The 227,193-nt window shown below is 48.0% G+C and overlaps 3 protein-coding genes across 3 annotated transcripts; 1 reads left to right on the forward strand and 2 right to left on the reverse strand.

Annotated features, from left to right (window-relative positions):
• The first annotated feature begins 2,794 nt into the window (after positions 1-2,794).
• On the forward strand, positions 2,795-68,705 carry CCDC150 (coiled-coil domain containing 150). The gene is made up of 27 exons (XM_060257066.1): positions 2,795-2,957; positions 8,171-8,391; positions 10,319-10,497; positions 12,899-12,967; positions 14,324-14,440; positions 18,440-18,569; positions 19,669-19,712; positions 20,471-20,563; positions 23,327-23,434; positions 24,582-24,706; positions 27,095-27,272; positions 28,135-28,203; positions 31,587-31,679; positions 33,337-33,420; positions 36,622-36,729; positions 39,733-39,795; positions 43,546-43,674; positions 44,913-45,082; positions 47,727-47,817; positions 49,658-49,827; positions 58,657-58,783; positions 61,503-61,697; positions 63,084-63,152; positions 63,654-63,815; positions 65,044-65,130; positions 66,726-66,845; positions 68,613-68,705. The coding sequence occupies exons 1-27, from the start codon at positions 2,812-2,814 to the stop codon at positions 68,703-68,705; spliced, it is 3,240 nt and encodes a 1,079-aa protein (XP_060113049.1). The 5' UTR covers positions 2,795-2,811.
• Positions 68,706-73,665: 4,960 nt separating this feature from the next.
• On the reverse strand, positions 73,666-111,184 carry GTF3C3 (general transcription factor IIIC subunit 3). The gene is made up of 19 exons (XM_060257238.1): positions 111,011-111,184; positions 108,321-108,426; positions 105,708-105,883; positions 104,079-104,202; positions 98,918-99,109; positions 96,934-97,099; positions 94,684-94,831; positions 93,881-93,971; positions 92,399-92,461; positions 90,898-91,001; positions 90,170-90,341; positions 87,054-87,256; positions 86,348-86,449; positions 84,974-85,109; positions 83,686-83,923; positions 81,718-81,908; positions 80,097-80,221; positions 75,794-75,946; positions 73,666-74,282 (listed from the first exon to the last, which is right to left on the reverse strand). Exons 1-19 carry the CDS (start codon positions 111,110-111,112, stop codon positions 74,160-74,162), a joined length of 2,715 nt encoding a protein of 904 aa, XP_060113221.1. The 5' UTR covers positions 111,113-111,184; the 3' UTR covers positions 73,666-74,159.
• Positions 111,185-133,338: 22,154 nt separating this feature from the next.
• PGAP1 (post-GPI attachment to proteins inositol deacylase 1) lies at positions 133,339-216,032 on the reverse strand. The gene is made up of 27 exons (XM_060257388.1): positions 215,889-216,032; positions 198,605-198,758; positions 192,637-192,812; positions 189,938-190,109; positions 184,232-184,392; positions 181,630-181,682; positions 181,422-181,488; positions 180,588-180,693; positions 179,430-179,485; positions 179,250-179,333; positions 175,702-175,751; positions 167,562-167,613; positions 167,228-167,305; positions 165,123-165,198; positions 163,297-163,370; positions 163,132-163,183; positions 160,102-160,168; positions 156,656-156,764; positions 156,410-156,448; positions 156,037-156,130; positions 155,161-155,251; positions 153,175-153,372; positions 142,214-142,349; positions 140,553-140,603; positions 138,193-138,407; positions 134,271-134,375; positions 133,339-133,487 (listed from the first exon to the last, which is right to left on the reverse strand). Exons 1-27 carry the CDS (start codon positions 216,030-216,032, stop codon positions 133,349-133,351), a joined length of 2,799 nt encoding a protein of 932 aa, XP_060113371.1. The 3' UTR covers positions 133,339-133,348.
• Positions 216,033-227,193: the final 11,161 nt, after the last annotated feature.

The following is a 227,193-nucleotide window of genomic DNA, read 5'->3' on the forward strand; positions in this document are numbered from 1 at the left end:
CGTGTGCTCTTAAGCACACTTCATCAAACTGTGCTGAATTCCTCGTCTGAGGAAGTGTGCTTAAGAGCACACGAAAGCTTACATTCTAAATAAAAATGGGTTGGTCTTAAAGGTGCCACTGGACTCCTGCTTTGTTCAACTCTACTCAGCGAGGACACTTGACTCCTACTTTATTCTGCTGTACAGACCAACAGGGCTCCGCCCACTCGCATCCCTCTAAAAAAAACCCCTCTGGCGGGAAGCTTCTCTCTGCGCATGCGCGCTTCGGCTAGGTCTGGGGAAAGGACTACGCGTCCCAGGATGCCACGCGCGGGACGGAGCGCCGGAGGGAAGCGGGTCGGTTTGAAGGTAGGGCGGGCGGAGGAGCTCCATGGAAACCGGGCGGCGCGGCCTCCGCAGCAGGCCCTGAGACCCCCGCGGTGAGCAGTGGGGCAGCCCCGGCGGGTGGGGGCGGGAGACCTCCCTCGGCCCCGCCCCCCGCACAACAACCCCGCGAGGGAGGGGGCCCCCGAAGGCGCCGGATGCCAACCTCCAGGCGGGGCCTGGGGACTCCCCGGAATTCCAGCTCCTCTTCAGGCTGCAGAGATCAGGTTTCTATGCAGAAACTATGGCTGCTTTGGAGGGGGGCTCTGGGGCATTGTGCCCCTCTGAAGTCCCTCCGCTCCCCAGGCTCTTCCCCCAAATCTCCAGGTGTCTCCCCGCCTGGATCTGGCAACCCCATCTTCCTCCATCCTTCTCTGAGGGCAGGAGGGGGGCTGGGCAATCCTATCAGTTCCCCCGGAGAAAAGAGCTGCTTTGGGGGGGCTCTGGGGCATTGGACCCCTCTGAGTTCTCTGGCCTCTGCCCCCAAATCCCCAGGAATCTCCCGGCCCGGATCTGGCAACGCTACCCCTCCATCCCCCTCCAATGGCGGGGGGGGGACCTGGCAATCCTATCAGTTCCCCTGGAGAAAAGGGCTGCTTTGGAGGGGGGCTCTGGGGCACTGCACCCCACTGAGTTCTCTGGTCTCTGCCCCAGATCTCCAGGAATCTCCCGGCCTGGATCTGGCAACCCTAACCCCTCAAGCCCCACAGGTCTCCTGGCAGAGTGAGGATTTGAACTCGGGTCTCCCAGATCCTAGGCTGTCATGCTAAGGGCTGCCCCATCCTTTCTGTTATATATGTGTGTATACACACACAGATGGATGGACGGATGGATGATAGGTTGTTTTGTAGAAAAATAGGTGGTGGAGCTCATCCAGGGATTGTTATGCAGCTGCACCTACTATTCAATGGACAAGGTGGGAAGGAGGAGGGGGAACTCTCAGAAAGGTTCAGAAGCTAAACTCCTGTGAACTCCTGCTGAATCCGAGGCCTAGATGGATAGAGAGACAGACAGACAGATTCACATTATTTATATTTCCCCCTTTCTCATATATGCGTGTGTGTGTGTAGGGGAAAGGCACTTGTGAATTTCTTGCATTGTGCAGGGGGTTGGACTAGATGACCCTTGAGGTCCCTTCCATCTCTGTGATTCTATGATAAAACGTTATTTATATCCCCCTGTCCCTTTCTCCCCAATGGGACTGCAAAAGCAGTTTACCTCATCTTTCTACCTATCCTGTTTTATGCTCACAACAAACTTGGGGAGTTTCCGTGGCAGAGTGGGAATTCGAACTCAGGTCTCCCAGATCCTAGGCTGACACTATAATCCTGGGGCATTACCTGGAGGTTGACATCCCTGTGTTCAAGCTTTCAGATTTTGCAGAACTTCACTCTGGATGTTTTTAAAACAATGAAGAGAGAGAGAGATGGATATTACTATGTTTAAAAAAAAAAGACTGTGCTTGTAAAAATATAACAAGTGCCAGCACACTTTTTCATTGTTCTTGATACTTTAAAAAACAACTTGTCTGAGGAAGAGTTCTGGAGTGCTTAAAGCCGGCTTGTTGTTGTCTGACTGGCAGTAGCTGTTCAAAGGAGTTCTTTCAAACTATTTGCAGCGTACAGGCTTTCAAGATCTCCAGAACTAGTAGGCTGAGGGTTTAAAACAAAACAAAACAAAAAGATGAAGAGTTCTGGAGAACTTGACCGTTTTTTCCCACTTGGCAGAGGTATTTCAGTACCTGCTGGGAAGCTGGGATGTTGGATGAAGAAGGACTTCTCGTCTGTTGTAAATGTGGGGGTGAAATCTGATGAGGTCAGGTTAGCCTGGGCTGTCATGGCCGGGCGTGGTAATGTGAAAAGGGCCACCGGACTACAACTCCCAAGGTTCGTGGGGGCAAGCCAAACCTGTCAAACTGAACCACTAACCAGTTTCTATCTTTGCCCCTGGCTTTTGTGAGAGACGCAATCCCCAGTGGCCAAACTTCTTTGGGATCCGTCTCTCCTTCCAACGCATTTTATTTCTCTCAAGCCTGGCTGTTGTAATAGGCCAGGGGTGGCCGGACTTGCTTAATGTAAGAGCCACATAAGAGTAAGCATCAGATGTTTGAGAGCCGCAAGATGTGAACGTCAGATGTTTGAGAGCCGCAAGATAGAAAGGGAGGGAGGGAAGCAAATAGATGGGGGAAGGGAAGGAGAGGTGGAAAGAAAGCAACTTTAACTTTACATGCATTCTCCAAGCCGCCAACTGGCTTGGCTTGGAGAAGTGATAAAAGAGACAAATCCTTCTCCAAGCTGACTGATGGGCAGTGGGGGTTCCAAGAGCCGCACAATATGTGTGAAAGAGCCACATTTGGCCACCCCTGTAATAGCCTGTCAAATCTCTTACAACTGGCAGAGATCTCTGGGTTTCTCCTTGCAGAGTCCTTTCTGGCTGCTGAGCTCCGAGATGGCGAGGCCGATCATTGCCCCCGTGAGCGTCAACGCCACGGCTCCGGAAGCCTTTGAGGTCCTGAACCAGAGGATGCGAGTGGTGGAGGAGCAGACGAGCACCTTGCTGAAGGACATGGAGGCGCTGGGCGCAAACGGCTACAGGTAGGGCTGAAAGCCATGAAATTAAAAGACGTTTGCTCCTTGGGAGGACAGCTACGGCGAACCTGGGCGGTGTAATAAAAAGCAGAGACATCACCCTGCCGACAAAAGTCCGTATAGTCAAAGCAATGGTATTCCCAGTAGTAATGTATGGCGATGAGAGTTGGACCATAAGGAAAGCCGAGTGCAGAACATAAGAACATAAGAGAAGCCATGTTGGAACAGGCCAGTGGCCCATCCAGTCCAACACTTTGTGTCAAACAGTGGCCAAAAAATCCCAGGGACCATGAGGCGGTCCATCAGTGGGGCCAGGACACTAGAAGCCCTCCCATTGTGTCCCCCCCAAGCACCAAGAATACAGAGCATCACTGCCCCAGTCATAAGAACGTAAGAGAAGCCATGTTGGATCAGGCCAGTGGCCCATCCACTCCAACACTCTGTGTCACACAGGGGCCAAAAAAACCAGGTGCCATCAGAAGGTCCACCAGTGGGGCCAGGACACTAGAAGCCCTCCCACTGTTGCCCCCCCACAAGCACCAAGAATACAGAGCATCACTGCCCCAGACAGAAAGTTCTAACAATATGCTGTGGCTAATAGCCACTGATGGACCTCTGTTCCATATGCTTATCCAATCCCCTCTTGAAGCTGGCTATGCTCGCAGTCGCCACCACCTCCTGTGGCAGTGACTTTTCATCATTTTCAGTGGGCTTAGACTGGTGTAACCGAGCCTAGGACCGCACTGCAAGCAACGTTCCCTAGGATTGCACTGCAAGCTGCCGAGTCTTGTGAGCAAAAATTCTACTTTGCAAGCTCCGGACAGTCCAGTTGCGAGCTGCTGCATCAATTAGTGTGCTCAGGGCGGGGCCCTCCTTCCTGAGCAGGCTGAGCTAAGACAGAAATGTGTGAGCCGGAGGCTAAAGAACTGTGAGCTAGCTCACACCAACTCAGCTGAGAGGGAACACTGGCCGCAAGTCACTGAAATTGGCGTGTTGTTTGTCTTATTGCGTTTTTGTGGTTGCGTGTTCTTTGTCAAGATGGACCATTTCTTGTTTTACTAAAGTTTGTTGTTGTTGTAATTTATTGTGTTGTAACTGCCTTTGGAAGAGCCCCGTGGTGCAGAGTGGTAAAGCTCAGGGCCCTCTGCTCACGACCTGAGTTCGATCCCAGCAGAAGCTGAGTTCAGGTCGCCGACTCCAGGTTGACTCAGCCTTCCATCCTTCTGAGGTCGGTAAATTGAGTCCCCAGCTTGCTTGGGGCGGGGGGGGAAGCATAGAGGACCGGGGAAGGCCATGGCAAACCACTCTGTCAAAAGTCTACTGTGAAAACTTTACGAAAGCAACATCACCCCAGAGTCGGAAACGACTGATGCTTGCACAGGGGACCTTTGCTTTCCTTTCCCACCATGCTTACAGGACCCCGTGGCTCAGAGTGTTAAAGCTGCAGTCCTAAGCTCTGCTTACGACCTGAGTTCGATCCCCGGCGGTAGCTGGGTTTTCAGGTAGCCGGCTCGAGGTTGACTCCGCATTCCATCCTTCCGAGGTCAGTCAAATGAGTCCCCAGCTTGCTGGGGGGGAAGTGTAGATGACCGGGGAAGGCAACGGCAAACCACCCCGTAAAAAGTCTGCCGTGAAAATGTTGTGAAAGCAACATCGCCCCAGAGTCAAAAAATGACTGGTGCTTGCACAGGGGACAACCTTTACCTTTAACTGCCTTTGGAAATTTTTTTAAAGCTAGTTTATAAATAGTTCAATGAAACCAAATGAACAGATGAGAAAACCAAATGCATGTGATTATATGCAAAGAGAAGCACCTGGAAACTGTGCTATTTGTCAAGAACACGCTCCTTACAAGGAAACCCGGTAGTCCGGGACATGAGGAAAGGCTGAAGAGTTTGGGAGTTATTTAGTTTAATTTTTAGATGTATGCCCCGCCCTATCCCGCAAGCGGGCTCAGGGCGGCTCACAACAATAAAACAACAGAGTTAAAACAATACCATAAAAACAGACAGCCCAAAACAGAAGATCACAGTAAACAGGCTTACAGACATAGGCAGTAAACAGCATGCGGCTGATAGCTCGTAGCGTAACATAACACCATAGTGGTGAAATGATGACTTTCAAAGGATGAAGTGATGTCTTTCAAAGGATGCCCGCTGAATTAATTGAAAGCCTGGCGGAAGAGCTCCGTCTTACAGGCCCTGCGATACCTTGATGTGTCCCGCAGGGCCCGGATCTCCAGCAGAGAGTTCATTCCACCAGGTAGGGGCCAGGACTGAAAAGGCCCTGGCCCTTGTTGAAGCCAGCCGGGCATCCTTAGGACCAGGGACTATGAGGAGATGTTGAGCAGTAGACTACAGCCTGGGGGGGGGGGTTCATATGGGGAGAGGCGGTCCCAAAGATATGCAGGCCCCTGGCTGTAAAGGGCTTTAAAGGTAAGGACCAACACCTTATCATTTTAGAAAAGAGACAACCAAGGGAAGACATGAGAGAGGTTTATAAAAGTATGCCTGTGGGGTGGAGAGAGCGGGCAAAGAGAACTTTTTCTCCCTCTCCCCAAAGATTAAAACTAGAAGGCATCCAGCAAAGTGGACGGGCAGGAGGTTCAGGATGGACAAAAAGAAATCTGGTCCAGAGGAGGCCGACAAAGGTGGTGAGGGGTCTGGAGACCGAGTCCTATGAGGAAAGGTTGAAGGAGCTGGGGATGTTTAGCCTGGAGAGGAGGCGGCTGAGAGGTGATAGGATCACCATCTTCAAGTACTTGAAGGGCTGTCATAGAGAAGATGGTGTGCAATTGTTTTCTGTGGCACCAGAAGGTAGGACCAGAACCCGCGGGTTGAAATTACATCAAAAGAGTTTCCAGCTCAACATTAGGAAGAACTTCCTGACAGTTACAGCGGTTCCTCAGTGGAACAGGCTTCCTCAGGAGGTGGTGGGCTCTCCTTTCTTGGAGGTTTTTAAATAGGGACTAGATGGCCATCTGACAGCAATGAAGATCCTGTGAATTTAGGGGGAGGTTTTTGTGAGTTTCCTGCATTGTGCAGGGGGTTGGACTAGATGACCCTGGACGTCCCTTCCAACTCTGTGATTCTGTGAACTGCCTGACTGTTAGAGGGGTTCCTCCGTGGAACAGGCTTCCTCAGGAGGTGGTGGGCTCTCCTTCCTTGGAGGTTTTTAAAGAAAGAGAGGCTAGATGGCCATCTGACAGCAGTGAAGATCCTGTGAATTTAGGGGGAGGCGTTTGTGAGTTTAGAGCGGTTCCTCAGTGGAACAGGCTTCCTCAGGAGGTGGTGGGCTCTCCTTCCTTGGAGGTTTTTAAAGAGAGGCTAGATGGCCACCTGACAGCAATGAAGAGCCTATGAATTTAGGGGGAGGTGTTTGTGAGTTCAGAGCGGTTCCTCAGTGGAACAGGCTTCCTCCTTGGGAGGTGGTGGGCTCTTCTTCCTTGGAGGTGTTTAAACAGAGGCTAGATGGCCATCTGACAGCAATGAAGATCCTGTGAATTTAGGGGGAGGTGTTTGTGAGTTTCCTGCATTGTGCAGGGGGTTGGACTAGATGGCCCTGGAGGTCCCTTCCAACTCTATGATTCTGTCTGGCTAGCCTGGGCCATCCAGATCAGGGCAGAGATGGACAGAGGTGGTTGCCCATTGCCTGCCTCTGTATAGCAACCCTGGGTTTCCTCGGTGGTCTCCCATCAAAGTACTAAACCAGGCCAACCCTGGTTACCTTTCGAAATCTGACAAGATTGGGAAGGCCTGGGCTATCCAGGCTGAGGGAAAGGGACATGCAGAGGAGGCTGGCCGTTGCCTGCCTCTGCGGAGCAACCCTGGACTTCTTTGGGGTCTCCCATCCAAGTCCTCACGAGGGCTGACCCTGCTTCGCTTCTGAGCTCTGACAAAGAGTGGACCGGACAGGGCTGCCCAGGTCAGGTTACCCCATGTCACCGAGAAGTAGTTCTTCCTGTTTAAAGAGTTTTATTAGGTTTACAGTAAAAAGGACAAGCCCCGTGGCGCAGAGTGGTAAAGCTGCAGTACTGCAATCTGAACTCTCTGCTCACGACCTGAGTTCGATCCTGGCAGAAGCTGGGTTCAGGTAGCCGGCTCAGGTTGACTCAGCCTTCCATCCTTCTGAGGTCGGTCAAATGAGTCCCCAGCTTGTTGGGGGGAAAGTGTAGATGACTGAGGAAGGTGATGGCAAACCACCCCATAAAAAGTCTGCCGTGAAAACGTGAAAGCAACGTCACCCCAGAGTTGGAAATGACTGGTGCTTGCACAGGGGGACTACCTTTTTACCTTTAAAAAGGAAGGAGGTAGGGAGGGAATGGGGGGTAAACATGAATATGAAAATGTTACATTCTGCATATCATGATATCAAAAAAGGAGAGATAATTCAAAAAGTTTCAAGATACATTGAAGTAAAGGATAAATACTGTAAGTCTTAGTTTGTGTACATCCGGATCAGTCATGCTACAGATACGAGAAGTGAAAACAGGAATTTTCATCGGGTAGCAATAATGATGGATTCAAGCAGGAGAGTCAAGCCAAGCATATAGTGGTTCCCAATATTTTTTACCATCTTCTACAGTCTTGTCTTTCAATAAAGAAAATACATAGTCCAGCTCAGCTGTCTCTAATACTTATCCAGTCAGTTCTTGTTTAGTAGGCAGGTCCTGGTGTTTCCAGTTTTGCACCATCAAAATTCTTGCTGCTGTATTAATATGTGCCATTAAATGTTTTGCCTCTTTTGAGTAGTTACTAGGATAGATGTTCAGTAAGAATAACTCAGGCTTAAACTGAATTTGTGTTTTCAATATTTTGTGCAATAGCTCATGTACCATCTCCCAATAGCTTTTGATAACGTTACAAGACCATCACATACGATGATAAAAAGTTCCAGTATGTGTAGTACATTTCCAACATTTGTTAGATACATTAACATATATTTTAGACAATTTTTCAGGAGTCACGTACCGTTTATAAAACATTTTGTAAACATTGTAAACACTTTTTCAGGAGTTATAGACCATCTATAAAACATTTTGTGAACATTCTCTTTAAAAGTCATCACTTTAGTTAATTTAATGTTGAATAAGAAGTCGTTCTTATTTCCTCTCCAACAGAGTCTGGATTGTAGCCATGCGGCTGCGTGCTTAGCATTGTGGAGATGCAGGATCGCATTTTAATTAATTGGGGCTTTTAATATGTTTTCTGTCCCCCCAGTGTGGAGTTTTTCCCCCCCAAACCTGCAGAGCATGCCCAAGACCACCAGTCCATCAGCCCCCTTTGCGCGAGGGTGGCGTTTGTGGGCGAGAACGACCCGCTGTGGAAGCAGTGTGAGAAGCTGGTGAGCCGGATGTGCCGCCTGGAGAGCATTGTGCAGACCCTGAAGCTGAATGTCTTCCGGCTGCAGACGGAGAAAGAGCTGAACCCGCAGCACGCAGGTACTCCACAGAAGGAGGGAAGAGAGCCAGCATCTGCAGTAAGAGCAAAACCTCTGCTGTGTGTTTTAAAAGGGGTTTTTTTAACCCTCTGGACAGAGAACAGGCTGAGGGGGGAGTGTGTGCAGTTGCTTTTCAGACGTATCAGCTCTCCTTCATTCAGAGCCCACTAGATCTAGCGGGAGAGGTAATGGGTTGGGGGTGGGTTCCAGCTCTCCCCCTTCGTCCTAGCAGGGAACAGAGGTTTGGAGGGATAGAACCCGAGACTATCTAGGGCAGGGCTTGCCAAACTTGCTTAATGTAAGAGCCACAAGACATGAATGTCAGATGTTTGAGAGCTGCAGGCAAGGGGGGAGGGAGGGAGGGAAGAAGGGAGGGAAAGGAGGGAGGGAGGGGAAGGAAGGAAGGAAAGGGAGGGAGGGAAAGGGAAGGGAGGAAAGAAGAGAGAGGAAGGGAGGAAGGAAAGGGAGGGAAAGGGAAGGGAGAAAAGAAGAGAGAGGAAGGAAAGGGAGGGAGGGAAAGGGAGGGAGGGAAAGAAGAGAGGAAGGGAGGGAGAAAAAGGGAAGGAAGGAAAGAAGAGAGGAAGGGAGGGAGAAAAAGGGAAGGAAGAAAAGGGAAGGAAAGGGAAAGAAGGAAGATGGGAGAGGGAGGGAGAAGTGGAGAGAAAGCAACTTTAAATGCATTCTCCAAGCCGCCAGCTGGCTTGGCAAAGCAGTTTAAAGAGACAAATGCCTTCTCCAAGCTGGCCAATGGGGCAGTGGGGGCTTTGAGAGCCACACAATACGTGTGAAAGAGCCACATGCTGCTCCCGAGCCACATTTTGGCCGCCCCTGCTTTAGGCAAATGAGCAAGCTTTGGTTCTCAAGGGTTTGGAAAGTGTGGCTCTAGAACAGTGGCCCCCCAGTGAGGTGCCTGGGGGTGCCATGACCAGGTGGGGCTTCTGCCCTGCAAGGATTCCGATTGGCCACTGGAGATCTGATTGGCTGCACTGACATTTTAAAGCAGGGGTGTCAAACTCATTTGTTATGAGGGCCAGATCTGACATAAATGAGACCGTGAGGGGCTGGGCCATGCCGGGTTGGGCTGAGCCATGTCGGGCTGGGCCATGTGTGTACCTATTTAAGATTAGGTAGCAGAGATAGAAATTTTATAAAGAACACAAACATACATTTTTTTTTGAGTATAAACAAATTTATTAGTAACATATGGCAGCAGAATTATATCTACAACTTATAAAGAGCTTAAAATAAAAAAAAAATCGTTCTACCTCCCATACTTTACTTTCCTCCCATAAATTTTTAAACAATTTAAAACACGCTTAAAATGTTAGCACTCATTGGTCTTAAAGGTGCTTTATTTGTATTTCTTCCATGGGATCCAGGGAGCTGGGCAAAGGAAGCTCTGGCTCTTTCCTTCCTTCCCCAGGGGACTGGGGGGAGGAGCCTCAGCCAACAGAAGGAAGAGAGGCTTGGCTCAGTAGTTCTGCTGTGTGATTGAGAGAGCCTGGCAAAGCAAGCTATTCCTCCCCCCCTTCCTCCCCAAGGGAGGAGCCTCAGCCAGTGGAGAAAATAGAGGCCTTGCTCTGTAGCTCCTGTGTGATTGAGCAAGCATTGCAAAGCAAGCTGTGATGCAGAAGGAAGCAAGAGAGAGGGAGAAGGAAGCAGACGACAGCCAGTTGCTCGGGGGCCTGATAGGAGCCCCCCGGGGGCCTGTTTTGGCCCCCAAACTGCATGTTTGACACCCGTTTTAAAGCTGCCACCCCAGCGCAAGGACCGTGTGGCTGAAGGTCATTGGCGGCAGCCATTTTGTGGCTGAGACCACCCTGCTGTGTCAGCGCACCAGAGGCTCTGCAGGCTCAGAAAGGCTTCGGGACCTGCTCTAGAATTCTACTCTCTTCCTCCTACCCCCGCCCCCCCTTGCTGTCTGGCAGCCAATCTGGAGCGGCGCTTAAACGCAATGCAGGAGGAGCACCTCCAGGAGCTGCGGGTGCTCCAGGCGGAGGGGAGGACCCTGCGCCAGCAGCTGAGCGACTCCCAAGAGGAGGCGGAAAAGGCCCGCGAGCGGACGGAACGGCTCAGCGCTGCCCTGGAGATCGCCACCGCCACCAAGGTACCAGGCGGGGGGGCTCGTGGGGGGCAGCCCGCTCTCGAGAAATTCTTTGGCCCAGTCTTGGGGATGCCCTTTCCCTGCGGCTGAGGAGACGCAAGCTTGTAAAGAGCCCTCTCGCCAAAAATGGGAATCCTGGAACTGCGTGTGTGTGTGGGGGGGAGGGGGGCGTTTAAAAAACGTTATTGTACACCAATTTCTCACTGCATGTTCTTAACATCCTCCCTCCCCACCCCAAATTTGCTCTGCTTTCAAATGAAGAAGAAGAAGATATTGGATTTATATCCTGCCCTCCACTCCGAAGAGTCTCAGAGAGGCTCACAATCTCCTTTCCCTTCCTCCCCCACAACAGACACCCTGTGAGGTAGATGAAGATATTGGATTTATATCCCGCCCTCCACTCCGAAGAGTCTCAGAGCGGTTCACAGTCTCCTTTCCCTTCCTCCCCCACAACAGACACCCTGTGAGGTAGATGAAGATATTGGATTTATATCCCGCCCACCACTCCGAAGAGTCTCAGAGCGGTTCACAGTCTCCTTTCCCTTCCTCCCCCACAACAGACCCCCTGTGAGGTGTGTGGGGCTGAGAGATCTCTCACAGCAGCTGCCCTTTCAAAGACAACCTCTGCCAGAGCTATGGCTGACCCAAGGCCATGCTAGCAGGCGCAAGTGGAGGAATGGGGAATCAAACCCGGTTCTCCCAGATAAGAGACCGCACACTTAACCACTACACCAAACTGGCTCTCCAAATGAGACGAAGTGGGGTGCTTTTCTAAGGTTATAAGCATCGATATTTCTCAATAATCAATCTTTTGTTGTTAGATCAAAAGTCGCTTTATTGTAGAAACTCTGAAGCTTTACCAAGGACAGAATCCTTGGAAGTAATGGCCTATACACGATTACACAGTTACTATATAGGATTACTACAGATGCAGTTGAGTCACGGGTTCAAAGGTTAGTACATAGTATCTCTTTTATTACTAAGAAATTCAGGCTATTAAAAACATCTCCCTTTCTCACACTTCTTCCAGACCTGATAAGAGCTGTCTGTGTGAATGTGGAGGAGAGGCACCTCACCACCAGGCTGCAGCGTAAACATCCTTGGGCTAGATGGATTTACTGCTTGCCCAAACGTTGTAAAAGGGAGGGGGGCGGTGGATACTAGCGGCCTGCTTTCTGTCTAAGAAACCATCATGGCACTTAGAAATATGCATGCTTGACAGAAGGGTGTCAGACGTGGAGAGGAGGGGCTGTGGCCCGGCGGCAGAGCCTCTGCTTGGCATGCAGAAGGTCCCAGGCAGTCTTCCCTCTCAGCTGAGTTAGCGTGAGCCAGATCACAGATTTTTAGCCTCTGGCTCACACGTTTTTTGTCTTCGCTCAGGAAGGATGGCCCCCGGAGCATGCTCATTTATGCAGTCGCTCACAACTTTAATGTCAGAATAGGAGTCGATTGCACATTTAAGACCAACTTAGTTTCATTCAGAACGTAAGCTTTTGTGTGCTCTAAGCACACTTCATCAGACAAGGAATCCGGCACAGTGAGCAGAGCCACCTGAACAGCATACTCGAGATTGCTACAGCACAGACATTTTGATGCAATAAAAAAGGCAGATAATAAAAAGAGTCAGCTGCCTCCAAAGCTTACGTTGTGAATAAAATTGTACATGTGAAATGGTACAGATTTAAGATCCAATGACAGAATAGTCAAATTATCTGGTGGGCAATGGCTCAGAATGTAAAATGGTACAAATATAAGATCCAATGACAGAATAGTAAAAATAAATCGATTTGTTAACAAATGGATTTGCTAATTTTACTCAGTTTGTTAATTTGACTATTCTGTCATTGGATCTTATGTTTGTACCATTTTACATTCTAAGCCACTGCCTACCAGATAATTTGACTATTCTGTCATTGGTTCTTAAATCTGTACCATTTTACATCCTGAGCCACTGCCTACCAGCTATGTGTGGCTCTGTTCACTGTGCCGGATTCCTCATCTGATGAAGTGTGCTTAGAGTTTACTTGCACTGCTTTATAAGGGTTGCACTTGGTTTTCTGGAAGACTATAGTTTTGTAGACAAACACATAGCCCTCACACGGTCTTGACCAGCTTGCAAAGCTGTTCATTTACAAAAACTCATGCTTTCCCCTGGGTCCTAGGCTCAGAGCACTGACTTCTGTAATGAATGTCAATAAATCAAAAGCTGGTTTGCAGCTTACAGATACACACCTGAACAGCATACTCAAGATTGCTACAGCACAGACATTTTGATGCCATAAAAAAAGACATCCAATGTCTTTGCCGTTGTCGTCTTCTTCCCATGTTCTGTCTTTCTGCGCTCTGCCTCTCTCCGTTTCGCCCCTGCAACTTGGTCGGACGTGCGGTCTTTCATTCTTTGCAGAGAGACGTGGCCATCGCCGCAGAGGAGCTGAGGGCGACCAAACTTAAGATGGGTCACAGCCTGCAAGAGGTAAGGTCAGAAGGCCGGTTGTTACTTCCAGGGGAAAGGGAGAAGAGTCAAGGCGGAACTTCTCCACCAACCCATGACTCTCAGCCTGTTTTTGGCCTCCGTCTGCACTGTGGAAGACGAGAGGTGCTTGCTCCCTCCAGAACTGCTGGTTTTGAAAGACCTGAGTCAGATTGAGGTGATGAGAGAGGAGGTGATAGATAAACTGATAGACAATTTAAAAACTGATAAGTCATGAAGGAATCATCAGTCGACACGTGTAGGTTCAGGAAGAAGAGAGGTCTGACTTCCTCAGCCAACCTTTATTTATACATTCTGCCTTGAAGCTACATATTTGCTTAGCACATGGTGTTTAAACAAAGAACAGGAAGCATCTGTTCGAGGGAGACCAGGATTTTTACAGGATTCAATACGGTCATCAATTTGTCAATATTGCATAAAGAGTGAGAATGTGGGTGAGCAGGATGTGAGATGCCTGTGCCCCTTGGGCTCCAGACACAATGGGGAATATGGAAGCTCCAGGCTGGTGTGCCAGGCACATGGTCGCACCCACTTCCTGTCTGTGGTCTTTGTGGGACCCAGGAATCGAGCAATTTCTCAGGGCAGGATTCCTACAAAGTCACCCGGCCCAGATGGCATACATCCAAGAGTTCCGAAAGGACTCCAAGGTGAACTTGTGGGTCTCCTGACAAAAATACGTAATCTTTCGTTAACATCTGCTTTCGTCCCTGAGGACTGGAAGGTAGCAGATGTCACCCCAGAGGAGATCTGGGAAATTTCAGGCCGGTCAGTCTGACATCAATACCAGGAAAGTTGGTAGAAAATGTTATTAAAGAGAGAATTGCCGGGCACAAGAAAAGCTATTGAGGAAGAGTCAGCGTGAGTTCTGTAAATCAGTTCGCCAAGCCAAGCTAGCTGGCGGCTTGGAGAATGCATTTAAAATTAAAGTTGCTTTCTTCCACCTCTTCCTCCATTTATTCTCCTCCCTCCCTCCCTTCCATCCTCCCTCCCTCCCTCAAACATCTGACGTTCGTAAGAACCTAAGAGAAGCCATGTTGGATCAGGCCAATAGCCCGTCCAGTCCAACACTGTGTCACACAGTGGCCAAAAAACCCAGGTGCCATCAGGAGGTCCACCAGTGGGACTAGAAGCCCTGCCACTGTGCCCCCCTCCCCCCGCCAAGCACAAGAATGCAGAGCATCACCGCCTCAGGCAGAGAGTTCCAACATGTCTTGTGGCTCTCAAACATCTGACGTTTGTTCTCTGTGACTCTTACATTAAGCAAGTTTGGCCACTCCTGGCGTATCCAGTGTTTACTCAGTTCATTCATCCACTTGATTTTTTAAAAATGTCTTCTAGCTAAGAGAGCAGCTCTCTAAGGAGTCTGGCACGAGGAAGTCTTTGGAAGAATCCCACGGAGTTCTGCTCTATCGGGTGCAGGACATGGAGCAGACGGTGGAAAAAGAACGGAAGCAGGTTGGTACATTTTGGCAGTATTCGTCCTTCCTGTGGGCTTCAAGCCCACCGTGCAATCTGTAGGACACTGCTGACGACATCAACCGTTACCAAAGCGTGCTACTGGAGTTTAAATATTCTTACGTAGTACAACAGATCAAAGATTTAAAACGTCGACTGCAGTGTGACATGATAGAGGTTTACAAGATTATGCATGGGATGAAGAAAGTAGAGAAAGAAGTCCTTTTCTCCCTTTCTCACAATACAAGAACTCGTGGGCATTCGATGAAATTGCTGAGCAGTTGGGTTAGAACGGAAAAAAGGAAGTCCTTCACCCAAAGGGTGATTAACATGTGGAATTCACTGCCACAGGAAGTGGTGGCGGCTACAAGCATAGACAGCTTCGAGAGGGAATTGGATAAAAATATGGAGCAGAGGTCCATCAGTGGCTATTAGCCACAGCTTATCACTTGCCCTTTGTCTGGGGCAAGTGATGCTCTGTATTCTTGGTGTTGGGGGGGGCACTGTGGAAGGGCTTCTAGCCCCACTTGTGAACCTCCTGTTGGCACTTGGGGTTTTTTTTGGCCACTGTGTGCCACAGAGTGTTGGACTGGATGGGCCATTGGCCTGATCCAACATGGCTTCTCTTATGTTCTCGTGTTCTTATGCTGAAAACTAAACAGTCGGCTGAACTCCTTTTAAAGGAGTTGAAAGTCATTAGGATCCAATGGACGCTATATGCCCACTGACTCCTCCCCTGGTAGGCGGGTTTTTGTCCAGCAAGGCTTCTGACTGGCCACTGGAAATTTGATGGAATGTGCTGTCAGGTCGCAACCATGACTGACTTAAGGCCACTGCAGGGGGTTTTCAGAAAGAGATGAGCAGAGGTGGTTTGCTCTGTGGAGCAACTTTGAATGGCCTTCGTGGTCTCCCATCCAAATGTTAACCACGGCCGACCCCGATGAGCTTCTGAGGCTGGGCTAGCCTGACCCAGCCAAGTCGGGGCCTGACATTTGCAAAAAAAAAAAAAAATTGGATTTGAATGGTTAAGTGGGGAAACTTATTTTTGGTGGCAACGTGGTCAACAGCCGGTGGTCTTCAGCCCTTCCGGACCTTTAAGACTTAGCCGGCGGCGTGGAAGCTGCTCAGCTACAAGCAGGTGATCTCACAGTCACGTGACAGGAAGAGTAGGAACCAGAGCGCTGATCTCAGCGGCGTCAAGGCCAGGACGGTGTGCTGCACACCAAGAAAGTTATGGACAAATAAGTTCAAGCCAGGCATCAGGAGGTGTAGTGTAGTGTAGAGCAGGCTAAGATTCGAGCTGCAGCGAAACTACAGGAGCTTAGCGTACAGCTGTGTAAATAAAAAAACCGCTAAGAGACACCATAAATTTTAAACACGACAGTGTAATGTAGAGGTCAGTGGTGTTCTGACCAAGCTTGCACATAGAACTTCAAATGAACAAGGAAAGGAAAGGTCCCCTGTGCAAGCACGAGTCGTTTCCAACTCTGGGGTGACGTTGCTTTCACAACGTTTTCACGGCAGGCTTTTGACGGGGTGGTTTGTCATTGTCTTCCCCAGTCATCGACACTTTCCCCCCAGCAAGCTGGGGACTCATTTGACCAACCTTGGATGGAAGGCTGAGTCAACCTTGGGCTGGCTACCTGAATCCAGCTTCCGCCGGAATCGAACTCAGGTCGTGAGCAGAGAGTTCAGATCACTGTACTGCAGTACTGCTGCTTTACCACTCTGCGCCAGACATTCACAGAAGACAGTTCAAAAACAGTCTTTCCAATCACAAAGGAGTAACAATATTCCAGTATTAAGTTCATGGAACTAAAGGAAGTCCTTCCAAAGACGTTTGTTCTAGATATCAAGACGTTTCATCCGTCTCTCTTCAGTTTGGAGGCTTATTTATCACTGGAGCCCAGTCTTCACAATACATTCACTGAAGACCAACAAGGATCAGAACATGTCTGTAAGATTTCCAAGTTCTCCACAGACATGTTCTGAACCTTTTTGGTCTTCTGTGAACGTATCGTAGAGATTGGGCTCCAGTGATAAATAAACCTCCAAACTGAAGAGAGACGGATGAAACGTCTTGATATCTAGAACAGACGTTTTTGGAAGCGCTTCCTTTAGTTCCGTGAACTAAATACTGGAATATTGTTACTCCTTTGTGGTTGGGAAGACTGTTTTTGAACTGTCTTCTGTGAATGTCTTTTCGCTACATGCTCTCGTCTGTTTGAAGTTCTGTGTGCAAGCTTTGTCAGAACACCACTGACCTCTACATTACACTGTCTTGTTTAAATTTTATGGCTTTTTTTTTATTTACACAAGGTCACAGCTGTGGCAGAATCTTTCTTCTATTACTCACATCTCTGCTCTCTCAGCGTCTGTTTGGTGTAGTGGTTAAGAGTGGTGGACTCTAATCCAGAGAACCGGGTTTGATTCTCCCCCCTCCTCCACATGGCAGCCGGCTGGCTGACCTTGGGTCCGTCGCAAGTTCTCTCTCAGATCCGTTCACTCAAGAGCAGTTCTCACAAGAGCTCTCTCAGCCCCACCGGCCTCACAGTCAGCGTTCCCTCTAAGCTGGAGAGTCTCGTGAGCAAAAATGCTACTTTGCGAGCAACTGATCTTTAATCTGTGAGCGACTGGCCTTCAAGTGGTGAGCTCCTGCATCAGTTGATGTGCTCTGGGGTCATCCTTCCTGAGCTAAAGCACGCTAACTCAGCTTAGAGCAAGGGTGGCCAAACCTGCTTAACATAAGAGCCACATAGAATAAATGTCAGATGTTTGAGAGCTGCAAGGAAGGGAGGGAGGGAGCCAAATAGATAGGGGGAGGGAGGGGAAAAGAAAATAACTTTAAATTCATTTTCCAAGCTTCCGGCTGGCTTGGCTTGGACAAGTGATTTAAAGAGACAAATACTATCTCCAAACCAGGCTTCAGGAGCCACACAATATGTGTGAAAGAGCCAAATGTGGCTCCCAAGCCACAGTTTGGCTACCCCAGCTTAGGGGGAACACTGCTTACAGGGTATCCGTTGGGGGAAAGGAAGGGAAAGGAGATTGGAAGCCACTCTGAGGGAAGGGCGGGGAATATTCCAGTCTCCGCCCCCTCTTTCTTCCTAGAGAGAGGCAGGCATGCACGGCCTTGCTGTCTACCCACGCGGACCAGGGAGCAAAAATTTCCAGAAAGCAGGGGAACCAGCAACTCTGTTGGGTCTTGCAACCCAGCAGGTGGGGGCTGCACAACTCCCCTGACCCGAGTACTTGAAGGGCTGCCCTGTAGAGGATGGGGTGGAATTTTTTGCTGTGGCCCCAGAAGGTCGGGCCAGAACCAACGGGTTGAAATTAAATCAAAGGAGTTTCCGGATCAACATAAGGAAGAACTTCCTGACCGTTAGAGCGATTCCTCAGTGGAACAGGCTTCCTCCTCGAGAGTTGGTGGGCTCTCCTTCCTTGGAGGTTTTTCAACAGAGGCTAGATGGCCATCTGACAGCAATGAGGATCCTGTGAATTTAGGGGGAGGTGTTTGTGAGTTTCCTGCATTGTGCAGGGGGTTGAACTAGATGACCCTGGAGGTCCCTTCCAACTCTAGGATTCTATGAAGGGTATCATATAGAGGATGGGGTGGAATTGTTTTCTTTGGCCCCAGAAGGTTGGGCCAGAACCAACGGGTTGAAATTAAATCAAAGGAGTTTCCGGCTCAACATAAGGAAGAACTTCCTGACCATTAGAGCGATTCCTCAGTGGAACAGGCTTCCTCCTTGGGAGGTGGTGGGCTCTCCTTCCTCAGAGGTTTTTCAACAGAGGCTGAATAGCCATCAGACAGCGATGAGGAACCTGTGAATTTAGAGGGAGGCGTTTGTGAGTTTCCTGCATGGTGCAGAGGGTTGGACTAGATGACCCTGGAGGGCCCTTCCAACTCTGTGATTCCAGGATTTCTATGACCTGTGGGCTGAAGCCTCAAGCACGCCGAAGGAGCTCCCCGCCTTTACTCTCTGGCTGTCGTTCCAGGTGCAGCTTCTGCAGCAGGACTGCAATGGCCTCCGCCAGGCTGTCCAGACGGCTCATGAGCGGCTGCAGGAGGCGGAAGAGAGGGCGGGCCAGCTGGAGCAGGAAGGCGCCAGGCTCAGAGCTGAGCTAGGTGAGCCCAGCACCCCGAAAGGCCTTTTTCCATACTGGCGAAGTGACCCCAAGAATCGTGAGACAGGGTTTTTTTTAAAGAAGGTTTTTCAGGCATCCATCTCCCAAAACCCGAGGGGGACATCTTTATCCGCAAAACATCCTTGCGAGGCAGGCTGAGAGCTGGCAATCAGTGAAAGGTCATCCTGTCTGTGAGTTCCCGGGAAAGGTGATTGGCACCCGGGTCTTCCCCGTCCTTGTGCGTCTGACAACATCTCGCTGGCATCTCACCTCCACATGCAGCCAGCTGGGTGACTGTGGGTCAGTCACAAGTTCTCTCAGAGAGCCAGTTTGGTATAGTGGTGAAGTGTGTGGACTCTTATCTGGGAGAACTGGGTTTGATTCCCCACTTCTCCGCTTCCAGCTGCTGGAATGGCCTTGGGTCAGCCAGAGCTATCGCAGGAGTTGTCCTTGAAAGGGCAGCTTCTGGGAGAGCTCTCTCAGCCCCACCCACCTCACAGGGTGTCTGTTGTGGGGGAGGAAGATAAAGAAGATTGTAAGCCGCTCTGAGTCTTTGATTCAAAGAGAAGGGCGGGGTATAAATCTGCAGTCGTCATCGTCTTTTTTTCCTTCTTCTTTTCCTTCTTCTTTCTTCTTCTTCCCTGTAAGAACAGCCCTGTATGTTCTTGGAGGACTGGCTACATCAGGGGGTGTGGCCTAACACGCAAAGTAGTTCCTGCTACAAAAAAAGTCCTGGTTGCATGGAATGTAGATTTTATTGTGGATGATCCTATGGGATCATTGTCTCCAGGTTAAGGCATGAATGTCAATATGGTGGCTTTATGGAGGACTGAAAGAGATTCCTAAACCTAGCCCTGTGGATGTTACTCAGAAATAGTGTGCTGCTAGCCCAACGGTATTGTTTCTGAGGAAATGCACACATGAAGTGTCCAGAAAGAAAACATGGCTGTATCAACCATCCCGGTTCGAAAAACTTTCTGCTTCCCTCTGCTATGATATTCTAGGAAGTTCTAGATCGGATATTTTGGTCAAGACTATGTTGATATTTTTAAAAAGTGAGTATTTTGAATGCCAGCTCTTTTTGTTGGGCTCTGTTCCAGAATCCCGAGAGACCGCCGTTTTCAAGCTCAGTGAAGAAGAGAAAGTAAGTCCAAAAAGGGGGCATCTTGAACTGGAGAGAATGTTGAATGTTTTGTGCTTTTGAAAGGGACTGGCCCAGCCTCCATACCTGCAGTTGAAAACCATGCGACTGAGGGCAGCTGAGATGAACAGCTCTCAAGCTGAAATAGCCCTAACAAAGCATAGCCAGCTTCAAGAGGGGACTGGATCAGCATCTGGAGCAGAGGTCCATCAGTGCCTATGAGCCATAGCATATTGTTGAAACACTCTGTCTGGGGCAAGTGGTGCTCTGTGTTCTTGGTGCTTGGGGAGGGCAACAGTGGGAGGGCTTCTAGTGTCCTGGCCCCACTGATGGACCTCCTGATGGCACCTGGGTTTTTTAGCCATTGTGTGACACAGAGTGTTGGACTGGGTGACACAGTGTTGGCACCTGGGTTTTTTAGCCATTGGCCTGATCCAACGTGGCTTCTCTTACGTTCTTATAACTGGGGCAGTGATGCTCTGTATTCTTGATGCTTGGGGGGCACAGTGGGAGGGCTTCTAGTGTCCTGGCCCCGCTGGTGGACTTCCTGATGGCACCTGGGTTTTTTGGCCACTGTGTGACACAGAGTGTTGGACTGGATGGGCCAGTGGCCTGATCCAACATGGCTTCTCTTATGTCCTAATCCCTGGCCCGTGGATGGGCTTAACGGATGTATCATGCGATGGGAAAAATGGGATTGGCTGGTGTTCTTCTGTTGATCACAGGACTGTTTTACACGTTCAATGGTCTTTTCCCCCCAGGCTGCCCAGCTGTCTTTCAGCAGAGAACACGAGGAGAACCTGAAGCTGCGGTCGGAAATAACCGCTTTACAGGAGATGGCCGGGAAAGTTCAAGTAACTCAATCCGTCATCTCTTGGTCTCCATCCAAAATTGCGTTTTGCAAAGGAGGGAAGACACTTTGGTTATATAGTTAATTTTTTCCACACAGCTGGGGATTTGTCACAAGGGCAGAGAAGAGAACGGGGTTTGTAGGCGCAGGAGCGAGGATTTCGCCTTCAAGCAAGGTAGCCCCCAAAACTTGCAGCTTCATTGCCGCTAGAAACCCTGCTCATCTTTTCCATCACCCCGCCTCCCCAGCTGTAGCTCAGTAGTAGACGTCCCCAGGTTCAAGCTCCAGCATCTCCAGGTTTTTTTTCTTTCTAAAATATGATGAGTTTATTTTTAAAATTCCAAGTGATACAGAACTTTGTTGGATGAAGTAGTATCGTCGATTAATTCCATAGATAACAAAATTCTACTATGAATAAAGTACTATGGTATATATCACATTGTAGAACTACCCCGTGGCGCAGAGTGGTAAAGCTGCAGTACTGCAGTCTGTGCTCTCTGCTCACGGCTTGAGTGCGGTCCCGGCGGAAGCTGGGTTCAGGTAGCCAGCTCCAGGATGACTCAGCCTTCCATCCTTCCGAGGTCAGTGAAAGGAGTATCCAGCTTGCTGGGGGGAAAGTGTAGAGGACTGGGGAAGGCAAGGGCAAACCACTCTGTAAAAAGTCTGCCATGAAAACGACATGATGTGACATCACCCCATGGGTCAGTAATGACTCTCTGCTTGCATAAGGGACTACCTTTTCCTTTAGGAGCCCCATGGCGCAGAGTGGTAAAGCTGCAGTACTGCAGTCCAAGCTCTGCTCACGACCTGAGTTCAATCCCAGTGGAAGCTGGTTCAGGTAGCCAGCTCCAGGTTGACTCAGCCTTCCATCCGTCCGAGGTCGGTCAAATGAGTACCCGGCTTGCTGGGGGGAAAGCGTAGATGACTGGGGAAGGCAAGGGCAAACCACCCCGTAAAAAAGTCTGCCATGAAAATGTTGTGATGCGACATCACCCCAGAGTCGGAAACGACTGGTGCTTGCGCAGGGGACTGCCTTTACCTTTTTAGAACATCTTATTTAGCATTTAAGATAACGTCCAGTTCACCAATCAATCGATCAATCGATAGATAAATAAATAAATATTTTATTAAGGATAAGGAAAGGAAAAAGGAAAGATCCCCTGTGCAAGCACCATTCGTTTCCGACTCTGGGGTGATGTTGCTTTCACAGCGTTTTCACGGCAGACTTTCTATGGGGTGGTTTGCCATTACCTTCCCCAGTCATCTACATTTCCCCCCCAGCAAGCTGGGTACTCATTTTACCAACCTCGGAAGGATGGAAGGCTGAGTCAACCTTGGGCCAGCTACCTGAATCCAGCTTCTGCCGGAATCGAACTCAGGTCGTGAGCAAAGAGTTCAGATCACAGTACTGCAATACTGCTGCTTTACCACTCTGCGCCACGGGGTAATTTAAGGATAAATTAACTGATAATTGGGCTAGAATTTTTTACTCTTAAGCTAAGAAGAATGCCTTGCTCCATCCCAAGCCAAACGAAAGGGGATATTTAAACAAAAAGAGAAAGAGGGGATGGCATAAGTTCAGAAAGAATTATCGTGAGAGAAATTGAAGGTAAGTTATGTTAATAGGTAAGATGTTTTTAGGTTCCATCACTTGAACAATGGTTTATAAAAAAATCTGGGACATTTTCATAATGGAGAAAATCACAGCACAACTTCCCTGGTCCGATGTTTACCCCAGGGTCACGTCTTTTGAAGAAAATCAGCTTCCGTTTCTGGAAGATACTGAATCTAAAAACATCTTACCCAGCATCTCCAGTTAAGAGGATCAGGTAGTACTAGTACTACTAAGAGCTTTCTCAGTGGCTACTCCTGCCCTACCTGAAGAGGTCAGGGCCCTGTAGGACTTGCCACAATTCCGCAGGGCCTGTAAGACATACCTGTTTAGACAGGCTTTTAATATCTAACCGGAGGCATTTTAACATCTGACAGTGGCACTTAGCGCCCATCATCCCACAGCAGAAACTCCCCCCCCCCCCGAACCAGACAGAAAATAAGCGCTAAAAACATCAACGTATTCTAATGGCTAGCGCTATTCACGCCATCTTGGAACCACAAGAGACCAGGGCCCTGTGGGACTTGCCACAATTCCGCAAAGCCTGTAAGACATACCTGTTTAGACAGGCTTTTAATATCTAACGTCTGACATTAGCGCTTAGTACCCATCATCCCACACCAAACACCCCCCCCCCCCCGAACCAGACAAGAAGCACTAAAAACATCAATGAATTCTAACGACTAGCGCTATCCACGCCATCTTGGAACCCCAAATTAGATATCTGAATTTATGTTGTCGTATTTTTAAGAATGTTTTATTGCAATAATTGAATATTGTTGTACTGTTTTAATTGTTGTTTTACTTGTTGTTAGCCGCCCTGAGCCCAACTGGGGAGGGCGGGGTATAAATGCAAATAATTAATAAATAACTAGGAGGTGATGGGAAAGACCTCGGCCTGAGATCCTGGACAGCCACGGCCGATCTGAGTGGGCAGCACTGACCCCGATGGGCTGAGGATCTGAGTCCTTAGGGGGCAGCTTCATGTGTGGGAAAGCACATAACACCCATCCATTCTCTGCATTCTCTCTTTTACACGTAGGGCTTGAAATACATTCATTTCTTAAGAGAGAGAACTGGGACTAGCAGTTGCATGGAGAATCCTTGCTGCTGTCATGGAGAGAGAGAAAAAATCCCTTTTTCTCTTTGTTTCAGGTGCTCAATGAGCAGTTGAGCCAACAGTGCGCGGAACTGAGCGAGACACTTCGGCGCGTCACCGTGGAGAACGCTAGACTGATTTCGGACCACCAGGCTGCCCTTAAGGTGTGGGATCCGTTGGATCTACTTCTGTATGACTTGTCCTGGGAGGGGCGGGAGGCTCCGTGGTAGAGTATCTGCTTGGTAAGCAGAACCAGGTTCAATCCCCGGCATCGCCAACTAAAAAGGGTCCAGGCAAATAGGCACGAAAAACCTCAGCTTGAGACCCTGGAGAGCCACTACCAGTCTGAGTAGAAAATACTGACTTTAGGGAGGGATGGTGGCTCAGTGTTAGAGCATCTGCTTGGTAAGCAGAAGGCACCAGGTTCAATCCTCAGCATCTCCAACTAAAAAGGGTCCCAGCGAGTAGGCGTGAAAAACCTCAGCTTGAGACCCTGGAGAGTCGCTGCCAGTCTGTGTAAACAATACTGACTTTAGGGAGGGATGGTGGCTCAGTGGTAGAGCATCTGCTTGGTAAGCAGAAGGTCCCAGGTTGTCCCCAGCATCTCCCAACTAAAAAGGGTCCAGGCAAGGAGGCGTGAAAAACCTCAGCTGGAGACCCTGGAGAGCTGCTGCCAGTCTGAGTAGACAAGACTGACTTTGATGGACCAAAGAGGGTCTGATTCAGTAGAAGGCAGCTTCATATGTTCATATTAGGGGAGGAACAGTGGCTCAGTGGTAGAGCATCTGCTTGGTAAGCAGGAGGTCCCAGGTTCCATCCCCAGCATCTCCAACTGAAAAGGGTCCCTCGGGGTCATGAGCTCTGCCTGGGGCTCCTTCTGCATCATAACCAGCCCACAGTGGCATGACCAGGGAATCCCAGTGGTTGTCACAGATGGGAGAGACGGCACATAGGTTCAGTGTTGCTTGGTTTCCTTTACTGTGTCTGAGAGTCCCCCGGGCTCAGAGGGTTGGTCTTCTTCAGCACCAGGGCACTATGGGACTTGGTTGCCTAGCAGCCCACCTCAGCCAATCCTTGCAGTCAAGGGAGGGTTGAGAGGTGTTCCAGAGCATCCCTTGGCGATGCCTTTCACAGCCTCCCTCCCTAAACAATAAGGGGGGAAAAGATGGTTTCGAGCAGACAACTTGCTAGACAATCGAGCAGTCAATTTGCTAACAGCTGCAAATTCGCTAACAATTCGCTACCGGGGAGATATTTCGGTCGCTTGGAATTGTATCGTTCTGGAGCGCTTTCGTCAATCCTCCTTTTCAGGCCGAACAGGACAGAATTAACCAGAAGCTGCAAGAGCAGGACTTGCTTCTGGATGCCGCCCGGGCCAGCATTACGGGGGAGCTGCAGAACTTGCAGAAAGAAAAAGTGGAGCTTCAGAGAGAGATGTGAGTAAGAACAGAGTGAAAGGGCAGTGATGCTCCTTGAAAGAGCCAGTTGGGTGTCGTGGTTAAGCGAGCGGACTCTTATGTGGGAGAACCAGGTCTGATTCCCCACTCCTCCGCTTGCAGCTGCTGGAATGGCCTTGGGTCAACCATCGCTCTCGCAGAGTTGTCCTTGAAAGGGCAGCTTCTGTCAGAGCTCTCTCAGCCCCACCCATCTCACAGGGTGTCTGTTGTGGGGGGAGAAGATATAGGAGATTGTAAGCCGCTCTGTCCTTGAAAGGGCAGCTGCTGTAAGAGCTCTCTCAGCCCCACCTACCTGACAGGGTGTCTGTTGTGGAGGGGAGGGGGGTAAAGGAGATTGTGACTGCTCTGAGATGCTGAGATTCAGAGTATAGGGTGGCATATAAATTCAGTATCTCCTTCTTCATAAGTGTGGCGGCTGGGCTTTCTTCTCTGTCCTGTTCCATCTTATTTCTCGCGGCTTCATATGAGGAAGAGGATGTTCGGATTGATACCCTGCCCTTCATTCACTCTAGAGTCTCAGAGTGGTTGCCAGTCACCAGTTTGGTGTAGCGGTTAAGTGTGCAGCCTCTTATCTGGGAGAACCGGGTTTGATTCCTCCTTCCTCCACTTGCAGCTGCTGGAATGGCTTTGGGTCAGCCATAGCTATTGCAGGAGTTGTCCTTGAAAGAGCCAGTTTGGTGTAGTGGTTAAGTGTGCAGCCTCTTATCTGGGAGAACCGGGTTTGATTCCCCACTCCTCCACTTTCAGCTGCTGGCACGGCCTTGGGTTAGTCATAGCTCTCGCAGGAGTTGTCCTTGAAAGGGCAGCTGCTGTAAGAGCTCTCTCAACCCCACCTACCTCACAGGGTGTCTGTTATGGGCGGGGGGAAGGTAAAGGAGATTGTGAGCAGCTTTGAGACTCCCAAGATTCAGAGAGTAGGGTAGGATATAAATCTAATATCATCACCACCTCCTTCTTCTTCGCGACTGGACTTTCTTCTCTGTCCTGCTCCACCTTATTTTTCGTGACTTCATAGGAGGAGGAGGTTCGGGTTTATACCCTGCCGTTCCTTCGCTCGGAGTCTCAGAGTGACTTTCGGTCACCTTCCCTTCCTCCCCCCACAACAGACCCCCTGCGAGGCAGGCGGGGCCGAGAGAACTCTGAGTGAACTGGGACTGACTCAAGGTCGCCCGGCAGGCTGCACATGGAGGAGGAGTGGGGGAATCAAACCCGGTTCTTCCAGATTAGAGCCTGCCGCTCTTAACCATGACACCCAACCAGCTCTCTTAAGTCTTTAAAAGCAAGAAGGCATCACGGAAAGGAATGGGGGGGGGGGGCTTCTGGTGGCGGAAAGAGCCGTCGAGTCTCAGCTGACTCACGGCGACACCTCGTGGGCTTTTCGAGGCAGGAGACGGTCAGAGGTGGTTTGCCGTCCCCTGCTTCCGTGTAATGACAGTGGACTTCCTTGGGGGCCTTTTTCATTCACATACTAGCCAGAGCCAACCCTGTTGGGTTTGAAGATCTGATGAGACTGAGCTAACCCAGGTCAGGGCAGAGACAGAACAAAGATGGTCCTCTGCGTAACAACCCTGGACTTTCTTAGTGGCTTCTCATCCATGTGTTAACCCAGACCACCTGCTTAGCTTCCAAGATCTGATGAGATCAGGCTAGCCTGGGCCATCCAGATCAAGGCAAGAGACATCCAGACGTAGTTGCCATTGCCTGCCTCTGCGTAGCAACCCTGGTCTTCCTTGGTGGTCTCCCATCCACGTATTAACCCAGACCAACCCTGCTTAGCTTCCAAGATCTGATGAGATCAGGCTAGCCTGGGCCATCCAGGTCAAGGCAAGAGACATCCAGACGTAGTTGCCATTGCCTGCTTCTGCGTAGCAACCCCGGATTTCCTTGGTGGTCTCCCATCCACGTATTAACCCAGACCAACCCTGCTTAGCTTCCAAGATCTGAAGAGATTGGGCTAGCCTGATCAACCCAGGTCAGGGCAGAGACATACAACAAAGGTGGTCGGCCATTGCCTGCCTCTGCGTAGCAACCCCGGACTTCCTTGGTGGTCTCCCATCCACGTATTAACCCAGACCAACCCTGCTTAGCTTCCAAGATCTGATGAGATCAGGCTAGCCTGGGCCATCCAGGTCAAGGCAAGAGACATCCAGACGAAGTTGCCATTGCCTGCCTCTGCGTAGCAACCCTGGACTTCCTTGGTGGTCTCCCATCCGAGTACTGGCCAGCACTGACTCTGCTTAGCTTCCAAGATCTGATGACTGGGCTAGCCTAGACCATCCAGGTCACAGCGGGAAGACTTTCTGAGCGCTGTGAAAGTCCCAGACACCAGCCACACAACGGCCACGTGTACCTGCCTTGTTGTTGCAGGGAAGCGCTACGTGCCGAGCACGCCGACTGCAAGCAGAGAGCCCGTGACGTCGCGGTGGCCACGGCCACCCAAAAGGAGCACCTGGAAGCTACGGTGACCAGGCTGCAGAACGAGCTCGAGGCAGCGCTGCAGGAGAGGGAATCTCTGGTGATGGAGAAGGAGAGGCTGGAGGAAGAGGTACGGGGCATAGTTGCCGGGTTCTTCCTTTTAAGGATGTCAGCGTTGTGCAAAGAATGAACAAAAAAGTAGGAAACCTCTAAATAACAGAAGAAAGGGAAGTCTTGAGTGCCAGAGGTCTAGGGTAATTGTAGGATGATTGCAGAAAGGAATATTGAAGGAGCGTATGAAATTCAAGAGTTACAAAAGTTTAAGGGAAATTAAAGTGTTAGAAGACTGGATCTGTAATATTATGACAATAATTAAAAGACTGGATTTGTAATTTTATGACAATAATTGAATGCACTGTTAAGAGTTTTCTAAGAGCTGCGTTGAAATTGCAATTGTAGAAGGGGGGTATTTATGTATATTTATAATCCTTCCTTCCTTCCTTCCTTCCTTCCTTCCTTCCTTCCTTCCTTCCTTCCTTCCTTCCTTCCTTCCTTCCTTCCTTAAGAACATAAGAGAAGCCATGTTGGATGAGGCCAGTGGCCCATCCAGTCCAACACTCTGTGTCACATAAGAGAAGCCATGTTGGATCAGGCCAATGGCCCATCCAGTCCAACACTCTGTGTCACATAAGAGAAGCCATGTTGGATCAGGCCAATGGCCCATCCATGAATTTCCTGCATTACACAGGGGGGTGGACTAGATGATCCCGGAGGTTTCCTCCAACTCTGATTCTAGGATTTTGTGAAGGCCAAGCCATGAAATGGAATCCAACAAGGAGGCAGAACGAATGAAACGAGAGAAGGGCAGAGAGCCTGAGTGAGAATCTCTCCGTCAGCTTTTTGGCAAGGTTTCCTCAGGAGAGAGCCCAGCTCAGCTTGGATTCTTCTCTGGTCAGGCTAATGACAGAGCTGTTTTTGATCCTTACCGGCAGATGCAGAGAACCATCCGTGAAATGTCGCACGAGAACAACAGACTGGAAGCAGAAGTGACTGGAAATCAGGTGCGCCCTCCCGCACACCACGCGTCCGACCCCCACCTTTCAGCCGCTTCCCCTCTGTTAGTGTCAGGGAGGGCGTCAGAATGAATCGGTTTGTGGTGGAGGTTTCTGCACTGTGGATCCCTTTGGTTTCTTGGGGGTTTCCACATGGGCTTTCCAGGTTCCAGAAAAGCTTGGCTCTGCACTTGCCAGGGCACTGATCCAGACATATCCAGGCATGTTGCAGCCATACAGTAAAAGAATCATAATCATAACAAGACAATGGATTTATATCCCACCCTCCACTCAGAATCTCAGAGCTGCTCACAATCTCCTTTTATCTTCCTTCCCCACAACATACACCCTGTGAGGTGGGTGGGGCTGAGAGAGCTCTCACAGCAGCTGCCCTTTCAAGGACAACTCCTGCGAGAGCTACGGCTGACCCAAGGCCATTCCAGCAGCTGCAAGTGGAGGCGTGGGGAATCAAACCCGGTTCTCCCAGATAAGAGTCTGCGCACTTAACCACTACACCAGACTGGCTCTTTCAAGGACAACTCCTGCGAGAGCTATGGCTGACCCAAGGCCATTCCAGCAGCCGCAAGGGGAGGAGTGGGGAATCAAACCCGGTTCTCCCAGATGAGAGTCTGTGCACTTAATCACTATGCCAGCAGGCCTCACGAGGGGCAAAGTGCAAACCTAGAGTCTGGTGCCATGCTAGAAGCCTGCTTGCGAACATTTTCTTTTTAACAAATGTTTTGTCACTTTTTAAAATGTGTGTGTGAGTGTGTGTGTGCACCTGAAAGTCATGGTAACCTCTGGCGACTGACCCCTGTGGAGGGGCCAGAGGCAATTCAGAAAGGTGGCTGAATACATCCTGCCCCTCCCCTCCTGATTGCTGGTATTCCCTTAGACGTCTCCCATCCAAATACTTGCCCGAGTCGACCCTGCGGAGCTTTTGCGATCTGAAGAGATGGGGCTTGTCTTGGCTTTTCCAGGTCAGGGCATAACTTTTGATCCCAGGAGTGGTTCTCTGTTTTAAGAGCAGCGCCAGGAGGAAGGGGAGGGCGCTCGGTTGGCAAGCGACTCCTCCCCGAGTGGCGCACAAGGCAGCAAGCTGTCCCCATGGCAGCCAGTGAGAGGCAGAGAGGCAAGGCCACAGAATGTGGAAAGGAAGCCGGGAGCCCTGTCCCTCCCAGCAGGCAATTCCTATAAAGGTCACGGGGTGGCAGCTTGTCACGATCCAGGTAGGGTTGCCAAGTCCAATTCAAGAAATATCTGGGGACTTTGGGGGTGGGGCCAGGAGACATTGGGGGTGGAGCCCAGATCAAGGCTGTGACAAGCATAACTGAACTCCAAGGGAGTTCTGGCCATCACATTTAAAGGGACGGCACACCTTTTCAATTCCTTCCTTCCATAGGAAATAATGAAGGATAGGGGCACCTTCTTTTGGGGCTCATAGAATTGGACCCCCTGGTCCAATCTTTTTGAAACTTGGGGGGTATTTTGGGGAGAGACATTAGATGCTATACTGAAAATTTGGTGCCTCTACCCCAAAAAAACAGCCACCCCAGAGCCCCAGATACCCGCAGATCAATTCTCCATGATTTTCTATGGGAATAAATCTCCATAGGGAATAATAGAGTTCCCAGCAGACATTTCCCTCCCCTCCCCCTGCTTTCTGATGACCCTGAAGTGGGGGGAGGGCCTCCAAACCGGGGGATCCCCTGCCCCCACCTGGGGATTGGCAACCCTAGATCCAGAGCCCAGTGAGGCCTACAGGCTCCAGAGAAGCCTGCCTTGGAGTTACTAAATAAAGGCTACATTTCCCAGGATCTCCTCTGTCCCTCTGATTGGATGGCAAAGTTTTAGAGGGAAAATTGCCCAGAGAGGGGTGGGACCTGAGGGGAGAGCATAAAAAGGGCCAAGCACAGACGGGGGTGTTCTTTCCTGGAGAGGCTGCAGGCAGGGAGGTTCTCTCTGGAAGGCTAAGCTGGAGGCAGCCTGTAGTCTAGAGCAGGGGTCCCCAACTCCTGGTCCATGGACCGATCCCGGTCCATGACCTGTTAGCAACTCGGCCTTGAGTTGTATGATTATTTCGTTATATATTATAATGTAGTAATAATAATAAGACAACATTGGATTTATATCCTGCCCTCCACTCAGCGTCTCAGAGCGGCTCATAATCTCCTTTCCCTTCCTCCCCTACAACAGACACCCTGTGAGGTGGGAGGGGCTGAGAGAGCTCTCCCAGAAGCTGCCCTTTTCAAGGACGGCGCTGCAAGAGCTCTGGCTGACCCAAGGCCATTCCAGCAGGTGCAAGTGGAGGAGTGGAAAATCAAACCCGGTTCTCTCAGATAAGAGTCTTCCCACTTAACCATTGCACCAAACTAATAGAAATAAAGTGCACAATTGTATCTTCCCGAAACACACACACACACACACCCCGGTCCATGGAAAAAAAAATTGTCTCCTACAAAACCGATCCCTGGTGCCAAAAAGGTTGGGGACCACTGGTCTAGAGAGCTTGCAGCTGCGAAGAGATTCCTCACCCAAGGGAGGTGGTGAGTTTTGGTATTAGTAGCAGGGAAGATGTAGCTAAACACATCAAGGCTTCTGTTTATTTACACCCACCTTTACTGTTTTCATATTCACTTTAGCACTAAACCTTTATCCCCCACTTATTGCTTTTAGAGCACTAATAATAAACTTTTTGTTGTTATCCTGCCTGGTCCGCACATCTCCTTGGTCACAGTTAAGAGGATTTACTCATAAGGAAGACAGGGCGGTTGGGTGCTCTGGGCCCTCCCATGCAGACCCTTACCAGAGTGGTGGCAGCCAGTAGAAGGCCCTCTGAGGCCCCTACGGTGTGATACGGCTGTTGAACAGAGAGAGAGAAAAGCCCCTCCAGGTGTTGGGAAAACCCAGGAGGGTAGGGTAGAACAGGACCTGCCGGGTACAACCATTCCAGCACATACGGTATTGACTTGCTCTTTGTAATCCGCCTTGAGTCCCAGCGAGAAAGACGGACTATATAAAATGTAAATAAGCAAATAAAAATAATGGGGGAAAACAGGGTCGGAAGTGAGTCCCGGCTCCTCTTGAATCTGCTAGTGATTCTGATTTGAGCAGTGAATCAAGTAAATTTGTGCCAGCAAATAGTGCAGCCAACGACCGGTCATCTGTGCACCCCGACCGATAGCTTCCACGTCAGCAACTTGGCTGCGCTCGTCTAAGCCCCTCTGCTCCAGTGGGAGGCGTCGAAATCCAACCGCCTCGGGACAGGGGTTCTCAGATAGCCGGCTGCGTCCCTTCTGCCCAAGCATGATCCAGATGTGGAAAGCTGAACGTATTGCCAGACTGAACACATTAATTTTTATTCCCGGTTTCTGTCTTTAAAAATGTCACAGCTGCAGATTGGCTCCTTGAAAGAGAGGCTGGCCACGCTAGAAGCCGAAAACCGAAAATCAGCCGAGCGGGAAGCGGCCCTGGAACACCAGCTGGTGAGCTCCTCTCCGTCAGAGGACGGTCTGATATTCTTCCTGAGTTAGGAGAAGATTCCCTCTCCTCCCCTAGAAAGCCACGTGGAAGGCCTTCTGGAATAATAAGGTTATAAGTACAAAAGAACACAGGAGGCCTCATTTTGGGCCAGAGCTCATAGGAGAGGAGCTCCAGAACCTCTAAATTTCATTGTGCTCTTTCTTTCTTCTCCCCCCCGCCCCCAAATACTGGCTTCTGGGCTCCGTTGTTCAACCTCCCCCCCCCCCCCCGGTGAGAATTTTGCTGAACTCTAAGACTGGACAAACTTCCTAAAAATTTTCCCCCCAGAAAACGGGGAAAGAGCCAAAACAGATCAAGCAGACAGATGGGAATCTTCCTTGTGCCGCTGTAGCCACATAGGAGAAAGTCATTCAAAAAGTATGATGAGAGTAAGGTTTTATTGTGACATAATTCAAGAAGCATTTGAAGGCAGAGGCGGAGCTGATATAATTGAGTCCGCCTTCTGGCGATGTCAGGGGCATGTGGCATATGCAAATGAGTTGTGCTAACGAGCTCCGGTATCTCTTTTTCTGCAAAATGACCCCTGGGACACAGTGCCAAATACTGTATGCGTTCTTTGTGTGTGGACGCAGCTTTAATATCTGCGTTCCTTATGAGATGAATCCAAAGGTGCAGTTCCACTGGTGTAGTAGCACTTCCCATGGTAGAGGAGAGGAGGTTGATTTTTTTTGTCTTAACTGGTTTCTCCCCCTCCTACTGTACTGTGGATCTTACCCCTACTGGACTGATGTCTGCAAGCAGTTGCGTTGACTTTGGAGCTAGGAAGTAGATCCCTTTAGTGAAGAGGAAAGGAACAGCTATACAGGAGTGTCAAACATGTGGTCCAGGGGCCAAATCAGATCCCAGGAGAACTCTTATCAGGCCCCCGAGCAACTGGGGCGCCTGCTTCCTTCTCCCTCTCGCTTGCTTCCTTCTGCATCACAGCTTGCTTTGCAAGGCTTGCTCAATCGCACAGGAGCTACAGAACCTCTATTTTCTCTATTGGCTGAGACGCCTCCCTTGGGGAAGGGAGGGACTTCAGTGGGGGTATATTGCCCTATACTCCACTCTCCAAAGCAACCATTCTGTCAAGGGGAACTGAGCCCTGTAGTCAGGAGATTAGTTCTGAGAGGTCTCCAAACCCCACTTTGCGGCAATCTCCAGGGTGGCTGTCCAAACCACGAATTCGATACCTTTGGTGGACAAAGTCCTCTTCTCCCACTTCACCCTCACCCTGCCTGGTACGGAGAAAGGGTGGTCTACGGCCTTAATACTCCCAAGCAGACACAACCTCTAGGAAAGACAATCTGTGCGAAGGTTTGTTTGTTTGTTTTTATTTTATTTTATTTTGTGAATTTATAGTCCGCCCTTTCCCATCATGGACTCGGGGCAGAAGATTCAGCGGTCTAGAGGAATTCTGGGCCAGACAAGGATGACGTGAATGATGGTTGTACTGAGCGAAGCTTTCTGAAGGATTTGGTTTGGAGTGGGCCAAACAGATCAAAGGAAACAAAGAATCCCAGAATCGTGATGTGGCTTAAGAGGAGAAAGGCGGACGTTCTGCCGGCCTTGTCATCTTTTGGGAGATAACATCACTCCCTGTGTTTTTTTTTCTCCCAGCACGACCAGCAAGAAGTGGAGCGGGCTCTGGCCAAGCTGACAGACGACAAAAATAAACTGGCATCTGAGAAAGGAAGCCTTCAGGTAACTCTGCCTTGCGAAGTAGGATCGCTGGTCCTTTCCTCCCTTGCTTTGGTGTGTTCTTCCGCCCCAGAGTGGGTTGAGCAGGGCAACAGATCAGGAAGAACACCATGGGACCCACCTCTTTAAACGCCACAGAGCAGAGGGCGTGGTTTTCTTTCTGCCTCTGGAAAGACGGTTGAGTGACGGCCAAAGGGGAGGAGAAACGGCGGGAAAGAAAAAGCCGGTTTCTCCTCCCCTCCACCGCTCGAGCTGTGTGACCGCCAAGGGCCAGCCTTCTGTTTAAACCGCTTTAATGGATTCCATTCTTCTTATTTTGACTGTAATTTTCTTAGGGTTTGTAGAATCTTTCGGGCTCAAGTGCCGTGTTCTACTGGAGAAAGTTTTTCTTCCAGACGTTTTGTTTTCCAGTAGAAACGGAAGAAAAACTTTCTCCAGTAGAACACGGCATTTGAGCCCGAAAGATTCTACAAACCCTAATGATGTTACCAGCCGTGAAAACCTGAAATCTTTGTAATTTTCTTAGTTGCCCCTATTTTGGCAGATGTGCATGTACATAAATAGATAAGTTTCCTAGTGGCTCTTCCAAAGCACCGTTTTTAATTATTCTAATTACCGTTATGATAATGCCCCCCCACACAGTTATCCATGACAAAAAGTGGAAGAAATGTGCAGTGGACACTGAGCTTGCTACTTTAGGGTCAAAGACAGACTGGCCGGGGGCAGGGGATTCCCCCACCCCGAGCTCTCTTCGCCCACTGTCACTCGAAGCAGTAATTGCGGGCGAGGGGGGGGGTTAAAGTGGTAATGTTGTGTGCTTCATGACATCACTTCAAGGGAAAACCTGGAACTGACAGCAGGTAGCTCTAGGAATAACTGGAGACTCTATTGTAATGGAACCCCACCCCTAGCCAGCAGCCAACTCCCACTAGCGGCTGGCAGGGAGTCCCAGTTAGGCCAGACTCCGGTGCCCAAGGTCTCTTGCAAGCCCCAAAAGTCCAGCCCGTATCTCTATTGCTGCCACCACCCCACAGATTGTCAAAGCCAAAGTTGGGGAAGCTTCAGCCCTTTCTGGGAGACTTAATTACCTCCCTGCAAGGTAGACTCACAGTACAGTAACAGTTGCTTAACTTAGTAGGTAGCCCCAGTCTAAGACACTGGATTGAGCCTTTAGAGACTCGCAGCCCAAGACTTCACGCCATTTAATTATTAAGAGATATTTTATTGTGTGTGCAAAGAAAAGAATAAACTTTACAGTTATAGGAAGGCATGAAAAAAAGCCAGACCTATGCATAACCAGCCTTACTAATTCTTTAGCATAGTAACCACACGTAGTCAGCTTCCAACAGAACAGGGCCGTAGGTGATCAGAGTTCAGCCAGGCACACCAAGGTCACAAATGAAGACTGCTGTTGCTCCGCATGAAGGGAAGTCTGAGAGAAGTCAGACTCAAATTGGGTTTGGGATAGCTATTTTTTTGGAGCCAGGTCTGACCAGTTGCTGGGCCCTTGCAATTAACTTCACCTGATTGAGTAAGGAAAGGAAAGGAAAGGTCCCCTGTGCAAGCACCAGTCGTTTCCGACTCTGGGGTGACGTTGCTTTCACAACATTTTCATGGCAGACTTTTTACGGGGTGGTTTGCCATTGCCTTCCCCAGGCGTCTACACTTTCCCCCTAGCAAGCTGGGGACTCATTTTGCTGACCTCGGAAGGATGGAAGGCTGAGTCAACCTTGGGCCGGCTACCTGAACCAGCTTTCGCTGGGATAGAACTCAGGTCGTGAGCAGAGAGTTCATATCACAGTACTGCAGTACTGCTGCTTTACCACTCTGCGCCACGGGGTCGCTATCGAGTAAAGCGACTCACTAATGAGTAATGATCGTGTAATGCCACTCCCTAATGAGAGAACGGTCTAAATTAGTCCCAAGCCTCTCTCCTTCCATGGAAACGTATTCTTCTTGATTAACCAGACTCTCTCTGCCTGGCACCTTGCAGCTGAATCCAATTTGTCAAGGCCACATACCGATCCTTGGAACACTTTCTCTATGAAGAAAGGTTAAAACGCTTGGGGCTCTTTAGCTTGGAGAAACGTCGACTGAGGGGTGACATGAGAGAGGTTTACAAGATTATGCCTGGGATGGAGAAGGTGGAGAAAGAAGTCCTTTTCTCCCTTTCTCACAATACAAGAACTCGTGGGCATTCAATGAAATTGCTGAGCAGTCAGGTTAAAATGGATAAAAGGAAGTCCTTCTTCACCCAAAGGGTGACTAACACATGGAATAGCCAGCTTTAAGCATATACAAGCATAGCCAGCTTTAAGAGGAAATTGGATAAAAATATGGAGCAGAGGTCCATCAGTGGCTATTAGCCACAGTGTGTGTGTGTGTGTGTGTGTATGTGTGTGTGTGTGTTTGTGTGTATATATATATATATAGGTGTGTGTGTGTACACACACACATATGTTGGCCACTGTGTGACACAGAGTGTTGGACTGGGTGGCCCACTGGCCTGATCCAACATGGCTTCTCTTATGTTCTTAATGTAACATCTGTGTTTTTTTCCTCTCTAACTAATTTGTTATGAGGGCCAGATCTGACATAAATGAGACCTTGTAGGGCTGGGCCATGTGTATACCTATTTAAGATTTTATAAAGAACACAGACAAACACAAATATACACACACACACACACACACACATATGCACATAAATATATACATGCTTAAAACATTAGTGCTCATTGGTTTTAAAGATGCTTTCTTTGTATCTCTCCCATGGGACCCAGGAAACTGGACAAAGGAAGGAAGCTCTGGCTCTTTCCTTCCTTCCCCAGGGGGCGGGGGTGGGGCAGGAAAGGAGCCTCAGCCAAGAGAAGGGAGAGAGGCTTGGCTCAGTAGCTCTGCTGTGCAATTGAGAGAGCCTGGTAAAGCAATCTATTCTTTCCCCCTTCCTCCCCAAGGGAGGAGCCTCAGCCGATGGTGAAAATAGAGGTTTTGCTCTGTAGGTCCCGTGCGATTGAGCAAGCCTGGCAAAGCAAACTGTGATGCAGAAGGAAGCAAGAGGAAGGGAGAAGGAAGAAGATGACAGCCAGTTGCTCGGAGGCCTGATAGGAGCCCTCCAGGGGCCTGATTCAGCCCCTGAACTGCTTGTTTGACACCCCTGGCATAAAGTATAGAATCATAGAATCACATCTTTAATTAACTCTAGATGAAGGTACAACAGCTGGAAGGAGAGCTGCAGCCCTTTGCAGAGGCCCGCGCCGAAAACAGTCGGCTTCATAAGCTGAACGTGGCCTTGGAGACCAAATACAATCAGGTAAAGTTGGAAATCATGTTAAGAGCTGCAGAATTTTGACTTCTGTTGAACTTGAAAGACTCTGGATTTGGGGCAGGTTATCGAGGGAGTTGCAGATGAACAAAGTTCTGCCTTTAGGTAGGAAAAAGCCAAGGCATGGTTATAGGATGGGGGAGACTTGTCTTAGCAGTAGTCTGTGCGAAAAGGATCTAGGGGTCTTAGTGGGTCATATGCTGAACATGAGTCCACAGTGTGATGCAGTGGCTAAAAAGGCCAATGCAATTTTGGGCTGTATCAACAGAAGTATAGTGTCCAGATCACGTGATATGATGGCATCGCTTTACTCTGCTCTGGTAAGACCTCACCTGGAGTATTGTGTTCAGTACTTGAAGGGCTGTCATCGAGAGGATGATGTGGAATTGTTATCTGTGGCCCCAGAGTGTAGGACCAGAACCAATGGGTTGAAATTATATCAAAAGAGTTTCCAGCTCAACATTAGGAAGAACTTTCTGACCGTTAGAGCGGTTTCTCAGTGGAACAGGCTTCCTCGGGAGGTGGTGGGCTCTCCTTCCTTGGAGGTTTTTAAACAGAGACTTGATGGCCACCTGACAGCAATGCTGATTCTGTGAACTTAGAGGGAGGTGTTTGTGAATTTCCTGCATTGTGCAGGGGGTTGGACTACATGACCCTGGGGGACCCTTCTCGTGTTTTAAACAATTTATTGGTAGCATATGGTTACAAAGCTTATCTATTTCTTAATTTTTTTCTTTTTTTTCACATTAACCCATATGACATTTCCATCCCCCCTCCCTCCAATGTTGACTTCCCCGAGGTTATAAGTTCAAATCCATACTAAAGGCACTTCTGATTGCTCAAAGTTCCGTATATATATTCTTACAACTAAAAAAATGTCCAATATTTCTTTACTTTCCAAGTTTTCTCCATATATCCTTTAAATTTTCTCCACTCCCTTTTGAATATCTCTAAATCATAGTCTCTTAGTGTTCTGGTTAATTTGTCCATTTCACACCACGATAAAACTTTCATGGTCCATTCCCATTTCTCTGGTATTTTTTCTTGCTTCCAAAGCTGCGCGTACAAAGTCCTAGCAGCTGATAACAGGTACCAAATTAAAGTCCTGTCTTCTTTTGGGTATTTTTCTAATTGTAATCCAAGTAAAAACGTCTCTGCAATTTTCTTAAAATCATAGCCCAAAATTTTGGTGATTTCTTGTTGTATCATCTTCCAGAATTCTTTCGCTCTTTCACATGTCCACCACATATGGAAGAAAGAACCTTCATGTTTTTTACATTTCCAACATCTATCCGACATTTTCTTACTTATCTTAGCCAATTTTTTCGGAGTCATATACCACCTATACATCATTTTAAAACAGTTCTCCTTAATGCTTTGACAAGTTGATATCTTCATTGAGTTCTTCCAGAGGTGCTCCCATGTTTCCATTTGTATTTCTCTATTCACATTAATTGCCCATTTGACCATTTGAGACTTTACTACTTCTTCTTCTGTAGACCATTTCAATAATAACTTATATACTTTTGATATCAATTTTTCATTGTCACCTAACAGGACTCTTTCCAGTTCTGTTTGTTCTCGTCTAATCCCTGGGGGACCCTTCTCATTCTATGATTCTAAACCCGAGCAGTGGAAATCTTGGCCAGGCAATCCGGGCCCTCGTCAGAAATGTTTTGTTAACTTTCCTAGGTATTTTGCAAATTTATTTATTTATTTTTCAGTTCAGCTTCTCTCCTGCTCCTTTCCCTTTGAGCGGGGCTCAGGGTGTCTTCTGACTGTTAAATAGACAGTAAAATCAACACATTACAATTTAAAAGCCAAATATTACAAAAACCCCTGTTTCTGAATTCTGCTTTTTAAAATAAACGTCCAGAATCCTGTTCTACCTGGCTGTATTTAATTTTTTATCAAACCACAAGGTTTAATCCGCAGGCAACACAAAGCTCTAAAATCACACAGCAGTGAAACCCCAAGAACCGTAGCTTCACCATCTAACACGTTTCCAAGACCTGCATTACAGAACACAAACCTGAAGTCCAAGAGTCAAAGGCCATAGCGTATGCATTTTCTACGTTGCTGTCTGATGCAATATGAGCATATCGTAGTCCCGGCCTTCAGTCCATCAGAATTTGAGCTTGCCTCATTCCTCCAAGCTCCAAGCACAATTATAGGTTGCTGGGTTTTTTGCCAAGTAGCATCAGGTGATGACGACACCCAGTCATCACCCTCTACAAAGTTACCCCATCACTCCTGACCTCCTCCCTCCCATCCTGTGGGCTGCAGGTTCTCACGAGAAGCTAATTGCCACATTTCCAGTTTTGGCCCTGAAGGTGATAAGGGCTGTATAGACTGAGAGACCAATGAGCCACACCTACAAGATGGAAAAAGCCCGTTACCATTCACATTAACTCTTGAGGGGAATCAGGGGTGCTTTGCCTCACGAGGGCCATAGTGGACTACCAAGGAAGTCCACGGCAAGTCAACCCACCTCCGAACATCTCTTGGCTTGAAAACTCTACAGGTCACCAGAAGTCGGCTGCGATTTGGTGGTGCTTTCCACCACCAAAGAGAGAGCCAGTTTGGTGTAGTGGTTAAGTGCACGGACTCTTATCTGGAGAACCGGGTTTGATTCTCCACTCCTCTCCATGCACGTGCTGATGTGACCTTGAGTCATCCATAGCTCTTGCAAGAGTTGTCCTTGAAAGGACAGCTTCTGTGAGAGCTCTTTCAGCCCCGCCTACCTCACAGGGTGTTTGTTGTTGGGGAGGAAGATAGTGAGCCACTCTGAGATTCAGAGTGAAGAGCAGGGTATAAATCCAATATCATCATCTTTGCTTCACCACCACCAATCACACATAACACAAAAAGTTCTGGGAAGAAATTACTTGTGAAAGCCACAAATAAATTTTACTTAACTCCCTTCCTCCTCACTCCAGGATTCCAGAACTCTTCAGCCTGGCTTTAAATGTCTACCCTTGGGAATTTCAGGTGAATGCAGAACTTGGCTCCCTCAAGGTGAGCACGCAGAAGATGCAAGCGCAGCTTAAACAGGTACTCAGAGGACCCCAATTGCCCCTTTCTGTTCATCTCGTGAGTTTTTGTCGGTGTACGTGGTGAAGTGGGCGTGGAAGAAGGGCATTGGTGAGCCTGGGACCACGGGACTGTGCAGCCAGTGGTGACAGCGTAGATCAAGGGTGTCAAACTCATTTGTTATGATGGCCGGATCCGACATAAATGAGACCTTGTAAATGAGACATAAATGAGACCTTGTAGGGCCGGGCCATGTGTGTAAGGACAGGTAGCAGAGACATAAACTTTATAAAGGACACAGAAAAACACAAAGATTAAAAAACCCCCCGAACTTTAAAACATGCATAAAAGATTAGCACTCTTGCAGTATTTTATTTAACTAAGTCTCTGCTAACTGAAGGAAGCAAGAGAGAGAGAGAGAGAGAGAGCAAGAAGGAAGCAGACTTGCTCACGCACCTGATAGGAGCCCTTCAGGGGCCTGATTCAGCCCATGGGTTGCATATTTGACACCCCTAAGAACATAAGAGAAGCTATGTTGGGTCAGGCCAGTGGCCCCTGCAGTCCAACACTCTGTGTCATAAGAACATAAGAGAAGCCATGTTGGATCAGGCCAGTGGCCCTTCGAGTCCAACACTCTGTGTCACATAAGAACATAAGAGGAGCTATGTTGGATCAGGCCAATGGCCCATTCAGTCCAACACTCTGTGTCACATAAGAACATAAGAGAAGCTATGTTGGATCAGGCCAATGGCCCCTCCAGTCCAACACTCTGTGTCATAAGAACATAAAAGAAGCCATGTTGGATCAGGCCAATGGCCCATCCAGTCCAACACTCTGTGTCACATAAGAACATAAGAGAAGCCATGTTGGATCAGACCAGTGGCCCATCTACTCCAATACTCTGCGTCACACAGTGGCCAAAAAACCCATAGCAATGAATCTTGCTAACGAAAGTCAGGGAGAAGGCTAAACAGTAGAGTCAGGAGTGGCATTCCAGCCTTCTTACCTGGGGGTACCAGTGTTTGGATTTCAGAAACAGTGTTGGTGAGCCATTTCCCCCTTCTTCATTCAGGCGACTCTGTAAGCTAAGGGGAGGGTCTCTCATGACATCATAAAGGGCACCCTGAGGTCTCGGGATTCTATGATGTCATCAAGAACAAAAGCCTTTGAATAAGAGCAGCTGTAACTGGTTGAACAGCCACCTAAAGAGAGGGGGGGGGTAAAAAAAATCAGATTTAAAATGGCTTCCTCAGACTCCCTCGGTGGCATGACAACTTTATAAGGCCCCACGCAGAAGCGGAGACGAGAGGCGACGTTCGCAAATGGAGGCCTCAACATTTCTTCAGTTAACGGACGTTCGGGCCGTTCGTTTTAACCTGACCACATTTTCTCCGGGCCGTTCTTTTCTTCGGTGGTAAAAAAAAAAAAATGTCACACAGGGAAAGGAAGCCTTTCAACAGGCACTTCCGGCAGAATCCCGGCGGCCATTTTGGATCATGCGTCGCCTGGGACACCAAGGAGGATCCCGACCTTGAGGCCCAAGGGCCCCCTCTGTCTCCCTGCCCCCGCCGAGTTCGTTTCTCGCTGGAGCTGCCCACGAGGGAATCGGCTTCTCCGTGCGGCGACAGCTGTAAGGCCCCTTCGAGGACCCACTTCAAGAACGTTCACACCGTCATGAAAGAAACGCTGGATAGTGAGGGGGAAACGTCCGACCTCAAACTATCGATGTCGGAGTGGGAGATAGACAGCGAGGGGACCGATCTCCAGACTGTGAGTGGAGAAACTAGACTTTCGGGCAAGTGTACGGGCAATACCGGCAGTGCATCCAGACCTCAGGAAAACAGCGGAAACCAGAAGGGAAAAGGGGGTGGGATTACCAGGAACTCCAGACTTCAATTTTTGGTGCAGGAAAACAAATTCAGCTGCCGTGCTCACTGGCAGAGGATGTTGGGGAGACTCCAGGCCTCAGATTCAGCAGGAGCTCACAGGAGCGCAGCTCCTGAACCTTTCTGAGGGTTCCCCCTCTTCCTCCCCACCTACCTTGTCCATTGACTAGCAGGTGCAGCTGCATAACAATCCCTGGATTAGGAGAGCGGGCAGCCAGCCAGCCACCAGGGGCTTTGCCACACCTCCTGCAGCCCTCATTAACCCCTGGAGAAAGCCACACCACTCTTTCTCCACTTCTGATGTGTTTATGGGTGGCAGGTGGCTTGCTGGCCTTTTGACAGGGCGGGGTGGCTCAGGAGAGCCCCAGGTGAGCGAAATCTGCTTGGGATGGTTGGATCTCTACCCAGCCCAAGCAGGCCTCGCTTGCCTGGGGCTCTCCTTTCTTGCATCGGGTTGCTTTTTTTGGGGGGGAGGTGGCATATGCTAATGTTATGCTAATGAGCTCCACCACCTATTTTTCTACAAAACGACCCCTGGGAGACTCCAAACGTGATCTATATTAATACCACTGTGCAAAGAGGCCAGATTACCACTGCCAGTTGTGGGTTTCTTGTCTGTCACAGAGTCTTGTTGAAAGTAAGGGCTCTTTTGTCCTCTTCAGAAGGCCTCAGCCTCTATTCTCTGTTGTTGGCCCTCCAGAGGAACTGGTCGGCCACTGTGTGAGACAGGAAGCTGGACTAGATGGAGCCTCCCTGGTCTGATCCAGCAGGGCTCTTCTGATGTTCTTCTCAGAGAAAGGCCTCGGGCTCTCTGCCCTGTGGTTGGCTCTCCAGAGGAACTGGTCGGCCACTGTGTGAGACAGGAGGCTGGACTAGATGGACCCTCCCTGGTCTGACCCAGCACGGCTCTTCTGATGTTCTTCTCAGAGGAAGGCCTTGGCCTCTGCGCCCTGTTGTTGAGCCTCTAGAGGACTGGCTGGCCGCTATGTGAGACAGGAGGCTGGACTAGATGGACCCTCAGTGGCCTGACCCAGCACGGCTCTTCTGATGTTCTTCTCAGAGGAAGGCCTTGGCCTCTGTGCCCTGTTGTTGAGCCTCTAGAGGACTGGCTGGCCGCTATGTGAGACAGGGGGCTGGACTAGATGGACCCTCAGTGGCCTGACCCAGCACGGCTCTTCTGATGTTCTTCTCAGAGGAAGGCCTTGGCCTCTGCGCCCTGTTGTTGAGCCTCTAGAGGACTGGCTGGCCGCTATGTGAGACAGGAGGCTGGACTAGATGGACCCTCAGTGGCCTGACCCAGCAGGGCTCTTCTGATGTTCTTCTCAGAGGAAGGCCTCGGCCTCTCTGTCCTCTTGTTGGCCCTCCAGAGGAAGTAGTTGGCCATTGTGTGAGACAGGAGGCTGGACTAGATGGACCCTCAGTGGCCTGACCCAGCAGGGCTCTTCTGATGTTCTTCTCAGAGGAAGGCCTCGGCCTCTCTGTCCTCTTGTTGGCCCTCCAGAGGAAGTAGTTGGCCATTGTGTGAGACAGGAGGCTGGACTAGATGGACCCTCACTGGCCTGATCTAGCAGGGCTCTTCTGAGGTACTTAGGAAGGTGTGACAGACTAGAACAAAAAGGTGATTTTGCAAAACTGCAGAATCGTTTGAAGAGCGGCAGAGAAGGAAGAGTGGCTATGATTGACAGCTCTTTTCCTAGCGCTCCCATTGGTTGGAACAGGCCCACAGAGTTCTAAAGGGGCAGTTGGGTTTTGACAGTTGTGGTAGTTGTGGCTCTTACATTGAACAGGTTTGGCCACCCCGGTTTGCATCTGTTTCCATTCTACACTACAGACCACTTTTCCATGCCTAGCAACAATAATCTCTCTCTCCCCCCTTTTGCAAAAGACACAGTCTGCCCTCGACTGCCGAGAGGAGGAATATTTGCTGACCATCAAATCCCGTGACGAGGCCTTGAGGGAGAACCAGGAGATCAAGAAGCTGATGAGTGCCAGCGAAGAAAGAGGGAAACGGAAGGTAACGAGCGTCGCGTTGCGGCAAAGCGAATCTCCTGCCAGAGTTGCTTTTGATCGGCGTCACCGGCACCCCTGATCCGTAGGAGTTCATAGACTTGAAAGTTCCCTGACTGGGCTGCCAGGCAAGCCCCATCTCGTCCGATCCTGGAAGCGAAGCAGGGTCAACTCTTGCAAGTCCTGGGATGGGAGACCTCCTTGAAATACCAGCAGTCAGGAGGTTAGGGGTGGGCTCTATTCAGCCACCTCCCCGAATATCTTCCATGTCCCCAGTAGGGGTCAGTCACCAGAGGTCGCCATGACTTCCAGGTGCAGACACACTCACGCACTGTAAATACAACACAGTAGATACAATACAGTAGGTGGGCTGTTACTCCATATCCATCAATAAGGCAACATGCAAAAACATACATATTGCGAGCCTTCTTTATGAGCCTCAGAGTCTGCAAACCTACGTCTCCTCCACATAGTGCTATGCAGAGCAAAGGGCCTAAAGACCCTTTAAATCAAGGGTGTTGAACTCATTTGCTACGAGGGCCAGATCTGACAGAAATGAGATCTTGTTGGGCCCGGTAAGTTTGGGCCAGGCCATGTCGGGCCGGGCCATGTGTGTACCTATTTAAGACTAGGCAGCAGAGATACAAATTTTATAAAGAACGCAGACAAATGCAAAAGTATATTTTTAAAAAACTCAGAACATGCTTAAAAGGTTAGCACTTATTGGTCTTAAAGGTGCTTTCTTTGTATCCCTTCCATGGGGTCCAGAGAACTGGGCCAAGGAAGCTCCGGCTCTTTCCTTCCTTCCCCAGGGGACTGGTTGGGGGGAGCCTCAGCCAATAGAAGGAAGAGAGACTTGGCTCAGTGGCTCCACTGTGTAATTGAGAGAGCTTGGCAGAGCAAGCTATTCCTCCCGGAGGGAGGAGCCTCAGCCAATGGAGAAAACAAAGGTTTTGCTCTGTAGCTCCTGTGCGATTGAGTGAGCCTGGCAAAGCAAGCTGCGATGCAGAAGGAAGCAAGAGAGAAGGGAAAGGAAGCAGATGACAGCCAGTTGCTCGGGGGCCTAATAGGAGCCCTCCAGGGGCCTGATTTGGCCCCCAAACAGCATGCTTGACGTCCCTGCTTTAAATCTCACTTGAAACATTTGCTCTGTCAGTGAGCTGCAGGCCAAGTGTCTTTGACCAATCAGAGACTGACCAAAAATGGACTTCACCGCATCTCTCCTTTGCTTCCTCGAAACATCAGCTGACAGCTCTGCGGCGCAAGCTGGAAGAAGCCAACGGGGACAATCACAGAGTGACCACCTTGCTGGAGAACGTGGTGGCGTCTCACAAGAAGATGGAGAAGGCTATGGAGAAGGCGCACACGGAGCTGGGGCGCAAGGATTCGGAGATCAGCGGCCTGCGGAGGGAGAGGTAACTGGCCCTGCATCTCTCCCCTGTGCGGGTGGGGCTTTGGGTATTCAGTGGAACTGAGTTGTGCTGCGAATGGGCAACTTACGTTAAAGCTGAAAGAGATCTTTAGTAGGTAATTACTACCTGAATTCAGTTCAGGGGCTGAATCAGTAATTACTAAGTTACCTGTGTTACCTGGGGAGTTAGCGAAGGATGTGAGAAGACGGGAAAATGGAATATGTTTGCCGAATTTCTGTTCCATATATGGGAAGTGATCATTGATTCGGGGGTAAATTAATTAGAAAGAGAGGGACGGTGGCTCAGTGGCAGAGCATCTGCTTGGTAAGCAGAAGGTCCCAGGTTCAATCCCCGGCATCTCCAACTAAAAAGGGTCCAGGCAAGTAGGTATGAAAAACCTCAGCTTGAGACCCTGGAGAGCCACTGCCAGTCTGAGTAGACAAGACTGTCTTTAGGGAGGGACAGTGGCTCAGTGGTAGAGCATCTTGCTTGGAAAGCAGAAGGTCCCAGGTTCAATCCCCCGCATCTCCAACTAAAAAAGGGTCCAGTGTGACAAACCAACTGTTGCAAATTCACACATTTTCTTCCCAGTGAGAGAGAACCCCCTAAGGCCGTGACAATTCGATTCACATTTCAAAATTCCAGACAGGTGGCCAGCTCTGTTCCCATTTCAAGTAGATCTCCATCAGAGTAATGCTTATCATACAATTCCAAATAAAGTGCATTAATTAATTCTGAAGCGTCAATTTGAGCAGTCATGAAATGATCACACTGGAACTTTAGAGGCCTGGAAGAATAAACTATGGAATGCAGACGTGACGGACTAGAACAAAATGGTGATTTTGCAAAACTGCAGAGCCGTTTGAAGAACGGCAGAGAGGGAAGAGTGGCCATGATTGACAGCTCTTTTCCTACCTCTCATAAGAACATAAGAGAAGCCCTGTTGGATCAGGCCAGTGGCCCATCCAGTCCAACACTCTGTGTCACATAAGAACATAAGAGAAGCCCTGTTGGATCAGGCCAATGGCCCAGCCAGTCCAACACTCTGTCGCATAAGAACATAAGAGAAGCCATGTTGGATCAGGCCAATGGGCCATCCAGTCCAACACTCCGTGTCACATAAGAACATAAGAGAAGCCCTGTGGGATCCGGCCAATGGCCCATCCAGTTCAACACTCTGTGTCACATAAGAGAAGCCATGTTGGATTAGGCCAGTGGCCCATCCAGTCCAACACTCTGTATCACATAAGAACATAAAAGAAGCCATGTTGGATCAGGCCAGTGGCCCATCCAGTCCAACACTCTGTGTCACATAAGAACATAAGAGAAGCCATGTTGGATCAGGCCAGTGGCCCCTCCAGTCCAACACTCTGTGTCACATAAGAACATAAGAGAAGGCATGTTGGATCAGGCCAATGGGCCATCCAGTCCAACACTCTGTGTCACATAAGAACATAAGAGAAGCCCTGTGGGATCAGGCCAATGGCCCATCCAGTCCAACACTCTGTGTCACATAAGAACATAAGAGAAGCCATGTTGGATCAGGCCAATGGGCCATCCAGTCCAACACTCCGTGTCACATAAGAACATAAGAGAAGCCCTGTGGGATCAGGCCAATGGCCCATCCAGTCCAACACTCTGTGTCACATAAGAACATAAGAGAAGCCCTGCTGGATCAGGCCAATGGCCCATCCATTCCAACACTCTGTGTCACATAAGAGAAGCCATGTTGGATTAGGCCAGTGGCCCATCCAGTCCAACACTCTGTGTCACATAAGAACATAAAAGAAGCCATGTTGGATCAGGCCAGTGGCCCATCCAGTCCAACACTCTGTATCACATAAGAACATAAGAGAAGCCATGTTAGATCAGGCCAGTGGCCCATCCAGTCCAACACTCTGTGTCACATAAGAACATAAGAGAAGCCATGTTGGATCAGGCCAGTGGCCCATCCAGTCCAACACTCTGTGTCACATAAGAACATAAAAGAAGCCATGTTGGATCAGGCCAGTGGCCCATCCAGTCCAACCCTCTGTGTCACATAAGAACATAAGAGAAGCCATGTTGGATCAGGCCAGTGGCCCATCCAGTCCAACACTCTGTGTCACATAAGAACATAAGAGAAGCCATGTTGGATCAGGCCAGTGGCCCATCCAGTCCAACACTGTCACACAGTGGCCAAAAAACCCCCCAAGTGCCATCAGGAGGTTCACAAGCGGGGCTAGAAGCCCCTTCCACTTTGCCCCCCCCCTCCCAAGAATACAGAGCATCACTGCCCCAGACATTTCCAGTAATATACTGTGGCTAATAGCCACTGATGGACCTCTGCTCCATATTTTTATCCAATCCCCTCTTGAAGCTGGCTATGCTTGTAGCCGCCTCCACCTCCTGTGTCAGTGAATTCCACACGTTAATCACCCTTTGGGTGAAGAAGGACTTCCTTTTATCCGTTTTAACCTGACTGCTCAGAAATTTCATTGAATGCCCACGAGTTGTTGTATTGTGAGTTGCACCCGGAAGAGTGGGGAATCAAACCCGGTTCTTCTAGATAAGAGTCCATGCTCTTAACCCCTACACCAGATGGGGTGGCAGGCAGACACTTTCCTCACGCTCTTTTCCCTTGCCCTGTCTGGGCTTCCACGTGCAGGACCCAGAGCCAGCAAAGGATTCAGAAGCTGGAGGCAGAGCTGGAACAGTGCCACAGCCAGATGGCCGTGGAATCTCCGCCGGGTGCAAAGGTAATAAAAAAAAATCACTTTCCTGTGGTTAGGCTGGTAGCCTCGTCTGTCTTGGGCATGAACAGCCATCAAGTCACAGCTGGCTTCCGGCAAGCTTGTAGGGTTTTCCAGGCAAGAGGAGTGGTTTGCTATTGCCCGCCTGTGCGTAGAGCCCACGGATTCCCTAGTATCCAGATATTAACCCTGCTTGGTTTCCGAAATCTGATGACTTGGAGCTAGCTTGGACCATCCAGATAACGGCATAATTAAGTACCCTCCAGTCGCAGTGGATTTACAGTGATCCTGTAAGGTTTTGGGGGTAAAAGATCATAGAATCATAGAGTGGGAAGGGACCTCCAGGGTCATCTAGTCCAACCCCCTGCACAATGCAGGAAACTCACAAACACCTTCCCCTAAATTCACAGGATCCTCATTGCTGTCAGATGGCCATCTAGCCTCTGTCTAAAAACCTCCAAGGAAGGAGAGCCCACCACCTCCCGAGGAAGCCTGTTCCACTGAGGAACCACTCTAAACTCACAAACACCTCCCCTTAAATTCACAGGATCTTCATCACTGTCAGATGGCCATCCAGCCTCTGCTTAAAAACCTCCAAGGAAGGAGAGCCCACCACCTCCCAAGGAGGAAGCCTGTTCCACTGAGGAACCACTCTAAACTCACAAACACCTCCCCCTAAATTCACAGAATCTTCATCGCTGTCAGATGGCCATCTAGCCTCTGCTTAAAAACCTCCAAGGAAGGAGAGCCCACCACCTCCCGAGGAAGCCTCTTCCACTGAGGCCCCGCTCTAATGGTCAGGAAGCTCTTCCTAATGTTGGCCGTTGCCTACCTGGTATTCCTTGGAGATCTCCCATCCAGACACTAGCCAATGCTGCCCCACTTAGCTTCCGAGATCTGACCAGACTGGGCTAGCCTGGGTCCTGACATAGCCAGGACAAGAGAATTCACAATCTCTTCGATGCAAAGACTCCCATCATAGCTTTTGTTAGTCTGTGGTCAAGATCGGCTTGGGAAGTATCAGCTAGTGGATTATGTTACCAGTTTTTATTTTCTTTTTTGGTAGCCATGTTGGGTCAGGCCAGTGGCCCATCCAGCCCAACACTCTGTGTCACATGGTGGCTAAAACCCAGGGGCCATCAGGACGTTCACCAGCGGGGCCAGAACTCCAGAAGCCCTCCCACTGTTGCTCTCCAAGCCCCAAGAATACAGAGCATCACTGCCCTAGACATAAGAGAAGCCAGGTTGGATCAGGCCAATGGGTCATCCAGTCCAACACTCTGGGTCGCACAGTGGCCAAGACCCAGGGGCCATCAGGAGGTCCACCAGTGAGGCCAGGACACTAGAAGCCCTCCCACTGTTGCCCCCCACAAGCACCAAGAATATAGGGCATAACTGCCCCAGGCATAAAAACATAAGAGAAGCCATGTTGGATCAGGCCAATGGCCCATCCAGTCCAACACTCTGTGTCACATAAGAACATAAGAGAAGCCATGTTGGATCAGGCCAGTGGCCCATCCAGTCCAACACTGTGTCACACAGTGGCCAAAATACCCGGGGGCCATCAGGGGGTCCACAAGTGGGGTCAGAACTCCAGAACCCTCCCACTGTTGTCCCCCAGGCACCAAGAACACAGAGCATCACTACCCCAGACATGAGAACATAAGTGAAGCCATGTTGGATCAGGCCAGTGGCCCATCCAGGCCGACACTCTTACGTCACACAGTGGCCAAAACCCAGGGGCCGTATAGGGAGAGTGGAGGCTTATTTGATAGCTTAAATAATGTACCATGTTTCATTTCATTGAAACCATCTCTTCCTCGTGCTTTTCCTCTCCGCCGAAAAGACGGACCAGCTCCGCAAAGTCCTGGAAGCGACGAAAGGGGACAACAAGAAGCTGGCCGAAAACCTGGAGCAGACGCTGCAGAGCAAGAGCTTCCTGCAGAACAAGGTGGCCGACCTGCAAGAAGAGCTGGAGCTCAAGGAAGCCGCGTACCAGAAACTGGTGAAGTGCAGGTCAGAGCAACAGCGCCCTCTAGGCCCAGGGCCCCCTTCCCTTTCCCTTTCTGTTTGGTGTTTCTGGATTTTGGAGAGGGAGGACTCCTTCATGGGGGTAACATGGAGGGTCACCGGGTTCCCCCCTCCTGGCCGCCCGCAGGGGATGGGACGGGTAGGGGTGCCAGAACCAGGTTGGAGATTTGGGGTGGAGCCTGCGGAGCACAGTGGAGTACAGCACCATAAAGCCCCACCCTCCCAAGCGGCCATTTTCTCTGCAGGAGCTGATAAGAGTCGCCGGGTTTCCCCTGGCCACTGGCAGAGGCGGTGGTGGGGATGGGGGGCAGGGTTGCCAGATCCAGGTTGGGAAAGTCCTGGAGATTTGGGGGTGGAGCCTGGGAAAGGCAGGGACCTCAGGGGGGCTCAGTGCCATAACGTCCACTCTCCCAAGCAGCCATTTTCTCCAGGGGAAATGATCTCTGTAGTTGGGAGATGAGCTGTCATTCCAGAAGATTCCTCCCACCGCCCCCCCCCCCCAGGTCCCACCTAGAGGCTGGCATCCGGTAAAGAAAAGGTCCCCTGTACAAGCAGCAGTCATTTCCGACTCTGGGGTGAAGTTGCTTTCACGTTTTCACAGCAGACTTTTTAGGGGATGGTTTGCCATTGCCTTCCCCAGTCATCTACACTTTCCCCCCAGCAAGCTGGGTCCTCATTTTACCGACCTCGGAAGGATGGAAGGCTGAGTCAACCTCGAGCTGACTACCTGAAAACCCAACTTCCGCCAAGGATCGAATTCAGGGCGTGAGCAGAGCTTAGGACTGCAGTACTGCAGCTTTAACACTCTGTGCCACGGGGCTCTTAAAGGTAAAGGTAGTCCCCTGTGCAAGCAGCAGTCATTTCTGACTCTGGGGAGATGTTGCATCACGACATTTCACAGAAACTTTTTCTTATGCAATGGTTTGCCATTGCCTTCCCCAGTCATCGACACTTTCCCCTCCAGCAAGCTGAGTACTCGTTTTACTGACCTCAGAAGGATGGAAGGCTGAGCCAACCTTGAGCCGGCTACCTGAAAACCCAGCTTCCGCTGCGGATCAAACTCAGGTCATGAGCAGAGCTTAGGACTGCAGGACTGCAGCTTTAACGCTCTGCACCACGGGGCTCTTGCAATCTACAAACAGGGGTGGGAATTTTAGTTAGTCCTTTTCTCCTCTCACAGTGGCCTCTGACAGCTGGGGGGGGGGGGCAGCTGTTTTGTAATTTATTGAAAAGATTAGCCGCCTTTCCAGCTTACTGGAACTCAAGATGGCTTACAATGTAAATAAAAACAGAATACACTAAAATACATTAAAAACACTAGTTAATAAGATACATTAAAACACTAGTTATTAAAGTACATTAAAACACTAGTTAGTAAAATACATTAAAAACACTAGTTATTAAAATACATTAAAACACTAGTTATTAAAATGCATTAAAAACACTAGTTATTAAAATGCATTAAAACACTAGTTATTAAAATGCATTAAAAACACTAGTTATTAAAATGCATTAAAACACTAGTTATTAAAATGCATTAAAACACTAGGTATTAAAATGCATTAAAACACTAGGTATTAAAATACATTAAAACACTAGGTATTAAAATGCATTAAAACACTAAGTATTAAAATGCATTAAAACACTAGGTATTAAAATGCATTAAAACACTAGGTATTAAAATGCATTAAAACACTAGTTATTAAAATGCATTAAAACACTAGTTATTAAAATGCATTAAAACACTAGTTATTAAAATGCATTAAAACACTAGTTATTAAAATGCATTAAAACACTAGTTATTAAAATGCATTAAAACACTAGTTATTAAAATACATTAAAAACACTAGTTATTAAAATGCATTAAAAACACTAGTTAAAACCAATAATTTGAAACTGCTGGCGGGCAGAAGAACTAATTAAGCGCTGTCATGAACAATGTTCCTTCTAATCTGCAGAGTCTTGTGAGCAAAAATTCTCCCTAAGAGGCGGAGGACATCTTGGGTGTTTCCCACCGTCCAATCAGGGAGGCAGGAATCTTAAAAAACTTCCCCTTCCTGTGGATGTGGGAACCACCCTCCTTCCAGTTTATTTCCTGCCTCGACAGGGAGTAGCAGCGTTTAGGCTAGGTTCCTACCCTTTCTCATTACTTGCCTATCTCTTAAAAAAAAAAAAAAAAAAAAAGAAGATACTTTTTCTTTCCCCTCAGTTTCTACCTTGTTGTTCATCTCCTGATATTCTACCTCAGATCTTTTTCTGCCTTCTCAATCCGTCCTTCAGTCCCTCTCAGCTTCTCTGCCTCCTTTCCCCCCCCACTTTCTTCAGCGCTTCAGAAGCGGCGCGGCTGTTTAAACTCAAGCCGCGGCCGAGCGCACAGCATTCAAGCCGCAGAGGAGAGGGAAAATGACGCGTCGGTCAAGAGACGCGTTCATGGACGACGACCTGGTTCCTGACGCCTGGCGCGGAACCGAGAGGCCCGCCTCCGGAGCCGGCATGACTTCTAAGCTTGCCTCGGCTACCGGCAACGTGCCCTGTAGGGGCGAGAAAACCCAAAGGCGAACGCAGGCGGCGCTGGTCTTCCCCAGCCACGGAGGAGGCTTCCTCGTCAGGGCTCTTCCCCACTGGCAGCGGCCATCTTGGGGAGCGCAAAAAGGCGCGAAACGGGGACAGACCTCAGCCATGCAGCTTCCAGACGCAGGAACGTCCCGATGCCAACCTCCTGGCGGGAGACTCAGTTGCAGATGTGATCCAACCTGCGCTGGAAGCCACGCAGACCTGCCAGCCCCAGTCGGGCTTGGGTAACGTACCCTTTATGGGGCCCTCCTTTTTTACTGAGTTTCTTGAATCAATAAAGCAGACGGTGGGGGCAGCAGTCAGGGCATCTGGCCATAGGAGACCCAGGTCCCCCAGGTCCAGTTCCCCCTCCAGATCACCTTCTCCAAAGAGGTCCAGAGGTAGCTCCAGCCACCATAGGGCTTCAAAGAAACCTCTGCTCTGTGACCAGATGGAGAGCGAAAGATCCATTTCTGAGACCCACTCTCATGATTCCTATGGGGGAGATCGGGAGGAGGGCGAATTCTTATCTGATGAGGAGATAGAGGACGTTGCAGTTCCGGAACCCTCATCACGGTTTTTTCAAGGCAGAAGAGTTCCAACCTCTTTTAGCCAAGGTGCTGTCTGCTCTAGACTTACAAGCATCACCCGAGGAGCAGGAGTCTCCCCACCCACTAGCCAACCCCAGAAACAAACCCAAGGGAAATACGGAGTTTTTCCCCAGATTCAGATCCTCTGAAAAGGTTTTTCCCTTCCCTGAGTTCTTTGAGCGTCAGTTGAAATCTGAGTGGGCCAAACCTAGTACCAACAGACAGGTACCCAATTCTATCAAGAAGCTCTATGAATTACCTGCCTTTGCTAACGATATGCTGCAAGTACCATTGGTGGATGCACCAATCGCAGCCTTACAGTCTGTTAGCCTAACAGCCTTACAGTCTGTTAGCTGAGGATGGCCATGGCTAGGTGCGAGACAACTGGGACAAAAAGATAGACTTGGCCTTGAAGAGGAGCCACGAAGCTACGGCTCTGGCCATCAAGGCAGCTGCGGCCACCTCTATAGTTTCCAGAGCAGCGATCGTCTGGATAAGACGGCTTACTCAGCTACTGCCGGACGTGGATAAACGGGTCCTGGAAGGTACCAGCAGACTCCTTAGGGCCTCCGAATTTTCAGCGGATGCCTCATTGGATGCCCTCACTTTCTCCGCTAGAGCAATGGCATCAAGCACTGTAGCAAGGCGGGGGTTATGGCTCCGGGCTTGGCCGGCAGACGTGCACTCAAAGTCCATCGTGTCAGCATACCCATTCCAGGGAGAAAAGCTATTTGGAAACACCCTGGATAAGATCCTGGTGGAAACACGGGATAAGAAAAAGGCCATGCCCAAGTATCTGCGCCGCTCCGATAAGAGAAGCTTCGGGTCTGGTTCCTTTCGTGCCTCCTCCAGCTTCTCCAAACCAAAACAGGACTTCAGAAGAACAACCTGGGGACAGTCCAAACAGAGTTTCCAAAAGGGCTTCTCCAATTCACGATTCCAGAGGAATCAGCCCGATAGGTCCGACAAATTTGAGAAGGGCCCCAAGCCCAACAAAGCATGACTGGAATTCTATTCCAGTGGGGGGCCGTCTACTACACTTCCAGCAGGCGTGGGCGGCCTCAAGGGTCGATGCTTGGACGTTGGAAATTGTTTCATGGGGTTACCCCATAGAATTCAAAGGGCACCTCCTGTTCGTTACTTGGTGTCTCCTCTTCGCTCAAACCCAGAACAAAAAAGCATCACCCTCAAAGCAATTCAACATTTGCTGCAAATTGCAACGATAGAACCTGTTCCTCCATTGCAGAGAGGTCAAGGCGTCTATTCCATCTTCTTCACGGTGCCCAAGAAAAACGGGGGCTGGAGAGCGATTCTAGACCTGAAATTTTTTAAACAGACATATCAACCTCCGTCACTTCAGGATGGAGTCCATCAAATCTATAACGGAGTCCCTGCACCATCAGGACTACATGTCTTCTCTGGGCCTAACAGAGGCATATCTGCACATTCCAATCCTCCCAGCACATCGCAAGTTTCTTCGTTTTTTGCGTAAATGGGACTCACTACCAATTCAGAGCCTTACCCTTCGGCCTGGCGACGGCACCACGGGTGTTCACCAAGGTGTTGGTGAACCTGATTGCAATCCTCAGACAGAGAGGGATACATGTGCACCCCTTCCTCGACGACCTGCTGATAAGATCCTCGTCGAGGGAGAGTGCGGAGCAGGACGTTATACACACCATATCCTGTCTTCAACAACACGGGTTCATAATCAACATTCCCAAGAGTCATTTACAACCGTCCCAGAGGCTACAACATCTGGGTATGGTCATCGACACAAGGATGAATTCTGTTTTCCTCCCAGAAGACAAGATACTGAGGACCAAGGCATTGGTGCTCCAGTTAGTGCGGGAACCATTGTCATCTCTCCAGACCCTGGCACGACTTATGGGTCTTCTAGTCTCAAATCTGGAGGCGCTTCAATGGGGTCGCTTTTCACACCAGACAACTTCAGATGTTTTTGCGCCCTTATCAGATCCAGATCATGGAGAAGCGCCCTATGTCGTTGTCTGTTCCCAAGAAGGTCAAGGAGAGTCTCCTGTGGTGGACAAAGGACCACAACCTGCGTCAGGGGAGAACGTTCCTCGTAGAGAAGGAAATACAGCTCCTTTCGGACGCCAGACTTTCAGGTTGGGGGGCGACCCTCAACGAGATACCTACCCAGGGCCAGTGGACACCCGAGGAGGCGAGTCTTCCCATCAACCTTCTGGAACTCCGTGCGAACGGACAATATCGCTGCCAAGGCCTATTTAAACAATCAAGGGGGGTCCAGGTCGACTTCCCTTCGCAAGGAGGCCGTGAAACTGTTCGAATGGGCGGAGAGACATCTAAAGTCCATAAGGGCGGAGCATATCAAGGGGACTTGCAATATCAAGGCGGACTGGCTCAGCCGGGAGAGCATTCAATCGGGAGAGTGGTCTCCCAACAAGAAGCTTTTCTTAACGCTTCGGCCCGCCGGTGTTGGACCTCTTTGCGTCTTCTCAGAACCACCAGCTTCCTCAATTCTACACGAGGTACTACCACTACCAAGCGGAGGCCACGGACGCATTAACTTCTCCCTGGCCGCAAGGCTTTCTATACGCCTTTCCCCCAATCCCGATCATTCCGAGGTTGCTCAGAAGGATCAGGCTGCTAAGGGCCAACGTCATTCTGGTTGCTTCCTGGTGGCCGCGACGTCACTGGTTCTCATCAATCCAACAGATGTCAGTAGCGGAGCCGCTTCACTTACCAATCTGTCCAGACATGCTGTTACAGGGCCCGGTGTGGCATCCTCATACAGACTGGCTGAGGTTGACCGCTTGGAGGTTGAACGGCGCTCTCTCCTAGATCTTGGTTATGCAAGTGACGTGACGATCACCATCCTAGCATCCAGAAAAAGCTCCACAACGCGGATCTACGACATGTCCTGGAAAGCCTTCCACAGATGGTGTCGGAGAAAAGCCGTGGACCCGTTGCATCCTTCTGTCCCCAAGATCCTACAGTTCCTTCAGGACGGTCTCCATTCTGGATTGAAGCCAGCTACCCTCAAACGTCAGGTGGCAGCCTTATCCTCAGTTCTCCAGCAGGTGGACGGCGTGGACCTCTCATCTCACCCCCATATTCGACGCTTCCTTAGAGGAGCCTCCATGAGTTCTCCACCACAAGTACATCGGTTTCCTACCTGGAGATTGAACCTGGTACTCTCGGCCCTAACAGGTCCTCCTTTCGAGCCCTTAAGTTCTGTATTCCTAAAGTTCATGCGTATGAAGACCATCTTTCTGGTGGCAATAACATCGGCCAGAAGAGTTTCAGAGATCGGGGCCTTATCGGTTAAGAGGGAACTGTGTGTGTGTTCCACAAGGACAAGGTGGTCCTCTATCCGGACCCTACCTTCCAACCGAAGGTCTCTTCTAGATTCCATCAGAGTCAAGAGATCAACTTACCATCCTTCTGTCCGGATCCCAAGCATCCCAAGGAGCGCACATGGCATACCTTAGACGTGCGAAGAGCAATTAAGGTCTATCTTACAAAACTGAATCTATCCGAAAATTAGACTTCATGTTCATTAATATAGCGGCTCCTAGACTGGGACAGAAGATGTCCAAATCAGCAATTAGCTACGCCATCAAGCAGTGTATATCGGAGGCGTATAAGGCGTTAAACCTTCAAGTACCACCAGGGATCACTGCACACTCAACCAGGAGTGCGGCCACCAATGCTGCCTTCAACAGGAATGCCTCCATAGAGGAGGTGTGCAAGGCAGCTACGTGGGCATCTATCTCCACTTTCATCCGACACTATAAGTTGAACGCATATGTGTCGGCGGACGCAACTTTGGCAGACGAATCCTGCAACACGTGCTGCCTGAGTAGGACGATCCCACCCTGTATGACATACTGCTATGGGAGCACCCAAGATGTCCTCCGCCTCTTAGGGAGAACGACCCTTGGCACTTACCGTGAGGGGTCCTTCTCCTAAGAGGACAGGAGGACATCTTGCCCTCCCCTTCTTCTATCGTCCTACCCTGGGCAGCATCTATGTATCTGGATCTAACTTCTTCTCCTGTAGTCTCACCTACAGCTGTTGATTACTCTTTAACACAGGCTACCTGTAGTTTACATGTTTTTTCTCAGTTTCTATACGAGTTTATTTCAGTCGGTTTGGGAGGCTCATGCCAAGTTTTTGTACCGACCACCAGTTAGCTCACCTTTTTTCATAGCAGCGATGGTTGCAAGAGTTCTTTACTGCTTCTCGGAGTCACCCGAACTGGAAGGAGGGTGGTTCCCACATCCACAGGAAGGGGAAGTTTTTTAAGATTCCTGCCTCCCTGATTGGACGGTGGGAAACACCCAAGATGTCCTCCTGTCCTCTTAGGAGAAGGACCCCTCACGGTAAGTGCCAAGGGTCGTTCTACTTTGTGAGCTGCTGGCAATAAAGTTGTGAGCTGCTGCAGAAATTATTGTGCTCTGGGGTCATCCTTCCTGAGCTAAGACAAAAATGTGTGAGCTGGAGGCTAAAGATCTGTGAGCTAGCTCACGCTAACTCAGCTTAGAGGGAACGCTGGTCATGAATAAAATTGTCTTCAGCTGCCTCCTAAAGACAGAGGAAAGCTCGCTTGTGTGAACATCTGGCAGAAATATTTGCCATCTGTAGAAATATTTGCATTGTTCTGTTTCTGTTCTCTTTTCCCCATATTTAGAACTTTTCTTCCTTAATCATTAATTAGTGTATGGCATCATTTGTGACATACCCAGGAGCTCTGAAGACTGTCCGACAGACTTACGTTCTAGGTCTTCTGTGGCGAGCTAGGCTTATTTTGGGGGCTGAGAGAGCTCTGAAAGAGCTGTGTCTGACCCAAGGGCCAGTTTGGTGTAGTGGTTAAGTGCGCAGGCTCTTATCTGGAAGAACCGGGTTTGATTCCCCACTCCTCCACTTGCACCTGCTGGAATGGCCTTGGGTCAGCCAGAGCTCTCGCAGGAGTTGTCCTTGAAAGGGCAGCTTTTGTCAGAGCTCTCTCAGCCCCACCCACCTCACAGGGTGTCTGTTGTGGAGGAGGAAGATAAAGGAGATTGTGAGCTGCTCTGAGACTCTGTCCTTGAAAGGGCAGCTTCTGTGAGAGCTCTCTCAGCTCCACCCACCTCACAGGGTGTCTGCTGTGGGGGAAGAAGATAAAGGAGATTGTGAGCTGCTTCAATATCCAATATCATCATCATCATTGAATATAAACTTTAAGAATTCCCCTTACTACCACCTTCCAGTTACCGGGAAAGACACAAAAGGATTTTGTGGAGGTCTTTGGACACCACAGCAAGCCTTTGAATTCTCGGTTCATAAAACAGCAATTTATTGTGAAACACGGCCAACATTAGCTAGCAACACGTTGAGAGAACATCTCCGTCTCTGAACCGACCTTTTTGGATGAGAACGAGGTTCTCATATATCTCATCACTGGATATTTGACAGGGAATTTGGACTTTGAACTTCCATCCATGATTAGAATCTGGATTTTAGCTTCTGTGGACTCTGGGCTCTGCCATTTTCCTCGAACCTGTTCGTTTTTGCAAATATTGTATATTTTGGAGCATTCCGTATTCTGTAGTTGTTGGTCGTACATGAGTGAAAAGGACTGATCATTTGTAACTGAAGTTTTATTTGGAATTTGCGCGGTTGTTTTTGCATTCCATTCCTCAAGGGACCAGCTGATCGAGGACGCCAAGATGGAGGCTCAGCTGTGCGCCGAACGCCTGGAGACGCTCAAGAAACAGTTCCAGGTGGAGCGAGAAGCCGTCAAGAAAGTGGCCCAGAAGGAACTGGCAGAGGTGAGAGGCTCCCGGGGGCTCTTCTGGGCCTCTTTCCCAGTGTAGGGAGGCCCGGCTCACGGCACTCAATAAAATCCCACCACTTGGAGCCTTTTCCATCTCGACCAGCAGCCAGATGCCCACTTTGGAGGGCAGGGCCTGTGGGGTGGTAAGTGAATGTCAAAGAGAGGCAGTTTGGTGCAGTGGTTAAGTGCGGGGACTCTTATCTGGGAGAACCAGGTTCGATTCCCCCCTCCTCCACGTGCAGCCGCTGGCGTGACCTTGGGTCAGTCACAGTTCCCTCAGCCCCACCTACCTCACAGGGTGCCTATTGGTGGGAGGGGAAGGTATGAAGATTGGAAGCTGAAGTCTAGTGTCCAGATCACGTGATGCAATGGTATCGCTTTACTCTGCTCTGGTAAGACCTCACCTGGAGTATCGTGTTCTTTTGGGCACCACTTTTTAAGAGGGATATAGACAAGCTGGAACGGGTCCAGAGGAGGGCGACAAAGATGGTGAGGGGTCTGGAGACCAAGTCCTATGAGGAAAGATTGAAGGAGCTGGGCATGTTTAGCCTGGAGAGGAGGCGGCTGAGAGGTGATAGGATCACCATCTTCAAGTCCTTGAAGGGCTGTCCTATAGAGGATGGTGTGGAGTTGTTTTTTGTGGCCCCGGAGGGTAGGACCAGAACCAGTGGGTTGAAATTAAATCAAAAGAATTTCCGTCCCAACATTAGGAAGAACTTCCTGACCGCTGGAGCGGTTCCTCAGTGGAAGAGGCTTCCTCCTTGGGAGGTGGTGGGCTCTCCTTCCTTGGAGGTTTTGAAACAGAGGCTAGATGGCCACCTGACAGCAATGAAGATCTTGTGAATTTAGGGGGAGGTGTTTGTGAGTTTCCTGCATTGTGCAGGGGGTTGGACTACATGACCCTAGAGGTCCCTTTCAACTCTATGATTCTATGATCCTTCGGGTAGTGAAGGTTGGGGTATATATCCAACCTCCTCCTCTTCCTCCTCCTCCTTCATCAAGCCTCGTTTGCTGCAACTCCAGGATCAGTACAGGATCTGTAATTTTGAAAATGCGAGTGGGCTTTGGTGTGAACACCATTTGTGTGCCACTTTTTACTGTATGCATTTTGTACTGTTTTTCTGCTGTACTCCAAACAGGCGGGTAGGAGCTGGATCCAAAGTCTCTTATTCAAATACTAATCGCAGCTCACCTTGTTTAGCTTCTGAGATCTGACAAGATTGGGCTGGCCTGGAACATCCAGGTTCGGGCAAGAAATGTTCAGAGGTGCTTTTCCACTGCACCTCTGAGAGGGAGAAAAGCACTTTTCTCCCTTTCTCACAATACGCTCAACGAAATTGCTGAGCAGTCGGGTTAGAATGGATAAAAGGAAATCCTTCTTCACCCAAAGGGTGATTAACATGTGGAATTCACTGCCACAGGAAGTGGCGGCTACAAGCATAGCCAGCTTCAAGAGGGGAATGGATAAGTATCTGGAGCAGAGGTCCATCAGTGGCTATTAGCTACAGGGTATTATTGATGGAACTCTCTATCTGGGGCAGTGATGCTCTGTATTCTTGGTGCTTGGGGGGGGCAACAGTGTGAGGACTTCTGGTTTCCTGGCCCCACTGATGGTGTCCTGGCCCCACTGATGGTGTCCTGGCCCCACTGATGGACCTCTGCTCCATATGCTTATAATCCTGATGGCCCCTGGGGTTTTTTGGCCACTGTGTGACACAGTGTTGGACTGGATGGACCACTGGCCTGATCCAACAGGGCTTCTCTTATGTTCTTTTGCCCACCTTTGTGTAGCAACCCTGGACTCTCTTGGTGGTCTCCCATCCAAGTAATAACCAGGGCTGACCCTGTGGAGCGTCTAAGATCTGACGACATTGGGCTAGCCTAGGCCATGGGTGCACGTATATGGAGACATGCGTAAGATTGCCCCCTTCAGCTACTAGTTTTGTGTAGTGGTAAAGTGCACGGACTCTTATCTGGGAGAACTGGGTTTGATTCCCCACTCCTTCACTTGCAGCTGCTGGAATGGCCTTGGGTCAGCCGTAGCTCTCGCAGAGCTGTCCATAAAAAGGCAGCTTCTGGGAGAGCTCTCTCAGCCCCACCTACCTCACAGGGTGTCTGTTGTGGGTGAGGAAGGTGAAGGAGATTGTAAGCTGCTCTGAGATTCAGAATGAGGGGCGGAGTATAAATTCAATATCTATCTTTTTCTACAAAGCAGTAGACAAAGACCAACTAAGTTTTATTCAGAATGTAAGCTTTCGTACGCTCTAAGCAGACTTCATCAGACAAAATCGGAATGGCTGATGAAGTCTGCTTAGAGCATTCGAAAGCTTCCGTTCTGAATAAAACTTAGTTGGTCTTAAAGGTGCCACTTGTCTACTGCTTTGTTCTATTCCTTCAGACCAACACGGCTGCCCACTGGGATCTGTCTTTTTCTACTTAATAGCTTTGTGAATTTTTCGCAAGATGTACTGATCCCTGTGGAGTAGCCCACAAAACTATTAAGTAGCTGAAAGAGGCAAATCCTAAGCAGGTCTACTCCGCAGCCGGTCCCGTTTTGTTTAGCGTGAACGGCCTTCAGAACGAGAAACCCGGAACGAAAACGAGGAGGCGTGTTGGGGGACTGAGGCGGAAAGGGCATTCTGCCTGGAGACCTGCAGCCTTCTCCTCCCCGCTGAGACGAGCCAGAGCGAACCCGTTTTCTTGGTCCCCTCTAGATGAAGGCGGCCCTGGAGGAGGCCCGCTCTAAGTCCACGGACGTGTCCCGCTGCAACAGGGAGTTGCGGGTCAAAGTGATGGAGCTGGAGGAGGCGCTGGTCAGTCACAAGGAGAGAGTGAAGAGGCAGAAAGTGCTGATCACCCAGTACTTCAGCTCCAAGGCAAATAACACCCGGAACGCAGAGAGGATAAAGGTGGGTAGTGTGATGTTTGTTGTTGTTGCCAGGGACTTCTGTGTGATCTGGATCTCTACACACTAGACAGAGATCTCCCCGGATCGGTGCCACTTACCAGAATGGAAGCTTTAAGGGTATTTATTTATTTGGGTCCGTTCGGGGCAGAACACGGCTAGCCGCCTTTCCACTCATTTTTGTTAACATCGGGGCTTTTTTTTTTTTGAGCAGGAACGCACAGGAACTCAGTCCCGGCTGGCTTGGTGGCAGGGGGTGTGGCCTAATATGCAAAGTAGTTCTTGCTGGGCTTTTTCCACCATAAAAGCCCTGGTTAAAATGAATTTCTGTCCTGCAGTTCTTAGTTATGTGAGGGTTGGATCCCACAATCCATGAGCAGAAAGTACTGATGGTTGCGGATCTTTCCCATTTCTTTCTGACCTGAGAAAAGTTTGTTGGGTTACGGGACCAATATGTAGTAACACGGGTGAGTAGGGAGGGAGGTTTTTTCCTGCAGTTTTATTTTTCTCACCAGTGCGTTCCGGTTGCTTCAGGCGTGGAGGCTGTTCTCATGTGTTTAGCTCCCTCTAGTGGTGTATTCAATATTACAGCACTTTATTTCCAGCATATCTTCCTACAGATCTAAACTGGAGGTTTTTATGCCAGACAGAAAGTGATGTAATATTAAATTAGCCACTGGATATAATTGAAGTAGGGTTGCCAGGTCTGTGTTGGAAAGTACCTGGAGACTTTGGGGGTGGAGCCAGAAGAGGGCATGGTTTGGGGAGGGGAGGGGCCTCAGCATGGTCCCATGCCCTAGAGTCCACCCTCCAAAGCAGCCATTTTCTCCAGGGGAGCTGATCTCTGCCAACTGGAGACTAGTGGTAAAGGTGGGACATCTCCAGGCCCCACCTGGAGGCTAGCAACCCTACCTGGCGACTTTGGGGGTGGATCTGGAAGAGGGTGGGGTTTGGAGAGGGGTCAGGACTCAGCAGGCTACATTGCCCTGGAGTCTACCCTTCCAAGCAACCATTTTCTCCAGGGGGAAAAATCTGCAAAGGACCACCAGAAACAATAATACTATCACACTATAAATGTGTAAATGCATTCTTATTTAGTGTAAAACAAAATAAGGCAAAGGAAAAAAAACCCAAAGTCACTACTTCAGTCTCTTAAGGGCAAATGCCTCTTCCAAACGAACTGATGTGGGTAGCGTCTTTCAGTGTTCCGCTCGTGGTTTGTATGGAGAGAATAAGGGACCTCACGGTTTCGCTTGTCAAGTTCTTCTTCAGCCTTTTCTCCCGACGTTTCACGGAGCCACAGTTCTTTGTTTCTATGTCACGGATCAACGCAGGCTCTCAATCTCTGCTATCGGCTCTTGTCCAAGTGATTTCTGTGAATGGTTTTCAGGAAATCGAACAGGAGTTGAGGCAAATGGAAGAGATGAAGGAGCAATACCAGAAGAAAAACCAAGAGCAGGTAACGTACTCGGAGTGTTGAAAACGTCCTTATTAAGTGTGGTCACAAGACATCTAAGCGGTGGGTCACTTTACCCCTCTCGAATTGTAATTGGATTACCAAATATAGCAGCCCAGCGGGGTTGAAAGCTAAGGAGGGCTGGCCCTGGTTAGTACTTGGATGGGAGACAACCAAGGAAGTCCACGGTTGCTATGGAGAGGCAGGCAACAGCCAAGCACCTCTGCTTGGTCATTGTAGCAGCTCTAATAGCCCAGGCTAGCCCGCTTTCGTCAAAGTTTGGAGGCGAAGCAGTATTGATTGTGACCCATTCTTGGATGGGAGACCACCAAGGTAGACGGGGGCTGCTCTGCAGAGACAGGCGACGGCACAGCACCTCTGCTTGTTGCTGCTCAGCAAAGGATAATCCAAATGAAAACCAGCAGAGGAAGTCTATGTTACTTACAACTTTTGTGACCTAATAAGACATCAGGTTCCCCACCCCACCCCCCCTTTCCCATCTAGTCTGTCAGCATCAAGGAATTTATCACCGAGTTGGCAAAGCTGCAAAGCGAGATGCAGCAACTGGCCCGGAATCAAGAAGAGGTGGCTATGCAGAACAGACACCTGGAAAGCCGGCTGGAAGTCGAGCAGCAGGAAAGGCAGCAGCTGGAGGAGCAGTGCAAGGTAACGGAGGAGTCTCTTGAGCTGGAAGTCTTGCAGCTGCTGGTCCTCTGGACATCCCATCAGCTGGGGAGGTCGGGGAGTGGAGAGCTGGCCCTGGGCAATCCTCCTCCTTCCCTGGCACTCCTTCCTGGTCTCTTTCAAGGTGTCCTAACAAGAAGACCCATGGCAATGGATTGGGTTGGATCCCATAGTCATAGGAACTTGTCCTGGGGGCTGAACAAAAGCCCTGACCTGAACAAGCCAGGCGTAGCCCGATCTCTGCAGCTAAGCAGGGTCGGCCCTGACTAGTATTTGGATGGGAGACCTCCAAGGAATACCAGGGGTGTGACCCAGAGGCAAGTGATGGCAGACCACCTCTGAAACATCTCTTGCCTTAAAAACAAGTCTGGCTCACCACCTAGTGGTTGGTGCATAACACTAAAAGAGCTAGAACTTCTGGCTGCCAAATGGACTTAGGATCTCCTGGTTATACTACACACACTAGCTTATTATTGTTACTAGGAGTAAGGCTCATTGTGAAGTAAAATACAGTGGCCTCTAGAAGGAGGCCTGGGCAAGTACCCACCTCAAGGGGAGCTGATCTCTGCCATCTAGAGAGCAGTTGTAAATCTGAGTGATCTCCAGTGGTTCCCCAGGAGGAAATGTCATTGTACCTGTCTGAGGTCCTATCCCTCCTCAAACCCCACCCTCTCCAGGTGCCACCACTTAAATCTCCAGGAATTTTCTAACCTGAAGTTGGCAACCCTATCTCCTTCAGTTTATCTGCCCCTCTGACTTCAGGTTTCCATTGCCTTCCTCCTCCCTGCAGCCTCTACATAGGAAAAGATAGTCTTTCTTCACAGTGTATGTGTGTGGGGGGGCAAAGCACCTTACATCATTCTCCTCCACCCCCCAGTGTGATCTGAAGAACAACACTGTGAGGCAGGTTAGGCTGAGTCTGTGACTGGTCTGAAATCACAGCCAGCTTCTACAGCCCTTACCTAGAGATTGGCAATGGTGGTTCTCCAGGAGGAAAGGCCTCTCCCTCCGAAGCCTGTAGTGATACCTTAGGAATTTCCGACCAACCTGGAAAGGTATCACTAAAGGCCTCTGGGCGAGTGCCGCCAGCCTATATATGCAAGACACTGTCTATTCCGTTGACACTACTTTCTTGGTTAATCTAGAAACAGCTTGCAGAAGAATAAAAAGTAATTTCATTTCCCGATTTATACTTCTCTATATTCTTAAGGCTCTGGAAGAGACAGTCAGATGCTTGAAGAAATGCAAGGAGGATACAGAAAAGAAGTTGAAAGAAGCCAGTATAGAGTCGGAACAGGTCAGTGCAGAGGTGAAGGGGAAACAGCACAGGGCCCGAGAAGCCAAGTTGGATCAGGCCAATGGCCCATCCAGTCCAACACCCTGCGTCACATAAGAGAAGCCATGTTGGATCAGGCCAGTGGCCCATCCTGTCCAACACTCTGTGTCACATAAGAACATAAGAGAAGCCCTGTTGGATCAGGCCAGTGGCCCCTCCAGTCCAACACTCTGTGTCACATAAGAACATAAGAGAAGCCAAGTTGGATCAGGCCAATGGCCCATCCAGTCCAACACCCTGCGTCACAGTGGCCAAAACCCAGGGGCCATCAGGAGGTCCACCAGTGGGGCCAGAACTCCAGAAGTCCTCCCACTGTGATGCCCCCCAAGCACCAAGAAGACAAAGCATCATGGCCCCAGACATAAGAACATAAGAGAAGCCATGTTGGATCAGGCCAGTGGTCCATCCAGCCCAACACTCTGTGTCACACAGGGGCCAAAAAACCCAGTGCCATCAGGAGGTGCACTAGTGGGGCCAGGACACTAGAAGCCCTCCAACTGTGCCCCCCTCCAAGCACCAAGAATACAGAGCATCACTGCCCCAGACATAAGAACATAAGAGAAGCCATGTTGGATCACGTCAATGACCCATCCAGTCCAACACTCTGAGTCACACAGTGGCCAATATATGTGTGCGTGTGTGTATAAACACACACATTTTATATATATATATATATATATATATATATATATATATATATACTGTGACTATGAAATTTGGTCTGTTGCTGAATAACAGCATGTATCGGGGTCTCCAGCATGTTGCCCGTGGGCATCATGGTGTCCGCCAGCACCTTTTCTAGTGCCTGCCAAGAGTTTTTAGGAAGTGGGCAGGGCCAGGTAAGGCATTTGCCCAGCAAGGCTTCTGACTGGCTGTTTTTGTAGTAAAAGCCCAGCAGGAAATTGTTTGCATATTAGGCCACACCCCCTAATATTACTAATGTTTCACACTGGGTTTTTTTTTTAAGAAAAAGCCTAGAAGGAACTCGTCTGCATATTAGACCACACCCCCTGATGTCACTATTGTTTCACGCAGGGGTTTTGTTGTAGAAAAAGCCCAGCAGAAACTCATCTGCATATTAGGCCACACCCGCCTGACATCACAGGAGTCCTGTGGCGCAGAGTGGTAAAGCTGCAGTACTGCAGTTGGAGCCCTCTGCTCACGACCTGAGTTTGATTCCAGCGGCAGCTGGTTCAGGTAGCTGGCTCGAGGTTGACTCAGCCTTCCATCCTTCTGAGGTCGGTAAAATGAGGACCCAGCTTGCTGGGGGGGAAGCGTAGATGACTGGGGAAGGCAATGGCAAACCACCCCGTAAAAAGTCTCCCGTGAAAACGTTGTGATGCGACGTCACCCCAGAGTCGGAAACGACTGGTGCTTGCACAGGGGACCTTTCCTTTCCTTTTTGTTCCTGACATCACTATTGTTTCACACAGGACTTTTGTAGAGAAAGCCCAGCAGGAACTCATCTGCATATTAGGCCACACCCTGCCAGTTCTTAAGTGCCCTCTCTTCTCTCTCGACTTTCTGTCTTCCACCCCCCCCCTCCCCCCCTGCAGATAACGGCTAATTTGGAGGAAGCGCATCACTGGTTCAAGTCCAAGTTTGACAGCCTGCAGCGAGAGCTCGCCAAACACCGGCAGCAGAGGGTATCGGAAGACCAAGGTTACAAAGAAGAGGTCAGTGTGGGGCACCTTTGGCCAGCAGCAGCATAATTGCCGTGGGATAGAACCACTGGCCGACCTGCCCCTCACCCCGTGTGGGTGCCATGAGCACAAGACGGGAAGGGTGAGAAGAAAGCAAATGGAGGAGGGAAAGGTGGAAAGAAAGTAACTTTAACTTTAAATGCATTCTCCAAGCCATTGGATGGCTTGGGTTGGATAAGTGATTGAAAGAGACAAATGCCTTCTTCTCCAAGCCGGCCAACAGAGCAGTGGGGGCTTTGAAGAAGATGATGATATTGGATTTATATCCCGCCCTCCACTCCGAAGAGTCTCAGAGCGGCTCACAATCTCCTTTCCCTCCCCCCCCCCCCCACAACAGACACCCTGTGAGGTAGATGAAGATATTGGATTTATATCCCGCCCTCCACTCCAGAGTCTCAGAGTGGCTCACAATCTCCTTTACCTTCATCCCCCCCCCCCCCCCACAACAGACACTCTGTGAGGTAGATGAAGATATTGGATTTCTATCCCGCCCTCCACTCCGAAGAGTCTCAGAGCGGCTCACAATCTCCTTTCCCTTCCTCCCCCACAACAGACACCCTGTGAGGTAGATGAAGATATTGGATTTATATCCCGCCCTCCACTCTGAAGAGTCTCAGAGCAGCTCACAATCTCCTTTCCCTTCCTCCCCCACAACAGACACCCTGTGAGGTAGATGAAGATATTGGATTTCTATCCCGCCCTCCACTCCGAAGAGTCTCAGAGCGGCTCACAATCTCCTTTCCCTTCCTCCCCCACAACAGACACCCTGTGAGGTAGATGAAGATATTGGATTTCTATCCCGCCCTCCACTCCGAAGAGTCTCAGAGCAGCTCACAATCTCCTTTCCCTCCCCCCCCACAACAGACACCCTGTGAGGTAGATGAAGATATTGGATTTATATCCCGCCCTCCACTCCGAAGAGTCTCAGAGCAGCTCACAATCTCCTTTCCCTTCCTCCCCCACAACAGACACCCTGTGAGGTAGATGAAGATATTGGATTTCTATCCCGCCCTCCACTCCGAAGAGTCTCAGAGCAGCTCACAATCTCCTTTACCTTCATCCCCCCCCCCCCACAACAGACACCCTGTGAGGTAGATGAAGATATTGGATTTATATCCCGCCCTCCACTCCGAAGAGTCTCAGAGCGGCTCACAATCTCCTTCCCCCCCCCCCCCCCCCACAACAGACACCCTGTGAGGTAGATGAAGATATTGGATTTATATCCTGCCCTCCACTCCAAAGAGTCTCAGAGCGGCTCACAATCTCCTTTACCTTCATCCCCCCCCCCACAACAGACACCCTGTGAGGTAGATGAAGATATTGGATTTATATCCCGCCCTCCACTCCGAAGAGTCTCAGAGCGGCTCACGATCTCCTTTACCTTCCTCCCCCACAACAAACACCCTGTGAGGTGGGTGGGGCTGGAGAGGGCTCTCACAGCAGCTGCCCTTTCAAGGACAACCTCTGCCAGAGCTACGGCTGACCCAAGGCCATGCTAGCAGGTGCAAGTGGAGGAGTGGGGAATCAAACCTGGTTCTCCCAGATAAGAGTCCGCACACTTAACTACTACACCAAACTGGCTCTCCACATAATATGTGTGAAAGAGCCACATTTCAGCCACCCCTGTGCTAGACCATCAAGTGGACAGAAATGAAAGCGTGGGCAGTTTTGTATGCGTTTATTTTGCGACGCCTCTTCTCGGGAGGGCATTGCTACTGACGATACGTCCTCTCTCAACAGGAAAGACCAGAGAAACTCCCCAGCCAGGCATGTCTGAAGCGCTGGGAGACCAAACAGCACCTGAAGTTCCTTGCGAGAAAGTATCTCGGCTGAATCAGCAGTGGACGTCGTAGGGGAGAGGTTCCGGGTAGCAGGAGGTGACGACACTCTGCTTGCGAACACGACTTCTCGGGCCAAGGCAGCTGCGGGGGTATTTCGGTCCAACCCCATGAACGTCCGCAGGCTTGCTGGCTTCAGCAGAGACGGTCCCGCATTGAGCTTGGCTTGCTCTATATTAATGGGAAAGTCCTTTTTGAAAAAGAGCCAACTCGGCAGCTCGGAAAACCTCTGAGTCTTGGGCCTTCAGATGGTGTCTATTAAAATCAGGTTCAGCCTCAGAACACTTCTCAGGTACTCTGGTTGTGTGGGGGGGGCGGACTTTGGGATTTGCTCCCAGGTGAAAGACTTCTTCCTCCGCTTGGGCGTCTGTAGGCCTCCAAAGAGGATCAAGTGTCTGCGTGGGGATTCTGCCCGTCCGTCTCCATGGCCCCATCTTTCACCATCCTGGATTTAAACGGAACAGACTCTGAAGGGCTTTCTTGATCAAACAGAGTGGGCGAAAGCCTCGGGGGGGCCTTGCGTTAAAGCCTAAAACAGGACCACGAGGGAGTTAATCCAGGGAACACGAAGTCCCAAGGGCGGTTTCTCAAATGTCCTTTTTCTAAGCTAGCTATTTTGCACGTCAGGTTCTCAGATCTGGGCATTGGGACCGAGGCTGCTCTGGAAGGATTGTGAGACAGCAGGCCGCATCCTGCCGTCTTATTGCGGAGCGCGGGAGTACTGTAGGCAAGCTGAGAAGTTTAATTTAATTTTTCCATTTACAGCCCGCCCTATCCCGCAAGCGAGCTCAGGGCGGCTTACGACATCAAAACGAACCAAGTCAAATTAAGTAGTAATCGTAAGCAGTGTCATAAATGCAAAAGTTAGGTCCTCTACTGCACCAGCTGGCCTTAGATCGTGCTGCAACCATTTCCAGAGCTTATCCGTATAGCTGCACTTTAGCGCAACTCTTCGTTAGCAAGCGGGGCAAGACATTGACCGAGGGTAGGGGACACGAATCGCAGCAGGAAACCAACTTCTTGTAACTGTTCAAGCACCAACCTTGAATTTGCTGCTAGGATCCTTCGGCCCCTTAGGAGTATCTTTGCCCTCCTTTCGTTGGACAGCTCCACATTTAGAAGGGTTCCGATCATGGGGACTAGCCCACAGCGCAAACGGAGGGCTCTGATCAGCCATGCTTTTAATGGTATTACATTTAAGTGTTTACACAAATACTTGATTTCATCATCATTCGTTCTCTCTTTAAATTAGATTGGTAGGCGTTTGCCAGGGTCACGCAGCCACAAAGTATGGGCTTCTGCCTCTGTTAATGAAGGGCACACGACACCCTAGAGAGCCAAAAGACCACTGGGGGGGGGGCTGCCCCTTCTCCGTCGCTGCAGTCCATTTCCAATAGATGTTTTTAGGAGCGTCTTTTAAATGTTGGACCCTTCTTTGAAGGGCCACATTCAGGAGATTGCGACAAGGAGTCAGATGGCAGGGGCAGGAGTCCTTGAGCTGTGCAGTTGGATTGAAACAGCTCTTCGGCAGCCATCAGAAGCCATTTTGGTTGAGCCTCTGGTTCACTTCTTCTAATTGTTCTAGTATCAATCTTGAATTTGCTTCAAGGACCCTTTGGCTTCTAAGGAGTATTTCTGTCCTCCTTTCGCTGGACTGCTCCATGTTTAGAATGGTTTGAAGCGTGGGACTAGCCCCTGCAGCACGAACATGCTGATGGCATACTCTGTTCGGCCATGTTTCTGATGCCATTTAACAGGCTGGCCAGCTGGCCTTGAGCACAAATCACAGACAAGAATGGATTTTGTCTTTAAAACCCCTCCTTCCACACCACTACAGTACATGCGCGTGCAGCTGACATATCTGTGTGCCTGTAACTAGTGAAGGCGTGAGCAGTGACTCGTTTTTTCCACACTTAAATTATATTGATGCTTTCAATAAGAACATAAGAGAAGCCATGTTGGATCAGGCCAATGGCCCATCCAGTCCAACACTCTGTGTCACACAGTGGCCAATATATATGTGTGTGTGTACACACACACATATACATATATACACTGCGGCTAATAGCCACTGATGGACCTCTGCTCCATATTTTTATCCAATCCCCTCTTAAAGCTGGCTATGCTGGTTATCCGTTTTAACATGACTGCTCAGCAATTTGATCAAATGCCCACGAGTTCTTGTATTGTGAGAAAGGGAGAAAAGGACTTCTTTCTCTACTTTCTCCATCCCATGCATCATCTTGTAAACCTCTATCGTGTCACCCCACAGTCAACGTTTCTGCAAGCTAAAGAGCCCCAAGCATTTTAACCTTTCTTCATAGGGAAAGTGTTCCAAACCTTTAATCATTCTAGTTGCTCTTTTCTGCACTTTTTCCAATGCTATAATATCCTTTTTGAGATGCGGTGACCAGAATTGTACACAGTATTCCAAATGAGACCACACCATAGATTTATACAGGGGCATATATACACACACACACACACACACACACATACTGTGGCTAATAGCCACTGATGGACCATAAAAAATTTAACATAATACAAGACAACTTGCTTTAAGCATTAGAGTGCAAAACTGAAATAATACAAAACTAACTGATAATTCAGTTACATTTCTTAGACAAACCAGTACAAGGGGGGATATATGGAATAGAATTTAAATAAATGAAATTACACTGCGTGTGCAATCAAATGTAAATCATAGAGCGATATACACGATTAGACGGCAAAATCTTCATCAAAACGTCCATCAAATAGGAAATGACTAGAAACCAAGGCTGAGCAATTTTCTTTTCATACCGATAAGGGGAAGAATAAACTAGAGAAAAAAGCTAATTTGCTTTGGAGGAAATAGTCCCAAATTTTAAAGCGCCAGGTTTGAATCGATGGTATGCATCTAGATTTCCATTTTGTTGCGATTTATGTTTTCGCTATCAATAACAGAGACAGTGTGATCTTTCTTAGAATTGCCCATAGGTTGTGCAGTCAAAAAAAAAATCAAGTAACGCCACTTCCACTGTAAAGGTAGTATCTCACTAATCGTCTTCAATATTTGCGGGGTCGGGATGGTGGCTCAGTGGTAGAGCTTCTGCTTGGTAAACAGAAGGTCCCAGGTTCAATCCCTGGCATCTCCAACTAAAAAGGGTCCAGGCAAATAGGCGTGAAAAACCTCAGCTCGAGACCCTGGAGAGCCACTGCCAGTCTGAGCAGACAAGATTGACTTTGGAGAAGGGATGGTGGCTCAGTGGTAGAGCATCTGCTCGGTAAGCAGAAGGTCCCAGGTTCAATCCCTGGCATCTCCAACTAAAAAGGGTCCAGGCAAATAGGCGTGAAAAACCTCAGCTCAAGACCCTGGAGAGCCGCTACCAGTCTGAGTAGACAATACTGACTTTGATGGACCCAAGGAGGTCTGATTCAGTATAAGGCAGCTTCATATGTTCATATGTTGGGGAGGGATGGTGGCTCAGTGGCAGAGCATCTGCTTGGTAAGCAGATGGTCCCAGGTTCAATCCCCGGCATCTCCAATTAAAAAGGGTCCAGGCAAGTAGGTGTGAAAAACCTTAGCTTGAGACCCTGGAGAGCCGCTGCCAGTCTGAGTAGACAATACTGACTTTGATGGACTGAGGGTCTGATTCAGTATAAGGCAGCTTCATATGTCATATGTCTTGTGCCCGAAAAGGTTGACTAAAAGGACAGTGCCACCAGCTATGCAGAAAGTTAGCAATTTGACTGCAATTTTTTATATCACTGTTGTGACGATATGGGGGTCTACGTAATGCATTGTAAGTGGCGAAAGATACCACCGCCAGAGACGTTTTAGTGATTGTATCCTTAAAATATAATTTTTTGATTGTAAGCTAGGTTTACACCATATTTCTTCCCAGTCACGCTCAGTTAACTGAAGCTGGAGAACATGTTGCCGTTGTTTCTGAAAAAGTGTCAATTTTTCTTGTTACTGAGTTTAGCAGTGACTCACGGAAGCTCCTATGCTACCACAAATCTTGTTAAGTCTTTAAGGTGCTGCTGCTACAGCCACATGGCCATCCATCTTGGGCTGTAACAGATGTGTATTTTATTAATTTTGTAATTTATGAAGAATTAAAAGATTTTCTTTACAACAGTGTGTGTTCATGTTTTCCAGGGTTGTTCCAAGCATCCAAAGAATCATAGAGTTGGAAGGGACGTCCAGGGTCATCTAGTCCAACCCCCTGCACAATGCAGGAAACTCACAAACCCCTCCCCCTAAATTCACAAATCTTCATTACTGTCAGATAGCCATCTAGCCTGTTTAAAAACCTCCAAGGAAGGAGAGCCCACCACCTCCCGAGGAAGCCTGTGCCACTGAGGAACCGCTCTAACGGTCAGGAAGTTCTTCCTAATGTTGAGCCAGAAACTCTTTTAATTTAATTTCAACCCACTGGCTCTGGTCCTGCCTTCTGGGGCCACAGAAAACAATTCCCCACCATCCAGATGACAGTTCTTCAAGTCCTTAAAGATGGTGATCCCATCACCTCTCAGCCGCCTCCTCTCCAGTGGGTGCACACAGGAACAGCATTCAGCAATGTTCCCTCTAAGCTGCAGAGTTTTGTGAGCAACAATTCTACTTTGTGCACTACTGGCATTAAAGTTGTGAGGTACTGCACAAATTCTTGTGCTCTGGGGTCAACCTTGCTGAGCTAAGACAAAGATGTGTGAGCTGGAGGCTAAAAATCTGTGAGCTAGCTCACGCTAACTCAGCTTAGAGGGAACCCTGGTGGCCAGTGTCCTTTCTGTGTACATGAAAACAAAAATACCAGCCATCCATGTATTACTTGGATGACAGTTCTGTTCACATGTTTTGGAGAATCTAAAACTTCCCTCCCAAAAGAGAGAGAGAGGAAAATGTTTAATCCGGCAAGCCTTTACAGTAAAAGGCAAAAATGAAAACAATGCACACACGTTCAATCCAGTCATCGGAAAAATGACATTTGTTTATGAAACAAGAAGACGCGTGTATGCCCAAATGGTTCATTAAGTTTACATGTGATCCTCTCAACCGGTGCAGTCCCTAAACAGGGCGTTGTTCTACGCTCTGGAGCTCGCAAACAACACTTCTGAACAAAATGGCTGAAAGAAAAAGTCTGACTCCCTTTTAAGAAGGACTCGTAATGCTGTTTACTGGGTCTCTATTTTTTCCAGGACAGAAAATATTGCCCTTCTCTAGGTGGGGAACGTCCTTGGTAAAGTCAGGCAGCCTGAAATTGCCCTTCAACCGCTGAGGAAAAGTACCTCAGAACTGACAACCCAAATGTATATATCACAACATTGAACGCTGTAATTCTACAGGTCTGAACTCTTCTCAACATTTCGTGTATGTGCGTGCCGCCCCCCCTCAAAGGGCGGGGCCTCATCCCTCACGGTTGTTCAGTGGCCTCTTGCCCCTCCTTTTGCGATGCCCGCAGCTCCGTCACACAGCCCCATGGGTATACAGCAGCTTCCGAGCCATTCTGAGATTCCCGCTGCTCTGATAGATGAGCGATAAGTTGAAGGCGATATCTCTGCGCAAGTCTGTCTGGTCAGCCTCTATGCCCTGATTTTCGGAGAGGGGAGGAAAAAAAGCCAGTCAGCCTCTGAGCGAGTCAAATGAGGGACTGCAATTCTCTTGCACCCCCAGACACACCAAACGCACGTGAACAGCCAAAGTGATTGTTTCAATACTTGAAGCCTGACACAGCCGTTATACTTTCTCCAACAGGTTTCAAGGGCTGGTTTTCCCTCCAGAACTTAACTTCAGAAGTGATGTCTGCACAACAGGCCTCGGTGGCAACAATTCTGTTCAGTTCTGCTGCAGGCTCTCTGAACATCGTAAGAGGCAGTGTTCCCTCTAAGATGAGCTGGTGTGAGCTAGCTCACAGATTTTTAGCCTCCAGCTTACACATTTTTTGTCTTAGCTCAGGAAGGAAGACCCCAGAGCACACTAATTGACGCAGGAGCTCACCACTTTAATGCCAGCAGCTCACAAAGCAGAATTTTTGCTCACAAGACTCTGTAGCTTAGAGCAGGGGTGTCGAACTCATTTGTTATGAGGGCCAGATCTTCACCTTGTCGGGCTGGGCCATGTATGTAATCAAATGTAATGCCAGGTAGGGGAGATATAAACTTTATAAGATGCACACACTCAGCCTAATCCACCTCAGTGGCTTGTTGAGCCTCAGCCAAAAGGAAGAGAGGCTTGCCTTAGTAGCTCTGCTGTGCGATTGAGAGAGCCTGGCGAAGCTAGCTCTCCTTCCCCCACTTCCTCCCCAAGGCAGGAGCTTTGCTCTGTAGCTTCTGTGCGATTGAGAAAGCCTGGCAAAGCAAGCTGTGATGCAGAAGGAAGCAAGAGAGTTGGAGAAGGAAGCAGATGACAATGCATTGCTCACGGGCCTGATAGAACCCATCTGGGCCCTGATTCTGCCCCTGGGCCACATGTTTGACACCCCTGACTTGGAACATTGGTAAGGGGGAGTTCCTGCTACAAAAACCCCCCCCTACTCGCTTGTATCATGTCATGTAGATTCTGGGTTTTGTAGTCCACATAACTTACTGCTTCAAAGGCAGAATGTGCCTGTGTTTTTAAGTAGAGTTTTAGTGTGCTTTGGAATAAATATATAGATTTTGCTTAAATTATTTCTCATACTTTTCTCTTGCTTGACCCAATTTCATTGTTTCTTTGGATTAGGGCAGGGGTGGCCAAACTTGCTTAATGTAAGAGCCACACAGAATAAAACGTCAGATGTCTGAGAGCTGCAAAGCATGAATGGCGGATGTTTGAGAGTTGCAAGACAGGGAAGGAGGGAGGCAGGCAAATAAATGAGGGGTGGAAAGAAAGCAACTTCAATTTTAAACGCATTCTACAAGCCACCAGCTGGCTTGACTTGGAGAAGTGATTTAAAGAGAGAGATGCCTTCTCCAAGCTGGCCAACAGGGCAGTGGGGGCTTCAAGAGCCTAACGATATTTGTGAAAGAGCCAAGTGTGGCTCCCGAGCCACCATTTGGCCACCCCTGGGTTAGGGTCTTTTCCCTCCTGTTTTTGTTTGCAGACTACTGATGCGCAGTTACCTCCAAGACCAGTGGGGGGAGCTCCAGGGCTGCCTTGTAGTAGGGAATGGCCAGATGGACCAATCCCAGCTGGTGGAGGCCACGCCCTAAATTGTACAAAGACTCTTGGCAGGAGCCACGGAGCTGCAGGTAGCGGTGGAGGAAGGAGAAGCCCTGGAGAAGAAGAAGAAGAAGACAACATTGGATTTGTATCCCGCCCTCTACTCCGAAGAGTCTCAGAGTGGCTGAGGAGGAAGGGAAATCTCCTTTCCCTTCCTCCTCTACAACAGACACCCTGTGAGGTGGGTGGGGCTGAGAGAGCTCTGACAGAAGCTGCCCTTTCAAGGACAGCTCTGCGAGAGCGATGGCTGACCCAAGGTCATTCCAGCAGGTGCAAGTGGAAGAGTGGGTAATCAAACCCGGTTCTCCCAGATAACAGTCTGTGCACTTCACCGCTACTCCAAGCTGGCAAACTGGAGGGAAAAAGAGGCACAGAGTCAAAACGGAATGACAAGAGCCCTTTGAAAGATGCAAAAGGCTCTTCATCTCATTATAGCTGCTTTTGCCCACCTGAAACACCACAAAAATTTCTTGCACCTGTTTGCAACAAGGCAGCAGCAAGGGAAATGACAAGCGGGTGAAAAAAATGGGGAGTCGCCAATGCAACTATTTCAATACAACAGGGGTGGCCAACGGTAGCTCTCCAGGTTTGTTTTTTTTTGCCTACAACTCCCATCAGCCTCAGCCATTGGCCATGCTGGCTGGGACTGATGGGAGTTGTAGGCAAACACATCCGGAGAGCTACTGTTGGCCATCCCTGCAATACAGGATTCTGTAGTTTGTTTATAGGTTTATTAAGTTTATACCCCACCCTCCCCACCAAGCGGCTTTATGTATTTATTTCTGTGGCACCTCCGTCACTATTCCTGATTAGACATGAGCAAGGACGACAGGATGTTTTGCAGCTCATTCATTCACAGCATCACCAAACTGGCTCTTTCAAGGACAACTCCTATGAGAGCTATGGCTGACCCAAGGCCATGCTAGCAGGTGCAAGTGGAGGAGTGGGGAATCAAACCCGGTTCTCCCAGATAAGACAGCTATGGCTGACCCAAGACCATTCCAGCAGCTGCAAGTGGAGGAGTGGGGAATCACACCCGGTTCTCCCAGATAAGAGAGCTCTGGCTGACCCAAGGCCATGCTAGCAGGTGCAAGTGGAGGAGTGGGGAATCAAACCCGGTTCTCCCAGATAAGAGAGCTCTGGCTGACCCAAGGCCATTCCAGCAGGTGCAAGTGGAGGAGTGGGGAATCAAACCCGGTTCTCCCAGATAAGAGAGCTCTGCCTGACCCAAGGCCATTCCAGCAGGTGCAAGTGGAGGAGTGGGGAATCAAACCCGGTTCTCCCAGATAAGAGAGCTCTGGCTGACCCAAGGCCATGCTAGCAGGTGCAAGTGGAGGAGTGGGGAATCAAACCTGGTTCTCCCAGAGAAGAGAGCTCTGGCTGACCCAAGGCCATTCCAGCAGGTGCAAGTGGAGGAGTGGGGAATCAAACCCAGTTCTCCCAGAGAAGAGAGCTCTGGCTGACCCAAGGCCATGCTAGCAGGTGCAAGTGGAGGAGTGGGGAATCAAACCCGGTTCTCCCAGATAAAAGAGCTCTGGCTGACCCAAGGCCATTCTAGCAGCTGCAAGTGGAGGAGTAGGGAATCAAACCCGGTTCTCCCAGATAAGAGTTCGTGCACTTAACCACTACACCAAACTGGATACACTATACACGCATGCAATGGTGGAAGGGGAATAGTCCCCTGATTTGGTGGTGAGATAAGACTTTTCGCTTTCTCCTATATTGTAGAAACCTAAAACCTAGACTTGGAGAGTCCCCACTGAGTGGCTTTTTCTAAAAAGCACAGGCAACAAGGTATTTGTGGCATATTGACAAAACTTTCACATGATAGATAGATAGGTGATCGATAGATTGAGAGACATATTGAGAGATAGACAGACATAGATGATGGATGGATGGATGACAGATGATAGAAGAAAGATAGATGACAGAAGATAGATGATAGACATAGATGATGGAGGGAGGTAAGATAGACAGAGAGATAGATGATAGAGAGAGAGAGATGATTATATATATATAGAGAGAGAGAGATGATAGATGGATGGATGACGGATAGATGGATGGCAGATAGCTGATAGATTGAGGGACATACTGAGAGATGGACAGACAGATAGATGATGGATGGATGGATGATATGATAGAAGATAGAGAGAGACATGATATATATATATAGAGAGAGAGATGATAGGCAGATGATGGATGGATGGATGACAGATAGATAGATGGCAGATAGATGATAGATAGATAAGATGATAGGCAGACAGACAGATATTTCACAAAGGGAAAAGAAAACTACTTTGACCTCAACTGAAAGTCAGGAAAAAAGGAGATGAGAAACAGACGTCTGTGTTTATTAATAGCATTTGCAAATGCAATTTCTGGGGTTAAAACAACAGACATCTGGACAGCCAAAGTCTATCTGTGGAGGAGAAAACAACATCCTGGTTGCTTTTAACCTTAATAGACAAAATCAATCCAGACTTGAACAAATAAGAAAACAGCCAGTGACATTTCATATTAATGTGCTTAATGTGCCCACCCGCATATTTTCCGCCGCAAGCCCCAATTACTGAAACAGAAAGAGGCCATTATTATTATTTTAATTCGCATTAGCGGTGCAACATCTTCATCTTCCATGGCTTTGAAGTAAGCAGACGATTGATCCAGGTGGGCAGCCGTCTGCAATCACTCCTCTCCAGCCAGACCCAAAGGAGTGAGCCGTGACTCATGAAAGCGGCCACAAATTCAGGTAGTCTTTAAGGTGCTACTGGACTCTGGCTCTTTTCTACTAATTCTTCATCATCATCATCATCGTTGTTGTATTTTTTTATATATGCATTTGCATTTGTGTGCCCATGGAAGTCACGGCTCCCTCTGGTGACTGACCCCTACTGATATTCAGAGAGACGGCTGAATAGAGCCTGCCCCTGTCTCCAGACTGCTGGTATTCCAAGGTCACACATCCCTGCTTAGCTTCTGAGATCTGATGAAATTGGGCTTCCTTGGTCTCCTCAGGTCAGGACTCTTTTCTACTCATTTGTCAAGCTCCTGCATGTATCTCTCCCTTAGAACAGGGGTGGGGAACAGTGGCTCTCCAGATGTTGTTTGCCTTCAACTCCCATCAGCCCCAGCCATTGGCCATGCTGGCTGGGGCTGATGGGAGTTGTAGGCAAAAAAACATCTGGAGAGCTACCCTTGGCCACCCCTGGGTTAGGGGATGTTTAGATTCTCATGGAACACTGTCGCGTCTCACGAGTGTGAGAAGGAATGTTCTAGTATTAGGGTTTGTAGAATCTTTCGGGATCAAGTGCCATGTTCTACTGGAGAAAGTTTTCCTTCCAGACGTTGATGATGATGATGATGATATTGGATTTATATCCCGCCCTCCACTCCGAAGAGTCTCAGAGCGGCTCACAATCTCCTTTCCCTTCCTCCCCCACAACAGACACCCTGTGAGGTGGGTGGGGCTGGAGAGGGCTCTCACAGCAGCTGCCCTTTCAAGGACAACCTCTGCCAGAGCTATGGCTGACCCAAGGCCATTTCAGCAGGTGCAAGTGGAGGAGTGGGGAATCAAACCCGGTTCTCCCAGATAAGAGTCCGCACACTTAACCACTACACCAAACTGTGCTCAATGCACAGCAGCCAAGAAGGTCAGAGCGCCTGCTCCGGCTGCAACGCCACTGAGGATGTCCTCCGCAGCTGAGAACGAAACGTCTGGAAGGAAAACTTTCTCCAGTAGAACACAGCACTTGATCCCGAAAGATTCTACAAACCCTAATGATGTTACCAGCCGTGAAAACCTGAAATCTTTGATAATGTTCTAGTAGCTTCGAAACGTCCTTATCTCTCCAATACGCAGTTCTTCCTCTTCTGTTGTTTATTGTAGTCACATTTGACCCTTAAGATAGAAGCACCCGCCAAATAGTAACAGCTGTGAACCCCCATTTATATATCTCTGTCTGTGCTTCAATTCTTCAGTTCTTTCAGTTACCTGTCTTGTAAGCATCTCTAGGACTTAATAAATGAATCTATTTGAAATAAACAAAGGATACCGTTATTGGGACTATCGGAGCTTGACATCATTCTTGATCTGTCATCCCCAGAGAAAGCCATGTTGCATTTCCAGCCCCTGCCCACCCTCCACAGAGCTGTGCCCCTAACATGCAAGAGGAGAGCGTGCTCCATGTACCTGCCCCCACTGACCTGGACAATGAGCGCGTGCCTCTTCAACACATACTTCTGGGATGCCATGTGGATGAAAGTTAGTCCAATGCAGAGGCTGTAGAGGGGCTCCTCGGGATTGGTCCGGAAAGCTTGCACGTATTGCCCTGGGAGGAAAACAGAGGGTGATGCAATGCCCGAATTTCTCTTCCAGATGTTTCCTTCACAAAACTTTCCAACAGTTACAAGAAGAAACAGTCAAACTACACTGCTTTAAGTTGCTAAGCAATAAACACTGGAGTGTCACAACGCATGCATCATCATCTTCGCAATTATACGTTAGAAGATGTGCCTCTCTTCCTCTAGGTTTCTGCCACTACAAAACATCAGTCAAAGAGGAGGAGTGAAGGGACCAGTACACAGTAACTGGAACTTTCTCAAGGGCTACGATCTCCCACAAATGTTCAGCTATTATAGGCCTTCCTTCCTGCTGGAATGGGCGGGGCTTTGGGGCCAACAGGGCTTCTGATTGGTCATTGGAGAGCACCGGCAGACACATTTTGTGGTGCCCGCCAAATGTTTTTAGAAAGTGGGCAGGGCCAAGGAGGAGCTTTTGGCTAGTAAAGAAACTGACTGGCCGCCGAAGATGCGGTTGGGTGCAGATTTTTAAAATGCTGCTTCAGCTATAGCTGCCACCACAGTGCAAGAAGGTAGGCTGTATGCAAGAAAATAATTTTTCAACGATGTGGTTCACTGTAAATCAGGGTTGGGGAACCTTTTTTCTGCCAAGGGCCATATGGATATTTATAACAGCATTCGCGGGCCATAAAAAATCATCAACTTTAAAAAACAGTGCTCCTCCAAGGGAGAATGATTCAGGCCAGCAAAATTAATATAAATAATTGTTTTCTATTTGAAGTCATGTGGGGAGAGCCTAATCTGATAGACACACACACACACACAACAGGCCCACTGCCCTAGGCAAATGTATAGGTCCACGGGTTTTTTTGTAGAAAAAAGCCCAGCAGGAACTCAGTAGCATATTAGAGCACATCCCCTAATATTAGCATATTAGAGCACATCCCCTAATATTAGCATATTAGGCCACATCCTCTGGGATAATCAAGTACAAACTGAACGGTGACAGTAACTTTTCCAGGCCCTGCAGCAATTCTGGTTGGCCAGCCAGGCCCCGGGGAGGCTGCCGCACCGTACATCTGGGCCCTGGGACCCCTGCTTGGCACTGGGGAGGCTGCAGCACAGCGCGGCTGGGCCCCACAATCCTCGCTGGCCAGCCAAGCCCCAGAGAGGCTGCCACATGGCTCAGTTTGGCCCAGCAAGTGACCTCAAGGGCCGCATACAGCCCTCTGGGCAGAGGTTCCCCACCCCTGCTGTAAAAGGCACCCTCCTAAACACAGCTTCTGCCTGAAACACTGAAGAGTAACTAGTGGAGCTACACATCACCTCATTGCTGTGCCCACCACGCTGTGTCAAAATTCCAAAAGAGTCTACAGGATCAAAAAAGTCGGGGACCCCTGATCAACATATGAAGAGGAAAACGGGGGTGGGAAGGGAATCGCACAACAGGAACAGGCCAATGCAAAACCAAATGTCACCTCAGGCTGCGCCCACAACATCCTGTGAATTCTAGCCGCGAGCTTACCGAGGGCGTGCTTGAAACTGCCAGACACGAAAGCGTTGTGGCCGTTTAAGACGCAAAGGGCGTGGCTGTCGGGGTGTTTCAGCATCAGCCGCAGGCAGAAACGATGGTGCCGGACTTCTTGCGAGTGCATGGTGATTTGGTTGAAGATGTTCCAGAGCTGAGGCTTATTGACGTGTTCCATGACCATGATCCTGAGAAGAAGCAGACATTTTTTTTCCCAGACGGCGCACAGCAGACCAGGCGGCTTGTTCTACCCTTGTCAAAGAGTAAGACCTGGCTCAGGTGCGTACCCAAACGTGCACAGCTCGTGCAGCGCATGAAACAGGTGCGCAACCCATGAGATTCTTGTTCTTTGAGTACAGGGACGGAGCGGAGCAACCTAACCGCCACGCACGTAGGAGCACAGAACAACAGATTAGAATTGTACCAAGATTAATGCTGACAGGTAGTGTTGTGCAGTGGTTAGAGTCAGGGGGGGGGGCTGGGTTCAAATCCCTGCTTTGTTAACACACAACTTAAGGGCCAAAAATTAAAATCATACAATTGAATCACAAACAAAGATACATGCATTTATTATAGAACATTAAAAACACTTAGGGGCCCTTCCTTAGACTCCTTCCTAAAAGAACAATGGGAAACCACTTGACCAGATGTGTATCGACCTAGAATAGTCTTCTTTAGAGTTCAAACAGGTATATATTACTCAGTTCCGCAGGGCCTGTAAGACAACCCTCTTCCGGTTAGCCTACGCCTGACTGGATAAATGTAGCCTGCTAGACTGCTGTGTTTTATACTGTTCGTTTAATGTTATAATGTTATAGTTTTTAGGTTTTTAAATGCTTAGCTTTTAAATGTAATAACTTTGCCTTGTTTTATTGTTTTATCGTTTGTTGTGAGCCGCCCTGAGCCACTCTGTGGGAAGGGCAGGATATAAATTACGGAATGAATGAATGAATAAATGAATATATATATATATGTGCATACAGGCCCATGATACAAAATACAATATATCAATAAATCAATGCTGGACCAAAAAGAAGGTAGTTCGATAAAGTGACAAAGCCTTAAAGATGTCATTCAGGCCTCTCCTAATGCAGCCTTCTGTCCCAGCCAAGGGCACGCGTGTTGCATCATGTGACTTATTGTATGTCAAAATGGTCCAGAATTGATCAAAGCCAATGTAAGATCAGAGCCAGTGTGCCCAGAGTTATGTGCAGAGGACATGCATGAACACAGAACGACAGATGGCTATCGTCGACAGGTAGTGTGGTGCAGTGGTTAGAGCAGGGGTGTCGAACTCATTTGTTATGAGGGCCGGATCTGACATAAATGAGACCTCCTTGGGCCGGCCTGCAGGTGTACCTATTTAAGATTAGGTAGTGGAGATATAACTTTTATATTGGACAAAGAGAAACATGCTTAACACTTTAGCACTCGTTGGTCTTAAAGGTGCTTTCTTTGTATCTTTCCCATGGGATCCAGGGAATTGGGCAAAGGAAGCTCTGGCTCTTTCCTTCCTTCCCCAGGGGATGAGGAGGGGGGAGGAGCCTCAGCCAATAGAAAGAAGAGAGGCCTGGCTCAGTAGTTCTGCTGTACGATTGAGAGAGTTTGGCAAAGCAAGCTCTCCCTCCCCCCTTCTTTCTCAAGGGAGGAGCCTCAGCTAATGGAGAAAATAGAGGCTTTGCTCTGTAGCTTCTGTGTGATTGAGCAAGCCTTGCAAAACAAGCTGAGATGCAGAAGGCAGCGAGAGGGAGAAGGAAGCAAGTGACAGCAAATTGCTCAGGGGCCTGATTTGGCCCCCAGGCCACGTTTGACACTCCTGGGTGTGGGACCCGGGTTCAAATCCCTGCATGGCCATGGAAGCTTGCTGGGCGACCTTGGGCCAGTCACACACTCTCATCCTCATCTACCCCCAGGAGCCCCGCTGGAGATCCCGGCTCTAAAGGAGACTCGCTTCAGAGAACTCACCTGATGTAATTGTAGGCTTTCCTGAAATTCTTGTCCAAAATTGCAGCCGAGAGGCCAAAGTACTCCAGCTCTTTGCGCTTCTGCCGGTCGTCGTAGAAGGAATAGTACTCCAGGGAGGAGTCCACCAGCAGCTCCGCCTCCTTGTAGCGTGCCAGGTCGCAGAGGGCGTAGATGGCCTTCAGGAGAAGGTTCCACCAGTCGTCCTTCGGCAGCACGCTGGTCAGCACCATAAAGATCGCTGCGAGAACAGCAAGAGGGGAATACTTCAGAAAGGCCTGGCTTGAGACCTTCGGTCAAATGAGAGAAGGCAAAGCAGGAAGGCAGGGAGGAAGGAGATCGCAAGAACAGAGTGACAGGCTGATGTGTGTTAAAATGTGGAATTCGCTGTCCGAGGATGTAGTGATGGAAACAGGAATAAACAGCTTTCAAATGGGGATTAGATAGATTCTCAAAGGTTATGCTTAGCAAAGGCTACTAGCTCAGGTGACTGGGGGAACCTCCACATTCAGAGACACTAAACATGAATCCCAGAGCCAGGGGCAGCATCAGGGGAAGGCCTCAGTCTCTCTGCCCTGTTGTTGGCTCTCCGGAGGAGCTGACTGGCCACTGTGTGGGGCAGGAGGCTGGACTCGATGGACCCTCTCTGGTCTCGTCCAATAGGACTCTTCTGAGGTTCTTATAGACAAATCCATGGAGGACAAGTCTTTCAGTGGCTACTAGCTATGGTGACTGAGGAGAACATCCACATCCAGAGGCACTAATCCTCTGAATGCCAGAGCCAGGAGGCAACATCAGGGGAAAGCCTCAGCCTCTCTGCCCTGTTGCTGGCCCTCCAGAGGAGCTGGTTGGCCATAGTGTGAGACACGAGGCTGGACTAGATGGACCCTCCCTGGTCTGACCCAGCAGGGCTCTTCTGATGTTCTTAGGAAGGCCTCAGCCTCTCTGCCCTGTTGTTGGCCCTCCAGAGGAACTGGCTGGCCACTGTGTGAGACAGGAGGCTGGACTAGATGGACCATTAGTTTGATTCAGAAAGGCTCTTCTTATATTCTTCAGCAAGAGCCAGAGAGAGATGCATTCCAGAACTCAAATCAAGTCCTGACACAAGGATGAAATGTTTTGGAAGTTTTCTTAGTACAGTCTCATAAATGAAAGACAGAGTATCCTCTGCCTCAAATGACCCTCCTCAAGGCATGTAGCGAGCAAAAGAGGATTTGCTTTCCCAGGAAAGGTGGAGCCTTCCCCTTCTTCACCACAAAGAAACCTGCAGACCCACACAAACCGGACTCACCTTTAGCATCGCAGTTGGTGGTTTCTTGGTCATCGCTATCTGAGATTTTGTCCCTCGATACTTTAATAAGGTAGAGATGCCTCTCGCCAGACTTGGAACTGGAGATTAAGCACACCTGAGCTCGGTTCATCGCCACCTGGAAAGCAGGCAGAGAAGGTAGAGAGGCTGAAAGACATCTGCACTTCTGGGCTTCCTCCTCGGGAGGCGTGGGGGGCTCTCCTTCCTTGCAGGATTCGAAGCAGAGGCTGGATGGCCACCTGACAGCAATGTGGATACTGTGAACTTAGGGGGATCATGAGGAGGAGGTCGAGACGGGCTGCAGCAGGGCTTAGTTCCCCTTCTTACACGCCCAGGGAAATGCTGAGCGCCACTTTGGGGTTAGGAAGGAATTTTCCTTCAGGCCAGAAATCCTGGAGGTTTTTGTGTTTGTTCATCTGGGCACAAAGCGGAGGGTCACTGGGAGTTGGACTGCGCTTCCCTTGAGATCCCTTCCTGCTATACCAGGGTCAGTGTGAGAGCCACAAAGAATAAATGTCAGATGTTTGAGAGCCTCAAGTCATAAACAGATTTTTTTAGAGGGAGGGAGGGAGGGAGGGAGGGAGGGAGGGAGGGAGGGAGGGAGGAAGGAAGGAAGGAAGGAAGGAAGGAAGGAAGGAAGGAAGGAAGGAAGGAAGGAAGGAAGGAAGGAAGGAAGGAAGGAAGGAAGGAAGGAAGGAAGGAAGGAAGGAAGGAAGGAAGGAAGGAAGGAAGGGAGGGAGGGAGGGAGGGAGGGAGGGAGAGAGGGAGAGAGAGAGGGAGAGAGGGAGAGAGGGAAGGAAGGAATGCAACTTTAACTTTAAATGCATTCTCCAAGCTGCCAGCTGGCTTGGCGAAGTGACTTAAAGAGACAAATGCCTGCTCCAAGCTGGCCAATGGGGTGGTGGGGCTTCGAGAGCCACACAACGTGTGAAAGAGCCACATGTGGCTCCCGAGCCGCAGTTTGGCCATGCCTGAGCTATATGTTTCTATACCAAGCAAGCTGCAGCCAATTCCACAGAAGGCCTGCGCTCCCAATTCAAACACATTTGACAGATCAGAGCAGTTATCGCTACTCCTGCTGCTGACGAAAGCTGTTCAAGTCAAAGAATGCAGGCAGGAAGTGGCTTCCACTTCCTGAAGGCCTCCCACACGCCAAAGCATCGAAAGCACAGTGCTCTCGTAACCTCAGAGCATCTATGAGCAGGGTCATCGCAAGAGCATTGAACGTCGTTCTTGGATCATGACTCAGAAGCACCACTTTAAATAATTTCCCACTGGTTTGTCTGCACATAACCACGCGCTGGCTGTTGCACTGGGTTCCAAAAAGGGTTCCAAAAACGCAAGAATCTGGCTTACCTTCAGGAGCATGGCCAGCATGGTGAGCAGAGAATCCACGTAGCCGTACATGTTCCCCTGCGAATGCAAAAGTGTCGAACGATGGAGCAGCAGTTTTAATTCCTGGTTGTTGAGAGGAGAGAGGAAAAGATTCATAAAAGCCATCATTTATGTCACAAAAATGGCATGCATCCATACTGCATTGGGGGGGGAGGACACACACACACTTTGGGTAGCAGTGCATGTGACCAAGATCTCAGGGTATGGGAGGACTGTAAACGAAATACGAGCATCGAGTGTGATGCAGCGGCAGAAAAGGCTAATACGATTGCGGGGGGTGTATCAAGAGAGCCATAACAACCAAATCACAAGATGTCATAGTCCTGCTGTACACTGTGTTGGTCAGGCCGCTCCTGGAGTACTGTGTGCAGCTCTGGAGGTCTCACTTCAAAGAGGATGCGGATGGGCGCAGAGGAGGGCGATAAAAATGAGCGGGGGCCTGGAGACCGAGCCCCACAAGGAAAGGCTGAGGGACTTGGGATGGTTTACTCTGGAGAAGAGGAGGCTGAGGGAGGGGGACAGGATTGCTCCCTTGAAGTATCTGGAGGAGGATCTGGAGAACTTGGAAGTATCTGGGGAACTTCGAGGAGCGCAGGGAACTGGGCTCAGTCAACAAAACGCCCATGAGGAATAAAGAGAATCGAGCACTGCTGGAGTTGCAGCTCACCTGCTGGGCAGCGTTGGCATCCTGCGCCAGGGTGTCAGGGTCGTACATGGGCTCAAGGGCTTCCAGGGCTCTCTCGGGCCGGCCCAGCTGCTGCTGAAGAGTCGAGAGGGAGATCCGGGCATCCAAGTGGAGGGGGGCCAAGTCCACCACTTTGGCGTAGCTCTCGGCCGCTCGCTCGATGTAGCCCAGTGCCTTCAGGCACTCTGGGGAGAAAGGCAGGCAAAGTCAGGCTCGGCTTTTCCCAGGCTGCACCCAACTTCTCATGGTTGGCGCGCGTCTTCAGCGCCTTTGAGCCACTCCCAACGTATAGCAACCCAATAAATTAATGACTCCCCCCCCCCCAAAAAAACGCCCTCCCATTCACAGCCCTGCTCAGGTCTCGCAGATGGAGGGCCGCGGCCACCTTGATTGAGTCAACCCATCTCATGTTGGGTTTCCCTTCCACTTTTCTGAGCATTATGGCCCTTCCAAGCAATTCTTGCCTTCGCGTGGTATCACCAAACGTACGGCAGCCTCAGTGCAGCCATTTTAGCTTCGAGGGACAATTCAGGGCTCGATTTGCATCTGGTGTTGGAGCCAGGCTGGTATAGCGGTTAAGAAACCCGGAAGCTTCGACTAGAAGCTTCTCCTATGTAGGAGAGCCAGTTTGGTGTAGTGGTTAAGTGTGCGGACTCTTATCTGGGAGAACCGGGTTTGATTCCCCACTCCTCCTCTTGCAGCTGCTGGAATGGCCTTGGGTCAGCCAGAGCTCTGGCAGAGGTTGTCCTTGAAAGGGCAGCTGCTGTCAGAGCTCTCTCATCCCCATCCACCTCTGTTGTGGGGGAGGAAGGGAAAGGAGATTGTAAGCTGCTCTGAGACTCTGTCCTTGAAAGGGCAGCTGCTGTGAGAGCCCTCTCCAGCCCCACCCACCTCACAGGGTGCCTGTTGGGGGGGAGGGAGGTAAAGGAGATTGTGAGCTGCTCTGAGACTCTTCGGAGTGGAGGGCGGGATATAAATCCAATATCTCCTTCTTCGTCTTCCTGCAGAATGCTGCAGCCAGGCTGTTAATGGGTCTTCCCTTGCGGAAGCACATTCAAGCTGAAAGTGCTGCACTGGTTGGCTATCGCATACCGAGTTTGTTTCAAGGTGCTGGTCCTTACCTTTAAAGCCCTATATGGCTAGGGACCCGCAGACCTTTGGGACCACCTTTCCCCACATGTTCCCTGGAGAGCGCTTCGGTCAGGGTCACAAAACCTGCTCTCAATCCCTGGCCTTAAAGAGGCCAGGCTCATGATGTCCAGAGCCAGGGCCTTCTCTGCTGTAGCCCCGTGCTGGTGGAACGAGCTCCCTGAGGAGGTCAGGGCCCTGTGAGAGCTCGCACAGTTCCCCAGGGCCTGCAAGACAGTGCTCTTCCACCAGGCAGTTGTTAATTAAGATTGCAGGCTGTGACAGACTTCAAAACATCTTGACCACCTCTAGCATCAGCCTAGGATCTGCTTTTATCCAGAACATCCAGCTGGAACAGCAGGATAGTTAAACCTAATATAAAACAGAATAGGCAACTATCCCTTTTATTAAACAGACTACCATCACCTGAAATGTTTTGATATTTTCTTGATTTTATGTCTTTTAAAAATGTCTTAATGTATTTTTATATTTCATGTATATACTTGAACCCTGAGCCTCCTTTGGTGGGGAGGGCGAGATATAAATGGAAATAAATAAATTGAAATAAATAAATAAGAAAGAGTGGCAGACTCTAAACGTGGGAACTGGGTTTGATTCCCCACTCCTCCTCCGCATGCAGCCAGCTGGGTGACTGTGGGTCGGTCACAAGTTCTCCCAAGAACAGTTCTCTGAGAGCTCTCTCAGCCCCACCTGTCCTCACAGGGCATCTGTCGTGGGGAGAGGAAGGGAAGGCGAATATAAGCTGCTATGAGACTCCGATTGAAGGTCGGGCTATAAATCCAACTCTTCTTCCTCACATTTCAAATGAATCAATTTTCTTCATTTTACAGAAGAATTCAGATTGACTTTTAGTGTACGTGAGGGGGACTCACATCCTGTACTAACATATACTACTTAAATGTGACCTGCTGATGTCGCTAATTAAGGGCTAAAGCTAGGCGTGGCCAAACTCACTTAATGTAAGAGCCACAGAGAATAAACATCAGATGTTTGAGAGCCACAAGAAAGGGAGGGAGGGAGGGAGGGAGGGAGGGAGGGAGGAAGGAAGGAAGGAAGGAAGGAAGGAAGGAAGGAAGGAAGGAAGGAAGGAAGGAAGGAAGGAAGGAAGGAAGGAAGGAAGGAAGGAAGGAAGGAAGGAAGGAAGGAAGGAAGGAAGGAAGGAAGGAAGGAATGGTGATTATTAACTTGGTTTATTATTAACTTAATCGTTATTATTAACTTGGTTTAATTGTTAAAACTCTAATGTTTATCTATTGTTTTATTGTTTTAGTTTGATTGTTGAGCCTGCTTCGGTGGGGAGGGCGGGATATATATCCAATTAATAATAATATAACAATAATAATAAAAGGAAGGGAGGGAGGGAGAGAGAGAGGAAGGAAGGAGAGTGAGATGTGAAAAGAAAGCAACTTTAACTTTAAATGCATTCTCCAAGCTGCAGGCTGGTGTGGCTTGATCGAAACAGAGCACTGCCTTCTCCAAGCTGACTGATGGGGCCGTGGGGCCTTCAAGAGCCACACCAATATGTGTGAAAGAGCCCCACGTGGCTCCTGAGCGGCAGTTTGGCCACCCCGGGCTAACATTTCCTCAGAAACATTATTCTGATTGTAACTGCAACATCACTATTGCATTTGATGCTGTTGTATTCTTAGTAAGAGCTCCACAACAGTCCCTGAAAGTTCAGCACTACGGACAGGGCCTTTCGGTAGCCTCTGTTCCAGGCCAAACATGCCAATTTCCCTCTGTAGCCCATACATCTCTGATCCTTTATATGAACTACACAATCAACCGCAACAGATGCTGTGAAATACGCTGGACAAGCCATGCCGCTTTCTTTGTGTCCTTCCTCCCAAAGAACAGCTTGACCCAGCGCTCTGCCCAGACAGGATCCCCTGCCAAGCACCCCTCCATCTGAATCAGCAGAGCGCGCTAACCTGAATGCCAGCAATTACCTGCGTGGCGAAGCCAAACGACAGCCAAGTTGTATCTCTCTGAGCAGACCAGGGAACTCAGGAGGGGGAGCGCGGAATTGTGCTCCCCGACATCAAGGAAGGCTTCTGCCACGTCAAGGTACAGGTCCCCCATGTCCTCAGGGTTTTGTTCCACAAGAGTTGTTAACAGGAGCTGGCCAGAGAAAAATTTAAAAATGCTAAATTCATACCTTGTCCATATTAAAAAGACACAACCGCTAACGATTTTGACACATTTTAGACCAGGGGCGGCCAAACCTGCTTAACGTTAAGAGTCACAGAATAAATGCAAGATGTCTGAGAGTGGTAAGACGTGAATTTCAGATGTTTGAGAGCCACAAGACAGGAGGGAGGGAGGGAGGGAGGAAGGGAGGAAGGGAGGAAGGGAGGAAGGGAGGAAGGAAGGAAGGAAGGAAGGAAGGAAGGAAGGAAGGAAGGAAGGAAGGAAGGAAGGAAGGAAGGAAGGAAGGAAGGAAGGAAGGAAGGAAGGAAGGAAGGGGGTGGGAGGGAAGGGGGAGGAAGAGGTAGACAGAAAACAACTTTAAATGCATTCTCCAAGCCACTGGCTTGGCTTGGCTTGGTGAGAGGATGCTGGACTAGATGGACCCTCACTGGTCTGACCCAGCAAGGCTCTTCTGATGTTCAACCAGCAGCCTCCCAATGTTGCATGACAACCAGATAAAGCAGCGAATCACCCCGGGGAGACTTACGTTGAGAGGCTCCAAGATGTTCAAGTGCACCAAGCAGACCATGAGTTTCACCGTGATGTCTATGGGAACCCCCTCTGGGATAGAGCAGGTGACCTTTTCTGAAACTAGAAGAAGTCCGAGACGTAATGTCAGCAGGACACCGATTTAAGTTTCAGAAGGCAGCTGGGTTGGTCTGCAGCAGAAGAGCTGGGTTCGAGTCCAGCAGCTCCTTTAAGACCAACCCAATTCTTGCAACCTGAGCTTCCAAGAGTCAAAACTTCCTTTGTCAGAGAAGGACCTCCATGTCTACTAGTCTCTGACGGAAAGAGCTTTGAATCCCAAAGGCTCACACCGCCAAGATGGTCTCTGCGGCGCTCCCATGCATCGGACTGCAGGGAGAAAGTAGATTTTGGATCGGTCCAGTCCCAACGGCTCTTTCCACAGTGTGTGTGTGTGGGGGGGAGGGCTGTTATCACTTTCAGCCCCAGAAATTTACAGCATGACTCTTAAGGCTCAATCACACAGGCTAAATAATGCACTTTCAATTCACTTTCAATGCACTTTCCAACTAGATTTTACTGTGTGAACTGGCAAAATCCAGCCAGACAATGCTTTTGAAGTGGATCAAAACGGCATTATTCAGTGAGTGTGATCACAGCCTTGCAGTGTGTGGGAAACGCCATCTTGGTTAATGTTGGTGCTTGGTTGGAGGGGAACATGAAACTACTAGGCAGGCTGTGTGGCCTAGCCTTCCCTTCACTCCGCCCCTCCCTTCTGGAGTTAAACCAGCAACTCTAGGGGGAAAGCCTCCTAGAGGGGCAGGAAGTCCTTTTGTTTTTTTTATTTGAATTAGGCGGGAAAAGGCCACTTCTCAGCGGGTGCTCAGGAAGAGAGGTTGCCAGCCTGTGGGCTCCTGCCTGTGGGACCCCAGGCAGTCATTCACAAGGTAGGGCAAGTTTACACCAGGGACCAGGGGATGCGTTTAAACTCACCTTTTATTTGTCCTGCTTGTTACTGTCCAGGTGCTGTGCTAAACTTTTACATGTAACTGTTTTTGTTTTTATTTTTCTTTCTATTCTTATTAAACATTTTTACTGTTTTGAATGCTGGCAGTCAAACTCTGTACCACATAGATCCCCAACCGCTTAGACCACGCTGCTTTATGAAGGGGGCCCCGGGGAAGGGGGAAGGCATGCAGTTGGATAAGGTGCCAATCCTCCAGGGGTTCCCCGAAGAAGTGCTGTGGTCTCTGTGATACCCAAGTACAGGGTGGCAGAAGACCTTGAGGCCTGGCCTCATAGCTGGAGAGGGGGATTGGGAGTCCTGTTCCTCTCAATCTGAACCCCTAGACTGAGCAGGTGGTGGCAGCGAGCCCAAGTGGCCAGAGGAGAAATAGCTCCCGCCAGGAGTTGGCAACTCAATAGGGAGTTGACGGGACCGGGTCTGAAGGCAGAATCGGGCTGGTTCCGTCACACAGTGCAACTCTGATTTAAGCTAGCTTTGAAGAGAGTAACGTGTTCACCAGAAGTGGTTTTACGGGCACCGTCTTGGTGGTCGGTTGTCAATCCTTGTCCTTCCTCCATTTCTACTGGAGATTGCATTTTGGGGTGAGAGAGAGAGAAATATTCTGAAAAGGAACGCTTCTGTGAATCCAGAATAACTTTATGTAATTGCTCTTAGCTGCTTTTCTCTAGCCAACCGCTGCCCCGGACTAACTAACCCAGAAATGTCATCCTCAGGGAAGACGAAGGACCACAGAGGCCATGAAACGGAACATGATGTACCTCCGTTAACATTCCTTCCACGATTTCGCTAACAAAAAACGCACGACTGTTAGAAACAGATTTTAAAAGGACTGGCTGAAATAACTAGCCTGCTCTCTTAAAGAAAGAAGGGTCTGGAACTCCCAGACCAATTTGGAACCATTCACTGCGAGAGGAACAGGACTCCCAATTCCCCTTGCCAGTTCTGAGGCCTGGCCTCAGGGTCCTCTGCCCACCCAGCACCTGGTGAACACAGAGACCAGAGTCCTCCTTTGGGAGACCCCTGGAGGATTGGCACCCTTGCCAACTTTGTGCCTTCCCAGCACTCCCCTCTTGCAGTAGCGTGGTCTAAGGCGGTTGGGGAGCCTATGTGGTGCAGAGAGACTACCTTTTAAACAGACAAAATATTTATTTAAAATTTATAACTATATACAGGCATTTTTAAATGCAGGGTGAACAGAAGTAATAAATGAAAGTAGGGATAAATGCTCCTTCTCTCCCTAATATACAACTGGGCCTGACCAGACCATCCAGAACTGACTCACCAGCCTCCAAGACTCAAATCAAACGCACTGTCAGCTTCCCCTGACAACTTTTAACTCCCTGTTTCCTTCCAAAAAACCTCTAATATAAAACCCAGTTCCCACCCAGGAACTGGTTTTCCCTCCTGCAGCCTTCTGGGAGACCAGCCTAGAAAAGTCTAGGAGGCCTCCTCAGAAGTGCTGCTTCCAGACAGGAGGGGAGAAGGGAGGAGAAATAGACTAGGCCAAAGCCTTGCCTAGAGTTTAAGACTCCTCTAGCCAATTCCCAGACAAGCACAGGCCTAAAATGATGTTTCTCCACAAACTCCACAATTAATTCGACAAAAGGACAGGAGGTAGAAAGGCACTTAAGCTGCCACAACAGCTGTTCCATTTGCAGGTGAAAGGAGAGCGAATGTCACCAATTCCCCCCCATGCACTGTAGAGCCCCCACCCACACTGTTCCTGGGGGGTGTCTGTCGACCATCAGAAGCACAATTTTGTGGGGCTTTTTTGTGGGGTGTCACCATCTCTTATTTTAGTAGCCACAATCATTATTGCATTTTGAGCCAGTTAGCTGATCTCCTATCACACAGCAGCCTGTAAGAGAGTTGCCATTTCTCTCCCATTTTTATAGGGCACATGTGAACCAACACAATGGCTTGGAAAATGTAATGACATCTCTTTAAGGAACATCAGAACAGTTCAGAGAGAGAGAGCCAATAACCCCAGTACCTTCATTCTCCTCAGATGTTTCCCTTTCTCGCTCGTCTTTCTTCTCAAGCACAATCCCCGAAAAGTCTGTAATAACCTAAAAATTGACATGAGAGAGCTGCATTAGGCTCATGTGAGAAGGTAATACAAACGGGAAAAAGCCCTTGAGGCCACTCAAATATTCAAGAGAACGTGTGGTACAGTTGTCTCAGATGATATACATATGGGACACTACTGTTTGATGATGATACTGGATTTATATCCCACCCTATACTCTGAATCTCAGAGCAGTTTACAATCTCCTTTATCTTCTTCCCCCACAACAGACATCCTGTGAGGCTTACAATCTCCTTTATCTTCTTCCCCCACAACAGACATCCTGTGAGGCTTACAATCTCCTTTATCTTCTTCCCCCACAACAGGACATCCTGTGCGACTTACAATCTCCTTTATCTTCTTCCCCCACAACAGACATCCTGTGCGACTTACAATCTCCTTTATCTTCTTCCCCCACAACAGACATCCTGGGAGGCTTACAATCTCCTTTATCTTCTTCCCCCACAACAGACATCCTGTGAGCTCTCCCAGAAGCTGCCCTTTCAAGGACAACTCCTACGAGGGCTGTGGCTGACCCAAGGCCATTCCAGCAGCTGCAAGTGGGAGGAGTGGGGAATCAAACCCGGTTCTCCCAGATAAGAATCCACACACTTAACCACGACACCAAAATAAAAACTCAGTTGGTGTTCTGACCGTGTCTCTAAATGGCCTAGAACGCCTACGCCTTGCAGGACTCAAAGTGGCGTGCTCACCGCCAACGCTCTGTCATACTGCTTGTTAGAAATATACAGTTCGGCGGCGATATTCACATCCTCCACAGACACGAGGTTCTGGTGTTTGCTGAAGGCCTCCTCCATGATCTCGATCGCAGCTGCGATATCATTGGCTTCATAGTAACTTCTAAAGAAACCAGCAGAAAACATCGACGTGAGCTCGTAATTAAAGGTAAAGGAAATCTAACGACAGAGTGAAATTTGGATCCAGTAGCACCAACAACAGTTTCTGGGGTACGAGGTTTCATTAGCTGCCTAACAGCCAACCCAATCTGACTTCATCGCACCAGGGAAGCTAAACACATAAGAACGTAAGAGAAGCCATGTTGGATTAGGCCAATGGCCCATCCAGTGAGGCCAGACCAGAAGCTCTCCCACTGTTGCCCCCCAAGCACCAAGGAGACAAAGTATCACTGCCCCAGACATAAGAACAGAAGAGAAGCCATGTTGGATCAGGCCAATGGCCCCTCCAGTCCAACACTCTGTGTCACACAGTGGCCAAAAACCCAGGTGCCATCAGGAGGTCCACCAGTGGGGCCAGGACGCTAGAAGCCCACCCACTGTTGCCCCACCCAAGCACCAAGAATATAGAGCATCACTGCCCCAGGCAGAGAGTTCCATCTTTACCTTGTGGCTAAGAGCCACTGAGGGACCTCTGCTCCATGTGTTTATCCAATCCCCTCAAAGCAGGGTCAGCCCTGGTTAGTCCTTGGAGGGGAGACTGCCAAGGAAGCCCAGGGTTGCTACACAGAGGCAGGGAACGGCCAGCCACCTCTGCTCATCTCTCTCCTTGAACTCAGTTGGCTGGAAATTGACACACCCAATTATTATTGCTATAAGCTTTTATTGGTCAAAGCTCACTCTTTTTTCATTTGTATCTGACAAAGTCAGCTTTGACGTATGAAAGCTTATTTCCCCAGAAACACTGCCTCAAGTTCCCCAGTGGCACTTTTAAGACCAACATCAGGGACACTTCCTTAGATACAAATGAAAAGCCAGTCCCCTGTGCAAGCAGCAGTCGTTTCCGACTCTGGGGTGATGTTGCTCTCACAACGTTTTCACAGCAGACTTTTTAGGGGGTGGTTTGCCATTGCCTTCCCCAGTCATCTACGCTTTCTCCCCAGCAAGCTGGGTACTTCTGACCAGCTTCAGAAGGATGGGAGGCTGAGTCAACCTTGAGCTGGCTACCCGAACCAGCTTCCGCCAGGATCGAACTCAGGTCATGATCAGAGAGCTCGGACTGCAGTGCTGCAGCTTTACCACTCTGCGCCATGGGGCTCTTTTTCCTTAGTTATACGGAAATGGAAATCTCTATAACCCTTAACAATTAAGGCTGCCTTATACTGAATCAGGGAGAGCCCCGTGGCGCAGAGTGTTAAAGCTGCAGTACTGCAGTCCTAAGCTCTGCTCACGACCTGAGTTCGATCCCCGGTGGAAGCTGGGTTTTCAGGTAGCCGGCTCCAGGTTAACTCAGCCTTCCATCCTTCCGAGGTCAGTAAAATGAATACTCAGCTTGCTGGAGGGGAAAGTGTCGATGACTGGGGAAGGCAATGGCAAACCATCCCATAAGAAAAAGTTTCTGTGAAACGTCGTGATGCAACGTCTCCCCAGTCAGAAAGGACTGCTGCTTGCACTGGGGACTACCTTTACCTTTAAGAGCCCCGTGGCACAGAGTGCTAAAGCTGCAGTACTGCAGTCCTAAGCTCTGCTCACGACCTGAGTTCGATCCCCAGCGGAAGCTGGGTTTTCAGGTAGCCGGCTCGAGGTTGACTCAGCCTTCCATCCTTCCGAGGTCGGTCAAATGAGTACCCAGCTTGCTGGGGGGAAAGTGTCGATGACTGGGGAAGGCAATGGCAAACCACCCTGTAAAAAGTCTGCTGTGAAAACGTTGTGAAAGCAGCGTCACTCCAGAGTTGGAAACGACTGGTGCTTGCACAGGGGACCTTTCCTTTCCTTTTCCTATACTGAATCAGACCTTTGGTTCATCAAGGTCTGTCTTGTCTACTCAGATTGGCAGGGCCTCTCCGGCATCTCAGGGCTTTCCCATCAGCTTCTGCCAGATCCTTTAACTGGAAAAGCTGGGGATGCAAAGCAGACACTCTGCCACTGAGCCACAGCCCTTCCTCCCCTCTGTTCATGGCACACAACACAGTGCTGGCAGCAAGAAAAAAGAGAAACCTATTTTGAAAACAGAAGGGATGCACGTTAAAGCTTTCCCTAAATGCGTACTTGGCCATATCCCTCGCCAAATGCATGAAGCGCTCGCCGTCGAAAGGGGTCAGGAGATTCAAAATGCGCCTGTAGCCATCCATCGCCAGCTTGTGTTCCCCCAGCTGCTCGTACAGGCTCGATCTCTCCCACAGGTAGCGCACGTTGGTGGGGTCGTATTTCAGGGCTGCAGAAACAGACAAGGCGTCATTCAGGGCTGCGCAAACCACAGCCAAGTTTGCAGCTTCGTTCCCGACAAACGCTAAAGCCTGCAGAGCGGCTTGCATCATTTGGACCAGCCCTCAATGGTATTATATGGATCTTCTTTCCGGTTTTTAACACTCACTTTTAGGGACGCCAACCTCCTGGTGGGACCTGGGGATCCCCTGGAATTACAGCTCATCTCCAGGCTACAGAGATCAGCTCCCCTGGAGAAAATGGATGCTTTGGAGGGGGGACTCTGGGGCATTGTGCCCCCACTGAGGTCTCTGCCTTCCCCAGGCTCCACCCCCAAATCTCCAGGAGTTGCCTTTTTTTCAGCTCTCAAACATCTGACACCTGATGCATTAGATAAAGCAGCTGTTGGAATTGTTCTTCCAACTGTCCTGATTGTAACAATTCGATGAATTCAAGACACTGGTAGCATTGCTAGATAGATCCAAGTGAGCAGCCGTGTTGGTCTGAAGTAGTAGAACAATATAGGAGTCAAGTTGCAGCTTTAAGACCAACTTAGTTTTATTCAGAACGTAAGCTTTTGTGTGCTCTCTAAGCACGCTTCATCAGACGAGGAATCTGGCACAGTGAGCAGAGCCACACATAGCTGGTAGTCAGTGGCTCAGAACGCAAACTGGTACAAATTTAAGATCCAATGACAGTATAGTAAAATCATCTGTGTTTAAACAATTTATTGATAACATATGGTAACAATGTCTGTTTATATCATTACTATCCCAAACCCATATGATATTTTTCCCCCTCCCTCCATTACTAGACTCCCGCCGACTTCACTTATAAAGGTACCCTTAACCAATCAAAGTTCAATTTCTCCCTTTTCTCATACTCATTATTAAAAAATTGCCCAGTGTCCTTTTACATTCCACTCTTTCTCTATGTATCCTCTAAAATTCTTCCACTCCCTTTTGAACAGTATAGTAAAATCATCTGGTAGTGAGTGGTTTAGAATGCAAAATGGTACAATTTAAGATTCAATGACAGAATAGTAAAATTATCTGGTAGGCAGTGGCTCAGAATGCAAAATGGTACAAATTTAAGATTCAATGACAGAATAGTAAAATTAACAAATTGAGCAAACCTTCGATCTGAGTAGAATGAGCACGCAAAAGCAATAAAACAGTAATATGTCAAAATGTGAGAATGTCTGTTAATGACTATATTGTATTAAGCCTGGATCAAAAAGAAGGTATTTATATCTCAGAAGGTTTCCCATCCAACTAACTTACCTTTTAACATGTAACATACATATAGCTTGCCTTTAGGAGAAAAATACATTAAAATATAGCAGGAGATGGGCTCAATATATGTAATGGGATAAACAGCCAATATCCCTGTTTGAGTATGTCTGTTGAGTATGAAGGATATTGGCTGTTGAGTATGTCTGCTGAGTATGAAGGATATTGGCTGTTGAGTATGTCTGCTGAGTATGAAGGATATTGGCTGTTGAGTATGTCTGCTGAGTATGAAGGATATTGGCTGTTGAGTATGTCTGCTGAGTATGAAGGATATTGGCTGTTGAGTATGTCTGCTGAGTATGAAGGATATTGGCTGTTGAGTATGTCTGCTGAGTATGAAGGATATTGGCTGTTGAGTATGTCTGCTGAGTATGAAGGATATTGGCTGTTGAGTATGTCTGTTGAGTATGAAGGATATTGGCTGTTGAGTATGTCTCTTGAGTATGAGGGATATTGGCTCTAAAAGAGAAATGGACCACGGACCACTAAAGAGTCTTCCTCAGTCAGACAAGGGTCTGTTAAATTCACCGGCTTACCTTTGGCGTAGCAGAAAATGGCCTGCTTAATATTGTCCTGCTCGAGCGACATTTCGGCTAGCCGCACCCACTCCTCTGTGTCGCTGGGGTTCAAGTGAGCAGCGATCAGTTCGAACTGCAAGGATTTCTCCATGTCGCCTTGGTCTTCGTAGATCATGGCGAGCGTCGAGAAGGGCTCGTACGCCAGCGGGGCTGCTCAAAACAAAGGCATTCCTGTTTCAACCAGCCGTACCTAGACTTCCGTTTCAGCAAATGGCGGGGAAAAAAGGCCTTGTAAACTATTTCACTGCATTAAAACAGGAAGTACCAATAACAACATACGAGAAGCCATGTTGGATCAGGCCAATGGCCCATCCAGTCCAACATTCTGTCAAACAGAGGCCAAAACCCAGGACCATCAGGAGGTCCAACTAGCAAGGCCAGAGCTCCAGAAACCCTACCACTCTTAAACCCCCCCCCTCCAAGCACCAAGAAGACAGAGCACCACTGCCCCCAGACATAAGAACATAAGAGAAGCCATGTTGGATCAGGCCAAAGGCCCATCCAGTCCAACACTCTGTGTCACAGTGGCCAAAAAACCCAAGTGCCATCAGTAGGTCCACCAGTGGGGCTAGAAGCCCTCCCACTGTGCCCCCCCCCAAAAAAAGCACCAAGAACACAGAGCATCACTGCCTCAGACAGAGAGTTCCAACAATATGCTGTGGCTAATAGCCACTGATGGATCTCTACTCCATATGCTTATCCATTTCCCTCTTGAAAATCTCTATGCTTGTAGCCGCTGCCACCTCCAGTGGCAATGAATTGCACATGTTAATCCCCCTTTGGGAGAAGAAGGACTTCCTTTTATCAGTTCTAACCCAACTGCTCAGCAATTTCATCGAATGTCCACAAGTTCTCATATTGTGAGAAAGGGAGAAAAGGACTTCTTTCTCTACTTTCTCCATCCCATGCATAATCTTGTAAACCTCTATCATGTCACCCCACAATCGACGTTTCTCCAAGCTAAAGAGTCCCAAGCGTTTCAACCTTTCTTCATAGGGAAAGTGTTCCAGCCCTTTAATCATTCCAGTTGCCCTTTTCTGGACTTTCTCCAATGCTATAATATCCTTTTTGAGGTGCGGTGACCAGAACTGCACTCAGTACTCCAAATGAGAGCACACCATCGATTTATACAGGGGCATTTTGATACCAGCTGATTTGTGTTCCATTCCCTTCCTAATAATTCCCAGCATAGCGCTGGCCTTTTTTTATTGCAATCCACCCCTGCCCCCTTATCTAGCAACATATGACCCACATAAAAAAAGCACTATTTATGAAAATATTTTTGCCCTGCAACCTAAAGGGGATCCCAACTCTGGCCAAAGCTAACCAACAGATCATTAATAAAACCAACAATCCGCTTAAACAGGAGTCAAAGGACTGCGTGGGTAAGTAATTGCACATGCGCAGCTGGGTTTCCTACTCCATATCCCTTCAGTCACACACACAAACACATGCACAGAAACGCCAACACATCCCAAGGGGTTCTCTACATGCAAAAAAGAGGCCCTTAAATTCTCAGTCGATAGAATCAAGTAAGCAGGCTTAACTGGGGAGGGGAAGCAGCGTGGTGTAGCCCGATCTTGCCACATCACAGAAGCTAAGCAGGGTCGGGACTTGAATGGGAGACCAACAATGAAGGTTCTGTAGAGAAGTGGTGTCAAACATGCAACCCAGGGGCTGGATCAGGCCCCCAAGCAACTGGCTGCCATCTGCTTCCTTCTCCCTCTCTCTTGCTTCTTTCTGCATCACAGCTTGCTTTGCCAGGCTTGCTCAATCGCACAGGAGCTACAGAGCAACGCCTCTAGTTTCCCCATTGGTTGAGGCTCCTCCCTTGGGGAGAAAGGGGGAAAGAGGGAGAGCATACTTTGCGAGGCTCTCTCAATCACACAGAACTACTCAGCCAAGCCTCTTTTCCTCCTATTGGCTGAGGCTCCTCCCCCTCGTTGTCCCCAGAGGAAGGAGGGGAAAAGTGAGGGGTTTTTGCTTAGTTCACTCAATACCATGGGAGAGATACAAAGAAAGCACCTTTTTTTAAAAAGCACCACTATGTACTTTATAAAGTTTGTATCTCCACTTCCTGGTTTTATATTTTTATGACATATGGCCCGGCCCAACAAGGTCTCATTTGTCAGATCCGGCCCTCGTAACAAATGAGTTTGACACCCCTGCTGTAGAGGAAGGCACTGGCAAGCCACCTCTGCTTCTCAGATCTTGGAAGCTAAGCTGGGTCGCTACTTGGATGGGAGACCACCAAGGAAGGCTCTGCAGAGGAAGGCAAGGGCAAACCACCTCTGCTTCTCAGATCTCGGAAGCTAAGCAGGGTTGGTACCTGCTGATGAGAGACCACCATGGAAGGCTCTGCAGAGGAAGGCAATAGCCAACCACCTCTGCTTCTCAGATCTCAGAAGCTAAGCAGGGCTGGTACTTGGATGGGAGACCACCAAGGAAGGCTCTGCAGAGGAAGGCAAGGGCAAACCACCTCTGCTTCTCAGATCTCAGAAGCTAAGCAGGAAGTGATGGCAGCTACAAGCATAGACAGCAAGAGGGGATTGGATAAACACATGGAGCAGAGGTTCAAGAGTTGCTCTTAGCCCCAAAGTATAGATGGAACACTGTCTGGGGCAGTGATGCTCTGTGTTCTTAGTGATTGGAAAGCAACAGTGGGAGGGCTTCTGAAGTTCTGGCCCTGCTGGTGGACCTCCTGATGGTTACTTGGATGGGAGACCACCAAGGAAGGCTCTGCAGAGGAAGGCAAGGGCAAACCACCTCTGCTGCTCAGATCTCAGAAGCTAAGCAGGGCAAGTAGCTGGATGGGAGACCACCCAAGGAATAATAATAATAATAATAATAATAATAACTTTTATTTCTATCCCGCCCTCTCCGCCTAGGCGGCTCAGGGCGGCTAACAACAACTTAGACATTAACATAAATGATAAAACTTTAAATTTAACAATTAAAATTAAGCATAAAAACCAGTCAGTTAAGTTAAAATACATGATTTTCGTTAGCCTAGATATATATGAGTGTATCTGGCAGCGATTGAGCTGTTATGGCGCTGGTTCTGCCAGTTTAGGTAGTCTTATAGATGGCGGTTCTTACACCAGGCAACTCAGCAGTCAGTGTCGTTATAAGCTTGCCTAAAAAGGGCGGTCTTGCAGGCCCTGCGGAACTGGCCGAGGTCCCGCAGGGCCCGCACCTCCTCCGGAAGCTGGTTCCACAATGCCGGTGCAGCCGCTGAAAAGGCCTGTACTCTAGTATGTTGGAGTTTGACCTCTCTCGGCCCAGGGATGGTCATTTTGTTTTTACCCACTGACCTCAGTGCCCTCTGGGGTTCATATGGGGAGAGACGGTCCCTTAGGTAGGCTGGTCCTCAGCCATATAGGGCTTTAAAGGTGATAACCAACACTTTGTACTGGACTCGGTAGATAATTGGTAGCCAGTGCAGTCCGCGCAGCCCCGGCCGTATGTGCTCCCATTTCGAGAGCCCTAACAGTAGCCTGGCCGACGCGTTCTGCACCAGCTGTAGCTTCCGAGTCCGGCACAGAGGTAGCCCCAAGTAGAGGGCATTACAGTAGTCCAATCTTGAGGTGACCGTTGCATGGATCACTGTTGCGAGGTCCCGGCGCTCCAGGAAGGGGGCCAACTGCCTTGCCCGCTTCAGATGGAAGAATGCTGACTTGGCAGTGGCTGCTATCTGGGCCTCCATTGATAATGAAGGCTCCAGTAAAACACCCAAACTTTTTACCTGGCGCGCTGGTTCCAATGGTGCGCCATCGAAAGTTGGGAGAGCTATTTCCCCTCCCCGAGCGCCACGACCCACACAAAGGACCTCTGTCTTCGCTGGATTCAACTTCAATCCACTCAATCTGAGCCACGTCGCCACAGCCTGTAAAACCCGATCCAGGTTCCCCGGGGCGGAGCCAGGCCGGCCATCCATTAGCAGATAGAGCTGGGTGTCATCCGCATATTGATGGCAACCCAGCCCAAACCTCCGGACAATCTGGGCAAGGGGGCGCATATAGATGTTGAACAACATTGGGGAGAGAACTGCTCCCTGAGGCACCCCACAGTCAAGTGTGCGCCTCTGGGATCGCTCACCCCCAATGGCCACCCTTTGTCCCCGATCAGAGAGGAAGGAGGAAAGCCATTGTAGGGCCAACCCCCCAACCCCTATGTCGGCGAGGCGACGCTTTAGCAACTGGTGGTCGACTGTATCAAATGCCGCCGACAGGTCTAATAACATCAGTACCGCGGCGCCGCCCCGATCCAGATGCCGCTGGAGGACCCTGCAGAGGAAGGCAATGGCCAACCACCTCTGCTTCTGAGATCTTGGAAGCTAAGCAGGGTCAGTACTTGGAAGGAAGACCCCGCAGAGGAAGGCAATAGTGAACCATCTCTGCTTAATCACTCGTTTTGGTAGCTCCTTGCTGGTGTCACCATAAGTTGGTTGCAACTTGAAGGCATTTCTACACACACACAAGCAGATGCAATTAGCTTTCCAAAGCCAAAGACCTGGTGGTCACGTCCCATACGAATAAAGAAGATGATATGTTTAAATGTGTAGATGACTGGGGAAGGCAATGGCAAGGAAAGGAAAAGTCTCCTGTGCAAGCACCAGTCGTTTCCGACTCTGGGGTGACGTTGCTTTCATCATGTTTTCACAGCAGACTTTTTAGGGGGGGGGGGGTCTGTCATTGCCTTCCCCAGTCATCTACACTTTTCCCCCAGCAAGCTGGGTGCTCATCTGACTGACCTCAGAAGGATGGAAGGCTGAGTCAACCTTGGGCCGGCTACCTGAAAACCCAGCTTCCGCCGGAATCAAACTCAGGTCGTGAGCAGAGAGTTCAGACCACAGTACTGCTGCTTTACCACTCTGCACCACGGGGCAATGGCAAACCACCCCGTAAAAAGGTCTGCCGTGGGAACGTTGTGAAAGCAACGTCACCCCAGAGTTGAAAACAACTGGTGCTTGCCCAGGGGATGACCTTTACCTTTATGTTTAAATGTAGCTACGTTTTAGAATAAAACACTTACATATATGCACCCAAACATTTAATTATTTGCCCCTCTTCCAGTCATGGCCAGCTCAAAACCTCGCTCAATGCAAGAGGGCACGCACCTTGCCTGATGATCTCCATGCACATCAGAACGGCCTCCTCGTGTTCTCCGCGGGCAAACCGGATGTTGGCTTCCCCCATGAGGCCTCTCAGGGCCCGGGGTAGCTTACTGCGGGGCCGTTTTTCCTAGGAAAGAGAATCGTTTTAGGGCAGCGTGACTCCACGGAGAGGACTCTTAGCCAAAGAGCTCTTTGTTTCAATTCAAGCTGCAGTCCTAAGGAAACAACCTGGAACGAGCCTCACTGAATGCACTTCATTGACAAGAGGAGGGGTTGAATCCAACCCGTTTTCCTGACAGTAAAAAAGCAATGAGGACTCCCCCTTTGACCACCCAAAAAGGCCAGACGGGGGGATCATGGGAGCTGTGTGAACACAAGTCAAGTAATACACTGGAGAAGAGGACAAGACTGAGTCAAAAAGGTAGCTGGAACCAACCCCAGGTTTGCACTGGAGGTGTGCCAAACAAGCATCTAAACCCAAAGATAATTGGGGGTTTAGATGATGTTACATTGGGCCCCCTTTTGAAAGAAGCAATTTCTCTCTTAAAGGAGGAATGTCTGCAGAGCGGGTGCTGGCCCCTCCCTAGCATCGTGTGAACCTACATTAGAAATAAGTTGGGGTACCTTTTAAAAACCAACATTAGATGAATTGTTTGAGCGTTAAAAAGTTATTGCTACTTTATGCTCCACGTTACATTAATCACATCCAATAAAATACGAATTAAGTCTTTCATTAGTTAGAACGATGCTTGAACCAAAGGTATTTGTGGAACCCGTGAATTAAGTCACTTATTCCAAAAATTGTTCAAACAGCCATTCCCCCTCCCTCTTAATTAGACTCCCTTGTAGAGGACTATGTTCCTAGTCCCTAGAGCAGGTGTGGCCAACGGTGGCTCTCCAGATGTTTTTTTTGCCTACAACTCCCATCAGCCCCGGTCAGCATGGCCAATGGCTGAGGCTGATGGGAGTTGTAGGCAAAAAACATCTGGAGAGCTACCGTTGGCCGCCCCAGCTCTGGAGTATTATCAAACAAGTAAGAGAAGAGAACACAGAGCATTTCCAATTGGAAATTAACATTAGGTATTTTACCTGCCACCCATATGTATCTGTGTGTAGTTACAGGAAGAAACCAGCATTCTCTGTGAAAAGTCTATCCAGCCAATTCATAAGGGCTCAAGCAAGCCGTCTGGTGCATCATCGAGATATAGTTACCGATTTCCCACTCACCTTACTCCGCTCTCACGTTCCTCTTCTCAGCGGGGCTTCTGTCCGATTTCACACTCTCTGCCCCGGGGCTGCAACTAGTGTCACCTTTTTCACACAGCAAACGAGGTCCTCTAAAAACCAGTTTCTGTTGGCCGCACAAAAAAGGCGACGCTAGTTGCAACTCCGGGGCAGATAGTGTGAAATCGGACGGAAGCCCTCCTGAGAAGAGGAGTGTGACAGCGGCGTAAAGTGAGTGGGAAATCAGTCAGAGTCTAAATCAGATGCATGACAATCCCAGCTCTGCCTACAGATATCCGTTGTAGAACTGGAGTGTCTTCTTAAAGCTTCAAACATTAAAACTCATAACTGATTTTCAGCAGTCCCCACATAGGGCCATGGAGGCTTTTTAAATCTTTAAATACTCACCTTCATCATTTTCTTTGTTTCTCTATTAAGCACCATTTCCAGGGCAAAAACATCCCCTGCTGTAGGTTGTTCGGAGGTTTCTTCCTCCTCCTCTTCATCTTCCTCGTCTTCATTTTCTCCCATCATGGAAGCAAAAACTCGATGGACAGATTTGCTGACCCCATCCGATGTCTCTTCTGGTTGAAAGGAGAATAATACAGATTCACAGCAGTGCCTGAATAAGCAGTGTTTGCAACCAAGAACTAAGTTTGAGAGTTCCAAAAAGATGACATCGACATCTGCTCCGCAAATCAGAACCGCTGCTTCAGCCTCCAGTTTCATCCTGTGGATAATTTTCAGCTGCAATGGCACAATATCATAGGAATTCTGAAAGTGGGTCTGCCAAAAATTTCCCACCCCAACCTGGCCATGAAAACAGTGACTGGGAGCACCAGATAGCCTAACGCGGCAGAAACAAAGTCAGGGTCGACCTGGCCAGTAGGGTACCTCCAAGGAAGATCTGAGCCCTTCCAGGAAGAAGAAAACAAAATGCATAAACTGTTAAAGCGGTTCCTCAGTGGAACAGGCTTCTTCCTTGGGAGGTGGTGGGCTCCCCTTCTTTGGAGGTTTTGGAACAGAGTCTATATGGCCATTGACAGCAATGAAGATCCTGTGAATTTAGGGGGAGGAGTTTGTGAGGTTAGAATGGTTCCTCAGTGGAACAGGCTTCCTCCTTGGGAGGTGGTGGGCTCTCCTTCCTTGGAGGTTTTTAAACAGAGGCTAGATGGCCATCTGACAGCAATAAAGATCCTGTGAATTTAGGGGGAGGTGTTTGTGAGTTTAGAGCGGTTCCTCAGTGGAACAGGCTTCCTCCTTGGGAGGTGGTGGGCTCTCCTTCCTTGGAGGTTTTTAAGCAGAGGCTAAATGGCCATCTGACAGCAATAAAGATCCTGTGAATTTAGGGGGAGGTGTTTGTGAGTTTAGAGTGGTTCCTCAGTGGAACAGGCTTCCTCCTTGGGAGGTGGTGGGCTCTCCTTCCTTGGAGGTTTTTAAGCAGAGGCTAGATGGCCATCTGACAGCAATGAGGATCCTGTGAATTTAGGGGGAGGTATCTGTGAGTTTAGAGCAGTTCCTTAGCGGAACAGGCTTCCTCCTCAGGAGGTGGTGGGCTCTCCTTCCTTGGAGGTTTTTAAACAGAGGCTAAATGGCCATCGGACAGCAATAAAGATCCTGTGAAGTTAGGGGGAGGTGTTTGTGAGTTTAGAGTGGTTCCTCAGTGGAACAGGCTTCCTCCTTGGGAGGTGGTGGTCTCGCCTTCCTTGAAGGTTTTTAAACAGATGGTCATCTGACAGCAATGCTGATCCTGTGAACTTACGGGGAAGCAGGGCTTTTTTTGCAGCAGGAACTCCTTTGCATTTTAGGTCACACCCCCTGATGCAGCCAATCCTCCTGGAGCTTACAATAGGCCCTGTAAGAAGAGGCCTGCAAGCTTTTGGTGGACTGGCTACATCAGGCGTGTGTGGCCTAAAATGCAAAGAAGTCCCTGCAACAAAAAGTGCCCGGGGGGGGGGGGGGGAGTACTTGTGAATTTCTTGCACTGTGCACGGGACTGGACTAGATGAGGGTCCCTTCCAATTCTATTATTCTATGATTCTCTTTCCTTCCTAACAACAACAAAATGTTATGAAAGTTCATAGAAGGCAACCCCGCACCATGTCCACAGGGTGCAAAAGGCACTGCCTGGCATAGACGCACCATCCAGGAGCTGATGGAGAAAATAAATTCTGGTATCTACAATCTATCTCAACCCCGGGATTGTTACGCTAGCGGGACTACATGCGCCGAGCAGCAAGGAGAAAGGGGAGAAGGACAGCGGCAGTGGAAAATGCCAACAAGAGACAGCCCACGTATGGCAACCCTGTAAGGTTTTCAAGGCAAGAGATGTTCAGAGGTGGTTGGCCATTGCCTGTCTCTGCAACCCTGGACTTCCTTGATTGCTTCCCACCTAAGAACTAACCAGGGTTGACTCTGCTAAACTTCTGAAATCTGATGACAGCAGGTAAGTCTGGCTATCCAGGTCAGTGAGGAATGAGGATACCTAGAGACAAATGGGTCTCTGAAGAGGATATTGTGTTTTCCTACTGTACTGCAGTGCAAGCTCTGCTCACGACCTGAGTTTGATCCTTGCGGAAGCCGGGTTCAGGTACCCAGCTCAAGGTTGACTCAGCCTTCCATCCTTCTGAGGTTGGTAAAATGAGTCCCCAGCTTTCTGGGGATAAAGTGCAGATGACTGGGGAAGGCAATGGCAAACCACCCTGTAAAAAAGTCTGCCATGAAAACGCCCTGATGTGATGTCACTCCATGGGTCAGTAACAACTCAGTGCTTGCACAGGGGACTACCTTGACCTTTTTACTGTTTTGGGATTATTTGGCTGGGGGGGGGAGGTGAAAAAAAATCCCATGAATCTAACTATATTTGGGGATCAGTACATATTATACAGACATTCTTGAAATGAGGCAAACAACAATACATCATTTATTTTCTAGGCAAGGCGCTCAAGATCCCGTATGTTTTCTTTGAATGACCATGGCATATTTATGTTCCGTCAATTAAGCAATTAACATAACACATACCTTCCACTTCACTGTGAACCTCAGGTGCCACATTCAAACCATGCCCAGAAGTAGATGGACCATCAGGATCGTCTACGTTTTCTTCCGTGAGCACATTTCCTCCATCCTGTAAAAATCAGCAAAAGCGTAATGAAAAGATCTGTTTTAGTTTGCTATACGGTGGTAGATTCAGGTGAGTAGTCAAGTTGGACTGAAGAAATAGAACTAAGTTTGAGTCCAGGGGCACTTTTAAGACCAATCAGATATAAGCTTCTGGGTGCAAGTACACTTATTCAGACTCAAAATCAAACTGGGTTGGTTTTAAAGGACTCAAACTTTGTTCCGTAGCACTGTAGGTTTTGGGAAATGAGGAATGTTTTAGCCAGGGTTGCCAGGGGAGGGGACGGTGGCTCAGTGGCTTCATATATGTTCAACCTCCAGGCAGTGGCTGGAGATCTCCTGAAATTACAACTGACAGGCAACAGAGATCAGTTCCCCTGGAGAAAATGGCTGCTTTGAAGGGTGGACTTTATGACATTTTACCATGCTGACACCCCTCCCCAGTAGGGTTGCCAGCCTCCAAGTGGAACCTGGAGATCTCCCACTTTTACAACTGATCTCTAGCTGGTAGAGATCAGCTCCCCTGGAGAAAATGGTTATTTTGATGAATACATTCTGTGGCATTGTCCCATGCGGAGGCCCCTCCCCTCTCCAAACCCTGCCCTATCCCGGATCCACCCCCAAAGTCTCCAGGTATTTTCCAACCCAGACCTGGCAACCCTACACTCCTCTGGATCTATGACTACAGAAAGAGATGGGCCTGCAATAAGCACGGAATTTGCTCCTCCACACGTACGTGCAAGAAGTCCTGCTGAGTTCTTTCTTGCAAACAAACCTGCCAAGGAACAGTGATAGGGTTCCCTGGACTGCCAGGTCCAATTTAAGAAACATCTGGGGACTTTGGGAGTGGAGCCAGGAGCTTTTGGGGGTGGAGTCAGGAGCAAGGGTGTGACAAGCATAATTGAACTCCAAAGGGAGTTCTGGACATCACATTGAAAGGGACCATGGTGCACACCTTTTCAATGCCTTCCCTACATAAGGAAATAATGAAGAACAGGAGCACCTTCTTTAGGGGCTCATAGAATTTTGCCCCCCTGGTCCAATCCTTTGGAAACTTGGAGGGTGTTTTGAGGAGAGGCACTGGATGCTATACTGAAAATCTGGTGCATCGACCTCAAAACATCCCCCCCAGATAACTGCAGATCAATTCACCATTATACCCTATGGGAATCAGTCTCCATAGGGAATACTGGAGTGCCCAACAGACATTTCCGTCCCCTAGGGTTGCCAAGTCCAATTCAAAAAATATCTGAGGACTTGGAGGTGGAGCCAGGAGACTTTGGGGGTGGAGCCAGGAGCAAGGTTGAGACAAGCATTACTAAACTCCAAAGGGAGTTCTGGCCATCACAGTTAAAGGGACTGCACACCTTTGAAATGCCTTCCTTCCATAGGAAATAATGGATAGGGGCACCTTCTTTGGGGGCTCATAGAATTGGACCCCTTAGTCCAATCCTTTGGAAACTTGGAGGGTGTTTTGAGGAGAGGCACTGGATGCTATACTGAAAATCTGGTGCCTCTACCTCAAAAAAACACCCCATCCCCTGATAACTGCAGCTCAATTCTCCATTATTCCCTATGGGAATCAGTCTTCCTAGGGAATAATGGCGTTCCCAGCAGACATTTCCCTCCCCCCCTTGCTTTCTGATGACCCTAAAGCGGGGGGAGAGCTCCAAACTGGGGGATCCCCTGCCCCCACCTGGGGATTGGCAACCCTACTTGACCTTTCGAAGCAGCCATTTTCTCCAGGGAAACTGATCTCTGTCACCCGGTGATCAAATGTAACCCCAGGAGATCTCCAGCCACCATCTGGAGATCGGCTACCTTATGCCTACCATGCTGAATTTTTAAGCACCGGGGCAAAGCATTGCTTTTTACCCAAGCTTTTAATTAGAAGGAGCCTTCTGTTTAGCCAGATTTGAGACTGGAATCCGGCAATTCTATTGTGGACCAACAGGGCAGGCGGCCCTCTGAAACTATCTTAATAGGGCTTGTCTAAGCAAACAATCCTGGGTCAGGTACAGTTGCCAAATCCAATTCAAGAAATATCTGGGGACTTTGGGGGTGGAGCCAGGAGACTTTAGGGGTGGAGCCAGGAGAGTTTGGGGGTGGAGCCAGGAGGAAGGTTGGGACAAGCACGATTGAATGCCAAAGGGCGTTCTGGCCATCACATTGAAAGGGACCGCACACCTTTTAAATGCCTTCCCTCCATTGGAAATTATGGAGAGGGGCACCTTCTTTTTGGGCCCATAGAATTGCACTCCTTGGTCCAATCCTTCGGAAACTTGGAGGGTCTCTTGGGGAGAGGCACTGGATGCTGTGCTGATATTTTGGCACCTCTAACTCAAAAAAATGCCCCCTAGAGCGCCAGATCCCCATGGATCAATTTTCCATTATCCCCTATGGGAATCAGTCTCCATAGGGAATAATGTAGTGCCCAGCAGACATTTCCCTCCCCCTCCCTGCTTTCTGATGACCCTGAAGTGGGGGGAGGGCCTCCAAACCAGGGGATCCCCTGCCCCCACCTGGGGATTGGCAACCCTGCCTCCAACGCCCCCCCAGGAGCCGGTCTCGGGCGGACGGGCAGGCCTCACCTTCTTCTCGCGGCTTTTGCGCTCCTCTCGGCGCCTCTCGAACTCCTCGAAGGAGATTTTCCCCTCGAGATACTCGATGAGCTCGGGGCTAAACCCGGACATTTTGCGCTCCTTTCTCCCAAGGCTCACTCGAGGGGGTTGGTGTGAGGCGAGGGGGGAAATCGTGGGGGACACATTTCGCCCCCGGACCGGCTGTCCGGCACTTAAAGGGGTCCGCCTGAACGGGCGCCGACCTTCTGCGCATGCGTCCTACTGGCTGAGTCTCCTAAGGGTAGCTTGGGCGATGCAGAAAGTGGAATAATAAGCTTGTTTGGAGTTAGAGGAAGGGAAAGAAACATGCACTATTCATACGAGGTTGAGCAAACTGCTTCCATGGAATGGACCACATTTTAATTTAATTCTAAACTGGCAGGTTTATTTAGTTCTAAATTTCATTCTGGGATCCAAGATCACTGCAGATGGTGACTGTGGCCGTGAAATTAAAAGACGTTTGCTCCTTGGGAAGACAGCTGTGGCAAACCTGGGCAGTATAACAAAAAGTAGACATCAGACTGCCAACAAACGTCCGTATAGTCAAGGCGATGGTATTCCCAGTAGTCATGTATGGCTGTGGGAGCTGGACCATAAGGAAGGCCGACCTCAGAAGAATAGATGCTTTTGAGTTGTAGTGCTGGAGAAGAACCTTGAGAGTCCCTTGGACTGCAAGAAGATCCAATCAGTCAGTCCTAAGGGAAATCAACCCAGATTGTTCCCTGGAAGGTCAGATGCTGAAGCTCAAATCCTTCGGCCACCCAATGAGAAGGGAGCACTCCCTGGAGAAGACCCTGGTGCTGGGAAAGACAGAAAGCAAAAGAAGAAGGGGACGGCAAAAGAGGAGATGGCTGGACAGCGTTACTGATGGAACCAACATGAATTTGAACAGACTTCGAAGGATGGTGGAAGACAGGAGGGCTTGGTGTGACTTTGTCCATGGGGTCGCAAAGAGTTGGACTCGACTGTGCGACTGAACAACAACAAAACTGGCAGGCGTCCTAATGTTGCCAGCCTCCAGGTGGGGCCGGGAGATCTCCTCCTTCAATTACAATGGATCTCCAGACCAAAGTTTGAGTCCAGTGGCGTCTTTAAGACCAACAAAGTTTAATTCTGGGCGTAAGCTTCCGCGTGCTTTCGCACTTATTCAGATACTGATCTCCAAATGATAAGAGAGTAGTTTAGGTCTGTGTTGGAAAATATCTGGAGACTTTGGAGGTGGATCCAGGAGAGGGCGGGGTTTGGAGAGGGGCCGGGTCTCAGCAGGGTACAATGCCATGGAGTCTACCCTTCCAAGCAGCCATTTTCTTCAGGGGAGTTGATCTCTGCCAGCTGGAGACCAGTTGTAAAAGCGGGAGATCCCCAGGCCCCACCTGGAGGCTGGCACCCTAAAGGTGATGACTGCTCTGGAAGATGGACTGTATGATACTATGCCTTGCTGGGGTCTCCCCCAACCCCCAAACATTGTCTTTCCCAGGTTGCATCCCCAGGAGGGGAGATGTAGCCAGAGCATTCATGAGCCCCTTGTAAGATGAAGGTGGGGTGATGCAGTCAAAATAACCATTTCTAGACAGCCGCAAAACTCATTCTCATCAAGATGTGGCCACAGTTGTTTTATTTCAATTATACTTTCCCTATTGTTCTCTATTGCTATTGTTGTAAGCCACTTTGACTTCCTCTAGGGGGGGAAGGAGGGTTGCCAGGTTCCAGGTGGGGCCTTGAGGTCTCTCAGAATGACAAGTTGACAACTATCTCCAGTTATCAGAGATCAGAAGTCTAGTGTCCAGATCATGTGAAGTGATGGTATTGCTTCACTCTGCTCTGGTAAGACCTCACCTGGAGAATGGTGTTCAGTTTTGGGCACATTTTAAGAAGGATATAGACAACGGGTCCAGAGGGTCCAGAGGAGGAACGGATCCACAGGAGGACGATGAAGATGGTGAGGGGTCTGGAAACCAAGTCCTATGAAGAAAGGTTGAAGGATCTGGACATGTTTAGCCTGGAGAGGTGGCTGAGAGGTGACAGGATCACCATCTTCAAGGACTTGAAGGGCTGTCATCTAGAGGATGGTGTGGAATTGTTTTCTGTGGCCCCAGAAGGTAGGACCAGAACTAACGGGTTGAAATTAAATCAAAAGAGTTTCTGGCTCAACATTAGGAAGAACTTCCTGACCATTAGAGCGGTTCCTCAGTAGAACAGGCTTCCTCAGGAGGTGGTGGGCTCTCCTTCCTTGGAGGTTTTTCGACAGAGGCTAGATGGCCATCTGACAGCAATGAAGATCCTGTGAATTTAGGGGGAGGTGTTTGTGAGTTTAGAGTGGTTCCTCAGTGGAACAGGCTTCCTCCTTGGGAGGTGGTGGGCTCTCCTTCCTTGGAGGTTTTTAAACAGAGGCTAGATGGCCATCTGACAGCAATGAAGAGCCTGTGAATTTAGGGAGAGGGGGTTGTGAGTTTAGAGTGGTTCCTCAGTGGAAGAGGCTTCCTCCTTGGGAGGTGGTGGGCTCTCTTTCCTTGGAGGTTTTTAAACAGAGACTAGATGGCCATCTGACAGCAGTGAAGACCCTGAGAATTTGGGGGGGAGGTGTTTGTGAGTTTCCTGCATTGTGCAGTGGGTTGGACTAGATGACCCTGGAGGTCCCTTCCAACCCTTTGATTCTAGATCCTGTGGAGAAAATGGATGCTTTGGAGGATGGACTCTATGGCAGTGTACTCCACTGAGGTCCCTGTCCTCCCCAACTTCTGGTGCCCCCCCTGCACTGATAACATCACCAAGTCACATGGGGGGTGCCCAATTTTTCACCCCCAGAAGGCCGGCACCCTAGACAACCACCTAGATTGCCTAGTGGCAGGGCCAGCCCTGGTACTGAAATGGGACATACTTTATTAATTTAATAATAAGTCAGCTCATTAAAATGTGTACATAAGACATCATCTCGTTTGCTGTGGAAACTTCATACAATGTATTTGGTGCCAGTGGATTTAAAGTCGCTGGAAAACAGCAAGCTACTTAAACATCGTTGCATTAGGCTACCTCTGAACAGAATTTACCAACAGCACATTTTCATCATTCATGTTCTTTGACATCCAAATTGATTTTTTAAAGTATCAGAATTAGCAGGAGGACCAATAATTGAGGTTAATTCTGAAACATATACTTCATAATTTCCTGAAGTGTAATAAAATTGTACTTCTTTATTGGTTTACAGAGAGATCCCAAGAATGAAGCTTGAATTTCTCATTTGTGTACATTTGAACAAAGAATATGTGTGGGGAAATAAGCAGACATGGGTCTCAGTTTTCTATACGCAGTTTTTGTCTTCAGAGATGGAGTGGTCCCAAGCCAGATAATAATTGCTTAGAAATACAATGGTAACTGCTCCACATCAGTTTTCAAATAATCTTGACATCCTTAAGAAGCTTCCTGTAAAAAAAAAAGGGGAGGGGGGAGAAGCGCAAATATTTAGCTAGAATAAAGGTGGCCAAAGGTTCATAGGTGGCCAAAGTTGCTTAACATAAGAGCCATACAGAACAAACACCAGATGTTTGAGAGCTGCAAGACATGAACGTCAGGTGTTTGAGAGCCACAGGAAGGAAGGAAGGCAAACAGGAGGAAGGGAGAGGTGGAAAGAAAGCAACTTTAGATGTGTTCTCCAAACCATCAGAGAAGTGATTTGAAGAGACAAGCCACAGAATCACTCCACTCTCCAAGATATAAGGACAGATGGATTCCTATTCGAGCTGTATCACAAAAGCTCCTTCCTTGCCACAAATTTTGTTAGCTTTTAAGGTGTTCCTGCACTCTGGCTCTTTTCTACTGCTACAGATAGACTAACACGGCTACCCATCTTGATCTACCTCCACTTTTTTGTGAGAGCCAGTTTGGTGTAGTGGTTAAATGTACAGACTCTTATCTGGGAGAATGGGTTTGACTCCCCACTCCTCCACTTGCACCTGCTGGAATGGACACTGCAGAGCCTCAAAAACTAAGAGGAATTTCACACATCCCGAGAGCTGTTCTTGAAAGGGCAGCTCCTGTCAGAGCTCTCTCAGCTCCACCTACCTCACAGGGTGTCTGTTGTGGGGGAGGAAGATATAGGAGATTGTGAGCTACTCTGAGTCTCTGATTCAGAGAAGGGCGGAGTATAAATCTACAGTCTTCTTCTGTTTAACTTTGGGAAATTATTTTGATTTATCGCACGGATCAATTGACCTATTACCTCCATTTGGCAGATGTTACAAATGTGGGATTCAGTCACTCCTGATGAGGGGGAAAAGCTTTCTTTCATTTACCTTCACATTTTCTTTTTTAGACTCTGTGATAATTTGTAAAAGCATTTTGGTCTTCTTCATACTCGGCAGACATGGAAGAGAACGGATCTAAGTAGAAATGAATTGGCCTTGGTTGCTCGCTGCTCTTGGACAAAGTGTCTGGAAACTTTTTGAGATCGAGTCCTTTCCCAGAAAAATAGGTTTTGAGGGTTCTGAAAAACTTAAAGAAAATCACATGTTGCAGAAAAGAACATAAGGACATGAGAGAAGCCATGTAGGATCAGGCCAATGTCCCAACCAGTCCAACACTATGTCACACGGTGGCCAAAACCCAGGAGACATCAGGAGGTCCACCAGTGGGGCCAGGACGCTAGAAGCCCTCCCACTGTGCCCTCCCCTAGGCACCCAGAATACAGAGCATCACTGCCCCAGACAGAGAGTTCCAACAATACGCTGTGGCGAATAGCGTTTCCAACAAATATCACACCTCTCCCTGAATTTGTATTTCCTGAGTGCAGAGTGCTTTACAGGCAATTATTTCACTTTACATTAATTGCTTTCTACTGCAGAGCCTCAAAAACTAAGAGGAATTTCACACATCCCGAGCGCTGCAGAAGAACATGGTGCTGTGTTTCCCCACAGAAAAACATTGCACATGGACATCACGTGTGTGCGTGCATCTTTAAATATCTAGGAACATACTGGGCAAGCTTATGGTTCTGTAAGGGTTTAAAAACGTGTGTACACACTTGCGTTTTTTCTCTTTTGAAATGCCTATCTCAAAATGCCGTTAGAAATCAACTGATCCCAGTTATTTGGAACAGGACATGCATATCACCACCTGATTAAAGGAGGAACATAAGAGCCAGTTTGGTGTAGTGGTTAAGTGTGCAGACTCTTATCTGGGAGAACCAGGTTTGATTCCCCACTCCTCCACATGCAGCTGCTAGCATGGCCTTGGGTCAGCCATAGCTCTCTTATCTGGGAGAACCGGGTTTGATTCCCCACTCCTCCACTTGCACCTGCTGGAATGGCCTTGGGTCAGCCATAGCTCTCTTATCTGGGGGAACCGGATTTGATTCCCCACTCCTCCACTTGCACCTGCTGGAATGGCCTTGGGTCAGCCAGAGCTCTGGCAGAGGTTATCTTTGAAAGGGCAGCTGCTGTAAGAGCTCTCTCAGCCCCACCTACCTCACAGGATGTCTGTTGTGTGTGTGGTGGGGGGAAGGTAAAGGAGATTGTGAGCCACTCTGAGTCTCCAAGATTCAGAGTACAGGGTGGGATATAAATCCAATATCATCATCATCATTAGAGAAGCCATGCTGGATCAGGCCAATGGCCCATCCAGTCCAACACTCTGTGTCACACGGTGGCCAAAACCCAGGCGCCATCAGGAGGTTCATCAGTGGGGCCGGGACACTAGAAGCCCTCCCACTGTTGCCCCCCCACAAGCACCAAGAATACAGAGCATCACTGCCCCAAACAGAGTTCAATCAATACACTGTGGCTAACAGCCACTGATGGACCTCTGCTCCATGTTTATCCAATCCTCTCTTGAATCTCCTGCTGATGTAAAAGCGTGTTCAGGTGGTTACGAACTTTTGCCGGATGGCTGGGCTCACATACACAAACAGCACATCGCTCCAAAGTGGGGGTGGCCAAACTTGCTTAACATAAGAGCCACATAGCATAAATGTCAGATGTTTGAGAACTTGAATGTAGGAAGGAAGGAGAAAAAGAAGAAGACTGCAGATTTATACCCTGCTCTTCTCTCTGAATCAGTCTCAGAGCGGCTTACAATCTCCTATATCTTTTCCCCCCACAAAAGACACCCTGTGAGGTGGGTGGGGCTGAGAGGGCTCTCACAGCAGCTGCCCTTTCAAGGACAACTCCTATGAAAGCTATGGCTGACCCAAGGCCATTCCAGCAGCTGCAAGTGGAGGAGTGGGGAATCAAACCTGGTTCTCCCAGATAAGGGTCTGCACACTTCACCACCACGCCAAACTGGAAGGAAGGAACATGAGGGAGAGGGGAAGGAGAGGTGCAAAGAAAACAACTTTAAATGCATTCTCCAAGCTGCTAGCTGGCTTGGTGAAGTGGTTTAAAGAGACAAATGCCTTCTCCAGGTCAGCTGACAGGGCAGTGAGGGCTTCAAGAGCCACACAATGTGTGTGAAAGAGCCACCGTTTGCCCACCCCTTCTCCAAAGCTTTCCTTACCAGATCCCTGTTTCTGGGATTATCCAAAGGTTTCCACGTCTCCTCTGGCTGCAGGGGAGCTGCCTGCCCCACCTCTCTCAAAATCAGCCCAGCGCACTGAATCAGGATCATCAACTTCCACATGCTGGAAAAGAGCAGCGGGCTGGACAAAAACGACAACACAGTCCTGAGAGGGAGTTTCAGGGAGAGAGCCACGTCATTCTGAAGTGACCTGTTAGCAACCAGTCCGTGAACTGTATAATTATTTAATTACATATCACAACGTAATAATAATAATAATAATAATAATAATACATTGGATTTATATCCTGCCCTCCACTCCAAATTTCAGCGTCTCAAAGCGGCTCACAATCTCCTTTTCTTTCCTCCCCCACAACAGACACCCTGTAAGGTAGGCGGGGCCGAGAGAGCTCTCCCAGAAGATGCCCTTTCAAGGACAACTCCTACGAGAGCTATGGCTGACCCAAGGCTATTCCAGCAGGTGCAAGTGGAGGAGTGCGGAATAAAACCCGGTTCTCCCAGATAAGAGTCCGCACACTTAACCACTACACTAAACTGGCTCTTTCAAGGACAACTCCTACGAGAGCTATGGCTGACCCAAGGCCATTCCAGCAGCAGCAAGCAGAGGAGTGGGGAATCAAACCCGGTTCTCCCAGATAAGAGTCCACACACTTAACCACCACACCAAGCTAATAGAAATAAAGTGCACAATTGTATCATCCTGAAACCAGCACCACCCCTATCTGTGGAAAAATTGTCTTCCACAAAACCGGTCCCTGGTGCTAAAAAGATCGAGGGCCACTGCCTTAGACCCCTATAAGAGATCCAGAGAGTAAGCCTTCCAGCATCCAAGCTCTCTTCATCTGACACATCAGAGTAGAAGCCACGTTCTATCTGTGTTTGACAAAGGAAGCTTTGATTCTCAAAAGCTTACACCCTGAAACACTTTTTGGTCTCTGAGGTGTGATTGGATTCGAATCTAATTGCCGAAGAAGGGAGATTTGCCTCCCTTCGTCTGACGACAGGAGTTTTAACTTTGGAAAGCGTCTTCTCTGGAAATCGTGATGGTCTTTACGCTGCAGCTGGACTAGTTTTTCTATCCTCAAGCTGTCTTCTTGAGGGATCAAACTAAAGTCAAGGCACCCCTGAAGAGCTCTTTTAAAACTAAATCACAGAATGCTTGCAGTGCCATCCTAATCCTTCTAAACCCATCAACATCAATGGATTTAGAAGGGTGTTTGTTAAGGGCTCCACTTTCGCTCTGTCCAAAAAGCAGACCACATTCTTTTGTGGCAAGATGCAGTTGTAATGTGCAAATAAGACCACCCTCACACTCCTGTGTCGTCTGTCCAGAACTGCCTTTCACAATGACACACACACACACAAAACCAAAAATTGTGTGACATGCTCTTGAAAGAAACAAGAAATGGAAAATTGCATTGCACAAATATAATTGCAGAATATATATATATAAAACTTACCAGTAAATCTGGTTCTTTCTTCTCCTCGGTTAGCTGCTTTGTAATTTACAACGAAACAGACCCCCTCCATTTATATCATCAAAGAGCTCCCAACCAGAAATTGCCAATGACGTGAATGGAGGGGGGTTTCAAAAGACAGTAATAACTCCACTTCTGTCCATGGCAACCTTTTAGCGTCCTCTATGGTGCTCTTGTGGGCTAGAGGACTGGGAAATGGGAAGAGGTGTTGCTCATTTCATAATGAGAGGTTGGAAGAGCACTCAAATACCGGGGAGAATCCAGGCAAATCTGATGGCAGCTACATCACTCTGATTTCAATAGGAGACAGAAGTGTCTGCTGAAAATCTGGTCTGCGTGGTAATCTCACCACCCAGGACTGGCATTCCAGAGATGATTTCTCTACCAGCAGCCATAAGATAGAACATAAGAAGAGCAGTCCTGTTGGATCGGCCCAATGGTCCATCTAGTTCAGCATCCTATCTCACCCAGTGTCCAACTCACCCAGTTCCGCCGGATGGGCACCAACAGGTCATAGAAACCGAGGCTTTCCCCTGATAAGAACACCAGAAGAGTTCTGCTGGGTCAGACCGATGAAGGTCCATCTGGTCCAGAAACTTGTCTTGCATTTTGGCCAGTTAGTTCTTCTGGACAGCCAACAACAGACCATAGAACAGGTAATAGAAACAGGTAATAGAAACCGAGGCTTTCCCCTGATAAGAACACCAGAAGAGTTCTGCTGGGTCAGACCAATGAAGGTCCATCTGGTCCAGCAACTTGTCTTGCATTTTGGCCAGTTAGTTCTTCTGGACAGCCAACAACAGACCATAGAACAGGTCATAGAAACAGGTAATAGAAACCGAGGCTTTCCCCTGATAAGAACACCAGAAGAGTTCTGCTGGGTCAGACCAATGAAGGTCCATCTGGTCCAGCAACTTGTCTTGCATTTTGGCCAGTTAGTTCTTCTGGACAGCCAACAACAGACCATAGAAGCTGAGGCCTTCATCAGAACATCAGAGGAGCTGTGCTGGATCAGACCAGTGGTCCATCTAGTCCAGCATCCTGTCTCACACAGTGGCCAATCAGTTCCTCTGGAGGGCCAACAACAGGGCATAGAGGCTGAGGCTTTCATAAGAACATCAGAAGAGCCCTGCTGGATCAGACCAGTGATCCATCTAGTTCAGTATCCTGTCTCACACAGCAGCCAACCAGTTCCTCTGGAGGGCCAACAACAAACCATAGAAGTCGAGGCCTTCATAAGAACATCAGAGGAACCCTGCTGGATCAGACCAGTGGTCCATTCAGTCCAGCATCCTGTCTCACAGAGTGGCCAACCAGTTCTTCTGGACAGCCAACAGCATAATGTGTTTGGGAGTAAGAGGGCACTGTCTCTCCAAGAGACCTGCAGAGACCTGTGTCCTCCATAGAAGGCCATGTGAATGTGTGAGAAAACAAAGAGAGAGAGAGGAGAGGGGGTCAGGGGGCACTAAGTGTATCGGCTCCCCCTCCAATATCCAGGCATGCTAACTCCAACAGGATCCTGTGAATTTAGGGGGAGGTATTTGTGAGTTTCCTGCATTGTGCGGGGGGTTGGACTAGATGACCCTGGAGGCTAGAGGCTAGATGGCCATCTGACAGCAATGAGGATCCTATGAATTTAAGGGGGAGGTGTTTGTGTGGCCACCCTGAGTCAGTTGTGACTCAATGGCACGTCATCTTCAAGCAGACGTACGCCCTTCTAAGTCCACTTAAAAAGGGTGGAACTCTGTTTAGAATGCCAACAAAAGGAAGCCATCCTAAACCGGGCTAGTCCAAAATAATGCTATTCAATGGAACTTACTCCCAGGAAAGTGGCCTTATAGACTTGTCTAAATCACTCAAGAACCTGTTGGTGAAGAATAGCGAGGCTGTCTCCGGCTTTAAAATCACATTGATCGGCATTAATTCGCGTTTCTCTCCGAGCAAGAAATGAGACGGGAGCCATGTGCAATCTGAAACTCGCATTCCTTGTATTGTTCCAGGCTACAGTGAGATACCTTGGGAGATCTTTGGTTCTACGCGAGTAATACATTCTTAATCTATAAAGTTTACTTCACAGAACTGTGAACTGGATACGACTTCTGCTGCAGGGCTGCTATTCATGAAACCGGACATTCGTACTCTCTCCCCACATATATTTTGCTGTCACATCACAGGTGACCAGTGTTCCCTTTACCCTGAGTTAGTGTGAGCTAGATTAGTTTTTTAGCCTGCAGCTCACACATTTTTGTCTTAGCTCAGGAACTGGATGGTGTGGAATTGTTTTCTGTGGCCCCAGAAGGCAGGAGTTGAAATTAAATTAATGGGTTGAAATTAAATCAAAAGAGTTTACGGCTCAACATTAGGAAGGACTTCCTGACCATTAGAGCGGTTCCTCAGTGGAACAGGCTTCCTCCTTGGGAGGTGGTGGGCTCTCCTTCTTGGAGGTTTTTCAACAGAGGCTAGATGGCCATCTGACAGCAATGAGGATCCTGTGAATTATTTAGGGGGAGGGGTTTGTTAGTTTAGAGTGGTTCCTCAGTGGAAGAGGCTCCCTCCTCGGGAGGTGGTGGGCTCTCCTTCCTTGGAGGTTTTGAAACAGAGGCTGGATGGCCATCTGACAGTAATGGAGATCTTGTGAATTTAGGGGGAGGTGTTTGTGAGTTTTCTGCATTGTGCAGGGGGTTGGACTAGATGACCCTGGAAAACCCTTCCAACTCTATGATTCTATATATTTTGCTATCAAGTCACAGGTGACCAGTGTTTCCTCTAAGGTTAGTGTGAGCTAGCTTAGTTTTTTAGACTCCAGCTCACACATTTTTGTCTTAGCTCAGGAAAAATGGCTCCAGAGCAAACTGAGAGCCAGTTTGGTGTAGTGGTTAAGTGGGCGGACTCTTATCTGGGAGAACCGGGTTTGATTCCCCACTCTTCCACTTGCACCTGCTGGAATGGCCTTGGGTCAGCTGTAGCTCTCACAGGAGTTGTCCTTGGAAGAGCAGCTGCTGTGAGAGCCCTCTCAGCCCCACCCACCTCACAGGGTGTCTGTTGTGGGGGAGGAAGATAAAGGAGATTGTGAGCCGCTCTGAGTGGAGGGTGGAATATAAATCCAATGTCGTCGTCTTGTTCTTTATGCAGCAGCTCACAACTTTAATGCCAGTAGCTCATGAAATAGAATTTTTGCTCACAGGACTCCAGCTTAGAGGAAGCATCGCAGCTGACCCTGGAGGGTTTTCAAAGGGAGAAGATGCTCAGAGGGGGTTTGCCATGGCCTGCTTCACAGCCATGAAGGCGGCGGTAGTCCCCCATCCAGAGGGTAGCCCAGGGCAGACGCTGCTGAGCTTCTGAGATCTGAGATCGAGCTAACCTGAGCCGTCACAATCTGATGGGGGTGGGGGATGGGGTAATTCCATGTATTTTGAGCGCGTGTTCTTACAAGAAAGTGTGTATAAATGGCATAACTGGGAAGAGCACTGGCACAACTGTGATGCCCTGATTTCACCGCATCAAAACTGGAAATTTGTGATCACTTTGGATATTGTATTGTTCAATTGCTGTTTTACGTCGTTTTCAACCTATTATATTGTATTAATCATATGAAGCTTCCTTCTACTGAATCAGACCCTCCTGGGTCCATAAAAGTCAGTATTGTCTACTCAGACTTGCAGCGGCTCTGCAGAGTCTCAAGCTGAGGTTTTTTATACCTATTACCTGGACCCTTTTTAGTTGGAGATACTGGGGATTGAACCTGGGACCTTCTGCTTACCAAGCAGATGCTCTACCACTGAGCCACCATCCCTCCCTAAAGTCAGTATTGTTTACACAGACTGGCAGCGACTCTCCAGGGTCTCAAGCTGAGGTTTTTCACGCCTACTTGCGGGGACCCTTTTTAGTTGGAGATACTGGGGATTGAACCTGGGACCTTCTGCTTACCAGATGTTTTACCACTGAGCCACCATCCCTCCCCATGAACATATGAAGCAACCTTCTACTGAATCAGACCCTGGGTCCATCAAAATCAGCATTGTCTACTCAGACTGGCAGCGGCTCTGCAGAGTCTCTAGCTGAGGTTTTTCACGCCTACTTGCCTGGACCCTTTTTAGTTGGAGATGGCAGGGATTGAACTTGGGACCTTTTGCTTACCAAGCAGATGCTCTACCACTGAGCCACCATCCCTCCTCTAAGTGCCATTCCAGATGGCCACTGTATCCTGATCCCTTCCAGGGAAGTGCAACCTAGCAAATCGAATGAAGCAAAAAAAAAATTAATGCACAGTACCTGCCATCTGGCAATAAAGGTAATGGGTTGGATAAGAGCCCTGAACGGTTGCTCCAGCCTGTAGGCCACATGTCTGACACCCCTGCGTTAAGTTGTAATTGTGTTACTGTAATGATAAAATAAGTTAAACTACTATCGTTGTGGTTGGATTCAGACCAACGTTTCTGTAGGCATAAGGCCTTCCAACTGAAGAGAACCGGGCTGAGAGGCTCATGTTCAGCTGCCGTGAGAGAGGACATGGCAAAAAAATAACAACAGGCAGAAATTGTTTCCAGAGAAAACTGGGGTGTAAAAGGCTTGGATCTAGAGCAGGGGTGGCCAATGGTAGCTCTCCAGATGTTTTTTTTGCCTACAACTCCCATCAGCCCCAGGCAGCATTGCCAATGGCTGGGGCTGATGGGAGTTGTAGGCAAAAACATCTGGAGAGCTACCATTGGCCACCCCTGCTCTAGATCCAAGCCTTTTACACCTCTGCAGATAATTTAGGAACAGCTGGGGCTCTTCACGCAGATAAAAGTATATTTCATGAACCTTGAAATCAACTCTGATTTCCAAGTGAGTTAATTTCTAAGGGCTCACTTTGTAGCAGGAGCTCATTTGCATATTAGGCCACTCCCTGCTGAGATAGCCAATCCTACAAGAGCTTGCAGTAGCCCTGTAAGCTTTTGGCGGATTGGCTACATTAGGCGTGTGTGGCCTAATATGCAAAGGAGCTAAGGAACTATAGTGGTTTTCCCATACCAGTCATTGAGATAAAAATTTATTTTCTTCTAAGGTATGGGCTGGACCAAAACACTTCTAGTAATATAGTTTACTCAACAATATGTGAACAACCTTAATTTGGGCTCACAAGCTGGGCTTTTCAAGAGTTAAAAATAGGAGGATGTCTCTCTTCTAGTGGATCAAATTCAAAAATATTAAAACACAAAATGGCCCAATTATACCTAATTAAAACCAGAAGTACCTCCTCCAGAGGTGCGAGGGCCTAATTTACCAAATGCATTCATAGTCAAGCATCAAAGGGTGGTGTTTCTACTGAGCTAAATTTGACCACTGTCTCGTCTAGTGGTAATAATGCACTAGATTTCAGTGAGGAATATTTTTTTTTCTACACAGAAAAGCCAAAACTGGGACGTTTTCAGTTATTCTTTTTCTTCTTTTCCAGCAGCAGCAGCGGTTTTGGTTTTTTTTTGCAGTAACAACTTAGTTGTTGGAATATCTATTGCATTAAAAATAACCAATTTCTGCAAATATTTACAATCAGTCCATCAAGAGAGGAATATCTAAGTTGTGTTACAGAGACACAGAGTGTAGATGCCGGCACCCACTGGATTAGCTTCGGCCAAGTACTTATCAGCAAAGAAAGGAAAAGGGCAAAGAGGCGCTGAACTGCTCATCTACCCCTGATTACCAGCCTCTCCTATACGATGTTTCATAGCAAGCTGATGAAGTGCCTCTGTGCCATAGCAACACGGCACATTAAGCATCCCATCGACGTGGTATTTTTAGAGCGAAGTGTGTCTGACCCTTAGACCAAGCTAAAGAAACCTCAAGCCTTTAGGGATGAAGAAGACGATGATTCTGGATTTGGATCCCGTCCTCCACTCTGAATCTCAGAGCGGTTCACAATCTCCTTTACCTTCCTCCCCCATAACAGACACCCTGTGAGGTGGGTGGGGCTGAGAGGGCTCTCTCAGAAGCTGCCCTTTCAAAGACAACCTCTGCCAGAGCTATGGCTGACCCAAGGCCATGCTAGCAGGTGCAAGTGGAGGAGTGGGGAATCAAACCCGGTTCTCCCAGATACGAGTCCGTGCACTTAACCACTATACCAAACTGGCTCTTTAAAGGACAACTCCTGCGAGAGCAATGGCTGACCCAAGGCCATTCCAGCAGCTGTAAGTGGAGGAGTGGGGAATCAAACCCGGTTCTCCCAGACAAGAGTCCGTGCACTTACCCACGACACCAAACTGGCTCTACGTCATACTGTATGCAAGCCTCACAGGGTTGCCAGCACCCCACCCCAATTAGCCACAATGCTGGTGAGACACTCAGTTCCTTTGTTATTTTATTTCCTCAATACACAAAAATACAACATATAACAATGGGGGGGAGCATAAAAATTCGCTCCAAAGTAAAATACCTGAGCAAAGACGGAAGGCAAAGACGTTCGTTAACACCCAGAAAGCGTTTGAACGAAGTAGCGACACAGGCTTACCAACATTCGCAGAGGACAGTATGTATGATCGGTCGTGTGGCACTTTTAATAAATCACACCCATTTTTATTTGAAAAGTATACAGTACAAAAGTACGACACGCGGAGGTGTAACGTAACGTTGGAGGTACAAAGTATCTGAAAGAACTTCTTCAGTTTGTTTAGTTAAAAACAACTTCTACCAAGCACGTACAAGTGGAAACCACAAATTCATACCCCGTTCCACTCAGGGTTAGCCCTAACAATGGATTTCGCAGGAACAAAACCAGTCTCCAGGAGTGTCTTCAACAGTTCCCTCTAGTGCTGAAGCAGTAGGTTACCTTTCCAGGTGGCTTCAGCACCCAAATCATCCAAACTCACCATGACTGTTCTGGTCTTCGTCCCCGTAATTTATATTTAAGCAGGATCACCGATTATTACCTGCGCAGTCGCACAGCTCCAGAAATACCCTGTTAACCCACAGTCCATAATTCAGCATCTGGAACACTGAGTACATATACCAAATGTAGACTTTATATTGCAGCAGCATAAAAATGAAAAAAAAAAAAACTGCAAAATGGGAAGGCTTTTTTTTACTTGTTTCACATACAACTTGATACACCTTCTCCTAGCCCTCATGTCTGATTTGTTGCAAAGCACATTAAGCCAATATATATAAAAAAACAAAGAAATCAAAGACGGGCTCATGGCATGTGAAAAAGTACAAAGCGATACAGCATTTTTATTTTTTAAAAATCTGGGGCATACCTAGTCTAGGGAGATATTCAGACTTCAGAGTGAGCAAAAAATAAGATTTTAGTTCAATTAATAAGCACTTCTAAAAATTAGGTTTAAAATACTGCTGAAGTATTTCAAGGACATTTCGAGTGGTTTAGTAGATATCCCGCTAAAGATACTGCTGATTCAGTTAACTCTTGTTCTTGAAATGAGTAATTAGGAAAATGAAGTCAGAACAAAACATTTGCTTTTGCCCAGTTATACACCATTGTTCACCTTAATTCTTCAAAACTACTGATTTCAAATATGAAACATCTTTCATGCAACTTTAGTGGAATATGGAGCCCAAGTAATTAAGACTTCTGAAATTACCGTTCTTGGGACATTTCAGTGACACTTTTAAAGAAATCCTCTAATTTCTCTTTATCCAGTGAAATAAAAAGGAGCACATACTTCCAACACATCAACAAATCATGGGCTGCTAAGAGAGCCACAGGTAAAATTTCAGAAACTGTCATGTTTTTGCTCAGCGGCAATACGTATCCATGTAAGCAGGAGTGGAATTCTAGCAGGAGCTCCTTTGCATATTAGGCCACACGCCCCTGATGTAGCCAATCTTCCAAGAGCTTACAAAAAGGAGCTTTGTAAGCTCTTGGAGGATTAGCTACATCAGGGGCGTGTGGCCTAATATGCAAAGGAGCTCCTGCTAGAACTCCACCCCTGCGCATAAGCAACATTTGCAAATAACTGAGCGACGCTCATTAATACCATAAAATTTTAACGCAGCATTTAGCAACAGTGTTGTTCACCGGATGCTCAGTGGAGCTCAGAGTCTAATGCTGTAAGCAAGACAACTCCATGTATTGACAAGCATACATGAACTTCTTGTGTGTTGTGGTCCTCCCTGTTTTTGGGGTGGGGTGAACGAATGCAGGCCTCTCAAGAAACTTGCATATGGGTGGGTTCCCTCCATTGATATTTCCAGGAATGCGAGTTCTGTGCACAGACTGAAGCACCCAGGCACAGAAAGGATGGTTGGAGCAGGGTGACGGCAGATACTGAAAAGGAGAGAGCCTGCCATTTTGTTGTGGTTGGATTCAGCCGTGTAGGCCTGAGGCGGCAGAACAGAGTCCAGTGGGGAACCTTGAAGACCAACAAAGTTTTATTCTGGATATAAGCTTTTGTGCATGCACGTGGACTTCTTCAAATACGGCTAAGTTTGTCATGGTGTTACCCGGGCTTGCTTTTTATCAAGAGCTCCTCTGCATATTAGACCACACACCCCTGATGTAGCCAATCCTCCAAGAGCTTACAGGAGGCCCTGTACTAACATCAGGGGTGTGTGGCCTAATATGCAAAGGAGCTCCTGCTACAAAGTGAGCCCTGGGTGTTACCGACAATAGTAGTCTTCAACATTCTACCTTCATGATGGCAGAAATTTACTGGGCTGGATACACTACAAAGAACAGACATTTTATCACTTTTGGTTACAGTATCACAGGAATACCAGTGGGCACAATGAATGTATGTGTGTGTGTGAGGGGGTCATACATTGAACAGACTTTGGTTGGTCTTAAAGATACCACTGGATTCAAAATTTGTTCTGCTGCTTCATACCAACACAGCTGCCCTCCTGGATCTATCTGTTTGGGGGAGTCACGCACAACTACAACCCAGAGGCAGTTTCTTTTAGGTACGTGTGGGGCTTTTTTTGTACCCTTTCTATATTTTAGTCCCTTTCTCCATTCTATTTTTAGTTCCTTTCTACATTCTATTTTTAGTCCCTTTCTACACTTTAGTCCCTTTCTACATTCTATTTTTAGTCCCTTTCTGCATTCTGCTCCAGTGAAATACTTTGCAGCGCTGGCCGGCCACTTTTACTTGCAATGAGCAGTGACTTTAAAATAAAATTGTATGCACAAGGTAGGAGGCAGAGACTCAAAGCGTAAAAAGAAAATTCAAAGACAGGCGTAACTGAGAACTGTAAACGCATTGATTCGCAACCAAGACCTCCAGGTACAAAAATACAAAAGTTCTATAGAAAATGACTGTAATAAGTACAAATCATCATACGTGTGTATGTGAGCAGATCTATGGCGAGAGCCTAATTAGAAAAGAACTAGAGATCAGAGACAGGATCCATCATATCTCTAAAAAGAAAATTCAAAGCAGCTATGGGCCAAATCTATGGGCCAACTTAGAGGTGAGGGCCCTGCGGGACCTTGGCCAGTTCCGCAGGGCCTGTAAGACAGCCCTCTTCCGGCTGGCTTATAACTAACTGGCATTGGAAACTGAGTGTAGTTTTGATAGACCGCTGTTATATGTTTTATTATTTTACTGTTTTAACTGTGTAAGATGTTTTAAATTCAAAATTCATGTTAGATTTTATATGCTGTGAGCCGCCCTGAGCCACTTCAGTGGGAAGGGCGGGATATAAATTGAAATAAACTTGAAACTTGAAATCGGGTTGGGGAATAGGGCTGTTTAAGCCTGCACTCCATGGGTGGAATTCTACCAGGAGCTCCTTTGCATATTACCCCTGACGTAGCCAATCCTCCAAGGCTCTTGTTTGCAAGCTCTTGGAGGATTGGCTACATCCGGGGTGTGTGTGTGTGTGTGGCCTAATACGCAAAGGAGCTCCTGCTAGAATTCCACCTCTGCTACCCTCAATGCTTTTTCCTCCATTTTGTTATTTTCTTTGGCAGAGGGGGGACATGCACCCCTTGGGGGTCAATTCACGTGGGGGGGGGGGGGGAGAGGGTGCCGCATCTTCCCACCGGAGAGTTCCCAATTCAATTTAACCAGCGTTTGTTTCAAATGTCTTTAAAAGAGCTACGGGAACAGCCAATCACAGACCTCCAAGCGCCTCAGCTAACTGGGCTCTACGTATGACTCGCAGAACATAGAAGATCAGCGTTAAGTCACCAAGAACTCTCGAGTGTGTTCGAGATACCGCACGGGATTGGTCATGCTTACAATGAATACAAACAGGGAGTCAACCACCTGGTAATCTGTAAGTAATTATACGCAGCTATCTTTCTGGAGGTGTCCTGCTTAACCGTAGCATGACGGAGAGCTCCCAACTGATTTCCAAACTTCTGCTTAAGACTAAACGACGAGAAGCAAGAACACAAGCAGGGAAGCAAGAAGTCACTTTCATCTGCTTCAGGGAACAGCCTTTCGTTCAATGGTGGTGGGCGAGGGAAAAAGGTTGTGAAATGGAACCAGGCGATTCAGGAGCACACAGGGCGGTTCCTGGGTCAGACAAGGATGTCTCCTAGGACAACCGCACGTTCTCGCCAGAACCAGCCCACATCCGAGGAAGCAAGCCAGCATGCAATGCTGAAGAACCTCTTCTGCCCTTTGGAAACTGCTCAGCGCCGGAAACGTTTGGCAAAGGGCATTGCTACCGCTACGGGGCTCTGACAGTGGCGATCCTCTCGACCAAAACTCTCCTCATGTTTAGGAGGCCTGGAGGTTTTGCAGCTTCCATTGCCAACAACTGGCAAAAAAAGCCCAGCACAGCCATTGGAGGAGGATCCTCGTTGAAGCTGCAGGTGATCCAGTCGGCAAGAGTTCACATTTGTCCTTGTAGATAAACACAGTATCACATTTCTGGCTGGATCTCAGGGTTAAAGAACGCAAGGTTTGCCTCAAGGACTCCCCTGAGAGCAGCAAGGGCGTTAAGTTTTGAAGGCTAAAGATTCTGAGCCCCGTAAACCTAAGTCTAAAAAGCCCCACCGAAGACATGGATTCCAGCTACAAAGTGCTTAATAATGGTTCATACGCCTCTATAAACAAGAGAACTCTATAAGTTCTTTAAGCAAGCTCACAGTCGAATTCTGCACTAAGGGCTGTTTGTTCGTTTTTCATCCGTTTTCCACCCAAGGAAACTTCTGTTTCTGCTAAACACAAGTCAGAATTAGCAGAGGCACTTAAGGCAGGGACAATAACGCAGGACGAAGGCTGGACAATGTATCCACTTGCGCATCGATAGAGAGAACTGAGAAGCTTCCCAGACCACGACTGGAGGCGGGAAGGTGCCAGTTTGGAAGAGCAATGCCTTGGCATTAAGGCAACAGACACACTACGAAGAAGTGGCGTTTTACAGCTGTATACAGGTAGACAGGGCTTTTTTTCTGTAGCAGGGACTCCTTTGCATATTAGGCCACGCCCTCCTGATGGAGCCAGTCCTCCTGGAGTTTACATTAGGCCCTGTACTGAGAGCCCTGCAAGCTCTTGGAGGATTGGCTCCATCAGGGGGAAGTGGCCTAAAATGCAAAGGAGTCCCTGCTACAAAAAAAGCCCTGCAGGTAGATATAACTCAGCTCTGCTTGGATGGCAAAGCATCTGCTGACTTTTATGACGGTGATATATGAGAGGGACAGTCTTTAACACGGGCTATAATGCCCCACGTGTTTAATTACGAGGCCCCAGAGAAGGCTGCTACTCACTGTACGATCCATAGTTAGTCACCACCGGGATTTCTGTCCGCCTGAAGGCAGATTCTTTGGAAACTTCTTTGTACACAGAGATACACAGAGATAAATACTTGCTTCTGCTATGTGCTCTTATCAGTCCAGCCGCTCAAGAGACCAAACGGGGACTGTGTTCTTTTAAAATTTTATTTCTATGTTGCCTTTCTTCCCAACAGGCACCCAAAGCAGCTTCTGTTGTTCTCCTCTCCTCTGTTTTATTCTCACTGCAACAAACCAGAGAGGTGACTGGCCCAGGGTTTTACAGTTTCTTCTAACAGGGCACAGTGGGGTTTAGAGAATCATCTGTCTCACGGTTTGCTGCTGCTTTTGCAGAATGGGACCGCCGAGGAGGAGGAAGAGACAGCTCTACAAGAGCTATGGCTGACCCAAGGAATTTCCAGCAGGTGCAGGTGGAGGAGTGGGGAATCAAACCTGGTTCTCCCAGATAAGAGTCTGCACACATAACCACTACACCAAACTGGGTCTCTGTATCAACTAGGACGAAGCCATGGTATTTACAGACAGGTGAAATGACATCATTGCCCTTAAAGAAAAAAAGTTTGTACTCTGTACGTGTTCCTGGGCATTCTGTTATCGGCTGTAACCAGAAGGGCTTTTTACTGTTTGCTCAAATGTTGACATTCTCATAAGCTGCAGGGGTATGTACTTTGGGCATTAACTAATGCAGCTATCAGAAAATGTGCATGGACACTGGATTCCCATTGCAAGTGATTATGCGTGTTCATTTCTAAATGCTCATTTCAAAAATTTCTAAATGTTCATTTCTAAAGTGAGAGCCAGTTTGGTGTAGTGGTCTAGTGTGCGGACTCTTATCTGGGAGAACTGAGTTCGATTCCCCACTCCTCCACTTGTAGCTGTTGGAATGGCCTTGGGTCAGCCATAGCTCTCGCAGAGTTGTCCTTGAAAGGGCAGCTGCTGTGAGAGCTCTTTCAGCCCCATCTACCTCACAGGATGTCTGTTGTGAAGGAGGAAGGGAAGGGAGATTGTAGGCCCCTCTGAGACTCTGTCCTTGAAAGGGCAGCTTCTGGGAGAGCCCTCTCAGCCCCACCCACCTCACAGGGTGTCTGTTGTGAAGGAGGAAGGGAAGGGAGATTGTAGGCCCCTCTGAGACTCTGTCCTTGAAAGGGCAGCTTCTGGGAGAGCCCTCTCAGCCCCACCCGCCTCACAGGGTGTCTGTTGTGGGGGAGGAAGGGAAAGGAGATTGTAGGCCCCTCTGAGACTCTGTCCTTGAAAGGGCAGGTTCTGGGAGAGCCCTCTCAGCCCCACCCGCCTCACAGGGTGTCTGTTGTGGGGGAGGAAGGGAAAGGAGATTGTAGGCCCCTCTGAGACTCTGTCCTTGAAAGGGCAGCTTCTGGGAGAGCCCTCTCAGCCCCACCCACCTCACAGGGTGTCTGTTGTGGGGGAGGAAGGGAAAGGAGATTGTAGACCCCTCTGAGACTCTGTCCTTGAAAGGGCAGCTTCCGGGAGAGCCCTCTCAGCCCCACCCACCTTACAGGGTGTCTGTTGTGGGGGAGGAAGGGAAGGAAGATTGTAGGCCCCTCTGAGACTCTGTCCTTGAAAGGGCAGCTTCCGGGAGAGCCCTCTCAGCCCCACCCACCTCACAGGGTGTCTGTTGTGGGGGAGGAAGGGAAGGGAGATTGTAGGCTGCTCTGAGACTGTCCTTGAAAGGGCAGCTTCCGGGAGAGCCCTCTCAGCCCCACCCACCTCACAGGGTGTCTGTTGTGGGGGAGGAAGGGAAGGGAGATTGTAGGCCGCTCTGAGACTATCCTTGAAAGGGCAGCTTCCGGGAGAGCTCTCTTAGCCCCACCCACCTCACAGGGTGTCTGTTGTGGGGAAGGAAGGGAAAGGCAATTGTAAGCCACTCCGAGGCTCTGATTCAGAGAGAGGGGCGGGGTATAAATCTGCAGTCTTCTGTGCATACCAAAGTGAATCTCTGTGTACCGAAACCTTAGAATCTGCCCTAGGTGTCAGCAACAACCAATATTCCGAGTAGCAGCGCAAACGCTACTCCCGCCCACGGTACGCTGACTCAGTGATACTCGGTCACCCCTCTTTCATATGATCCGGCAGATCTGCTGGCCCAGATAGAAGCTCTTGATTTGACTCCAGCATCTGTCCAGAGGTTGCGCTTTGCTTTCGCACACCTCTCAGGAAAGACAAAGCCGTAACGGCTGCCTCTTGGGAGATAAGAACGTTTCGATTGTCTCGTTGGCTAGTCGCTTTGGGACACAGTTGGCTGCCGGCTGCACCTGCTTTGTTTCCGAATACAAGAACGTTTGAGATACAAGCTCATGATTGCTGTTTTAAAAAAGAAGTACTAAAAAACCACATATCTCAGTAACTTAACACCAACAAAACCAGCTGTCAGGATCTGTGTTGCCAGAATCAGGTTACGAACACTGCACTGGACTTTTGCAGAACCATTTAAAAGACTGAAGCGCTACATTTTCCAAACCAAAGGCTCACCACCAAAAAGAATTTCCCATCCTGCGTTACCCCAGAATTGTTCTCCCTTCTGCCGCTGATGGCAGATGTCCTTCTCGCCGTCCTCACACCGATTGCCCTTTCCTTCCAACCCGCCCGCCTTTCGTCGGAAGGGCCGAGTGCTTTGGTTAACTGGTTTCATACGATGCAGCATAATGCGTGAAGGGAGAGAGGAATGATTACAAAGTGGGATATTCTGTATAAATGCATCGGCACGAAGGCCACGGCAGCAACAGAGAAGGGGAGCGGAAGATACACGGCGATCTTCAACAGTTTACTGTGGGTGAGAAGAGGGGGAAAAGAAAGCACAATACTGTTATTAGAACTGTCAACACTGTGGCATTGATAAAAAGCCATGTAAATATTGTGTGTGGGGGGGAACAGTGTGAAGCATCTAATCCCTCTTCTGTTTTAAAAACCAACTCAATAGCATTCTATGCAGGCAACCTCAAGTCTGCAAGGGACAAGTGATTGGAAGTGTACCACTCTGCCCTTTAACAAGTGTTCTCCATCAATTCTGAAGACAGAAGCAACACTAGAAGAAAGGCATCTATGGATACACTTGAATGGAACTACAGGTTCTCCTCATAATTAAAAAAGGTAAAGGCAGTCCCCTGTGTGCAAGCACCAGTCGTTTCTGACTCTGGATTTCACAACAGACTTTTTACGGGGTGGTTTGCCATTGCTTCCGCCAGTCATCTACACTTTCTCCCCAGCAAGCTGGGTACTCATTTTACCAACCTCAGAAGGATGGAAGGCTACCTGAACCCAACTTCCACAGGGAACCCACTCAGGACGTGACGAGAGAGTTTGGACTGTAGTACTGCAGCTTTACCACTCTGGCACCATGGGGCTCTTTCTCCTCAAATTAGGGTGGGGACAACTGACTATCACTTCCCTAATCCAAATCCAGCGCTAGCCGTTGGGCCACCTGAGACTGCGCTTGTATCCCAAATTACATTTGACTGAATCGTGAAGAAGAACAAAATAAAAGCAACGCACACAGAAAGTGGGTCTTTGCACAGGAGAAGTGAACACTGCAAGTCGTTAACGAAATTACCTTGATTTCATCTTTGCAACGTTTGCATTCATAATTATCCCTGCTACGGGGGTGAGGATAAAAGAGACGGCTCTACATGGATCAGGATCAAGTTGAACGTGGTACCTGCAGATGAAAAAGGAAAGGCAATTAAGATTGGTTGTATTTTGATGCAGGAATTATTGCCTTAACTTTAATCTTGTTTTCATCTTGATCTCTCTCCTTGGATAGAAAATGGTTTACATATCTAGACCCATCTATATAACTTAAAATTCTTACTATTTTATTGCATGTATGTAAGTATTTATGCTTGCTTATAACCTGATTCCATAAGATTAATTAATTGTATATGAGTATTAATATTGATATTAACTTGTATATTTTCAAAATTCAATATAATATATAAATGCAAAAAAAAGGAAAGGCAGAAGGTTTCTGTAGTACACAGGGCTTGTTTGCAAAACACATTATCTTGAATGCCAATAAGGGGCTACCGTCGTGAATTAAAAGAGAGCGCTGAGAAGAGACCAGTGTCGGCTCACACAAGGAAAAGAGGTTTTGCAGATATGGAGAGAGAACCGGGAGAGAAGCAGGCAATCAGATGCCACTCTACGCTCACTGCCAAGTGTTTCTTCCGCCAACAGGGCCATTTAGCCAATATTCAAATAGCAACCTGAACCTAGTTCATTGTTGGAAACCACTTGGAGCCTCAAGGAAGCAGGATGAAATATTTTAATCAACGAACGAGCCTGCCTGGTGGCAAATAAGGACCAAGAAGATGATGCAGGAACGCAAGAGAAGCCATGTTGGATCAGGCCAGTGGCTCAACCAGTCCAACACTCTGCGTCACACAGTGGCCAAAAAACCCCCAAGTGCCATCAGGAGATCATAAGAGCAGAAGAACGTAAGAACTCCCCCAGTGTTATACTCATATGCTGTTCACTGAAAAACATAAGAACATAAGAAACATAAGAAAACATAAGAGAAGCCATGTCGGATCAGGCCAATGGCCCACCCAGTCCAACACTCTGTGTCACATAAGAGAAGCCATGCTGGATCAGGCCAATGGCCCATCCAGTCCAACACTCTGTGTCACATAAGAACATAAGAGAAGCCCTGTTGGATCAGGCCAATGGCCCATCCAGTCCAACACTCTGTGTCACATAAGAACATAAGAGAAGCCCTGTTGGATCAGGCCAGTGGCCCCTCCAGTCCAACACTCTGTGTCACATAAGAACATAAGAGAAGCCCTGTTGGATCAGGCCAGTGGCCCCTCCAGTCCAACACTCTGTGTCACATAAGAACATAAGAGAAGCCCCGTTGGATCAGGCCAATGGCCCATCCAGTCCAACACTCTGTGTCACATAAGAACATAAGAGAAGCCCTGTTGGATCAGGCCAATGGCCCATCCAGTCCAACACTCTGTGTCACATAAGAACATAAGAGAAGCCCTGTTGGATCAGGCCAGTGGCCCCTCCAGTCCAACACTCTGTGTCACATAAGAACATAAGAGAAGCCCTGTTGGATCAGGCCAATGGCCCATCTAGTCCAACACTCTGTGTCACATAAGAACATAAGAGAAGCCCTGTTGGATCAGGCCAATGGCCCACCCAGTCCAACACTCTGTGTCACATAAGAGAAGCTCTGCTGGATCAGGCCAATGGTGTCAGACATTGGAGAATATTACTATGATATTATGTTGAATGTGATACTATGCTGAATATAACCTGTAACCTGCCTCTTGACATGACTAACCCCATTTTGAGCACTAGCTACTACCCATGAGACAAAAACCTTGCATATCAAACGGCTATAGAGATGTTACTACGGTAATTCCCGCTGTGAATTCCTCTGCATAGCACTAACAAAAGCAACAGGCCTCAAGGAGAGCCAGCAGGGCTCCTCGTGAGAAGAGGAACCACAAGCGATAAGAAGTAGGGAAAGTGTTACTTGTAGCTCAGAAGTGTGAGAATGTAATATTGTTTAGAAACCCTTTGATGTGAGTGTTTAAAACTGTGTCTCTGTCACTAAATGCTATCAGTTCCAATACTTGCCTGTTCAGAACCTTGAGATATCAAATAAACGTCTTAACTTTTTGCAACAAATGGAAGTCCGTTTACTTTGAACCTCCAACGTCTGACAAATGGCCCATCCAGTCCAACACTCTGTGTCACACAGTGGCCAAAAAACCTAAGTGCCCTCAAGAGGTCCACCAGTGGGGCCAGGACACTAGAAGCCCTTCCACTGTGCTCCCCCAAGCACCAAGGATACAGAGCACCACTGCCCCAGACAGAGAGTTCCAACAATACACTGTAGCTAATAACCACTGATGACCTCTGCTCCCTATGTTTATCCAATCCCTCTTGAAGCTGGCTATGCTTGTAGCCGCCACCACCTCCTGTTGCCGTGAATTCCACATGTTAATCACCCTTTGTGTGAAGAAGGACTTCCTTTTATCCGTTCTAACCCAACTGCTCAGCAATTTCATTGAATGCCCACAAGTTCTTGTATTGTGAAAAAGGGAGAAAAGTTGTTCTTTCTCTACTTTCTCCATCCCATGCATAATCTTGTAAACCTCTATCATGTCACCCCACAGTCAACGTTTCTGCAAGCTAAAGAGCCCCAAGCGTTTTAACCTTTCTTCATAAGGAAAGTGTCCCAGCCCTTTAATCATTCTAGTTGCCCTTTTCTGGACCTTTTCCAATGCTATAATCTCTTTTTTGAGGTGTGGTGACCAGAATTGTGCACAGTACTCCAAATGTGCTCTGTACTGTCCAAACATTTGATGGCTGCTCCCAAAGCAGGGGTGGCCTAACTTGCTTAATGTAAGCGCCACATAGAATTAATGTCAGACGTTTGAGATCTGCCAGGCGGGAGGGAGTGAGAGGTGGAACGAAAGCAACTTTAACTTTAAATGCCTTCTCCCAGCTGGCCGATGGGGCAGTCGGGGCTTTGAGAGCCACACAATGTGGGTGGAAGAGTCACATCTGGCTCCCAAGCCACAGTTTGGCCACACCTGTGTCCAAAAGCAACATTTTTAAAAAATCAAATCTGTTAGCCAATAAGAAGTCTTGATGGGCAAAGACCCCCTCCGAATCCCACCTACTTCCAAAAAGCACTTGGCGGGCGCCAGAAAAGGTATCAGTGGGCACCATCGTGGGCAGAGGCACCAAGCTGACAACCACTCAGTCAGAAACCAAGCCGTTTAGAGCAGGGGTGTCAAACTTGTCTGTTATGAGGGCCAGATCTGACATAAATGATACACCTTGTTGGGTCGGGCCATGTGGGTCAAGAAATTTAAAGCCAGGTAGCAGAGAGATAAACTTTATAAACTCCACAGACAAAAACAAAGATTTTTTTTAAAAAAAACCTTAAAGCATTAGCACTTGTTGATCTTAAAGATACTTTCGTTGTATCTCTCCCATGGGATCCAGGGAACTGGGCAAAGGAAGCTCTGACTCTTTCCTTCCTTCCCCAGGGGACCAGGAGGGGGAGGAGCCTCAGCCAACAGACTTGGCTCAGTAGCTCTGCTGTGTGATTGAGAGAGCCTGGCAGAGCAAGCTCTCCCTCTTCCCCTTCCTACACAAGGGAGGAGCCTCAGCCAATGGAGAAAACAGAGGCTTTGCTTTGTAGCTCCTGTGCAATTGAGTAAGCCTGGCAAAACAAGCTGTGATGCAAGAAGGAAGCAAGAGAGGGAGAAGGAAGCAGACAACAATCAGTTGCTCGGGGGCCTGATAGGAGCCCTCTGGGGGCCTGATTCACGCCCCCCCCCCGGGCCACATGTTTGACACCCCTGGCTTAGACTCTCCCATTGAGGAGGGAAAAAAGGGTCTAAGTGGTAAATAAATAAGTGAAATAAACAACACCAGAAAGCAGCTGATTTAAAAGCAAACAAGAACAGATTTCTTTTCAAACGAACAACTTAAAAACTGGGAAGGGTTACCTGAGATTTTTTAACCAGTAAATTAATGATGGACAACTGAGGAGGACGACCCACGTGAGCATGTTGAGGACGGTGAGATGCATCTTGAGGCTCTCTGCAATTCCGTCAACGGCAGCCTGGCTGACCGGCGGCTTGGTGGCTTCTGAGATGCCATCTGTCGACCCGCAGCTGTTCCCCGTTTCTTTGTGAGAATTGTCGGAAGTCTGCTCCGAGGGCTTGAGGGGCATAAAGGTGTAAATGAACATACATTAACTGCCGTCCTTCTCATCAGAGACGGAGAATATAGATGGCTAAAAAATGGTTAAAAGTTTTTGAAATGACTTGTTTGGTCATGCTGCTGAGAGGATATCCTCGCTCTGCTCCTGCTTCACCCTCCCTCTTAGAGACATCCTGATGCTAATGCTGCCACAACTTCAGGTCCTTTTGAAGATGCACATGGGGATAGGCTTGTGTGCTTCCCCACTAGCCTTCTGCTGCTCTCGCACTCCTCTTCTCCGCGGGGCTTCCGGCGGATTTCACACTCTCTGCCCCGGGGCTACAACCCACGTTGCCTTTTTCGCGCGGCGAACAGAAACCGGTTTTTAGAGGATCTTGTTTGCTGCGCAGAAGAGGCAGAGTGAGTTGCAGCCCCGGGGCAAATAGGGTGAAATCCGATGGAAGCCCCGCGGAGAAGTGGAGCATGAGAGTGGCATAAAGCTAATGGGAAACCAGTCTAAGAGGGGATTCATTAAGTGGCTTTGTTGTAAGCCGCCCTGAGCCACTTGTGGGAAGTGGGGTGTGGGGTGACATGATAGAGGTTTACAAGATAATGCATGGAATGGAGAAAGTAGAGAAAGAAGTACTTTTCTCCCTTTCTCACAATACAAGAACTCGTGGGCATTCGATGAAATTGCTGAGCAGACAGGTTAAGACGGATAAAAGGAAGTACTTCTTCACCCAAAGGGTGATTAACATGTGGAATTCACTGCCACAGGAGGTGGTGGCGGCCACAAGTATAGCCACCTTCAAGATGGGTTTAGATAAAAATATGGAGCACAGGTCCATCAGTGGCTATTAGCCACAGTGTATGTGTGTATATAACATTTTTTGCCACTGTGTGACACAGAGTGTTGGAGTTGATGGGCCGCTGGCCTGATCCAACATGGCTTCTCTTATGTTCTTATGATATAAATCCTAAATAAATAAATAAATAAAAATAAATAAAACTTAGATTGGTCAAGTGGGAAATACTAGGAATGGACAGGCATGCCCCGATTCAAAATTCCAGGAGCACACTGAAGACTAACAAAACTCGTGAAAGGGCAGGAGCTTCTGTGAGTCAGTGACTCACGAAAACTCCCACCCTTCCACAAATTTTGTTAGTCGTCAGTGTGCTACTGGACTATTGCTCTTTTCTGCTGCTTCAGGCAGACTACCATGACTACCCATCTTCATCAAATTTAAAGGAAAGCAGGAAATTTCCTCCATATTCTTTTCCCTTCCAGAAACAGTGATTATCTCTGAAAGGACTTCAGAAGACTCATCTAGGAAATGTGATTCCGGCTGGCCTGCAAGGCCACTGGCCCAAACGACTCTCCCTCTTAACCAGGCCTTCAGTTCAGCAGGAGCTCACAGAAAAACAGCTCCTGAACATCTGAAGCTGGCTTCTACTGAATCAGACCCTGGGTCCATCAAAGTCAGTATTGTCTACTCAGACCGGCAGTGGCTCCTCAGGGTCTCAAGCTGAGGTTTTTCATGCCTATATGCCTGGACCCCTTTTTGTTGGGAGATGCCGGGGATTGAACCTGGGACCTTCTGCTTACCGAGCAGATGCTCTACCACTGAGCCACCGTCCCTCCCCTGAAAGCTCCTGAACCTTTCTGATGGCCCCCTCCCTCCCTTATCCATTGAACAGCAGGTGCAGCTGCACAACAATCCCTGGATTGGGAGAGCGGGCAGCCAGTCGGCCACCAGGAGCTTTGCCACGCCCCCAGCAGCCCTCATTAACCCCTGGAGAAGCCCACACCACCCTCTCTCCACTTCTTATGTGATTTTGGGCACTGGGTGGCTTGCTGGCCTTTTGACTATGAGAGGGGGGAGGTCAAGGAGAGCCCCAGGTGAGTGAGGCCTGCTTGGGCTGGCGGGATCTCTAGCCAGCCCAAGCAGGCTTCACTCGCCCGGGGCTCTCTTTTCTTGCGTCGGGTTGCTTTTGGCTGGGGGTGGGTGGCATATGCTAATGAGCTCCGCCACCTATTTTTCTACAAAACGACCCCTGCTCTTAAATTAAAACAGGCGTCTTGCTATGTCCTACAACTCCATAAAAAGCACGGGCAAGATAAATCACGTATTCTCTTGTAACAAATATTAAAGCAGGCACTTACCATATTAAGGACACTTAGTTCTGTTTTTACACTGGAATGCAGCTTAATAACCTGTAAAAAGACACGCACACACATTTTTGCATAATCTCTCCCTTCTCCCGAGAAACACAATAACTGAAGTATTATTTCAGGCTGTGAGGAAAAGGCCACAGATGAATCGCTATGGTTGCCATGTGCCTCCTGCCCACTGGCTGGAAGAAGATGATATTGGATTTATACCCCGCCCTCCACTCCGGAGAGTCTCAGAGCGGCTCACAATCTCCTTTCCCTTCCTCCCCCACAACAGACGTGGATGGGGATGAGAGAACTCTGACAGCAGCTGCCCTTTCAAGGACAACCTCTGCCAGAGCTATGGCTGACCCAAGGCCATTCCAGCAGCTGCAAGTGGAGGAGGAAGAAGAAGACTGTAGATTTATACCCCACCCTTCTCTCTGAATCAGAGACTCAGAGCGGTTTACAATCTCCTATATCTTCTCCTCCCACAACAGACATCCTGTGAGGAGGGTGCGGCTGAGAGGGCTCTCACAGCAGCTGCTCGTTCAAGGACAACTTCTGCCAGAGCTACGGCTGACCCAAGGCCATTCCAGCAGCTGCAAGTGGAGGAAGAAGACTGTAGATTTATACCCCACCCTTCTCTCTGAATCAGAGACTCAGAGTGGTTTACAATCTCCTATATCTCCCCCCCCCCACAACAGACACCCTGTGAGGTGGGTGGGGCTGAGAGGGCTCTCACAGCAGCTGCCCTTTCAAGGACAACCTCTGCCAGAGCTACGACTGACCCAAGGCCATTCCAGCAGCTGCAAGTGGCGGAGGAAGAAGAAAAAGACTGTAGATTTATACCCCACCCTTCTCTCTGAATCAGACTCAGAGTGGTTTACAATCTCCTATATCTTCTCCCCGCACAACAGACATCCTGTGAGGAGGGTGTGGCTGAGAGGGCTCTCACAGCAGCTGCCCTTTCAAAGACAACTTCTGCCAGAGCTATGGCCGACCCAAGGCCTTCCAGCAGCTGCAAGTGGAGGAGGAAGAAGACTGTAGATTTAAACCCCACCCTTTTCTCTGAATCAGAGACTGAGAGAGGCTTACAATCTCCTATTTCTTCTCCCCCCACAACAGACACCCTGTGAGGTGGGTGGGGCTGGGGCTGACAGGGCTCTCACGGCAGCTGCCCCTTTCAAGGACCACCTCTGCCATAGCTATGGCTGACCCAAGGCCATTCCAGCACTGCAAGTGGAGGAGTGGGGAATCAAACCTGGTTCTCTCAGATAAGAGAGCTCTGGCTGACTCAAGGCCATTCCAGCACTGCAAGTAGAGGAGTGGGGAATCAAACCTGGTTCTCTCAGATAAGAGCCCGCACACTTAACCACTACACCAAACTTGTAGGGAGAGGGGTAAGGTTGCCAGATCCAGGTTAGGAAACTCCTGGATATTTGGGGGTAGAAGCTGTGGAGGACAGGAACCCCAATGTGGCACAACACTACAGAATCCACCCTCCAAAACAGTCATTTTCTCCACAGGGAACTGATCTCCGTAGTCAGAAAAGCTGTAATGCTGGGGGATTCCCCAGACCCCACCTGGAGGTTGGCATCCTTAAGCGGCTAGCCAAAAATCAGTATTTATTCAGACCCTGATTCACTATAAGCCATCTGTTGGGTAAATACCTTGAAGATGTAATTAAAGTACGTAAGGACTATAGCCAAGGCCCCGCAGGTGGTCCAACCAAGGAAAATCACAAAAGCAGCGATGCACAGCCTTCTCTGCGTGATCAGCTTGTCGATTGTGGGAGATCCAGACTGCCTGGCAAATATAAAATCACAACATGCACACACACACACACAAAAAGTTTAAGTTCCTGGAAAAATAAAGTATTCATCACGTTGCCAAGCATAACAGATTGTATCAACCAGGGCATTTTTTGAGCAGGAACGCACAGGAATACCGTTCCGGCTGGCTTGGTGTCAGGGGGTGTGGCCCAATATGTGAAACAAGGGTGATGTCAGGGGGTCTGGCCTAATATGCAAATGAGTTCCTGCTGGGCTTTTTCTGAAGAAGAAGAAGAAGAAAAAAGCCCTGGTATCAACCATGATTTGGTTTACTCGCAGTGTTTAGTAACATAACCCAGCATTTTGGAAAGGAAAGGTCCCCTGTGCAAGCACCAGTCGTTTCCAACTCTGGGGTGATGTTGCTCTCACAACGTTTTCACGGCAGATGTTTTACGGGGTGGTTTGCCATTGCCTTCCCCAGTCATCTGCACTTTCCCCCCAGTAAGCTGGGTACTCATTTGACCAACCTTGGAAGGATGGAAGGCTGAGTCAACCTCGAGCCGGCTACCTGAAAACCCAGCTTCATTCAGGGATCGAACTCAGGTCGTGAGCAGAGCTTAGGACTGCAGAACTGCAGCTTTAACAATCTGCGCCATGGGGCAGACGCATTTTGAGGAACAAGCAAACTGTGGCTTAGAGCTCTTGGGTGCTTTTGTTGCTGATGCTGAGGATTTGGTGTGCTGACATGGACAGCTGCAGTGAATTCATACTAAACAACAGCCAATACAAACTAAGGTTAAGAAGCTGAAGCTGTACCAACTGTTTGACTTGTGGTCTCAGGCTACGCCAATCGTCTGAATTGTGGCCTTTTTGATTTAATCTATATGTATTATGTATATGAGACAGCTCAATTTTGATATGTTTAATTTGAGATGCCTCATTTATTGTTATTGTCATGGTTTTTACTGTTGTAAACTGCCCTGAGCCCCACTTTGAGGGACAGGGCAGGATGTAAATCTCAAATTAAACTTTAAAAATTAAATTAAATGTCAAGCCATTACATCCCCCTCCCCCCGATTCTTTGCTTTGCTAATTGATTGAAAATTATCATTTTGCTCATTCAAACTTCCCACCAAGCCACAGCAAAAATTTCTTAGCAATAGTTTGATGTGATGGATGAACTGAGGCACAGAACAGTTCCTATAAGGGAAGGGGAAGACACTGGCAGCTTCCACCCTTATGGTGCATTCACGCTACACTAAATGATGCGCTTTGCATCTGGATTTTTACTGTGTCAAAATAGCAAAAATCCAGATGTAAAACTCATTATCTAGTGTAGTGTGAACACACCATTCCTGAGCAATGCACTCTAGTGTCTGGTTGCAAGGGGATTCCCCTTTTTGCACTGGAAAATCCACTTGTAAACCATCACTAAAGTACACTGAAAGTGCATTCTCCCACTGTGTATGAAAACAGCCATTGAGCCAGAACACGTTATTGGTAAACTGCATTGTCATACCCTTTCCCAAGCACTTTTGGTAAGACTAACTTAGATACACATCCTGCCTTAATGAACTGGTTACCCACCCCTGCACATGGGAATCAGCTCTCATTTGTCAAGAAATTATAATTTATCCACCATGAAATGTCAATAAAAATATGGAGCAGAGGTCCATCAGTGGCTATTAGCCACAGTGTGTGTGTGTGTGTGTGTGTGTGTATATATATATATATAAATTTTGGCCACTGTGTGACACAGAGTGTTGGACTGGATGGGCCACTGGCCTGATCCAACATGGCTTCTCTGATGTTCTTCTGTGACACAGAGTGTTGGACTGGAGGGGCCATTGGCCTGATCCAACAGGGCTTCTCTTACGTTCTTATGAGAAACAGAGTGTTGGACTGGATGGGCCATTGGCCTGATCCAACAGGGCTTCTCTTATGTTCTTATGTGACACAGAGTGTTGGACTGAATGGGCCACTGGCCTGATCCAACAGGGCTTCTCTTACGTTCTTATGTGACAGAGAGTGTTGGACTGGAGGGGCCATTGGCCCGATCCAACAGGGCTTCTCTTACGTTCTTATGTGACACAGAGTGTTGGACTGAATGGGCCACTGGCCTGATCCAACAGGGCTTCTCTTACGTTCTTATGTGACACAGAGTGTTGGACTGGATGGGCCATTGGCCTGATCCAACAGGGCTTCTCTTATGTTCTTATGTGACACAGAGTGTTGGACTGGATGGGCCATTGGCCTGATCCAACAGGGCTTCTCTTACGTTCTTATGTGACACAGAGTGTTGGACTGAATGGGCCACTGGCCTGATCCAACAGGGCTTCTCTTACGTTCTTATGTGACACAGAGTGTTGGACTGGATGGGCCATTGGCCTGATCCAACAGGGCTTCTCTTATGTTCTTATGTGACACAGAGTGTTGGACTGGATGGGCCATTGGCTGATCCAACAGGGCTTCTCTTATGTGACACAGAGTGTTGGACTGGATGGGCCACTGGCCTGATCCAACATGCTTCTCTTATGTTCTTATGTGACACAGAGTGTTGGACTGGAGGGGCCATTGGCCTGATCCAACAGGGCTTCTCTTATGTGACACAGAATGTTGGACTGGATGTGCCACTGGCCTGATCCAACAGGGCTTCTCTTATGTTATGTGACACAGAGTTTTGGACTGGATGGGCCACTGGCCTGATCCAACATGCTTCTCTTATGTTCTTATGTGACACAGAGTGTTGGACTGGATGGGCCACTGGCCTGACCAACATGCTTCTCTTATGTTCTTATGTGACACAGAGTGTTGGACTGGAGGGGCCATTGGCCTGATCCAACAGGGCTTCTCTTATGTTCTTATGTGACACAGAGTGTTGGACTGGATGGGCCATTGGCCTGATCCAACAGGGCTTCTCTTATGTGACACAGAATGTTGGACTGGAAGGGCCATTGGCCTGATCCAACATGGCTTCTCTTATGTTCTTATGCAACACAGAGAGTTGGACTGGATGGGCCATTGGCCTGATCCAACATGGCTTCTCTTATGTTCTTAATCGGTGTCAAGATCCCTTGCCATGTGATTAATTCTGTCTACTGTAATCTGCAAATATGTCGAGGGGAGGGAAGGTGTGCAATATGCTGGCTTGCTTTGCTTATACTATGCCTGTACTGCGTAACTCATAGAAGTAACAATTTCCGCCCCGCAAGCTGGTACTTTGAGGTCGCTTTATCTGAAAGAACTTGGTGCGAAGCAAAATATAGTGCAGGGGTGTCAAACATGCAGTCTGGGGGCGAAAGCAGGCCCCCCGGAGGGCTCCTATCAGCCCCCCCCCCCGAGCAACTGGCTGTCATCTGCTTCCTTCTTCCTCTCTCTTTCTTCCTTCTGTATCACAGCTTGCTTTGCCAGTCTTGCACAATTGCACAGGAGCTACAGAGCAAAACCTCTATTTTCTCCATTGGCTGAGGCTCCTTGTCTGTCTGTCTAATCCATGCAACTTTCGGAACAAACTCGAAGGCTTCTTTAACTGAGGATAGTCCCAGATCATCCGTTTTACAAAATTATACTAGTACAGGGGGGGAAATGGGTCTATTTTCCCCTACAAAAGACTGCTTCCCGGACAGAGACCAAGAAAGGGGATTTTCTGGCTCAAAGTGCAAAGCAGAACTATGTTTCTTTAGCGTCAATAAGATGAGCAGAGATGTTTTATTCTCGGCGGTTTCTTGTTCTCTGTAGAAAATGACTGTTCTGACCTGGACAGGCCAGGCTGGTCCGATCTTTCAAGACTTGGAAGCTAAGCAAGGTCATCCCTGGTTAGTGCTTCAGCGGGAGACGATAAAGGAATGCCAGGCTGGCTATGCAGAGGCAGGCAGTGGCCAGCCACCTCTATTTGTCTCTTCCCTTCACAATCCTACAGGGTCACCTTGAGTCAACTGCGACAAGACAATCGCTGGTGTAATACTCTGTGGGTGTAGAAACTGGCTATCATTTTCCCAGGACAAAAATGGAAAGTTAAATCAACAGGCCACCCTGAACCTCTAAAGGATACCTAATTTAGAAATATAAAGGCCAAATAAAAAACCGTTTAGTGTAAGTAGTCTATAATGAATGAATGAAAGTTAGTAACTGGCTGTCTAGGGCAGACGGTTAAGCTTTTTTCAGTGCTATAAAGGACTGACCCCTTGAGGAAATTAAAGGGTTTTTTTAATGACATGTTCTCAACTTGCCTGAAATGACTCACTTCAATAAGGAATGACGATAAAGTTTAAGCAGTCTAGCAATGGTCGGCCTGGGAATAAAGTTCCCGGCTTTGAGCGAATCCCAACTGTGAACCAACACCATATATGAGCAAGGTTCCCTCTAAGCTGCAGAGTCTTGTGAGCAAAAATTGTACTTTGTGAGCTACTGGCATTAAAGCTGTGAGCTGCTGCATAAATTAGTGTACTTTAGGGTCATCCTTCCTGAGCTAAGACAAAAATGTGGAGGCTAAAAATTTTTAGCTGGAGGCTAAAAATCTGTGAGCCAGCTCACGCTAACTCAGTTTAGCGGGAACACTGCATATGAGTACTAATTCAAATGAGCTAGCTGAAGCACTAACCTTTTTGAGCCTGAGGGCACCATTTAGAATTCTGACACAGAGGGGTGGGTGCAGCCATAAAAAGCTTGCCGCAAGATGGCTGCCACTGGAGGTGGAGCCAACCACAAAATGATTGCTAAGTTTTAACTTCATTCACACCACAAAGATCTTTGTGCTGCGGGGGCAGCTACTGCCAAAGCATCCTTTTTGAAAATCTGTGCAGCCAATCAAATCTTCAACTGTCAATCAGAGGTCTTACCAGACAAAACGTGCCGGCAGGTACCCTGTTCAGGACCCCTGAACTAAAGCATGAGAAAGCCACAAAATGAGTCTCCCCCTTAAACTCTGGACTCACTGATGAAAACTGTCCAAGTAATCAACTCCAACTGTGCTCATTAGGACGTTACATGCTTTGTGATTTTACGTTAAGGGGTTTTACGTTAAAGGAACATTTCACTTTCACAAAATATAAAACGTAAAGGTAAAGGTAGTCCCCTGTGCAAGTACCAGTCGTTTCCGACTCTGGGGTGACGTCGTTTTCACGGCAGACTTTTTACAGGGTGGTTTGCCATTGCCTTCCCCAGCCACCTACGCTTTCCCCCCAGCAAGCTGGGGACTCATTTTACTGACATCGGAAGGATGAGTCAACCTTGAGCTGGCTACTTGAAAACCCAGCTTCCACCAGGATTGAACTCAGGTTGTGAGCAGAGTTTGGACTGCAGAGTTTGGACCACTCTGTGCCTCGGCAACCCACAAACCAAATATGTGATCTTTGCTTATGTATGAGAAGCAGGCACTGATGTTTCTCGAAACAGTATACAGTTACGGGGCAGCAAAACTATTCAAAATATACTTTGGCTTACCTTGCTTTCCCTTTCTCTTGTCTCAGGGTCGTCCCAAGCTTCCCGTTTTTAAGTCTGAAATATCTATAAATATTTCCCCTCGGCTTTAAAGGCCATCTGGCCAATCCCACTTCATTATTTAGACTTGTTCCAAACATCTCTCAGAGATGCTACTAAATTAAACAGGCCGCAGTTCTCTGAATCCCCTGAAATGCCAACCTTCAGATGACGTGTTCCGTCAACTTGACAAGGGCTATCCTAAAATTAATTCCAGCTGGCGATTCAGTACCAATAGATTTTGTATTTGTATTTCCTCCTTGCCCTGACCTGGATGGCCCAGGCTAGCCCAGCTTCATCAGATCTTGGAAGCTAATCAGAGTCAGTACTGGCCAGTACTCGGATGGAAGACCACCAAGGAAGCCCAGGGTTGCTTCGCAGAGGCAGGCAACGGCAAACCACCTCCGTTTGTCTCTGCCCTGACTAAGACGGCCCAGGTGAGTCTAGTTTCATCAGATCTTGGAAGCTAAGCAGGGTCAGCGCTGGCTAGTGCTTGGGAGGGCAAACCACCAAGGAAGTCCAGGGTCGCTATGCAGAGGCAGGCAATGGCAAACCACCTCCATCCCTCTGCTCTGACATGGATGACACAGGCTAGCCTGATAGATCTTGGAAGCTAAGTAGGGTTGGCCCTGGGTTGTACTTGGATGGGAGACCACCAAGTCAGCCCAGGGTTGCTACGCAGAGGCAAGCCACAAGAAACCACCTCTGTTGGTCTCTGCCCTGACTAAGACGGCCCAGGTGAGTCCAGTTTCATCAGATCTTGGAAGCTAAGCAGGGTCAGCGCTGGCTAGTGCTTGGGAGGGCAAACCACCAAGGAAGTCCAGGGTCGCTATGCAGAGGCAGGCAATGGCAAACCACCTCCATCCCTCTGCTCTGACATGGATGACACAGGCTAGCCTGATAGATCTTGGAAGCTAAGTAGGGTTGGCCCTGGGTTGTACTTGGATGGGAGACCACCAAGTCAGCCCAGGGTTGCTACGCAGAGGCAAGCCACAAGAAACCACCTCTGTTGGTCTCTGCCCTGACTAAGACGGCCCAGGTGAGTCCAGTTTCATCAGATCTTGGAAGCTAAGCAGGGTCAGCGCTGGCTAGTGCTTGGGAGGGCAAACCACCAAGGAAGTCCAGGGTCGCTATGCAGAGGCAGGCAATGGCAAACCACCTCCATCCCTCTGCTCTGACATGGATGACACAGGCTAGCCTGATAGATCTTGGAAGCTAAGTAGGGTTGGCCCTGGGTTGTACTTGGATGGGAGACCACCAAGTCAGCCCAGGGTTGCTACGCAGAGGCAAGCCACAAGAAACCACCTCTGTTGGTCTCTGCCCTGACTAAGACGGCCCAGGTGAGTCCAGTTTCATCAGATCTTGGAAGCTAAGCAGGGTCAGCGCTGGCTAGTGCTTGGGAGGGCAAACCACCAAGGAAGTCCAGGGTCGCTATGCAGAGGCAGACAATGGCAAACCACCTCCATCCTTCTGCTCTGACATGGATGACACAGGCTAGCCTGATAGATCTTGGAAGCTAAGTAGGGTTGGCCCTGGGTTGTACTTGGATGGGAGACCACCAAGGAAGCCCAGGGTTGCTACGCAGAGGCAAGCCACAAGAAACCACCTCTGTTGGTCTCTGCCTTGACCAAGATGGTCCAAGGCTAGCCCAGCTTCATCAGATCTTGGAAGCTGTGGAGAAACGCCATCTTAGTTAATGGTGGTGCTTGGTTGGGAGGGAACATGAAACTGCTAGGCAGGCTTTGGGGCCTACCCTTCCCTTCACTCCCCCCTCCCTTCTGGAGTTAAACCATCAACTCTAGGGGGAAAGCCTCCTAGAGGGGCAGGAAGTTCTTTTGTTTTATTGGAGTGAGGCGGGAAAAGTGCAGTTCTCAGCTGGCCCTGAAAGAGAGAGGTTGTCAGTCTGTGGGCTCTTGACAGTGGGAGAGGCCTACTCAAGAGGAAGAGGACCCCAGGCAGTCAGACTGAGAAAGTCATCCACAAGGCAGGGCAAATCTAGACCAGGGATGGGAGGATGCGTTTAAATTCACCTTTTATTTGTCATTCTGGTTGCTGCTCGGGTGCTGTGCTAAACTTTTACATGCAACTGCTTTTGTTTTTTTTCTTTTCTTTTCTTTTTCTCTTCTAATTAAATATTTTTACTGTTTTGAATGCTGGCAGTCAAACTTTGTACCACATAGATCCCCAACCGCTTTAGACCACGCTTTATGAAGGGGGCCCCGGGGGAAGGCCTGTGGTTGGATAAGGTGCCAATCCTCCAGGGGTTCCCCCAAGAAGTGCTGTGGTCTCTGTGATACCCAAGTACAGGGTGGCAGAGGACCTTGAGGCCTGGCCTCAGAGCTGGAGAGGGGGATTGGGAGTCCTGTTCCTCTCAATCCGAACTCCTAGACTGAGCAGGTGGTGGCAGCGAGCCCAAGTGGCCGGAGGAGAAATAGCTCCCTCCAAAAAGGGGAACGGGGTCTGGTAGGCAAACCAGGGCCATTCCGTCACAGAAGCTAATCAGAGTCAGTACTGGCCAGTACTCGCATGGAAGACCACCAAGGAAGCCCAGGGTTGCTATGCAGAGGCAGGCAATGGCAAACCACCTCCATCCCTCTGCTCTGACCTGGATGACACAGGCTAGCCCGATCTCATCAGATCTTGGAAGCTAAGCAGGGTCAGTGCTGGCCAGTACTCGGATGGAAGACCACCAAGGAAGCCCAGGGTTGCTTCGCAGAGGCAGGCAACGGCAAACCACCTCCGTTTGTCTCTGCCCTGACTAAGACGGCCCAGGTGAGTCCAGTTTCATCAGATCTTGGAAGCTAAGCAGGGTCAGCGCTGGCTAGTGCTTGGGAGGGCAAACCACCAAGGAAGTCCAGGGTCGCTATGCAGAGGCAGGCAATGGCAAACCACCTCCATCCCTCTGCTCTGACATGGATGACACAGGCTAGCCCGATCTCATCAGATCTTGGAAGCTAAGCAGGGTCAGTGCTGGCTAGTACTTGGGTGGGAGACCACCAAGGAAGTCCAGGGTTGCTACGCAGGGGCAGGCAGTGGCAAACCTCCTCTAACCTCGAACAGTTCAGCAGGGCCTGCAAGACCATCCTTTTTGGGATGGCCTTTACCGACTAAATGACAGAGGGACTCGCCTAAGTGATTTTCGCCATCATGCTTACTGGAAATAGCACCAGAATGTTAATTTAAAATTTTTTTAAATTAGACTGTTTTAAAGCTAGATACTGATTTTAAATACTTATTGTATAATCTATTGTATTTGATGCTGTTAGCCGCCCTGAGCCTGCTTCGGCGGGGAGGGCGGGATATAAATAAAATGTTGATTGACTGATTGATTGAACCTCCTCTTGCCTTGAATACCTGGGGAGAGTGGGTTATAAATCTAATAAAATAATAAAAATAATAATTACCTACATGGTCACCCTAAGTTGGCTGCAACTTAGAACAGAATTGTAGGGTTGGAAGGGGCCACAGAGGTCATCTAATCCAGCCCCTGCCAGTGCAGGATCAGCCTAGAGCAGGGGTGTCAAACATGTGACCCGGGGACTGAATCAGGCCCTCGAAGGGCTCCTATCAGGCCCCCAAGCAACTGGCTGTTATCTGCTTCCTTCTCTCTTGCTTCCTTCTGCATAACAGCTTGCTTTGCAAGGTTGCTCAATCGCACAGAAGCTCCAGAGCAAAGTATCTTTTTTCTCCATTGGCTGAGGCAACTTCCTTGGGGAGGAAGGGGGGAAAGAGCTTGCTTTGCCAGGCTCTCTCAGTTGCACAGCAGAGCTACTGAGCCAAGCCTCTCTTCCTTCTTTTGGCTGAGACTCCTCTCCCTCCTGGTCCCCTGGGGAAGGAAGAAGAGAGCCAGAGCTTCCTTTGCCCAGTTCCCTGGATCCCATGGGAGAAATACAAAGAAAGCACCTTTAAGACCAACAAGTGCTAATGTATTAAGCATGCTTTATTTTAAGTTTTTTTTTTAAACAAAATCTTTAATTGTGTTCATCTGTGTCCTTTATAAAGTTCGTATCTCTGCTACCTAATCTTAAATAGGTACACATGCGGCCTGGCCTGCCATGGCTCGGCCCAACCAAGTCTCATTTATGTCAGATCCGGCCCTCATAACAAGTGAGTTCAACACCCCTGGCCTACAGCATCCCTGACAAGTATTCGTCCAGCTGCTGCTTAAAAGCTGCCAGGGAGGAGGAGCTCATTGCCCCCTAGGCAGCTGTTTCCATTGCATAACTATCCCTACTGTAAAAAAGAAGCCTAATATCCTGCTGGCACCTTTCTGTCTATCATTTAAACCCATACTTGTGAGTCCTCTCCTCTGCTGCCAACAGGGACAGCTCCCTGCCCACCTCGAAATGCCAGCCCTTCAAACATTTAAAGAGAGCAATCATGTTCTCCCCACCACCAAAACCCCTTCTCTTCTCCAGACTTAATGACATTTCTCCTTCTCTGATCATTTTATTGACATCCATTGAACATAAGAACATAAGAGAAGCCCTGTTGGATCAGGCCAATGGCCCATTCAGTCCAACACTGTGTCACATAAGAACATAAGAGAAGCCCTGTTGGATCAGGCCAATGGCCCATTCAGTCCAACACTCTGTGTCACACAGTGGCCAAAAAACCCCCACCCAAGTGCTATCCGGAGGTTCACAAGTGGAGCTAGAAGCCCTTCCACTTTGCCCTCCCCCAAGCACCAAGAATACAGAGCATCACTTGCCCCAGACAGTTCCAACAATATGCTGTGGCTAATAGCCACTGATGGATTTCTGCTCCATATTTTTATCCAATCCCCTCTTGAAGCTGGCTGTGTTTGTAGTCGCCACCACCTCCTGTGGCAGTGAATTCCACACGTTAATCACCCTTTGGGGTGAAGGACTTCCTTTTATCCGTTCTAACCCGACTGCTCAGCAATTTCATTGAATGCCCACGAGTTCTTGTATTGTGAGAAAGGGAGAAAAGTACTTCTTTCTCTATTTTCTCCATCCCATGCATAATCTTGTAAACCTCTATCATGTCACCCCGCAGTCAACGTTTCTCCAAGCTAATAACACATTCCAGAGTCCTTTAACACCCCAAGCGTTTTAACCTTTCTTCATAGGGAAAGTGTTCCAACCCTTTAATCATTCTAGTTGCCCTTTTTGAGGTGCGGTGACCAGAATTGCACACAGTATTCCAAATGAGACTGCACCATCGATTTATACAGGGGCATTATGATACTGGCTGATTTGTTTTCAATCCCCTTCCTAATAATTCCCACAAACTCAGAATTCTCAGAAACTTCCCCAGCTGTTGAGAAAGCCAAACCTCACCCTTCCAGCACTTCTTATCTGCTCTCTCACAGAGTCCTCTCAAATTTCATAAAACAAGGCTGCTCGCTACATTTTTACCTGGTCAAAGCTACCCACAAGGAAGACGTGAGCTTTATAGATGCACTGGAGAGAATGCTACCCCAATAGGCAATGCCAGTTCCAAACACGAAGAGAATCAGGGATACAAGAGGAAACCACACATTCTGCTTGCTCAAGGTGACAATGTCCGGCTCCGGCAAGAATAACGCATCCCAGAGTCCTTTAAACCAGTTAAGCCTGGGAGGAGGGAAAGGAAGAATATTCATTCATCTGATTTATAATAGGCACCCTCTCCTCAATGGAGGACTCGGGGTGGTTCACAACATAGTATTAAAACTTAAAAACAGATAATAAAACTGGTAAATACAAATGAATACAATAGAATAGAACAGGGGGGGCCAAACTTGCTTAATGTAAGAGCCACATGGAATAAATGTCAGGAGTTTGAGAGCCGCAAGACACGAACGTCCGATGTCTAAGAGCCACTAGGAAGAAAGGAAAGCAAATAGACAGGGGATGGAGGGAGAGGTGGAAAGAAAGTAACTTTAGAAGCATTCTCCAAGTCGCCAGCTGGCTTGGTTTAGAGAAGTGATTTAAAGAGATAAATGCCTTCACCAAGCTGGCCAACAGGGCATTGGAGGGCCCAAGAGCCACACAATACATGTGAAAGAGCCACATGTGGCTCCCAAGCCACAGTTTGGCCCCCCCCCTGGAACAGACTCTAACAAAAATTCAACAGGTCAGGGGCTCTGGAACAAATCTGGACAGACAACTCACCCCGTACTCTTAATTAAATGCTGCACAAAACAAGGCACAAAACAAGAGAGCTAGTTTGGTGCAGTGGTTAAGTGTGTGGACTCTTATCTGGGAGAACCGGGTTTGATTCACCACTCCTCCACTTGCACCTGCTGGAATGGCCTTGGGTCAGCCATAGCTCTGGCAGAGGTTGTCCTGGAAAGGGCAGGTGCTGTGACAGTCCTCTCAGCCCCACTCACCTCACAGGGTGCTTGTTGTGGGGGAGGAAAATATAGGAGATTGTGAGTCGCTCTAAGTCTGATTCAGAGAGAAGGGCGGGGTATAAATCTACTGTCTTCTTCCTCCTCCTCCACTAGCACCTGCTGGAATGGCCTTGGGTCAGCCATAGCTCTGGCAGAGGTTGTCCTTGAAAGAGCAGCTGCTGTGAGAGCTCTCTCAGCCCCACCCCCCTCACCTCACAACAGGGTTTCTGTTGTGGGGGAGGAAGATAAAGGAGATTGTGAGCCGCTCTGAGATTGGGAGTGGAGGGCAGGATATAAATCCAATATCTTGAGTACTCCAGAGAACCTTAATAGATCCCACAGGGCATACACACCTCCTTGGGGAGCTGGTGTCAGAGGACAGGGGCCACTACGGAGAAGGTCCTTGCCCTGGTAGAAGGCGAACAGGCTATTCATGACGAGACACCTGCAGTGGGCCCCACGATGAAGACCGAAGGGGTGAGGGGGGTTTCTATCAGGAGAGGTGATCCCAAAATTATGAGAATCTTATTTTTTATTTATTTTAATTAGATTTATAACCCACCCTCCCCTGCACATCAGGGCTCGGGGGGGTACCAACAAGGTTAAGACCAATACAAACAGTGATTACCATCAATAATTCTAGCAGGAGCTCCTTTGCATATTAGGCCACACACCCCTGATGTAGCCAATCCTCCAAGAGCTTACAAGGCTCTCTTTTGAAAGCTCATGGAGGATTGGCTACATCAGCGGTGTGTGGCTTAATATACAAAGGAGCTCCTGCTAGAATTCCACCCCTACATATACCTAATGCTGTAGGTTCACATGAAGCTGTCTTGCACTGAGTTTAGCTATTAAAGATTAGCCATTAAAAACAATATACGCCTGTTACTTTAATTATGAATTGTCAGAAACATAACGATAGTAGCTTAAATGTTTCAATATGTACGTTACACAAAGATGCGGGTTGTCTTTTTACTTTCTGAATGACGATGCATGGCAGTGGAATAAAGATTAGAGAGCGACTCACCCCAACAAGAACTTAATAATATTTACAAGAGGTTCGACTTTATAGGGCTGGGATGCCTTCGTGAGGGCCGAGACAAAATCTGTACAGTGGCCTAGAAGAGCAAGAACAAGAATAACAGTTTAAAACTAGCTGCCTCCAACACAAATTCAAAGTTTCGTTCAAAAAACAACAAATATTCACAGAGTCCAGATACACTGAAACTGATATTGCCAGAGCTCAATAGTCAATAGCGTTCTTGACCCACTCAGTTCAAGGGTGTGAGAACATTTTAAAAGACACTGCATGCTCCAGAGTTTAGACTTCGAGAGTGTCTTTGTGACCAAGCATTCTCAGTTCCATGTACACGTTTCAATGAGCCTTCAAATTTAGCAAGTCAGACAAGAAAGCACCACGAAATCAGACTATGAACTCTATTTAACTTGGGGTGCACAGAAATCTCCAGTTAAAAAGGTTCTATCCTGCTTTGTAAATAATTTTTTAAAATACGTCCTAACATCAATAAATGAAGCACATCCGCTCTGAGTTCTAACCATTTAACAATTTTGTTCCACTGGATTCCTAGAAAAGTCCCGTTAAGGAACAGTCTTGTGTCAGCCATAGTTCTCGCAAGAGTTGTCCCTGAAAGGGCAGCTTCTGGGAGAGCTCTCTCAGCCCCACCCGCCTCACAGGACGTCTGTTGTGGAAGGGGAAGGTAAAGGAGATTGAGAGCCCCTCTGAGATTCAGAGTGGAGGGCAGGATGTAAATCAATATTTTCTTTTATAGCAGATCTCGGAATTATTCTTTAAAAGTGATTGCAAGAATTTTCATTTCCCCCCCCACCCCAGATCTATATCATCAGTAAATCTGTGCTTAAAAATCTGTTTGTGTAATGTTACCTGTTGAGATTAGGGACTTTAATTGTCTTCCATAGGCAAGAAGAATATTAGAAATTATGTATACAGGAAGGGTGCCACCATGGAACCTTATAACCTACAAAACAAGGATCTTTTATGGGCATGCAGATATCATCCCAAACTTATCATACGAACAACAATTCAGTACTTCCACATACAGGAAGCGCTCAATATATATCACTAATTCTTACCGCTCTATAAGGCTGTCTTTATCACGCTGAGATCTGCCAGCAAATTCATTGGCGGGCCAAGACTTTCAACCCATAGCTCAGCCGTATTAATCAATGATCTTGCATCTTTTTAGTCTAACTGTGATTATGAATAAAAATAGCAAGTTAAAAAAAAATATTCTTACCTGGCCAAGAACTTGCAGAAAAGAGGTTTTGACGGTTACCTAATTCAACACACACGTTAGAAAAATAATGAATTTTGTAAATAATATGAAACCGAAAAAGCAGCTCAGGTATAGTGAAGGTGAAAGCTCAATTCAGCTGAAATTCACCAGTGAAGGTTTATCAAAGTTCTTCGCTAATTTATCAGTAAGACACTGAAAGTATGCACTTGTGTTGCGAAAGAAAGAGGGGAAAGGACTTTGACTTACTTCATACTGACAATCCGGAGAGGAATAAATATTCAACACTGGAACTGCAGTGTCGTTTTCAGGCTGGGCGACGTGCAGTTTTGCAGAAATCTCAGTTGTAGACGGAACTCTACAGCGATTCCATATTTTAGAAAAAAGAACATATCACTCACCCAATTGAAAACAAATGGAAATAATAATAATAATAAATTTTATTTTTATATCCCGCCCTCCCCCGCCAAAGGCAGGCTCAGGGCGGCTAACAAGACGTGGTATGCACCATGATTACGGTAAAATACAATCATTACTATAAAACAATTAAAATAGTTAAATTACATTCATAAATTAAGTTAAAATTAGATAGACAGTTAAACCATTATACATTATGAATTTCGGTGCTACAACGTTCTCTAGTGGTTTAGGAAAAATACCAAATACTTAATAACTACTGAAAACACGAATGAGCAACCTTCCTCATCTGTCAGCGTGGCTTATCTAAGCAATCAAGCCCATAATCAGATCAATATCCAAAAGAGATAAAACACCCAGTTTTATCTCTTTTGGATAAACAGCCAGGGAAGATATTTAACTCCAAAGCTGGTGTGCATGATGCAACTGTATAAGTCTAGCTGCCAATTAGTTTATGTTCTCTCGGGCAGCATTAGACTTGCTCTCACATTTATGTTCTCTCTCACATTCACTGGAGCAAATAATATTCCTAAAAGAAGAGCACATACAAAGAGACGCCCAACAGGTTCTGGGAGACAGGCAAAAAATTAAAAATAAATTACACTATACTCAGGGGTAGAATTCTAGCAGGAGCTCCTTTGCACATTAGGCCACACCCCCCTGATGTAGCCAATCCTCCAAGAGCTTACAAGGCTCTCTTTTGAAAGCTCTTGGAGGACTGGACACATCAGGGGTGTGTGGCTTAATATACAAAGGAGCTCCTGCTAGCATTCCACCCCTACATACACCTAATGTTGTAGGTTCACATGAAGCTGTCTTGCACTGAGTTTGATCCACTGACTACTATAGTCCGTGTTGTCTTCTCCAGTGGGACTCGAGGTGATGCTCCGTGACTTATTTCTGGTGCCCACTTGCTACTTCCCTTGAACATCTCTTTTACTATCTGGTCTTTTTAACTGGAGATGCTGGGGATTAAATCCGGAATCTTTGATAGGCAAAGCAGACACTCTTCCACTGAGTCATGGGTTGATGTAGCTTTTACACAGGCTTTCCTAAAATTTTCTTCATAAGTGAATAAAGGCTCTCAGGTTGAGTTCTCTAATGCCACTGCACATTTGACACATTCACACATCTACCGGATACTGTGACCCTGAGGATTCCTGATGTCTAACCATTTTTCCAAAATCGCAGTCCACCTTGAGGGCTTCTCTGATGCCTTGTTTACCTTGGGCGGCTTAATTGTATGAAGCTGAGAAAAAGAGAAATGTGAGCCAAAAGTAAATTATGCCAGCAGAGAAGCCACCAAGATTCGGAAAAGGAGGCTGTGCTGCCCCCAGCCTCCAAACAATCAAAGACTCAAGATTTCTTTAGGCCAACTGTGGACGAAAACAAGAAATCTCCTCCTACGTATTCAGACAGCAAATCGCTTCTCTCCCTTGGAATCTCTCTGTGAGGAAGACATGAGCAACCTGCTTGAAAATACTACTATAGGGGCAAGGGTGAGGCATCCTGGTGTAACATCACCTTTTGAGCAGGCTGGATCCACCACTACAAGTAATTTACTAACTTTAATCGCAAGAACTGTGGTTTAGGTGTTGACGTGAGAATTTCTATTAATGTATTTTCTAAAGATGCTGAGCCCCATATTCATCTTTGATATCAATCAAAGATGCTGGTTCTGCCCCAGCAGGCACTGCAGTCTAGCTTTGCTTGCATCTCAAGAACACCCCGAAACTAGCCAAACTGCACTCTCCTGGTGATTTATATTGCTCAAGAATAGAATGTACCAGTGCCAACAGGTTAAGGACAGGCCAGCCAGTGCTATCCAAAAGACACTTCGTTCTGTCCCCAGAGTTGTCTAGTTTATGATGCTGTTAGTGGGAAGGGTCTGCTATCGTAGTTGGCCCACGAGATTCTTCATGACACCCACCTTGGAAACTCTTAGCAATGAAAGGATATAAAAGGTATTAATTTTAGAAGAAGAAGACCGCAGATTTATACCCCACCCTTCTCTCTGAATCAGTCTCAGAGTGGCTTACAATCTCCTTTATCTCCTTCCCCCACAACAGACACCCTGTGAGGTGGGTGGGGCTGAGATAGCTCTCACAGCAGCTGCACTTTCAAGGAGAACTCCTACGAGAGCTATGGCTGACCTGAGGCCATTCCAGCAGCTGCGAGTGGAGGAATGGGGACTCAAACCCGGTTCTCCCAGATAACAATCTGCACATTTAACCACTACACCAAACTGGCTGGGGGTTGCCTTTTCAGATGCTGGGGGTTGCCTTTTCAGATGGCCAGTTAGGCTCTCCATTTAGCAATCCTGAGAGATCTGTTGATTATTGATCAATACGTGTACACTGTTTGACATACGCTCTGAGCAATTTGGTTATCTTGATATTTAGCTGAATAAGGGAGAACTAACGCAGCAAGCTTTTGTCTGTCTTTTGCCCGCTGGGCTGGTCTCCCACCAATCCACATCCAGACCAGGGACCAGGATGAATTTTTTCCACACCAGATAAAAAAACTTTTATGAAGGTGTCTGAAAGCCAAACTAGAAGATTTGAAAATGGATATCCGGAGGATGGTTGGGGACAATTTGTATCAAGACACAGCAGTGTGGTAATGCAGGTTAAAGCCTTCCCCACCATACCACTTTTCTTACCCTCCATTTCTCTTAATCCCTGGAGCTACTATACATCCAGTTGGATTTGGAAATTTCCTCCTGGCTTACTAGCAGTTCTGGAGAATTATTTGAGGTGGGATGAAACAGCTGACTCCCTGACTCCTGAATGTTAATATGATACCAGTTTCCTAATAAAAAAGGACTCGAGATCCGTTAAACATATGAACACATGAAGCTGCCTTCTACTGAATCAGACACCCCTCAGTCCATCAAAGTCAGTATTGTCTACTCAGACTGGCAGCAGCTCTCCAAGATCTCAAGCTGAGGTTTTTCACACCTATTTGCCTGGACCCTTTTTGGTTGGAAGATGCCAGGGATTGAACCTGGGACCTTCTGCTTACCAAGCAGATGCTCTACCACTGAGCCACCGTCCCTCCCTAAAGTCAGTATTGTCTACTCAGACTGGCAGCAGCTCTCCAGGGTCTCGCTGAGGTTTTTCGTGCCTATTTGCCCGGACCCTTTTTATTTGGAGATGCTGGGACCTTCTTCTTACCAAGCAGATGCTCTACCACTGAGCCACCGTCCCATTGCATCCAACCTTAAAATGCTGCACTTTTCAGTATGGAGGAGACATCAAATAATAAGAAATTCTTACTGGGACAAAGTTAAGGAGTCTTCATGTGACCACGGTATACAAAGTCGGTAGACGCTAGGTTTTCTTTCTGGAAAAGACAAATAAATGATACAATGGCACAGAGTTGCTCTAGGATGGCTAAACTGGAATAAGAAGAAGACTTTGCTACTGCAACTACTGAAACCAAGCTATTCAAAATATATTCACGGAGAAAAGCTAACTCTTTTATCGTGCTTTCTCTGTTTTAAGGTTATGCTGTGTTTCATGGATGCAGTGTGGAGACTGACCACAAAACCACTTTGTCGGTTTATCTCGCACTCGTGGCCACAACCTCTTAACGCCTTCCCAGTCCAGTTTTGTGCAGCTGATGCTATTAGGGTATGGAAGTTTACGCTGCAAAACCATTAGTTCTTGGCACTTTGTATGCTTCTCACTTTTGTTCAAGATGTACCATGGATGTTTCAGCCCAATTTTGTTTCTGTTACATGTCTCATAAGCCCATGAAACATGGTGGATTAAAGACAGCACAGCAAAAAGTTAATATACTTGAGAGGAGGGATATCAGGTAGTTTTTGCAGGCAAAGGAAAGTTGAGTACTGTAAGAAAAGTAGTTATTCAGAGACAGCAAGAGAGAGTAGATCACTCCTGTAATGTAGAACAGGGCTGGCCAAACTGTGGCTCGGGAGCCACACATGGCTCTTTTACACATATTGTGTGGCTCTCAAAGACACCGCTGGCTGGCTTGGAGAATGTATTTCTCTCTTTAAATCATTTCTCCAAGCCAATCCAGCTGGCAGCTTGGAGAATACATTTAAAGTTAAAGTAGCTTTCTTTCCACCTCTCCTTCCCTCTTCCCAATCTATTTTCCTTCCTTCCTTCCCCGTCTTGTGGCTCTCAAACATCTGACGTTTATTCTATGTGGCTCTTACGTTAAGCAAGTCTGGCCACCCCTGATGTAGAACAAACTCTCTGCACCTATATGAACTGTTTGCATACGATAAAATTATCAGTCTCAAACAGACATGAAATGGCTATTCCAGTTTGTATTTCCAAGCTTGCATCTGCAAACTGCAATAATAAAATAATTTTGACACACAATTCTACCCTCAGATGACAGGGCTCAAACAAAAATCATCTTGATCCAACAAAGGATAAGAGGATGAGGAGAAACAGAAGAACAGGGAATAAACTGATAACTTAGTAATACTCTGGAGGAACAAAAGCATTCAGCTTGTAAATAGTTGATTTTAATCTGTGAGAACAGCAGAAAAATCTCCAAGGAATTAAAAGCAATCAAAGTTCACTTTAAATATCTTATTGTCCGTGGCATATTGAACAGGTCATTTCACCAAACTGATATTCGAATTCAGTGATGTGACTGACGTATGTCTGTGTACCACAAGCGTAAACTGCACAATCTCCCCTTAAACATGTAAATTAAAACCCAATTTATCCAACAAAAGCAGACTTTTTTTAAAAAAAAACAACAGGCCTCTTTTTACTGAAAATGTACATGTTTTGTAATTACTCTCTGGTGAGTTCTGCATGGTTGTTGCTGTTTGGCATGAGGAAGTACTAATGTGTTTTTGGCGGGAAACAGCCCACCCTCTGTACAGAACCACATGGTAGTATATACCAATTTTGGGATTAAATGAGGATAATGTCCCACTTCCTCACTACCGTATCAAACCACCAACAAAAGCTGAGACCAACACCGAAGAAGTATTTTTTACTGGCCTGCCAGCAGTTGATGCTATTAACAGCAGGCTGCCCCTGAGGTAAACTGTGAGGAAGGTTGTGAGGTACACACTCTGCCTTCCCTGGTTACCTTCCAAGTTACCCTTGTCTGCCCTTGAATTACCAAGAAGGATTTTTTTAAACAGGTTTATTTTACTGGGAAGGGAAGGTAAACTGTGGATTGTATAAAGATCAACTTTATACAAATAGAACTACCCTATCACACCACCAATGAAAGCTGAAACCAAGGTCAAAGAAATATTTATTTACTGGCCTGCCAGAGGCTGATGCTATTAACAGCAGGCTACTCCTGAGCTAAATTGTGAGGCATTTTGAGGTACACTCTGCCCTTCCCTCCCCCCCCCCTTCAGTTACCCTTGTATGCCCTCAAGTTACCAAGAAGGAAATCAGATTTTTAAATAGGCTTATTATACTGGGAAGGGAAGGTAAACTGTGGATTGTATAAAGAGGTAAACTGTGGATTGTATAAAGATCAACTTTATACAGATATAACTTAATGAGAGAGTGAGATCGTAAAATTGTGTTTCATCAGATGAAAAAAGGAGCTTTGAGGCTTGAAACTTTGTACCCTGCAAATTTGATTGGTCTCTGTGATGGGTTCTGGATTCAAATCTAATTCTTCATGGCTACCCCCCTCCCCGAAACTATCTTTACACGTTGCGTGTGTGTTTGTGTCTCAGAACAGAAAGCGCCAGTAACTGCCAGACTGCTTTTGACTGTGTTGAGATGTCCACAGATTTCCTAACCTTTCCAAACAACACTAAAGCATGGAACTCAGTCTTCCCCATAGCTTTCAAATACACCAGAAAGACTATATAGATGGTCAAACGTACTTGACATAAGAGCCACACATAAGTGTCAGATATTTGAGAGCAACAAGACATGAAAAAGGAAGGAAGGAAGGAAGGAAGGAAGGAAGGAAGGAAGGAAGGAAGGAAGGAAGGAAGGAAGGAAGGAAGGAAGGAAGGAAGGAAGGAAGGAAGGAAGGAAGGAAATAGACTGCAGATTTATACCCGTCACTTCTCTCTGAATCAGAGACTCAGAGCAGCTTACAGTCTCCTATATCTTTCCCCCCCACAACAGACACTCTGTGAGGTGGGTGGGGCTGAGAGACCTTTCACAGCAGCTGCCCTTTCAAGGACAACTCCTATGAGAGCTTTGGGTGACCCAAGGCCATTCCAGCAGCTGGAAGTGGAGGAGTGGGGAATCAAACCCGGTTCTCCCAGATAAGAGTCCACACACTTCACCACTACACCAAACTGGCTCTCCAGGGATTTCAGAAAATATATTTACCTTTGAGAGACTGGCAGCGGCTCTCAATGGAGAGTTTAAAAGCTTGGTATATCTAAAAAAAACAGAAGACATATAATCGGTTTCTTGGCATTCCTGGAAGAACAAGGCCGCATTAGGCGTTACCAATGCATGAAAGGTATGTATTTCAGAAATCAGTATTTATACCTGACCAAAGTGTCGAAGCTGAACATTGTGAATAAGGCCACTGGAATTTAATACAATTTTGCTTGAAGAAAGCCCTGCAGAAATTATTGCCTTGTGTTAGAATTATCGTTAGTAAGGTCTAGTGCAAGAGACTACAGGGGGAATAATCCACTGGTTAGAAGACGGATGCTTTGTCTTATTTATGTATTTAAAACATTTTAATGCTCCCTCTCCACCTGATTAAGGGCCCCCCAAAGCAGCACACATAAAAACATTTAGAATTTGAAAACAATTCAGGGAAAACGCAAACAAATAAGAACCAGAGAGATGGGCCAATAACATTTACTGGAGGCAGGGCATTTTTTCTGTAGCAGAAACTCCTTTGCATATTAGGCCACACCTTCCTGATGTGGCCAATCCTCCAAGAGCGTACAGGGCTCTTCTTACAGGGCTTACTGTAAACTCCAGGAGGACTGGCTACATCATGGGGGTGTGGCCTAATAAGCAAAGGAGTTCCTGCTACAGAAAAAGTCCTGATTGGAGGTATGCCAAACCAAACAAAAAAAGTCTTCACCCTCTGGTAGAAGACACCAATACAGGGAGACGGACGAATCCATCTGTAAATCCATTGCTAAATTTAGTTCACATTCAATTAACTTCAGTGACAAAATGGTACTTCTTCAATCAGGCTTGCATCCAGTAGCAACTCAAAGACTAACAAGCAACTCAAAGACTAACAAGTTTCACAGTGTAAGTTTTCAAGAGTCAAAGTGCCTTCCGTCAGATCCGAGTTGAGTAGAAGCGGAGTTCTGACTGTTTATCCTCATCACCAGGGGTCATTTCGTAGAAAAAGAGGTGCCTGAGCTCATTAGCACAACTCATTTGCATATGCCAAACATTCCTTACATCACCGGAAGGTGTTCTAAATTTTATCAGCTCAGCAGCTACCTTAAAATGCTTCTTGAACTACAATCGTCATCATAAAACCTTACTCCCATCATATTTTTTCAGTTACTTTCTCCTATCTGGCCACTGTGGCATGATGAAGATTTCCATCTGTCTGCTTTACATGTCTGGGTTATTTCCCCCTTTTTTTCCATGCGGGAAAATATTAGAAAGGTTGTCCAATCTCAGAGTTCAGAAAAATGCTCACAGGGCGGGAGGTTTGAACAATGAAGCCCAGAAGCAATTATTTTGGGGAGGGGAAGGGGTAAGAAAAAAGAGCACAATAAAATTTAGAGGTTGTGGAGCTCTGCTCCCGTGAGCTCCTGCCCAAAATGAGGCCTGCTCTTCACAAGTTGTATTGGTGGCGTTACAAAGGATACTTTGTAAGGGGCGTGCAGTAGATATTATTGAGCACAGTACATTGCCCCTTTGCACCCTTTATCAAGCATTCTTTACAACATCCCTTCCACCTTTCACCAGTGTTTCCTCTAAGCTGAGTTAGTGTGAGCTAGCTCAGATTTTTTTGCCTCCAGCTCACACAGTTTTGCATTAGCTCAGGAAGGATGACCCCAAAGCACACTAATTGATGCAGCAACTCACAACTCTTATGCCTGGAGCTCATAAAGTAGAATTTTTGCTCACAAAATTCTGCAGCTTAGAAGGAACATTGCTTCTAGGAGAAAAGGAATCAGATCTCCATTTCAACTTCACTGTGTCTAAGGAAAGAAACGCTGAGTCTCGAAAGTTACATCATGAATCTCTTGTTGGACTCGAAATTTAATTTTTTCTTACTGCGAATCCCACATGGCTACCCTCTGAACTTATCTCCATGGAAGATTATTCTTCAAAACACTGACACAAAGGCAGTTTTGCACGGGGAAAAACCAGTAAGTTAAACCTACCAAAAGAAAAGAGATGGGTCACAGGGAGTTCCACCGTTCTCGAGACCTCATTAAAGAATTCACAGTCCAAAGTAAACTGCAACAATGAAACATCAAAATAACTACGTGAGCCTGAACTTCAATACAAATTAAGGCAATTTAGAGGCAGAGGGCTGGACTCAGCACCAGGAGAGCTGGGTGCGAGAATCCTGAGACTCCCCAAATGATCAAGTTACAGAAGGGGACACTTTGAGCACTGGGGATTTGAGAACTGCTGGATGCTATTTGACAAGTAATATGTAGAATCCCTAACCTCCCCTTTGCGGAGCCTGAAGTACATAGGTCCTTTAGGAGAACAGCTTTATCCTAGATCAGGGGTAGCCAAACTTGTTTAACATAAGAGCCACGTAGAATAAACGTCAGATGTTGGAGGGAGGAAGGGAGGGAAGGAAGGAAGGGAAAGGGAAGGGAAGAAGATGATGATTTTGGATTTATATCCCGCCCTATACTCTGAATCTCAGAGCGGTCACAATCTCCTCTACCTTCCCCCCACCCCCCCAAACAAACACCCTGTGAGGTAGAAGAAGATATTGGATTTATATCCCAGCCTATACTCTGAATCTCAGATTCTCAGAGCGGTCACAATCTCCTCTACCTTCCCCCCCTCCACAACAAACACCTGTGAGGTAGGTGGGGCTGAGAGAGCTCTCCCAGAAGCTGCTGTTTAAAGGACAGGGTCTCAGAGTGATCACAATCCCCTTTACCTTCCTCCCCCACACCAGACACCCTGTGAGGTGGATGGGGCTGAGAGTTCTTTTATAGCAGCTGCCCTTTCAAGGACAACCTCTGTGAGAGAGCTCTGGCTGACCCAAGGCCATGCCAGCAGCTGCAAGTGGAGGAGTGGGGAATCAAACCCGGTTCTCCCAGATAAGAGTCCGCGCAATTAACCACTACACCAAACTGGCTGGGAAGGGAAGGGGAGGGAGGAAAGCAACTTTAACTTTAAATGCATTCTCTAAGCTACTGGCTGGCTTGGAGAAGTGACTTAAAGTGACAACTGCCTTCTCCAACCCAGCCAACAGGGTGGTGGGAACTTCCAAGAGCCACACAATATGTGTGAAAGAGACATATGTGATCCTAGAGAGCACACGCAGGATAGTTGAACCCTATGCAGTCCTTCCAGAAAAGGCAAAGCAGTTCTTTTCATTCATTTGTCCCTCAGCACATAATATAACGCACCCACCACTCTCAAATATGAACTGTTTTACGAATCACTAAATGTTATGGTTACTTTTACTCGGCCATTTCATCTGCTGCTATGGCCTAGGCTAACTCAGTCTCATCAGATCTCGGAAGCTAAGCAGGGTTGACCCTGGTTAGCACTTGGATGGGAGACCACCAAAGAAATCCTGTGTTGCTACACAGAACCAGGCAAGGGCAAAACATCTCTTGCCTATGGGGTCACCATAAGCCAGCTGTAATTTGATAGCAAAAATAATTTCTAATTTTAACTGCTGCTGTTCTATAATTGTAAGAAGGGCTTTTTTGGTAGCAAAAGCCCACCAGGAACGTATCTGCATATTAGGTCACACCCCCTGACATCACCATTGTTTCAGAACTCATCTGGATATTAGGTCACACCCCGACATCACCATTGTTTCAGACATGTTTCAGATAGGGCTTTTTGTAGAGAAAGCTCACCAGGGGCTCATTTGCATATTAGGTCACACCCCGACATCACCATTGTTTCAGATAGGGCTTTTTGTAGAGAAAGCCCACCAGGGGCTCATGTGCATATTAGACCACACCCCCTGGCATCACCATTGTTTCAGACAGGGCTTTTTGCAGAAAAAGCTCACCAGGAAATTATTTCAAATTGGGCCAGTTGGAACTGCATTTCTGCTCAAAGAAAGCCCTGATTTTGAACATTATTGCAGCTGCTGGTTCTGCAGCTTTAGCATTTGCTTTTTATCTTATTTTTGCACCTTGGGAACCCGATGGCTATCAGGAGCTGGCATAGAAATAAATTTAATTAAATTCCAATTTAAAAATTTACAGAGAAGCACGTGCTTTCCTTCTGGTTGGAACAAATAAAGAGAGAAGCCGGAATGTCGCATGCTTATTACCTTATTACTATTGACAGCTGGTACATGAAGTACAAGATGAGTCAAAGATGGATAGTCTTCAAGCTTCAGAGTCACAGTCTAAAAAACACAAGTTGGAATGATAAAAACATTTATTTGAACTGAGAGGCATTTCTGAACCTTTAAAAAAGGGTTTAAAAAAACAGACAGGATAAGGATTCTAGAGTCCTTACATTATCAAAATGGATGACTTTAAACAAATCGCACCAAAAGAGGGTTGTTTATATTTTTGCCAGGTTTTAAAGCACTGAATAAATATTTTAAAATACCAGCTAAGCATTTAGTATTGTGGCTATCAAATGACGAACATTTTTACCTTAACCGTTGGCAGTAATTCAGCCTTCCAAGATAAGTCAACACCTTGCGGGCTGGGAAGATTAAAATATTTTAAGACAGATATTAATATACTTTAAACAGAAACAGGCCATGTCAGAGGTTGGATCCTAAGAATCTTTGGAGCATGAGGGTTGCTACGTCAGAGGTTGGATCGTAAAAACAAGGTGGCGGGAAAGGAGCAGCCGATAATGCTCCAAAGATTGTATAAGACTGTAATGTGTAGTGTCCACAGCAGTCTTCCTACTTCTGCTGATTCAAAAGGCTAACCAAGCGGTCTGTGGCCACAGAATCTACTTTCAGCTTTCTTGAACAACATCACAGTGCAAAATGTGGACTGGCCCCTTTGAGTGCAAGTTAGTAGTCAAGAGTATTTAGAAGATATTGGATTTATATCCCACCCTATACTCAGAATGGCTCACAATCTCCTTTATCTTCCCCACCACAACGAACACCCTGTGAGGTGGGTGGGGCCGAGAGAGCTCTCACAGCAGCTGCCCTTTTAAGGACAGCCTCTGACAGGGCTATGGGTGACCCAAGGCCATTCCAGCAGCTTCAAGTGCAGGAGTGGGGAATCAAACCCAGTTCTCCCAGATAAGAGTCCATGCACTTAACCACTACACCACACTGGCGCTTTCAAGGACAACTCCTGCGAGAGCTCTGGCTGACCCAAGGCCATTCCAGCAGCTGCAAGGGGAGGAGTGGGGAATCAAACCCGGTTCTCCCAGATAAGTGTCCACACACTTAACCACTATACCAACTGACTCTATTTATTTAGAACGACCTATTCTGCATGTATCCTGACCTGGACGGCTCCAGTTAGCTCAGTCTCGTCAGATCTTGGAAGCTGAACAGGGTTGGTCCTGCTTAGTACTTGGAGGGGAAACCACCAAGGAAGTCCAGGGTTGCTACACAGAGGCAGGTCATGGCAAACTGCCTTGGCTGGTCTCTTGCCTTGCAAACTCTACAGGACCGTCCTAAGTTGGCTGCAGCTTTACAGCATTTTCATCACCACTAAAATGTTCTCCGGAAAAGCTGCCAACTTTATCTGGTATCACAAAGAAGTGTTATGTATGGCTGCATGTGTAGTATAGCCAAGAGATCCCAAGGTTGTCTGGCAGCCAAAAGTTCTAGCTCATTTAGCAATATGCACTGCTAGGTGGTGTTAAACTTGCTTTTTTTAAAGGCAAGAGGCAGAGGTGGTTTTGCCATTCCCTCTGCTGCTGTCAGAACTTAAGAACTCCAAGCAGATCCCATACTTAGTTTCAAAGCTAGGATTTTATTAGGGAGAACTAAGAACTGTGAGATACAAGGTACAAGATAACAGTGATGGCGAGAGCCAGCACTAGCCCGGTTTTATATAGTAAAACAAACAATCCACAAAGCTTTAATTCACACCGTTTCAAGCACATCTGTCTTCCCACCAGTGCTATCAGCAAAGATGTTGCCTCCTTACTCTGAAGGCCACACGATTCGGCTTCAAAGGGTGTCAGTGTGAGAAAGTACAGAGATATAACATAATTCAGTCTACAGCCCCAAATACTTTGGATACCAGGGGGGCAAGGTTAACTACTGCTCAGGCACTTAAGGTTAAGAAAGGTTACAATATGGAGTCGGTCTGGTTCAGTGCTCAGGTTCACTCTATGCATACTTGCCAACCATCAATTATGCTGGCTCTACATTAAGCTAGCCATAGTAAAGTTACAAGTTCTGACATACTGCCCCCCCTAAGCGCCCTCCCCCGGGGGGTGGCGGCTTGGGCTTGTGCGGGTACAGCAGGTGGAACTTTTTCAACAGTTGCGGCGCAGCTACATTCTGAGACTCGACCCATTCATCACAGCTCGGGGGGAAGTGCTTCCACCTGATTAAGTAGTGCAGTTTCCCCCGTTTGAGTTTGGAGTCCAGGATTTCTTGGACCTCATGGTGACTCTGACCCCTCACTGTCGTCGGAGGGGGCGGTGGAGCCCTGGGATGGAAGGACGTGGCACCAGGGTCTTTCCGGAGTAAGCTGCAATGAAAAACAGGATGGATTTTGCTTAGAGACTTGGGCAGCTCGAGTTCTGCAGTTACTTTATTGATTACTCGTTTAATCTTAAAGGGCCCAAGAAATTTCAATGCCAGTTTGCGGCAGGGTTGAGGAAGGGGAAGGTTCTTAGTGGACAAGAAGACAGTATCCCCCACTTTCAGTTCCCATTCCGGGGAGTGTTTTTTATCAAACTGTGTTTTGTAAGCCTTCTTTGCTTCCTCCAGGTTCTCCTGAATTCCCTTCCAGCTCTCCCGAAGGCCCTCCCACCATTGTTGGCACGATGTGGGTTCTGAGGAGGTGGCAGGGAGGGGGAGTGTTGGGAAAGGCTTCCCCTCATAGCCATTTATGATTTGGAAAGGGGAGGTTTTAGTAGAGCTATGAAGGCTGTTGTTGTAGCCGTATTCAGCGAACGGGAGGAGGTCTACCCAGTTAGACTGTTGGAAGTTGATAAAACAGCGGAGGTATTGTTCCAGAAGGCTATTAACCCTCTCCGTCTGTCCGTCCGACTGGGGGTGGTAGGCTGAGCTGAGCCCTTGCTCAATGCCTGCAAGTTTGCAAAACTCCCGCCAGAAGTTGGCAACGAACTGCGTCCCGCGGTCGCTAATGACCTTGTCTGGGAACGAGTGTAGGCGTACAATGTGGGTAAAAAAGAGTTGGGCAAGTTTCTTGGCCGTGGGGAGTTGTTTACAGGGAATGAAGTGGGCTTGTTTGGAGAATGTATCGACCACTACCAAAACAACCGTTTTGCCCTGCGACGGCGGGAGCTCCACAATGAAATCCATAGACACTACCGACCAAGGCCGGGTGGCTGTCGGGAGGGGCACTAGATGGCCGGGAGGCTTACCCCCTCTCCGCTTAGCCATGAGACAGGTGGGACACGAAAGGACGAATTCGGAGACGTCTTTTTTGAGTTTGGGCCACCAAAACTGTCGGGTAATGAGATTGAGGGTTTTGACGTAGCCGAAATGGCCCGCCAAGCGGCTGGAATGACAATGCTCTAAAATCTGTTTGCGGAGGGAGGAGGGCACATAGATCTTTTCGTTGTGCAACAAGAGACCGTCCTCGCTTTTACGGAGGTCCGGTGGGCGGTCTGTCTCCCGAGAAGTTTCCACAAGTAACCGAGATACCAGGTTTGGCTCTGGGGGGCTGACCCTCTTCCCAGAGCGGGTGGTGACCCCCCCCGCGATGGCTGAGGGGGGAATAAGAGAGTCCACCACCTCCTCGCGGAGGCTCTCGTGCTGTGGCAGGCGGGAGAGGGCGTCCGCCAAGAAATTCTTGGTACCTGGGATGTGCTTTAGTACAAAGTCGAATTTGGCGAAAAAACCAGCCCATCGTATTTGTTTTGCAGTCATTTTGCGGCGCCCGGTCAGTGCTTCTAGATTTTTGTGGTCGGTCCAGATTTCGAACGGGACCCTGGCCCCTTCAAGCCAGGAGCGCCAGGTTTTCAAGGCAAACATGACTGCAAAAGCTTCCTTGTCCCAGACTGACCAATTTTTCTGCTCGTTCGAGAACTTTCGGGAAATGTAGGCGCAGGGGCGCAGTACCCCGTTGTCCCCCCTTTGCATTAATATGGCTCCGACGGCGGCGTCGGAGGCGTCGCACTGAACCACGAAAGGTTTTAACTCGTCAGGGTGGGCCAACACGGGTTCTGAGGTGAAGAGGCGTTTCAACTCTGTAAAGGCTTTTTGACACTCGGGCGTCCACGTTAAGCGCGCGCCCGGCTTCTTTGCCTCTGCCCCCTTCCCCTTGGTCTTAAGGAGCTCGGTAAGGGGTAACATGATCGTAGCGAACCCCTTTATGAAGTCGCGGTAAAAGTTTGCGAACCCGAGGAAACTTTGGAGCTGTTTACGGGTTCGTGGGGGTTCCCAGTCTAGTACCGCTTGAACCTTTGCAGGGTCCATTGACAAGCCCTCCCCCGATACCCGGAACCCTAGATAATCCAGTTCGGTCTTGTGAAATTCACATTTTGACAATTTGGCATACAACTTGTGTTTACATAGGGTGCTCAGCACTTTTCTGACTAGAGGTACATGCGACTTGAGATCTTGTGAATAGATAATGATGTCATCAAGGTACACCACCACCCCCTTGAACAGGAACTCTCGCAGAACCTCGTTGATAAAGTTCATGAATACCCCGGGGGCCCCTTGTAGTCCGAAAGGCATAACCAAATACTCAAATTGTCCTAGCGGGGTATTAAATGCTGTCTTCCACTCGTCCCCCTCCCTGATGCGGACGCGGAAGTACGCGTCCCGGAGGTCGAGCTTGGTGAATATTTTCCCTGTGGCCACAGTATTCAATAGGTCTTTAATCAATGGGATCGGGTAGGCATTGGACATAGAAATCCCGTTTATCGAGCGAAAATCTGTGCAAAGTCTAAGCGACCCATCCTTTTTCTTTCTGAAGAGGACGGGGGCAGCATGGGGGGCTGTAGCCGGTCGTATGAACCCACGCTTCAGGTTTTTGTCCAAAAATTTCCGGAGTTCAGCTTTCTCCGCCCAACCCATGGAGTACAGCTTCGCTTTTGGCAGTTGCTGCCCCGGGATCAGTTCGATCGCACAGTCCGTGGGGCGGTGGGGTGGTAGCTCATCCGCCTCCTTCTCACTAAAGGCCATTTTTAAGTCCCGGTATTCTTTGGGGATCGAGGCGACCTCCTCGAGGGTGAGGCAGGCTCGCTCATTCCGGGGAGGCGGATGCGGCCCCCATTCGGGGCGCCAATGGTGGTGTTCGCACCTCCAGTCAGGGAATCGGACGATCTGCTCCTCCCACCTTATGTCTGGCTGGTGGCGGGCGAGCCAAGCCGAGCCCATCACCACATCAAAAGAGCAAGAGGGGGCAATTACAAAAGTTTCGATCCCCCAATGCTCTTCGGTCCCAACAGGAACCGCCTGTGTTTCTAGCTTACATGGCTCCCCCCTCATAGGCCCCCCGTCCATCTGTTGGAATAGCATGGGTTGCGGTAGGGGAGACGTGGCCAGCCCTAACGCCTCAACTAGGCGGGGGGTGATCAAGTCCCGGTTGCACCCCGAATCGATTAGCGCCCGGGCGTGCATGAACCGTTTTAGGTTCGGGTTGAGGAGGGTAACGGCCATAAACAATAAACCCCCAGTGGCTCTCACCGTGAGGAGTGCCGGCTGTTGTTGGACCTGCTTCGCGGCACCCATTAAAGCAGGTCGTTGTCGTTTCCCGCCGACTCGGTGTCGTCCGACTCCCCGGTCGATTCCTCCACGGTTTCTAGATCGGCGGTAAAATCCTCGTCAGTCGCCAAGGTGGTGGCGACGGAGCCCCGTCCGGGCTCTTTCGGACGATTGCTCTTCTTCTTCTTTGGCCCTGAAGCGGTTGGCTTGGCTGTCGGCGGGGTGGATCCCGCCTTCACTGGGCAGTTGGCGGCGAGGTGGTCCGGGTCGCCGCACCGGTAACACTTGCGGGCGATGGTGGGGGTCGAGGTTGTCGGGGCCCGTCGCCCCTCCGACTTAGTGGGAGTGGATTTCAACCCCTTCTTCGCCAGTTGCTGTCGGCGAAGCCCCACGTGCTGAATGTTGGTCTCGACCTCTCCGGCTAGCTGAATCCATCCGACCAAGGTGTCGGGCCGCCCGTGGCTGTAGCAGCGGTCGAGGACGTTCGGGTTCAGCCCGTTACAGAAAGCAGTATACTTCATAATTTCGTTCCACCCTCTCACTGCCGCGCAGTAGCCCAGGAACTCTGTGGCGTACTCGCGGATGGAACGGTTGCCTTGCTCGATGCGCTGGAGGGCTGCGATGGCTTTCTCCTCGCGGAGCGGGTCGCCGTACTGGCGGAGCATCGCGTGCAGGAACCCCGCTACGGTTGCTAGCTCGGGCTTCCTCGCTGTGAACAGCCCGACGTACCACTTGCGGGCTGGACCTCTCAGTCGGGACGCAATGTGGTACACTCGGCTGGCCTCGGTCGGGTAGTCCGCACCCCAGTGGGTGAAAAACGTGTCGCACTGTATGGTGAAGTACTCCACGTCTTCTGGGCTCCCGTCGAATGTGATTTTCAGCTCTCTCCCCCCCCCTGCGGCCGGGGGTGCCGCGGGTTGGGGCACCGGGGCCGGCGGGGCCGGTAAGACTGGTGCCGCTGGGGCCGGGGGCGCCGGCGGTGCTGGCACGAGGGGCGCCGGGGGCGCAGGAACTGGCGGTGCCGGCGGCGCTGGGACCGGCGGCGCGGGGGCTCCCGGGGCCGGAGGCGCCACCGGCTGTGGAGCCGGTGGGGCTGGAACAGGCACCACCGGCAGCACGGGAGCCAGCGGGGCCGGTGGAGCCACGGGCGGCTGCCCCAGCGGCAGCCCTCCCACGGGGATTCCCAGGACCGCCGTTTGCAGCGTGCGGAGCTGGTCGTAGATCGCGCCCAGGTTCTGCTGCATCTCCTCGGCCATCATAACTCGGGATGCATGCACGTCGTTGTGGATCTCCCGCACCCAGTCGAACAGGTCGTTGCGGAGGGTCCGGACCGGGTCGTCCCCACCTCGCGGCTCTGGACCTTCGACCTGGTCGTCGTCTCCGTCTCCGCTTGCCCCTTCGCCCAGCATACTTCTGTACCGCTGCTCCGCTGCGTCGATCGCTGCCGTGGACTTCCGCGGGCTCCAGGATCGGGGCGCGGAGAACGCGTCGACCGAAAAAGGTGCGGGAACCTTAATCTTGCACCTCACCCCCGTCACCTTCGGGTCGAGCGGCGGGTCCTCCGTTGGAGTGGTGGGCTCTCCGTTGTCTGGAACCTTTGCAGCCATCGGGCCGGGTTTCCAGTTCAGATAAGCTCCGAAACAATGGGATCACTGTTATAATGTCAGAACTTAAGAACTCCAAGCAGATCCCATACTTAGTTTCAAAGCTAGGATTTTATTAGGGAGAACTAAGAACTGTGAGATACAAGGTACAAGATAACAGTGATGGCGAGAGCCAGCACTAGCCCGGTTTTATATAGTAAAACAAACAATCCACAAAGCTTTAATTCACACCGTTTCAAGCACATCTGTCTTCCCACCAGTGCTATCAGCAAAGATGTTGCCTCCTTACTCTGAAGGCCACACGATTCGGCTTCAAAGGGTGTCAGTGTGAGAAAGTACAGAGATATAACATAATTCAGTCTACAGCCCCAAATACTTTGGATACCAGGGGGGCAAGGTTAACTACTGCTCAGGCACTTAAGGTTAAGAAAGGTTACAATATGGAGTCGGTCTGGTTCAGTGCTCAGGTTCACTCTATGCATACTTGCCAACCATCAATTATGCTGGCTCTACATTAAGCTAGCCATAGTAAAGTTACAAGTTCTGACAGCTGCCAGAGGAAAAGATTTTTAAAAATCTGTACAGTCAATCAGATCTCAACTAGCCAATCAGAAGCTTTACTGGGCAGAAGCCCTACTTGGCCCCACCCACTTGCAAGCCCCACTCCTCCTCCACATGCAGCCAGCTGGGTGACCTTGGATCAGTCCCAGCTCTCTCAGAGCTCTCTCAGCCCCACCTGCCTCACAGGGTGTCTGTTGTGGGGTGAGGAAGGGAAGGGGATTGTAAGCCCCTCTGAGACTTTGAGTGAAGGGTGGAGTATAAATCCCATCTCTTCTTTTTCCTAAAACTCTTGGTGGGCACCACAAAAGGTGTTGGATGGGCGCTACAATGCTCATGGCCGTCACCTTGGGGATCCCTGACTTAAGGCATCTTAAGAACATAAGAGAAGCCATGATGGATCTGGCCAGTGGCTCATCCAGTCCAACACTCTGTGTCACACAGTGGCCAAAAAACCCCCAAGTGCCATCAGGAGGTCCACCAGTGGGGCCAGGACACTAGAAGCCCTCCCACTGTTCTGCCCCCCTCAAGCACCAAGAATATAGAGCATCACTTGCCCCAGACAGAGAGTTCCAACAATACGCTGTGGCTAATAGCCCCTGATGGACCTCTGCTCCAGATGTTTATCCAACCCCCTCTTGAAGCTTGCTATATATGTAGCTGTCACCACCTCCTGTGGCAGTGAATTCCATGTGTTAATCACCCTTTGGGTGAAGGACTTCAAGGCCAGCTAAAAACACCCCCCTCCCCTACATCACTCACGTACTTTAATAAAAAGCAATATTAACACTGGCTCACCACACAGCTGAGGAACTGTTTATGCACCCATAGACCCAGCTATTTGTGTCCTGTAATACAAAAAGCAAGAGGGTTATGGAGAGCGAGACGGAGATTCTCAGCCCTTTTTAAAAGCTCAACCACTATTTCAGAAGCACCAGCAATAATAGTTGCAGAGCTGCCCGCTGTTCGGTCCTATGCTGTTTGACGCCTGATTTTACAAACCAAACGTTTCACACAGCATTAGGCTTTCCTTAGTACAGACTATTAACTTTATAGATGCAGAATATGGCAAACCCAGAATCTTCACAACAGATATCTAGTTCACACACAAATGGATTTTATTCTATCCCTTATTAGTATTTTAAACGCTGATATTAGACAAAGGATCATTAGCTTTTCATTAACTATTCAGGAAACCTAAACCGTGAATTTGATACAGATGGAGACATCAATATACTAATACGTAACTTCCTCTCTCATGGATTGCTGCCTTGACGTGGCGGGCTTGAGCAGTACAGTGAGGCTGTGGACTATGCCATGCAGGATTTTGAGAGTCTCTTGGACTGCAAGAAGATCGAATCAGTCAGTCCTAAGGGAAATCAACCCTGACTGTTCCCTGGAAGGTCAGATGCTGAAGCTCAAATACTTTGGTCACCCAATGAGAAAGGAGCACTCCCTGGAGAAGACCCTGATGCCGGGAAAAACAGAAGGCAAAAGAAGCAGGGGACAGCAAAAGAGGAGATGGCTGGACAGCGTTACGGATGTAACAAACACTTATTTGAGCAGACTTCGGAGGATGGTGGAAGACAGGAGGGCCTAGCGTGACTTGGTCCACGGGGTTGCACAGAGTCGGACTCGACTGTGCGAATGGACAACAACTTTCTTTGTAACTTTGTTGGATTATGGATAAATATGTTGATCTCACACGCTAATTGCTTGTAATGCTTGGAATGAAATGCCCTATGTTTGTTGTGTCAGTTAAGTTTTAAAAATTCAATACAATTTAAATCGGGGGAAAAAAGAATAGTTCACAAATGGATCGTGTATGGCACTCTGATAGAAAGTCAAAATCTATTAAATATAGATAGACTCGGTTCATGTTAGGGTAGTCAGTTACCTAGTTCTGGTGGGGACAGTCCTCATTTCCGGCCCTCATTCAATATAGTGTAAAATCATGGAGCTGGAAGGGACTTCCAGATCATCTAGTCCAACTCCCTGCACAATGCAGGAAATTAATGAATACCTCCCCCCGGCACTCCCAGTGATCCCTGATCCATGCCCAGAAGATGAGGGGGGAAAAACCCTCCAGGATTCCTGGCAAAACTGGTCTGGAAAAAAACAACCATAGAACTAAACATTTCATATCCAGGACACACCCTAGTTCTGAAAGTACAAACTCCTGGCAAGGAAGACATTGGGAACAGATAAGCTGCTACAAAATGCATGCATCTCTACTGTAGCCCATTTAGAAATCGGCTGGATGGCTAAGTCAGGATAATTACATCTTAGGGAGGAAGGACAACCCAGTGCAAATTACTGATACACTGGAAGAGCATTCCAATGTAAACAACTGGTACTCTGTTCAGGGAAACGAAAAGTATTTTTAATACAATGCTTAATTAAATATAGAACATATTGCCACATTTGAAGAACTTCCTGACAGAGCGGTTCCTTATTGGAACAGGTTTCCTCCTCGGGAGGTGGTGGGATCTTCTTCTTTGGAGGTGTTTAAGCAGAGGCTAGATGGCCATCTGACAGCAATGAGGACCCTGTGAATTTAGGGGGAGGTGTTGGTGAGTTTAGAGTGGTTCCTCAGTGGAAGAGGCTCCCTCGGGAGATGGTGGGCTCTCCTTCCTTGGAGGTTTCTAAGCAGAGGCTAGATGGCTATCTGACAGCAATGAGGATCCTGTGAATTTAGGGGGAGGTGTTTGTGAGTTTAGAGTGGTCCCTCAGTGGAAGAGGCTTCCTCCTCGGGAGGTGTTGGGCTCTCCTTCCTTGGAGATTTTAAGCAGAGGCTAGATGGTCATCTGACAGCAATGAAGATCCTGTGAATTCAGGCAGAGCTTGAGAGGCAGGGCAGGAAGGGTCGCATCAGTGCTTAGTTCTTGTGGCCCTTCCTCACACTCCCAGGAAAATGCAGCTCACCACTCTGGGGTCAGGAAGCAATTTTTCTCCAGGCCAATTTTGCCAGGGATCTTTGAGGAGTTTCTTTGCCATCTTCTGGGCACGAAGCAGGGGTCATTCGGTGTGGGGAGGGGGAGGTATTATTTATGAAAGCTCTTTTTCTAGCAGGAGCTCCTTTGCATATTAGGTCACACCCTTGATGTAGCCAATCCTCCAAGAGCTTAGAGGGCTCTTAGTACAGGGCCTACTGTAAGCTCCAGGATTTGCTGCATCAGGGGTGTCTGGCCTGATATGCAGAGGAGCTCCTGCTAGAAAAAGAGCCCTTCCTGCATTGTGCAGGGGGTTGGACCAAATAACCCTGGAAGTCCCTTCCAACACCATGATTTTATGATTCTATGACATTCAATCCCAGGGGATCAGCACCCTTCCCTCCTTAGGCTGCAACACAGCAACGTTCAAACTGCTTAACTTGAGGCTTTCCCCCACTTTTGTCCCAAGCCGTGGCGGCTGCTCATGGGATCCAGGAAGCTGTCTACATAATAGCTCCAAGACTGTACAGAGAACGAAGCGTGACGCTACAGCCTGGGATGACTAGGAAACTCCCCGCACAGAGATGTTGAACACAACACGTAGGCTGAACAACAGATGGCCCTTCCTTAAAAACATTAGACATCATCTTCATGTGGAATATCAATGGCTGTTGATTAACATTAAACCTCCAGAATTGCTAGCTGCCTGACACTACACAGAAGCAACGCTGATTGCTTTTCTGCTATATTCAGAAGCTCAATGGGACAACTGAGAAACCCGGGGGACAGAAAATATGACCTGGCCAAGAATATCACATGATGAAACATTTCAAATCAGGGGTGTCAAACTCATTTGATATGAGGGCCAGATCTGACATAAATGAGACCTTTTTGGGCCGGGCCATGTTGGGCCGGACCATGCGTGTACCTATTTAAGATTAGATAGCAGGGATATTTATAAAGGACACAAACAAACACAATTAAAGATTAAAAAAAAATAACCTTGGGAGCCTCAGCCAATAGAAGGAGGCAAGGCTGGCTCAGTAGCTCTGATGTGCAATTGTGATACCCTGGCAAAGCAAGCTCTTCCTTCCCCCCCCTTCCTCCCAAAGGGAGGAGCCTCAGCCAATAAAGAAAATAGATGTCTTGCTCTGTAGTTCCTGTGCAATTGAGCAAGCCTTGCAAAGCAAGCTGCGATGGAGAAGAATGCAAGAGAGAGGGAGAAGGAAGCAGATGACAGCCAGTTGCTCAAGGGCCTGATAGGAGTCCTCTGGGGGCTTAATTCGGCCCCCAGGCCAGATGTTTGACACCAGATGTTTTAAATCATTAGTCTCTCAGTAGAAAAGCACACCAATGTAAAAAAGCCAAGTAGCCCAAGGCTAAGTTTGCCAGGAAATAAGTGTATTTTCTCACCAACATACTGTTTTGACAGTGAACGTGACTGTACAACTTTCTGTGATTTGAGAGGGGGAAGGCAAAGTATTTCCCATCCGATTCCTGTAGAGGACGAGACAAAATATGCTTATCAGAAACACCAAGGAAATCAGAGAACTCGCTGTTTTAAAAAAAATGAAAACCAACCATATGACTTACGTTGTGTGCTGTGTAAGACCACTTTGAAGTTTTTATCAGGATCCACGGTAACGCTTCTGAAAGAAAATGGAAGAACTCATTGGGCATCAAAGAAATAAATCGGTTTCACCCTTCTCCACTCTTCCTCATGTTTTTGTTCGGTACTTTAAAAAATGGGACATCGTGGCGGGGTCCAGACTGCCAGCTTGGGGCAGCAATGTGCTGACCTGGAAGTAAGCTGGCGCAAACAGAAGCACCCTGGGGTGACCAGATGGCGTGTGGCCCCCTACTGGAACAGGGACGGGCTGCGGGCACCTTAGAAGAGCATCCACAGGACTCATGGGCCTTACTGTTGCTCCCTGGGCACTTTCTGGCCATCCAGATGGTCGGGAAAGGTGCCTCGGAAACGTCTCGCAATTTGCTACCAGTGCCTCTGGATTTCCTCAGTGGTCTCCCATCCAAATACAAACCAGGACTACAATACTGTCTTTGGACCCTGCTTAGCTTCCAAGATTGGACAAAATCAGGCTAGCCTGAACTATCCCGGTCAGGCCTTTCCCTTTGCACATTCTCCAAAGTCCAGTCATTATTTCACCATCACATTTGGCTTTGACTCTTTTCAGTTTTGTTCCCAACGTTCCACTTGCAGCCAAGTTTATATCACACCTCCCATCACAATACTTTCCCCATCAGAACACATTAGCATTCGTTGGTCTTAAAGGTGCTTTCTTTGTATCTCTCCCAGGGGATCCAGGGAACTGGGCAAAGGAAGCTCTGGCTCTTTCCTGCCTTCCCCAGGGAACCAGGAGGGGGAGGAGACTCAGCCAATAGAAACAAGAGAGGCTTGGCTCAGTAGCTCTGCTGTGCGATTGAGAGAGCCTGGCAAAGCAAGCTCTGCCTCCCTGCCTCCCCAAGGGAGGAGCCTCAGTCAATGGAGAAAATAGAGCTTTTGCTCTGTAGCTCCTGTGCGATTGAGCAAGCCTTGCAAAGCAAGTTGTGATGCAGAAGGAAGCAAGAGAGAGGAAGAAGGAAGCAGATGACAGCCAACTGCTCGGGGGCCTGATGGGAGCCCTCCGGGGGTCTGATTCGGCCCTTGGGCCACATGTCTGATACCCCTGATCCAGAGGGACTATGAACCTTGGCCTCAGCGGCACTTGTAACACAGAGAGAAATACTAACCTGTTAGTTCAGCATATGGTTCAGGCTTTTCCTTAAAGAATTTTGCTGGGTGCTTCAAGAAGTGATGTTCCAGGACTAGCATTCTCTTTTGAGGATCTTGAGTAATCTAAGAAGTAGCACACTGCTTTTGAAAAGTATTTCAGCAAACTGTGGGTGACTGTAAGAACAAATCCACTGAGAGCAACGCCTACAAAAAGGCAATCTTTTCAAACCATATTATGTCTTAAGCAAAGGTCCATCAGTAGCTATTAGCCACAACGTAGATGGGACACTCTGTCTGGGGCAGTGATGCTTTGTATTCTGGGTGCTTGGGGCAACAGGGGAAGGGCTTCTGGAGTTCTGGCCCCACTGATGGACCTCCTGATGGCACCTGGGTTTTGGCCACTGTGTGACACAGAGTGTTGGACTGGATGGGCCACTGGCCTGATCTAATGTGGCTTCTCTTTATGCTCTGTATTCTTGATGCTTGGAGGGGATTGTGCGAAGGCTTCTGGAGTTCTAGCACAGCTGGTGGACCTCCTGATGGCCACTGTATGACACAGAGTGTTGGACTGGATGGACCACTGACCTGATTCAGCATGGCTTCTCTTATGTTCTTATGTGACACAGAGTGTTGGACTGGATGGGCCATTGGCCTGATCCAACAGGGCTTCTCTTATGTTCTTATGTGACACAGAGTGTTGGACTGGATGGACCACTGATCTGATTTAGCATGGCTTCTCTTATGCTTTTAATTTAACATCCTTCACTGTTTTCAGCAATTCAAAACTATTTAAATTTTAGTTGGTTCCCCTGCCCCCCCCCCCGAAACATTTCTGCAAAGAAACCACAAACCTGTTTAGTGTTTTCATCAATCAGATCAAAAAAGGCTCTAACAGTAGCCAAGATCAATTCTTTACACCTGTTTGGGAAGTGCAAAGGAAAAACCATTATTCAGAAAAATGTAACCAATCAGTTAAAACTCAGAATACTGGAAGGAAAGTGGAAGAAAGGTGGGCCAGTTGTTATGCCCCACCCCCCGCAACTGGATGGGGATGCTTACCAAACTATGGAAAGGTGGTCCGTTGAAGCCCAGACGCGAGGAATTTCAGAGCTCTGTTTAAGAAAGAATAATCATGTTTTTCATTTTTAAGTTTCATTGCTACTAGCAACAAAATTTAAATTCCAATGCACAGGCTGCTTATAATTTCAGTAGCTGAGGTGTATTTTATTTACTTCATTTATAAGCCATTTTTTTCTCCTTAGAGGGGAAGAAGAAAAATTGCAGATTTATACCTCGCCTTTCTCCCTGAATCAGAGACTCAGAGCGGCTTACAATCTCCTATATCTTCTCCCCCACAACAGACACCCTGTGAGGTGGTTGGGGCTGAGAGGGCTCTCACAGCAGCTGCCCTTTCAAGGACAACTCCTACGAAAGCTATGGCTGACCCAAGGCCATTCCAGCAGGTGCAAGTGGAGGAGTGGGGAATCAAACCCAGTTCTCCCAGATAAGAGTCCACACGCTTAACCGCTACACCAGACTGGCTTTTTCAAGGACAACTCCTACGAGAGCTATAGCTGACCCAAGGACATTCCAGCAGGTGCAAGTGGAGGAGTGGGGAATCAAACCCAGTTCTCCCAGATAAGAGTCCACACGCTTAACCGCTACACCAGACTGGCTCTTTCAAGGACAACTCCTACGAGAGCTATAGCTGACCCAAGGCCATTCCAGCAGGTGCAAGTGGAGGAGTGGGGAATCAAACCCAGTTCTCCCAGATAAGAGTCCACACGCTTAACCGCTACACCAGACTGGCTCTTTCAAGGACAACTCCTACGAGAGCTATAGCTGACCCAAGGCCATTCCAGCAGGTGCAAGTGGAGGAGTGGGGAATCAAACCCAGTTCTCCCAGATAAGAGTCCACACGCTTAACCGCTACACCAGACTGGCTCTTTCAAGGACAACTCCTGCGAGAGCTATAGCTGACCCAAGGCCATTCCAGCAGGTGCAAGTGGAGGAGTGGGGAATCAAACCCAGTTCTCCCAGATAAGAGTCCACACGCTTAACCACTACACCAGACTGGCTCTTTCAAGGACAACTCCTGCGAGAGCTATAGCTGACCCAAGGCCATTCCAGCAGGTGCAAGTGGAGGAGTGGGGAATCAAACCCAGTTCTCCCAGATAAGAGTCCACACGCTTAACCACTACACCAGACTGGCTGTTTCAAGGACAACTCCTGCGAGAGCTATGGCTGACCCAAGGCCATTCCAGCAGGTGCAAGTGGAGGAGTGGGGAATCAAACCCAGTTCTCCCACTACACCAAACTGCCTCTGAACTGGGACTGAAAATAGCTTACATTGTTCTCCTCTCCTCCGATTTATCCTTACAACAGCCCTGTGAGGTACTTTAGGTTGAGTGTGTGTGAGTGGCCCATGGTCACCCAGCAAGATCCCATAGCAAAGTTTCCCAGGTCCCAGAGCAACAGTCTAATAACCACTACACTGGCTCTCACTACAGGACTACGATATGATTTGTTTTTGGAAACGTTCTGTTTAAAACTGATTTGACATGGGGCACGTTGAGTTGCGGTTTAAGAAGTCTGCGGGGGAATTCGTGCTTAGGATGAAACAGTGTTGGTGTCCTTTGGGTCTCAAATTCCAAACCCAGGAAGATCCAAGGGAATCAGTCTGTTGCGGCTAATAGTTAAAAGTCCAGTAGCACCATAAAGACTAACACATTTTATTGTAGCATAAGCTTTCGAGAAACACAGCTCTCTTCGCCAGACGCATCTGATGAAGAGAACTGTGTTTCTTGAAAGCTTATGCTACACTAAAATTTGTTAAACCTGGAAGGGCTCCGACTTGAGAAACATCAGGGTAGGGGTATGATCAGCAGGCAGAGTTTTTCAGAAAATTAGATCCGAAACTAAAATAAGAAGTTCCTTTTAAAAAATAAATCTGCTTAGCCCTAGATTTAGTGATTTAAGGATCATAACAGGCAAAGTTTGCACCAAGTCAGGTTTCCGGTTTCACAAAAACAGCCACAAAAGCTCATTATGGTCCGGGACCTGTCTATCTGCGGGACCGCCTTTCTCCACATATTCCCCAGAGAGCACTGCGTTCTGGGACAAAAAAAATCTATTGTCCATCCCTGGACCAAAGGAGGCTAGGTTGCGTTCAACGCGAGCTAGGGCCTTCTCGGTGGCAGCACCAGAATTGTGGGATGCTCTCCCGGAGGCCATAAGGGCCCTGCGGGATCTCTCCACTTTCCACAGGGCCTGTAAGACCGAATTGTTCCGACAGGCCTTTGATATCTAACCGGGAGAGAACTGCCACCCAACATCATATAGAGTACTAGGTGATCACCGTCTGAAAAGAACTCGCTTATATTGTAGTGATACAGCACCACGAAGCGGCTTTTAAAATTTTAAATTTAAATAACTGACAGCTTATCACTAACAGCAATACGCTTATTATTAACAGTAAAAGTTTCAGTCCAGTGGCACTTTCAAGACTAACAAAGTTTTATTCAAAGTATGAGCTTTCATGTGCACACTGGAAACATCACCACACGAAGTCATACAAGAATTCTATAGGCCACATACAGCATAAAGATGCCCGTCCCGTAACTTGTACATTATTGCAGAAATAATTTTTGAAAATATTTACCACAACAGACAAGGCACTGTTTTGTTGGCTTGACCTGGGCAAGAAAGCCAAACCGGAACGAACTTGATAATCTCGAAATCCTCCGGCCACAGACAGAGTCGTTAGATTTGTTCTGTCCTGGGCCTTGTGCTTCCAGTGATGGTTCACAGCTGTGTAAAAATCTAAAAACAATTTCGTTCCCAGAGATTAGTTAGCACATTTCGAAAGAAGGAGGTGGAAACATCTGCCATTTTTATTTCTGTGCTCTTATAAAATAACAAAGCACAGAGGCAAAGGACCTGAGCTGTCATCTGGCAGATGCCTAGTTTCCATCTTGCTATACCACAAAATTACTACTGGTGTTCCCTCTAAACTGTGAGCTATTAGCATTGAAATTGTGAGCTACTGCACAAATTAGTTTGCTCTGGGGCCATTTTTCCTGAGCAAAGACAAAAATGTATGAGCCAGAGGCTAAACAGCTGTGAGCTAGCTCACACTAACTCAGCTTATAATAGTGTATCAGAATAATGTTTTATATTGACATACTCAAATAAGGGATATTGGCTATTCATCTCATTACATATACCTAACCCATTTTCATTTTATGTATTCTTGTTGTCTAATGGCAGACTAGAATGGTGTTTATAAGGTACAGATTGATGCTGATAAGTAAATTAGGTAGCCCACAACTAGGAAATACATGTCCTCCTGTGGTTTGCAAAAACACCAATTGGCAGGGAACTTTAATAAACTTTTATGGCTATCTGGACCAAATGGCCAAGCCACACTGTTGTATCATGTGACCACAGCCAGTTTGCCCTCTTAAACAACAAACTGCATGTATTTCAGTCCACAATACCTGATCCCCTTGTCTGATGAAGTGCGCTTAGAAAGCACACAAAAGCTTACAGTCTCAATAAAACTTGGTTGGTCTTCAAGGTACCACTTGACTCCTGCTTTGTTCATCAGCTTAGAGGGAATGCTGCCTAGGACCCACGACCCATCTGGCTTCTGGACAGATTTTTTAAAAAACATATTTCATGTCACCTTTCCACCCAAACAGAGATCCCAAGACCGAATGGATAAAAAAGCTGAATAACTTTAATAATTAAAAGCAACATTTAAAAATAATTCAATCAAAACACCTCAACAGGGAGGAGAGCCAATAACTGTTATTGAGGGTAGGCAGGGCTATTTTTGTAGCAGGAACTCCTTTGCATATTAGGCCACACACCCCAATGTAGCCAATCCTCCTGGAGCTTACAGGGCCTATGGAAGCTCTTGGAGGACTGGCAGTATTGGGGGGGGGGGGGCGGGGTGTAGCCTGATAATGCAAAGGAGTTACAAAAAAAAAGCCCTGGGGGTAGGCCAAACAAAACAAAAAAAAGTGTCCATGGCTGAGAACAGACGGGCAATCTGGAGCGGCAGGGACGCGGCCCGAATCAGGACGGCCCAAAAAGAGCTGTCCCGGAGCCTCCCCACACTCACCCACATGCCGCCGGCATCCCATCCGTGAGGCGGCTGGGCACTGCTGCACGGGAAGGTGACCCGGAAGCCGGATTCCTTTGTTTTCCCCGGGAGAGGGGGTTTAATTGGTTTAATTTTTTTAAAAAACTGGAACAGCTTGGGGCGGCTTGACAGCTCCAGACTGCCAAGTCGCCTCACATGCACCCTTCCCTGTCCAGATGGCAATCCGGTGACCATCCGGCTGCCTCAAATATTTGCAACTACTTTCAAAATGGTAGCTTTTTGAGCCGGGTGGAGCAGCTGGAAGGATGGTGTGAGTGCAGGATGGGGGACGCCCAGCAGATGTTTGCGTGTGGAGGGATTTTTTGGGCCAACTTCAGAGGTGTCTCTGAGTCAGCCCAAAGGGCCGGTCTGTAATCAGCTCGTTTGTTGGTGGAACACTGATAGAGGGAGGCAGAGAAATCTCCCTTCCAGGTGCCAAAATTTCGGGGCTACAACCAAGAAAGCCCTGTCTCGGGTCCCTGCCTGTCTGGCCTCAGATAGCAGGTACAACTGAAGCAGGGCCTCCAAAGACGACTGGAACCAGCAACAACAATGTGCAAAATCTTGTTGTCGCAGACCACAATTCCTGACTATATTAAAAATATTATCATATTCAAATTCTGCCAATGCTAAACCTTAAAAATAGCACTATCAACCGCCTCTGCTTTGTTAAAAACTTTCACTTATTTATAGCTAAAAAACAATATTTTGCTACTGCCTGAGTTACAGATTTCTTAGTATCTTCCAGTAAATATTGCAGTAGCACGACATCTGCAAATTTCAGATAATTATCCTAAAGGTTTAAATTTAGAAAGTAATGGAAGTATTAACTGATGTCTCTCCCCAAAGATATATATGTTTGTTATGAAGCTCGTTTTGAAGTTTTTGGGCACAATGCCCCACCGTAATGTAAAAACGCTGCATGTAAACAATGTTTCCTAAAAGAAAGTTAGTGCCAACATTGCTTAAATCCCCCCCACACACAGTTTAATAAAAATGCTTATTTACAAATTTTAAAAAGTTTTATTAGTTTCAGAAAAAAAAGATGGGGGTAGGAAACATAGGGAATTGAAAACAGAATAGATATTAGCCTTGTTCTGCACCAAGTTACTTTAAAAAAAATACAAGCTTACATCTGCAATACTTTCTTAAAATACATAAATTGTCACATATTATTATCTCTAAGCTAAACATCATCAAAATTTTAATATTTTATACTATGAATCTTTTCGTTGAAATATCTATTAATTTGACAATTCCAGTAAAGGCAATTTTGTAATATGAGATACAGGGAAAAAGGAGAGTAAAAATGCTTATTTAAAAACTAGCTACGTTGAATCATCCACCAGTGACTTTCCTTCTCCTGGCAGAACAAGGCCTTGCAGCCATTAATTCACACCTTGATATGGCCCAAGCTCTTTGCTGATCGCTGTCCTCAAAAAACATTCAGCAGCAAGTACAAAAATAACGTGTCACCTCTTAAGAAGGTGAAGCTCCAGAAGCAGCTAATACCCTCCCTTACACAGCTCCAGGAGCTATGCTGCCTTCCGAAGCCATTCCAGACACAATGCAAGAGTCTAAGTTTTATCTTGCAGAGCACTGAAAAGATTGGGTCCCACCCACCAAGCTTAACAATATTTTGATCTCCTTCTCAGCTCTGGAACCAAAACATTAACATACATAATGAGGGTCCTCTGAACAAAACCATCTTTGCCCCATGCTCAAAAAACAAAGAGCTTTTGGGGGATGCCTAGGGTTGTGAGCTCCGAGTTGGGGAAATACCTGGAGGTTTGGAGGCGGAGCCTGGGGAGGGCAGGGTTTGGGGAGGGGAGGGGCTTCGGCAATGTATCAATGGCACGAAGCCCACCCTCCAAAGCAGCCATTTTCTCCAAGGATATTGTAATAAAAAGGAAAAACTGTATCGTTTGTTCTCAGTATTATTAACAAAAAACACTTGATGCCAGAATTTAACTACTGGCAGAATTACAATAGAAGGTTGATATTTTAGGAACAGCAGCAATGGATTGCCAAAGTAGCTATCCATTTCATTCACCTTCTTCAGGCTGCAATACGCTAGGTAAAGTCTCGAGTTCCATGATTGAGTACTCAGTATTTCCTTCAAATATGTGCTAAGGGCACTCTCCAGCTTTTACAACTGTTGTATAGACAGTTGCAGTTGAAGCCTCAGAGATCAATGGTCTTCTATTAGAGGTTACCCTTTGTTAGTCTGCAGCCCCATGGCGCAGTGATAAAGCAGCAGCACTGCAGTACTGTGATCTGAACTCTCTGCTCACGACTTGAGTTCGATCCCAGCGGAAGCTGGTTCAGGTAGCCGGCCCAAGGTTGACTCAGCCTTCCATCCTTCCGAGGTGGGTCAAATGAGTCCCCAGCTTGCTGGGGGGAAAGTGTAAAAGACTGGGGAAGGCAACGGCAAACCATCCCGTAAAAAGTCTGCCGTGAAAACGTTGTGAAAGCAATGTCACCCCAAAGTCGGAAACGACTGCTGCTTGCACAGCGGACCTTTCCTTTCCATTGTCAGATTCAAAATGTCTGTCAGATCTTTGTCAGATTCAAAACGTCTAGCTATTGCTGTAATATCAATCTTCTATTGCAATTCTGCCATTAAATTCTGGCATCAGGTGTGTTTTGTTAATAATACCAAGATCAAATTTGGTTGTTTTTTTTTCCAAAATAGAGAATAGCAAGCCAAGACTTGTATTAACAATTGTTATTTCTACACAGTTTTTGCTTTTGTTACAATACCACTTCTCTGTATAGCCTTGAGGGGAGTTGATCTTGGTCTTCTGGATAGTGTGAACTCTACAGACACCATCTGGCAACCTTAGTGGTACCCAGGGATGGAATTCTAGAAGGAGCTCCTTTGCATATTAGGTCACACAGCCCTGATGTAGCCAATCCCCCAAGAGTTTACAAAAAAGAGGCTTGTAAGGTGTTAGAGGATTGGCTACATCAGAGGATGATGGCATAATATGCAAAGGACCTCCTGCTAGAATTCCACTCCGGGTGGTACCCCTTCCTAGAGAGCTGGAAGGGACCACCAGGGGTCATCAAGCCCAATCCTCGCCCAACACAGGAACTCCCAACCCCAATCTCCAACAAGAGGATATCCAATTAAAAACTTTCAACGACGAAAAATCCGCCACCTCTGTCAAAGCTCAAGGCTGAGTATTTCCCAGGGGAAGTGCCAGAAGCTTGAGCTGCCACCAAAAAAGCCAATTCAGGAATTACTTTAACTACCTGGTGCCCTTTTTTGGACATCTGTTTACAATGTCTTAGGTTAGGGATACAAATTTTAGCTCACATTTCCACAGCGATGCATTTCCAAGTCCAGGAAATGCTGCAAAAGCTTAGCCAAACTCAAAAGCAGAGACTTTTTAAAAATATGAACATATGAAGCTGCCTTGTCGTGAATCAGACCCTCTTTGATCCATCAAAGTCAGTCTTGTCTACTCAGACTGGCAGCGGCTCTCCAGGGTCTCCAGCGGAGGTTTTTCTTGCCTCCTTGCCTGGACCCTTTTTAGTTGGGAGATGCTGGGGACAACCTGGGACCTTCTGCTTACCAAGCAGATGCTCTACCACTGAGCCTCCGCCCCTTCCTAAAGTCAGTCTTGTCTACTCAGACTGGCAGCGGCTCTCCAGGGTCTCAAACTGAGGTTTTTCAGGCCTATTTGCCTGGACCCTTTTTAGTTGGAGATGCCAGGGATTGAACCTGGGACCTTCTGCTTACTAAGCAGATGCTCTACCACTCAGCCACCACCCCTCCCCCAACATATGATGCTGCCTTCTACTGAATCAGACCTTTGGTCCATCAAAGTCAACATTGTCTACTCAGACTGGCAGCGGATATCCAGGGTCTCAAGCTGAGGTTTTTCACGTCTATTTGCCTGGACCCTTTTTAGTTGGAAATGCCGGGGGTTGAACCTGGGACCTTCTGCTTACCAAGCAGATACTCTACCGCTCAGCCACCATCCCTCCCTAAAGTCAGTCTTGTCTACTAAGACTGGCAGTGGCTCTCCAGGGTCTCAAGTGGAGGTTTTTCCATGCCTATTTGCCTGAACCCTTTTTAGTTGGAGATGCCAGGGATTGAACCTGGGACCTTCTGCTTACCAAGCAGAAGCTCTACCACTGAGCCACCATCCCTCCGTTAAAAGATAACTTTGTTCACAATGAAAGAGCTGCTCCTGAGAGTGGACTTACCAGTCAGGTATTGATCTAAAGGCATCACAGGGGCTGTGTGAGGAGTGGCTTGAGTGACAAGGATGTTGATGAGCTCTGCCTTGAAATTTTTAAGAGTCAGAAGAGCCCGGGCAACCAGACCACCCATGGAATGGCCCACTATGGCAATGCTGGATGGCGCGGAGTCACGGCCCTTAAAGGAAAAGAACATGACGTTAAGTGGAAAAAACATACAGTCTCGCTTTTTTTGGTACAAGGAACTCATTTGCATATTAGGCCATAACCCCTCCCCCCTGATGTAGCCAATCCTCCAAGAGCTTACAGGGCTCTTCTTACAGGGTCTAAGCTCTGTAAACGTTTGGAGGATTGGCTACTTCAGGGGTGTGTGGCATAATGTTTGGCCATGTTGAATCAGGCCAATGGCCCATCCAGTTTAACACTCCGTGTCACACAGTGGCCAAAAAACCCAGGTGCCATCAGGAGGTCCACCAGTGGGGCCGGGACACTAGAAGCCCTCCCACTGTGCCCCCCAAGCACCAAGAATACAGAGCATCCCTGCCCCAGACAGAGAGTTCGAACAATACGCTGTGGCTAATAGCCACTGACGGACCTCTGCTCCATGTTTATCCAGTCCCCTCTTGAAGCTGTCTATGCTTGTAGCCGCCACTACATCCTGTGACTTAATATGCAAAGGAGTTTCTGCTACAAAAAAAGCCCTGCTTTCCTGAAGCACATTATTTTCTGATCAGAAGAACGCTCCTATTATCAGAAAGACCAAGGCTGCTCCTTTCACTAGAGTTCAATAAACAAGGCCAATGCCATGCTGGGAATTATTAGGAAGGGATTGAAAACAAATCAGCCAGTATCATAATGCCCCTGCATAAATCGATGGTGCGGTCTCATTTGGAATACTGTGTGCAATTCTGGTCACCGCACCTCAAAAAGGATATTATAGCATTGGAAAAAGTGCAGAAAAGGGCAACTAGAATGATTAAAGGGTTGGAACACTTTCCCTATGAAGAAAGGTTAAAATGCTTGGGGCTCTTTAGCTTGGAGAAACGTTGACTGCGGGGTAACATGATAGAGGTTTACAAGATTATGCATGGGATGGAGAAAACAGAGAAAGAAGTCCTTTTCTCCCTTTCTCACAATACAAGAACTCGTGGGCATTCAATGAAATTGCTGAGCAGTCGGGTTAAAGCAGATAAAAGGAAGTACTTCTTCACCCAAAGGGTGTTTAACATGTGGAATTCACTGCCACCGGAGGTGGTGACGGCTACAAGCATAGCCAGCTTTAAGAGGGGATTGGATAAAAATATGGAGAAGTCCATCAGTGGCTATTAGCCATAGTGTGTATATACGTGTGTGTGTGTGTGTATATATATGTGTATACACACACACACATATTGGCCACTGTGTGACACAGAGTGTTGGAATGGATGGGCCATTGGCCTGATCCAACATGGCTTCTCTTATGTTCTTACGTGACACAGAGTGTTGGACTGGATGGGCCATTGGCCTGATCCAACACGGCTTCTCATGTTCTTATGTGACACAGAGTGTTGGACTGGATGGGCCACTGGCCTGATCCAACAGGGCTTATCTTATGTTCTTATGTGACACAGAGTGTTGGACTGGAGGGGCCATGGGCCTGATCCAACATGGCTTCTCTTATGTTCTTATGTGACACAGAGTGTTGGACTGGAGGGCCATTGACCTGATCCAACATGGCTTCTCTTAGGTTCTTATGTGACATAGAGAGTTGGACTGGATGGGCCACTAGCCTGATCCAACAAGGCTTCTCTTATGTTCTTATATGACACAGAGTGTTGGACTGGAGGGGCCATGGGCCTGATCCAACATGGCTTCTCTTATGTTCTTACTTTAAAAGTCACACGGAAATCAACCTGGTTTGTTTCCATGTTAGACAGTCTTTAGGATAAAAGGGGTCAACGAATCCCTGGGACTTGCTAGCTCACATTACAGAAGAACTGTGTAAAAAAGGTTATTTTAAAAAATATATTTTAAAAATGTTAATTATTTCACTGTTAGATGAAAAGCATCAAGAACCGCAGCATTCTTTATTTTGCACCTCAATCATATGAGAAATAATAAGAAAACCCAACCTTTTTTTTTTTAAAGTCCTCTCCATGTTGCCCTTGATCACATTATGAGAAGACAGGGGTGGCCAAACATGCTTAACGTAGAAGACACACAAAATAAATACCAGATGTTTAAGAGCTGCAAGACATGAACGTCAGATGTGGGAGGGAGGGGAGGAAAGAAGGAAAATAGACTGGGGAGGGAGGAGGGATAGATGGAAGAAAAGCAACTTTAACTGCATTCACCAAGCCACCAGCTAGCTTGGCTTGGCTTTAAAGAGACAAATGCCTTCTCCAAGCTGGCCAACAGCCACGCAGTACACATGAAAGAGCCACAATTGGCTCCCAAGCCGCAGTTTGGCCACCCCGTGAGCAGACAAGGTTTACCGGAAAAGATAACCATGCTAGGAAAATCTGAAGGCAGCTGGAAAAGAGGAAGACCCGAGATGAGATGGACGGACTCCATCAAGAAAGCCACAGGCCCTCCATTTGCAAGACCTGAGAAAGGCTCTTCAATGACAGGATGTTTTGGAAGGCATTGATTCACAAGGTCACCGGAAGCCAGAAGCGGCTGGACGGCACTTAACACACACACTTCTATACTGCCTTAGCTCTTACCTGATACAACTTAAGAATTACTTTGATACACTCATGTACAAATCTGGTCTGCCTCTGTAGACTTCCCCCGTACAGCGCCACAAGCTCCTCATTGAAGTTAACGCTGAAGACGTCGAAATGGTGTTTGAAATCAAGGTCTTCTGCCTTTCTGAGCGCTATTGAACCCAGGGAACGCACTGCCAGGGGAAGAAAAAATACTAATTGGTAAAAGCTTCCTAGAATCATAGAGTTCGAAGGGACCTCCAGGATCCTCTACAACCCCCCGCACAATGCAGAAAACTCACAAACACTTCCCCCAAAATTCACAGGATCTTCATCGCTGTCGGATGGCCATCTACCCTCTGTTTAAAAACCTCCAAGGAAGGAGAGCCCATCACCTCCCGAGGAAGCCTGTTCCACTGAGGAACCGCTCTGAACTCACAAACACCTCCCCCTAAATTCACAGGATCCTCATTGCTGTCAGATGGCCATCTAGCCTCTGCTTAAAAACCTCCAAGGAAGGAGAGCCCACCGCCTCCCAAGGAGGAAACCTGTTCCACTGAGGAACCACTCTAAACTCACAAACACCTCCCCCTAAATTCACAGGATCCTCATTGCTGTCAGATGGCCATCTAGCCTCTGCTTAAAAACCTCCAAGGAAGGAGAGCCCACCGCCTCCCGAGGAAGCCTGTTCCACTGAGGAACCACTCTAAACTCACAAACATCTCCCCCTAAATTCACAGGATCTTTATTGCTGTCAGATGGCCATCCAGCCTCTGTTTTAAAACCTCCAAGAAAGGAGAGCCCACCACCTCCCTAGGAGGAAGCCTGTTCCACTGAGGAATCACTCTAATGGTCAGGAAGTTCTTCCTAATGTTGAGCCAGAAACTCTTTTGATTTAATTTCAACCTGTTACATCCTAGAAATTGATGTAAGCTCCCCCCCCCACCCCTCAGTTTAGGAAGAAACATACACAAGATCTTAAAACAGATGGTGTACCAAACTCTGCGTAATTTGGTGTCAGGCTGAGGTAATCCGTGTTTAATATGCACCACCGATTGTGACTTAAAAACAAGGAATGCTGTCCTCACAGGGCTTCTTGCTGTAGACCTTGAAAAGGACTGGCATATGCTACCAGAATGCTAAACGCTTTGTTAAAAAGAGTTTGTCCACTCCAGAAATCAATGCTTTCCTCAAATACTTTCCTTGCCCGTTTCTTGCAATTCTCCCATTTTCACTTGTAAAGAGCTTCATAGGACGGGTGTCTGCCTGTTCCCATGGAGACAGGGAGAGCAAGGGATAGAGGCTCCGGTCAAAGTGGTTACATCTAAAAGGCTTATGGGCTGCCGAGACAGGTAACGGAGAACTGCTCTCCCACCTCAGAAGGAAAGAACCTCTTGGAAGAAGGAGAGGAGGAGGAGGAGAAGAAAAGGAGAATGGGAAGAAAAGAAAAGAAGAATACTGGATTTATATTACGCCCTCCACTCTGAATCTCAGAGCTGTCACAATCTCCTCTACCTCCCCCACCACAACAGACACCCTGTGAGGTGGGTGGAGCTGAGAGAGCTCTCCCAGAAGCTGCTCTTTCAAGGACAACTCCTGCGAGAGCTCTGGCTGACCCAAGGCCATTCCAGCAGCTGCAAGTGGAGGAGTGGGGAATCAAACCCGGTTCTCCCAGATAAGAGTCCGCACACTTAACCACTACACCAAACTGACTCTCAGTGAGCCTGTCTTTACCTGTTGATCAGCTGAACGGTGGGGGGGCACCATTAGATGGCCCACCCAGGAGTGCAGCGCAACCACCCGTTCCCTGGCACTGAAATTAACTTGGTGGAGAAGGGAGGGAAGAGTAGGCGGGGGGGAGAGGCACAGCATGCTAATTTATGCAGCAGCTCATCACTTTAATGTCAGTAACTCACAAAGGAGTTGTCCTTGACAGGGCAGCTTATGGGAGAACTCCCTCAGCCCCACCCACCTTACAGGGTGTCTGTTGTGGGGGGAGAAGATATAGGAGATTGTGAGCCGCTCCGAGTCTCTGATTCAGGGAGAAGGGTGGGGTATAAATCTGCAATTCTTCTTCTTCTGTCAGCGCCGGCCAGGGCAGGCCAGCCTCAGTGGGAAGGAAAGGGCGCACGCCACCTTCTTTCACTCCTCCACTCCTCCCCACACTTTCTGGATGGAGAGGGGGGAGCAGCAGCGGTGCCCTTTCAGGACGTGGTTCCTTCATGCAGCTGCTGGCGTGCCCGGGGCTCACAGATGCTGAGCCCCATGCTGTTTTACCCAGTGATCAACTGATCAGCGGGGGTGGGCACTTTTAGCTCACCTGGGAGCGCGGCTCCACTGCCCTTCCAAACTTTGAAACAGACCTGGGGTAGGGAAGGGAGGGAGGGAGGAGGCGCGGCGGGGAGGAGGGGAGGCACGGCGGCGCTGTGGAGGCGGGCGGGCTGGCAGCCTGCTTAGGGCACCGTGCACCCTTGAGCCAGTGCTGCCGTTCTGTGGAGAAACTGTCATCCACACGACTGGTCCCTAGTGCAAAATAGGTTGGAAACCGCTGCTGTAGCGTTTTCAAGGCAAGAGAAGGACAGAGGTGGTTGGCCATCGCCTTCTTTTGAGCAGTGACCCCGGACTCCCCTGATGGCTCCTCATACAAGAACTGACCAGAGCTGACCCTGCTCAGCTTCCAAAACCTGATGAGAATGGGCTAACTTGAGCTAACCAGGTCAGAGCTACAACACTCTACAATAGTTTATTTACATTTATTTATTAATAATTATTAATTAATTAATAATTAATATTATTAGTTTATTATTAATTAATATTATTAGTTTATTATTAATTAATATTATTAGTTTATTATTAATTAATATTATTAGTTTATTATTAATTAATATTATTAATTTATATTCCTCCCATTCCCCCATTTGGGGGCTCAGAGCAGAGTACATCAAAATAGAAATAAAATCACAATAGGAAAAGGAAAGGTCCCCTGTGCAAGCACCAGTCATTTCCGACTCTGGGGTGACACTGCTTTCATGACATTTCCACAGCAGACTTCTTTACAGGGTGGTTTGCCATTGCCTTCCCCAGTCATCTACACTTTCCCCCCAGCAAGCTGGGGACTCATTTGACCGACCTCAGAAGGATGAAAGGCTGAGTAAACCTCGAGCCGTCTACTTGAAAACCCAGCTTCCGCCGGGGATCGAACTCAGGTCGTGTGCAGAGCTTAGGACTGCAGTACTGCAGCTTTAACACTCAGATCATAATAAAACCAATTACAACATTCAGTAAAGTGTGACAAGATGATTCAGCAAGATGATATGACAGCAAGGTGGTATAACACAAAAAATGGCACCATTATACAGCACCACACACAGCAGTGCAGTAGGGTAGTAGGGGGGAGGCCAACTGGTCTAAAATAGATGCCCGCTCCCTCATCCAAAAACCTTGTGGAACAGCTCCGTTTTACAGGTCCTACAAAAGGCCAGCAAGCCAGGTAGGGCCTGGATCTCCATAGGGAGCTGATTCCACCAGGTCGGGGCCAGGTAGAGGCAAGACGGGCATCTCTTGGGCCGGGGACTATCAGATGATCCTGGGAGGCCGAGCAAAGCGACCTCTGGGGCGTATATGGGAGGAATTTTCAGACCCCACCCCCCTCCCCTGTGCAAACAAGGCTCAGGTTGGTGAACAACCGTAAAACACATTCACAAATTAGCAGAACAAATTAAAACAATGAAATAATACCAGGGGGCGTTTTGTAGAAAAAGAGGTGCCGGAGCTCATTAGCACAACTCATTAGCACAACTGTTTTGCATATGCCACACACCCCTGATATCACCACAAGGGGTACCAAATTATATCAGCTCAGCATCTGCCTTAAGATGGTTCTTGAATTAAATTGTCATGGTAACACTTTACTCCCATCATACTTTTTTCAATGACTTTCTCCTATGTAGCCACAGTGGCATTATGAAGATGCCCATCTGTCTGGTTTAATGTTTTGGTTATCTTCCCACTTTTTGTGGGGGGAGACATTAGAAAGTTTGCCAAACTTTGGAGTTCATATAAAGCAGGGGGAAAAGCTGTGAAAAATAATGCATGTCTACAATTTTAACAATTCATACAATGCCTGCTCCGAGTTAAGTAGTAAATATCACAATTCGTAACACAAGGCTTTCAAGACATACATTCAATCCGTCTAAAGGCATAAGGTGCAAATTGCTCTCATCCCATAAAGGTCAGCCCTCCTTTCTGCTTTGGATTTTCCTTATCATTCTCCTTAACAGAGCAGAGTGTTTGCACACTCCCAGCTCCAAATGCAGGTTTTTTAAAGTCCACACGTTGTTTTATTTCTTGAATTGCAAATAATTTGTGGACACAAACAACCTTTATTTGGGGAGAGGGGTAAGAAAGAAAGAGCACAATAAAATTTAGAGGTTCTGGAGCTCCACTCCTGCCCAAAATGAGGCCTGAATAATAATAAGATGATATTGGATTTATATCCAGCCCTATACTCTGAATCTCAGAGTCTCAGAGCAGTCACAATCTCCTTTACTTTCCACCCACCACCCTCTTTATATTTTTTATTAAATTTTAAAAAATATATACAAGTTAATATCAATATTTATATTCATATATGATTAATTAAACTAATGGAATTAGGTTGTAAACAAGCATAAATACTTACATCCATACAATAAAATATTGACTAAGGATTTTACGTTATAAAGATGCTACTAATATGTAGACCATTTTCTATCCGAGGAGAGAGGTCAAGATGAAAACAAAATTAAGATTAAGACAATAATTTCTGTATTAAAACACGGTTAATCTAATTGAACCCATATCATCATTAAACTATTAATCATGCATTGCTATGAATTCTTAACCACCTAAATATTCTCTATGCAAATTATTTCAGGTTATTCCAAAATTTACTATCTGGTAATTATAATTAGGTGCGATCCATGTCTAGCACAGTAAAAGAAAAGGAAGGTAGAAAAAGAGAGAAATAAAAATGTGTTAGTAAATCAAAAAGAAACACACAAAAAACACAACTGAAGGAAAATATTAAAAACTTATACGCCCCCACCCACAACAGACACCTTGTGAGGTGGGTGGGGCTAAGAGAGCTCTCACAACAGCTGCCCCTTCAAGGACAACCTCTGCCAGAGCTATGGCTGATCCAAGGCCATTCCAGCAGGTGCAAGTGGAGGAGCAGGGAATCAAGCCCGGTTCTCCCAGATAAGAGTCTGCGCACTTAACCACTACACCAAACTGGCTCTTTCAAGGACAACTCCTGCGAGAGCTCTGGCTGACCCAAGGCCATTCCAGCAGCTGCAAGGGGAGGAGTGGGGAATCAAACCCAGTTCTCCCAGATAAGAGTCCGCACACTTCACCACTACACCAAACTGGCTCTTTCAAGGACAACCTCTGCCAGAGCTATGGCTGACCCAAGGCCATTCCAGCAGGTGCAAGTGGAGGAGTGGAGAATCAAACCCGGTTCTCCCAGCTAAGAGCCCATGCACTTAACCACTACACCAAACTGGCTCTTTCAACCACCCTTTCAAGGACAACCTCTGCCAGAGCTATGGCTGACCCAAGGCCATCCCAGCAGCTGCAAGTGGAGGAGTGGGGAATCAAATCCGGTTCTCCCAGATAAGAGTCCGCACACTTCACCACTACACCAAACTGGCTTTAATATACAATTAGAAACATTTCCAGATGGCTCTAAAAGTCTTCTGAACTGCCTTTTGGGGAAGAGTGCCAGACAAGGTGGAAAACCATTGTTGTTCCTCAACTGTTGTCTTGGTGGAACATCTCTGCCTTACAAGCCCCGCAGAAGTTCACTGGGTCTTGCAGGGCACAGACGTTATTTGGCAGAGAGTTCCACCAGGATGGAGCCAGGGCTGAAAAGGCCCTGGCTCTGTCGAGGACAGCCGGATATCTTTAGTTGCCCTAATAGCATTTGGTATCCCTTTGGACAACTTACCTTGCTTGTAACTGCCAGCATTACCAGGAAGAAAGAGGACCGGAATCCCAGTTAACACCAGATTTCTGTTTTCTTCTGCATAACTTCCTTCCCCGTAGAGATAGAGCTCATACGCTGGATAACGGCGGAGTATTTTCTTAGGCAGTTTTATTTTCTGTAACACAGAAGTAGTATCGCAACAAGTTAATGATTTATGAAATTGGAATCAGAGTGGGAAGGCACTCCCAGGGTCATCTAGTCCAACCTCCTGCACAATGAGATCTGGGTTCAAGCTCCATCACAGCCACAAGAAATCTTCAGCGAGTATCTCTGCGCTAAAGCGCTCTGAGCAACCGAAAAGGAATACAGATTGACTGACTTTGGACACGTTCCAAGGACGGCCAAGGTAAAGATCCAACAGCACTTTGTGTGCCAGGAAAATACAAATGTTTTCCCGACCTTGGGAATGTCATTTCGTCTAATTAGCTTAATAGGCTTACACAAAAAAGTAAACTGTCAGGGACAGTGAAATGGAATTCATTTTTTGTCTGTTGCTTTGGCACCGGTTACTGGTCATGTACTTGTCCTAAACAAGATAAATACTGGCCCACGTATAAATTAAAGTTGTATTAAGTGTCTATAACAAGATCAAGATGCAGCTTTGTCATGTACTCTAATGTACAAATGGTACGGTCATATCAGATTTGAAGTAGCTGGCTCGAAAGATGTTTACTCCAAAAATGCTATGATTATTCACTCCATTTATGCTAATGAAGGAGTCCTGATCCCTTTAATCCGAGGCATCCAGTGTATGACATTCACAGATCTTTGAAGACCAAGACTCATTCTATGAGTGCATTCACGCAGCTAAAAAATGCCGCAAACCCATTTTATTATTTATTGAAACATTTTATTCTCACATTGTCTCCTTGGACACAATGTGGGGGTCATGCAAGAAGACCAGTCCAACATGTTTCATAAATGATTCTTCAAGGCGGTAGGTAGACTGTCAGCAACAGAAATGGGGAGAGAATTTCATTCTCTAGAGACCCGGCCTTTTGACTCACAGTCCTGAATGAATACATTGTACTGCTACAAAAACAAGAGCCCCGTGGCGCAAAGTGGTAAAGCTGCAGTACTGCAGTCGGAGCCCTCTGCTCACGACCTGAGTTCGATCCCGGCAGAAGCTGGGTTTTCAAGTAGCTGGCTCAAAGCTGACTCCGCCTTCCATCCTTCCGAGGTCGGTAAAAGGAGTCCCCAGCTTGCTGGGGGGGGGGGAGTGTAGATGACTGGGAAAGGCAACGGCAACCCACCCCATAAAAAAGTCTGCCATGAAAACATCACGATGCAATGACACCCTGGAGTTGGAAATGACTGGTGCTTGCACAGGGGACTATGCTTACTGCTACAAAAAGAATACGATGACATTGGATTTATATCCCGCCCTCCACTCCGAATTTCAGAGCGGCTCACAATCTCCTTTCCCTTCCTCCCCCATAACAGACACCCTGTGAGGTGGGTGGGGCTGAGAGGACTCTCACAGCAGCTGCCCTTCCAAGGACAACCTCTGCCAGAGCTATGGCTGACCCAAGGCCATTCCAGCAGATGCAAGTGGAGGAGTGGGGAATCCAACCCGGTTCTCCCAGATAAGAGTCTGCACACTTCACCACTACACCAAACTGGCTCTCCAGTTTAAGCAACTTTGGCCACCCCTGGCGTAGTGGTTAAGAGTGGTTAAGTTTTCCGACCTCTGATCCGGAGAACTGGGCTTGATTCCCTGCATCTCCACGTGAAGCCTGTGGGGTGACTTTGGGTCAGCCACAGTCAAGGCCTTGCCCACCTTCCTGGACCATGGAGGCAGACATCGCACGAGGAAACAGACCCTGAAAATCCAGGCTGGTTCTCGGAAGCTAAGGAGGATTGGCTCCGGTTGGCACTTGGACGGGAGCCCACCCAGAAGTCCAGGGTTGCTATGTAAAGGAAGGCAATGGCAAACCACCTCTGAGCATGTCGAACCCATTTGTTAAGAGGGCCGGATCAGACTTAAATGAGACCTTGTTTGGCCGAGCCGTGTCAGCTTCGGCTGAGCTACGTGTGTACCTATGTAAGATTCAGCAGCAGAGCTATAAGTTTTATAAAGGACGCAAACATCATTAAATATTTCTTTAAAAAAAAACCCCGAAAGAACATGCTTAAAATGTTAGCACTTGGTTTTAATGTGCTTTCTTTGTATTTCTCCCATGGGATCCAGGGAACTGGGCAAAGGAAGCTCTGGCTCTTTCCTTTCTGGGGGAGGAGCCTCAGCCAATAGAAGAAAGAGAGGCCTGGCTCAGTAGCTCTGCTGTGCGATTGAGAGAGCCTGGAAAAACAAGCTCTGCCTCCTCCCCCCTCCCTCCCCAAGGGAGGAGCCTCAGCCAAAGGAGAAAATAGAGGTTTTGCTCTGTAGCTCCTGTGCGATTGAGCAAGCCTTGCAAAGCAAGCTGTGATGCAGAAGGAAGCAAGAGAGAGGGAGAAGGAAACAGATGACAGCCAGTGGCTCGGGGGCCTGATAGGAGCCCTCTGGGGGCCTGATTTGGCCTCCGGGCCACATGTTTGACCCCCTGCCCTACAGGGTCACCATGAGTTGGCTATGACCTAACTCCACTTTCCATCACAACAGAGATATGTCAAAGAGCCACTCATAGCTCCCAGGTCACTGGGTATCATTGATATAGATATTGCTGCGGAAGAGGAGCAAAAAAAAAAAAGTATCGGACCAACTTTTCACTCCTCAAGATGACATCATAAAGCGCTATTAAAGAGGTAGGAAAAATCACAGTATCGCACCTTGACAATACTTTCACAGATAGCACTTACATGCTAAGGGGAAACAAGCTTAGGCCTTCAGGCGTATATCCTCTTAAGAGTTTATATGAACCTAAACTGCTTCCTACCTGAGCTATTCATTACAGGTTAATGGCTCCATTCTGTATAGGTTGCTAGTCATTAATAACTGACTGGAGATACATAAAGTTGTATGTATGTATCACGTTGGGAAATTCCTGGATTTTAAGGGTGAAGTGTGAAGAGGGATCTCAGAGGAATATAAAGCCAAACAATCCATTCTCCAAAACAGACATTTTCTCCAGGGGAACTAATCTCTGTAGTTTGCAGATTAGTTTCAATTCAAGATCACCAGGCCCCACCTGGAGGTTGGCATCACTACAAATACATATCCCACTCAGCGACCTAGAATCTTATGGAAACTCAACTCTAATGATCCATAGCTTTGGCTACTAGACTCTGATGCTTAGATTCATCAATAAATGCTCATTTTTAATAAGAATAAAAGCCAAGGACCAATAGGTCCTGGTAAGTATTTTGTCTTTATTCATTTTTTTCAAAAGTTAAAATTAGCTATGAAACCACAGGCAGACAAGCCAACTGGGAAATTCTGTGAAACTTTCTTGAGGATTCTCTGTCCTAAAGAAGGCAGGAGGAAACTGATTTAGTAACAATATGGGAATATAAATCTTGAGCTTGTTAACAACTCCACCTCTCTGTCTTTTTCCCCCCACAAACAATTTTATTTTATTTATAAATAGACACTCTGTTCACATAAAAAATATTTGTACAAATAAAACATTATTGCACAGAAATAACATAGAGCCTTCATACAATAAGAGCCCCGTGGCACAGAGTGCTAAAGCTGCAGTCCTAAGCTCTGCTCATGACCTGACTTTGATCCCTGGCAGAAGCTGGGTTTTCAGGTAGCCGGCTCGAGGTTGACTCAGCCTCCCATACTTCCGAGATTGGTAAAATGAGTACCCAGCTTGTTGGGGGGGAAAGTGTAGACGACTGGGGAAGGCAATGGCAAACCACCCTGTAAAAAGTCTGCTGTGAAAATGTTGTGAAAGCAACGTCACCCCAGAGTCGGAAACGACTGGTGCTTGCACAGGGGACCTTTCCTTTCCTTCATACAATACAAAATAAGTAAGAGAATAAAATAATTTACGTAACATAGGATAGTAGGGTAACAGGGGGGATTACAGGGCATCCAGTGAATCTTTACCAGGCTAGAATAATTTGTTTATGAATGACACGCTGGTTGATTGAGGAAAAGAGGACGGGATCGACCTCAGTTTTGTCTAGAATGAGATACCATTTAGCGATGAAATTCTGAGCCACTTTCAATGGATCATTTATGTCTATATTAGCTGTGATTTTGTCCATTGTAATAAAGTCCCATACTTTAGTAAGCCAACTATCAGTAGTTAAATTATGTGGGGATTTCCAGTTCTGGGCTATAATGTCCACCTCTCTGTCTTAAGGTTAAACTAAAGCATACAACGACCTAGCCAACCTCTCCCTGCCTGTATACGTTGCTTTCTGGCTAACCTCTTTGCATGTCCTGAAAAGAGAAGGAGAACTTATCTTCATTTGAAATCCTCTCAACAGATCTTACTCAAAAACCACAGCAACATCCATCCATACATAGTTAATGCACAGTGGCAGTGTTCCAATCAAATTTGTGTTAGTATTTTTAGATAGGCAGAAGATAAGACAGATAAAGACAGGCAGACAAAGAGATGACTGACACAGAGATATATATATGTCCATTTTTAGCATCAAGTTGCTGCTACGTTTTAATGTTTCTAACTGTGTAAAATGCTTAAATTTAATATTTTTATGTTAGATTTTATGCGCTGTGAGCCGCCCTGAGCCACCTTGGTGGGAAGGGCGGGATATAAATCATAAATAAACTAAACTAGCCTACTTAAGAGCCCCGTGGCGCAGAGTGTTAAAGCTGCAGTACTGCAGTCCTAAGCTCTGTTCACAACCTGAGTTTGATCCCTGGCGGAAGCTGGGTTTTCAGGTAGTCGGCTCGAGGTTGACTCAGCCTTCCATCCTTCCGAGGTCAGTAAAATGAGTACCCAGCTTGCTGAGGGGAAAGTATAGATGACCGGGGAAGGCAATGGCAAACCACCCCTTAAAAAGTCTGCCGTGAAAACGTTGTGAAAGCAACGTCACCCCAGAGTCAGAAATGACTGGTGCTTGCACAGAGGTCCTTTCCTTTCCTGTAGCCTACTTATGGCAATCCCTCATAGGGTTTTTAAGATGAGAGACAGATAGGAGTGGTCTGTGATGAAGGAAAAAATGGGTTCAACCAAAGGGATTCAAATAGAGGCAAATAACGCCCAACTCCCTTCTTAGAAGCTGAGGTCTTTTGTTGACGGCTCATGATCAAGGAAAGCATCTGTCCTTACCTTTCAAGACGCTGACACTTGAACAAAGCAAAACTCACCTCTTATATAAGCAAGGTTACATCACTACAGAACAGTAAAACTTATCTGATCATTGAACAACCACTCAATACTGCACCAAATTAGAACCAAATACTGCAGCAAATGAGAGACAGTGAAATTTGAGTCCAGTGGCACCTTTAAGACCAACCATGTCTTATTCTGGGTATAAACTTTAATCTGTACACGTGCACGTGAATGTGAGGCTTACACCCAACATAAAGTTGTGTTGGTCTCAAAAGGTACCACAGGACTCAGACTTCATTCTGCTGCTTTAGACGAAGACAGCTGCCCACCTGAAATCAATCAGATGCTGACATCCACTTCCACTTTTCAAGAATCCCACCAGCTCAGGGGTGTTAAACATGCAGTCCGGGGGCCAAATCAGGCCCCCAGTGGGCTCCTATCAGGCCCCTGAGCCACTGACTGTCATCTGCTTCCTTCTCTCTATATCTTGCTTCCTTCTGCATAACAGCTTGCTTTGGATGGCTTGCTCAATTGCACAGGAACTACAGAGCAAAGCCTCTATTTTCTCCTTTGGCTGAGGCTCCTCCCTGGGGGAGGAAGAGAGGCAGAGCTTGTTTTTTCCAGGCTCTCTCAATTGCACAGCAGAACTACTGAGCCAAGCCTCTCTAACTTCTTTTGGCTGAGACTTCTCCCCCTCCAGTCCCCTGGGGAAGGAAGGAAAGAGCCAGAGCTTCCTTTGCCCAGTTCCCTGGATCCCATTGGAGAAACACAAAGAAAGCACCTTTAACCAATGAATGCTAATGTTTTAAGCATGTTATAAGTTTTTTAAAAAATATATTTAATTGTGATTGGCTGTGTCCTTTATAAAGTTTATATCTCTGCTAACTAATCTTAAATAAGTACACACATGGCCTGGCATGGCCCAGCCCAACAAGGTCTCATTTATGTCAGATCTGGCCCTCATAGCAAATGAGTTGGACACCTCTGCACTAACTTGTTTCTCTCACACCGAACTGTTTTGCTTGCATAACTATTTGCAAGCAAAACGTGAATATAGTTAAGAAGCTTGTTTTAACCTTGCAGCGAAGCAGGGTGTGGATTAAAAGCAATTATTCTCCCCCCATAGCAACTAAATTTGCACTTATAGACGCTTAAAAGTGCACGGCCAGTATATTTCTCATACTGCTTGCTTCAGCATTCTAATATGGCTCTGGCCATTTCGCCCTTGACGCTTCTCCTTTATCTGCCATCGCCTGGCGTTTGCTAACCTCTCTGATGTCTCCCATCTGAGTACTAACCACAGCCAGCGTTGACTAGTTTTCAAGATGTGGAGATACCAGGCTAGCCTGGGTTAGCCAAGGTCAGGGCACATTTATACGTGGTTATATTTGTAAGAACAGCATTCAAATAAGCTGCCTGTAGGACAGCACGCACTCTGGAAGAGAAAACGTGGACTGATTCCGTCAGAGGTGTCAATCTCATTTGTTATGAGGGCTGGATCTGACCTTTTTTTTTGCCACTGTGTGACACAGAGCATTGGACTAGATTGGCCATCGGCATGATCTAACATGGCTTCTCTTATGTTCTTATGTCTGGGGCAGTGATGCTCTGTATTCTTGGTGCTTTGGGAGGGGCAACAGTGGGAAGGCTTCTAGTGTCCTGGCCCCACTGGTGGACCTCCTGATGGCACCTGGGTTTTTTGGTCCTCATGTGACACAGAGTGTTGGGCTGGATGGACCACTGGCCTGATCCAACATGGCTTCTCTTATGTTCTTATGACTGGGGCAGTGATGCTCTTTATTCTTGGTGCCTTGGGAGGGCTTCTAGTGTCCTGGCCCGACTGGTGGACCTCCTGATGGCACCTGGGTTTTTTGGCCCGTGTGACACAGTGTTGGGCTGGATGGGCCATTGGCCTGATCCAACATGGCTTCTCTTATGTTCTTATAAATGTGACCTTGTCGGGTCAGGCCAAGTGTGTCATGAAATGTAATGCTTGGTAGCAGAGACATAAACTTTATAAAGGAAACAGACAAACACAATTAAAGATTTTTTTTTTAAAAAAACAACTTTAAATAAAACATGCTAAAAATTTTAGCACTCGGTCTTTTCTTAGGAATCACAAAGCTGGTAACAATCACCTTCCCTTGCTCTTCCTACAGCAGGTAAATAGGGCTGAGAGAGCTCTGAGAAAACTGTGGCCAAGCCAAGGTCACTAAATTGGGAGGGGCTGCAAACACAGAAGAAAACAGAAACAGGCTACAGGATGACCCTGACAGGCTGGAAAACTGGGCTAAAACCAATACAATTAATTTTAACGGGGATAAATGCATTTGGGTAGGAAAAATCCAATGCATGGTTATAGAATGGGGGAGGCTTGTCTTAGCATTAATATGTGCAAAAAGGATCTAGGAGTCTTCGTGGATCGTACACTGAACATGAGTCAACAGCGTGATACGGTGGCTAAAAAGGCAAATGCAATTTTGTGCTGTATCAAAAGAAGTATAGTGTCCAGATCATGTGAAGTGATGGTATCGCGTTACTCTGTTCTGGTAAGACCTCATCTGGAGTACTGTGTTCAGTTTTGGGCACCACATTTTAAGAAGGATATAGACAAGCTAGAATGGGTCCAGAGGAGGGCGACGAAGATGGTGAGGGGTCTGGAGACCAAGTCCTATGAGGAAAGGTTGAAGGAGCTGGGCATGTTTAGCCTGGAGAGGAGGCATCTGAGAGGTGATAGGATCACCATCTTCAAGTCCTTGAAGGGCTGTCATATAGAGGAGGGTGTGGAATTGTTTTCTGTGGCCCCAGAAGGCAGGACCAGAACCAATGAGTTGAAATTAAATCAAAAGAGTTTCTGGTTCAACATTAGGAAGAATTTCCAGACCGTCAGAGCGATTCCTCAGTGGAATAGGCTTCCTCGGGAGGTGGTGGGCTCTCCTTCCTTGGAGGTTTTTAAACAGAGGCTAGATGGTGTTTGTGAGTTTCCTGCATTGTGCAGGGGGTTGGACTAGATGACCCTGGAGGACCCTTCCAACTCTATGATTCTATAGGCTGGCTGGACATGTAAGAGGAGTGGGGGATCAAACCTGGCTCTCCAGATTATAGAATCTGCCCCTCTTAACCACTACACCACACTGGTAAATTATAAAAAAGGGTAATGAAGAGCATGCAGTCTTTCCCTTTCGGAAAGGGCCTTTCCACAGAAAACCGCAGCTGAGCTCCTATTCCGCTCGTGTCAGAAACGAAGTGCCAACATTCATAAGCAGAGTTTCAAAATCATAAATGTTTTTAAAAGTTTGTTTAGTCAAGCCCCGTGTCGCAAAGTGGTAAGCTGCAGTATTGCAGTCCAAGCTCTGCCCCTGACCTGAGTTCGATCCCGGAGGAAGCTGGGTTCGGGTAGTCAGCTCAAGGTTGACTCAGCCTTCCATCCTTCTGAGGTCGGTCAAAGGAGAACCCAGTTTGCTGGGGGGGAAGTGTAGATGGCTGGGGAAGGCAATGGCAAACCACCCTGTAAAAAGTCTGCCGTGAAAACTTTTAAAGTCAATAAAATGGTTTCCCAACCAGATCCAATACAGTTGTGGTGGAAAGTGCCGTCAAGTTTGTAAGGTTTTCAAGGAGAGGTGTTCAGAGGAGGTTGGCCTTCCTCTGCGTCACAACCCTGGTATACCCTGGAGGTCTCCCATCCAGATGCTAACCAGGGCCGACCCTGCTTACCTCCCGAGATCGGATGAGATCCTGTTCCAGTCTAAGTGGTACATGACATTCCCCCCCCCCCCAACTCTCAGTAGAAGTCCAGCAATACAAACACTGACTCTTTACCTATGAAAAAAGGTATGAGAAAGAAGTACTTTTCTCCCTTTCTCACAATACAAGAACTCATGGGCATTCAATGAAATTGCTGAGCAGTCGGGTTAGAACAGATAAAAGGAAGACCTTCTTCACCCAAAGGGTGATTAACGCATGGAATTCACTGCCACAGGAAGTGGCAGTGGCTACAAGCATAGCCAGCTTCAAGAGGGGATTGGATAAAAATATGGAGCAGAGGTCCATCAGTGGCTATTACCCACAGCGTATTGTTGGAACTGTCTGGGGCAGTGATGCTCTGTATTCTTGGTGCTTGGGGCAAAGTGGAAGGGCTTTTAGCCCCACTTGTGAACCTTCTGATGGCACTTGAGTGTGGCTTTTTTGGCCACTGTGTGACACAGAGTGTTGGACTGGATGGCCACTGGCCCGATCCTACATGGCTTCTCTTATGTTCTTATGTCTGGGGCAGTGATGCTCTGTCTTCTTGGTGCTTGTGGGGGGCACAGTGGGAGGGCTTCTAGTATTCTGGTCCCACTTATGGACCTCCTGATGGCCCCTGGGGATTTTTGGCCACTGTGTGACACAGAGTGTTGCACTGGATGGGCCACTGGCCCAATGCAACATGGCTTCTCTTATGTTCTTAAAATATTTTGGCATCTTTTATCTCAGAGAACTTACCCTTTGTTTTTTAGGATTTAAAAAGCACAGTGGGGTTTTTTTTGTTTTTTTAAAGAAGAAACAAATCAGTCATCCGCCCCTTTTCTCCCCTTCAATTTGCAGCAAAGACAACCGTATTTATAGTGGATTTACACCCACACATGTTGCATGTGAAACCCAGCTATTAATGTACTGAAGAGCCCAAGGCGAAAGCCGATTTCATCACCCAAATTACAAACCGAGTCAGGTGTGGAAGACTGTGTGGGTGTCTATTCTCCTAATTCCTTAACCTTAGCGATGCTTTATGAGGCTGAAGGTTAGTATTTGATCCAAGTTCCACATTTTACACAACAGTAAATAAATAGCCTGAATGAGAAAATCAAACTGCCTCCTTCTAAATAAACACATACTTTGGTTACCAGGATACAACCCTATAAAAAGCGCCTGAACTTGGATGCTGCAAACTAGCCGGATTTCCTCAGATTATTTACTTTATATCTTGCCTTTTTTTCCCAATGGGGATCCAAAGCGCCACTCGGGGTGTCAAACATTTATTATGAGGGATGGATCTGACATAAATGAGACCTTATCGAGTCAGCCCAAGTGTCATAAAATGTAATGCCAAGTAGCAGAGATATAAACTTTATAAAAGACACAAACACAATTAAAGATTTTTTTTAAAAAAAAGCTTAAAATAAAACATGCTTAAAATGTTAGCACTTGTTGGTCTTAAAAGTGCTTTCTTTGTATCGCTCCCTCCCCCTCTTCCTCCCCAAGGGAGGAGGCTCAGCCAATGGAGAAAACAGAGACGTTTGTGATGCAGAAGGAAGACCTTTGTGATGCAGAAGGAAGCAAGAGAGAGGGAGAAGGAAGCAAACAAGAGCCAGTTGTTCGGGGGCCTGATAGGAGCCCTCCAGGGGCCTGATTCAGCCCCCCGAGCTGCATGTTTGACACCCCTGCTCTAAATGGCTTGGGGCCAGGGTATTTGAAAGACCACGTCCTCTTGTACTAGTTAAGATCTTCTTCCAAACTGCAAAGCCAAGGGAGGTAGTACAGAAACAAGGCTTTCCCAGTGGTGGCACCTCATCTTTGAAATCCCCTCCCTGCTTGCAGTTCACCTGGCACCTTTCTATCCTTTAGGCACCCAGGCCAAACTATTTCTTTTCATCCAGCCTTTTAGCCCAGGGGTTCCATCGCGGATCCTTCTGCAGTCTGCTTCAAGCATTCTTTTTTATTTTAAGCTTACGAATGCTGTTTGATGTCAATACCTTATTTTTTCCTCAATTTTAAAAATATTGACCTCTTACATTGATGTTTATACTGTACTCTTTATTTCGGGAACCACCTCATGCAGGTGTTTGAAGAGGTAAATTTTCTACATAAATACACAGCGACAGAAGAAGAATTGCAGATTTATACCCCGCCCTTCTCTCTGAATCAGAGACTCAGAGTAGCTCACAATCTCCTTTATCTTCTTCCCCCACAACAGACACCCTGTGAGGTGGGTGGGGCTGAGAGAGCTCTCCCAGCAGCTGCCCTTTCAAGGACAACTCCTGCGATAGCTATGGCTAACCCAAGGCCATTCCAGCAGCTGCAAGTGGAGGAGTGAGGAATCAAATCCGGTTCTCCCAGATAAGAGTCTGTGTACTTAACCACTACTGGCTCTTTCAAGGACAACTCCTGTGAGAGCTATAGCTGACCCAAGACCATTCCAGTAGCTGCAAGGAAAGGAGTGGGGAATCAAACCCGGTTCTCCCAGATAAGAGTCCATGCATTAAACCATTGCACCAAACTGGCTCTTTCAAGGGCAACTCCTGCGAGAGCTATGGCTGACCCAAGGCCATCCCAGCAGCTGCAAGTGGAGCAGTGAGGAATCAAACCCGGTTCTCCCAGACAAGAGTCCACGCACTTAACCACTGCACCAAACTGGCTCATTTTGTAAAAAAATATCAGGACAGCACAAATGCATATTTAAAAGTGCAACTGGGAATTAAAGGAGAGCCCTCGATTTGAAAAGACTGAAGGCTATGCTGAGTCGCATCTAATCATCTTTGCTGCGTCCTCCCGGAAAGAAATCTATGTGACAGGAACAGACTATTTAAAAACTCACTGGTGGCAGAAGAAGAAAAGAGGTTAGCAGCATGCCTTTTTTAGGAAAAGGGAAAGTCATGCAGCTATGCAAGCAAAGAAGCGTCTTCAGTGCTCGTAACATGAAAGACTGCTTAGCGCAGCTTCAATTAAAACAAGGAAGATACAAATCAGCAACAGCAGTGTTTAGTTTCTTGGAAGAAGAGACGCCCGTCTGGAAAAACGTGTCTTGTGAGAATCGCAATCCCTGCCAGGTAGAGAAATACTCTTCTCTTACAGGAAAGAGAGAGAAACAATTTGATAGAGCCGGACGCAAGTTTTCCTTGCTTCAGCTTTACATCACACCTTGCAAGATGAGACATAAGAGATTTCAGGAGCAGGGCTCCAATTTGTACCACAAGCTAAATTCTGGATCAAAAGGCAGCAGATTCCTACATTCAATGCAGGGTTTGAGCTGCCTACTAGAATATTCTAGAATAGGGGTGTCAAACTCATTTGTTATGCGCGCTGGATCTGACATAAATGAGACCTTGTCGGGCCAGGCCATGTGTGTCATAAAATGTAATGACAAGTAGCAGAGATATAAACTTAACAAAGGACACAGACAAACAAAATTAAATATTTTTTTTTTTAAAAAAACCCTTAAAATAAAACATGTTTAAAACATTAGAACTCATTGGCCTTAAAGGTGCTTTCTTTGCATCTCTTCCAGGGAACTGGGCAAAGGCAGCTCTAGCCCTTTCCTTCCTTCCTTCCGCAGGGGACCAGGCAGGGGAGGAGCCTCAGCCAATGGAAGGAAGAGAGACTTGGCTCAGTAGCTCTGCTGTGTGATTGAGAGACTCTGGCAAAGCAAGCTGTTACACAGAAGGAAGCAAGAGAGAGGGAGAAGGAAGCAGATGACAGCCAATCGCATGTGGGCTTGACAGGAGCCCTCTGGGGGCCTAATTCGGCCCCTGAGCCACATGTGTGACACCCTTGCTCTAGAATAAAGTCCTCTGATTTCAACAGGATCTATTCTCAAGTCATGAATTCCAAAGGAGAATCTCTACCATAGTCATGGAATCCTAGTCAAGTCTAAGCTTATCAGAAAGAGTGGGCCACCGGAGTAACAGTGGGCAGGACTCTGCCAAGGGATGCCAGCCTCCAGGTGGGGCCTGGTGATTCCAGGAATTATAGACTACAGCGATCAGTTCCCCTGAAGAAAACGGCTGGTTTGGAGGGTGGACTCCATTGCATTGTATCCAACTGAGGTCTCTCCCCTCCCCAAGCTCCATCCCCAAATCTCCAGGAGTTTCCCAACCTAGATCTGGCAACCCTACCCCCCCCCCCATCCTTCACTGGGGGCTGTGGGGGGGACCTGACAACCCCAACTCCACCACATATCCATTAGTCTAAGATGCCACCTATCCATTAGTCTGGCTTTCACTCCCAATAAGGCATGCTTCAAGATCTGTACATTGCAAAGGACCAGAAAAAAAAGTGAATCGCCCAGAGATTAAAAACAGGATAATACTGAGAGCTGAACTAGATATATGCTCTTGTCCTCCATAAAGATATAGAGCAGGGATGGCCAAACTTGCTTAACACAAGAGGCACACAGAACAAATGTCAGACTTTGAGAGGCACGAGACACGAACGTTGGAAGGAAGGAATAGATGGGGAGAGAAGGAGAGGTGGAAAGAAAGCAACTTTAATGTATTTGCCAAAACGGCTGACAGGGCCTTCAAGAGCAACCCAATTTGCATAACTAGCCCTTCCTGGCAACTAAACACCCCCCTCCCATCTATCTATATGTAAGGCTCAAAGAAACTTGTTTAATTGCATCTGAATAAGTTAAGTGTCCACATGGAATCTTATACCCAGAATTAAACTCTGTTGGTCTTCAAGGTACCATGGGACTCAAAGTTTGTTATTTTATTATCTGTATGCTAATTTGCTGCTATTCACAGGGTCTTGCCGACTGCTTTAGCCCAATCTCAGCTATACTTAACGCCTAGTGATTTATGCATTTCGACTAGTGGTGGCCAAACTGTGTCTCTTTCACACATATTGTGTGGCTCTTGAAGCGCCCCCGTCCTGCTGGCTGGCTTGGAGAAGGCATTTCTCTCTTTAAATCACTTCTCCAGGCTAAGCCATCTGGCAGCTTGGAGAATGTATTTAAAGTTGCTTTCTTTCTCCCTCCCTCCCCTCATCTATTTATTTTCCTTCCTTCCTCTCTCCCTCCACCTCTCAAACATCTTACATTTATTCTATGTGGCTCTTCTGATAAGCAAATTGGCCACTCCTAGTCCTTCTTGGCAACTAACCCCCCCTTCTCTACCCATGTGTAAAGCTTGAGGAAAGCTGTTTCAATTTATTATTTTATTTATTTTTATTTTAGTACATTTCTATCCCACCCATTCTCCGTAGAGCTCAGGGTGAAACACAACATATAATAAAACAATAAAATACAATAAAATCAGTTTATGAACAGACAACTCAGCAGCACTCAGAAAATTTCCAAATCATCGCAATAACGCATCTGAAGAACAGTGAATGCAAACGAAAGGGTACACTTTGCAGGTCTTCGAAGTGCCACTGGATTCAAACTTTGTTCTTTTATTTGCTGCTATTCAGATGCCTTACCAACAGCTTCAATCCAACCTCAGTTATCCTTATCACCCACTTACTTTTGCATCTTCCTAACAACTAACCCCCCTTACCTATATGTAATGGTTGAGAAATTCAGTTTCACTGTATCTGAGGAAGTGTGCATGACAAAGAACCCCAGAACCAAACTTTGTGGGTCTTCAAGGTGCCACAGGACTCAAACTTCGCTCTTTTATTATCTGTATACAAACATGCTGCTATTCAGAAGTCTTACCAGCTGCTTAAATCTAATCTCAGTTATCCTTATCTCCCAATGACTTCTGCATTTTCCTGGCAATGAAGCCTCCCATTATCTATATGTAACGGTTGAGGAAATTCCATGTCACTGTATCTGAGGAAGTGGGCATGCACCAGGGTATCTTATCCCCAGAGCAAAACTCTGTGGGTCTTCTAGGTGCCTGCCTGCATTCCGACTTTTTCCTGCTGCTTCAGCCCCACATGCCTGCCCCACCCGGGTCTCTGCTGCCCCCTCAGAGCCCCCAAACCTATTTTTCTTGGTTTTACCAGCTGCTTTAATCCAATCTCAGTTATCATCGCCCAGTGACTTCTGCATTTTCGTGGCATTTTCTATATGGAATGTTTGAGGAAATTCTATGTCACTGTATCTGAGGAAGTGTACATGCACCAGGGTATCTCATCCCCAGAGCAAAACTCTGTGGGTCTTCTAGATGCCTGCCTGTGCTCCGACTTTGTCCTTCTGCTGCTTCAGCCCCACATAATCTGCCCTTTTTCTATATGTAAGGGTTGAGAAAATTCCATGTCATTGTATCTGAGGAAGTGGGCATGTACCAGGGTATCTCATCCCCAGAGCAAAACTCTGTGGGTCTTCAAGGTGCCTGCCTGCGCTCCGACTTTGTCCTTCTGCTGCTTCAGCCCCACATAATCTGCCCTTTATCTATATGTAATGGTTGAAGAAATTCCATGTCACTGTATTTGAGGAAATGGCCATGCACAGGGTATCTCATCCCCAGAGCCAAACTCTGTGGGTCTTCTAGGTACTTGCCTGCGCTCTGACTTTGTCTTGCTGCTTCAGCCGCACATAATCCCCCTTTATCTATATATAATGGTTGAGGAAATTCCATGTCACTGTATCTGAGGAAGTGGGCATGCACAGGGTATCTCATTCCCAGAACCAAACCCTGTGGGTCTTCAAGGTGCCTGACTGTGCTCTGACTTTGTCCTGCTGCTTCAGCCCCACATAATCCCCCCTTTATCTATATATAAAGGTTGAAGAAATTCCATGTCACTGTATCTGAGGAAGTGGGCATGCACAGTGTATCTCATCCCCAGAACCAAACTCTGCAGCTCTTCTAGGTGCCTGCCTGCACTCTTTGTCCTGCTGCTTCAGCCCCACACACGCCTGCCCCACCAGGATCTCTGCTGCCCTCTCAGAGCCCCCAGACCCATTTTCTCTTGGTCTTACCAGCCGCTTTAATCCAATTCCAGTTATCCTTATCTCCCAGTGACTTCTGCATTTTCCTGGCAACTAATTCCCCCTTTATCTATATATAAAGGTTGAGGAAATTCCATGTCACTGTATCTGAGGAAGTGGGCATGCACAGTGTATCTCATCCCCAGAACCAAACTCTGCAGCTCTTCTAGGTGCCTGCCTGCACTCTTTGTCCTGCTGCTTCAGCCCCACACACGCCTGCCCCACCAGGATCTCTGCTGCCCTCTCAGAGCCCCCAGACCCATTTTCTCTTGGTCTTACCAGCCGCTTTAATCCAATTCCAGTTATCCTTATCTCCCAGTGACTTCTGCATTTTCCTGGCAACTAATTCCCCCTTTATCTATATATAATGGTTGAGGAAATTCCATGTCACTGTATCTGAGGAAGTGGGCATGCACCAGGGTCTCTTATCCCCAGAACCAAACTCTGTGGGTCTTCAAGTTGCCTGACTGCGCTCTGACTTTGTCCTGCTGCTTCAGCCCCACATAATCCCCCCCTTTATTTATATATAATGGTTGAGGAAATTCCATGCCACTGTATCTGAGGAAGTGGGCATGCACAGGGTATCTCATCCCCAGAGCAAAGCTCTTTGGGTCTTCATGGTGCCTGCCTGCACTCTGACTTTGTCCTGCTGCTTCAGCCCCACATAATCCCCCCCTTTATTTATATATAATGGTTGAGGAAATTCCATGCCACTGTATCTGAGGAAGTGGGCATGCACAGGGTATCTCATCCCCAGAGCAAAGCTCTGTGGGTCTTCATGGTGCCTGCCTGCACTCTGACTTTGTCCTGCTGCTTCAGCCCCACATAATCCCCCCCTTTATTTATATATAATGGTTGAGGAAATTCCATGCCACTGTATCTGAGGAAGTGGGCATGCACAGGGTATCTCATCCCCAGAGCAAAGCTCTGTGGGTCTTCATGGTGCCTGCCTGCACTCTGACTTTGTCCTGCTGCTTCAGCCCCACATAATCCCCCCCTTTATTTATATATAATGGTTGAGGAAATTCCATGCCACTGTATCTGAGGAAGTGGGCATGCACAGGGTATCTCATCCCCAGAGCAAAGCTCTGTGGGTCTTCATGGTGCCTGCCTGCACTCTGACTTTGTCCTGCTGCTTCAGCCCCTCATAATCCCCCCTTTATGTATATATAATGGTTGAGGAAATTCCATGCCACTGTATCTGAGGAAGCGGGCATGCACCAGGGTCTCTTATCCCCAGAGCAAAGCTCTGAGGGTCTTCATGGTGCCTGCCTGCACTCTGACTTCGTCCTGCTGCTGCTTCACCCCACACGCCTGCCCCTCTGCCGCCCCTCAGCCCCTTTCCCTGCGGCCCCCCAGAGGGAGGAGGGCAGGGCGAGCGAGCCCCTCCCGCCCGCAGAGCCCCACCTGCGCCGGCCCCGCTCACCAGGTACTCGGGGTACTCGAACATGTAGGTCATGCTGCAGCGGTTCTCCTCGTAGAGGAAGAGGACGTCGCGGGCGCCCAGCCACACCAGCGCCGCCACCACCCCGTAGAAGGCCGCCGCCGCCCCTGAGGAGACCTTCCCCATGGCCCCGGACCCACACCCCGGCCGGCCGCCTCGGCTCGGCTCGGCTCCACTCCTCCTTCTCCCCCGGAGGCGGCGGCGGCGGCGGCTGCAGCGCCACAGCCAGGGAAGGCGGAGCCGAGGGAGGAGCCTGACAGGAGGAAAGAGGCGGGAAAAGGCGGTGAGGCGGGACGCCATCTTGGGGAGGTCGGGCGCCATTTGGGGCAGGGGGCGGGTCCAGCGCCATTTTGAAGGGGGGGTGGGAAGGCGATGCGGCCATCTTGAGGAGGTCAGGAGAGGAGTCGGGTAGGGTTGCCAAGTCCAATTCAAGGAATAGCTGAGGGCTTTGGGGTGGAGCCAGAACACTTGGGGGTGGAGCCAGGAGTAGGGCTGACAAGTCCCGTTCAAGGAATTGCTGAGGGCTTTGGGGTGGAGCCAGAAGACCTGGGGGTGGAGCCAGGAGTAGGGTTGCCAAGTCCAATTCAAGGAATAGCTGGGGGCTTTGGGGTGGAGCCAGGAGACTTTGGGGGGTGCAGCCAGGAGTAGGGTTGCCAAGTCCAATTCAAGGAATAGCTGGGGGCTTTGGGGTGGAGCCAGAAGACTTGGGGGTGGAGCCAGGAGTAGGGCTGCCAAGTCCCGTTCAAGGAATTGCTGAGGGGTTTGGGGTGGAGCCAGAAGACCTGGGGGTGGAGCCAGGAGTAGGGCTGACAAGTCCCGTTCAAGGAATTGCTGAGGGCTTTGCGGTGGAGCCAGAAGACTTGGGGGTGGAGCCAGGAGTAGGGCTGACAAGTCCCGTTCAAGGAATTGCTGAGGGGTTTGGGGTGGAGCCAGAAGACTTGGGGGTGGAGCCAGGAGTAGGGCTGACAAGTCCCGTTCAAGGAATTGCTGAGGGCTTTGGGGTGGAGCCAGAAGACCTGGGGGTGGAGCCAGGAGTAGGGTTGCCAAGTCCAATTCAAGGAATAGCTTGGGGCTTTGGGGTGGAGCCAGGAGACTTTGGGGGTGGAGCCAGGAGTAGGGTTGCCAAGTCCAATTCAAGGAATAGCTGGGGGCTTTGGGGTGGAGCCAGGAGACTTTGGGGGTGGAGCCAGGAGTAGGGTTGCCAAGTCCAATTCAAGGAATAGCTGGGGGCTTTGGGGTGGAGCCAGAAGACCTGGGGGTGGAGCCAGGAGTAGGGTTGCCAAGTCCAATTCAAGGAATAGCTGGGGGCTTTGGGGTGGAGCCAGAAGACTTGGGGGTGGAGCCAGGAGTAGGACTGCCAAGTCCAATTCAAGGAATTGCTGAGGGGTTTGGGGTGGAGCCAGAAGACCTGGGGGTGGAGCCAGGAGTAGGGCTGACAAGTCCCGTTCAAGGAATTGCTGAGGGGTTTGGGGTGGAGCCAGAAGACTTGGGGGTGGAGCCAGGAGTAGGGCTGACAAGTCCCGTTCAAGGAATTGCTGAGGGCTTTGGGGTGGAGCCAGAAGACCTGGGGGTGGAGCCAGGAGTAGGGTTGCCAAGTCCAATTCAAGGAATAGCTGGGGGCTTTGGGGTGGAGCCAGGAGACTTTGGGGGTGGAGCCAGGAGTAGGGCTGCCAAGTCCAATTCAAGGAATAGCTGGGGGCTTTGGGGTGGAGCCAGAAGACTTGGGGGTGGAGCCAGGAGTAGGGCTGCCAAGTCCCGTTCAAGGAATTGCTGAGGGCTTTGGGGTGGAGCCAGAAGACCTGGGGGTGGAGCCAGGAGTAGGGCTGACAAGTCCCGTTCAAGGAATTGCTGAGGGGTTTGGGGTGGAGCCAGAAGACTTGGGGGTGGAGCCAGGAGTAGGGCTGACAAGTCCCGTTCAAGGAATTGCTGAGGGCTTTGGGGTGGAGCCAGAAGACCTGGGGGTGGAGCCAGGAGTAGGGTTGCCAAGTCCAATTCAAGGAATAGCTGGGGGCTTTGGGGTGGAGCCAGAAGACTTGGGGGTGGAGCCAGGAGTAGGGCTGCCAAGTCCAATTCAAGGAATTGCTGAAGGGTTTGGGGTGGAGCCAGAAGACCTGGGGGTGGAGCCAGGAGTAGGGCTGACAAGTCCCGTTCAAGGAATTGCTGAGGGCTTTGCGGTGGAGCCAGGAGACTTTGGGGGTGGGGCCAGGAGTAGGGCTGACAAGTCCAATTCAAGGAATATCTGGGGACTTTGGGGGTGGAGTCAGGAGACATTGGGGGTGGAGCCAGGAGTAGGGTTGGCAAGTCCAGTTCAAGAAATAGCTGGGGACTTTGGGGGTGGAGTCAGGAGACATTGGGGGTGGAGCCAGGAGTAGGGCTGCCAAGTCCCGTTCAAGGAATAGCTGGGGACTTTGGGGGTGGAGCCAGGAGACTTTGGGGGTGGGGCCAGGAGTAGGGCTGACAAGTCCAATTCAAGGAATTGCTGAGGGCTTTGGAGGTGGAGCCAGGAGACTTTGGGGGTGGGGCCAGGAGTAGGGCTGCCAAGTCCAATTCAAGGAATATCTGGGGACTTTGGAGGTGGGGCCAGGAGCAAGGGCGGGACAAGTATAATTGACCTCCAAAGGGAGTTCTGGCCATCACATTGAAAGGGACTGTACACCTTTTTAATGTCTTCTCTCCACTGGAAATAATGGAGGATGGGGCACCTTCTTTGGGGGCTCATAGACTTGGACCCCCTGGTCCGATCCTTTTGAAACTTGGAGGTTATTTTGAGGAGAGGCACTGGATGCTATGCTGAAAATGTGGTGGCTCTTTCTAAAAGAACAGCCCCCGCAGAGCCCCACAGATCAATTCGCCATTATCTCCTATGGGAATCGGTCTTCATAGGGAATAATGGATTTCCCAGCAGATATTTCCCTCCCCCTGTTTTCTGATGACCCTGAAGCAGGAGGAAGGCCTTCCAACCGGGGGATTCCCCGCCACCACCTGGGGATTGGCAGCCCTAGAGGCGGGAGAGCCCTTGCCAGCCTCCAGGTGGGGGCTGGAGATCTCCCAGAAGTCCAGCGGATCCCCCAGCCAATGACTGGTCCAAAGTAACTTAACGTTGTACGTGTTGAAGTGTTTTTAATTGTTTTATTATTTTGTTGCAGTATGTTGTGGCTCCTCCTGGGATGTGCTCTTAGCACTTTTTACGGGAGGGCAAGTGAGAAAGCAAAATAACTGAATAAATAAGTTGACTGCTTTGGAGGCTGTAGGGCATTGTACACCCTAGGGTTGCCAAGTCCAATTCAAGAAATATCAGGGGACTTTGCGGGAGGAGGCATAGGGGTGGAGCCAGGAGCAAGGGTGTGAAAAGCAGAATTGAACTCCAAAGGGAGTTCCAGCCATCACATTTAAAGGGACCGCACACCTTTTGAATGCCTTCCCTCCTTTGGAAATAATGAAAGATAGGGGCGCGTTCTTTGGGGGCTCATAGAATTGGACCCCCTGGTCCAATCGTTTTGAAACTTGGAGGGTATTTTGGGGAGAGGCAATGTGGCAAATTTGGTGCCTCTACCTCAAAACATAGCCACCACAGAGCCCCAGATACTCGCAGATCAGTTCTCCATTATTTCTTAAGGGAATTTCTCCACAGGGAATAATGGAGCACCCAGCAAACATCCCCCCTCACTTTCTGATGACCCTGAAGCAGGGGGAGGGCCTCCAACTGGGGAATCCCCTGCCCCCACCTGGGGATTGGCAACCCTAAGGGCAAGTGAGAAACCAAATAACTCCATGAAGGGTTAGGGCTGCCAATCCCCAGGAAGGAGCAGGGGATCCCCCATTTTTGAGGCCCTTCCCCCCACTTCGGGGTCATCAGAAAGTGAGGGGGGATGTCTGCTGGGTGCTACATTATTCCCTATGGAGATCAATTCCCATAGGGCAGGGACAGTGAAACTGCGGCTTGGGAAGAAGAAGAAGAAGAATTGCAGATTTATATCCCGCCCTTCTCTCTGAATCAGAGACTCAGAGCGGCTTACAATCTCCTATATCTTCTCCCCCAACAACAGACACCCTGTGAGGTGGGTGGGACCGAGAGGGCTCTCTCAGCAGCTGCCCTTTCAAGGACAACTTTGCAAGAGCTATGGCTGACCCAAGGCCATTCCAGCAGGTGCAAGTGGAGGAGTGGGGAATCAAACCGGGTTCTCCCAGATAAGAGTCTGTGCACTTAACCACTACACCAAACTGGCTCTCAACAAAGCTGCAACAAAGGAAGGCGAGGTGGAAAGAAAGTAACTTTAACTTTAAATGCATTCTCCAAGCCGCTGGCTGGCTTGGCTTAGATAACTGATTTAAATAGAGAGATACCTTCTCCAAGTTCACTGATGAGAGCCATATAATATGTATGATTGAGCCACTTGGCCACCCCTGCTCTAGACTCCACCCCCAAATCTCCAGGTATTTCCAAACCCAGAGATGACAGCCCTAGCTTGTATTGGTGTGATATGATGCATGCATGCTATTTTGTAATTGAATACGCATTTAAAAATTACTTCCAAAATTGTAAGTTGAGCGGCAAAGCTCGTTGATGTCACGGACACTGTCCAATAGGTGATGATGATGACTACACAACCCAGTTCTAGCTAATCTGAGCGGCTTCAGTGAAAGGGAAAAGAATGTTGATTAGATAACGTATGACTTGATAATTATAACCAAAATGATGTGAACCTGTTCTCTACATTCATAGTTAATCGGAGAGAGCAAATCCACAGACATGTAGCAGTTTGTTTTCTACGTATTTTATAGGATGTACACAAGTATATAGAAACTTGAATATATTCAGAAGTATTGAAACAGCCGACTCCAGTTTTGCCACAAATACTTGTACCATTTATTTGTAAAAATATCCATCTGAATGCATTTCCATATTTGTTTGCAGTTGGGATATTCCAGTACAATTAACACAGCATTCAGTAGTTGAAAAAGATACTTCTGCTCGAACAAATTCAGGCAAGGGTCCATATTAATCTCTCATTCCCATTTTGTTCAACCGCATCATTTAAACTTCAATGTTAGGTCGTTACACTTCGGCTTACATTTTAAACAAAAATTAGCAACAAACCCACTGAAACCATTCCAACAATATTTCATATTGTTTATTACAAACATTTCATACAAAATGTAACACTGGCACCAGATTCATTTCACCATGGGTTGTAAAGATATATTGCACATGCTAAAAGCATAAAATATGAAGACAAAACTACAAAAAAAAAGAAAACATTAGATATTGGCTTTTTAATAGGTATACCCACTGCATAACAAACCCACGTAATTGTATTTGATACACACTCAAGATTGTCACCATTTTAAAACACCCTTCCCAATAACAATGACCTAAGGTTTGCGTTGTGTAGTAAGAAAGTGTTCCCAGCACTACAAAAATTTATGCACAATTCCTATACAAATTTAACATGTTAATTTTCATGTTAACACAAGTAGAATAGTTTGTTTTTGTTTTGTTTTTTTAAAAAAAACACATTCAAATCAAGGGTTGAAATGAAAACGTACAGGTATTCTATTGCTTCAGTATCACTCGAATGAAAGAAAAGACATACAATACAAACCCAGCATACACAAATATAAAAAGGCACTCTAAAAAGTTTCTTACACAATGAAACCCAGATATGTTATCAAGTTGATAAACAAGAACAGACTAGGGAGGGGGGGAAAAAAACAACTGAATGTTTATGTATTGGTTATTATAATTCATTATTCATCGTTCAATACAGCAGAAGGATTTGCTGCGAGCAGTACCAGAAGTAAGCGGGTGCCCTTTATAGTAGTGATAAACAGAAATCCCCTGAGCTATTTCATCTTACAGTCGGAACAATAGAAACCAACAAGCAGTTAATAAGTGCCATGCATTACAACTCCGCCACTGAATTCACAACCAGTCGCCAAGGCAGGATCGAGGGTGTCAAAGGGAACACATGCGTCACGACTCGCTATCATCAGGGTCATGCTTCTCAGTCCTAAAGAACAGTTCTACGAAAGTGAGTCCTACTGGCTCTCGACGAACGAGAGCACTTCCTCGCCTAGAAAGAAAAAGAGTTACCAAACAAACCAACTGAACCTGGTATACGGTATAATTTAGAACAGTACCTCGTCCGCTACAAAACAGTATTGCCAGTTGGATTAAGATGGGGGTCCCCTCCCCAACGTGGTGGCTGGGGCAGTGCCGTGTCCACCTCCCCCCCCCCCCAAAAAAAAACAACTTTTCCTGGGGCCTGCCAAGCGTTTTGATTAAGTAGGGGCCAAGTGAGGTCCTGCCCACTAGGGCTTTGGATTGCCCGTTTGAGAGCTGATTGGCCGTGCAGATTGGAACCGATTCCACGTTTAGCACTCGCCTCCCAAATTCTGCATTGGCATCTCCGGAGCAGGGCTACGTGTTCCTTGTTTGCTGCTGGCCATGCGCAAACTCCGAGAGCCGAGAACAAGACTGGGACAAAAGCTAATGCAGAATCAGTCTAAAATAATAATTTCAGTAGCAGCTGCCACCATACAGTCCGTTTTATCCTCTCTCCGACTCCTTCCCCAGTGTATAGTTTAAATTCACTCCTCTTAAAACCTGAACTCTGTATGTGTGTGGTTGGCTCCGCCTCCCACGTGGCCATATTGGGGTTGCGCCCACTGGCCTATTTCAAAATGTGAAAGGTTGGAGACCCTTGGATTAGGAGAACACTTGGAAGGCAGACCACACCGAAGTTGAGTGCAAATATGTCGTTTAATCGTCGTGGCTTTTGCACTGAATTTAAGCGACGCGCCCTATCGCGAGGGTTTCTTTTGCAGCATTCTTTATTTTTCCACGGGAAGAAAGGCACGGCCGATCCTAAGCTTGTGCTTTCAGAAGTTAAGTCCCACATAGTTCCAAGTAAGGGTGCATAGGGCTGACCGCAATCTCAAGAAAACAAACGACCCAAAAGTATTTCCGGCCAATTGTGGAATACGCGGGTAGCAGACAGCACGGTGAAATAACTAGCGCGGGAAGATTGTGGTCCGTAAACATTGACTTCTGTAAGTATTTTCTCTAAGACAAGAGTAAATTTAATCTGCTACAAAGAAACAACATTCCCTGCTTTTTCTTGTTAAAAAAATTCAATGTAGAAATGTGAGGGATTTTTGCTCAGTTCTACATAGACATATTGGTTCTCCCCCATTTCGAATGCTCTGAGTGTTAGTTATTGCTGTTCCGCAGTCTTCTAAAATGTAAAAAAAAAAAGTACAGCACAAAGAGAAAACGCCATAATTTTGAGACTCGGTTTTCCCAGTCCAGCCAACACAGAAAAAGAAGAAATTTTAATCTTTCAAGTCAGTAGCCCAAGAGGGTTTTCATTTCGGATTCAAGCTTTGGAGACGTCACATTTCACAAGCCCAGGGGTGGAATTCTAGCAGGAGCTCCTTTGCATATTAGGCCACACCCCCCCGATGTAGCCAATCCACCAAGAGTTTACAAAAAAGAGCCTTGTAAGCTCTTGGAGGATTGGCTGCATCAGGGGTGTGTGGCCTAATATGCAAAGGAGCTCCACCGCTGTACAATCCCCACCCATTTGATCCCCAATAATCAGATAAAATACAGTAGATATGATCACCATGACTGTTAATTAGAAGACAGTCTATTAGATTTTTCTTCATCATGTCACATATATCCTTCTTGGGCTTTACTCTTAATGCACAATATATGCTATTTAGCTGCTCGTGTTTTAGATACTCTCACAAGCGTGAGACATCTAAGATTGCATTTTTTCCCCGCTGACGAAAACGAACATCTGTCACATCATGGATCTGATCAATGGGATATTGTCAAGAAGTTATCAGTGCACTTACAACAACAGGTGTCCCTTCGTTATGCCACCTGCAGAATTTGATGTTGTGGCTTCCAATCCTTCCGTTTGCATCATCAGCCTAGATGGAAATCGCTACCACCTTCTCTGAAAGGGACCCTCACACTCTAACTGTGCAAGTATGTGTGTTAAGCAGGGCTCTTTTCGTAGCAGGAGCTTCTTTGCATATAGCCTGTGACCTGAAGGACCGCCTCTCCCCGTACGAGCCCCAGAGAGCACTGAGGTCAGTAGGAAAAAACAGACTGACTACCCCTGGGCCAAGAGAAGTTAAACTACAGAACACCCGCTCACGGGCCTTCTCGGCTGCGGCCCCATATCTCTGGAACCAACTTCCAGAGGAGGTGCGGGCCCTGCGGAACCTTGATCAGTTCCGCAGGGCCTGCAAGACCACTCTTTTTAAATTAGCTTTTATGAACAGCTGAAGTACAATTTTACAACGAAGAAAATCCGCCATTAGCACTAACTAGAATTGCGTCAATGATAATGTTATACTTTGTTTTAATTAATGTTCTACTGGTTTTTAAGGTTAAGTTAATGCTTAATTTAATGTTCTTAATGTAATGGTTTTAATTAATGCACCATTGGTTACTATGTTGTTTATTAATGTTTTATTTATTAATGTACCATTGGTCACTGTGTTGTTAGCCGCCCTGAGCCTGCTTCGGCGGGGGAGGGCGGGGTACAAATAAAATTTATTATTATTATTATTAGGCCACACCTCCTTGATGTAGCCAATCCTCCTGGAGCTTACAGGGTTCTCCTTACAGGGCCTACTGTGAGTTCCAGGAGGATTGGCTACATCGGGGGGTGGGGTGACCTAATATGCAAAGGAGATCCTGCTACAACAAGAGCCCTGGTGTTAAGTGCTATCCGGTCACTTCCGATGACCCTATGAATTAACATTCTTCAGAGCACCGTCTTGTTAACAGCCTAGCTCTGGTCTTGCAAATTGAAGGCCTCTGAGGTTTCCTTGATGGAGTCAACCTATCTCCTGTTGGGTCTTCCTCTTTTCCTAGCACTATCGTCTTCTCCAGCGACTCGTTTCCTCATGTTATTTCAGAACCGTCTCTACCATAGGCCCACTGAGCCCCCTAAAATCTATAAGCGACGACGAGACTGCAGTTGTGTTTCAGCAGTGACTTTCCTGCAGGACCGCATAGCCTGTGACTGTTTCCTTGGGGTCTTTCTGAAAATAAGATATTTGGGGAGATCTTAAAGACAGCTTCAAGAGGGGATTGGATAAACATACAGAGCAGAAGTCCCTCAGTGGCTATTAGCCACAAGGTATTGATGGAACTCTCTGTCTGGGGCAGTGATGCTCTGTATTCTTGGTGCTTTGCAGGGCAACAGTGGGAGGGCTTCTAGTGTCCTGGCCCCACTGATGGACCTCCTGATGGCACCTGGGTTTCTTGGCCCCCGTGTGACACACAGTGTTGGACTGGATGGGCCACTGGCCTGATCCAACATGGCTTCTCTTATGTTCTTATGTCTGGGCAGTGATGCTCTGTGTTCTTGGTGTTTGGAGGGGCACAGTGGGAGGGCTTCTAGTGTCCTGGCCTCACTGATGGACCTCCTGATGGTGCCTGGTTTTTTGGCCACTGTGTGACACAGTGTTGGACTGGATGGGCCATTGGCCTGATCCAACATGGCTTCTCTTATGTTCTTACAAACTGTATGTTGGGGACAGTCTGGCAGGCTGTAGAACCATACCTGCTGGGTTGCATGCTCCTCTAGGGCTACCATTTTTAGCTGTCTTTGAAAGGACCTGCTACTACAGCTCGGGTTGCCAGATGCCCTGATGGAGGCAGAGGTTCTCTGCTCCCAGGTCCCACCTCTCTGCTACCGGTCAGATGGCCAGAAGGAGGAAACTCACCCAAGAAAAAGAGGAAGATCCTGCGTTGTTGCCCACACAACCCAGAAATGATGTCATCACTTCCCGGACATCGGGGTGGCACTCTGGCAGTTGGGCAAAAACTCTGTGATATAAGCCAAATTTGCCATAATTTTTACCCAAATACCAGAGTGTCACCTCAGTGTCCCACAAGTGATGAAGTCACTTCTGTTCCGAATCACATGGATTGTGACATAGACACGTCACTGTACATAGACTGAGCCTCCCCTCCTGTTCTCTGCAAGCCCCGCCCCCATCCCCAGAAGTGACATCATCACGCTGAGTACATTGCATGGGGACAATCTAGCATTTGGGGCAAAAACTCTATGGTGCCATAGAGTTTTTACCCAAATGCTAGAGCGCCCCCCATGCAATGCGCCTGGCACGATGGATGCCAACGAAGCTCTTTGGGGGTGGGTATCCCCCTGCTGGCCAACACTGTGCCAGTGGGTTGGGACCCCCAAAACTGGGAGATACCCCACCCCAGCGGGAAGCTGGGAACCCTTAACCCTTCCATGGATATTTGCATCAATGAATGTTCCTCCTCATCAGTGAGATCAGAACCCTGGCTCTTCCTCTTCCTGTTGTAAGACTCTGATGTTTCTTGACTTCCTGTCATGTGCTTGCAGCTCAGTTAATCCCATGGTGCAGCCCCGAGATTAGGAAAGGCAAAAGCCACTGAACTGCTTTTATTGAAGCGCAAGCTTTTCAAGGCCTAGAGTCCAGGATCTTGTGGCCCAGATCCATAATTCGGGAAAACCCCTCACACTACACCTTTCCTTCAAAATACATATTTTCCTTGTGTCAACTGTGCAGGGTATACATGTCTGCATATATATTGCTTTTTTTTCTTTAAAAGCCCAAGGAAGGATGAATGAGAAAAGATCATTCCTGCTTGTGCATATTCAAAAGGGAACAGTGGCAATTTATACAAGTGTGTACCATTAACAACTAACACAGCCCCCCCCCCCCATGTATTAAGTGCGCGAGTTCTGTACCCAACTATAAAATTTAACATGAGAAACCGCACCCAAGAGATTGGGTAGAAGGGCAATTTGTGTCAGACTGAGGAGCACTGCCAAAACGCAACCTCAAACCTGAAATGGTTTTTCTTTTCTTTTCAGTCGTATCAGAGTAGGTATCTAAAACGCATTCTAGCTTCTGGCAGGGGCAGAGAGGTGCTTCCCTTCTGGCTTCACGGTCCTTTTTTCGTTTTGCACAATCGAACATTAAACATAATTTCTTTACCAAGGGGTTAAATCCACCACAAGCCTCCGATGTTGCCCCTTCCGGTCTGATGAGAGCACCACTAAATCACAAAGCAAACATCTAAAATTCTCGATACCAGGAGGCCCGTTCTACTCTCACGCCACCACCCAGCTTTCTGCGTCAGAACTGGAAAACAGCGGCTATGGCATGTGCCCATATCGTCTGTCCAACTCAAGCTATTAGGCTTGTTCAGATGTGGGAATAAGAAGACAGACAGACGCAGTCGAAAACTAAGAAGGAGAAGAAC

Source organism: Heteronotia binoei, chromosome 16, assembly GCF_032191835.1.
Source record: "Heteronotia binoei isolate CCM8104 ecotype False Entrance Well chromosome 16, APGP_CSIRO_Hbin_v1, whole genome shotgun sequence".
NCBI classification, from domain to species: domain Eukaryota; kingdom Metazoa; phylum Chordata; class Lepidosauria; order Squamata; family Gekkonidae; genus Heteronotia; species Heteronotia binoei.

Bases quoted from the DNA above. Each gene is read 5' to 3' on its own strand.
- CCDC150 (XM_060257066.1), top strand. From the start codon at position 2,812: ATGGCGAGGCCGATCATTGCCCCCGTGAGCGTCAACGCCACGGCTCCG. The intron at 36,730-39,732 runs GTAAAGTTGGAA...TGGGAATTTCAG, and splicing joins TGGAGACCAAATACAATCAG to GTGAATGCAGAACTTGGCTC. The intron at 63,816-65,043 runs GTAACGGAGGAG...TATATTCTTAAG, and splicing joins AGCTGGAGGAGCAGTGCAAG to GCTCTGGAAGAGACAGTCAG.
- GTF3C3 (XM_060257238.1), bottom strand. From the start codon at position 111,112: ATGTCCGGGTTTAGCCCCGAGCTCATCGAGTATCTCGAGGGGAAAATC. The intron at 91,002-92,398 runs GTGAACACGTTA...GACTTCTTCTAG, and splicing joins TGCCCGTAAAACCACTTCTG to TTTCAGAAAAGGTCACCTGC. The intron at 75,947-80,096 runs GTCAGTGGGGGC...CTTCTTCTCCAG, and splicing joins GGCACGCGCTCATTGTCCAG to GGCTTCTCCTTCCTCCACCG.
- PGAP1 (XM_060257388.1), bottom strand. From the start codon at position 216,032: ATGGGGAAGGTCTCCTCAGGGGCGGCGGCGGCCTTCTACGGGGTGGTG. The intron at 160,169-163,131 runs GTAAATATATTT...TGTCTTTTCCAG, and splicing joins CCGCTGCCAGTCTCTCAAAG to AAAGAAAACCTAGCGTCTAC. The intron at 156,765-160,101 runs GTAAGAATTTCT...GAATCGCTGTAG, and splicing joins GACTCCTTAACTTTGTCCCA to AGTTCCGTCTACAACTGAGA.